We start from the raw sequence: 288,358 nt of genomic DNA, 5'->3' as shown, positions 1-288,358 counted from the left end.
TCTGGCTCCAATTTTTAGCCCTCTGTTCTTAGACTCCTCAATCAGCAGAAACATGACTGAAGCTCCAAGCATGTTGCATCTCACACGTTTCCAGTAGCCACTTCAACTGAGACAGAAAGTTCTTGTCAGAAAGAGATGGAACCTTTATATTCATATTCTAATATGTGGGCGGGGGTTATATTATCATAGACGCTCATAGTACTTCTAGCCTTCACACAAGATCTGGACTGAGTCATGCAAAATGTTCCTAAACAATGGATATTCACTTTAGTAAGTGGTCTTTTTTTTATTCTTTCACGGGGAAATGGGCATTATCATCATAGAAATCATAGAAACTCTACAGTGTAGCCCATTCGAACCTGCACCAACAACAATCCCACCCCAGGCCCTATCCCCACAACCCCACACATTTACCTGGCTAAATCCCTTTAACCTTCACATCCCAGGACACTAAGGGGCAATTTAGCATGGCCAATTAACCTAACCCACACATCTTTGGACTGTGGGAGGAAACCGGAGCACCTGGAGGAAACCCACGCAGACATGGGGAGAATGTGCAAACTCCACACGGACAATGATCCAAGCCGGGAATCGAACCCAGGTCCCTGAGCTGTGAGGCAGCAGTGCTAACCAATGTGCCACTACCCCGCCCAAGGCACGGTGTTAAGGCCAGCATTTAATGCCCATCGCTAATTGCCTTTGAAAAGATGGTGGTGAGCAGGTGGGCTGCGCAACTTAGTTTCCTGGGTCTCACACTGCTTACTATATATACTTGAATAACAGAATAACCTAGGGATGCAACTATAGTTGTCCTTCTTGCCTGGAATTCATATCTTTCACATGTGATTCTATAATTTCCTTGAATACAGGCAAATTGTTAAATTACTTTATTTCAGAATTAACAGGCATCATTGCAGTTCTCAACAGATCTTCTTAGTTCAATCCAAAAAACATACTTTCACATGGTGGTACAAAATTAAGAAGTCATATTTCCCCACATCAGTCTTACTTGACTTAAACAAGATGTCTCCTAATTATCCTTCAGCATTTCTATCTCATTGTCTCAAGGAAGACCCTCATTGCTTTCCCTTGAATAAACCCGACTGTTTCTGCAGTTTTCCTCATACAAAGATCTGATTTTCTAGGATTTTCCTCTATTAGCAGCTTTTCTCTCCTCTTCTTTTTCTCTCTCTTCAAAGACAGCAGTCAACCAGAGTGCCAAGTATTTATTTCCTGATTGTCCAGACAGACTGCAAATTGTTAATTGTTTAACCCCTTAAGGAAAAAAATAACCGTACATATTTGGTGAGGGTGTCAACAACAGGGGAAAAGCCATTTGACCTCATCCTCACCACTTAACCTGTTGCAAATGCATCTGTCTATGACAGTATTTATAGGAGTGACCACCACACACTCCTTGTGGAGTCCGATCTTCACTTTGGGGATACATGTGTTGTGTGGCACTACCACCATGCTAGATGGCACAGATTTTGTACAGATCTAGCAGCTCCAAACTGAACATCCATGAGGTGTTGTGGGCCATCAGCAGCAGGACAATTGCATACAACTACAATTAGTAACCTTGCGCCCTAGTATATCTCCCACGCTACCATTATCGTCCAACTGCGTGATCAACCCTGGTTCAATGAAGAGTGCAGGAGGGCATTCCAGAAACAGCACTAGGCACGCCTAAAAATAAGGTGTCATTCTGATGAAACTATAACACAGGACTACTTGCGTGCCAAACAGTGGAATAGACATGCAACAGACAGGGAGGGATAAGTGACCATACAACCGACCAATCAAATCTAAGCTCTCTAATCCTGTCACATCCAGTCCTGAATGGTGGTGGACAATTAAACAACAAACAGGAGAAGGAGGCTCCTCAAATATCCCCATCCTCAATGATGGGGATCCCAGCACATCAGTGCAAAATATAGCATTTACAACCATCTTCAGCCAGAAGTGTTAGATGTATGATCCATTCTGGCTTCCTCTGGAAGGCCCCAGCATTATGGGTAGCCTTCTGCTAATTAGATTCTTTCCACATGATTTTAAGAAACAGCTGAAGGCACTCAGTACTGCAAAGGCTATGGGCCCTAACAACATTCTGGCGACAGTACTGATGATGTCCATTACTGAAGACTCCAGAACTTGCCATGCCCTTAGCCAAACTGATTCAGTACAGCTACAACACTGGCATCTACCCAACAATGTGGAAAATTGCCCAAGTATGTCCTCTCCACAAGAAGCAGGACAAATCCAACCAGCAATTACTGCCCCATCAGTCTATTCTTTATCATCAGCAAAGCGATGGAAGGGGTTGTCAACAATACTATCAGGCAAAGCTTAAACAGCAATAGCCTATTCACTGGGGATCAGAGTGGGTTCCATCAGGGCCACTCAGCTCCTGATCTAATTACAGTCTTGGTCCAAACATGGACAACAGAGTTAAACTCAATAGGGGAGGTGAGAGTGACTGCTCTTGACATCAAGGCAGCATTTGATTGAGTGTGGAATTAAGAAGCCCGAGCAAAGCGCAAGTCAATGGGAATAGGGGGAAAACTGTTCACTGGTTGAAGTCATATCTGGCACAAAGGCAGATGATTTGATTTGATCTTATTTATTGTCACATGTATTAACATACAGTGAAAAGTGTTGTTTCTTGCGCGCTATACAGACAGCATACCGTTCATAGAGAAGGAAACGAGAGAGTGCAGAATGCAGTGTTACACTCATAGCTAGGGTGTAGAGAAAGATCAACTTAATTTAAGGTAGGTCCATTCAAAAGTCTGACAGTAGCAGGGAAGAAGCTGTTCTCGAGTCAGTTGGTACGTGACCTCAGACTTTTGTATCTTTTTCCCGACGGAAGAAGGTGGAAGAGAGAATTTCTGGGGTGCGTGGAGTCCTTAATTATGTTGACTGCTTTGCCGAGGCAGCAGAAAGTGTAGACAGAGTCAATGGATGGGAGGCTGGTTTGCATGATGGATTGGGCTACATTCATGACCTTTTGTAGTTCTTTGCGGTCTTGGGCAGAGCAGGAGCCATATCAAGCTGTGATATAACCAGAAAGAATGCTTTCTCTGGTGCATCTGTAAAGGTTGGTGAGAGTTGTAGCTGACATGCCAAATTTCCTTAGTTTTCTGAGAAAGTGGAGGCGTTGGTGGGCTTTCTTAACTATAGTGTTGGAATGGGGGGACCAGGACAGGTTGTTGGTGATCTGGACACCTAAAAACTTAAAACTCTCGACCCTTTCTTCTTTGTCCCCGTTGATGTAGACAGGGGCATGTTCATTCTTTACGCTTCCTTAAGTTGATGACAATCTCCTTTGTTTTGTTGACATTGAGGGAGGGATTATTGTTGCCGCACCAGTTCTGCAGGTTCTCTATCTCATTCCTGTACTGTGTCTCGTCATCGTTTGAGATCCAACCCACAACGGTGGTGTCGTCAGCAAACTTGAAAATCAAATTGGAGGGGAATTTGGCCACACAGTCATAGGTGTATAAGGAGTATAGTAGGGGGCTGAGAACACAGCCTTGTGGGGCACCAGTGTTGAGGATGATCGTGGTGGTGTTGTTGTTGCCGATCCTCACTGATTGTAGTCTGTGAGTTAGGAAGTTAGGATCCAGTCACAGAGGGAGGTGCCGAGGCCCAGGCCACGGAGTTTGGAGATGAGTTCCGTGAGAATAATGGTGTTGAAGGCTGAGCTGTAGTCAATGAATAGGAGTTGACATAGATGTCCTTGTTATCTAGGTGTTCCAGGGTTGAGTGCAGGGCCAAGGTCTGCTGTGGACCTGTTGCGGCGATAGGAACCTGTAGTGGATCCAGGTAGCCTGGGAGGCTGGAATTGATCCGTGCCATGACTAGCTTTTCGAAGCACTTCATAATGATGGATGTCAGAGCCACCGGCTGATAGTCATTAAGGCACGCTGCTTGTTTTTTCTGAGGTACCGGGATGATGGCCATCTTCTTGAAGCAGATAGGGACCTCAGATTGTTGTAAAGAGAGGTTGAAGATGTCTGTGAATAGCCCCGCCAGCAGATCCGCGCAGGATCTGAGTGCTCGTCCGGGTAACACATCCGGGCCAGTCACTTTCCGTGGGTTCATCTTTGAGAAAGCTGCTCTGATTGTGTTTGTTGGAGGTCAATCATCTCAGCTCTGGGATATCACCACAAGACCTGGACAGTATTCAGCCTTGGGCCGATGAATAGAAAGTAACATTTGTGTCACACAACTGCCAGGTAATAACCATTTCCAACAAGAAAGAATCTCCCCTTGACATTAAATGGCATGATCATCACTGAATCCCCCACTATTAACAACCTGGGGGTTACCATTGACCAGAAACTGGACTGGCCATATAAATACTGTGGCTACAAGAGCAGGTCAGAGGCTGGGAAATCATTTTGTGACACCCCAAAGCATGGACACGGTGGCATAGTGGTTAGCACTGCTGCCTCACAGTGCCAGGGACCCAGGTTCGATTCCAGGCTTGGGTGACTGTGTAGAGTTTGCACATTCTCCCCATGTCTGTGTGGGTTCCCTCCGGGTGCTCCGGTTTTCTCCCACAGTCCGAAAGACGTGCTGGTTAGGTGCATTGGCCATGCTAAATTCTCCCTCAATATACTTGAACAGGCGCCGGAGTGTGGCAACAAGGGCATTTTCACAGTAACTTCATTGCAGTGTGAATGTAAGCCTACTTGTGACTAATAAATAAACTTTATTTTTGGTTTATTTTTACCCAAAGCCTGTTCACAATCTACAAGGCACAAGTCAGGATTGTGAATGACTATTCACCACTTGCCTGGATGAGTGTAGCTCCAACAACACTCATTAAGCTTAGCACCATCTAGGGCAAAGCAGCCCACTTGAAGGGCACCCTATCCAGCACCTTCATCATTAACTCCCTCCACCATCGATACACAATGGCTGCAATTTGTACCACCTACAAGATGCACTGCAGCAACTCATCAAGGCTCCTTTGACAGCACCTTCCAAACTCGTGACCTCTACCCTCTCACAGGACAAGGGCAGCAGATGCATGGGGACACTGCCACCTTCAAATTCACCTCCAAGCCATACATCATCCTGAATTGGAACCATATTACCATTCCTACACTGTCACTGGGTCAAAATCCCTTCCGAACAGCACTGTGATGTTCCAACAGTTTAAGAGGCAACTCATCACCACCCTAAGGGCAATTCAGGATGGACAATAAATGGTGGCCTAACCAGTGATGCCCACATTCCATGAACAGATTTAAAGTCATTGACAAAAGAATCAAAAGCAATATGGAAAAAAGTTACTTTGTGCAGTGAAAGTTATCTCGAATTTCAACGGGATCTTGATCAATTGGGCCAGTGGGCTGATGAATGGCAGATGGAATTTAATTTAGATAAATGCAAGGTGATGCATTTTGGTAGATTGAACCAGGGCAGGACTTACTCACTCAATGATAGGGCGTTGGGGAGAGTTACAGAACAAAGAGATCTAGGGGTACATGTTCATAGATCCTTGAAAGTGGAGTCACAGGTGGACAAAGTGGTGAAGAAGGCATTCAGCATGCTTGGTTTCATTGGTCAGAACATGGAATACAGGAGTTGGGACATCTTGTTGAAGTTGTACAAGACATTGGTAAGGCCACACTTGGAATACTGTGTACCTAATATAGAAAGGATATTATTAAACTAGAAAGAATGCAGAAAAGATTTACTAGGATGCTACCGGGACCTGATGGTTTGAGCTTTAAGGAGGCGCTGGATAGACTGGGACTTTTTTCTCTGGAGCGTAGAAGGCTGAGGGGTGATTTTATAGAGGTCTATAAAATAATGAGGGGCATAGATCAGCTAGTCAATATCTTTTCCCAAAGGTAGGGGAGTCTAAAACTAGAGGGCATAGGTTTAAGGTGAGAGGGGAGAGATACAAAAGTGTCCAGAGGAGCAATTATTTCACACAGAGGGTGGTGAGTGTCTGGAACAAGCTACCAGAGATAGTAGTAGAGGTGGATACAATTTTGTCTTTTAAAAAGCATTTAGACAGTTACATGGGTAAGATGGGTATAGAGGGATATGGGCCAAATGCAGGCAATTGGGACTAGCTTCGGGGCTTAAAAAAAAGGCGGCATGGACAAGTTGGGCCGAAGGGCCTGTTTCCATGCTGTAAACCTCTAAGACTCTATGAGAGGTTCGGGTCCGGAATGCAAAGCCATTCGAAAGGGAATTAGACTGTTACTTGAAAAAGAAGAATATGCAGTGTTCCAGAGAGGAGGTGGAAGAATGGCATTATATGAATCACTCATTCAGAAAGTCGGTGCAGACACAATGGGCCAAATGGCCTCCTTTGGTACTGTAACAATTCTGTGATTCTGTGAGGAAACAGTTTTGTCAGAAAGGAGTTTTCCACATTGTGACAAATAGGTGTGGAAATGTGAAAGAGTTGTACTGTTGAGGAGAATCATAGAAATATAATGGAGAATCATATCACAAATCACGATGGTGTCAAGAAGGACAAAGAGGCAAATGTGCCACGGCACTCTCAAGACCAAATCACACAAGTTAACATGCAATTAGTGATCATTCCATGCTCTCAGAACATAACACATCATGGAGATTTCTAATGCACAGCCTTTGATTTCCTATTCACATACTTTAATAGATTGAAGATGACAGCCTGGTTATTCATGATTTCCTGTAGTATGATCTCGGTGAAGAACAACCCACTTATCGGTTATATCACTTCAAGCAATTTAATGAGATAATTCCAATGTTTAAGCGGATAATACAATGGAATATTCAAATACATATATATTCATTTCTAGATAAGAGCAAGAGGTAGAAAATGCAATTGCAAAGACATAATGCAATATATCTATCAACTGTGTGCTTGGTATTCTTTATTTAATATAGTAATATTGTGTGTGGCAATTTTCCAAGTTGGACATAAATCAAAAATGTTTGCATGACAGTCATTGAATCAGTGCTTGGCTGCCCAACCTCAGGAAAACACACACTATGAGGAGTGAATACAATGGACTGGATTGGAGTCAGCACATGTGATTTGTTGTTTTGAAAGGCAGCCATGATTGGAGCCCTGGTCTAGTGCTGTCAGGGGTCTTAATTGTCTCCACATTCAGCCTTCTCCCAACAGAGAAAGCTTCCATTTCATCCCCACTGTCCTGTACATTCACCTGGTTATCACTGTCACCTGCAAAACCAGCAAACATGTCTTTCCAGAGTGACTGTTCACTCGGGGATAGCTTGTTTATTGTACCATCACTCTGAATTCCAGATGCCACATCCTGTTACAATCGTACTGCATGAACACCTGTATATTGACCTCCTTTCACATCATTGGACAAGGACCCTTAAATTCCTTGCAAGACATCAGTTTATATGTCCTGCTCCAATTTAATATCTTTTATTCACTACTCAGGGTGCAGCCTTCTTCAAATGCCTTGGAAATCCAAAAACACTGCATCTGCTGGTTCCCCTTTATACACCCTGCTTGTTCCATCTTCAAAGAACTCTGAAACACTTGTTAAACTTCCTGCGACTACCTCTTTATTAATTGATTGTCATTTTCCAAATGACAGATATTAGATTAATTGGCCTAGAGTTCCTGCTTTTTGTTCCCCTCCTTTCTTGAATACAGGTGTTACATTTGTGATTTTTCTATCCACTGGGACCTTTCAAGAATCTAGGGAATTTGAGGATTACAACTTAAGCAGTCACAATCTCTGTATCACTTCCTTTAAGATGCTAGCCATCAGATCCAGGAGATTCATCCACATTATCTGCAATACTGAGTTACCAATCCCAGCTGCATGCTTAGTTGGGGCTACCAACTTGGGAAAGGTACCACTGAACACTCTTAGTGGACCCCTTAGTATTAGTTGAACAATAGTGCTTTCAAGGATCTGGACAGCTAGTCACCATTCAGTTAGGAAAGCACAGGAGGTTAAAGAAGAAAATTAGAAAAGAATCGAAGAAAAAACTCATAACTGTGCACAATTCTTACATGCAACTTATCTGGCCTCACAATTCTTGTGCTGCTCTGGATTCATTTGGCTCAAGTTTTACATTCAGCAAACAATAAACCTGAACTCGATCAGTTGTGAGGAAAATACACCAAATCATTCAAAATTCTTTCAACAGGAAACAGAACTTAGATTTCCAAAAAACAAATAAACAAAATCGTTCTTTTTTTTTAGAAAGCCTTTTGTGCAACAATTTTATTTCTCACAAACTCAAGTAGCCAGAACTCAAAATAAGTTTGTTACATAAAAAATAACGCATTTCAGAAAAACACAGTTAAATTTACCTATAACCATCTGCAGCACCTTTATGAACATTTTGCTGTCCTTTAAATTCCTGGACTAGGACCAGATATTCTTTCTGCAGCTATTACACTGTCAGCTGAAGGCAGCAAATAACTTTACTTCTGCCCACAGTTCCTAAGATGCTTCAGTTCAAGTCTGTACAGCATTGAGAATGTTCCAGTCTGCATCTGTGTGTTCCTAAATACAATGATTGTACTTCCTTCGGCTTAATAGTGCTTATAGCTCGCTTTGTTAAATGATTTTAAAGCAAGATCACTAATTTTAGAATTTTTTTCTGATGTAAGGTTTTGGGGGCAAATGTTTTTAAATGTTTATTTTTGCTATTGAAGGGACAGAGAGAGAAATGTTCGGCAGAGATGGAGAGACACATAATGGAGACAGAGCCAGAACCTGGTTCTCATCAGTGTTCTTCCCTCATGTATATGGAGATCACAAATATGTTCTCTGATTACAGACTGGAATCTGCTGGAACATTACCAACCAGACTTAGTTGAAACAACACTAGGAAGATGGTAAGAGATGGCTTTGGTCTGTTGACAGCAAATACTGACATGCTGAACTGACCCTCAAAATGCTGACTGTCAGCTTGAAGTATTCATGCTGGGCATGTGTGATGCAATTTAGAAAAAGTGTAGAGATTGTGCCAAATCAAGTAAGGTGAACATGCTCTCCATGACCTTACACTATGTATTTAGTCAAAGTCTAGATGCCAAAGCGCATCCTCCTCCTCACAGTATCTTACACTCCATTGAATGCTCACTATGCATGACCATTCTGAGTGGAGCAAGTTTCACAACAGCAACTTATGTCTACAACTGTTCCCAAACTCACGTCTTTAAACAGCTTCATTCTAAAAAATCTTTCATTCAAACCATCCTGTGTGATACAATTATGTGCATCATATTAACTGCAGTAAAACCGTATCCATTTTCATCTGATGACTATTTGAAAGGATGTCAGGATTTTCAATAGGTAGGACCACTGGATGTAGGACCAGATTCCAATGTCCCCCAGAACATCAGTCAGCAACATCTAGCATCACTGGCTCAGCAGAGATAGGTCTACCCTTGGGAAGTTAGTGAATTGAGTAAATGACAATCAGAGGATCAGTGAGGAAGAGGAGGACTTTTTTGATAGAAGAGTAAAGTAGAAGCTGCCAGGCCTTTTAATGTGGGCCTTATGAGTTAAATAAGAGGATATCCAAGTACTGTAGATTTCTGGCCATTATTGGCAATGCAAAACATGCTCCACAGCTTAATGATAAATATCAAGGAAATCATAGTCTGCAAAACTGCAGTCAGACATAATGGCTTTCTATCAATGCCGTCTACCATCATAGCAACTACATTACCTTAAAATGAAGGAAACCTGATCGCCATTTGAGAAAGGCATTGATTTGCTGTCCTTATTTTAATGATCACAGAGGACCCATACCTTGAAGGGCTAGATATTATTATGACACGTGAAGATAAAGGAACTGTGCACATGAACCCAGAGGAACATGCAAGTGTCATCAATGATAGACTTTGGCGAAGTATGCAAAAGAAAAAGGCAGTACCTTTTCAGCCTGCTGCAGGTTCTGCACTTGATTTCCCAATACCAGCACCATTCCACAGTGACAATCAGAAACCCTTCTGAGAGTAGTAATTAATACCATACCTGGAGGCAAAGGTGCACTGACTGCTGACTGCAGTGTATAATCCTCCTGCAAGTCAGTACAAACATGAAATATTGCTTACTTTGTCTAAATCAATGCTCTATGCCTTTTACTTCAAGTCAGAAAAATTATCAGGATCGACAAACCCTTTGGAAAGGGTATAACTTCAAAATCTCTCTTCTTTCCATGCCTACAGCTGTCATACACATCATACTGTACCCCCTTTGTCAGCATGAATCATCTCTTGCAATTTCTTATGGTTTTTTTAATATAGCTTTGGCACCATTGAAATCAGATGCAAGTTGGTTTTGTTAATGCCAGAATTTAGCACTGAATGATGAAAAGACCTTGCGCAGAGCAATTGACAACATATCCACTAATTGAAATTGAATTTACTTTAAGGTCATTATCAATGTAATGTCATAAAAATAAATGGCAAAACATGAAACTCACATCGAAAGCTAAGTGGGAGACAAAGCAGGCCTGGCAAAGAGAAAACCTGTTCTCCAACATTTCATAAAGAGTGTAGCTAAATTAGTACTGACAAAAAGTGAGGAAAGAATAATGAAAAGTTATGTAGTCCATTTAATCTATTAACTACTCACAAAAAGTAGAAGTTAGTGAGGTGCCACATGACTGCTGTGATCAGATTTGACCACTTTTAGATTCAGAACTCTGACACTTAGAAACCTATAGATTCCTAGGGGATATTTTCAGAAAATGTAAGTTACAGTGGGGTCTAAATTGTGAAATTCTTTCTATTTTTGTCAGACATGTTTTAGTGGGCTAATATGGTATAGTATTTATTCAATATGCTGGTGGCATCTGGTGGTAGAACAATGATGTACTGTGCAATGTTTTTCCAATTAGCAGGCTATAATTTGGAGGTCTTTGAAGCTTTCACTTGCATCTAATTGAAATATCAATCTTTCAATGGACATCTGGACATACAGCTTGATCTGACATTGGTCACAACCATAATTCACTGAGTCAGACTTGAAGCTCTGCCAATGCACCACCTGGCTATTGACATCACCTGAAGGTGCCCTAAAGGGCAAGTTCCACTTAAGATAAGAAGTTAAGAAATAGGAGCAGGAGTAGTCCATTTGGCCCCTCGAGCCTACTCCGCCATTCAATAAATCATGGCTGATCTAATTGCAGCCTTAGCTCCACCTTCCTGGATTCCCCCATAGCTGTTGACTCCCTTGGCAAAAATCTGTCTAAAACACAGTCTTCAATATATTCAATGGCTCACTTTTCTGGAGTAGAGAATTCTAAAGATTCACAACTCTCTCAGAGAAAAAATTCCTCCACATCTCCATTTTAATCTATCCTTCCTAGTTCTAAATTCCTCCACATCTCCTCTTAGCAGCTACCCTGTCAAGAGCCCCCAAAATCTCATACATTTCAATAAAATCACCTTTCATTCTTCTAAACTCCAATGATTATAGGTCCAAACAGCTCAACCTTTTCCTCATAAGACAAATCCTTCATCCCAGGAATCAGTCTACTGAACCTTTGTTGAATTGCTTCCAATGCAAATACAGCCCTCCTTAAAATAAGGTGACCAGAACTATACACAGTACTCCAGGTGCAGTCTCACCAACGTACAGTTGTAGCAGTATTTCCCTACTTTTATATGCCATTTGCTTGCCTAATTACATGCTGTATCTGCATGCTAACTGTTTGAGATTCATGTAGGACACCCAGATCCCTTTATATTGCAGAATTCTGCAGTCGCTTTCAATTTAAATAATATGCTGCTTTCTATTCTTCCTGCACAAAATTCCATTTTCCCACATTTTACTTCATTTGTCAAATTTTTGCTCATTCACTTAACCTATTTCCTTTTTCTGACTCTTTTGCATCCACCTCACAACTTGATTTCCCATCTATCTTCATTCCACAGACAAGTATGGCTATAATACAATTATCCTTTTACCCAAGTTAAAATAGTTTGTAAATAGTTGAAGTATCAGTGATCCTTGTGGCAATCCACTATTTAAGAGTTCATCAAACTGGAAATTATTCATTTATTCCAACTGCATGTTTCTTATTAGCCAGTCTCTATCCATACTAATATACAGACCCAAACATGATAAGCTCTTATTTTGTGTAGTAAACTTTTGTGACTGAATCAAATGCCTTGGAAATCCAAAAACACTGCATCTGCTGGTTCCCCTTTATACACCCTGCTTGTTCCATCTTCAAAGAACTCTGAAACACTTCTTAAACTTCCTGCAACTACCTCTTTATTAATTGATTCTGTCATTTTCCAAATGACAGATATTAGATTAATTGGCTGAGAGTTCCTGCTTTTTGTTCCCCTCCTTTCTTGAATACAGGTGTTACATTTGTGATTTTTCTATCCACTGGGACCTTTCAAGAATCTAGGGAATTTGAGGATTACAATTTAAGCAGTCACAATCTCTGTATCACTTCCTTTAAGATGCTAGCCATCAGATCTAGGAGATTCATCCACATTATGTTCCATTAGTTTTCTCATTAGTCTTTCTCTAATGATTGTGATTGTTTAAAATTATTTTTTTCATTTTACGGGATGTGGGCATCACTGGCAAAACCAGCATTTATTTCCCTCCTTAGTTACTCTTCAGAAGGTGGTGATGAACTGCCTTTTTGAACTGCTGCAGTCCCTGAAGTGGAGGTACACCCACAGTGCTGTTAGGAAGGGAATTCCAGCGACAGTGAAGGAACGGTGATAGATTTCTAAGTCCGGATGGTGAGTGACTTGGAGGGGAACCTCCAGCTGGTGGTGTTCCCAGGTATCTACTGGTGGTGGTCATGGGTTTGGAAGATGCAACCTAAGGAAGCTTTGGTGAGTTCCTGCAGTGCATCTTGTTGATGGTACACATGTTTTCTGGTTGTGGTGGGAGTGAATCTTTGTGGAAGAGGTAGCAATCAAGTGGGCTGCTTTGTGCTGAATGGTGTTAAGTATCTTGAGTGTTGTTGAAACTGCACTCATCTAGGCAAGTGGAGAATATTCTATTACGTTCCTGACTTATGCTTTGTAGATGGTGGACAGGCTTTGAGGAGCCAGGAGGTAATCACTCGCTACAGGATTCCTAGCCTTTGACCTGTTTTAGTAGCCATAGTATTTGTATGGCTAGTCCAGTTCAGTTTCTGGTCAATGGTAAACACCAGGATGTTGATAGTAGGGGATTCAGTGATGGTAATGCATTGAATGTCAAGAGGTGAAGGTTAGATCATCTCTTGTTGGAGATGGTCATTGCCTGGCACTTGTGTGGCATGAATGTTACTTGCCACTTGTCAGCCCAAGCCCGGATATTGTTCTGATCTTACTGCATTTGGACATGGACTGCTGCAGTAACTGAAAAATTGCAAATGATACTGAACATTGTGCAGTCATCAGCAACTTCTGACTTTATAATGAAAAGGTGGTCATTGATGAAGCAGCTGAAGATGGTTGTGCCTAGGACACAATCCTGAGTAACTCTAGCAATGATGTCCTGGAGCTGAGATGATTGACCTCCAGCCACAACAACCATCTTCCTTTACTCCACGTATGACTCCAACCAATGGAGGCTTTTCCCCTTGATTCTCATTGACTCCAGTTTTGCTAGGGCTACTTGATGCCATACTCTCAGCAAAGATATATTCCATTGAGGAAGAAAGACCCCACTGGAAGTAGGTACCATCCATGACTGACTAAGGAAGTTAATGGTGGTATCAAAGTGGAAAAAAAAGTCAAATGCTGCCTCTAGCATTGAGCTCTTCTGTCCATGTTTGAACCAAGGCTGTAATTCCTCCCTTCCTTTCACCTCTTGATTTTCTACTATTTTTGGATTGCTGTTTGTGCCTTCTATGTGAAGCTCAACACAAAATACTTGTTCAAAGTCTCTGACATTTCCATGTTTCCCATTATTAATTCCCCAGTCTCACCATCTGTGCACTTAAGCTGTTCTTTTCCTTTGTAGCAGCTTTTACTGTTTCTTTTTATATTTCTTGCGAGTTTTCTCTCATACTTCAATTTTATTTTCATTTTGTTTTAAATCATCCTTCACTTGTTTCTGAAACTTTCCCAATCTCCTGGTCTATGATGAGTCTTTACAACACCGTACATTTCTTTTCAATTTGATACCACCATTAACTTCCTTAGTCAGCCACAGATGATGCATACTTCCAGTACAATTTTCTTGCTCAATGGATACGGAATAATGATCAGAAGAGTGATGGAGTAACGGTGGTAGCTGCTTGGACCTCAAACTCTTTGCTGAGAGTTTTGAAATATCTCCTTAAACATCTGCCAATACTGCTCGACTGTTTTCTCTTTTAACCAATTCGTCCAGTCCACTTTAGCCAACCCTGCCTTCATACCCTTTATATTTAAGGCCCTAGTTATAGATCCTCATATCTCACTCTTAGCGGATCCTTTACTATGGGGTCTTTAATTAATCCTGTCTGATTACATGCTACCAGGTCCAAAATAGACTGATCACTGGTAGGTTTCACAATATATTGTTCTAAGAAACCGTCTTGAATACGAACTCATTCACTAGGTTACCTTTGTCAACTTGATTTGTCCAATCGATGTGAAGATTAAAGCTACCCATGATTATTGCAGTATCTTTCTTGCAAACCCTCATTATTTCTTGATGTATATTTTGTTCTGCTATGTAGCTGTTGTTAGGTGGGCTGATAAACTGTTCTCACAAGCGACTTCTTTCCTTCGCTATTTCTCATCTCCACACTTTAACATTCTTTGTCCTGAATGGTGACTTCAAGGGGTTACAAATACATGGTAGGTGAGGCTGCCAAAATTAAACTTCAAATCTTTGAGTCCCAGGCAGTTACCACCATTACTCTGTTCAGCTCTGATGAAGGGTCATCCGGACTCGAAACATTGGCTCTATTCTCTCTCCACAGATGCTGTCAGACGTGCTGAGCTTCCCCAACATTTTCTGTTTTTGTTTCAGATTCCAGCATCTGCAACATTTTGTCTTTATACCACCGTTACTCCATCATTCTTGTGGTCATTGATTCCTTTTCCAGCTCAACATCTGCAGAATAGGCTGAAGTAAGTTCATGGTAGAAGTGAGTTCTTACAACAGAATGAGTCAGCGAAGATCTCCAGCTGATAAAGCTGCTGCTGCAAATCACATTCGTCCTGTGCAGAGATGTTCATTTTCACTCAGATTTGATCTTACATTTTGGGGGAAGAGCCAGGTGTTTCCCAAAGGCAATTGTCCTAATTGCTGCTATCAGTCTATACCAACTCATTTAAACAACTAAACAATAAAGAATTATAAGCTGACATTGCAATTAAAAAGTCTGAACAGTTTTATACTTGTGGTAAATCACTGCAGGTTCCAGCAGTGAGCTTGCCAAACCTCAGTTATTAATCATGTACTAGTTATAAATTGATGTTGTGGAGCTTCGTAAAATGTCACTGAATAGAGATGAACCTAAATATGGGCCGGGATTCTCCCAAAAAAATTCTAAGTGTCGAATTCACGTAAAAACTGGAGTAAATCCCATTGGTCTGAAAATCCGGGGGCGGGGCCTATTCCTACTGAAGAGGCTGAAATCAGTGCGCTGAGCGGGGCCTGTGCATGTGCTGATCCCTGGGAGAACGGTTTACAATCCCAACATTGAGATCGCTGGCCACTCATTCCCCCACAGACATTGCTGGCCTTAACACTGGCCTCTTACCGCATCCCCCTCCACCCCACCCCCGGACAAGAACATCGCTGGCCTCCCCCCGTCCCCCCCACCCGCTTGCCTCTCACCCTGCCGCACCCCCGCATCCCAACCTGGAATCTCTTAACAAGGCAGAGCTGTATATAAACTGCAAGTATGGGCTCAAAGGTAGCAAATGCCATATGGGAGGCTGTGGCTGCAGCTGTAAGTGCCCATGCATTGGCACGTCATTCTGGAGACCAGTGCCGGAAAAAGATGAACAACCTTCTTCAGGCAGCAAGCTGAGCATACATCCCATTCTGCAACCAGTACGTGTGCTGTACTTACAATGCGAAACCATCCCCAGACACCTCAAGAGCAGCCACCAGCCACCCCCCTCAACCCGTGACCCCCCCCCCCCCCCCCCAATCAGCACTCCACAATGGGGAAGCACTGCCCCAGAACGGTCCATCCGAATGCCCTACCCCCGACACACATTGCACCCCATGCCCTTCCATACATCATGCTTTCAATCCCCCTTATGTCCCCATAGGAGAAAACCACACATACCTGCCGAGATAGGGAGAAAAGTGATGTTGGAGTACCTGAGCTGCGCCTGCTCACGGGGTTTGACTAGCACGCCCTGGATCTGGCAGGGGAGACGGAGCATAGAATGGTCACCGACAGCCAGGTCGGCGTCTGGCATACTAGTGAACGTCAGCTGAACCCTATTCCCAAGATCTTCAAAGTAAGTGCCATGCTATGCAGGTTGTTTTCCCTCCCTTCCCCTAATGTGTGTTCTTTCTTACAGTGCTGGATCCTGATGTTCCAGGTCCTTCTGGTGTCGTGGCCCCTGCCGCTGCTCCTGAACCAACACCCCTTGGACGACACCTCGGAGAGAGGCCTTGAAGAATCCTCTGAGGACAGCACCAGTGATTCGGCTCAGGCATCAACCACACAACCCACCAACACAGAGACTATCACGACAGTAGATTGGCCCAGTCTCAGAGGGCCAGCGTTGAGGAATCACAGACCACGGGGCAGACACATTTGGGCCTCCAGGACTGGCAGAGCCAGGTGACGCTGGAACTTCTGGAGCTCAGTCCAGCTGCCCTGACATCCCATGGAGTATCCCCAGGGCCTATGGGCACACTGAGAGAGGAGGTAGGACTAGAGTCCATGCTGGGGCCTTCCACCCAGGAACCTCCGGATGTCCCCAGATCTTCCGAATCCCCCCCTTCCTAACACTGGGGCATTTCAGGGCCAGCTGGATGAACAGGGTGGCACAGAAACATCATCTGCAAGTCAGCCAGCGCCCTCCAGGTCCTGGCACCCTCCCAAGGGCATCACAGGAAATGGGGCGTGGATCACAGCTGGATGCTTCCACCTCTGATGTGCGTCCTGGGGGAGCATCTAGACGAAGCATTCGGCCACACAAGATTAAAAGGTTGTAGATTCACGGGTGAATGGTCAGCAGTAGTCTGGATGAAGGTCTTTGTCACTGTTAAGATCACTATTATATGTTTTTTGCACCTCATAGCTGTGACTAATCTGTCTCTGATTCTCCCCACACAGAGCTGAGTGCATCCCAATCCCATGCATCGAGGCGCAGACTGCTGTGCTGCGCGATAGCAGCTCCTCGGCCAAAAGTTATAGACTGCCTACCCTGCTTTCCTCAACATCCACCGGACCCTTTGTCAAACACCACCCCCAGGCATCTGCCTCCACCACCTCATTGCCCCACACGCTTGTGGTCAAAACCACAAGGTGGGAGAGGGGAAGGGTCAGGGGGGGTTGAGGGGGAAACTTGGGGTTGGGGGGGGGCAGCTACAGCATCTCCTGGGGTGTATGGGAGGGTGGTGCTAACAGCCGCCACATTGCACGGCAGCAACTAGTAAAGCTGCTAGTAAAGCATCCCTTCCAACTCTGCCCTGCCGGACCCTCGCTATTGCCGCCCATCCCCCAAGCTCCTCGTACTGCACCTCTTCCATATCCTGCAGGTGGCAACTCTCCCCCTCCTCCTCCAGCTGGTCTCCCCACTGCTGCGCTATATTGTGAAGGACACAATGATGATGCATGAGACCCGCACAGGGTTGTACAGTAGGGCACCCCCTGGGCGGTGCAGGCACCGGAACCACATTTTAAGCAGGCCTATGCAATGCTCAACAACGGACTGGGTGACAGCGTGTGCCTCATTGTAATCGGTCTCCACCTCGGTCTTGGGCCTCCGCATTGGCATCATCAACCATGACCTCAGTGGGTAGCCCTCGTCTCCCACAAGCCATCCCGGCAATCTGAGCTAGTCTTCAAATGGCCTAGGGATGTCCGAACGCCTCAGGACGTAACAGTCATGGATACTCCCTGGGGGCCGTGCACAGATCTGCATAATGATCAGCCTGTAGTCACAGACATTGAAGGATTTGAAGCCCTTCCTGTTGATTAAAGGTTGACCTTCACCTCACAGGGACCACAGGGCGATGTGTGTCCCACCCACAGCCCCCTGCACATGGGGCATCCTGGCTATGGCGGTGAAGCCTGCAGCCCTCAAAGGACCTCCCTGTCTTGTAGAGCCTCTGTCTCCGCATCCTCCTTCTTCTGGTCCTCCCTTTGGGAGACTGCACTCCCACTTCCTGGGCCTCATCGGCAGTCCCCTGCCCTCCTTCTGCTGGTTCTGCCACTGGCTGCTCTTGCAGTGGCCAGGCGAATCCCTCTACCTCCTGAGCCGCCTCCTCCTCCTCCTCAGCAGCTGCCACCATGATGGCCAGCTCCAGACCTATAAGTCCAAAATCCATCTGCATGGTGGGGGTTAGAGAGGGAGAGATTGATAAATACATGTCTTTGCTTTTAATTATCCCAGCGCCCGCCCCCCTCTCCCTCACTGGGACCAGTGCTCCCGCTTGTGGATGCTGGCAACACAACACAATCTGTGGTGCCATGGATCACCTGATTTGGTTGCCTGCCATTGGCATCATGAACACGGCGGACAGAGAGAGCATGCAGGTTGGTGTGCGGGCATGGCCATTGCGCACCCATGAGCCATTGCCATGGGAGCTACTACAGCATTCCCTTCCAGGCACGTGTTGCAGGTTAGGCACACGCGACAGGGACAGTCTCTGAATCCATTCGCGCTGAAAAACTTAGGCTGGGAGACGTGTGGAGGCCTGGCCACCCAGTGGGAATCCCGCAAAATGGCTGCTGCTGATGTCTCTTGGCCTGCTGCATTACTCGAGCAGTGCAGTGGGCTGGGAGATTCGCCCCCATTTCTCCTCCTCCACCTTGATTCTACTTTGCTCGTAATCAGCATGCACACACAAAACACAGCCTGTCATATCTTCCAGCTGCCCCCTTGCACCCTGTTAGTGACACTTTCATGCTTTTCTGACCAGGATATTATTGGGTGCTCTAACTGGCCATCTAAAGTAAAAGTAAAGTAAAGTTTATTTATTAGTCACACGTAAGGCTTACATTAACACTGCAATGCAGTTACTGTGAAATTCCCCTAGTCGCTACACTCCAGCACCTGTTTGGGTCAATGCACCGAACTAGCACGTCTTTCAGAATGTGGGAGGAAACTGGAGCACCCGGAGGAAACCCCACAGACACGGGGAGAGCGTGCAAACTCCACACAGACAGTGACCCAAGCCAGGAATCGAACCCGGGTCGCTGGCACTGTGAAGCAGCAGTGCTAACCACTGTGCAGCCCACCTTTTTGATTACATTAGCTGGCAATTTCAAGATGAACTTGCTTATTCTTAAAAAATATACTTTATTCATAAAATTTGGAGCAGGTTCATTGCGCAACAGTTCAAATGTGATATTATATAATGTGAAATAGAGATCAGTTTCTTTCAATACAGTGCATGAGGTGCGACACCACACTTGCCATTCCAGGTTACATTTACAATGTATTTTGACAATTCATGTTTCACGGTCCCTGGTACATATAGCCTGAGAGATTTTACATGGGCTCCAAGCCCTTGATACACCATGGTGGGATGAAGCATTGTCTGACCACTTGCAGTCAAGGGATGACGTAAGCTCAACAAAGGCAATTTAACTGAGCAGATAGGCTGAGGCCAGGAAACAAAATCAAGCAATGAATTACACAACTGCACCCCCAACACGAGTGGCTCGGTGGGGGTATGTTAAATTCAAAAGCAGAGTTGGATGATCAAAAGCGTGCAAAGCTGGAATAGCATCCATCAACTAATCAGCTGTTATCAATGTGGCAGGAAAAAGCATGGTGTGAAAACTGTCCCACTAAAGAGGCTGAATGCCATTTTTTCAGAAAGAAGGGTCACTTTCAAGCTGTTTTGCAGCAAAAAGCTAGTGCAGAATAAGCAAAACGAAAAGCCTTTGCAAGGTGGCAATAGGACATATAATGATATTGAGATATCTTTCCTTGCAGAGATCCAGGAAGTTATTGGAATTCTGATATCCTAGCAGAGGGGAACAAGATATGCTTTAAGTTAGATCCAGTGCAGCAGTTTTGGTTCTTTCTGAGACTGAACCATGGTTGGAGAAAAGTTCTCTTCAGCTATCATGCAAAAAATTACATGAGTCAGGAACAACGAATAAGAAGCCAAATTCCTCAATAGAGAGAAAAATCACTGAATCCATATATGTGATCAGAACCAGAGTTGTTCGCTATTAAGCAAGAAAGCCTGTACTGACTTGCATCTGAATGGCAGGCTAGAGAAACTGGAAAGCCAACAAGTTCAGCCTAAAAACTTCAGAGCGGAATTTCCACAGCTGTTTACAGGACCAGGAAAGGTTAAGACAGCACACCACATCACTCTATGTCCTGAAACAAAGCCTGTGTGCTTGTCTATGGCCAGAAAAGTTCCTCATCCACTCTTGCCAAAGGTAAAGAAGGGAATTCATTATGTTGAAACAAGGTGTTGCCTCACCTGTGACAGAACCAATGAACTGGTGCTCGCGGAAGGCTCAGTGCCAAAACCCAATAGATTTATCAGAAGTTGCACAATCATACACATCTGAACAAAAAAGTTGAATGCAAACTTTTTCCTATGCTATCTGCCCCTTTTCCTCCTCCGTCCTCATTGTCCAAAGCCCTGAATACTAATTTCGGGATAAGCATCATTTCACTTACAGCACCTTCGAGTTGGTCCACTATATTCACTACTCCCAATAGGACTCCTCAACACTGGGGAGGCTAAATGCAGATTTGGTGACCGCTTTCTGGAACACCTTCACTCAGTCCACAAGCATGACCGCAAACTCCCTGTTGCTCGCCATATCCACTCACCATCTTGCTCTCATGCCCACATATCCATCCTTGGGCTGCTGCAATGCTCCAGTGATGCCCAATGCAAGCTGGAGGAATTTCATTTCATCTTTTGATTGGGCACCTTTCAGTCTTTTGGACTCAACATTGAGTTCAACAACTTTAGACTGACCTTTCTCCTCCATCTTGACCCCTTTTCTCATTCAAAATTTTGTCCCAATGCAAATCCCCCTCCCCAACAAGGCCATCACAAGGTTAGTCATGGCACACATCAACTCCAGCCTCCCAGATAGCCTGGATCCACCACAGTTCACCTATTGCCACAACATGTCCACAGCAGACACCATTTCCCTGGCCATACACTCAGCAAGGACACTTATGTCAGACTCCTATTTATTGACTGCAGCTCAGTCTTCAACACCATTATCCCAACAAAACACATCTCCAAACTCCGTGGCCTAGGGCTTGGCTCCTTCCTCTGCAACTATTCCTAGACTTCCTAAGCCACAGCCCACACTCAGTAAGTGTGGGCAACAGCACCTCCTCCATGATCATCCTCAACACCAGTGCCCCACAGGGTTGTGTCCTCAGCCCCTTACTATACTCCTTATACACCTATGACTGTGTGGCCAAATTCCGCTCCAACTCGATTTTCAAGTTTGCTGACAACACCACCATAGTGGGTCGGATCTCAAACAATGACGAGATGGAGTACAGGAAGGAGATAGAGAATCTGGTGAATTGGTGTGACGACAATAATCTCTCCCTCAATGTCAGTAAAATGAAGGAGAGCGTCATCAACTTCAGGAAACATAGTGGAGGACATGCCCCAGTCTACATCAAAGATGAAGAAGTAGAAATGGTTGAGAGCTTCAAATTTCTAGGTGTTCAGATCACCAACAATCTGTCCTGGCCCCTTCATGCCAACGCTCTCATTAAGAAAGCCCACCAACGCCTCTACTTTTTCAGAAGTCTAAGGAAATTTGGCATGTCTACTTCGACTCTCACCAATTTTTTTACAGATGCACCGTAGAAAGCATCCTTTCCAGGTGCATCACAGTTTGGTATGGCTCCTGCTCTGACTTTGGCCGCAAGAAACTACAGAGTTATGAACGTAGCCCAGTCCATCACACAAACCAGCCTCCCATCCATTGACTCCATCTACACTTCCCGCTGCCTCAGGAAAGCAGCCAGCATAATTAAGGACCTCATGCACCTCGGACATTCTCTCTTTCACCTTCTTCTGTTGGGAAAAAGATACAAAAGTCTGAAAACACGCACCAACTGACAACTGACTCAACAACAGCTTCAGCCGTGCTGCCATCAGACTTTTGAATGGATCTACCATATATTAAGCTGATCTTTCTCTACACCCTATCTGTAACTGCAACACTATATTCAGCACCCTCTTTTCCTTCTCCCCTATGTACTCTATGAACAGTATGTTTTGGCTGTATAGCTAGCAAGAAACAATACTTTTCATTGTATCCCAATACATGTGACAATAATAAATCAATTCAATATATTACGGCATAAACTAATAACACATTTCTCCAGGAATGTTGGTTACACTAAGTCTATTTAAAAAATGATTTTCCTTCCTCCCCCACTCCTAAAACTTTTTTCCATTGGTGAATAAAGCTGTTCAAATGCAGACATGTTGCAACAATGTAACAGCTGGCTGAGATGAGCCTGGGAAAAAAAAATCAAATGACATTAAGAGACACAGCAGTAAGTCTGACTCTTTGCAGAAGAGCGAAACTGTGATAGGACTTGACATTAACAGAGAGAACCTCGCCTGGTCTCTTGTGTGGATGCACACACAAGGACACTTCCATTTCTGGATAATAGCTGACAATTTAAAATGTGTTCTCCAGCGTATGCACATGTTCTCACAGCAGTGGAGGGATTACATAGGGTTACATAGAATACATGATGCATAAGCAGGCCATTCGGCGAACTAATTCACGCTGGCATCTACGCTGCATTCAAACCTCCTCCTGTCTTTCCTAATCTAGCATCAAAGATACTTATCCTTAAATTTATCGGGAGATCAATTTTTGTTTTCATTCATTTTCATCATTCTGATTGATTTTGATGTAAATCCTTTGCTCTGGGATGCATTGTGATAAACATTCTGTGTAGTTTAGTGAATAAAATGGCGAATTCACTGAGTATATTTGGTGGCTGTTAAAAGGAACTAAGATTTTAATTTGACCTGGACACTCATTTCTTCAAAAGAAAAAGCTCTTGTGACAAGTTGAATCCTTGTTTAATACAAATCACTTTCTGGTGTTTTCTGGCTTTCTGATCATGTAATTAGGCTGAGTACGTATGAACTTTAGTTTGCATGGACTCCTAGCCAGAGGATGAGCTGCTTTATTACACATAACATTCAAAATAATATTGGAACCACTGATTTATATTGACTGGAAAACTAAACTACATATTTTGTACTTGGTATTAAGGGAATGTTAACAGTAATTTTAGTTTAAATTATGTTTTTCACATTTTTATGTAAATTGTACCTCACTGTCCTTAATTATTATACACCTCTTTAGCTATGAAATAATTTCTATGCCTTACCCTTTGTTAAAGTTTAGGACACAGAAGAAACCGATCGGAAGGAGGCTTTGTGGTTAAGAGGCACAATGAAGTTGAGAAGGGAAGTGCAACTTTTATGCTCTTTCAACTTTTGGTACTGCTTTTATACATTGATGTGTAAAAGAAAATTCATCTGTACCTTTAAGACCTGGCTGGCTGTAGAGATTTGCATTCTAATTAGTATTCTGTAACTTGATTTTTGTGTCTGTGCACTGTTGGAGAACAGATATCCACCCCATCTGACGAAGGAGCTGTGCTCCGAAAGCTTATGGTATTTGCTACCAAATAAACCTGTTGGACTTTAACCTGGTGTTGTGAGACTTCTTACTGTTTATACATTGAGACATTAAGCATTCTTATGTACCACAATAACTTAATCCCTTTGGGTTGTAGAGTCACCAAGGATGAGCAGCAGAGAATACAAAGTGTGTTTTATATCAGAGTTACATTGTACAACATTCTACCCTATAGAGGTATATCAGAAAATATCAGGACCAGGATATCATTTTTGATATTGTAAGAACCATCTTACTTTCCTTGAAATTTCACCTGATGGTCATGTTCAAAGGGAGATTTTGAGAGAGAAGTAGGCCATACAATACCACATTTCTCACAATTCTATTCAGAATGATTTGGTAAATAATTATATTAGAAATAAAAGAATAGAAGCACAGCTAAAAGCATGATAAATTCTATTACTTTTCTGTATATTTCAGATTTGGAGGAAGTCCCGTTAGGGGCCATATAATCTCTGGACGGCAAAAATATCTTAACAGTAAATATTATACTCAGAGTATAATAAATGAAGCTTTGACAATAAATCTAGGTATACTACATCTACTAGGTCCCCTTCATCTACCCAACTAATTATATCCTCAAAAATATTCTAATAAATTTATCAAACAGAGTTTTGCTTGCGCAAACCCATGTTAACTTGTTCTACTCACAGTATGCTTTTTTAAAGTGCATTGTTAAGGCTTCTTTAGTAATATATTCCAGCATTTTCCCAGCAACTGATGTTAGGCTCAGTGACCTGTAGTTGTTTCCTCTCTTCCTCTTTTCTTGAGAAGCAGTGTAACATTTTCCAACTTTCAATCTACTGGGACAGTTCCTGAATCAAAGGAATTTTGGGAAATCATAGCTAGCACATCCATTATCTCTGCAGTCATCTCTTTTACAACCCTAGGGTGTAGGCCATCAAGTCTCAGAGATTTGTCAGATTTTAGTTCCTTAAATTTCTCTAATACTTTTTTTTCTGTTGATATTAATTTCCTTATTTTGTGCACTCCTTTAAGCCCCTAGGTTACTATCTATTTCTGGTATTAAGCTTGTGGCTTCAACTGTGAAGACAGACAAAATATTTGTTCAATGCCTCTATCACTTCCTCACTTCCAATGATAGTTTCTCCTGTCTCTGCTTTTAAGAGAACAACATTTACTTGAGCTACTCTTTTCCTTTCTATAAACTTATAAAAGTGGGAATCTGTTTGTATATTTTTGGCCAGTTTGCTTTCATACTCTATTTTTCCCTTTTTGTGACCCTAGGCTTGTTTCTAAAACACTCCTAAACCTCAGACTTGTTTCAGATTTTTGCAATAATGTAAGCTTCTTCTTTTAATCTAATACTATCCTCAACTTTCTCAGTGATCCACCATGGGACTTTTTTTTGTAGTATTTGTTTTTCTATGGAATGTATTTTTATTGAACATTTTAAACTGTCTCTTTGAATGTTTCTCATGGTTGATTTAGCTCCATACCTTTCAGTCTATTACCCTCAGCCACTTCTTCCTTCATTACCATATAATTGGCTTTGTTTATGTTTAAGAATTTTGTTTGTGTTTGGAGTTTCAAACTTAACATGGAATTTAATGGTAGTATGATCATTATTTCCGAGTGAATCTTTTACTATGACATTACTCAAAAACCCTGCTTCATTGCATAATACTAGACCTATGATAGCTTTAGACTTGGTTTGTTCCACAATGTATTGTTCCAAGAAATTATCACAAAACATTCTACAAACTCATCTCCAAGACCACTCTTGACAATTTGATTGCCCTAGTCCATGTAAAGATTAAAGTCCCCCACAATTATTACATTGCCTTTGTTAAAGTTCCATTAGTTTCTTGTTTAATTCTCTTCCCAACAGTATAACTAATGTTAGGGGTCTATAAATTACCCCCATCAGTGTTTTCTGACTCTTGCTATTCCTAATTTCTACCCATATAGATTCTATTTGATGATCATCTGAGGCCTGATCTTTTCTCACTAATATCCTTATGTCATCCTTTACAAGTCAGGGCTATCCCCCCTCCTTTGCCATTCTGTCTGTCTTTCCGAAATGCGGGACCTTGCCAAAAGTATTGGAATAGTTAGGTGCAGAGGTAACATTGGCAGGGGAGGAACGGAGAGATATAGTGGTAAGGTAGAGCTGGGTGTTGACAGCATATCAACACTGCACTTTTAGATGAGCTTGGAGCAGCATGCAGATGAGAAGTCAGAGGGAGCCAAGGATGGACCCTTAATGACGCCAGAAGTGTTGGTGTTTGAGTGGGAAGAGAAACCATGGCAAGTGAATTCGGGTCAGTGATTATATAGATGAGAATGGAACCAGGCAAGTGTAATGCCAAGCAACTGGACAAGAGTGAAAGGCTATTGGTGCAGGGTGGTGTGGTCAATTGTGTCAAAGGTTGCACAGATCGAGATGGATACGGAGGGATAGTTCATCTTTTTGAGAGTCACATAGCATGTAAGCTGAGACTTTGATAAGAGCTGTCTGGGTACTGTGGCAGGGTGGAAATCTATGCAGAGATTTGTACATGAAGTTCTGGGAAGGGATTTGGAGGGCATCAACATGTTCAAGGACGTTGGCAAGAAAAGGGAGTTTGGAGAAGGGTAGGATGAACAGAAAGAGGCATCTACTCAAGTTCATCTTAAATGCTAGCACCCATCTGGTTACAGTTTTTTTAAAAAAACCCTACAGTGCAGAAGGAGGCCATTCGGCCCATCGAGTCTGCACCGACCACAATCCCACCCAGGCCCTACCCCCAACATTGTTGACCAACAACAATGGTTAATATGAACACAGTCAGTGAAATTTGGCAGCAGGTTAATCGGAATATTTGGTTTTCAGAGTGCCATCAGCTTATGTACAATGCTGTGGTAGTTTGGCTGCAAATAGTGCATTTGTTTATTTTTCACACAGATACACTGATGATGTCTTGCCAGAAACATCTACATGTTGAGCCTCAAGTATTACTCTTCAGTCACCAGTAAGGCGGCTGAGCTCACTTAAGAGGACACTTGTGGTAACATGAGTCAGAGAGCAACAGACTTGAGCCAAGAAGAGAAAAGAGGGGGAAAAAAAATCTAGAAATGAATGCACTTTCCAACTTTTACCTCATGGCTATTTCAAATAAGAGTTATGCGTTATTCCTATCAACTGAGATGTTGACTAAACGGAGGATATTATTCCAGTGCCGTGCTTTCCCTGCAGCTCTTATTCCTGCATTCCTTCTGAGGACTACAACTCAGCACCTTGCCTAAATCAGCAGATCCCCTTCAGTGATGGTCAAACCTATTAAATTGACTACTAGAACTTGGAGCTGCTGATCCCAGCCAGCTCAGCTATCTGATAAATAAAACTCACTAAGGCGAGTCTCATGTTTTTTTCAAATTAACGTTTTGGTGCATCATATATAGACACAAATCAGATGGCAAGAAATAATGGAATAAATGATAAAACAATTAGAAAAAGATGTCATGTTAAAGAAAATATGTTACAGTGCTGATAAGGAATAGCATCCATTCTTAATAAATTGTACCTGCATGAAATGCATTCTTTTTAAAAGGGAGTTGATAGTTCCTCATTGGCAGTGCTTCCCATGCACTATTCCCATGGCGGTGAAAAGCTACCATTCATAAAAAAATAGAGGAGGAAGAAAAAGCAAAAAGGAGTTCATAAGGGCAGCAACTTCAGTGGCAGCCACAAAACAAGGCATATAAAGTATGCACCTGTTCTGCAGCCATCATAATAGCTTAAGTAGAAACCATAATGTATTGAATTCATTGCAAAATTAAGATCGAAGCATTGATAGCAAAATTCCAACTACAGATATGTTTTTAATTTAAAAAGTACATTCAGCAGATGTGGATTGCAGTAACCTCAATCTTTCCCTACCCTCTAAGCTTGTATTTTTTCTGTGTGGGAACTTGACATCAAACGTAAGAGCAACATAATAAAAGAGAAGCAGATGAAGTTGCTTTAATTTGTAAGAGTCTACAAAGGAAACATGAGCAAATCAATGATGACTCGGCTTCATGCGAATTCTTCCATATTTGGCTATTTATCTTATACATCACAAAGTGGCTTGAACTTGAAAGTAATCTAATATTGCTACTGATTTCGCATACCTAGTGTGGTGAACCATCGTTGGTTCCCACTAGATAGTACTGAGCCAGGGTCTGGCCAGTACTACAAGTATGTATATATGTTGCTGTTGGGGTTAGGGATGGATTGTTCTACTTGTTGCTGTTGGGGTTAGGGTTGGGCTGTTACACCTTGTATTATAGTTATTGTGGTACATCCCAGTCGGGCTCCGCCTCCTGGGAGAGGTATAAAGGTCTCTGCTCTGTCTGGGACCCCTCAGTCTGGGATCGTGTAAATTATTAGTAGCTTCGTTGTACAGCAAATAAAAGCCTTTATTTCCTGAGCATCAAGCCTCGTGTGTGATAACGCGCATCACCTAGGTACCCCTCACCATACCCTCCAGTGATTTGTAGACTTTGTATACATAGTTCAGCTTAATGATGTCAGTTTATCATTTACAAGACATCTGTAGGTGCTAAATGCAACAGCAAGTGGAGGTTACATATTGCTCGTTAAAGGTGCCAATTATTGTTCCAAAACAAGTCTAAAGGCAACTTCGGAGTCTATCACCACTCATTCAAACAAAATAAAATCTATGAGCTTGAAGAGCAAAAACTTGTCTATTAGCCAAATATGCACATCTTGGTGGCTCACTGGGCATATTTACTGGTAAAACTGCCAAATGTACAAACTAAGCTTTTATTATGACATATCAGCCAATGTGCTACACATTTCCCTCACTGTCCTTTCTTTGGATGTATGACTGACTGACACAAGATTTACTTCGTGTGAAGTTTAAAGGCCTTACAGTGACTTTTGTTCATTGTTTACCACAAATTCCCAGATGCAAATACAAAAACACCGCTTAAAACATAGATGACAATGTTGCAAAGGGGCTACTGGGTGTAGCGGGTGGGGCTGTGAGCCTCACTGAACGGATTTGGAAAGAAAGTTGAGGTTACCTTGGTGAAAGGAAAATAAATATTAGTTGCATCCGAGTAAATAAGCTGAGTTATCCTTACTTGCGAGGAGATAAATATATTTCTACTTTAAACATGAGGACACACCCATTTACCTTTCCTGGTCATTGTTTAGAAAGAGGGATAAAACACCTCGTCTTTTAGAACCAAATATTTCTGGAGCAGTATTACTGTGTTAGAAGCACATATCCCACTTGCTTTAAAAAGCTTTTTTCTGAGGGTTTTTTTAAATCCACCTGAAACAGTAGACGGACAAAATATTTTAATTTTAAAAAGTGACTTCAATGAGCTGCATTCTCAAAAAAGAGATTTTTGTGAGAATACAAATAATACACACATTGTGTTTAGGGACTTCAGAACTTCTATAGGGACCATCTGGGTTAGTAAATTAAATGTGCTCACAAGTTAATTGCATAAGTAATGCCTTCATGCCTTTGAAATGTTAAAAACCTTGCAAATGCTAGTCAGACATGCAGGATTGTTCTTGCAGCCAAGCTGTTTGATATGCAAGTCAGGCATTACAAACCACCAAAACCCACCAGACTGGCCAGAAATCCACTGATAAAATTGACATGATTGCCTCCCGAATGAAAAATGACAATTTTGATTCGACATGTCGATGCCTGCGTTGAAAACAGCATCAAGTTAATTGCCATTCCCAATTTTCCACTTCTGTATTTTTTAGGTTGTTGTGATGGCGAGCCGAAGTCGATGAACAGTATGTTACACAGAGTAACCTAAATTGACTTTTAAGCTTGAAAATTCAGATTTCGTACTTTGTTTCAATGTTTTACACTAAGAAAAACACACAAAATCTGGTGAATGGCGATGCACCCCAAAGTACTATTTCGGGACTTTTGACCCTCAGCAATTTTCTATCAATGCACAGCAGCGGAAAAAGGAAAAGAAATCCAAGCATGCTGCGTGAATGGCCACAAAGTCACATTTACAACGTTGAGGTATTTGTGGACCTTCTTGAATAGCAATTATTTGTACAACTGAGTATTTGCCAGGCCACATTAGAGGTCATTACTAGCCAACCATATAGGATGGGACTAAGAGTTATATATTGGCGACTAGGTGCGGTAAGGCTCATTCTCTCAATAATGGTTGAGTGTTTGTTATTATCATGCAGCTATTGTTTTTATTTCTGATACTTGTTCATAAATACCAGATTTTGTCTTGTTTCCTTAAAACAATGTCTTTAAACCAATGGCCTCAATTTTTAAATGTTCCTTTATTTTGGTGCATTTAACCTCACCTTTCTCCAAGGTTTTGGATACATAGTAAGATGCAACAGGGCTTTAAAGTGGGTATCTAGCATTTAGCTATATTATGTCATGTAATGAAAGCTAATCAATGTTGTGCACCAGAAATATAGACTAATGGATGAGAGGAAAAATAAAATTTAAAACAGAAAATGGGAAGGAAAAAGGTAAAAAAAAACAAAGCCAAAACATAGATGACTGATTATTAATAATATTAAGTTTATTAAGTTTAAGTTTATTTATTAGTGTGACAAGTAGGCTTACATTAACACTGAAGTTACTGTGAAAATCCTCTAGTTGCCACACTCTGGTGCCTGTTCGGGTATGCTGAGGGAGAATTTTGCTTGGCCAATGCACCTAACCATCTTGCGGACTGTGGGAGGAAAACGGAACACTCGGAGGAAACACACGCAGACACCGGGAGAATGTGCAGACTTTGCACAGAAAGTGACCCAAGCCGGGAATCAAACCCAGGTTCCTGGTGCTGTGAGGTAGCAGTGCTAGGCACTGTGCCACCGTGCCGCCCGTATTATAACCAAAGTAGTGGAATATAAATCAAGAGAGGTCATGCATAAACCGTATAAGTGCTCAAATGCTAGCCTCGACTCCACATTTTGTCAGAAGGCCATGCGTTTAACCTCCACACTCCTGGGTTTAGAGAACTGAATCTCAACAGGAACCTCAGCAAGTGTAGCACTTGGGAAAAACCTTACATCTCAGTCTGGGCTCTGGGGCCAATTGCAGTTCTCAACTGCAGCTTTGGCTATAGTTAGCACAAATTGATAATGGACCCCCAGATCTCCCTGGCCCGTACAGCTCAGTATCACATCATTAGGTCTAGTAAGAAGTCTCACGACACAAGGTTAAAGTCCAACAGGTTTATTTGGAATCATGAGCTTTCGGAGCACTGCTCCTTCATCAGGTGAGTGGAGTCCACCTGTTGGACTTTAACCTGGTGTTGTGAGACTTCTTCCTGTGCCCACCCTAGTCCAACGCCGGCATCTCCACGTCATCATTAGGTTTATTACCAGATGATTCCAATAGTATAAAATGAAGAGGGGTTTGTCATGAAAGTATCAGGGAAATCCAAGAAATTCAAATATTTTCTGCTGGTAATGTTCTGGTTATATATTGGGAATATGCAGGGACAGAGTAACGATGTGAATGGGCCTAAAGCATTTGAGATATTAATTAGCCCAGCAACACTGTAAACTGATGTTTATCTGAGGCAATTTAGTAACAATGGGGACAGAACATGAATAGATCTGAATAGGTTATTAAGGGTTCAAAGGAAAAGATACAAATTGTGAAGGAAAGATGTAATGTGGAAAGTACATAAAGTGAGCTTACTTTGCTTTTAAACTCTAAAAGCTAAAATAAAGAGATGAAAGCAATTAAGTCTGGGAGAGTGTTGTTCTAAGTTTAAAGTTTAAAAGTGTCATAAGTAAGCTTACATTAAAACTGCAATGAAGTTATTGTGAAGTTAGATCAGATAAGGGAAAGATCAAAGAGAAATATATTTAAGGAGATAGTGAAACTTATTTAGTAAGCTGTTTTTTTAGATCTCACCCAATAGCTTGAATTGTTGTCTGACTCCCAGCAAGCAGCGTAAGTGAAGGAAGCCTGATTTGAAAGGCGAGCTGCTGATTTACCTCTGAAGCAATCCCAAGAGATCTAAACTCACTGTGTGGTAACAGCTACTGGATTTTTATAGATCTTAAAGTCTATAAGGTGCTGTGGAACAGGTTGGGGAGAGTTAGCGCTGAAGGTAGATAAGATTGTTTGGAAGTGCTTAAAGTAGTAATACTGTATAAAGCCATTTTCTTAGTTAAATGTGCTTCTAGTTTACTTTATTGTTTTTTCTTCTATTTCTTAATAGACACTTTATTAAAATCATCACAAAGAATTTGTACCATCTTTCCCTGGATTTCAAACCTCTCCTCACACTATATGGCCGCAATTCTCCCATCATGCTGCACTAACTTTTTAGCACAGCAGGCCAGGAGAATCGCGCATTGGCCAAGTCACGGGGTTCCCACAAACGTTCACTTGTGTCTCCCAGGGCTGGATTTCCGGCGGCATCTGCACCACACTGGGAATCGGCTGGGAGGCGGGGTCAGCATTTAAATAGTATTTAGCATACTATTTAAATGCTATTAGTGAACCCGGGACTGAATTCTCTGGGCTCTCTAGCATCTCCCACCCCACCAAAGTGTTTCACTCCAGCGGGGATTACACTAGCCCGCACTTTCAAGGAGATAGCGGTCCGACCTCGGTGGAGCGAAGGGAGGGCAATCGGGGCCCCCCAGGGGGTCAGGCGGTGGGGAGGTGGTGCCACCTGGGCATGAGGACCCTGGCTCTGCCAGCCTAGGCTCCCTGGCGCTGCTGAAGGGGCAGAGTGCCCATGCCCAGGGGGCACCTTGGCACAGCCCATTAGGCATGGGGCAGTGCCAAGGGGATGGGGCATATGGGTGAGGGGCCTACGGGGGCAATCGATGGGGGTGGGGGGGTTGTGCTGCTACTCTGCCATTGAGATCGATGGGGGCAGGAGGGGGGCCAATGATCGGGAGGGCTGGGGGGTGGGAAAGGCCTGCCTGCGGGGTTGTCTGGGCTGGCCTGCGCCAACTTTGAGCTGGCCAGCAAATGGGAAGCTGACAGTTCGGGGTCCCTGCGATTTCAGCCTCCCAGGTGGGAATAGACCCCACCCCCTGAAATCTAATTATATATACGCAGGTGGCCTCTGCATTGCACAGAGTGTGGGAGATTCTAGTCTGAACTCCCACTGAAAAAAACAGCGTGAATTACTCCAGTTTTCCCGCGAATTCAACACTTAGAATTTTTGGGGGAGAATTCCGACCTACAAATTTCAAATGATAGTTGAAGTAGTTGTTTCAAATTTCCCTTCTGGGATTTGAACAACTTGATATTTACCATGAGTCATGCTCTTAACAGGGAGGAAGCTCGTGTAAAGACATCAAAAAGACCAATGGGGCTGAATGCCTGATGGCCTGCTGCAATTTAAATTTTGTGCAATTCTGTATACTTGTTGAATGGACAATCGTGGATTCACAAACACATTGGTGGTTTGGAGAATAATAAAGCGAAGAAACTCTGTGTCAAAGAGTATTAATACTATTTTTTAAAAGGCAGGTAGGAGAAAATAGGTCATAGCCATGTACAGATATATGACTGAAGATAACAGAGTCATTGGTGAAGAAAGCAAAACGTCAATGAAAGCAATTAATAGAAAATACATTTATACATTGCAATAACAGCAGCCTTGTATGATAATAGATTGAAAGACCAAGGAAGAATGAAAGCTCATCATAGATTTAAGAATATGGAAAAATGGTCAAAAACAAATATAGTTAATTTACAGAGCTAATCTTTGAGCATGTTCAATATAACATATGTGGGGCGGCACGCTGGCACAGTGGTTAGCACTGCTGCCTCACAGCTCCAGGGACCTGGGTTTGATTCTTGGCTTGGGTCACTGTCTGTGTGGAGTTTGCACATTCTCCGTGTCTGCGTGGTGCTCTGGTTTCCTCCCACATTAAGAAGTTTAACAACACCAGGTTAAAGTCCAACAGGTTTATTTGGTAGCAAAAGCCACACAAGCTTTCGGAGCTCCAAGCCCCTTCTTCAGGTGAGTGGGAATTCTGTTCACAAACAGGGCATATAAAGACACAGACTCAATCTACATGAATAATGGTTGGAATGCGAATACTTACAGCTAATCAAGTCTTTAAGATACAAACAACGTGAGTGGAGAGAGCATCAAGACAGGCTAAAAAGATGTGTATTGTCTCCAGACAAGACAGCCAGTGAAACTCTGCAGGTCCAGGCAAGCTGTGGGGGTTACAAATAGTGTGACATGAACCCAATATCCCGGTTGAGGCCGTCCTTGTGTGTGCGGAACTTGGCTATCAGTTTCACACGAGGACGGCCTCAACCGGGATATTGGGTTCATGTCACACTATTTGTAACCCCCACAGCTTGCCTGGACCTGCAGAGTTTCACTGGCTGTCTTGTCTGGAGACAATACACATCTTTTTAGCCTGTCTTGATGCTCTCTCCACTCACGTTGTTTGTACCTTAAAGACTTGATTAGCTGTAAGTATTCGCATTCCAACCATTATTCATGTAGATTGAGTCTGTGTCTTTATATGCCCTGTTTGTGAACAGAATTCCCACTCACCTGAAGATGGGGCTTGGAGCTCCGAAAGCTTGTGTGGCTTTTGCTACCAAATAAACCTGTTGGACTTTAACCTGGTGTTGTTAAACTTCTTACTGTGTTTACCCCAGTCCAACGCCAGCATCTCCACATCATTCCTCCCACATACCAAAGATGTGCTGGTCAGGTTGATTGGCCATGCTAAATTGCCCCTTAGTGTCCCAGGATGCGTAGGTTAGAGGGATTAGTGGGGTAAATATGTGGGGTTACGGGGATATGACCTAAGTAAGATTGTTGTTGGTGTAGACTCAATGGCCTTCTTCTGCACTGTAGGGATTCTATGAATAATTAAATATACCGCGGACACTACAAACTAACAAGCTTCTGAGGCTACAATTCTAGGAACCTGTTACAAAATACCAAATGTAATGTTTGTAATATCACATTCTTTCCATTAATGGGATTCGCTGACAAAGTCAGCATTTATTGCCCACCCCTAATTGCCCTCCAACAGGTGATAGTGAGCTGCCCTCTTGAAACACTGCAGTCGATGTGATGCAGGTACACCCACAGTGCTGTTAGGTAGTTCTGCCAATTCCTAGTTTCCTTTCCCCATGTTGCCAAACCCCAGACACCTACCACAGTATTACTAGAGCAATGGACCATCTGAAGTGCTCCAACAGTGTAGGACCCTCTTCAGTGCATTTAAAATCACTGCCCAAACCGGTGCTCCTAACTTGCCTTAGTTGCCACATTTCACACACAACCTTGTCACAGATTCTCAGCTTTAAAAAGATGAAAAGACAGGTGAAGAAACGGTAGCACAGTGGTTAGCACTGTTGCTTCACAGGGTCCTGGGTTCGATTCCCGGCTCGGGTCGCTGTCTGTGTGGAGTTTGCACATTCTCCTCGTGTCTGCGTGGGTTTCCTCCGGGTGCTCCGGTTTCCTCCCACAGTCCAAAGATGTGCGGGTTAGGTTGATTGGCCAGGTTAAAAATTGCCCCTTAGAGTCCTGAGATGCGTAGGTTAGTGGGATTAGCGGGTAAATATGTGGGGGTAGGGCCTGGGTGGGATTGTGGTCGGTGCAGACGCGATGGGCCGAATGGCCTCCTTCTGCACTGTAGGGTTTCTATGATTTCTATATAAGGCCACCCACTTACAGTTTTCACAGAATAATGGACAGGGTCATCCAATTTGATCCCCAAAGCACCAATAAAAACGGAATTTGACTTATTATTGACTAAATCTGTTGTTTTGTTATCCTAGACAGAGCATTAATACCTCAATCATTATAAGACTACACAATGCCCAACTGACTGTGAACAATGCCAAGGGAGAGCTGTGAGTACATATACAATACATACATACAAATTTACAGTTGTCCAATAAAAAATAAGATGCTACTGATTACTTGTTCAATTTTCCTCAACATCCCTTAGTTTGGTAAAAGTTTGATTCTTTTACATTTTTTGATCAGTCCTTTCCACCAAACGTTCATAGAATCATAGAATCCTACAGTGCAGGAGGAGGCCATTTGGCCCATCGAGTCTGCACTGACCACAATCCCACCCAGGCCCTACCCCCATAACATCACGTATTTACCCTAGCTAGTCCCACTGACACTAAGGGGCAATTTAGCATGGCCAATCCCCCTAACCCGCACATCTTTGAACTGTGGGAGGAAACCGAAGCACCCAGATGAAAGTCACACAGACATGGGGAGGACGTGCAGACTCCACACCGACAGTGACCCAAGCCGGGAATTGAACCCGGGTCCCTGGCATTGTGAGGCAGCAGTGCTAACCACTGTGCCACCCTAATTCTTACTGTTTATTCTGCAACAGGTAGTTTAGTATCATAGACTTGTTTTGTCGGAATAAATTAACTGTAATATTTGTTTTCTGAATTTGAAATGCTTATTTCAAATGGAATAGATGTTGGCAATTTTACTTTGTTCTAAAAAAATCTTCCTTTTTCTGTTTTTTTAGGATTTTTGTTCCTTCAGGTCTGTGAATACAGGCTGTCATGACCATGACCAGCAGCATCAAGCCAGTTCTAACTTTCCACGCAGAATTCATTATGTTCCAGGTGAACATGACATTAAATATGTCCGTGGAGCCAGGCATTGCATTAATCAGCATCTGCATGGCATGGTTTCATTTGAACTGTACACTTCTATATTTTACACAGATCAGAACCTTGGACAGCAATAATGTATCTTGTCCATTTCCGGCCAGGTCACTTCATATGCTTTGAACACCAGCTGCCAAGTCACTTAATTGAATGGCATTCACAAGCTAAATTAGTGTGGTGCACAAGAGAGTATCATCAATGTTTCCTTCTTTTAAATATTGGGAAGCCATGATCTTCTGTCCGCGCCACATCTTTGAACTGTGGGAGGAAACCGGAGCACCCAGACGAAAGTCACACAGACACAGGGAGAACGTGTGTGGGTTAGGGGGATTGGCCATGCTAAATTTCCCCTTAGTGTCAGTGGGACTAGCTAGGTAAATACATGATGTTATGGGGATGGAGCGTGGATGGGATTGTGGTCAGGGCAGACTCAATGGGCCAAATGGCCTCACCACCAATTCCATCCCTCTCCCAGGCAAATGTCAGAGGCCGAAACAGACCATTTGCAACTTTGATGTCATATTTGACTTTGAGAGGAGCTTTCAACCACATATCCACACAGAGACAACCTATTTCCACCTCTGTAACATTCCCCTGCCTCAGTTCTTATGCTGCTGGAACTTTCATTCATGCCTTTGTTACCTCCAAACTTGATTAACTTTGTTACCTCCAAACCTGATTAGCCTCATATATTTTACTTTTTTTGAACTCGATATCACCCAAGATTCTGCTGCCTATGTCTTAACATGCACCAAACGCCATTCACCTATCATCCCGATGCTCACTGACCTACACAGACTCCTAGCTAAACAAGGCCTCAACTTTAAAATTCTCATCCTTGTTTTGAAATCCCTCTATAGCCTGGGCCCCACCCATCTCTGTAATTTCCTCCAGTCCTACAATGCTCTAAAATATCTGTACCCATATAATGCTCTTGAGCATCTCCATTTAATAGAGATGTAATAGAGATTTGAATTGTTCCATCACTGGTGGCCATGCTTTCAGTTGCCTTGACCATAAACTCTTGAATTCTCTCCCTAAACCTCTCTGCCTTTCTATCTCATTTTTCTCCTTTACAACGGTCTTTAAGACCTACCTACCTGAGCTTTTGATCATCTGCCCTCCTATGTGACTCAGTATCACTTTGTTTTACAATGCCTCCGTGAAATGCCCTTGAACTTATATTAAAGACGTGATATAAATACAAATTGTTGATGCTTACGTTCATCAGTTAGTTTAGAGTATTTGGTCACTTCAGTATATGCAAGTGTCATTTTTCCAAAGGTTTAAACTGGCGCTTTGTTCACTCTTGAAGGTAGCCTACCTGCTACTGTCTTATTGCTTCATTTTTCTTTCAATAATTTATCTGTGCAGAGCAGAATTCCCTTCATGTTTCTCCTTCTCTTACCTCTCCAGCCACTTAGTTCCATTCACACTTTTAGATACTCCCCACTCTATCTGCCACATTTTCTCTCAGTGCTCTCTCTTTCTTTGGAACTATGTTTTTTCTCTTCTCAACACTTCTCTCTTTAATCTATCTGAGCCCTTCTTGCCTCTTTCTCCATCTACGAAGTGTTTTCTTGTTTCTCTATTTGTCTGGATCTTCCTTGAGGAACACACGTTTGCTTTGCTACTCTTGCCCATTTTGTTTTTAACATGTATGTTAGTTGCCAATGCCAAATTGTTGCCAAGATCCTTGCTTTGTTGTTGCTTCTCACCCTCCATGGCTCCTCTGCTGCTTTGACATTCTTGGCCTTTCCATTCTCATCTAATAGCTTTCCTCTACTGTCAGTTCCTGGCAGTGCTGTCCAATGAGTCAATTTCTACATTACTCAATGTAGTCTCTGCATCTCCTCAAACAGATTTCCCTTCAATGATCACACAACTGGATATGCTTCCAGCATATTTTTCTTTCCATGGCCTCACCCCATCCAGTTTCAGAAATCTTCTCCAGCCATGTGTGGCAGCCCGTACTCTCTGTTCCTCTGATTCCCATTGACTGGTTATCTCTCTTTCCTCCTCGCCCCCACAGATTTGGTGACACAACAGTCCAATTTTTGAACCAATATTTCCATGTGTTTTGGTTTTTGCATCCACACTAGTTAGATCCTGAGTATGGCTATTTTGTAATCAGGAAGATTAGACTAGCACAGAAATTACACCGGACATAACAACAAATTAGGTCTATTATCAATACCAACAACAGGAGCCTATAAAAACATCATAATTTTCATTTTGTAATTTGGGAATATAATTCATGTATTTAACTCTTAACTATATGCAGAATACATGGCTGTGCTGACTCTTTAAAAGATCAAGCCAATTAACACCAAATCCTCCTCTTTGTCCTGCTCTGTGAAATTTCCTCATGTTTGCCTTTGGCAAGATAATTTAGAGTAAACATTTCAGTGCAGTCAATCTATAATCTAATGTAATCACATTTGTAATGTAATATAATCACACTTATGTGAATGCACACTTTTTTTTAACTTTGTGGTTGGCTTCAGTGAATTAAATTTACAAGTGGGTTCAAAAGCATCCCTGCGAGCAGTTTTAAATTATTCAGTTAACAGTTGTTGATTTCTAACTCAACACACCTTGTTGCGGGTGTTATTTCTCAGACAGAATACAGGTTGCTTCACACAGAACATCTAGGTTAAAACATGACTGAGGACACTTAACAAAGCAGAAGCCCACTGCAGGATTAGAGAGAGTTGCAAACTGATACTGTTCATACCCCAAATTGTGAGATTAGTTGAGCACCAAGTGGTGCCATCGCAACTGATGGGAAACAAGAGCAGCACGGACTGCTAAGAGCTTCAGGGACAAGCATTGTGTGTGTTGCTTTCTAAAATACTACAAATCAGCAGCCCTTTTTAGAATACCTAACAGCTAATAAAAGCTAATAAAAACAAATTACATTTTCTTTTAAAAGTAAAATCTCTTTTCTGTAATACTATTTTACAAAGGAATTGGAGTGCAATCCTACTGTTCCCAGTTCCCTCATATCAAAACTCTCTTCAAGATGTAAGAAATGAAGCAAGTCTGAGCCATCCTTAACATGTTGTCAAGGGCATGGTTTAATCCAGTTATGTTTTGAAAACTGTTCTGAAATCAAAAACACACAATTTAAATTCGTATTTCAACCAACTGAGAGGCTTCAGCACATTGATAGAGTACAATTTGTCTCCAACTAGCCCTAGAAATACTCTGAAAATCTTATTCTCCAGTTGCTTTCTGTGTGTGTGTGTGTGTGTGTGTGTGTGAGAGAGAGAGAGGGTGGGGAATGGAGTCCTGGGGGAGGGAGAGAAGAGGCAACAGTTGGAAACTTTGTTCAGAGCTTCACATTGTTTTGCACAACAAATCATGAACTTCTCATTTCAGCCAAGAAAGCAGTAGGACAGTCACAAGGCTAGGGTTGACTGGTCTTCACTCTTACAAATTCAACAAGGCAGAGGTTTTTTTTCTTCTTCGTCTCAAAATGCTGATTGGGACCAATTTAATCCGCTAGCATGTAGAACAAGTCTCTTGGAGGCTGAATCTGTAGTAGAGGAAGACAGGGCTGCTGTTGTGTTCTGGACTTTTCAAGAGAATTAATCCGACCACAGAATCAAAAGCCACTTACAATACAGTAATCAGCATGTTTTCAATCTGAAAGCCCTACATTTTCCCCATTTAAAAGCCAAAGCACATTACTTTTTGTTTTCCCACAATATCCTTTCATTTGCTGTTTTATTATATCTATTTGTGCTGAGTATATTACTACTGGCTGGACAAGCAAGAGGTGTAGAAGTGTCTGGTCTGAAAGGGGCGAATGGGAGATTCCCCTTGGCTGCAAGAAATCATGACAATGACACAAGAAACACTGCTTGATGATGTTTGATGAGTAATTGATTTTGGTTGAGGCAGTGTGAAAGTGTGAAGTGGTTTTCTTTCTAAAAAAGAGTACAGTTCACGGATTACGAATGGACTTTAACATGAAACAGTTGCTGGAAAAGTAAAATGATCAACACAAGACTTAATAAATATCTGGTACTCTGAATATCAGCTGAAATTAATATTCAGTGACAATACATAGAAGACAATATGTGCAGAACAGAGAGTGAAGCTCAACCATGACAACACGTTTTAAGTAAATCATTTATTTTTTATACTTTATTATACTTATACAATGTTATACTTTATTATGCTTATACAAGCATTCCACAGATAGGACCTTCACATAAAATGAAAACAAATGTGCCGTTTTGAATGTTTATATAAACATCCAGTTAATACAAAAGCCATCAACAAGTCAAGGTACCATCTGTAAACCAGTCTTATGGTCAGAATTATATTATTGGAAGTGTGCGTTGTTTGCATGCCTTCTCTATGTGTCAAAGAATGCGTGCTGCATTGAAGATTGCAGGATATTACAATGTGCTGCAGAGAAGTCCGAGTGTTATAGACAAGGGCAGCAAATGGACTTTAAAAAAATCTCAGTATCCCAGTATCTATTTTGTATGAATGTCCAGATAACTGCATGACTATGAATGATCAGAGGTCGATAACAGCTGGAAATGGAGCAATGTAAAAAAAGGGCAGGATTGGGAAGGGTTAAAGGCATATAATTTATTTCTCCCAGCTAATTCGCCAACACATTCCACAGCAGAGGGAATGAATAAGAGAAATAAGGGCACCTGAATTGAAGAGGTAGAGCTTTCCATTCTTTCACATCTCTCGAATTAATTAGCTGGCAATCAGTTTTGTTAATGTTTTGGAAAGACTGAGTGCAGCAAGTAGAAATTGTGAGAACTAATCACGGTGAGAAACTTTTTTCCTCTTTCCTTCCTATTTTTACAGTTCAGAAACCTGGTCAACAAGAATAAAGGGATATGTACTCAAATGAAATGTGACAACATAATAAGCATTAATTAAAAATCTAAGTAGCGAACTTATGTGAAAGCATACTAATAAAGTTTGGACAAGGAGGGAAACACACAATTTTACTGTTAAGGTTTTTAACTCAGATATTTGGTTCACAATCAGAGTCAATGACCACTTCTATAGTTCAGTTCTTGCCTTTATTTGTCAAATAATTGGTAATGTTTGGAGTCCAGGGTCATACATAAATAATACTTGCTGTAGTCAGCTTATTGGATATGTAACAAAACCACGTATGGTCTTCAAGACTTCGGAAAATGGTTGAACAAACATTAGTAGACTGATTCAGACTATTAACTGTAGAACAGGCTTATTAAAAACAACAGATCAGTAGTAAACAGAGACATAAAACACAACACGTTAGTTTAAAGATATACCTCATCGAATATAAAAGAAATAAACAAAACTGACCCATTGTTAATATATCAGACTGAAATGACTGGCTGAATTTTACTGGCCCTGAGGTAGTCGGCTGGGAAGTGGGGAAAATAAACCGGTAAAATAGCAGGGAGTCACATCGTAAAGCTCCATGGCACAATCCCACTATCAGTGCATTTTCCAACAGTGGGACCAGTTGGGTAACAGCTGGGGAGGCAGGCAGTGATTTTCCTAATTGATGTCCTTTTAAATGTTATCGTACATGGCCACTGGCATATTGCTGACTGTACAGCAACCCCAAATTAACAGAGGCAGCTTCCTGGCAGCATCCCAGAAGCTCCACAGCCCAAAGAAGCTGCCAATGGCAGGGAAGGGAGTCCCCAAGGCTCCAAGGATCTCCTTGGAGAGGCTTCCCCCATGGTTGTCATCCCGCTTAATTCTGCTGCAGGCTCTAGGTCTCATGTCTTCCTCAGCAGCGGCCTGCACTGTTGGAGCTTCAGAGCAGCTGACAGCATTAGGAACCAGCCTACTGTTCTTTATTGCGATATAATTGCTGAGCTGGACTGTCTGCTGGAAAGTACAGGCTTGGGGGCCTGCTTTTAGCCCTACCAGGGTTTTTCAATTGTGCAGTGAAATTCGGGCTAATAATCTTCAATAACATTTTTACATGAGATTCTTTACCTTTTCTTCCACTGAGTCCCCACCTTCCACAGATGCACTGGTGAAATGACCATTGCACTCTCTGAAATGTGTCTTTCAACTAGAATAAAAGTGTCGACCATGTTTCAAGATTTTAAACTATTTCTTCACAGAAAGCATTTTGGGGTTTGGGTGAGGGAGGGCCGGGGGGGGGGGGAATTACTTTTAATGTTGGATTTTTAAAAAGTGTGTAATAAAATAATAAAATAGAAATCATAGAATCCCAACAGTGCAGAAAGTGGCCACTTGGCTCATCGAGTCTGCACCGACAACAATCCCACCCAGGCCCTATCCCCGTAACGCCACATATCATAGATCATAGAAATCATAGAAACCCTACAGTGCAGAAGGAGGCCATCCGGCCCATCGAGTCTGCACCGACCACAATCCCACCCAGGCCCTACCCCCACATATTTACCCGCTAATCCCTCTAACCTACACATCCCAGGACTCTAAGGGGCAATTTTTAACCTGGCCAATCAACCTAACCCGCACATCTTTGGACTGTGGGAGGAAACCGGAGCACCCGGAGGAAACCCACGCAGACACGAGGAGAATGTGCAAACTCCACACAGACAGTGACCCGAGCCGGGAATCGAACCCGGGACCCTGGAGCTGTGAAGCAGCAGTGCTAACCACTGTGCTACCGTGCCGCCCTGCCAATATTTACCCTGCCAATCTGCCTGACACTAAGGGCAATTGAGAATGGCCAATCAACCTAACCTGCACATTGTTGGATTGTGGGAGGAAACCAGAGCACCCGGTGGAAACCCACGCAGACATGGAGAGAACGTGCAAACTCCATACAGGCCGTCACCCAAGGCTGGAATCAAACCCGGGTCACTGGCGCTATGAGGCAGCAGGGAATCGAAAAGTATCTTGTCAGCATATAAATTGTAAAATGGCAGCAAGGAAGAAGTGGGGTTCATTAGAGACCTAAAAGGAGACATACATGAGGCAGCGGAAGGCATTAAATGAGAATTTTGCATCTGTCTTTACTAAGGATGAGGATGCTACCAAAGTTAGTGCCAGAGAGGCAGTGGCACAGTGGTATTGTCACTGGACTAGTAATCCAGAGACCCAGGGTAATGCTCTGGGGACCCGGGTTCAAATCCCACCATGGCAGATGGTGAAATTTGAGTTCAATAAAAATCTGGAATTGAAAGTCTAATTATGACTACGAAACCATTGTTGATTGTTGTAAAAACCCATCTGGTTCACTAATGTTCTTTAGGGAAGGAAATCTGTCATCCTTAGCTGGTCTGGCCTACATGTTACTCCAGACCCACAGCAATGCGGTTGACTCTCAAATGCCTTCTGAAAGGGGATGCTCAATAAATGCCAGCCCAGCCAACGAGGCTCACATCCCGTAAAATTAATATAAAAAAAAGAGGTAGTTGAGATACTAGATGGGATAAAAATGGATAAACTGGTGGTATTAAGTGGGCTTATTATACTTAAAGTTGACAAGTTACTGGGATTGGATGAGATGAGGATGCAGAGAGAAGTAAAGGTAGAAATCGTGGAGGCCACAATCTTCCAATTATCTTTGCATGCATGGGTAGTTCTAGAGGAGTGGAAATCACAAAAGTTACACCCCTACTGAAAAATCCTGCAACTACTGGGCAGTTGGTTTAACCTGAGTGGTGAAAAGCTTTTAGAAACGATAATCCAGCACAACATTAACAGTCACTTGGATAAAAGTGAATTAAGGAAAGTCAGCATGAATTTTTGAAAAGACAAATTGTCTGAATTAACTTGATTGAGGTTTTTAATTGGTAATAGCAAGGGTTGGTGAGGGTAGTGCTTTTGATTTGACATATATGGACTTCCAAAAGGCATTTGATAATGTTCCACACAATAGGCTTGTCATAAAAGTTGAAGCCTCTGAATAATGGAGTCAATGGTAGTATCAATATGAAGTTGGTTCAGTGACAGGAAATTGAGTGTTGGTGAGCGGCTGCTTATCGGACTGAATGGAATTTGGTACACTGCTTTTCCTAATGTATATTAGTGACTTGGACTTGGGTGTACAGGGCACAATTTCAATATTTGCAGATTACACAATACTTGGAAGTATAGCAAACTGTGAGATGGATTGCTTTTGAAGAGGATAGACATCAAGAGGGCATAGCTAGGCTGGTGGAATGGATTGACACGTGGTAGATGCAATTAATGCAGGATAGCGCAAAGTGATACATTTTGGTCGGAAGCAGTTCATGTCCAAATGCACCAAGACCTGGACAATATCCAGGCTTGGGCTGACAAGTAGCAAGTAACATTCACCCAACACAAGGGGTACTCTCCACTTGCCGAGATGAACGCAGCTCCAATAACACTCAAGAAGCTTGACATCACCCAGGACAAAGCAGTCGCTTGATTGCTACCCCTTCCACAACCATTCAATTCCTCCACCACTGACGGACCTTGACAGCTGTGTGTACCATCTACAAGATGAACTACAAGAACTCACCAAAGTTCCTTAGGCAGCACCTTCTAAACCAATGACCACCACTATCTAGAAGGACACAAGCAGCAAATACCTGGGAATACCACGACTTGGAGATTTCCCTCCAAGTCACTCAGCATCCTGTCTGAGAAATATATCACCATTCTTTCACTGTTGCTGGGTCAAAAACATGGAACTCCCTCTCCAACAGCAGTGTGTGTGTACCTACACCCCTGGGACTGCAGCAGTTCAAGGAGGCAGCTCATTCCCACTTTCTGAAGGACAACAAAGGATGGATAATAAATGCTGGCCTAGCCAGCGATGCCCACATCCCATAACATGACATTTTTAAAAAGGAAGAATGAGGAATGGCAATAAAAACTAAAGAATACAATTTCGAGGAGGTGCAGGAACAAAGAAACCTGGGAGTATACGTGCACAAATCATTGAAGATGAAGGACAGGTTGGGCAAGTGGTTAAAAAGCCTTATTGCATCCTGAGCTTCATAAACAAAGAAATAGACAACAAGAGCAAGGAACTTATGATGAATCTTTATAAAACACTCATTCATCCTTAACTGGTGAATGTATATTGTGTCAATTCTGGGCACCGCACTTTAGAAAGGATGGAAGAAATTAGAGAAGGTGCAAAATTGATTTTTCAGAATGGGTCCAGGGATGAGAGACTTCAGTTACATGGGTAGATTGGAGAAACTGGAGTTGTTCTCCTTAGAGAAGAGAAAGTTGAAAGGAAAATTAATGATATTCAAAGTAATGAAGGTTCTAGACAAAGTGAATACAGGAAAACTGTTCTCATTGGCAGAAGGGTCAACTACTAGAGAATACAAATTTGAAGTGATTGCCAAAAGAACCAGAGGCGACATGAAGAAGAACTTATTTTACACAGCAAATGGCTGGGATCTGAGATGCACTGCCTGAATGTGTAATTGAGGCAGATTCAATTGTGGCGATAAAAAGGGAATTGGATAAGTACCTGAAGAGAGAAAAATGCAGTGTTATGGAGAAAGGGTGACTAGCTCAATTGCTCTTGCAGAGAACTGGGGTAGACTCAACAAGCTGAATGGCCTCCTTCTGTGCTAAAACCATTCTATGATATAATTGGTTCAATCATGTTCGAAGCGATCAACTTTGTTTGAAGTTGTTAGTATAAAAATTAGTTAAATAGTTGATTTCAATAGAAACTAAGTAGTCCATTAAATAAGACTTCTCAGAATGTGGCCATGTGGTTGGAATGAATTGGAAGCTGGAGTTTCACTCTCACTTTTGATGTTAGTTCGTAAGTCTAAGTCTTAACTGACCTTTTCACACAGCCCTCTCTGAAACAGGATAGTCTAATAACTTTATTGCATTACAGATGCACTGAGTGCATCTTTAAATACACCTGTATTTTGGGACTGCCTTACCTTCCTGATTGAGGGGATGGAGTCACAAGATAAGAAAATAATTTTTCAAATTTTAAAAAGAACATATTAAATTAAGCTAGCTCATTTGTGAATGGTTGAAAATTGGATCAAAGACAGCTTGGGCTTTGCTTGTGTTGCAAATATACTTCAGGTTTAGGATTAGGACAGTACAAGCTGCTAACCTGTTATCCTAATGTGCGCAGGCTTGCTTTGGGTTAGGAATCTGTCAGGAGCAGCTTATCTGACAGCAAGCAATTCTGTTCAGACGAGAGTCAACTGGCACTAAGCCCACTAGCAGCAGATGTGGTACAGCACCAGAAATCAATGACACACTCACATGATCCCGGTGGCATGCATACATGTCATCTGCTGTGCATTCAGATGGAATTTCCCATGTGCTGCACTAAGCAGTTTAATTATTTTGTGTAATCTCACTAACGGAGGATGGGATCACTTTTAAAAAGTAATTTAATAAGCTGCAGAAACCTCACTCTCAAGGAAAACAGTCTTAAAAATGGGCAAATGTGTACATCGCGAATGCAGAAAATGAGGAAACTACTTCTCAGGAGAATACAGATACAAGACACAGTTCTACACTTGAAAGCTTTGTTAAGGTTTCATAGTTTAACTCTCAGGCCTCATCAGGGGTCTACACCTAGAATATTAAATCAGTTTTGTCTTTCCAGAGGCAACGTGGCCTTCAGTACATTTACTCCATTTTCACTTTTATTTTTCTGTTTCTTTAATGTTTTACTTCTGATGAATGTTCCATAGTCTACATCAACGGGGACGGAGTAGAAAGGGTCGAGAGCATCAAGTTTTTAGGTGTCCAGATCACCAACAATCTGTCCTGGTCCCCCCATGCCGACACTATAGTTAAGAAAGCCCACTAACGCCTCTATTTTCTCAGAAGACTGAGGAAATTTGGCATGGCAGCTACGACTCTCACCAACGTTTACAGATGCACCATAGAAAGCATTCTTTCTGGTTGTATCACAGTTTGGTATGGCTCCTGCTCTGCCCAAGACCCCAAGGAACTACAACAGGCCGTGAATGTAGCCCAGTTCAACACACAAACCAGCCTCCCAGCCATTGACTCTGTCTACACTTCCCATTGCCTTGGCAAAGCAGCTAGCATAATTAAGGACACCATGCACCTCTTTCACCTTCTTCCTTCGGGAAAAAGATATAAAAGTCTGAGGTCACATACTAACGACTCAAGAACAGCTTTTTCCCTGATGCTGTCAGACTTTTGAATGGACCTACCTTGCATTAAGTTGATCTTTCTCTACACCCTAACTATGACTGTAACACTACATTCTGCATTCTCTCGTTTCCTTCTCTATGAACGGTATGTTTTGTCTGTATAGCGTGCAAGAAACAATACTTTTCACTGCATGTTAATACATGTGACAATAATAAATCAAATCAAATCAAAAGCTTGCACTTCCACCAGTGAAACCAATCACTTCCAGCACAAGACTCCAAGACAAAAAATGCCCAATATTTTCAGTATATTAAAATGGCAGTAGACAGTCAATTCTTAAAATATGCAGCAGATCACGAGGTAAGAAAGATGAGGGGAAATCAAAACTGTATAGGTTTTCAGTCAATTTATCATACATGTGGCAGCAAGGATGGATACTCCCCCAGGGCTTCAAAAGATAGACAGCAGTTACAGCTGAGTGCAATTAACTTTTTTTTTAACTAAAACATTTCAACCCTAAAAGCTGTGATTTAAAAAGATAGATTTGGAAAGTGAATATAATCTGCTCCTGTTAATTTAAAGTCACTTTTTCTCAAAATATTTGAATTATCCAGTAGCTCAAATTAAGCAGATTAAAGAACACGGTTGCGGTTTCTGCACAATTTTAATACAAATGAACAGATAATTCAAATTAAGCATTTCTAGATTAAGTACAGACTATACATTTAAAATGTCATCAATCCTGCAAAGTTTATTCCGCTTCTTGGTACTTCATTTATTAAGTGTTGCTACTCTAAATAAGTCCTGGCTTTGTGTTAATTTTGAATATTGCACTGAGAATGTCCATCACATCCTTGTGAAAATTTGTATTTACTTACAAAAGATTGATACATTGAATGAAGCCTCCTTTAGATTTTACTCCAGTTGCAGAAATTGAACACTACATGTATTACTTCAGATACGCAGTGACTGAAGCTTGACAGAATTACTCCCCACTTTTGTTTCCCCCCCCCACTATAGTGTGTGCATACTTTACAGCAACAGAGATACCTACAGGAATGCATTCTCATGCTTAAAGCAAACCAACATTAATGCCGAACCATGGTTACTGTCTATGGAAGGCAATTTGTGTTAATGCAGTAAACCCTCTAAAGATCTCCTACCCGATATAATCAGTAGTCTGTCTTTTAAAGACATGCACACATTCTTTGTTTAAAAATATACACATACAATAAAGTTATTCAGAATTACCCTTTGGCTTTTTTCAAATAACTTTGGAAAAACAACAAACTGAATCTGTGAAAAGCTCAAGAAACATGTTCTATCAGAACAGCTGACTTACTTGTACTAGGATATCTTGAGCAATTGGTTATTCTGTACGTGTTCAGACACTGACTGCACAATCTACATTCAGCTAATAAGAGTGACAGCTCTAGGTGATCATATTGGGTCCAAGACCAGCACTTTGAAGCCTGCAAGTAAAAAAAACTTTATTGAGCCAATTTTCCGTGTTAAAGACAACTTGTTGTACATATAATCACATTTTTGTGAAATGTTTCTTACTTCAATAAACTTGTTTGGAAATTGGCAAGCTTCAATTACCTAGAGGAAAAATAAGTTTTCAGCAAGTGTGTTTTTTCAATGTTTAGTGAAAATAGAGTGCCCCAAGATTCATGACTGGCATTGTTATAAGTCAGTTATCAGAATAATATTGGAATTCCACTTCAAAGTACTATTCATGATATGAAACCTCAATGTTGACATTTTAACATATGGAAAATGCTGACATAATAGTTTTCAACAAAAAGCACAGGGTTTTTAACAAGGTATTGTTATGATGCCAGTTAATGTTATAACTGGATGGGAAGAGCCCAGAATGGAACTCTGACTCAAAAGACTAACTTTTACTCTTTTTTAGAAAACATGGAGGAAGAATCACAGGATCACTAATTAGTTTTAACGACAAGAAAAAAACATTTATCAAACATGAAAAGTTGGATTAAGCTACAATACTTTTTACTCCCCCACCCCTCTCCCCTTAGTTTAACAAATACACACAGATTTTAAGATTAACACAGATTACAAAGTACATCTTTGGCTCAATGATCTCAGTAACACAAAGTCCCTTTAAACATTCAAATTGGCTGCAGTCGAATACACACACTCCGCTCGGAATCCAAGTTAGCGTCTGTGGACTTCTCCTCAGAGTCCCGCCCCAGATGATTGTCATGCGAGAGTTTTCAAACTCCACTCCCAAAAACACACGTTAAAATCTTCTTTCACAATAAGGCTTTTCATTAGCAGTTTACATTCTGAAATCCAGTCTGGGTTTTCCAATAGACTCTTTTACACAAAGCTTCCACTCCATTTTTAACAGTGATGCAGTATCCAGGTTTTACACCACCCCCTTTAGGATTTCTTTGTCTTGACTGTTGTACAAGCTGTTCACAATTGCTTTAACTCTCGATTCCTGGACGCTATTAAAATGGCATCAACCTTTTAATTTAACTCTGAAGTTTGCTTTCCCACTTTAAATCTGGTCACTGCAATTGTCTCTTTATCTCGAACACTTTGCTGACTCTTCCTTGAATTTTGCTGAACCTTGGTCTCTGTTCTCTTAACATCACTTATCTTAAGATATTCTTTCTGTCTCAGTTCCCTGGTTAGCTGGACTGTAACTGGTTGTTTGGAAAGCCTGCTGCTTTGTAGCTCATTCCCATCCTGTCCAGTCTTTCTCCCACTCACCTGACGAAGGAGCAGCGCTCCGAAAGCTAGTGGCGTTTGCTACCAAATAAACCTGTTGGACTTTAACCTGGTGTTGTTAAACTCCTTACAGTCTTTCTCCTGGCAGAGTTGAGAGATGTTCCCTCCCTGGTGACTTCCTTCAACTGCAATATATGCAGCTAAAGCTAAAACTTAAAAGCTTTTTGATCTTACACGGTTCCCAGTTGCAAAGCACTGCTAGTTTCTTTACTCTTTACACTGCAGCTCTCTCTAAACACAATGGAAACACAGTTGGAACTGAACCAACACCCGCACATTCAAACACCTTTTCCCAACATGAATCTAACTATACAGTTTACCCTTCCTTCCACGGACACATTAAATTAAACCCACTTAAAATAATACCTCATTTCTAATGTTTATCAATACAAATATAAATCTCTTAAAACTACCATTGTTTTCTTAACAATATAAATAAATGCATATAGATGTGTGTAAACACATACGTATTTCCATACAAATGTGTAAGTGAATTTTCTCTGGCATTACTCATAGTGAATCACTTCATCCTCTGATCCTTGGCTCTCTTTAATTTTGATGTCATGAGCTTTCAGTCTCTTGGTCAGCACCCCCAAATCTCTACTTCCTTATGTGATCAGTCCATCTTTTACAATGATTGTTGCATCTTTTATATCCTAATATATTTCCATCCCTCAAATACATGCTCCTTCCTGGATTTGCTCATTTATCTTTCTCCTGCTAGATTTGCTTTCGTGTGGAGACTGCTTTTTGTTCCATGATCTTTCTTTCTTTCTCTCTCTGATATTCCAATCTCATTGTTCGTTTACTGTTTGCCTTTCTCCCAAACTTGTTCCACTTCTATCACAGTCTGCTAATTTGGCCCTCAGTTATGTTTTCCTCCTTATTCTTCGATTCCCTATTTGAGGACAATATATTTCATTTAGTCATGCTTATAGCAAGGCTGAAATTGATTCAACAGACTTCAATGGACTATTATATAGATGGTAGTCATGATGTGGAGATGCCGGTGTTGGACTGGGGTAAGCACAGTAAGAAGTCTCACAACACCAGGTTAAAGTCCAACAGGTTTATTTGGTAGCAAATACCATAAGCTTTCGGAGCTTGCTGCTCCTTCGTCAGATGGAGTGGTCTCTGTTCTCCAACAGTGCACAGACACAGAAATCAAGTTACAGAATACTAATTAGAATGCAAATCTCTACAGCCAGCCAGGTCTTAAAAGGTACAGATAATGTGGTTGGAGGGAACATTAAACACAGGTTAAAGAGATGTGTATTGTCTCCAGACGGAGCAGCTGGTGAGATTATGCAAGACCAGGGGCAAGCTGTGGGGGTTACTGATAATGTGACATAAATCCAACATCCCGGTTTAGGCCGTCCTCATGTGTGCGGAACTTGGCTATCAGTTTCTGCTCAGCGACTCTGCGCTATCATGTGTCGTGAAGGCCGCCTTGGAGAACGCTTACCTGAAGATCCAAGGCTGAATGCCCGTGACTGCTGAAGTGCTCCCCCACAGGAAGAGAACAGTCTTGCCTGGTGATTGTCGAGTGGTGTTCATTCATCCGTTGTCGTAGCGTCTGCATGGTTTCCCCAATGTACCATGCCTCGGGACATCCTTTCCTGCAGCGTATCAGGTAGACAACGTTGGCCGAGTTGCAAGAGTATGTACCGTGTACCTGGTAGATGGTGTTCTCACGTGAGATGATGGCATCCGTGTCGATGATCCGGCACGTCTTGCAGAGGTTGCTGTGGCAGGGTTGTGTGGTGTCATGGTCACTGTTCTCCTGAAGGCTGGGTAGTTTGCTGCGGACAATGGTCTGTTTGAGGTTGCGTGGTTGTTTGAAGGCAAGAAGTGGGGGTGTGGGGATGGCCTTGGCGAGATGTTCGTCTCGCCAAGGCCATCCCCACACCCCCACATTATCAGTAACCCCCACAGCTTGCCCCTGGTCTTGCATAATCTCACCAGCTGTTCTGTCTGGAGACAATACAGTACCTTTTAAGACCTGGCTGGCTGGCTGTAGAGATTTGCATTCTAATTAGTATTCTGTAACTTGATTTCTGTGTCTGTGCACTGTTGGAGAACAGAGACCACTCCATCTGACGAAGGAGCAGCAAGCTCCGAAAGCTTATGGTATTTGCTACCAAATAAACCTGTTGGACTTTAACCTGGTGTTATGAGACTTCTTACTATTATATAGATCCAAGGATCACCGCCGACAGTCGCTTATTAGTGGGGTATGGAAAATGCATCTTTCAAGAATCTTGGATTAATTCTAACTTATGCTATGGGGGACAATCTTGTAGTGGTAATACCCCTGGGCTAGTACTAGTAGTGGTCCAGGCTAATGCTCTGGGGATGTGGATTCAGATCCCACAATGGCAGCTGGTAGAATTGAAACTCAATTAATAAAATCGGAAATTGAAAGTTAGTCTTTGCCTGAGGCCTGCACAATGAAATTAGTGAGCAAGCCTCAATTTCAGTGGCCATTGCTCTTTCCCAGAAGAGGACCATTAAGATATTTAAGTCTGGCTCCATGATTTACTTTGGGGTTTGATGCAATTTCTATGTTCCATTGGTTAGAATCAGTGCTACACATGCCCTCTCAATGGACTGACCATAGTGCAGTGAATCCAAGGGGCACCAGGGAACACTCAGAAAATATACCCGTTTATGTTTCACAAAAATCTTTGTGGGATCAGCCTTTTTGTCATTATCACTTTTCCCTGCCACCAAAGTGATGCCAGTAAGTCAGCTTTGTACAGGTCCCACTGGATTTCCCAAACTGATCAGTGAAATGTTAATGTCACTCACAACTGACAGGTGAGGACAGGGAGGGAAGCAGGGAGTCGGATAGGGAGGAACCATTGTTTTGACTTTTATGACCAGAAACGGGTTGCATTTTCCGAACCTATTCTCTTCATTCATCACATAACCCGTCACAATTCTCACTTATGCTACAAACCTCAACATGACCCACGTTCTGTGAAAACGAGTCTTCTACTTCAGTATCATGTCTTAATTCCCTGTGTTGTAATGTGTGCAATGTGCTAGTTACCAAAATAAAACAATCTTCTGCCAAAGTGACACTCAACAAATATAAGAACATTAGAGCATAAGAACTAGGAGCAGGAGTAGGCCATCTGGCTCCTCGAGCCTGCTCCGCCATTCAATATCATGACTCATCTTTTCGTGGACTCCGCTCCACTTACCCTGCCTGCTCACCATAACCCTTAATTCCTTTACTGTTCAAAAAAGTATCTATCCTTGTCTTAAAAACATTCAATGAGGTAGCCTCACTGGGCAGGGAATTCCACAGATTCATAACCCTTTGGGTAAAGGAGTTCCTCCTCAACTCAGTCCTAAATCTGCTCCCCCTTATTTTGAAGCCATGCCCCCTAGTTCATGTTTCACCTGCCAGTGGAAACAACCTCCTTGCTTCTATCTTATCTATTCCCTTCATAATCTTATGTTTCTATAAGATCTCCCCTCATTCTTCTGAATTCCAATTCAGAAGAATTGGGCAGCATGGTGGCATAGTGGTTAGCACTGCTGCCTCACAGCTCCAAGGACCTGGGTTTGATCCAGGCTTGGGTCATTGTCTGTGTGGAGTTTGAACATTCTCCCCATGTCTGCATGGGTTTCCTCCCGCAGTCCAAAGAAGTGCAGGTTGGTTGACTGGCCTTGCTAAATTGCCCTTTAGTGTCCCGGAATGTGTACATTAGAGGGATTAGCAGGGTAAATATATGATGTTTTGGAGATAGGGCCTGGGTGGGATTTTTGTAGGTACAGACTTGATGGGCCAAATGGCTTCCTCCTGCACTGTAGGGATTCTATGATTCAATGAGTATAGTCCCAGTCTACTCAGTCTCTTCTCATAAGCCAACCCTCTCAATTCTGGAATCAATCTAGTGAATCTCCTCTGCACCCCCTCCAGTGCCAGTATATCCTTTCTCAAGTAAGGAGACCAAAACTGTACACAGTACTCCAGGTGTGGCCTCACCAGCACTTATACAGCTGCAACATAACCTCCCTGTTTTTAAACTCCATCCCTCTAGCAATGAAGGACAAAATTCCATTTGCCTTCTTAATTACCTGCTGCACCTGCAAAGCAACTTTTTGTGATTCATGCACAAGGACACCCAGGTCCCTCTGCCCAGCAGCATGCTGCAATTTTTTACCATTTAAATAATAGTCCATTTTGCTGTTATTTCTACCAAAATGGATGACCTCACATTTACTAACATTGTACTGCATCTGCCAGACCCTTTCCCACGCACTTAGACTATTTATATCCCTTTGCAGGCTTTCAGTGTCCTCTGCACACTTTGCTCTACCACTCATCTGACACACTACACTTGGTCTCCAACTCCAAATCATCTATGTAAATTGTAAACAATTGTGGTCCCAACACTGATCCCTGAGGCAGACCACTAGTCACTGGTTGCCAACCAGAAAAACACCCATTTGCCCCACTCTTTGCTTTCTGTTATTTAGCCAATCCTCAATCTATAATTATTTTTTGATATATTCATTGTGTGTATGCATTGTTACACATGGGAGTCAAAATAACAAACACCAGTTTGAGCGTGGGTTTAAATATTTCAAGGAAGAATGGGGGCGAGGGAGGGAAGAATGGGGAAGGGGAAGAATGGGGGTGAAAGAGGGAAGAATAGGAGTGAGGGACGGAAAAATAGATCAAGGAAGGGAAGAATGGACAAGAAGGGAGGGAAGAATGGGGGCAAAGGGGAAGAGAGGAAGAATGGAGGCAAGGGAGGAGGGAAGAATGGAGGCAAGGGAGGAGGGAAGAATGGAGGCAAGGGAGGAGGGAAGAATGGGGTAAAGGGGAGAGAAGAATGGGGCAAGGGGAGAGAAGAATGGGGCAAGGGAAGGAAACATGGGGAGAGGGAGGAAAGAATGGTACGAGATGGAAGAAAAGGGAAGAAGGACAATGCGGAGAGGATAGGGAGAATGACAGAAAAGGAGCGGCGTGGTGAAAATGGGGAATGGCGGGGCTAAGGGGCAAATAATTAACAGAATATTGTTTTATGTTTTGACCTTTCCCATCAAACTAGCCACCTCTTATTGAGATATTTGTATAGTTTACACCCATCATATTAGTACCTTCAGATTCTCTGGTTCCCAATTTCTTCACCAAGGACACCCATTTACAGTGTAACTATAGGCAATGACACTCAACACTCTTGTATCCATAATCTTAATCAAAGCCCTGGAAAAACAAATCAGATACTTGCCCTACTGAAAGACTTCCCTCAGCACAGACCATCAGCATCCCTTCCAATAGAGTCTCCAATTAGCAAGGCCCCCTTTAGTCTGACTGGCAGATGCAGCTGTTAGAACTATTCTTCCTCTGCTTTTGGTGTTTAAAACATGGGATTCAATAAGAATATATTTCATTAGGCTGTTGCATGCACTTCACGAAGCACAACAGTTATCAACACAAATGTAAACAAAGAGGAAAAGAAAAAGCTGAAAGACATTCTTTTTAACTATTTCTGAGTGGCTGTTTTTGTGTTAAATAATAAGTACACAACTGACATCTGCTCATAAATAAACACAATAACTAATTATAAAAAGAGTCTGTATAACTGGATGTAGCCTTTAATTCTTTGAATCATCAGCATAATCTTTACTGGCTACACATTTTGCGTGGATTTAACAAATGCTAACATTTCCCTGCAAATAGAATGCATATTAAATAATTTCCATCATTCAGTTTTCCAACATTCAGCACTTTAATTCCTATTTGAAATCTGTAAGATATTGTTCAGGTGTTCATGTTGGTTTTATGCTTCCCCACCAAGTCCACGTTTAATATGTCAACATTTGGCACTGCGATGTATAATTTACAGTGATTTATTCTATAGTCAGATTTCAATCTTGAATACTCTTAGTGGTGACCATTCTCTTGTCCAGTTAATATTCTTGTTAGTCAGTCTTCACCCTGCATGTCACAGTGCCGTGAAACTCTCAATACCACTCCAGACCGATGACAATCTGAAGGATAAAATAATGCTTTGTGCTTTAAACATAGATCCATTTTCCATCGTTGCTCCTCTTTGGTCGTGTCAGTCTTATTTTTTTCTTGGTGTGATAAATGATTGGTAAAACAGATTGACAAATCCATATTGCGGCAATGTTTTCTGCACCTTTCTCACGGTGAAGTTGAGCTCTTGCTCTGTGTCTTCACATAAAGTTTTCCATCTCGCTCTTCGACTTGTAATCCCATGTTGTTTAGCATGGCACTGTCTGCTACACCCTGATGTGCCATCTGGGATATCACTTCTTGATTCTTCATATTCTGTTCTGTGAGGATTCGGATCGTAAAAACTGCCCACTGGCTCACAACTATGGTGCATGGAGTTAAGGAATGTGACTTACATCAACATCTTGATAGATTGCACAGAATATTTGATTAATATAGCGTTACCTCCACAGTTGGTCTGTCAAAGTAATTTTGATTAATGGTGGCGAAGCTATGATAGTCATGCACTCCCTAATAGACTAGATTCAAAGTTTTCCAATGGTATTCCAACATAATGCAATTTTTAAAAAAAATACAATTGTTCAATTTGCATGTAACAGAGATCAGGAGTACTTCGATGTTCTGGAATACAATGAATTACTTTTGATTCTCCCTCCTTATTCTTCGATTCCCTATTTGATGACAACTACATTTATTTTAGTCATGCTTATAGCAAGGCTGAAATTGATTCAACAGACTTCAATGGCCTATTGTATAGATCCAAGGGTCACCATCGACAGTCACTTATTAGTGGGGCATGGAAAATACATCTTTCAAGAGTCTTGGATTAATTTTAATTTATGCTGTGGGGGACAATCTCGTAGCAGTAATACCACTGGACTAGTAATCCAGAAGGCCACGCTAATGCTCTGGAGATGTGGATTCAGATCCCACAGTGGCAGCTGGTAGAACTGAAACTCAATTAATAAAATTGAAAGTTAGTCTCACTAATGGTGACCATGACACTATTATCAATTGTCATAAGAACCAATCAGATTCACCAATGTCCTTTGGGAAGGAAATTTATCATCCTTACCTGCTCTACATGTGACTTCCAGATCCATAGTAATGAAAGAGAAGTGGCCTAGCAAGACACTCAGTTCAAGGGAAATTAGAGTTGGCTACAAATGCTGGCTTTGCCAGTGACACCCACATCTCATAAAAGAATTTTTAAAAAGCAGGATGCATTGTTTGATCTCAGACTAAACTGCGGCGGAAAGCCGATACCGAGCATAAAATTTTCTGGTGATTGAATCATATAGTGAGCTTTTGAAATCCTGAGACTGTTTACTCAATGCTGGGAGAAGGCTGCACCAGCTTAAATGGGATTGGGCCACACTCACCCCTAATGATGGTCTGAATCTTTCCTCAAAAGGTTTTTACCTTGATCTAGCCACCTTTATTAAACTTTCTGAAGAGTCACACAAGTATATTGGCTTAAAAAATTGAACACAGAGTTTTCTGCTGACTTTTGCAGAGTGCTGCTGCATAATTTTTCTTCTACTATAAAACAGAAACCTGGAGCTTTCCAACTGTTCTTCTGACCATTGGAACATTATAGCAATTTACAGGTAATTAAGGTTCAATAACGATATTTTTTATTTTAGTTGGACAACTTAAGTTGTGAAGTAGTTAACTGCAATAAAAGCATTGTGTCTACCTGCTTTGTCAGTCCTCAGAAGGTTAATGTACAGGTACAGGATGTAAACTTACCTAATATCACAGAACAAATTGTTTCAAAGCACAAACTTTTCCACTTTTCTTTTGTGAGAAATATGTAGTTGTTGAGATATGCTTACATCTGACAATTGTTGAAACTAGCTTGTAACTGATATAAATAATAACAGGAGCAAGAACTGAGTTTGAAACAGAAAAAGATGGAATCTTACAGATGTAAAATGACTGATTCTTGTCTGAGAAATTCTGGGTGGAGAGCTGGGCACCTTTATCATATTTCCACCTGAACTCAGATAGGGAGTATACTAGTGAGTAAATAACTTCATTTTTGATTCTCTTCCCATGCCTAGGGAGATGAAGCACATCTATTTCCACAGTTAATTTTACCTGCAACAGGTTGCTAGCTTGTTGCCAAAAGCTATAGCTTGAGGGGTGCCAATCCACATCAAGCACGACTACCAAAGGAGTATTGGAAGGGTATGTTGATTATCAACCTGCTTGGTCATGTTACGAAGGAACCTCTGTGGCCATCAAATCCTAGAGTGGGACGTAAGCCCAGAGTTTCTGGCTCAGAGGCAGAGATGCTACTCACTGTGCCACAAGATCTCCACCGAGTAAATAACTAGTGTTTCTTAAACAAAAATGTTTGTACCTCTTTATATTGAACATGAATACTATGGCCTCCTTACCAATTTCTTTACAAATATTAGCCACACTGAAAATACCAAATACAAGCAGCATCAATTAAGTAGCATCCATGAATTTACAGAACATTTCCCGTGTATTTTTCTCCCTCATTGACCACACATTCACTGAAAAAACATGTGAAATCACACAAGCTGAATGGCAATTCATTGCACAAACGTGCAGAAACTGAAGAAGTCTGGTTACTTGCTGCCAACTCTTTTAAGACTTGTTCAAAAGGAAACTTTTATTTTGGCTAATTTTATTTTGACATCCAAAACATTGACTGTCTTAATCAGTTTTTTCCTTCAAGCACCTGTGTGTCAAAAAGTAGGCCATGCATAAAACATGAGGCTACTTGTTAATGCACTGTATTAAATTCAAACTTCGTGATCACTTTGAGCACAACAAAACATAAGTGCTACAAGAGATTAAAGGAAGTTCAACCTAACGTTCACATTACTCCCTTGTTCATCTGCCCACTGACAGAGAGAAAATAAAGCACATTGCTGAAGAAAATCCCTAATCCTTCTGACACTTGAGCACCTCATTGTATAATGAGCCTCATGAAAAGCTACTAATGTTTCCACGGTTACTGCAAGCCAGGCCATGATCCTGTTTGTTTCCACTCTACAGAACTCAATAAATACACAAGAGCCAGGGGCTGGCGGGATATAGATCTAAGTTTCATTTAATGCTCTTATCCAAAAATAAACAAATCATATTCTTTTTACAATAGATCTTTGGTAGGAAAGGATGAGTTTGCCATTTAACAGCCATGTGTGAAAGGCCAATGGAGATCCCAAGATTTTCTCCACAAAATACCATCTTTAATATAAATATCTGGGTAGATGATAAATGTCAAGAAACCAAAAGAAGCAGAAATGATTGTTTCAATTTAATTGATTCAAGTTAGAAGCCATCTGTGGAACAATATAGTCAACTTTCTAACTTTGCACAATGAAATGCCATGGAAACGAATTGCTCATGCTTAGAGTGGGGGGAGGGGGGTGTGCACTTAGAAGCCAAAAAAACTTGGCTGCCATTTCTGTTAATGATCTAAACTGCTCTGTAACATAGCAACAAAAAATAGATAAATCTAACAGAAGAAAAACAATTATTTCCCCAGTCATGGGCACATTCAGTTACAGTTTCTTAATGTAAGCTGTGATTTAATACACGTAGAAAGTTCACAATTTCTGCTGCTTCACTGAAGAGAATTTTCCTGCTTCTATTTAGATGCTGTGAGCTACTACTTGGAGAGATTGCAACCAGTATTCATGCAAGAACTACAAAAGAACTCTTATCCATTAACTTAACGACTCCTTTGCTCGTTGCATGTAAATGCACGGTGGTGAGTTAGCACCCATAATCTTATGAGCACATCCAGAGGGTCATGTTTGAAAAGACTATCAGAATGTAACCTCTCTTCATAGCAATATGTGTTTTCATACTTGGAGTTAAAGAAAGGTACCACATGAGGCGTCACTTGAGTGTTAAGTTCTGATGTGTGTGGGTGAAATGGGAAGAAGTGCGACAAATTTGTGCAACGACTTTAAAGAAAAGCTGTTTTTAAAAGTGCACCGTCTCAATAACATCTGGTCATTTGCCCAGGTTCAGTGATGGGTGCCCTTCTTTTCAATGAATTATAGGAGGGCATTGGCAGAAAGTAGTCATGTTTACTGATGACAAATTAAATAGTAGAGATGGGATCTTGGAAGAGGATAACAGATTGGAAGAATAATCAAAAATCACTTAAGTCTCAACTGAAGTTTTAAGCATTGCCTCCATTTTAAAATTCTCAACCTCCTTTTCAAATTCCTGAATGACCTCACCCCTCCCTAAGTCTATAATCTCCTCCAGTCGAGATATTTGTACTCATCTGATTTTGGCCTCTTCGGCATCTCTGATTTTGACTGCTCCATCATTGGTGACCCTAGCTCTGTATTTCCTCCCTTATATCCCTCTGGTTCTCTACCTCTCATTTAATGCAATCCTTAAACCTATCACTTTGACCAGGTTTTTGAGGTGCCCTAATATCACCTTATGTGGCTTGCTTTCAAATCTTGCTTTATAAAGCACTTCTGAAGCTCCTTGGGATGTTTTATTACTTTAAAAACACTAAGTAAAGACAAGTCGTTGTTGTTGTATTTTCACAAGGCTGAGGCCAAGACAAATAATATCCTGAGCTATGTTGCACAACACTGTACATTATAAAACTGTAGGTTTGATCATAAGATTCTCCTGGATTTTAGTTAGATCTGATTTGAACTACTAAAGCCCAGTTCTGATGCACCCCACCCATTCCTGCACCCAAAATCTTTCATCGAAGCTGTGAATATTGAGATATGAAGGCATGTTTTTTTTTGAGTTCTTTCAAGTTTTGGAGGAAAAGTAGGATTGGTTATCTGGGATGAAATTGCTCAAGGAAGAAGGCAACCATATATGGGCTAATGGCTTTTTCCTCTGACATAACCAGAAATGAAAAGATGATTTGGACACTTTAAAACAGAACAGTATGTATATAACAGTCAATGCATTAGAGCCATATCTAGATAATGAATGCATTTGGTACAAAATACTAAGGTCCATCCGACATCTCAAATGTTACAGGGAATTCAAGTGCGTAGATAAATGCAATATCAATAAGCAAACCAATCGGGTGCAACTAAAAATACCATTCACTTGTACTTCTTTCTATTTAGTATACTGAATTTGCTAATGCATTGCTCAATTATGTGGTCTCCCCTACAACAAGGAAACCAAATGCAAATTAAATCACGTCTCCACAGCAAACTCTTGAGCTTCCAATTGCCTATCATTTTAATCTTTCTGCCCCACTTCCTCATTGATTTCTCTGTCAAAAGCAAAATAATGTGAAGGCTGAAAATATGAAATAAAAACAGAAAATGCTGGAAATACTCAGCAGATTTGACAGTATCGGAACCTCATCTTACGATTAGATACTTTACAGCCATCCAGAATCAATACTCGGTGCAACTATTTCAAGTTATAACCAACACTCCCATTTTTAAGACAGTAGCTGTTGGTAATGATTAAGCTATTCCCACTTACACTTCCTCTGGTCCTGCTGTCCTACTTGTAGGGAGATCTGCCACCATAGAATGTTAAGCTTGTCTGTCTCACACCATCCTCACACAACCACTGCAGTCTGTCTGTAACCTCTGTGATGTTTGTCATCTGACTACACCTCATTCAACCCTTCTAGACAAGGAATTCTCTGTAGCTTTTCAGCTCTGATCAAATGGTCAAAATATTGACTTTTTTTTTCTGGACGTCACTTTTTAGAGTTCTTTCTGCTCTTGTGACTTCAAGTCCCTCTTCATTTGTCTTATGGTCTGTATATGGAATTTTAAGCATCTTAAGTCTTAACATCCACATTTCAAAGGCCTGTTTTCTTCCATGCACCCTTTATTGCCCAGGTTATTGAGGCATACAGGAAAGTAGATAGAATACTGTACCTTATGAATTTTTTCCTTGTTTCAAGTTTGAGCTTTCTTGTTGTTTACACATCTTTCACCTCCAAGAAATTACTTCTGGCTGTCTCTATCTTTCTGACTTCAGCATTGCATCTACCATCTTGTTATCAATTGTCCTAAATATACAAACTTACTTACTTATTCCAGCATGACACCAGCTATTTCAATCTTCACTCTAGTTTTTTCTAATACATGCCTTCTGATGACCATTATTTTTGTCTTTTTGGTGTGCCGACTCAATCCATATTCTAAACTGGTAGATTTTATTTGATCTACAATATTTTGTAAAGCCTCTTCTGATTTTGCAAGTAGCGCTGTGTCATCAGGGGACTCCAAGTTTATTATGTTCTTGCCTCCAATTTTTATCCATGAAGAAGATCCCACTGTCTAAATATTTGTTCTGTGCACAGATCAAATAATTTTGCTGCACTCCTACCTTCACTCGAGTATCTAACCTGATTCTCATAGGCTCTGGGCAAATTCAAATCTTTACTGTCAATATCACATTTCAGCAACACGACTATTAACATTTTGGGGATAAATATGATCAAATGCTTTTTCATAGCCCACAAAGTAAATGCAAATGTTCTTGTTTATTTTTAAGCAGCTATCAAAGATTGTTCTTATGATAAATATTCCCTCTCTTGATCCTACTCCAGGGCTAAATGGAGACTACATTTTACCAATTTTTGCTTCAAATTAATTATTTATTTCTATAATGTTTTTCAAGAGCACTTCAATGAGATGGCTCATTAGGTTTATCATTCTAAAATTATTGCACTCCATTGCTTTAGGCTTCTTAGGTAACTGAACAAATAATGAATGCCTCAAGTAATTTCAAATATACACCAAATGCCACCAGCCCTGAAACCCCTGACATCCGACCCCCATCCCAAAGTCCAATCCCCCAAGCCACCCAACGTCCAACACCTCCACACCAGACTTTGTCCTCCCCCTCTGATTCTCTCCAACTCACCAGCTCCCTCTGACATGAAACTCTCCCCTCTTTCCCCCAATGTCTAACTCACCCCGATGTCCGAGTGCCCCACCTTCCAATGTCCAATACCCTCACCCTCAAAACCCATCCACTTACCTTCTCTGTGGTCTGTCATTTTCAATAAGACCTATAAACTTACCTGCTTTATAGCAGCTAGTTCTATAAAAAGGGGGACGTGCCCTCATTTGCTCTGATTCTTTTACACTTTGATATTGGGCCCTGCTTATCACTGTGCTGCCTGGAACTTGTCCAGTCTGAGTCGGGGGGGGCAATGGCCTCCTGGTATTATCACTCGCCTATTAATTCAGAAACCCAGATAATGTTCTGGGGACCTGGGTTCGAATCCCGCCACGGCAGATGGTGGAATTTGAATTCAATTTTAAAAATCTGGAATTAAGAGTCTAATGATGACCGTGAAACCAATGTCGATTGTCGGAAAAATCCATCTGGTTCACTAATGTCCCTTAGGGAAGGAAATCTGACGTCCTTACCTGTTCTGGCCTAGATGTGACTCCAGAGCCACAGCAATGTGGTTGACTCTCAACTGCCCTCTGAACTGGCCTAGCAAGCCACTCAGTTGTAACAATTGCTACAGTCTCAACAAAGAAATGAAACCGGACGGACCACCTGGCATCAACCTAGGTGCCGGAAAAGACAACAGCAAAACAAACAGCCCTGTCAACACTACAAAGTCCTCCTTACTAACATCTGGGGGCGAGTGCCAAAATTGGGAGAGCTGTCTCACAGACTAGTCAAGCAACAGCCTGACATAGTCATTCTCACGGAATCATACCTTACAGATAACACCCTAGACACCACCATTACCATCCCTGGATATGTTCTGTCCCACCAGCAGGACAGACCCAGCAGAGGTGGTGGCACAATGGTATACAGTCGGGAGGGAGTTGCCCTGGGAGTTCTTAACATCGACTCCGGACCCCATGAAGTCTCATGGCTTCAGGTTAAACATGAGCAAGGAAACCTCTTACTGGTTATCATGTACGGTCCTCCTTCAGCTGATGAATCAGTACTCCTCCATGTTGAACAACACTTGGAGGAAGCACTGAGGGTGGCAAGGGCGCAAAATGTACTCTGGATGGGGGATTTCAATGTCCACCATCAAGAGTGGCTCGGCAGCAGCACTGCTGATCGAGCTGGTCGGGTCCTAAAGGATATAACTGTGCGACTGGGTCTACAACAGGTGGTGAAGGAATCAACAAGAGGAAATAACATACTTGACCTCATCCTTACCAATCTGCCAGCTGCAGATGCATCTGTTCATGATAGTATCGGTAAAAGTGACCACCCCACAGACCTTGTGGGGACAAAGTCCCGCCTTCACACTGAGAATAACCTCCACCGTGCTAAATGGGACAGACTTCGAACCAATCTAGCAACTCAAGACTGGGCATCCATGAGGCGCAGTGGGCCATCAACAGCAGCGGAACTGTACTCCAGCACAATCGGCAACCTCATGGCCCGGCATATCCTCCACTCAATCATTACCATCGAGCCAGGGGATCAACTCTGGTTCAGTGGAGAGTGCAGGAGGGTATGCCAGCAGCAGCACCAAGCATACCTAAAAATAAGATGTCAACCTGGTGAAGCTACCAAACAGGACTACTTGTATGCCAAACGTCAAAAACAGCAAATGATAGACAGAGCTAAGTGATCCCACAACCAACGGATCAGATCTAAGCTCTACAATCCTTCCACATCCAGTCGTGAATGGTGGTGGACAATTAAACAACTCACTGGAGGAGGAAGCTCCACAAATATCCCCATCCTCAATGATGGAGGAGCCCAACACATCAGTACAAAAGATAAGGCTGAAGTATTCGCAACAATCTTCAGCCAGAAATGCCGAGTGGATGATCCATCTCGGCCTTCTCCAGTGGTCCCCAGCATCTCAGATGCCAGTCTCCAGCCAATTCGATTTACTCCACGTAATATCAAGAAACGTTTGAAGGCTCTGCATACTGCAAAGGCAATGGGCCCTGATAACATTCTTGCAATAGTACTGAAGACTTGTGCTCCAGAACTTGCCGCTCCCCTAGCCAAACTCTTCCTGTACAGTTACAACACTGGCATCTACCCAACAATGTGGGAAAATTGCCCAGGTATGTCTTGTACACAAAAAGCAAGACAAATCCAACCAGGCCAATTACCGCCCAACCAGTCTACTCTCGATCATCAGTAAAGTGGTGGAAGGGGGTCATCAACAGTGCTATCAAGCAGCATCTGCTCAGCAATAACCTGCTCAGTGACACCCAGTTTGGGTTTCGCCAGGGTTACTCAGCTCCTGACCTTGTTACAGCCATGTTCAAACAGCTGAATTTCAGAGGTGGGGTGGGAGTGACAGCCCTTGACATCAAGGCCGCATTCGACCGAGTGTGGCATCAAGAAGCCCGAGCGAAACTGGAATCAATGGGTATCAGGGGGCAAACTCTCCGCTGGTTGGAGTCACGCCTGGTACATAGGAAGATGGTTGTGGAGGGTCAGTCACCTCAGCTCCAGGACATCTCTACAGGAGTCCCTCAGGGTAGTGTCCTAGCCCCAACAATCTTAAGCTGCTTCATCAATGACCTTCTCTCTGTCATAAGGTCAGAAGTGGGGATATTCGCCGATGATTGCACAATGTTCAGCATCATTCGCGACTCCTCAGATACTGAATCAGTCCATGTTCAAATGCAACAAGATATGGACAATATCCAGGCTTGGGTTGACAAATGGCAACTAACATTCGCACCACACATATGCTAGGCAATGACATCACCAATAAGAGATACTCTAATGACCGTCCTTTGACATTCAATGGTGTAACCATCACTGAATCCCCCACTGTCAACATCCTTGGGCTTACCATTGACCAGAAACTCAACTGGACTCACCACATAAACACAGTGGCTACAAGAGCAGGTCAGAGGCTAGGAATACTGCAGCAAGTAACTCACCTCCTGACTCCCCAAAGCATATCCACCATCTACAAGGCACAAGTCAGGAGTGTGATGGAATACTCTCCACTTGCCTGGATGGGTGCAGCTCCAACAACACTCAAGAAGCTTGACACCATCCAGGTCAAGGCAGCTCGCTTGGTTGGCACCACATCTACATTCAATCTCTCCACCACCGATGCTCAGTAGCAGCAGTGTGTACTATCTACAAGATGCACTGCAGCAATTCACCAAAAATCCTTAGACAGCACCTTCCAAACCCACGACTACTTCCATCTAGAAGGACAAGGGCAACAAATACATGGGAACACCACCACCTGCAAGTTCCCCTCCAAGCCACTCACCATCCTGCCTTGGAAATATATCGCCGTTCCTTCGTCAAAATCCTGAAATTCCCTCCCTAACGGCATAAGAACATAAGAACTAGGAGCAGGAGTAGGCCAGCTGATCCCTCGAGCCTGCTCCACCATTCAATAAAATCATGGCTGATCTTTTTATGGATTCAGCTCCACTTACCCGCCTGCTCACCATAACCCTTAATTCCTTTACTGTTCAAAAATTTATCTATCCTTGCCTTAAAAACATTCAATGAGGTAGCCTCAACTGCTTCACTGGGCAGGGAATTCCACAGTTTCACAACCCTTTGTGTGAAGAAGTTCCTCCTCAACTCAGTCCTAAATCTGCTTCCCCTTATTTTGAGACCATGCCCCCTAGTTCTAGTTTCAACCGCCAGTGGAAACAACTTCCCTGCTTCTATATTATCTATTCCCTTCATAATCTTATATGTTTCTATAAGATCTCCCCTCATTCTTCTGAATTACAATGAGTATAGTCCCAGTCTCTTCTCATAAGCCAACCCTCTCAATTCTGGAATCAATCTAGTGAATCTCCTCTGCACCCCCTCCAGTGCCAGTATATCCTTTCTCAAGTAAGGAGACCAAAACTGTACACAGTACTCCAGGTGTGGCCTCACAAGCACCTTATACAACTGCGACATAATCTCCCTGTTTTTAAACTCCATCCCTCTAGCAATAAAGGACAAAATTCCATTTGCCTTCTTAATTACCTGCTGCACCTGCAAACCAACTCCTTGAGATTCCTGCACAAGGACACCCAGGTCCCTCTGCCCAGCAGCATGCTGCAATTTTTTACCATTTAAATAATAGTCCATTTTGCTGTTATTTCTACCAAAATGGATGACCTCACATTTACCACCATTGTACTCCATCTGCCAGACCCTCGCCCACTCACTTAAATTATCTATATCCCTTTGCAGACTTTCAGCGTCCTCTGCACACTTTGCTCTTCCACCCATCTTAGTGTCATCTGCGAATTTTGACACACTACACTTGGTCCGCAACTCCAAATCATCTATGTAAATCATAAACAATTGCGGTCCCAAGACTGATCCCTGAGACACACCACTAGTCACTGATCGCCAACCAGAAAAACACCCATTTACCCCCACTCTTTGCTTTCTGTTAGTTAACCAATCCTCTATCCATGCTAATACGTTACCGGTAACACTGTGCACCTTTATCTTATGTAGCAGTCTTTGGTGCGGCATTGTGGGTCAACCTACAGAACATGGACTGCAGCGATTCAAGAAGACAACTCACCAGCACCTTCTCAAGGGCAACTAGGGATGGACAATAAATGCTGGCCAGTCAGCGACGCCCATGTCCCACAAATGAATATTAAAAATATAGAGGCAAATGATGAACCAAATATTATGGGCCATAACTTCCTCAGAGTGGCAATCAACATCAGATTACTACTCTGTACCCACTTGCCTGTGCCAAATTTCTTCTGTGCCTGTCTCACCTGATCTTCCTGATCCATTATAACCAATGTAAAGTCTGTAAGTTTGGTTCTGTTGGACCTTTCTTATTGGAAGAAAATATTAAACCATTATACCCTGTAGAATGAAATGCTTTACATTGCTAAATTCCTAGATTTGGAAATAAAATAACTTAAAAATAAATAAATTAAAAATAAAAATGCTGTCTCTTTCTATTTAACTCCTCCTCATCGCATTCCTCATCACCAACTTGTACTTCTCCTGATCCCCCACCCTCTAGCTTGCTACCTCTCCTCCTCTTAACACATTCAGCTAAAATGAGAACAACTACTACTTTGAGAAAAAAATACAAATTAGTCAGCTTGGGAAATACCAAATACCGACAATGAGAATCATTGCGTAGCACTCTTATAAGCCATGCTTAAGACTGAAGCTATTTGCCAAACAACTTTACAATGGAGGTGATGTACAATGCAGATGAGATCATTGAATAGCAGCACTGACAAATCACGCACAATGACAATGATGACTTTGAAACAGTTGATAGACCAAACCTGTTCCAATATAAAGAAACTCCAGGCATTAAGAGAGACTAACTTCAAAATTACAAGAATGCTTCAAACATAATCTATCTTGGCTTATCAGTAACATTATGTCAATCATCTCCTGACTCTCAAAACTGTTTTCAATTCCAGTAAAAAGTAAAAGAGGTAGGCTGATGCAACAAGAATGACTCAACAATTGCCTATTATCACCTGTTCCCCATTTCTATCACAGCATCAGGAACAAATTAAATGCCTAAGAAAGCACCAGCTTGTTTGAATGTCCATAGGTGTCATAATAGTCATCTAAATATTTTCAGATACTATAAAGTGAAGATTTTTTTTTACTGGAACAGGAAAGCACACTTTGTAAAACATGATGATGAACTGCATACTCTGGATAATGTCTTCTCTGTGTATTCCAAAATCTACTGACAACTTTGGTACATAATAAGGGATACCCTGAGAATTCTCTCCATTTGCTCTCAGTGGGCCCATCACAGTCTATGCCACCTGAGAGCTGCTGGAGTTCCTGTGTGGGCCTTCTAAAGCCCATCTCAAAATTAATCCTCATCATCATTCTCATCATATCTCAAATTATTCAACTGATTTCTTTTGCTAGTGGGAAAATGGTGGGAACAAGAAAGTGTTATTTTTCACAATTTCCAGTCATACTTCATAGAAAATATATTTCACACTGGGGAAAACTACCAATCCTGCATTTTTTTAACACAGTTACCCAATGGAAACAAAGGATCTGTAAACTTTTCTGTATGTGCTCTTCCTTGTAAAGCTCACTACTTGTAACTTAGATATAAACTCACCAGTGGCTCACTCGGTAGCACTCTTCCCCCTTACATTGTGGGTTCAAGAACCAGTCCAGAAGTTGAGCACAAAAATCTAGGCTGACAGTCAGTGCAGTACTGAGAGAGTGCTGCACAGTCAGAGGTGTCATCTTGCATTGGCTGGAAAGCACTCGAGATGCCCAGTTGTCATGAAAAGCACAATAAAATACAAATCTTTTTTCTTTAAGTCATTTAAACTTAATTATAAAATGCAAAGTTTGTTAACAAATTATTCATCTGACTCTAGAAAAAATGGAAACAAGTTTTGAACTGTGTTTTCCAGGAGGTACAATACAAATCTGTTACAATGAGGACATCCAAAGTGAAACAATTTACAAATGTTATGGGCATGCAGGAACGAATCAAAGGATTGGAACTATCAAAGAAAATAGGTCTGGTAAGTGACAAAACATGTTAAAATAGGGATAAAGATTGCTTCCATTAATGTGCGTAGTGTTAATACCACTATGCGCTGTGTTGCCACCTTGGATTACCTTGTCAAGGTTAAAGCTGACCTGCTGTTTCTGCAGGAGTGTGTGATACCACACCTCAGCTTTTAGTGGTCCCAGGAACAATCAATTGGATCGGGAAGAAATGACTCACGTTCCAACAGCCTGGGTGTGGCAACCGGGGGAGGCAATTTCGCCATCTCTGAAGTTAAGAAGATGGTGGACGGGTGCCTCGTCATTGTAGACGGACATACAAGAATGCTCCACTTGGGTAAATTAATGTGTAGGCCCCACTCTAGCGAGTGGCTGGCTATCCTTCAGCAGCTTTCATTGCTGCTATCACCTTCCAGGCTGGTCATTATGGGAAGTGACTTCAACAGCATCATCTATACGGGTGGATGATCCAGCAGCGCTGACAACAGACTGGACGCTACTATCATGGATGTGTCAGCAGGAGTTAAAAGCATTTCCAAAGTTATTCCACAGGATCGGAGTCTCAGTAATGAGATTAGCAGTGTAGAGAACAAAGAACAAAGAACAAAGAACAATACAGCACAGGAGCAGGCCCTTCGGCCCTCCAAGCCCGTGCCGCTCCCCGGTCCAGGATTGAATCCTGAATCCAGGATCCCCGCCCAATTTTCCAGCCTATCTACATACCAATATCCTATCCACCGAGCTGTCCCTCACAGCTACGATGCTTTGTTCATTACAACCTATTAACTCACCCCCACCCCCCTATTCCAGACCATGTGATCCCCAGGGAGAGGCGAAAACCCAGAGTGAAAAACCCCAGGGCCAATATGGGGAAACAAAAAATCTGGGAAATTCCTCTCCGACCCCCTGAGGCGATCGAAACGAGTCCAGGAGATCACAATGGCCCTGATCGGAAAATGCTTCCCAACCCTAGTCATTTCCACTTCCATGAACACCATATGAATTCCCTGCCCCCGAGACAGGTTCCCAACTATCCGCAGTCTCGCTCTGTACTGGCACCAGCAAGATGATCATAGAATGAAGCCTTGAAACGAGAAACAAGGAACAATTAGCCCGCGCCGCTCCCTGGTCCAAACTAGACCACTCTTTTGTATCCCTCCATTCCCACTCCGGTCATATAGCTGTCTAGATAAGTCTTAAACGTTCCCAGTGTGTCCGCCTCCACCACCTTGCCCGGCAACACATTCCAGGCCCCCACGACCCTCTGTGTGAAATATGTCCTTCTGATATCTGTGTTAAACCTCCCCCCCTTCAAAGAACAAAGAACAAAGAACAGTACAGCACAGGAAACAGGCCTTCGGCCCTCCAAGCCTGTGCCGCTCCTTGGTCCAACTAGACCAATCGTTTGTATCCCTCCATTCCCAGGCTGCTCATGTGACTATCCAGGTAAGTCTTAAACGATGTCAGCGTGCCTGCCTCCACCACCCTACTTGGCAGCGCATTCCAGGCCCCCACCACCCTCTGTGTAAAAAACGTCCCTCTGATGTCTGAGTTATACTTCGCCCCTCTCAGCTTGAGCCCGTGACCCCTCGTGATCGTCACCTCCGACCTGGGAAAAAGCTTCCCACTGTTCACCCTATCTATACCCTTCATAATCTTGTATACCTCTATTAGATCTCCCCTCATTCTCCGTCTTTCCAAGGAGAACAACCCCAGTCTACCCAATCTCTCCTCATAGCTAAGACCCTCCATACCAGGCAAAATCCTGGTAAACCTTCTCTGCACTCTCTCCAAGAAGACCAGAAAAATACATCATTTTGCTAATAGGAAACATTTTGGGTAGACAATTGCATAATCCAGGGAAGGTATACATATGTTAATCTTTTAGAACTTCGAGAAGCTGAGAGGGCAGATAGTAAATACACAGAAAGAACCAAAAGGATTAACAGTATAATTGGCAACCTTTTTGTGGAATTGGGAGGCAGATTCCACCTCGCATCCTGAGAGGCAGTTTCCATCTAGCAACCTGTAAGCTCGTTCTTGCTAGCAGACCAGAAGCAAGAGTGCAGAAACTTTCGTGGAGGCAGTTAAAACCATATCTTTGCTGAACTGAGAAGAGATGTTTCTCAGAATAATCACTCAATCGTATTCAGTGTGTAACTATATGCTGAGATTTACTTATAGATTTATTCAACTGGCTGTTGTTTGAGAAGAAGGAAGTCAAAGAGTTCAGATCTCATAAATGTACTTTGGGTCAAAAGGGTAATTTCCACTTAAACTGGGTGGGTCTGTTTAGTAGTCCTTATACGCAACTGTCTTAGATCATTATAGTTCTGTCCTTATATGTGTCTTTTCTTTAATGTAATAAATAGTCTTGAGTAAGTGTTATACTATGACTGGGCTGGTTATTGTTCCCACTAGGTTTTGCATGTAGCTCCTCACACCATTCCTGTAAGCAAAATTATACACCACCACAAACCAGTGTTCCAAGTTGGCACACTCTTGTAGATGACATCAGCTGGGTTCATGGCATCACATCCAGACTCCTGATGGAAATAATAAATGATGCCAAGCTGCATAACATCTTCAGCAATCTTGCAGATAGAGCATAGTGTAGATATACCTGATCACGTATCTGCCCGCTCCAGGATAGCCTTCCTGTTTGTGTCCCAAGCTTACATGGTCAGATCCACTGACATCAAGCCGGCATTCTTCTCTGACCACTGCCTCGTTCTGGCCAATTGCCACCTACAGAAGGACCAGAGATTTTGTAGGGAACATGGAAGCTGAATGCGAAACTATTGACTCCAGAGAACATTGAGGAATTGAAAAGGGATTACAAAGGTTGGAGAACCATAAAACCCCTGTCTCTGACACACTGATAAGGGTCAACAAAGGAGAACATTAAGAGGTTTTCATCCTGAAAAATATTCAGAAGGCAAGATAGAGATTGGGGCGGGGGGGGGGGAATGTTCCGACTCCAGAAAAACATGCAGAATCTGCTCCAGCGGCAGTCGATGGGGATTGATGTCAAGGAGGATCTCCAGGAAACGAAAGGCCAGCAAGTTTTGCTCTTCACCACGGAGGATCATCTTCCAGTTCAGAGTCTGTTCCGCGGAGCAGGACGAGATGTGCTTGTGTTTCTTCTTCCAAAAGGTACAGAGAGCATTGTGATCAGCAGCCTAAAGGAAGAAGACAGTTCAGCAACGTCATCGCAGTCTGACATTTTGTGGATTAGCAAAACCTTTTATACTGGGCTGTATGATATGAAGCCCACAGACAGCACAGCCTCCTAGTCCTTCCTATCCTCTATCATGGAGGTCATGGAGTTCAGCACACAGGAGAGCCTGGACATACCACTAACTCTGCACGGATCCGCTGTTGGTGTGCAGACTGATCAACATCTGTGACCAGTTCGAACTGACCCCAGGTGCCAAGGTAAATCGTGGCAAGAGCAAGACCATGTTCTTTGGGAACTGGGCTGACCAATCCCTTGTCCCCTTCACCGTCAGGTCAGACAGCTTGAAGGTGCTGGGGATATGGTTCAGAAGGACCAGGGCATGCATTGGAAGGAATGATCAGCTATAATGAACCAAAATCTAGATATGTGGTAGCAACCTCCATTGCAGGTAAGAACCTGGTCATTAGGTGTGAGGCACTCTCATTGTTGCTGTACATGGCATAGATCCAACTCATTCCTCACTCACTCTTTTGCTGTGGCAATCTCCCGAACAATTTTCCACTTCATCTGGGGATCCAAAATGGACCATGATCGAAGAGATGCGATCTACAAACCTCTAGAAAAAGGGGGAAAAAACATGCTCAATCTCACCCTAATTCTGATGGCCACCTTTGAGTGTAGCTGCATCAAGTTGTGTGTCGATCCTCGGTCCTAAAACACCAGTGTCACCAAATGCTGAGGTTCTACTGTTGCGAAGGATGGGTCTGGTCACACTGCCATGGGATGCTCCAAATAATTGGACCGTGCTGTACCACCTTTCCCTTGTGGAAAAATGTATGCAGAGAAACACCTTTGACCACAGGCCTATTAGGCAGTGATTTAAACGCATCATAGAGGTTCTACAGGATAAGGAGATGGTGGATCCTGTTGAATGGTTCCCTGAGCAGACTATCAAGAACATTTGGCAGACTACCTCATCACAGAACTCTCAAACGAACACCTTGCTTGGCTAGTAGTGAGAATGGCCCTCCCCATCAGATCTTTCCTACACACCCGGAGTCTCACCCCATCTGTACGGTGCCCTTGAGGTAACTGCGGTGGGGATGAGACCATTGTTCACCTCCTTGTGGAATGTGTCTTTGCAAAGAAGGTCTGGAGAGAGATGAGGTGGTTTTTGTCGTGGTTCATTCCGAGCAGCTCTGTGACAGAAGACTATGTGTTCTACAGGCTGTTCCTAGGGTCACACTCCGAGACAAAGAACAGCTGTTGCTGGAGGATCATCAACTTGGTGAAAGACACTCTTTGGTCTGCCTGAAACTTGTTGGTCTTCCAGTACAAGGAGTTGTTCCCGACCGAGTGTTGCAGACTGGCACATTCCAAAGATCAGAACTACCTGCTGAAGGACACACTAAAGCTGAGACAGCTGCCTCAGAGGCGTAATAGGAAAAATATTGCCATCTAAGGCCTTTCAGCCATAGTGCACCAAGGGGTTGGGAATTGTACAGAACCTCTTGGGTTGTATGACTCACATTGAAGGTAATATAGTGAATATTACATGTTTCACAATTGCATGGAAGTACCTTAAAGTGCAATATGTTCAATGTAGGCAATTTAAATATCATTGCAATTATATGACGGCCATTTTGAAATGTTTGTAATGTTCTTTCAGATATTTTATGAAGTATACTTTTGCAAAAAAAATTCCAAAGTAATTTTAGTGAATGACTGTTGTCTCAAGTATTTTCTGCATGACATTCAAAACTGCAGTATTTCTTAAGGCTTTCATCACAACTGTTTCCAACAATATTATCAGATTTATTCAATCTTTTTGGGGAATGTTGTAAAACTGATCCAAGGTGACCTACACTTAAGTCTGATTTAAATTTAGGCCAAATGAAGTGACCCATAGGCTGAGCATTTGAATCCAAATGATAAATTTTAGCTCAGCTGGCCTTTAACATCAGACAGTCACTACACTTACAAAAAAGAATCTGCATCAGCACCACTAATGTGCAACCTTCACTTACTTTGTTTGAAAGTCCATTATATATTGACAATACATAACAAGCAGCTAACAAGGCAGCAGAACAATGCTTCTATGGAAATTAGAGTCAGTTTATACCAGCAGGGGGAATAAATCAGTTTATAGCAGAGAAGTATCTGAAAAAGTACTGGTGCAAGATCTATTGCACCATTAACATGATGAACAGTGATATTGCTAGTGTTAAATAAATAATTCCTTTCAGTATTCATTAGAAAAGACTATACTAACTTGCTATCCAGGTCTGCAGTACTCCCTGTATCATAGACCAATGCCTGATTTTTCACAAGAGAGGGGGCTCCAGGCTTAGCCCAAGGCCCAAATCCAGAAATCTCACCCCCAAACCTGACACCCACCAAGGACACATTTGGCTAACACTGAAAGGTTACAGCAACTGCCACAGAAGTGGCAAAAAAAATCATTCACAGGTGTGTGACTTTCACCCAAGGGAGTTGGAGGGTGGGGCTGGTGGCCTTGGAAGAACAAAACACTACGGACTCAAGCACACAGGTGACCGAAAGGACAGTGTGCCGGAGAAGGGAGTAGCACACATTGTGCCAAAGAGCCAAAATGGAGATAGCACCTTCATATATTTGTATATGTGACAGTGAGGTCAGAAAGGTCTGCCACCTTGGAGGTCATATCTCAATATGAATGTAACACAGAGGAGTGCTCTCCTTCAGTGAACAGCCAGTAGCAGTGACTATTTTTATCCGATGGAAAACCAATGATGGGCCGTCTGTTCCAGGGTCAGTGACTAGTAGGACAACTGCTGAAGAGTTTACATTTACCTGACTGCGCAGGGATATCTTCTCCAAGACACAGTTGCAACATCATTCATTTCCTTCCTCATGAATGGACCTCCTTACTGGCCTGCCTTTTATTTACAACTGAGTTGCCCAAACCATGCTGGGCCCACCTCTACACTACTTCCGGCGTCTGTAGGCCCAGCTTCCATTACACCCGGTTTCCCAGAACAAAAATTAACTATCCGGAGCACTTTCTTAAATTGGAGTTGTGGAACTGGGAATGTTCCCGACTCAGAAAAGAAAATTCAGGCCCAAGTGTAAACTGGCATGTTAGAGGTACTTGATAAATTCTAACACTTGTCAACAAATTCCTTGGATGTACATCTCAGCTGTTGAATGAGGTCAAAGAGGTAATGTGTTTAACATTATTATCATTAGGGATTAGTAAAATATGTTAGGCTATGTAGGATTAGAAACAAGAATATGCAGTTATTTATCTAAATTTAAGAGAAACAATTACAATCCAGTTGATTACAGATCAATTAGTATATCAATTTTAAACCTTTTTTTTTGCCATGCGGGCAATACTGGCATATTTGCATTTATTGCTCAGTCCTCTGAGAAGAGAAAGGTGGGTTTTGTCGGTGAGCCACTTTAATTAGTTCAAAGCCAACCAACAAGGCAGATTTGAGAGTCAATAGTGAAAATGAGTGAAAAGTAAGTTTCAAACATATCAATGATTTTTTAAAATTTAGGTTGTAATAAATATTAGGATTAATCTATTATCAGGATAGAAGGAAAATACAATAGGATTGCTCAATATGGAACACAAGTTGGAAGAGCTATGTTGTGTTTTATTATGCTTTTTCTACCCAATGTTTTTCATGTTGACACTCTTCAATTAACAAATATTCTGAGTTCACAATTTTGCATATCCAAGTCTAAAACAGACTTAAAAATTTCCAGTAACATTTAAGAGAAAGTATAAAAATTATATATAATTGTGGAATGTAATCTTTTACTTAACATTTTTAATGCCCTGTCATTGATGAATCCTACAAAGATATCCTGACTTTAAAGGTAATCGTAGAATTTTTACATAGATGTTTATTCATTAACTTCGTCTGACTGGTTCAGAATACATGTTACATCATTGAAGACTTGAATAACTCTTTGAAAATAAATAATTGATAATGTCTTTGTGCATGCATATCCTTATATAGCTTAAACAACCTTTTTGTTTCATTAGCTTAGTTTATATGACCTCTGTGGATTAGTGATTTTTTTCTGAAACAATGGTGAAAGAGTAATGACAATACAAGCAAAACTGTGTGACTAATATAATTCATTCTAGGGGTTATTATTACACGTGGATGAAAATACAGAATTAAGGTGCCCAAATTCCTCCTGAACCCAAACCCCCATTATTTGAGGGCACAAATGCAGATCTGAACTGAACCTGTACCACGCAAAACCCAAGATGATAGACCTTGATTGTTCTGTTTGAATTTACTGTGACCATAATCATATGTCCAGTCACCCAATGTTCTGATAACATAAATTATACAAACACAGTTAAATAAACTGGTCAAATGATGTCATCCATTAGTGGCAGACTCTGAAAAACCACTAACACAACAATGTCAAGTGCACTGAACAATCCAGTAAACCACAAGATCAGACATCTATCTGCATGTATTGTATAAATGTGGTAAACCATAAGGCCCAACAATATTGCACAGTCAAGTAAACAACTGGGGCGAGATGTGTTCATTTTGTGCAGTGCACTTAATCTGGTAAAATCACAGCCGCTCTGAAATGACCAACCAATAAAACAACATAATCTGATTTATCATCACCTTTTGTAATAATAATGCTGGTACCTCTCCATCCAGAAAATCTACATCCCAATGACAAGATCTAGTTAGACTCAACAGATTAACCAGTAAATCACTAATAAATAGCTCAACTGAAGAGCACATAATCTGAAAAACACATTTTCCAATGATGCAAACAAGATTGAACACAATTTGCAGTCATAAATTTCATGTGGGTTAGCATTACTCAAATCTGTTCCATAATGAAAGATAGCTTGCTCCATCAGAATATAACAAATAACTACTTGCATGTAGAATACTTAACATGAAAAATGCCCATGGTCCAGAAGCATAATACAAGCCAAAGGAGGACATATTAGGAAGGCCAATGAAAAAGCTTATCCCAAAAAAATGGGTTCTAAGTAAAATCTTGAGAGTAGAAGCTCAGGGAGGGAATTTCAGCGGGCAGATCCAAGATGTAGCATTGGGTACTAGGACTGCAGGTCTTGACATGATGCAGGACACAACAGGATTGGCTGCAACAGGGTTTTAGATTAACAGTTTACTGAGGGTGGGAGACACCAGGAGTCTCTCCCACTTTCCAACTTGCAGTTCCTTACATTTCCCCTCTCTTGAACCCCAGTTTCCTTCTCCAGTGAAGCACCTACTGCGTTGCAAATTGCATTTCGTTAAAAATTCCGTTGAATAACTTTTTGAGGCTAAACAGGTTTTATCATATAAAGCATGGAAATTGCACAAACATGTATTTTCTAAGGGGGTAAATGGATAGCACATGAAAACTGGCATGGAGATTGCATTGCACAATTAACCTGTGCCCAGATTACAATACCAATTTTGTGCTGTGTGTTCATTTAAATTATATCTGCATCCAGCAGCACTAACTGTGTTGTTGGTTGCCTGTGCGAATCAGCAGTGGATCAATATTATGGGTAGTTAGCACCATTTAAAGCTAGCCTGCATTACTTAAAGGGAGATGTATTGCAGCTGGAGTAGGTGCTGGCTGGAGAGAATTTGACCTGAGACTAAGGAATGGCACAAGTGGGGAAAGGTTTTCAGATGCTGGAGGTGTCAGTGGAAGGGGTAAGTAGCAGAGATGTCCTGTATCAGTGGAGGTGGGGGACAGGAGGTCTTCCAGACACAAGATCAAAAGGCAGTTGGAGCAAATATCTGTTGAGTTCAATGACAGGAGTCAAGCACTAAGGGTCTGATGCACTGCTGCAAAAAGTTCAATGACCTTATGTGAATAATCAAGATCAGTGAGCTCATTGTCAAAATAAAGTAAAACTTATATTTGTTTAGTGTCTTTCATGATCACAGGGCATCTTAAACTGCTTTAAAGCCAATAAATTACTTTGACATTTAATCACTGTTCTAATGCAGCTAATACTGCAGCTAATTTATGCACTGCAAGCTTCACAAACAGCAATATGATGATGACCAGATAATCTGTTTTTGTGATATTGATTGAGGGATACATATTGGCCAGGGCACTGGGAATAACTCCTCTGTTCTTCACAAAAGCAGAGTGGGATTTTTTATCTCCATCTGAGGGGGCAGACTGAGCGTCAGTTTAACATAATTAAACAAAATGCTACATCTTACCAGTTGTACCAATAGCCTCAGCCACCGGTGGCATGGTGGCACAGTGGTTAGCACTACTGCCTCACAGCTCCAGAGACCCAGGTTCAATTCCAGCTTTGGGTGACTGTGTGGAGTTTGAACATTCTCCCAGTGTGCTCCAGTTTCCTCCCACAGTCCAAAAATATGCAAGTTAGGTGGACAGGCCATGCTAAATTGCTGCTTAGTGTACCAGGATGTGTGGGTTAGGGGGGTAAATGGAATAAATATGCAGAGTTACAGGGATAGGGCCTGGGTAGGATGCTCTTTTGGAGAGTTGGTGCAGACTCGATAGGCCGATTGGGCTCTTTCTGCACTGTCAGGATTCTATTCTATAAAAGTCCACTGCTCAAATTACAGCACACCTTACACTCACCTACCAACTATCTCTCTCAATCAGGCTTCATATCTAACTTTTATAAACTTCACCTTTCCTTCACAGACTCAGCAGTGTCGCAAGCCTTAGACACAAATCTCAGAGGTTTCACACATTGCTGGATGTTCAACCATGACAACTACATGAACCAAACAAACAGCATGATGCTCACTTCCCTCTCTCTTGCCGAACAAGGTGGTGCATAATTGAAGGAACTAACTGGAGTTAAGTGGAGGGGAACAGGCTCTATGGAGAAGATGGGATTGATCATTATTGTGACAATCATTGTTCAGCTGTGGCAGGTTGTGGGCTGAAACCATTGATTTAAGACAGTATCCTCATACCCAAGTTTCCTTCTCATATTTCAGTTCCCCTTATCTCTCACGTTTGTCTGATTTACACGTTACAGATGGTGTAAACATGCACGTTTTAATTTTTCTCCTTACCCATGTGCCTTTTTCCTATCAGATACTCAGGTTGGGCAAGGTTGGCCATGTAGTGAAGGAACAAGAAGAGTGTTTATGAAGACACACCATGATTTGATTTCACATTCACAAACACCAGCTCAGCTATTGACAGAGTGTGTAATTTAGAGGTGGGATCTACACATGGCAAGAGACAAGGCATGAGTAGCCTGCAGCCAAGGAAGGGGGCTCGATAGCACAGAGAGCGGCAGTTCATTGGAGAAGGAGCTTGCAAACAGGTTTTGTTGCAGATAGCTCAGATGAGATTCAATAAAGCAGCTGCACTGCTTGCTGCACTGGGGAAGCCAGTGGTCAATTTTAAGGAGCATTGGAAAGTTCAACAGAACCTGAGTCCATCCTTTCAAACATGGAAGCAATAGCTAACTCTGTTTGCACACTGTACCCAACCGTGATGCAAGGTCTGATGGCCAATGTTGCAACTTCCATTGCAGCAGAAATAGCAGCCACCAAAAGTCTGAATCCTGCAGTGGAAACTCAGACTGCTATTGTGCAAAGTCAGCTTACTGCCATGCAAGTTCAGGCAGCTGGCATGATGGCTTTGGATTACAGTGTGCAAAGAGGTCTGCAAGGAGTCACAGCAGTCCTGCAATCGTTCCACGAACAGATTACCAGGATTGCTGAGGCACTACACTGAGGGAATGGCAGTAGCTCTGTGGACGACTAACCTGTGGCCCTATCAAAGAGATAGCAATTATCATCCCTTGCCACTCTGCTAGCTCCTCGTCCTCAGCTGCTTACCACAGAGCTGGTGGCAAGGGCTGTCCTTCATGTTGGTGAGATCATGCAGCATGCAGCAGACCATGAATCCTGACACCTGTTTTTCCACGTACTGCAGGGCCCTTCCAAAGCAAGGCAGGCAGCAGAAGTTTCAGTGTGCCAATGGTTTTTCTCGATCACATTTTGTGCAGCATGTTTCACACATATATATGGGTTGTACACCGGAGTCATCAACCATGTCTTCAGTGTATAGTTCTTGCCCTAATTGTCAACCATGGTGAATCCAGCTGCCACAGTAGACGGCCACAAAATGCACACATCATGACAGCATCCAAGATACCAAGCATTGACTGGCACGATTTGATGTGGATGATCATATGACTGGATACTGAGGGAGTGGAATCCCTTTCGGTCTGGTGTAGAACAGAATTGCATGCAGCTCCCACAAAATCATATGCATGCAGTCAGTGGCATCCTGCGCCAGGGAAAAGCCTGCAATCCTAAAGGAGCTGCAAGCTTGCTCTGCCTGCTTCTCTCTGAGATAATTAAATGCAGTCATCTCTCTTTCAATAGAAAGCCTCAGTGACTTCCATTGTGCAACAGTGGATGGCAAACCTCAAGATATTGCAAATACCTCCAAATACATTTTGGAAGATGCCAGACACACAAACATTGATTGTCATAGTTGCTTTCACAAATACTGGCAAAGTGCTCCATGCCCTGCTCTGAGGTTGCAGTTATGGCTGCAATGGGTTGCAGATTACAGTGAGGATATCCTTACAGAAACAGATGTGAATATATTCCTCCAATTCATGCTCAATTCCAAGGGGATTGCCTATTAGTGCTCTCATAACTGGGAGCAACGTTTCTTTGCAAGTCTTAAAGTCAGCAAAAATTCCTTCAGCATTTGTCACAACGCTCCTTGCAGACGTTCGCAAGCTGAACCATCCATAGAAAGCAACAAACAATTGTAGAATTATAGCAACAACTTGTATAAAACAAACTAACCTGTATGTAATTGATAATTCCTTTAAATAGCACCGGCAGTGGGGTGGGGTGATGCCTGTTGCTGATCACATAACCAGCTGTGTAAGGGTAAGGTAGGGTGCTAGCTGAAACTGAGCAGCCAAATGGCACCGCTGGTGTCAAATTGGCGCTGCAGATTGACTGACATTATGATGCATCTTCTCTACATACCTCTTGCAGATGTTTACTGCACACATGTGAACGCCTGTTAGTAAATATAGCACGTGCATGTGTGCATAAGGCTTTGGATTTCTGAAGGTGCTCAAAACACGCCAAAAAGACCACTAATAAGCTCAATTTCTTGCCTCTAATGCTTTAGGAGATCATTTTGGTTTGCTTATGGAAATTTGTGTTTTTATTAAAGACTATGTAAGTTATCAAACTCACGAATAATGTTCCTGGCATACAAGTTCATATCAGGAAACTGTGCACTTCCTGTCCACAGTTTTCTGTCCATTAATTCTAACAAGCAGAGCATATAAATTTAACTCTATAAGAAATTAAATCTTTATGAATAAGAACATAAAGACAGGAATTGGTTCAATAAAAAAATTGGCGGTGGAGGTATCCAACTGCAGTGACACTGAAAGGGTGGGGATCTGATAAGAATTATTTAAGTTCTATTTCCCTGGACTCCACTCCACTCAAAGAGAAAACAACTTAAGGAAATAGAGCTTTTCACTTCTGACAATCTAGGAAAGGAAGCCTACAATCTGTCTTGATCTCAATACAGTGAGGATGTAGAAGAAAGTATTGCGAGTCATTTGGAGTTTTGATGGGACAACACAGGAAATATCAGAGAAACTCTAGAGGAATAATCCATCCGGTCTAGAGGAACAATCCGTCAGAAAACAATGAGCTGCTTGTATTCTATCCAGGAATGTAAGAATGATGCTAGAAGAGCTTTCCCAGATAAGAAGGTAGCATTCAAGCCATGAACAGACTTCTGCTTTATACAGACTTGACTCTTGTTGATAGAAAATAAGTATTTAGTTTGAAAGAAGATATTGTGCTTTCAGCTAGCTTTTGCAATAGAGATGATGTGAGAATTCAGTTTGAGGTCAGAATAGAGAGAGAACAAGAATATTGACAGATGGAGGACTGGAGACCACAGCCATCAAAAATGAGAGGTGGAAGCTGTTAATTCAGTTTTTGAGAGACACAAGCATAAAGTGCCTCTGGACAACTGAATGATACCTGATTTTCGCAAAAATAAAAGCAAATTACCGCGGATGCTGCAAAATCTGAAACAGAAACAGAATATGCTGGAAAATCTCATCATCACAACATCTGTGGAGAGAGAACCGAGCTAATGTTTTGAGTCTGGATGACCCTTTATCAGAGCTGACAATAATAAAGAATTTACATTGTTTTATTAGGGGGGGGGGGGGGGGGGGGGGGTTTGTGGGTGGGAGCTGTGAGGAATGGAGACGGGAGAGTCGACCCACATTTGTCCTTGCTGAACTTTTCCTTTTCACATACCTAAAGAAGCTTTTACAGTTTGTCTTTATGTTATTCACTAGCCTGAAAAGAATATTCTCTTTTCCTATTATCAGCTTTTTGGTCATGCTTTGCTGGATTCTAAATTGCTCCCAATTCTCAGGCAATTCTCTTTTTTCTGGTAACCTTATAAGCCATTTTCTTTAATCTAATACTAACTTCTTTTGTTAGCCATTGTTGATTCAGCTTTCCCGTTGGGTTTTTGTGTCTTAGAGGAATATATATTTGCTATAGATCATGTAATACTTTAGATTCCAACCTTTGCCTGTTTACCATCAAATCTATTCATGTATTTTCCCAATCCACCATAGCCAACTCTCCCCTCATACCTTCATAATTTCCTTGTTCCTTCATTGAAGGTCACTTGGCTGATTGGAGCCAATCCTCTGCATTCCTTTCTCTCCCTCTTTTTACCCTCCAACTTTCTCTCTCTCTCTCCTTACCCTCCCACCTTTCTATCTCATCCTCTTTCAGATCTATCTCCCTACTACTATATCTCACCATCTTCATTTGCTTTTGCTCTTCTCACTTCCTATCCCCTTGTCCACTCCTACATCTTGGTCAAATTCAATTATCCCCTCTTCCTTGAACCTAGCTTGAGCTGAATGAATGCTGTGCTGGTTCCGGATTCCTTGAGCCACAGATTTAAAAAATTCTCAGTCAATCTTCATATCAACCTCTAAGATCTTAGAAGGATCATTTGGACATAAGTAAAATTGAGTTTAACTCCTAGTACATAACTGGCATCTGAATTAACTTATTTCAAGTGCGGTTTATATTATTTTCCTCCAAAAATAAGTTGTTTCTGAGAATAATGAACGGCTTAGATAGGATGGACGTAGGGAAGTTGTTTCCATTAACAGGGGAGACTAGGACGCGGGGGCACAGCCTTAGAATAAAAGGGAGTCACTTTAGAACAGAGATGAGGAGAAATTTCTTCAGCCAGAGAGTGGTGGGTCTGTGGAATTCATTGCCACAGAGGGCTGTGGAGGCCGAGACGTTGAGCGTCTTCAAGACAGAAATTGATAAATTCTTGATTTCTCGAGGAATTAAGGGCTATGGGGAGAGAGCGGGTAAATGGAGTTGAAATCAACCATGATTGAATGGTGGAGTGGACTCGATGGGCCGAATGGCCTTACTTCCGCTCCTATGTCTTATGGTCTTATGGTCTTAATTTTACCTCACACTCTCTTACACACTTGCACTGGCCAATGTTCATTTTTTAAATAATTATTTTCTTCAGCCAGATTTCCAACAGTTTATATCTGGACAGATCACATGAAGTCACTTCCTAATCTGCAACAATGAAATTAGAATCATCCCCAGAGCGAACTTTGGTTCAGTGGTTCAAAATGCAATCACACATTAGTTAAGTCCTTTTCTTCCCCCAGTCTTTGTTTATTGGCTGTAGACAGCAGCACAATTGCAGAATGCTGTTAAAGTCTATGACTTTACGGTTCATCTTTTTAGAAGTGTAAATCACACTGATGCTTTTGTTGTGTAATGATCCCTATTCAGAAACACAGTTATTACTGTACGAACCTATTCAGTTCCAGTCCATTACCCTTTAGAAGGCACTTCACAATCTGTAAAAGCAACCTTGGTCAGCTCCTCAAGAAATCAGTTCCGGTATTTGGACAGAAACATATCTCCTGAAACAAGCTTGCATACAGTATCCTGCGAGTTACAAACTTTCACTGGTGTGTTTGAATCTGCAGGTCCACTGAATAGAAGATCGTGATAAGTGTTGATTTTTTTTATTCAACAAGTGTGAATTATTTTTGATTGCTGTAATCAGTAGAAAGTGATAAAAAAAACGTCAGCATATCTTAAATAAAATTGACCATTTCAGTAGGTTAAGGTCTTTGCAAGTCTTTGAACACTGCCAATATTGTGCTTTGTCAATCCCCATTGTAATGTTCCAGTGAGTGCAAACTGGTGGAGTAGCACTTCATCTTCCGATTAGGCATCTGACAGCCCTCAGGAATCAGCATGGAGTTCAACAACCCTATCTGTGGCCTTTCTCTTCCATTTTGACCCCTTTTTAAAATCTAATTTTGTTTAGTCCCAATGCAACCACTCCTGCACTGCCAGGGATTATTCGCATCTCTTAAAATCTACGGGCGAAATCTTACCAAAAAATGGCAGTGTTGGTTCTGTGAAAAAGGGCCGGTTTTCTATTCAGATCTTACGACACTCTTGTCAAAAAAGAACAGCTGGGCGTGTTTCATGCCGCAATGCAGAGGGGCAGGGCCTAAACACGCCAACAAAGCCCGGCTGCATTTGAGATAGGGCGCTCTGATCAGACCAAAAATTAATAACCCACCCTGGAGATTTCAGAGGCTCTCCATCACCTCCATGATCAAATCTGGCATTCACATTCAGACTTCCAGGTTTCACTGGATATTGAGGCCCCACCGCCATTCCTGTGGATGGCGAGCATGAACCCAAGATCGCCCCCTAAATTTCGATTTGCATCCAGTACCCTGAAAGCCACCAGCATAGATGTGGTTTAACCATTCCTCACTGAAGTTTTCAAGGACACAAATTATAGTATTAAATACAGCAAAACCCCAATACAATACAATGCATCCAAATTACATCAGTCTCACCTCCCTCCAACACATCATTTGATTCAACATCTAAATAATTCACCAGGACAGATTGCTATTGATAGTACATCAAAAATGGGGTGTCGTTTGAGAATTTCATTTTCCCTGCTGCTTCCAAAGTTCTCCTCCCTAAGACATATTTCGGTACCTCATCAATATGAAGATGGCGATCAACATTTGCAGCCTACTCTGTAACAGAGTTAGAGTCAAGCACGGTCCTTTCCTCATGCTCAAACTCAAACTTTCAGCAGAAAGTGGAACACTGGCAACCCTTATCTCCCTAATCCAAGAACTCCACAGACAATAAAAAGTACCTCTGCCTCAGACATCAGACAATTCCAGCATTTTATTTATTTTGTTTCAGATTTCCTGTATCTGCAATATTTTGCTTTTGTGTTAGCATCCTCGCATACTTCATTGTTTTGTAACTGCCAACAACCTAAAACTGGCAACAGTGGCAAAAGCCAGGAGAGTAGGCTAAAACACGTACCACTGAAAAGGTAACCCTATCATAATGCTTTCAGTTCACTTGGCAGGAATTGCAACTTGTTTTGAAAGGTTTGCTGGCAGCACTTAGATACCAACCATGTCACAGTACAAGTTGCTTCTACCTGAACTACAAAGGAAGCCAAGTGCTTTTACATGTTGTGCAGGTCCAATAATTAGTACTTTAATAAATCTCTTTGCCGTCTATTGTCTTGGCACTTTCCATGCTAAATTCCAAAATATAATGAAACCTTTATACATGCAATTGTTTTCAGACATCTCAATTTGGCTATTTACTTTCTTTAAACAAAATTACACCTTTTGGTCAGCACTGCCCTCACCTTTAATTAAACCTTAGAATCTATCTCATTAACCCCTAACCCCATCCCTGAGGCATTCCTGAGAACCCACTATGTAATTCAGACAATAGAGATAATAGTGGTAAGGTGACAAGCCCTATAGTCAAATGGATGATGAAGAGCTCTGCAATAAGTTCACTCCTCCTTCCTCAAGCCATAGTGATTTATGGACATTTTTCAAGCTGCAAAATCTAGTGGGTGATAGTGCTGGTAAAGGATTGAGATCAATGTGGAATATGTATAGTCAAACAACAGAAAGGCAGAGTTTACCATTTCATTCCTACTGATTTCCTAATTTTTTGAGGGTAATTCGAATGTTACATGCAAACCTGCTACCCAAATGCAGCAAAACGTTGACATCACTCCCAGGTTTACAAATTCTGCTACTGGGACCTTAAAAGTGTGTGCAAGGGGCTTCTGGGATCTGTGAGGTTATCAAAATTCTGTATTTGCAGAGTTAGTGGTGTGCCATTTCTGGTGCTACACACTCATCAAAAAGTATTTCCTTCGGTTATGGCATTGTTTTTCTTTACACACCTAACACTCCCAGATTTCCCAGTTATGTGTCAAAACACTAGTTGCAGGAAAAGACAGAGATAGCATGATGAATCAAATGTTAATTCTTTTGACCACAGGAAGTAGTGGAGGGACAAAGTAGGAACAGTGAAGAAACTGAAAAATGCACAAACTACATAAGCGTTAAATCAAAGGAAAATCCAAAGAAATATGGGAGGGAACTTTATGCAAGGTGAACCATATTCAAAGTGAGGGAGGTCATAATGAATACCAAGGATCCAACTTGGTCAACTTTTCCATAAAGGGGGTGCAAACTTTGTGATCTAAATGTTGAAGGCAATGGAAAAGTCACTAACATGTCCATCAGTTGAATTATCAGTCAAAAACAATCATGCTCAGTGAAAACATACACTTAAGGGGTGCAGTGGTATTATTGCTGGATTAGTATCCAGAGACCCAGGGTCAAATCCCACCATGTCAGATGGTGGAATTTAAACTCAAGAAAACATCTGGAATTAAAAGTCTCACAATGACTGTGTAACCATTGTCAATTGAAGAAACCCAACTGGTTCACTAATATCCTTTAGGGAAGGAAACCTGCCTTCTTTAACTGGTCTGGCCTACATGTGATTTCAGACTCAGAGCAATGTGGTTGACTCTTACATGCCCTCTGAAATTGCTGTGTAAGCTATTCAGTTGTATTCAAAACAGGAGGCTCAAAACAGGAGGCTCAAAACAGGACAACTTGCGTGCCAAGCAGCATAAGCAATCCCACAATTAGAAGGAAAAGGGCAACAAATACATGGGAATACCACCACCTGCAAGTTCCCCTCCAAGCCCTCACCATCCTGACCTGGAAATATAACGCTGTTCCTTCGCAGTCGTTGGGTCAAAATCCTGGAATTCCCTCCCTAATGCCATTGTGGGTCAACCCCTAGCACGTGGACTCAACATTTCAAGAAGGCAGTTCAACATCACTTTCTCAAAGCCAACTAAAGTTTTAAAGTTTATTTATTAGTGTCACAAGTAGGCTTACATTAACATTGCAATGAAGTTATTGCGAAAAGCCCCTAATCACCACACTCAGGTGCCTGTTCGGGTACACTGAGGGAGAATTTTAGCATCGCCAATGCACCTAACCAGTATGTCTTTCAGACTGTGGGAGGAAGCCGGAGCACCCGGAGGAAACACACACAGACACAGGGAAAACGTGCAGGCTCTGCACAGATAATGACCCAGCCGGGAATCAAACCTGGGTCCCTGGTGCTGTGAGGCAGCAGTGCTAACCATTGTGCCACCGTGCTGCCCTGGAATGGGCAATAATTGCTGGCCATGTCCTACGAATAAATTAAAAAATTAACATACTAATCCATCTGTTCCCATGATAATTGGCCTGTGGCTCAGGTAAAAGAGATGATCAGATGTGAGCTTCTGCATTTTAATTTGGACGCTGGCTCAAAATCTCTCAGAAGGACCTGAATTCCTAGTTCTCCCTCTGTCCTTAGCTCCTACGTTTAAAATCAGGATCATTTTTAACTTTCAGCCCTACTTCACAATCTAACCCTTTGGTTTTTTTTCTAGGAATCGCAGGTTTAACACAGCCTCCTTTTGTGCAAGAAGTTCAATTGTCTGTCGTGTAAAAACCTCTTTAGCTATTTCAAGAACTTCATTAAGATTATGTCGATGTTCAGCTACGAAAGCTTTTCATTCAGTTCCATGAATTTTCTTGATTCCTTTTGGTTTTTGTTCACCCACAGTGTTCGAGCTGTATCTAATTTGTTTCTAACAACAGCTATTGCTTCTCTGTTTTGAAGTTTTAATTTATGTTCAAGAACACTTATTCTTCCTCACAGCTTCATAGTGTCAACACTGGACTCAGCTTTTCCACTCTCCATATCCATGATGTTGCTCTATTTCCAAGAAGAGGACAACATGTGAAATGTGATGAACACTTCACTCATTCCATAAAAAATTAATTGGGCCATATTTGAATAAAAATATTTTTGGCAGATAAAGACAAACTATCTCATCAATTTTTTTTATTTTCGAAACGAAGAGCTTATGGTATCTTGGAATTTTAGGCAAACATCACAGCCTACTCCATCTAACTATGCAACCTAAGCCCCAGACCTCATGAATAGGGCAACCACTCTCTGCTGTGTGATTCTAGGAGCAAGTCAAAAAATTTCCATTAATGTATTTTCTGCATTGTAGATTTCACCAAAATGCCCGTCCTTGGATACCAGAAGACACTTTTCAATATTGTGAAAACATATCAGATGGATATTTACAGGGTAAATGGTAGGACTCTGAAGAGTGCAGTTGAACAGAGGGATCTGGGAATACAGGTACAGAATTCCCTAAAAGTGACGTCACAGGTGGATAGGGTCATAAAGAGTGCCTTTGGTACATTGGCCTTTATAAATCGGAGTATCGAGTATAAAAGTTGGAGTGTTATGGTAAGGTTATATAAAGCATTGGTGAGGCCGAATTTAGAGTATTGTGTACAGTTTTGGTCACCTAGTTACAGGAAGGATGTAAATAAGGTTGAAAGAGTGCAGAGAAGGTTCACAAGGATGTTGCCGGGACTTGAGAAGCTGAGTTACAGAGAGAGATTGAATAGGTTGGGACTTTATTCCCTGGAGCGTAAAAGAATGAGGGGAGATTTGATAGAGGTGTATAAGATTTTGATGGGTATAGATAGAGTGAATGCAAGCAGGCTTTTTCCACTGAGGCTAGGGGAGAAAGAAAACCAGAGGGCATGGGTTAAGGGTGAAAGGAGAAAAGTTTAAAGGGAATATTAGGGGGGGCTTCTTCACACAGAGTGGTGGAAGTGTGGAATGAGCTGCCAGATAAAGTGGTAAATGCGGGGTCACTTTTAACATTTAAGAAAAACTTGGACGGGTTCATGGATGAGAGGGGTGTGGAGGGATATGGTCCAAGTGCAGGTCAGTGGGACTAGGCAAAAAATGGTTCGGCACAGACAAGAAGGGCCAAAAGGCCTGTTTCTGAGCTGTAATTTTCTATGGCTCTATGGATATCTCAAAGTGCTTTACAGGCACTGGATTACTTTTGAAGTTTAGTCTGACAATGACCAGATAATTGTTTTTGTGACATTGGTTGAAGGATAAATAGTGGCCAGAACATCAGGGATAACATCCTTATTCTTCTTGGACATAGAGCCATGGAATCCTCTACACTGATAGAGGGGGTAGATAAGGCCTCAAATTAGTCTCATCAGAAAGACGGCACCTCCAACAGTACGTTAATCCAGTAGTGCACAGGACAGGCAGCCTTGATTTTGGTGCTCAAGCCCTAGAGTGTGACTTGAACCTGGTGATACAACAGCGAGAGTGCTATGAATTGAGTGACATTTCATTTGGTTGTTACATTTCATGACATGACTTTGGAGAAATGAAAGAACTGTAAATTCTGAAACACTTATCCCTCTTCTTATGGAGCAGAAATATGAAGGCGGATCAAAAGAAGAGAGTATTGCAGGAAAGGATACAAGGGTTATTGCCATCGATGCTGCAGTTGTCCAAGATGAGTGGAATACCATCTAATTCTCGGACCTATACAAAACACAAGAAGAAAGGATTAAACTTAAACCTAACACAGCATTATTTTTTTATTTGATTTTCCAGATATTAGTTAGGCTGTTCTAACTCAAACTGAAGACAAACCTTCAAATGATTTCTCATTCCCTTTCCAAGCAGTGGGAAATACCATTGTGGGAGTGAGTGGGCAGGCAAATGATCAATTCCCCCTTGCCTCTGTCAACCATTCTTAGTGATAACTGGTGCTCTGGGGCATTCTACACCCCTCCCCCACCCCCCAATCCTTAGCAGGGCTGATAGCCAATCACTGGCACTTCAACACTAGCTGGATGGATTTGTTTATAAAATTCTCACTGAATTCTTATTGTCCACCTGCTCTGTCCAGTTCTCTGTGCTTCAATCAATTATGACACTTGACTGCAGGAGGCAACTGCAAATACAAATTCATGCCTTCCATTCCATACTGCAGTATGTTGGTGCAATAAGTTCTGTAAATTAACAAATGGAGGGGAGAAAAATTGTACGACAAAAATGAAGTGTTTTGGGATTAGAAAGTTGTTAAAAAAAAGAAAAATCAAAAGAGAGAAATCCACGAGAGAGAACAAGTTTAAGATGATATGCCATTCTCTGTGTTGAAAAATTTCAGATTGCATCGTTCTGCAGAGAAGCTCTTGAAAAGCTCAACTTATATGATTTTACAAGTCAAAATCAAGTTTGATGACTCTATCCAGCAGTATACTTAAATACAATATTTACAGCTCGTCTTACTCACCAATCTGAAATTTAGTGTTCATCACCAATCCCAAAGACAATGTCCATGTTCTAATGAGGATGGCATCTTGTAACAATATGCTAATTACCTAAATTAATTAACTTTGATATTTGTAATTTATATTAATTACAAATTGATATAAGGTGGAAGATTTTAATCACATTGTTCACTTATCACTTCATTTATTGTTTAAATGAAATATCAATTGTGTTTTAATTTATTTTAAAATGTTGATCTGAACCATGACATTGGCATTCTGCCTTTGGTTTAATTGCCCAATCAGTAAGAATGATACACTAGATCTGTCAATGAAAGGATTTATAATTAAAGGTCTTCAGCATGGGTTACAATGGTTTAACTAGACATGGAGTTTTGAAGCTGCAGCAACCACACAATGGAGAAAAAAACTTGTGGATAGGTTGTTCCCTGGATCCTGCACCCTTACTTGGGGGGCCTGCTGTGGGGACTGAAAACTGCAATGAGGTGATTTTTCCAAGGACAACCTCTCCGAGCAGAAGGCATGGATGAAGTGTTCTTCAATTTCAGTGTTTTAAGCCATCCCAGATGTCAGTTTCACTGAAGACACTCTACCCGTGCTGCACGCAATCAGATTGAAATTCTGCAGTCCTGCTACTTCCGGTCATAAATGGTGATGGACAATTAAACTAACAGGAGGAGGCTCAACTAATATTCTTTCCTCAGTGATGGAGTTGCTGAACACATCTGTGCAAAAAGCCAAGGCTGACACACTTGCACCCAGAAGTGCTGAGCGAATGCTGTATCTTGACTTCCTCCTGAAGATCCCAGCATCAGAGATGTTGATCTTCAGCCAATTTGATTTACTCCATGTTATATCGAGGAATTTATTGGTTCACAGGATGTGGATGTAGCATTTATTGCCCATTCTTAATTGCCCTTGAACCGTTGCAGTCCATGTGGTGTAGGTATATGTGCTGTATCAAAGAGTGTTTCAGGATTTTGATCCAGTGGCAGTGAAGGAACGACAATACAGTTGCAAAACAGGATGCTGTGTGGCTTGCAGGGGAACTTATGGATGGTGATATTCCCATGTGTCTGTTGTCCTTTGAGATGGTAGAAGTCGTAGGTTTGGAAGGTGCTTGCAAAGGAACCTTGGTGAGTTGCTGCCGTGCAATTTGTGGATGGTACAGACTGACACACAGTGGCAGCAGTGGTGGAGGGGGTGAATGTCGAAGGTAGTGGATGGGATGCCAATCAAACAGGCTGCTTTGTCCTGGATGATGTCGAGCTTTTTGAGTGTTGTTGAGCTGCAGTCTTCAAAGCAAGTGGAGAGTATTGCATACCTCCTGACTTTTGTCAGGTTGATGGTGAACAGGATTTTTTTTGGCCGGGGGGGGGGGGGGGGGGGGTCAGGAGGTGAGTTACTCTTCACAGGATTCCTAGCCTCTGACTTCCTCTTGTAACCACAGTATTTATGTGGCTGATCCAGTTCAGCTTCTGGTCAATGGTACCCTTCAGGATGTTGATAGTAGGGGATTCAGCGATGGTCATACCATTGAATATCAAAGGTGCATCCCAACCCTCACATGCTTGAAACTCCCAAGGTCTGCCGGAACCTGCGGGTCCACTCTTGGCGAGATTGAATTTCTTAACAATTTTCGCTCCTCTTTGGAGTCTTCCCACGTCAACTACTACCCTGGAGAGAAGAACAGACTGTACACTTAATCCTCAACTACTGTCAATGCTACTCTAAAACTCGGCCACTAGAGATGAAGAAGAATGATTGGAGTGGCTATTCTTTCAATATTCCTCTCCAGTATCTGAACAATTTCTTTGCATGTGGGGAAAATAGGATGTTTTTCTGAGATCACTTCATTGTTCTGCCTTTGATACACACACAATTCTGGCTGTTGCTAAGTGAAAGATACAGTGCGTCAAAACATGCTCATTTTTTGAGGTCTGACAATGACCCTCAGGTCAACTGATTGCTAATAGCCCTGAATTGCAGTCCTATTTACCAGTCTTAGTTTGTTCCTGGCTTGGTAAATATCAGTAAGTACACAAGTCCAGTTAGAAGCAACATTTTCTTTGTGGAATGTAACATATTGCAGACAGTGACAGGATTCCACTAAAGCTCTCCTATTATAGTCAAAACAGTGGCTGCTATTAGTATCCTCACTGATGGTACAAAGAGTAAACTTTCATCACATTGCGACCATGTTAAAGAACAACATTGTCACTCAGTTGAGGATTCTTTCTAAAAATAATTATGAAAAGTTATTAAGGGTCCTGTTCTACTGTCAAATTCTGGTCGATTTATTTTTGAACAGTGTTGATTATTGAAGTAAGTGGCTGAAAAGAGCCTTTGACGACAAACAAACATCCCCTGAAAGGCTTCCCTATGACTTTGAGCAACATCCTGTCATTTAAATTGGTAAGGTTTAAGTACCAAGGCCTCTCTAAATCTGTGGTTAAGAATAATCAAGCATTCTTATTTCCTCTTCCTGCCCGTCATCCTTTTGATCGAATTCCCAGAGCATTCAGCTCGAAGCACCCATTCCTTGTTCTTTCACTCTCTTACTAGTTCACACCTATTCCCGTCTGTCTCTCAACCCAAACACCCATGGATTCTCATCCCTCACCCTCATCTTCCTGTCTCTGGCCAAATGCTCTGACCAGCAGAACTTGTTCACCACCAGAAAAAAACAGCCAGTGGCTTGATCTGATTTCCCTCCTGCATTCACAGCCTGATTGGATTTTTACACTATCTAGGACACTGCCTGAGACTGGGAATTCATAGAAATAAAGAAATGGAACAGATTTTGAACAAGTTTTGCATCCGTCTTCACAGTAGAAGACATGAAAAGCATCCCAAGAATAATAGAAAATCAAGAGGTAAAATGGAAGGAGGAACTTAAAACAATCACTTGAGAAAAAGGGCTGGGGAAACGAGTGGGACTAAAGAGTGACAGATCTCCTGGGCTCAATGGTCTGAATCCTAGGGTCTCAAAACAAGTGGCTGCAGAGATCGTGAATGAATTGGTTGTAATCTTTCAAAATTCCCTAGATTCTGGAATGGTCCCAACAGATTGGAGGGAGATGGAAAGCAATAAACTATAGGCCCAGTTAGTCTAACATCTGTCATTGGGAATACATTATTAAGGAGGTAGTAGCAGGATATTTAGAAAATCATAATACAGGCACAGTAATCAGAATTTAGTAAAAAGGAAATTGTGTTCGATACATCTATTAGATTCTTTGAGGATGTAACAACTAGAATGGATAAAGGGGTACGAGTAGATGTAATGTATTTGGATTTCCAACAGGCATTCGGCAAGGTGCAAATAAAAGATTCACACACAAGCCAAGAGTTCATGGTACTGGGGATGATATATTAGCATAGATAGAGGATTGGCTAACTAAGAAGAAATTGAGGATTAGGATAAATGGATTATTTTCAGTTTGTCAAGTGTAACCAATGGAGTGCCACAGTTATCAGTGCTGGAGCCTCAACTATTTATGATTTAATATTAATAACTTGGATGATTGGACTGAGTGTATTGTAGCCAAATTTCCTGTTGATACAAAGATAGGTAGGGAAACAAGTTGTGAGCAGGATATAAAGAATCTGCAAAGGGATATGGATAAGTTAGATGAGTAGGAAAATATTTGGTCAATAACATATATGGGAAAATGTGATGTTGTCCACTTTGGTCAGAAAAATAATAAAACAGAATATTATTTAAATGGAAAGAGACTGAAGAATGCTGTGATAGAAGGGGATTTGGGTGCCCATGTACATGAATCATAACATGTCAGCATTCAGGTACAGCAAGAAATTAGGAAGTCAAATGAAATGTTGGCCTTTATTGCAAGAGGGATGGAATATAGAAGTAGGGAAGTCTTGCTACAAGTGTAAAGGACACTGGTAAGACCACACCTAGAGTGCTGTGCACAGTTTTGTTTTCCGTACTTCAGGAGAGTTATGTGCAATGGAAGCAGTTCAGAGAAGGTTCACCAGGCTGCTTCTGGGATGAAGGGGTTTTTTCATGAGGAAATCTTGAGCAGATTGGGCCTAAACTCATTGGAGTTTAGAAGTATGAAATATGATCTTATCGAAACATATAAGATTCTGAAGGGGCTTGACAGGGTAGATGCTGAGAGGATGTTTTCATTTATAAAGGAATAAAGCACTGGGGACATTCTTTAAAAATAAGGAGTCCCCCAATTAAGAAAGAGCTTCTTCTCTTCCAGGGAGCAGCAATGACTGGATCATTGAATATATTCCAGTCTGAGTTTGATTTTTTTATTGATAAGGGAGTCCAGGGTTATGGGTGGGTGGGGAGGAGAAGCACCGAAGGAAAGTGGAGTTAAGATTACAATCAGATCAGCTATGCGTTTATTGAATGATGGAGCAGGTTTGTGGGCATACTCCTTGTTCCAATTTCTTATGGTCTTAGTTACAAGTCAACCGACCCCCTGAAGTAGCTTTACTGATACCAGGAATATATGGATGAAAACATTCACATCTTTCACTGCCTAACTATAATCTGCATCCTTTGCTTCCATTAACACCTTTGTGCCATTATTTAGTTGTGTTTTCTGCTCTGATGCATTTAAAAAATACCCTAAGAGATTAAACACAGTGCAGCATAACTCAAACTACTGATAACTGAAGTTTAATTCTGCCACACATCTGTCAGGCTATCTTCATGCTTGAAAACAAATGAAAGCCTGTGACCTCCCCGCAATGCCTCTCCATTGCAGAGAGTAAAAACTTGCCACTTACAGCATTAAGAGTTCTAAGCTAACATCTGATACACTGCCACAGTGCCCTGTCACCTCTACTGAAACTCAGGTTGGAAAATTTGCAAATAACATTTCCCATTATTGGATTTTTAAGAATAATAAGTACTAATTGATACACCTCCCAAAGTTGAAACGTCCATTTGTATAACTTCAGCATAAATATACTGCTTTGGCATTGTGACAAAAGTTTCCCATTACAAAAATAAGACCACCTTTAAATGACAAAGGTATTTTCACCTGATTTTATTTGACGAAAAACAAATAGAAGAAAAAATATATTCAACATAAAATAAGGATGGCACCAATCCTGAAAAAGGATTGAATCACATTGGGTTTTCGACATCGTAATTTACAATTTCATTTTTAAATTGTCACGTCTAGGCTTCCGTCATTCTACAGAAGCTGAGAAATGCAGTGAATGTTCAGTGACGGTCTAAGCATTTAAAGGCATGTAGAAACGAGTTATTCATAATATTGATACTTGATAAACCCCTTTCTAATAATCATTATTGTCAATTTTCAGACAATAATAGGATCTAATTCAGCTGCAGTGAAAAACATCCAAATCCAAGGCTTGCATGGTGACTAAAGATCACACTAATTAGCCTTGTTATAAAATAGTTTTTCATTACAGTTGTCAAAATGTAAAGTCCACTACTTAGCATTGAAGCAACTCTAAGAAAATTGCATGTCATTATGAGATTGTTTGTCAAGAGAAAAGGAACGGGGATTAATTTCATCCATACAACCCTGCTCTCCAAACTAATGCTTAAGCCTTTAGTTCTCACATCCCTCTCCTGACTTGTCAATAAAAGACAATTTCTGAGAGCTCAGCCTTGGGTCACACAAAAGACATTTCTTCACGGAGTTTTTGTTCCTGCGCATGAACAGGAGTGCTCCAAGTTAATGTAACAGAAAGATTTTTTTTTAAGATGTCATAATTTCAAAAAATAGAACTTGTCAAATTTTAGGCCAGTTGATGACTCACCTATGATTCAATCATTTTTAAACAGCTAAGGTGGTTTCCTGTAACAAATAGAATATCTTGACACAAATTATAAGAAGCAAACTCATTATAATCTCTCAGCAAGTGCCATCAGAATCTCTTTACTTTATTGTTTAAACAGATGACCCAGATAGAGAAATCCTTAAAATTCATGATTAATTTAGAAGGAGAAAGGAAAACAGAGGTAAATAGTAATTACATTGGTTTCTCTTACGGTTATTTTTTCTTAATTGGATAAGTTATGCATTTATTATCAGGATGGATTTCCATGGTAATGATATTTTTCACAGCTCTGCAGTTTTTTGGAATAAATCTTCCTGTTTATGTCCTTGGATTTGCTATCTGTTATCGCTTCTTTCTGTGTGGTCACCTTATTTGCAACCTCTCGTCCTCTGTTGTAATTTTATTAAAATGTGCCCTCTAACTAGGGGTTTCTTTCCCTCAATACCCTCTACACTTTTTAAATGGTCTTTCACAATTTTCTGTACATTTTAAATCTCTATTTGGCTTTACACATTCGATAGAATTTCTATCACCCTTTACAATGGATGAATTTTAAATATAATACGTAGCCATTTGACTATTATTTTGTGTATTCTTGACACTTTATTTCTCTCCTTCTCCAAATTGTTTCTCTCACCCTTTGGAATTTGAACAGAAGTGGGTTCTGCTGACAAGCAGGTTCATGTTCAATTGTGATAATTCTGCAAAGCAAATCTTCCCTCTTCTCACCATTACTGTTCTCCTCCCTAGCACCCAACTCACAAATATTGCATGCCCCAGGTTTGAAAATCATAGAAACCCTACAGTACAGAAAGAGGCCATTCGGCCCATCGAGTCTGCACCGACCACAATCCCACCCAGGCCCTACCACCACATCCCTACATATCTTACCCGCTAATCCCTCTAATCTACGCATCCCAGGACACTAAGGGGCAATTTTTAGCATGGCCAATCAACCTAACCCACACATCTTTGGACTGTGGGAGGAAACTGGAGCACCCGGAGGAAACCCACGCAGACACGAGGAGAATGTGCAAACTCCACACAGACAGTGACCCAAGCCGGGAATCGAACCCAGGACCCTGGAGCTGTGAAGCAGCAGTGCTAACCACTGTGCTACTGTGCCGCCCCATCTCATCTTTTCACTGAATCATAGAATGGTTTCAGTACAGGAGGTGGGGGGAGCAGGGGTTTGGGGGGGGGGGGGGCGGGGCGGGGTGACTACGTTTTTGAGGACTGGATTTACATTCATATTAAAGAAGCTGCAAAATAAATGATCGATGCTGCATGAAATGTTACTTAAAAAAGTGAAGCGCCACCTTATACTTCAGACCTTTCATAACCTCAGGATGCCCCAATTACTTTTGCAGCGTGACCACTGCTCTAATGTGGGAGGCATCAGTACATTAATTCATCCCTCAAAAGTGTGTCATGTGACGGTTCGTTAATCTCAGCATGTTAACATGGAGAAAGACTGGGTGCTCCACCACAAGTGAAGTTAAAATCAAGATCAGGCATTCAGCCTTCAACTATCTTTGTACTTTTCCTGGTGGTCAAAGCAACATTGGGGCCTGTCTTGGAGCACATCATTGAGTTTGCTCAGTCTCAAACAGACAGAACATGACGGAAACAAAATGCCTATAATGGAGGATTCCATTCCATCAGAAGACTCTAGGAAACTTACTTATTCTTGTACTCAAATCCCCTTGCAATACGGTCATTCCTAATTCCTTGCTGAACCTGCATGTTAATTTGCTGTGTTCCTTGTACAAGCACACCCAAGTCTCTCTGAATATCAACACTCCAGTTTCACATCTTCTTAAAAAATGTACTTTTTCTATTTTTACGATCAGAGCAAATGACTTCAGACTTCCCTACATTATACTCCATCTAACATCCTGTTGCCCATTCACTTAACCTGTCTATATCACTTTGCAGGCTCACTACGTCCTCCACACAGTTTACCTTATCAGCAAACTTTGACTCTCCACCTAAGTCATTAATATATATTGTAAATAGCTGAGGCCCTAGCTCCACTGATACTCCACTATTCAAAGTCTGCCAACTTGGAGAAAGTCCTGCTTATGTCCTCTCTCTGATTTCTATCCATTAACCAATCCTCTATCCCTAACTCCATGAGCCCTTATCTTGCTTATTAACCTTTCGTGTGACACCTTATCGCCTGCCTTTTGGAATTCCAGCTAGTGATTCAGCTGGTTCCCCTTTATCTCCCCTCCTAGTTACATCCTCAAAAAACTCTAATAAATTTGTCAAACAGGATTTCCCCTCAGCAGAACCATGTTGACTCGTTCTATTCATACTCTGTTTTTCTAAATGCATTGTTAAAACATCCTTATTAATAGATTCCAACAACTGATGTTAGCTAACTGGCCTGCAGTTCATTTGTGTTAATTCTTCCCTCCTTTCTTGAAAAGTTGTGTAATATTTTCCAATTTCCAATCTAATAGGACCATTTCCAAATCAAAGGAATTTTGGAAAAATCAGAACCAGCATTTTCACTATCTCTGCAGCTAAATCTATTAGCAGCTGAAGGTGAGGCCACCAGGTCCAAGGAATTTGTTGGAATTTAGTCTTTCAAGTTTTGCTAATATTTTTTCTCTGCTGTTATTAATTTCCTTAATTTCCTCACTCTTTTTAGCTCCTAGAATGCTATCTATTTCTGGTATGAAACTTGTATCTTCTATTGTGACGACAGGAACAAAATATTTGTTCAATTCCTCTGCTAATTCCTCATTCCCCATGATAATTTCTCCTGTCTCTGTTTCTAAGGGCCAATGTTCATTTTAGCTACAATAAAATTTTTCTCTTCATATACTTTCCTGCCTAGTTTACTCTCATATTCTATTTTTTCTCTTTTTAATAAACTTTTTGATGGTCTTGGCTGGTTTCTATAACACTCCCAATGGAATGTATTTTTGTTGAAGATTGAGTGTTTCTTTAAATGTTTCCCATTTTAATTTACCTTCTTAGCCTTTTAGTCTATTTATTCAACTAAATTTAGCCAGTTCTCCCTCCCCCTCCATACCTATGTGTTATTGGCTTTAAGTTTAAGATCCTTGTTTGTAATTGGAGTATGCCAATTTTAAACTTAACATGGAATTCAATTCTAGGGTCCTGAATCTTAATAAAGGAAACGACAATAAAATGAAGTGCAAGTTGATTATGGTGGTCTGGGAAACATTACTTTGAAGGTTGACAGTCGATAGGCAATGGCAAACATTCAAAGAACTGCAACAATTTGAGCGGCACGGTGGCACAATGGTTAGCACTGCTGCCTGACAGCTCCAGGAACCTGGGTTCGATTCCCGGCTTGGGTCATTGTCTGTGTGGAGTTTGCACATTCTCCTCGTGTCTGTGTGGGTTTCCTTTGGGTGCTCCTCCCACAGTCCAAAAATGTGCGGGTTAGGTTGATTGGCCATGCTAAATTGTCCCTTAGTGTCCTGGGATGCGATTAGCGGGGCAAATATGTGGAGTTGCGGGGATAGGGCCTGGGTGAGATTGTTGTCGGTGCAGACTTGATGGGCCGAATGGCCTCCTTCTGCACTGCAAGGTTTCTATGAGTTCTATGAATTTATTCCCGTCTGCCACAAAAGTAAAATGGGAAATGTGGCCAAACCATGGCTTAGTAGGAAAATTAGATATAGTATTAGAAGAGGCAGACAAATTGGCCAGAAAAAACAACAGACCCATGAATTGGGAGGGGTTTAGAATTCAGCAAAAGAGGGCCAAGGGATTGATTATGAAGGGGAAAACAGAGTACGAGAGTAAGCTTGCGGGGAACATTAAAATTGACTGTAAAGGTTTCTATAGGTATGTGAAGGGAAAAAGGTTGATGAAGACAAATGTAGATCCCTTACAGTCAGAAGTAGGGGAATTTATATTGGGGATATAATTTATAATCATCATTGATAATAAACGGCTAAATAAAGCACCAAAGAAGATGGAAGCCATCATGGAAGCTCCACATCCAAAGAACATGATGCAATTAACATCATTTTTAGGTGTGGTCAACTATTATGGTAACTTCGTCTTCAATTCAGCTACTCGTTGAAACAACTACATAATCTATTGTGCGTTAAACAGTCTTGGCACTGGACATCTAAATGCAAGGAAGCACACAAGCCAGTGAAGGCCGCCTTGCAAGGGTCTGATGTCTTAGTCCATTTTAATCCAAAATTGCCATTACAGTTCGCTTGTGACACATCATGATCTAAAACTATACGTATCACGGAAACTAAAGTTGACAGTCCAAGGCGGGTGCTTGTTGTGGGGCATCAGTGTGACCGTCCCTCCTAACTTATGACAAAAACTGTTGAAGCAACTATATAAAGGGCATCCTTTATGTAGTTGCTTCAAAGGATAAAAGAATGCCCAGCCAGGAGGAAAAGTGGGACAATGCCAGTCATGTGCTCATGTGAGGAAAGCACCACCGTTGTCACTCATACACCTGTGAGAATGGCCTAAAATGCCATGGCCAGAAGTGTTCATGATGAAATCCAGCAATATGGAGAAAACCATAGAGAAACTTGAGGAGATCTTTGCGAGGTTTGGCAAGTCGGAATGAATTGTCAGTGCCAATGGCCCACAGTTTACATTGCACAAATTTGAAGATAACATCAGGGGGAGTGGTATCCATCATATCAAATCAGCACCCTATCATCCAGCTACTAATGGGTTAGCTGAACGATTTGTGCAATTCCTGAAACAGTCAATGAAAGTTTTTCGAGACCAAGGAATGCTAACCTAGCATTTTAATAGCTTCTTAGCATCCTGCAGAAATAGTACACATGCGACTCCACGGACTTCACCTGGGTTATTACTCATGAAGAGGATTCTAAGAATGGCGTTTGATCTTTTAACATAAGAGACATCAGCGATAATAGAGCAAAACCAACAAGTCACAAGTTGCCAGGAGACAAGTGAGTTTGCTTCACCAACGGGAGCGAGTGCTGGTGCGTCGCTATGCTACACATGGCAGGTGCGTATCTGCAATTGTCTTGGCTCGAACCGGCTCAGTCTCGTTCATGGTTCAAACCGAGGATGAACTGGTTTGGCGATGCCACTGACCAGTAGCTGGCTACCCACAGTGGCTTGTCAGAACCACCTCGAGATGAAGCACCCTCTCTAGCTTCTGATGTCAGGCCTGTTACTACCAGCGCATCAGTTAAGCCCAAAATGACTAGCGATCTCATTGCCACTGCCAATTCCCCATTGTGAACAATACCAAGATCCCTCCAAGGGAAGAAACATCTACAGTGGGGAGGTATAGAGTGAAAGTCCTGGAAAATTTCAATTTATTTGATGTCAAGTGATGTATTCGAATTGCTTCAATGACATCGTCAGTCTTGCACTTTATGATCAGATCAAAAGTCATAAAATCACATTTTGAACCTTAATCAAAATATGCAGAACAGCAAAAAGACTTTTTCCATTTTCTGAAATTGTTATATGTCGATTTCCTTTTAAAATTGACTTCTTGCTGCAGCCGCCTAAACAACTAAGATTGGATACTGCATGTACCATTTCCCACCAATCCCTGCTAATTTGCACTTTCACTTTTCTTCATTATATTAAGGCCTTTCACTTTCAACTCTGTAAGAAATCAAAACTGTCTCCATATCACAAGCACATGTAGTTCCTACATTGCAACATTTCAGAAAAAAATTCATTAGATGTAAAGTGTTTTGGAACATTGAAGACTTGAGAGGCACTATATAAATGCAAGTTCTTATTTAGAGTAAAGTCCTGCCTTTTGCGACTTCCTTGTCCACATAATTGCTTAACTGCCCTTTGTACTTTGCACACCTCATCACCCATCACGTGAGCAATGTTCACTTATCTGCATTTCCTTTCTGAGGAGACATCTCTGAAGTGGATTCCTCCCACTGGTTCTGGCTGTGGACATAAACTTCTCTTTTTCTACAGGAGTAAGAAGCAGTGCCCGGAATAGTTGCAGCTGAAGTGCAACCCAAACTGAAAGATTAAGCTGGAAATATCCAAATTTCTCTCAGTCCAGAGCTGGAATAACAGCTCTGCTCAATTTTGAAATGTTCACTGATTTTGTCTGCCAGTTTTCAGGTGATTCATTTTTTAAAAAATGAGGATTGTCGCCTTTTCAGTACTTTTTGTGCTGCTCAGAGGTGCCCCCCTCTGTTGCATATCGGTACCACAATTTGCTGTACAGTACTGTACCTGTACAAAGCAAAGCTGCCCTTGCATTGCTTGTACCAACCTAAATGACACCCATTGAAAACCATGTTTATCGTTTGCGAGGTTCCATGGGAACATAATCCCTGTGAATGGTGCGACTTCACTGTATTTATCAGTCCAGACATTGTAGTTTTATGAACATATGAATTAGGACCAGGAGTAGGCCAACTGGTTCTTTGAGCCCGCTATGCCATTTAATAAGGTCGTTACTGAACTGGTGTGGCCTCCACTTTCCTGTTCACCCCTTATACCCTTAGTCATTGACTAACTCAATGACCATGTCCCCACTGCTCTCTGGGGAAGAGAATTCCACGGATTAATGACCCTCAGCAAAAAAAAACATTTTAAATGAGACCCCTTATTTTTTAAACTGTGCCCCCTAGTTATAGTCTCTTCCATCAGGGGAAGCATTCTCTCAGCATCCACCATGTCAAGTCCCCTCAGGAACTTGTACGTTTCAACAAGATCACCTCTCATTCTAAAGATGGGCCAATGGTCCTGGTGGACTCTGGAGGTTTTCACCAACAGGACATCAACATAGAGGAGAATATAGGGCTGAATCAATGCTTCTCGTCTCAGCTTTGCAGGTCCAAATGCAGACAAGTTGCACTCATGGGGATTCCCTAGCAGCAGGTTGAGAACCACACATAATTTCAGGCAAGACAAAAAAATAGAGAGACACACACAGAGCATGATCCAGTTAAGGGATTCTTCCTTTCACAGCTTTTTCCCCAATAAGACTGATTTCAAAGCCAGCAGGTTCAAAATTTAAAGGTTAGCTCTGTCATTTGATTTCCAGCAAGTCACCAGCTTTTGCCTTTCAGTTTTCCCTTCATCAATTAAAGTGATTGCAGTTCAAAACACAAAACAAACAGCTCTTCCTCAAGTACCACGAAGCCAGGTTTGCTCCAGTCCAAGGTGAACTTATGAACTTCTTTAAAAAAACTCCAGGTCAACATCCAAGTGTCCAGATAGTGCAATGTCTTTCCACATTAAAGAAAGAATTTTGATAAACGTAGTGCAGTAAAGCACAGGAACAGGCCCTTCAGCCCAGGATGTTGTGCTGAACATGATGCCAAATTAAACTGATTTCTTCTGCCTGGTCCATATCCCTCTATTCCTTGCACATTCATGTGCTTATCTAAAAGCCCCTTAAATGCCCCTAACGTATCTGCCTGCACCCCTACCACTGGCAGCACGTTCCAGCCACCTACCACTGTCTGTGTAAAAAAACTTGCCCCTCACATCTCCTTTGAACTTTCCCCCTCTCATCTGAAGTGCATGTCCCCTAGCATTAGACATTTCAATTCTGAGAAAATGATTCTGACCGTCAACCCAATCTACGCGTCTCATAATTTGATAGATTTCAATCAGGTCTCCTCTCAGCTTCTGCCACTCATACTCTCCAATCAAGCATCCAGGTAAAGCTCTTCTGCAACCTCTCCAAAGCCTCCACATCTTTTCTGTAATGTGGCAATCAGAGTTGAATGCAATACTCTAAAGTTTTATAAAGCTGCAACATTGACATCGTGTACTCAATGCCCTGACAAATAAAGGCAAGCATGCCATATGCCTTCTTTACCACCCTATCTACTTACATGGCCACTTTCAGGGAGCTATGGGCTTGAATCCCAATAGCTCTGTACATTAATGCTGTTCAAGGTTCTGCCATGAGTTTCCTAACATATATATTAATAGATTGGGAGTTACTTGGATGGCACAATGAAGGGCTGCATATCCAATTATGTTTAAGACACTGGATTAAGAGAAATAGTAAGTTTTGCAGATTGAAGAAGGAAGTTACAAAGGGACATAGGCAAATTACACGAGTAGGTAAAACTGTGGCAGATGGAGCTCAGGGAGGGGATATGTGAAATTATCCACTTTGTAGCTTGGAAACATAAATCAGAATACTTTCTTAATGTTGAGACTGCAAGTGATGGTGACAAATTGATATAGGTGTTCATATAACTTTGGACAGGAACAAAACAAGAATCAATCAATAAGGCTGATAGAATGTTTACCTTCATCTCAAGGGGGCTGGAATACAAAAGAACAGAAGCGATGCTTAAGTTGTTTACTGGCTTGATCAGACCTCATCAGAACGATGAATGGTGTCGAATTCAGGTGTTTAACATGCTATATGAATTCTGTAGGATAGATGCAAGAAACTTTCCTCCAATGGATCACAATTTTAAAATTAAAGCTAGGTCAGTTACAGTGATCAGGAAGCACCTCTTTCACAGAAAGGGCATCAGAAATCTGGGACTCTTGTCTGCTAAAAAGCTGTGGATGTCAACTGAAATTTTCAAAGCTTTAGTTCATCAATTTTTGTTAGATAAGAGTATGGAAGGATACAGAACAAAGGTAAGTAAATACAATTGTGTACGAATCAGTCATGATCTAACCCCCCTCCGACCTCTCAACTCAAACAGGGCCAGGTCACATCTAAGTATCTATGCTTCAATGTTGTACTCCAATGCAGAGGTGAAGGATGGGTTCTGTGAGCAGCTTGACACTGCTAACAACAGAATTGCAGTGTCAGAACATTTTCACCTACTGGGAGATTTCAATTCAAGAATGAGTGTGGACCATGAGGCATGGCCCTCCCACCTTGGACATCATGGCTTGGGAAAGATAAATAGAAACGGAAGAGATTACTTGAGCTTTGCTGTTACCATGAGCTCTTGATAATTACAAGAGATCCAAGAAGGGAAGATTCTGAATGCATTAATAGCATGCAAAGTAAAGTCCAACAGACTGTTAGGTAGCGTGCAATGACAACTGATTACAACTTTACCATAACATCCAGGCAACTCCGACACATGAAATATGAGGGGCATTTATGAAGGGATCAAAAAGACAAAAGGTCCATCAGCAAAGAAAATGGTTCCATTGAAAACAAAGGCAGAGAGGTAATCACAGACTGCAACAAACAATTGGGGAGATGGTTGTAACTGCAGGGTGAACACTGTCACTGAGGAAGTTCTAGATACCATAGAAAGCCTGCCTATTTTGGCAGAGTTGGATATCAAACCCACAATAGGGGAGCTCAGCAAAGCTATTGACTCACTTCCCAGGGAAAAGCCCCAGGTAATGATACTATATCACCTAAACTCATCAAGCATGGGAAACTGGCATTTTTGCAGTGTCTGCACAAACCTCTGTCTCTGCTGGAGCGAGGGGCAGTGCCTCTGGGTGTGTGCAATGCAAAGATTATGACCCTGTACAAGAACATGTCTGCAGCAATTGCAGCAACTATGGGGCATTTTCTTGCTGAGCGTTGTATGAAATGTATTTGCTTGAATTGCCTTGGTCAGACTGCAGATTCCAGCTGAATGCAACTACCCCGAATCCCAGTGTGGTTTCAGAACTGGAAAACCTATAATTGACATGATCTTCTCAGTCCAACAGTTGCAAAATTAATCCTGTGACAAAGGAAACCACTATACTTTATTTTTATCAACCTCATCAAGGCATCTGACCATGTGAGCAGAGGCAGTCTATTTAAGCTGATGGAGAAAATTGGCTGCCTGCCAAAGCTGCTCAATGTGATAAGTAAGGTCAGTTGTGATGGGGCAACATCAGAAACCTTTGGGATCAGCAGTGGTGTCAAACAGCATTGTGTTCTGACATTCTTTGCTGCCACATTCTTCCCTTTGCTGCTGCCATATGCCTTCAGGTCATCCACAAGGGTGTCTATTTATATAGCAGAACTGATGGAATCTGTTCAGTCTAGCTCACCTGAGATCCAGGGCAAAGGTACGCCAAGATCTCATCAGAAAGTCGCTCTGCTCTGACAATGCAGCATTAGCAGTCCATATTGAGGAACACCTTCAGTGACAAATGAAGTATTTCACTCCAGCGGGGTTTACAGTGGATCCCCACTTTCGGGAAACTATCAGGATGACCCTGCTGGAGTGAAGCAGGGGCAATCGGGGCCCGGGTCTAGCAGGGGGGGGGGGGGGGGGGGGTGCCTCATGGGCATTGGCACCCTGACAGTGCTAACCTGTGCACCCTGGAACTGCCCAAGGGGCAAAGTGCCCATGCCCAGGGAGCACCTTGGCACTGCTCATTGGGCATGGGGCAGTGCCAAGGGGACAGGGCATATGGGAGTGGGGCCTAGTGGGAGGGTGCAATCAGTAGGGTTGGGGGGTCCCGCTGTCTCTCTGCCATTGGGATTGGTCGGGGCAGGAAGGCCAGCAATCAGGGTGGGCTGGGGGGGGGGGTTCTGCTAGGGGGTGGTTGGGGGGGGGGGGAGGGGGGGGAGGGGGGGGGGGGTCAGCCACAGGTGTGGGATCTGCCTCCCAGAGGGTCTGCACTGCAGGGTGCGGGGGGGGGGGGGGGGGGGGAGGGGGGCGGTTGCTGAAGATCAAGGCACTCTGGGATAGTGGGGCGGGGGGTGGTCAGGGCTGGGCCCGGGAATGGTGTGGGGGAGCCGCGATCGGGCTGTTGGGGGGGGTACGGGGGGAAAGCACGGTGGGGATCCTGGACTGGCCAGCGATTGAGCTGGACACACCCGGAGGCTGACAGTTTCAGTGCCACTGTACATGTGCAGAGGCCCGTTGGTTTCAGCCTCCCGGGCAGGAATAGACTCCACCCCCTGGAATCTAATGATGTTCATGCTGGTGGCCTCTGCATTGCAAAGAGCGTGGGAGATTCTTTTCTGAACTCCCACTGAAAAAACAGTGCGAATTACTCCTGTTTTCCCATGAATTCAACACTTAGAATTTTTTGGGGAGAATTCCACCTGTTATGTCTGAGAGCATGTGCAACCTGACTGAGGATTTACCAAACTGAGAGTTTACCAAGACCATGTCCTCAGCGCATTCCCCATATAGTGGGTCAGTGGTGAGAACTGGACAATGTTCACTATGTGGAGATGCCGGCGTTGGACTGGGGTAAGCACAGTAAGAAGTCTCACAACACCAGGTTAAAGTCCAACAGGTTTATTTGGTAGCAAATACCATGTGTTGAATGTGTTAACCTGTGTTGAATGCTCCCTCCACCCACATTGTCTGTACCTTTAAGATCTGTCTGGCTTTAGAGATTTGCATTCTAATTAGTATTCTGTAACTTGATTTCTGTGTCTGTGCACTGTTTGAGAGCAGATATCCACTCCATCTGACGAAGGAGCAGTGCTCCGAAAGCTTATGGTATTTGCTACCAAATAAACCTGTTGGACTTTAACCTGGTGTTGTGAGACTTCTTACAATGTTCACTGGGAAGGAGAAAAAGCTGAATAGAAGTATCTTCGACATTTCCTGGCTGGACAAGACCTCACCAACTCAGAGGTCCTGGAGCATGATAATTTCATCTGTATGATGCTTGCACAGGCTCAGCCATGTTCATTAGATGAATGACAGCCATATACCCAAAACCTCCTGTATGGTGAACTGACCACTGGGTTATGGCCTCCTGGGCACCCATACCTCTGCTTTAAGGCCACCTGCAAGTGAAATATAAATGTGGCAGACAATGAGAGTAGAAAATGGGACACAGTTGCTGGTGGCCGTGATCTCTGCAGGCTGACTATTTGAAAAGGCATTGGAAGAAGTGAGCAGAAAGGAAAATCTCTGCCGGCTCAGGAGAGGGTCCAGAGACAACAGAGATCAGTGAATTGTGCACCTTCTCAGCCCATTGCCTTCCTCTGCAGCAAATGCGGCAGAGACCGTCATGTCAGAGTGGGGCTCCAAGACACACCTGGTGATGATTAACACAGTGTTGACCACCATGATGCAAACCATGGTGGCAATCTGAAAACATGGCCAATCAGGGCTGCTATCAATCCAAAAATCCATACCAAGGAATATAGAACAAAGGCAACAGAATATTGCACTTATAAGTCATGGTCTAATTGAATGATGGATGTTGAAAGGGCTGAATGGCCTTCTCTGGTTCTTAATTTCCAACATGCAGCTGGTTTGTAGTCCAATCAAATGTACACATTTTGCAGAGGTCGAAATAACCAAACCATCCAACTATCCATAACAGGTTAAATAGAAAATACAGGCAGACATGTACACATTTATTGTTATCTGCCCCATGGCCATGAATGCCAAGTATGTCAGGTATGCATTATTCAGTTTGAGAATGTACTGCAAAGAACATAATAAAGTGTATTTTACTGATGCTGGGCTCCAGCATGGCTTTGAGAATAGTAATGGGTTGAACGTTCAGACCACAATTGAGGCAGCCACATTCCAGAGATCAAATTTGTCATTTACATGACTGAATAACTATAGACCATTGTTCTGCAGAGGCCCCATATCCACTTACATATCACAATCAAACAGTCAAGGTATCAAGTCCAAACTATAATGCAAATAAATCTGGGAAATTATACAGTAACAAAGGAAACAACTATCTTGCTATGCAAATCTTTTTTCTCCGCAATCAGGAAATTCCTTATTAACAAACCCCCCCCCCCCACCCCCCGCCATTACTTGAATTACCTGTCTCTAACCAAGAAGGTGGGCAGGGTTCCTGCTGCTAGGCCTCTCCTGCTGTGTGGGTACTGAGGTGTGCTAGACTGACCCAATTTGCTTTGACCACCACCCGGCAAGCTTGCACAATTATGCCATTACGCAAGTGTTTTTGTAGCAGGGTGCACGTCACTGATTTTGAAACTGAGGAATAACAAACTGGCTCAAGAAATACAAGGGATCCTGCTATAACGTGCAACTCAATATACTGGGTCCGTCTCAGACACGAAAACTCATTTTCCAAATGTGGCCACAAATGTCCCATTACTCCAGACACGACCATCACTTTCAAAAAAAAATTTTAAAAGCAGCCATTTAATTATTTGGTTGACATAACACGGCACCTGCTTTATTCATTTATTTTGGATCAGAAGACAGTTCCTGCACAATCGGCTCTGTTACTGGCAGGGTCAAGCCTGAGTGCTATCTCAGCTATGAAGTAACAGTCTTACCTACAACACTGTCTTGATATTGAACCCCGCCATGTGTATGCATATTTACATGTGACCCTACCCAATGTGAAATACATTTCTTTGAGGCAACCTTCCTCCTCGGTTGCAGAATTAGTGATCTGTCAAGTAGCATCACCATTCCAGCTATTAGGGAGAAGAGTCAGACTTGGGAAAGCAGCAGAGACATGGAAAGAAAAAATTTGCATTTATATCGTACCCCAACATGTCTGCAGGATACCCAAGGCATTTCACAATCAAGTTATTACTCTTGAAGCAGAAACACTTTTTTAAGAAGCTATGTCAAGCAATCTAGTTCTAAAAAGTCTGAAAAAATATCTATCCATTGATTCACATCTATTTTAACTACATCCCACTCTACTCCCTGTAAGGGCTCTTATTCCATTTTCCAAGTTTCTCTGTCTCTTCTGTTATGGAGCTGTCACCTTCCACACCAGTGCTTCCAAAGTTTTCCTTTTTCCACAACTGAAAATTCCTCTTCACCATGAGTCCATCCCATTTTTTGCATTTCCCCTGCAATCTTCATTCAGCCCCAACAACCCTTCTTCTCATACCACTTTCCCATGCAAAACAGAGATGTAACACCTGCCCTTTTACCTCCTCCATTCTCGCTATCCAGGCGAGGCACTGATTTTTTCTGTATTTCTTTCAATTTCATATACTGCATTCACTGTTCACGATGCAATCACCTCTGCACTGGGGAGATCAAATGCAGATTGGATGATTCCATTATGGAACATCTCTCTCCTCTGCCTTTCATCCTAGCACAGATACTCCCTATTGTTCGTTCCTCCCCGGCTTTCCCTGCCCCTGCATTTGCTCAAAAACCATTACATCTCTAACTTTTGAGCAAGGACATTGACCTGAAACATGGACTTTTGTTTCTCTCTCCATAGATCCGTCTGACTTGCTGAGAATTTCCAGCATTTTCTGCTTTACCATAGAATCCCTACTGTGCAGAAGGAAACCATTCAGCCCATTGAGTCTGCACAGAGTCTATTAAAGAGCATCCTAACCAGTCCCATCCCCCTCTTCCCTATCCCCATAATCCCATGCATTTACCATGGCTAATCAACCTAACCTACACATCTTTGGACACTAAGGGACAACTTTAGCATGGGCAATCCACCTAACCTGCACATCTTTGGACTGTGGGAGGAAACTGGAGCATCTGGACAAAATAGCATCTGGACAAAATCCACACTGACATGGGGTGGGGTCCTTGGCGCTGTGAGGCAGCAGTGCTAACCACTGTGCCACCCCAATTAGTAATTGAGCTGATTTACCGGATAATATTTTCTTCTGTGGTGATTTTTGATGGCGGCATATTGATAGGGAGCCAGGAGCACATGCTAGTTTTCAAAAACACTGAAATCTTTCACATCCACCTGAACAAACAGACACTTGCAGTGCCCATTCTATACCATACTGTATTGATATATCAGCTGGGATATTTTAATCATCAAGCCTCATTACAACTTCACTGGCAAGTTTCCCACAGTTGATCCATGAGGAAACTGCTCACTTCCACAGTGCAATTTCATGTGAGCTAGTTGGAGGTCTATTTAAAGCAGCAAAGCATCCTTTAAAGCCAGATTACATTCTATTGTAGATGATCTCACCATTGCAACTGGTGGAGCAAGAAATTGGTTCAGCACAAATCACAGGAAAGTCTCCAAGTTCTTTGAGGCTTTCTTGGAGGTACTGCTGGCAGAGGTAATGGTGAGGAGGGGAAGCATTCTTTCCAAGAGTTGCTCCATTGGCAGGAGATGGGAAATGAAAACTGAGACTTTACTTGGACTATTTTAGGCCTCTTCTTTGCTATCAGAATGGCAAGATGTTCCTTTAACATTTTAACTTTCAGTTAGGGGCAGGTGATAAAACAATCTTGCAGGCATGCTGTGTCCAGCCCCAATCTGCCCATGCAACTTGTCTCATCCCCATTGCAAGTTTTGGGTCTTTGGAGTTGGCATACAAGTTCTGTAGTCTTCAGCATCCCAGAAAGGTTAAATTTTGTCACATGTCAATCTCAATATCACCGTACCACCAAAAGGCGTTCTCATCAATGAGAAAAGCCAGTCTTAACAGAAAGTTCAGCTGTGGGGATACTCATACACTAGCATTGCAGTGGCAATGTCCTGAGCATAAAAATGAACAAAAGATCCAGTCAACCAGGATATTCATTAAGGATGCATCATCAGAATTTTGTTTCTGCACACTTACTCTGCACCAGGTTTAAAGCTGATAAATTGAACCCGATCTATTCCGATTTAATTCAACCAATGCAATCACTTACGATTCATACTTCAAATGACTTACAGGGGTTCCAGCAAGTTTCACCTAGGAGCAAAAATCTCTTTGAAAAACAAAGATTTGAAAAGTAATAAGATGATGTCACATGGCCAAGTTATAGAAAGGTTGAGTTCCTCCAATGGGTTGCCAGGAGATAGGCCAGTTGATTCAAAATCAAACCAAACTGACAGGTTTCTGGGCAGGAGTTCGAAGGAACATGCAGCTTTAATCCTTATCAAAAAAAACAAATCTAGGCGCTCCACAACATGCATACCTTTGCAACAAATTTATAACAAATACACATTAACAGTCAGAGTGTGACTGAAGCTAGACATACACCTAAATAGTGTTGGCCAAGCTGGCACAACTACTGTGAGAACCCCACACTGTACTGATATTGACAAAATCTGAATAGAAAGAAAATGACAGAATTTTAAACAGCAAGAATCCTGCAACAAAAACATAATAATGAGAAGGAATAAAACACCAACCAAATGCTTGACTTCAGTAGATATAATTCCTTCACAAAAGGGACCACTTGAAAAACCACACTAGGCTCTTGTATTCAAAAGCAGCCACCGCTGTGATTGCTGTGGAATGGAATTAAGTATCAGACAATGATGAGCCATTTCAAGACTGACAAACCGTGTCCTTTTGACAGCTGCATAAATGTAGCATCCACAGCTGGCTATTGTTTGCTGCATACTTCATTAGGAATCATTAGACAGAAAGAACTGATGTAATGAGCAATGACAGCATTTGTCTTATTACCTGTTTGCTAACAGAAGTTAGTGGAATTGAAATCCCCAAAAAATCCAACACAAGATTTATTTAATTTGTCCAACTGAACAATGTAACAATTCAGAATATTCATTTATTGATCAATTGAAATATTTAGGGTATTATGTTTCTGCCAGTATTTATTTCGCTATTATTTTGCCCATAACTGCACAATGTCCCCAGATCTTAGAGAATGCTGTGAATACTGCAACTAGCCACAAGATTGCCCCCAGTGATTTTCCAGGTCTCATTATTGGAGAAGCACCTGGTTTCTGAGTAATGCTCAGCTAGCATTACTGAGTAAATCTCTCAGTTTCCAGCACAAGCCATTCAACCCACTGCATCCATGCTCGCGCAGAGAGTTACCTGCTTAGTTACATACTCATTGGGATTAAGCTTGTATCCATCTCTCAAGCTAGGAATGGGCTGGTACTTCAAGGCTTTGTTCGATCGTGCCATACATTCAACTGAATCTGAAAAGCAGCTGCAATACATGGTACAATGGAATATTTTCAGAGAAAACCTCACCCATGCATGTCACTCAAAGAATTAAAAATGTTTGCTTTCCTGTAGTATTACAGTGTTCTTTTTGTTTAAACAGTGTAAGCTCATTAGATTGTTGACAGAACAGGTTTGAAGGAGTCATTGACCTCAATGTAGAGGCAAAAGAATCATCGCGTAGCAAATACCAGTAGTTAACTAAGGAGCATTTCAGTAACCTGCACTCTAAAACATGTCCCCTGTACTTAAACCTGGCTTTCAGAGAGGGTGCAGAAAAGATTTACGAGAATCGTTCCAAGTCTGAAAGACTTCAGATACATGAATAGCCTGGAGAAACTAGGCTTGTTCTTCTTGGAGAAAAGACGAGATTTGGTAGAGTTGTTCAAAATTATGTGGGATCTGAACAGAGTAGATAGAGAGAAACTATTCCCAATGGTAGACGGGCAGAGAACCAGAAAGCAACAATTCTGAAATTGTTGAATAAATGAAAGATAATACGAGGAGAAACATTATGCAGCTAGTGGCTAGGATCTGGAATGCACTGCCTGAAAAGGGTGGTGGAGGAAGATTCAATCGTGGTTTTTGAAAGCAAATTAGATAAACACCTGAAAAGAAAATAATTGCCAGGCTAAGGTGGAAAGGGCTGAGAAAGGCAGCAACAGATACAATGGGTTGAATGGGCTCTTTCTGAGCTGTAAACAATGATTCTATAACTTTCCTGTGATAATTTCTCCCTGATAAACACAAACTGCATCTTTATCAGCATTGAATCTCTATCTCATGGATTTATTGACATGTAAACTTGTTTCTTGCCCTCCCCCTTCCAGCCTCTCTTTAGGGTTCTTTACATCTACTGCTTTCCCAAACACCTTCCTTTTTGAAACTACTTCCTTTCTGCCCAACTTCAGCCTCTACAATAAGTGAATCCAACAGTGACACTAATTTTCACTGAACATAACCTTCTCAACTCTAACGAGTTCTTTGTTCCCCATGAAATCCTTGACATCACCCTACACAATGTTTCTCCAAGGCAAGTTAATGGCTGCTCCTAGGTCAATGTGTGGCCTCTAGGTCAGGGAGGTGTCTCAATATTTATTGTGCACTTACCAAACACTTCTCACATCTCTTTTTCAATATTCATCCCTAATCTATCACTAACTTTTACTGATGCTTTCTTTGAAATTACTATCATCCAATTCATTGTCAAACATCTTAATTTCAATCTGCCCTTCCTTTGCCTTGTAACCATGGCTGCTGACATGTTTGAACCCAACTTAATAACTAATGAGCCTAACTGCCAGCTCACTGTTAGATCAAGCCAGACCATCCCAAGTGATGCCTTTGTCTAACCAAAACTATTTACTACTCCATGATCAAAGCCAAAAATCATACAAACTAATGAGAGATATTTTCAACTGCCAGTTTCTTGCCTGAGAAATATGCAGACAGGAATTGAAAACAGAGGAAGGTGTGAGGCCATCTCGAGCAACTCATTGATACCGAAAGCCAGTTTAAAGCAATTTTCAGATGAGCTCTTAAATGGGTGAGCTGCCTGCCTCCTGAAACAGGTGGAAGGGAGGCTGTTTAAATACTCAAATTGGGGTCCTGCACCTATTGTTCATACAGCCATGCACTCCATTGATTTGCATCAGGCATTCGCGACTTAAACAGTGGTCCTTAAAGATCCACTAAAGAATGGCACATGAAAATTCTAATCTTATTTCTTAATGGGCCCAGGAGGAGCAAATGCGTTCACCATTGTCCACAAATAAACTCTGGCCCACTGCTGGCCAGTTTAAGGGTGTCCCTGGAATTGCTTGCTAGCGGAATTAGTATGCAAGCCAGTCAATTTTCTAACTTCTCCCAACAGCTGTAGCAAGGCACTTAGCTGGTTATTTCATAGTGATACAGTGAAATAACTACTTTCAGCTGTGCCTTCAACCCCACTCTAACCATCTTAATTTTACATTCTGCTTGATTTGTGCTGTTTTTTTCCGCCCATTCTTAATTGGAAATTTTGGATGCATTTTGCTTCATAAGGGAAGTGAGGCAATCAGGTTGCTACTGTTGTAAGGCAACTGTTGGCAAATGGGACAATCCACTATAAATTCGCTGGAAGAAAATAAAATCTTCTGATAGAGACATATGGAAATTTGGCATGTGAGAGCTCTGCCTAATTCATGAATATGAAATTAATATTTTGTTGAACTCTTGAAACAGCTGCAAATATATGTTTTTCTCAAAGGATAACACCAGTCCTAAAACAAGACAGATAAGGCCTAGTAAATACTACTAGCACATCAGTACAGAAAATTATATAGCTGTGCAGTTCTGGGACAAGCTGCTTATCAATGGTTGTGTTGGCTAGCATTCCTGTCTGTACTTGGTAACATGTAGATTAATACAGTGGTTTGTAACTTGGTTTGAATGGAGTGAGGAAAGAGGGCAGTGCTGAGAGATTCTCGAAGAGTGAATTCCATACTGCTGGGCAATTTTTCCAAATCCATACGGAGGCCAATCAGATTAGTTCTACATGTTCCACAGGTGGAGGCTTTCTTAACCCAACATCAAAAACCAGTGCCGCAGAACCTAGAGATGGTGATGAGATTATCACAGCAGAAGCGAAATGTTATAAAGGCAATAGAGTGGAACAGGCACCGAAAAACTAAGCTGTTGAGAGGATAAGAACATCATTATCTGAAGGATCAAAACATTTACACTAAAACGTGGTCAATGGTGACATGAGAGGCACTTCTTTTAAATATTGATTAGAGACACTTCACGAAAGGTAAACAAGCCAGAGGGAACAAACTAACAGAAATTAAGGTATACCATTTCTTTCCCCCACCAACTATTTGACTCGGGATAGTTTAACTTAGTGTTGCAGTTACTAACAACTGACTAATTTGAATGGTCTGTTTGATAAAATATCTGATCATTAGTTTCTGCACAAACAAAAATGAAAGAAAAAATAAACAAAAATGGTTCAAGATCATTTCAAAAAGTGCAACATCATGTATCAGGAGGAGGAAAACATTTCTAGTCTATAACACAAAGTTGTCAGTAAAATGAGAACATTTATTTTAAAAAGTATTAGCTTACATGAAGATATTGTAGCAGCATTTGAGTAGAGATAAGGAGCTATAGATGATGTGAAACACCCCTATGTAGAGAACTGGTGATAAATAAACTCTGTGCGCTGTTAAGACTTTTTTAAAAAAGCTCTTTCCACTTTAGTTCCACAACTTTTGATCTTGTATTCTGTTTGTAGAATCTATTTGTAGCAGAGCTATCTTGTGCCGGCAGCAAACTTCAATTAATGCAAACACGTTCCTTTGAAGATGACAAATCTACCATTATCCTAGTTCCTTTGTTATCTGACATCAAGATTCTCAGGCTACTTTTCTGCTTTCCTTTCTTGTTCCCAGACCAATAGATAACTTCTTTTTATCAAAGCAATATTCTGAGTTAACTCTTGTCTTTTTTGGTTCCCTCTCGCTCTATTCTTTAAATTCTTTCATCATGTGGTTATGTATGGCTTTAAGTGTGTTGGGTACCCATGAAACGGCAGACTGATAATAAAATTATGTTGTGCAAGTTTGATCGCAAAAATAAAGTTGCACACACAATCACCAGTCACTGAAACTGTCTCAAAGTGGTCTCTCATGAGACAGAGACCATAAGATATAGGAGCAGAAATAGGCCATTCGGCCCACCGAGTCTGGTTCACCATTCAATCATGGCTGATATGATTCTCATCTTCGTTCTCCTGCCTTCTCCTCGAAACCCTTGATCCCTTTATTGATCAAGAACCTACTATCTCTGTTTTAAACATGCAATGACCTGGCCTCCACAGCCTTCTGTGGCAATGAGTTCCACAGATTCACCACACTTTGGCTGAAGAAATTCCTCCTCATCTCAGTTTTAAAGGAGTGTCCCTTCACTCTGAGATTGTGCCCTCGAGTTCTAGTCTCTGCCACCAATAGAAACATCCTCTCCACGTTCACTCTATTTAGGCCTCTCAGTATTCTGTAAGTTTGAATTAGATCCCCCCCCTCATCCTTCTAAACTCCATCAAGTATAGACCCAGACTCTACAACCGCTCCTCATATGACAAACCTTCATTCCTGGGATAACTCTTGTGAACCTCCTCTGGACCCTCTCCAAGGCCAGCACATCCTTCCTTACGTATGGGGCATAAAACTGCTCACAATATTCCAAATGGGGTCTTACCAGAGCCTTATACAGCCTCAGCAGTACATCCCTGTTCTTGTATTCTAGTTCTCTAGAAATGAATGACAACATTGAATTTGCCTTCCTAACTGCCAACTGAACGTGCATGTTAACCTTAAGAGAGTCCTGAACCAGGAATCCCAAATCCCTTTGTGCTTCAGATTTCCGAAGCCCTTGCTCATTTAGAAAATAGTCTGCACCTCTAGTCTTCCTAACAACTTCCCAACACTTTCAACAAATTAAGTCTGGTTTAATATCAGCCATTTTATTTACACAAAATCTGTGCCAGATTTTGAATGGCCATCAGTGGCTAGAATTAATAAGGTAATAAAGCAGTCACGGGCATTCAGCCTTGGATCTTCAGGTAAGCGTTCTCCAAGGCGGCCTTCACGACACACGACAGCGCAGAGTCGCTGAGAAGAGACTGATAGCCAAGTTCCGCACACATGAGGATGGCCTAAACCGGGATGTTAGATTTGTGTCACATTATCAGTAACCCCCACAGCTTGCCTCCTGGGCTTGCAGAATCTCACTAGCTGTTCTGTCTGGAGACAATACACATCTCTTTAACCTGTGTTTAATGCTCCCTCCACCCACATTGTCTGTACCTTTAAGACCTGGCTAGCTTTAGGGACTCGCATTCTAATCAGTATTCTGTAACTTGATTTGTGTCTCTGTGCACTGTTTGAGAGCACATTTCCACTCCATCTGACGAAGGAGCAGCGCTCCGAAAGCTTATGGTATTTGCTACCAAATAAACCTGTTGGACTTTAACCTGGTGTTGTGAGACTTCTTACTGTGTTCACCCCAGTCCAACGCCGGCATCTCCACATTAGAATTAATAAGGTCAGTAGTTAGTTTATCCTAGTGTTGGGAAACTAGGTTTTGGATTGGTTATATTGGAAAGATAGTAATTTAGAATACAATTTAGAATACCTGTACTGTGCATTTCAAAATTGCAAACCCTTACATAAAGAAATTTCAAACCCTAATAAGTGAACAGTACTAAATGTACCAGAAAATGTTGTGATAAATTGGAAATTATTGGACCTGATTTGACCATTTTCATTCTAAGTGCTGAATCTGGGCGCAATTCAGATCCGACTTGGAAATCTGCTTTCAGGCGCTCCCATACGCACTTAGCCTGAAAAAAAAATTGTGCTGTGGGCGGGGCTTAGCACGCCCAAAACGATCGGCGTTCTGAACTGCACATGGGCAGTTAGAAAAAAGTTTGAAAATCGCGCTCCTGTCACATCGCTCCCGGGCGGATAATGCCTCTCCCTCGCCCCCACAGACATTGCCCCACCCCCACAACATTACAGACCCACCTATCCCCCCACCCTCCGCCACCCAGAACAATCGCGGCCCCCTCCCCCTTTCCCCCACTGATCTCAGGCAGAGAGATCCACCCTCCCCCCTACAGATATCAGGCAGAGTGATTCCCCTCACCCCACCTTGGATCTTCCTGCACAAGGCCCCATCTCCTCTGGACTCCGATAGCTGTGTGACACCTCCCTCTCTCTCCCCTGTCGCTAATCATTGAGGCACTCATCCATCACCCCCCCCCCCCGCTTCCCAGCAGCAGGCCTGCAAGTGCTCACTTGCTTTCCCCTCAATGCTAACAAGCAAACTGCATGGAACTTGCTGGAATGCTCTGTCAAACTGCCTGCAGCTGATCTGCCCAAACGAGGGACAGCTCCATAAAAAACTCAAGAATGGACAGGCAGGCAGTGCAGGGAGAAAATGAGCTCACAATCATCTCCCCGGTTTTCTGAAGACGACCTGAGGAGGCTGCTGGATGCAGCAGAGGTGAGGCAGGACACCCTCTTCCTCCCAAGAGGACGCAGACTCAGGGGGGCTGATGGCAATGCGGCTTGGGAGGAAGTCGCCACCTCGGTCAGTGCCTGGGCAGTGGCCCCCTGAACTGTGAAGCAGTGCCGGAAAAAACTCAATGACCTCATCCGTGCAGCAAGGGTGAGTGCTGAACCCCATTTAGCATGTTCCTCCATATCTCCCCCAGATCCTCCCATTCCCAGCATCCAGCATGCTTCCAGCTCCTGACCCCCAAGCTCCTGACCCCCAATGAGCCCCAATGTGTTTGCACTCTAAGGATCACCACCTGATTCTCTGCATGAGTCACACCACCATTTCTTTCATGGCACCTTCTGTCTCCACAGAAGACGACCAAGCACAACACCTGTGAGAGGGCGAAGACAGGGGGTGGTGAGCCAGACCTCCGGGTCCTCACCCCCTTCGAGGTGCAGGCGCTGGAGCTCTCCAGACGTGAGCACCTGTCATTCCTACACTCACTTTGAGGCAACTTTTTGGGGGCACGAGTTTCGGGTGCAAGGGGTAAGGTGTAAAGGATATGTAGGAGGCATGTTTATTTGCATAGGGAGGGTAGTGGGTGCCTAGAACTCACTGCCAGGGGAGGTCGTGGATGCACAAATGATAGAGACATTTAAGGGGCATCTCTACAGCTATCTGAATGCGATGGGAATAGAGGCATATGGCTCCTGGAAGGGTTGGGGCAAACAAATCAGATGGGCAGCCTGGTCGTTACAGGGTTGGAGGGCCGAAGGGCCTGTTCCTGTGATGTAATTTTCTGGGTTCTTTGTTCTATGTTCAATGGAGACATGTGATTCATGTGTTTGGCATCCCGGATTCCTCTCCCTCCCTTGCACTTAACCTTGTGTCCTGTGTTGCAGGGACAGACCCTGACGGCCTGGGGCCTTCTGGACCGCAGGCCCTGGCTACAGCTCCCACCCATCCTGAGAACGATAGCTCGGACGAGTCCTTGGAGGATATGGGTGAAAGGACCTCCGAGGGTGGCACCGTTTATCCGTCAGCTTGTACCTCACAACTCACCATCGTAGAAACTGACATGTCGGTGGGTCCAGTTAGTGTTGAGGCTTCTGGGTCACAATCTGGTGAGCACGACACATCGGGTGGAGGAGGGAACGTCCGAGGCCTCTGGCATGTGGGGGCAACAGAGCCAGAGAATACAGGAGAGGCTGACAGCCACACTGGACCAACTGCGAGGCTGCTGGGAGGAGTCCCAAAGCTTTCAGGTGGACCAGCTATTGCCTGTCTTGCGTGCTTCCCAGGCCAACACTGCAAGGGTGGTGTCTGCAGTGGAAAGCCTGGGGCACCATGGGTGGCAGGCTCCAAGCAATGGCCGAGTCACAGCAGACCACAGCGGAGGGACTGAACAGGCTTTGAGATCCTGCGGCTCATGGCTGAGAGGCTCGAGAGCTTGCAGAAGACCCAGCGGGACAGCACTGAGACACAGCGGGCAATGGCAGCAACCCTTGAGAAGGTGGCCCAGTCTCAGACGGCCACGGCTGAAGGCTTGCAGAGCATAGCCCCGTCTGAGAGGGCACTTGCAGCAGCCATTGAGAGATGGCGCACAACTCAAGTGGCCATCGCGGAGAGGTCAACCATCATGGGTAGGACGCAGGTGGTCCTCCAGGACTGGCAATGCCAGGTGACTCCGGAGCTTCTGGACCTCATTGCAAAAGCACCAGTGTCCCATGGAGTGACCCAGGAGCCAAAAGGGACCCCAAGGGAGGAGGAAGGGCTCGAGCCCACGCCAGGGCCTTCCAGCCAGGAGACTGTAGCTATGGCAACACCTTCTGGCTCCCTCCTTCCTGACACCGGGGCATCTCAGGGTCAGCGGGATGAAGAGGGTGACATGGAAACATCCCAGACACCTGGAAGGAGGTCAGGGCCCTCAAGGTCCACGACCTCTAGAGGACGCCTGCCACGCGCATCACAGGCCACTGGGCGAGGTAGGCAGCTGGCCACTTCCACCTCCGATGTACATTCTGGGGAGTCACTGAGACGTAGTGGTAGGCCACGTAAGGTTAGGAAGTTGTAGTTGCACTGAGATGGCACGGGTGAAGGGCTGCACTAGTTAGAAAGAAATGTAAGCATCTTAACGTTCTCTTTTCACAAGTTTTTATGTTACAACAGCTTATCTGAACACCTTTACTGTAAATAAATGTTTTTTCTCAACAACCATCTGCAAACAAGTTGTCTCGAATATGATTCCTGCCCAGTGACGATCACCTGACGGATGTCTCATGGTGATATCAGTTGGGGTGGCCCTTCAATGCAGTGTCACTGAGAAAAGGAAGCCATTGGTCTTTCATGCCCCACGAACGATTACCTCCCGTCCCCCACCCCACGGCCCTGTATGGGGGTTTCGGATCCCTTATCCACTAGACAGACGTGGGCCCAGGTGCCAGCGTGCATGTGGAGCTCAGGTAGGAGTCAGACTAGTTTGTCCTCTAGCAACTGAACCGCCTGGTTATCAGAGCTCCCTTGCTGCCCTCGCATGCCTCAGCTGAGATGTCAGCCCTCCACCGCCTGGCTGGTATTCCAAGGCGTTCTCTTCCTCCTCCTCCTCCTGCTGGTCATCCTCCACGTCCTCTTCCTCCTCCAAGAGGTCACCTCGCTGGAGAGCCAGATTGTGCAAGGCACAGCACACCACATTATGCATGAGGAGATCAGGGGGCTGTACTGGAGGGCCCCTCCAGATCGGTCTAGGCACCGGAATTGCATCTTGAGGAGCCCAATGCAGCTTCCGACTGTCGCGCGGGTGGCTACATGGGCCTCATTATAGCAGGTTTCCGCCTCAGTCACAGGCTTCCGCACAGGCGTCATCAGCCATGTCCGAAGTGGGTAACCCATATCACCCAGGAGCCACCCCCACAGCTTGGACTCCTCCTCAAATGCTTCTGGGATGTCCGAGCTCCTGACAATGAAGTTGTCATGCACGCTGCCTCGATGTCTGGCGCAGACATGCATGATGGTCATATTGTGGTCACACACGATTTGTACATTCAGGGAGTGGAACCCCTTCCTATTAACAAATCGTTGTGGATTCTGTAGGGGGGCCTTGAGGGTGACGTGGGTGCAGTCGACCGCCCCCTGTACATTCGGCATCCCCGCAATTGCAGTGAACCCTGCAGCCCGGGCTTCCTGATGAGCCTGGTCCAGGTTAAATTTGATGTACTGCCGAGCCCGGCCATACAGGGCTTCAGTGACCTGCTTGACACAGGTGTGAATTGTAGACTGGGAGATGCCACAGACATCTCCGCTTGAGCTCTGAAAAGAGCCAGTCGCATAGAAGTTCAAAGCGGCCATCAATCTGACAGCCACCGACAGTGGGTGCCCCCCCCCGCCCCCGCCCCTAGGCGCCAGGTCCTGCAACAGGTTGCACAGGTGTCGCACGGTATCCTTTCGCAGTTGGAGACGTCAGTGGCATACATAGAATCATAGAAACCCTACAGTACAGAAAGAGGCCATTCGGCCCATCGAGTCTGCACCGACCACAATCCCACCCAGGCCCTACCCCCATATCCCTACATCTTTTACCCACTAATCCCTCTAACCTACGCATCTCAGGACACGAAGGAGCAATTTAAGCATGGCCAATCAACCTAACCCGCACATCTTTGGACTGTGGGAGGAAACTGGAGCACCCGGAGGAAACCCACGCAGACACGAGGAGAATGTGCAAACTCCACACAGACGGGAATCGAACCCAGGTCCCTGGAGTTGTAAAGCAGCAGTGCTAACCACTGTGCTACCGTGCCGCCCTACGGTGTCTGACATCTCCTCGAAAGACACTCGTGCATGGAACTGCCGGGGTCTCTGCTCCTTTCTTCTCCTATGCCCCCGCTCTGGGTGAATGGCAGCCACCTCCTGCCTCTGGTGGTTGTCTCCCTCCGGTCCTGCAAGTGGTAAGGCCCCGGGCCTCCTGTGCCCGCAATTCTTCCAGTTCCTCCTCCCCAGCTCCAGCAGCAACTAAAAGAACAGCAAGATCGATTGGTTGCATTGCAAAAGCCATGTCGTTACTCTGAAAGGGGGGAGGAGGAGAGGGGGGGGGAGGAGGGGGAGGAGGAGGGGGGGGGAGGAGGAGGGCGGGGGAGGAGGAGGAGGGGGAGGAGGAGGGGGCGGGGAGGAGGAAGGGGGGGGAGGAGGAGGGGCGGGGAGGAGGAGGAGGGGGGAGGAGGAGGGGGGAGGAGGAGGAGGGGGGGAGGAGGAGGGGGGGAGGAGGAGGGGGGGAGGAGGAGGGGGGGAGGAGGAGGAGGGGGGAGGAGGAGGGGGGGAGGAGGAGGGGGGGAGGAGGAGGGGGGGAGGAGGAGGGGGAGGAGGAGAGGGGGCAGGAGATGAACAAATGTGGAAGTCAGGCAATGCTGCTTGCCCCGAGCACATCAACAATTAAACCCCCCCCCATGCCCCTCAATTCCCCGAGCCACATGCTCCCCACAATCACAGCCCTCCCATGTCCACCAATCCCCCCAGTCACATGCTCTCCACAATCACAGCCCTCCCATGCCCCCAAGCCACATGCGCCCCACAATCACAGCCCCCCCTATGCCCCCCAATTCTCCCAGCCACATGCTCCCCACAATCACAGCCCTCCCATGCCCCCAAGCCACATGCGCCCCACAATCACAGCCTCCCCATGCCCCCCAATCCCCCCAGCCACATGCTCCCCACAATCACAGCTCCCCCATGTCCCCCAATTCCCCCAGCCACATACTCCCCACAATCACAGCTCCTGGTAAACCTGAGAGGCTGCAGCAGTGCTATCTGCAAGGGCTTTGTGCACATCCTTCAGCCTGAAGTGAGCTGAGTGTGCTAGGACCCAGCAGCACTGCAAGACCCGAGATCGGTGCTGAGACCCGGGGTCCGTGCTGCAAGACAAATATCGGAGACCCTGCAGAGTAACAGCTCCCCACCCGCCCCCCCCCCCAACACACTTGCTGAGCTGCCACCGACCCGAGACAGAAAATGGCCGCAACAACAGGACACCCATGAATAGCAGAGAGCCGTCGGATGCCATGCACTTACCTCCTCGTCAACCCTCACTGATGAAGCGCCCGAATCAGACTTTTATTTAGCATGTCCATTTCGGGCCGATTCCAGATTGGCGAACGTGGTGGTAAAGGAGGGAATGCTGATAAAGTTGGGAGGGCAGTTCATTAATTCAATTGAAATGCATGCAAATGCATTTAAATCACTGTTGCGCCCGTTTCATGCGTGTATCGGATGGCGGCCATTCCTGGGCCTCGGTAAAGTGGCCATCTGCGCGGATGCGGGCGCGGATCACGTTAATGGCCTCACGCCCGATTTTACCACGTTTTTGGGCGCGATGCAATGGTAAAATCGGGCCCATTGTGTTGCATCTGTTCAGGGAACAGAATATACAGTTTTCCTAGCATAAGCTATTAGCACGTCTTCAGGTCCAATCTCTCCTGGCCTTTTCATTGGAGAATGGTGGGAGTAGAAGGGGGGAGCAAATGGGAAGGACAGATCCTGGAGCTCAAAGTCAGGCTTGGCTGCTGCCTCAGGGTCTTCTGCACTTGTTGCTCTTTAGCATACTAGAGGGCCCATAGGCCTAAAATCTGAACTAGAAATAGAAGAGGTAAACATAAAATAGTCCTTGAAGCTTAGTCCTTGGGGTACTCTCAGATCCTGCAGAGATCTACATTTGTGGAGGGATCAGTGTAAGCCCCACAGCCAGCTATTTACGAGACGCTCTTCCATTATGCATGCCACAGATGGAAGCACAGTAATATCATGGCTGGGACCACCATAAATTGTCTCATTTAACTGCTAGGATTCAGAGGCACAGATCCAGTTTTGCCATCAAGGAAGCTTCAATAATCCTGAAAGTGTGCAGTTGGCTCTGCAGAATGATATGATGAGCCTGCTCAATCTTGCCCTCTTCATTCAGCACTCAGTGCCCAGGCACGGTGAAACGGAAATATGCTCTCGCCCCCAAAAAATTCTTCATTCCTCTCCAAATATGATCCTTACAACATTTCTTAAAAGCAATAGTTTAGGAAAGAAAATTTTGATTGCCTAGTGATGTGATTTCTTATGATCGTTAATAACGAAACCAGCTGCTAGTCAAATAGGTAAGCAGAGTGTTCTGATCAGTGAAGCGATAGAAATATTGATATACTGTGTCCAATTCTGGTCGCCATACTACCAGAAGGACATGGAGGCTTTAGAGGGAGCACAGCAAAGGTTTACCAGGATGTTGCCTGGTATGGACAGTATTAGCTCTGAGGAAAGATTGAATAAACTGGGATTGTTCTCCCTGAAAAGACGGAGGCTGAGGGGTGACCTAATAGAAGTTAATAAAATTATGAGGGGCATAGATAAGGTGAACAGTTGGAAGCTTTTTCCCAGGGCCGAAATGACAATTTCAAGGTCAGGAGGGAAAGGTTCAAGGTTCAAGGTCAGGAGGGAAAGGTTCAGTAGAGATGCGCGGGCGAAGTTTTTATTTACACATAGGGTGGTGGGTGCCTGGAATTCACTGCCATGTAAGGTGGTTGAGGCAGGCACGTTAATGACACTGAAGACTTATCTGGATAGACACATGAACAGGCGGGGAATAGAGGGATAGAGGCAGTTGGTCTAGATAGGACAACGTGATCAACGCAGGCTTGGTGTGTTCGACCGCAGTTTGCTTATGAATTCACATGCACCTTATATTTACCCTGAATGTTAGAGTATGAGATATATATTGTAAATTGTTTTATCTTTTTGACCTTGTAAGGTAATGTTTATTTCTGTTTGCTCAAAACCTGTGGAATCTTTATTCACTGAGTAAGTGTCTTGAATCTCAAAACTTGTCTACTTTAAAAACGTTATTGGTCCCTAACCAGATTTTAACAATAACTTGGGGGTGGTAAAGGATCACAACTTATTTTGCTCAGCAGCGTTTAGACAATTTAGCATATTTGTTTGCGTGGAGGAAGAGAGTAAATTGTTAAACATATATTCGCAAATATACGCCCCCCAAAATTGAAAGAGATGAGGTAAATAAATTTGGATAAAATCTAAAGAGAATCTGTAATTTAGAGATCACAGAACAGTGTCTACGGGAACATCAAACTTTTGAGGTCAATTCTCCAATTCACCAAATAGCAAAAATACAAAATCTGATCAAAAATGCCTCTGCACAAGCTGAAAGAAGCAATAAAATGTTTTTAAATTAATGAAGTTGTAACACTGTTCTAGTAATGAATGCTTGCAAGCACAGAGAAATGCATTCAAATTACTCAACATGGCTGAAAGAATTACAAAGAATTTGAAGGAGAACATCATGAAAAAAAGGCCTCATTTAGAAATTCCTTTCTGTTTCTTCACTGTAAAGTGCTAAACTTTGAAGATGGGGAGAGATGCAAAAACATTCTGCCTAAGTCTTACAATGCTTTGTGACGTTATATAAACATACAATCTTCATTTCCATGAGATTGAGAGAGCTGGACATCAATTCTACCTCTGTACATCACTCTCCTGTTTGTATACAATTAGTTGCTTTCACTTATCCTGAAGGACAGTCTTTTCAAACAGTGCCAGGTGGAGAGCAAAATGCATTAGATACCATATTCCACTTCTTTTGCATTAGAAATAGCATTAAAACCAACAATATTTAGGCTGAAAATAAGGACCGAGTTGGCTCAAGCTTGGCTAGTCAGCACAGTTGCACAATTATGTATTAAATCACAACAACACAATTGTAAGGCTGACCAGTGAGGTAACTGGGTCACTGTCACTGTCAGGCCATAGCAAAAGTCACTGCCACCACAATGATGTAAAAATGCCTGTAGACCCCGTTACGTTTGGATTAGACAACTTCAATGCTGTTTTAAGTTTAGAATCAAAATATATTAAGACCACAGTTCTTTTGCCTAATAATTTTAATTTGTGCCAAAAACAAAATCAAGCATATCTTGCACACCCTGTCTTTTGGGCAAATTACAAACACCTGGCTCAAACATTGTGGAAATTATTGCTGAAGTACTGATATTCGAGGAGTAAAACGGAAACAACAAGCAAGGAGAACAGAAACAAAAATATATTTGACTACTTGGTGGTTTCAAGACATTCTGCCTGTTGCATGTAAGAGCAGCATTTTCTGTTCAACAAGGAAAGAACTTAGTATTTTACTTCAATTCACATTTGCCTAAACAGGTCTTCATTCTCAAAGCAGCTGAGAGAGGTTCGAGGTCGAGAAAGCCTTGAGGCAATGCACTGCAGAAATTACTGGTATGCAAGTAAGGTAGGGCCTGTTCTAACGAATTCTTGCCCACCATTATGTTAAAAAAGCATGTCTGTACTGAAATGTCTCTGGTATTTTCAACAAAATATATTTTATGAGATTCCTATTTTTCCATTGTTCCTTAGAACAAAGATTCAGTTTCAGACAATGTCTTGCTATCATACTGCAGCCTGAAAGAAGTAACTCATTTTTCAGTTTGAACTTTGGAAGCAGTTTGTGAGGTTCAGAGAGAAATTTGTCAATTTTACTTTAAAAAAATAAGTGATTTTCCAGGCTGACTGTCAGAATTCATTCTTTCATTGGTCTCAAACTAGACAAATAAATCAATCTTAATAAGGATAACATTGTCAAATTTCTAGAGGATCCTTCCACATCCTAAAGGAAAATAGAAACCATTCAATTAGGGGGACTAATCATGTTCCTTATGTCCATGTACCCATTAAAAAAAAATTGAGAAAAGGTGATATGACCAATGAAGGTCATTCTCTTCACAGACTATGCAGCCTTCCCCATCAAGTTCAATTCTATTCATTTAATTTCAAGGGGAAGTTTTTCAAAGTGCAACCTCTCCTCCCCTCACCAAATAAAGTTAATAAACATGCAAAATGCCAGAATAATGCTTTAGCCTTACATCCTTCTTCATACATACTTGGCCACTTAACTTTCTTCATCCGAACATCTTGATCTTAACTTAATATCTCATCTAAAAAATGGCAACTCCACCAATGCAATACTCTTTTGGTGTTGCACTGAAGTGTCAGGATAAATTATGGACATAAGACAACAGGTTGTGAGGCCAACTCACTTGCCATACACAATGCTGTGAGCAACAAGACCATTGCCTACAATAAAACAAAACACTTTTACTTGTTACTCTGCATTTTACAATTCCTGTGTATCTCTCTACGCATAGAATATAACAACATGCATAAAGAGTCTCATACAACATAATTTACAGTAGCTGGTAATCTATTGCAATATTGAATCATATTCTGAAAACAAAATGCCCTCTTAAAATGTATATTTAATAGCTACTCAAAATGTAGCTTTCCCCACAGATATTGTCATCTGCCTCAAAGGCATTTCTCTATGTTCAACATTATTTGAGTTTTGTCGAATATTAGTGTATACATAGAGTAATTTCTGAAAATTACTTGGAAAACAAGATCACTGACCATAAAGTCAAATTAAATAAATAGTTTTAAAACATATATTGGGAAAAAACAGACAAATGCTCAAGAATGATTTACTGAGAAAGATAATATAGGCAAAGGAATTACGGATGTTCAAAAAGAAGCTTGGTGCTAGAGCAGGAGAATTTTTCCTAACTTGTCATTAACAAGTGAGGTGTTCAATCAAGCTAAAGACACATAGTTGGCAGTGAGATAAGAGAATGTCCCTTTGGATAGCACTGAACTTTGGCTGGTTATTATGATGCAATTCATCAATGCAACAATCAATTTGATAGCTACATAAGTCCTCAAGGAGATATAAGTCTTAAAGAACACATAGGTAAGGAGAGCAGTATGGAGAGTACAAGACAGTACTCACGTTGTAATCTCATTCTGTTGATTTCTGAAATTGGGTTATGAATAGGTCAAGAAAAATATGTTGTGATTGCAAAAATGTAAGATTTATGGCACCCTTAGGGTGAGAAATTCTAATGCTCTGCTTAGTTTCCATCCTTTTTAAATAAAGCACAAGCAGTTAATGGACATCTGGTTAAAGTGAACACAGGTTTTTTGGTGGCTGGGGCGTTTAAGTGTTAGAAATATGAGAAAGCAGTTCTACTGCACAGAGAATTGAGATCAGTTTTTTGGTGGCATGGGCAGACAATTTACAATGGGATAACCAAGCATGATGGGCATTCAATCAGAAATTCATTTTTGTTGTGTACACATTTAAAAAACTCTAGTTTTCAGCTTTTAAAATTGCAATTACTTGTGCTTTAGATGACTGCTGTTTGGATTTTGAAAATATTACAAAATATGCAAGAGCAGGAGTAGAAAATTTCCAACATTCGGAGAGTGGGGAGTGAAGCCTCAGCACAGGTCAGAACCAGGATGGTGGAGCAGTAAACTGGTAGTGCATCCCAAACTGGGAACAACCCTACCAAATCACATGACTCAGATTAAAGATGGTCAAGAAACCTTTTTTTAAAAAGAGTAATTTACACATCTTTTTGAGTACAAATTTCAGTAACATTTGAAGGCCTGGAGGCCCAATGGAGGTGTGGCAGCATAAATTAGAGTAAATGTTGAGTAGGGAACTAATGTGAATGCAAGGAGGGGATAAAAGTTAATCAAAATAAATTAGATGCTTCTAAAAACAACTAAGAATATTTCAAATTGCAATGTGAAACTAATCGATTTTTTTTCACTTTAAATACATTAAGTGGTTGTTGCAGTCATTCTATAGAAAACATATCACAAAAGTTAAACTTTGTAGCAGTAAAATTGTAAACATTTGAAAGTATTTGTCTGCACCAGTGTTCCATCTCTCAAGATGATGGTTTGTACCACGGTGCTGAACTCTGTGTTAAACATCACATGGTGTCTATCAGGAGCCTCGTTCTGACATGGCAGTTTCTGCTGTATTTGCTGCAGAGGAAGGCAGTGGGCTGAGAAGGTGCAAAACTCACTGGCCTTTATTTTCTTTGGATCCTCTGCTTTGCCAGCTGAGCTTTTCATTTTTCTCACCTCTTCCAGTCCCCTTCCAGTCAGCCTCCAGAGGTCATGGTCATTAACCAGTTCTCAGTGTTAATATCTGCCATTAACATGCTTTGATGATCTCTTTGGAGTGGAGATATGGACTCCAAGGAGGTCATGACCCAGTGGTCAGTTCACCACATGGAAGGTCTTTGGGTGTACGCCCGTCATCCATCCGACGAACGTAGTCAAGCTAGCGCAAATGGTATTGGTTTAGCAATGAGCGTATACTGATGGAATTAGCACGCTCCTGAACCTTTGAGTTGGTCTCTTTTGCTCTGGCAAGAGCTGTCAAGGATACTTCTGCAACAGCGAGGGTGACAACTGTTCAGTCTTTTCTCCTGCCTAACAATGTTGTCTAGGTCCCACACTTCAGAGGGTTGCACTGAGGATGCAGGGTTGGTAGACTTGAGATTTTGTGCTCTCAGGTTGCTGTTGTTCCACATTCGCTTACTCAGCTTGGACATAACAGCTACAGCTTTTGCAATTCATATGTTGAGTTCAAGATCAAGATTGCTGATGATTATGGAGCTGAGATATGTGAAGCTATCAATACTTTGTCAATACTGATAGATGGTGGTATGGCAACATCCTGGACCATGATATTTGTCTTCCTGATGCCGATGGTCAAAACAAACACTTAACAGGCAAGAGAGAATCAGTCCGTTGCTGCTGAAATGTTCCTCACTACGGAATGCTAGTGCAGTATTGTCAGCATAGAGGAACTCTCTGGTGAGAACTTGGTTCACCTTTGTCATTGATATCAGGTGAACTAGGCTGAATAGATTTTCTTCAGTTCTGTTATGCAAGCAGATAGCCCTCTGTAGATGAATGAAGGTATGTGACAGCAGCAGAGAGAAGAATATGCTGAAGAGTGAAAGTGCCAGAGCACAACCTTGTTTTACCCCACTGTGGGGTAAATGGGTTCCAGTGTTGTCCTGCCTTAGCGGCTTAAATAGACCACCTGCGCTCACATGGTCAAATGCCTTTGTGAGGTCGGTGAAGGCTATACATAATGGCCTCCGTTGTTCATGCATTTCTCTTGCAGCTGCCAGACTGAGAAAATCATGTCAACTGTAGATCGTCCAGCATGGTTTCAGAACCTGAAGATCTAGAATTAAAGTATTTACTTTGCCATTTAAACATGTCATTCCCAGGGATTTTAATTAAAAAACATAAACTGACTTTTATGCTGGTTCCTTTATCAACTCACACAGGTTCAACCTGGTCCTTCAGAACTAGTCACTCATGATGGTGGACACTAAAGTCTCCCTTGTAAAACAGGTGTAAACCAATTCTATGTTATTTTGGTGTTTTTTGGCCTGAGGCCACAAGACTTCATGAGGGCTGAACCAGCGTTGTCTACCAAAACCAACTCCATCCAACAATACAACACTGTGCCCCCACCTCTGTTATGTTTATCTGATTTCTGGGTCAAAGACAAATCTAGGAATAATGGTGTAGGAGTCTGGAATGTTGGCTGATAGAAATGACTATGTGAATACAACTATGTCAGGTATTTCACTTATGATTGCATTCTGTCACGATTCTTTATAACCAATTGGATTAGTAAGCCACTTCAGAAGGTACTAAGAGTCAATCACAGTGTGTGGGACGGGAGTCATTTGTAGGTCAGACCTGGTAGGAGTGACAGGTTCCCTCCTCTGAAGGACATTAGTGAACTAGTTGGGTTTGTATGACAAAATGGCACTTGATAGATCTATATCCCTATCACATAAAGATTTTTTGGTTTCTAGGCATTAACTACCAAGTACAGGTGCTTAATTCAATGTTCAAATTGCAGAGTGAGGATTATTGTCAAAGATGACATGTTATGTGAGCAAGCCACGACAAAGGCTTAAAAAAAATCATTTAGGTCCTGAGTGTCATGGCTTTGCTCCACTAAAGTCAAGTGAGGCCACTCCTATTCCAGCTTTTAGCTCCTTGCACAATCCTGGCAGGGTTCAATAACATCACAAAGCTACATGTTTAAGCTGGAAACATGATTTATGCTGCACAAAGGGATTGTCATTGACCACAAAAAGGAAGACAGGTTCATTATAGAGAAATGAGGAAAGAACATGCAGACAAAAAGGTCATTCATATCAAGACTTAAATTGACACAATATAACTGAAAATACTCAAGCAGTGAAGTATCTGAACCAGTAAATATAATGCATGACCCAGTTTATTAGGGATGCCACAGGAGATGACTCAAATTTTCAGCTGGTAATGGCAAGTGCCCAGACAGTATCCTGGGAATGGAAGTGGCAGCATCCTAAGTGATGGTGACCATAACATGATTAAATTTGACAATCTGTGATAAGTACGTACTTTGATATAACAACAAGCATTTATTTAGGAAAATATTTTGCAGGCACATAAATTAAACGAACACGACACAAGTTAAAGAAGAAGATATTAGGACAGGTAACTAGAAACATGGTTAAAGAGGTAGCTATTAAAAGAGGTTTAAATGCAAGTCCAAAGCAACGTTTGTACAGTTATTCTTTTAATTTGGATCCTGGAACCCTAGGGCATGTAAACCAGCCCTACAGTACATACAGCCTTTAATAAATATCCATATGAAGAATGGCAACTTAAATTTAAGTCAGGGGATATCATTGCGAAAACTAGGGAGTATATAAAAAGTTATATGAAAGCAAGAGGCATTAACAAGGAGAGATGACCGGCTTGGATTGCCCCAGATATCAGTTTGATGTCAGAGTATTATGGAATTTATACAAAACACCAAAATTCAGAATCACAATGTTGCTAAGTGGGGTAGGGGAAGAATGTGAAAATAGCACAGACACAAACTAGATATTTGCGGATATTATTTGCAGGTGGACAAAGCCACGATAGATGAAATCAACATAATAAACAGCAATATCTAACACACTAGAAAAAAAGGATACATAACTAATGGTGTCAAACCAGCTCGAGGAAAGATAGAAGAGTAATGCTTAAAAAAGGTGTGCACATTGTGCATATTGAGGCAAAATAATGCAGATGTAGAAATCTGAAATAAAAGCAGAAAATTCTGGAAATACTCAGCAGGTCAGGCATCTGTCGAGTGAGCTAATGTTTCAGGCTGGTGAAGAAGGCCAGCTGAGTATTTTTAACATTTTGAGTTCATATGGTGGTTGGTACTGACTCCATGAGATTCACCTAGCTGGAATTGGCAGTACTTCCACATCAGCTTTAATTTTAATTCCTTTCATCTCGACCCCTCAAATTGTTCCTCCATTTCTTCTGTACATTGTCAGCCTCAGCAAGAAATGGCAAGGAGTGCAACCGTGAATAAGTAAATAGGTAAATTTAATTCTTCCATTGATTCATTCTCTATGGTTTGGTTTTGCTGCATTAGATTGCAATGCATATGGGATGGTATTCTGGAGCAATATGTTGAGGAACAAGGGAGCATGCCATTTTGGACTGTTGTGCAATGAGAAATAATTATTTGGCAGTCAACTTGTGAGAACCCTTGGGGACGAGTGACCATAATATGGTAGAATTCTTTGTCAAGGTGGATAATGATGTAGTTGATTCTCAGATGAGAGTCCTGAATCTCAATAAAGGTAGGTATGATGGTATGAGACATGAATTGGCCATGATGGACTGGGAAACATTACTGAAGGGAAAGACAGTGGACAGCCAAAGAGTGAATAGGTGAACTCCAGAAGTTGTTTATTTCTGTTGGTGCAAGTGTTGTAAGGGAAACGTGGCCAAAGCATGGGTTACAAGGGAAATTAAAGATAGTATCAGATTCAGGGAAGAGGCAAACAAATTGGCAAGAGAAAGCAATGGGCCTGAGGATTGGGAGCTGTTTAAAGTTCAGCAAAGGAGGACCAAGGGATTGATTAAGAAGGAAAAAATAGTGTATGAAAGTTAATGGGGAACATAAAAACTGACTGTAAAGGCTTCTATAAATATGTAAAAAGAAAATGAACAAAAAAAGTATACCCCTTACAGTCAGAAACTGGAGAATTCATAACAGGGAATAAAGAAATAGCTGAGGCTTCAGTCTTCACAAAGGAAGACGTGAATAATGTACCAGGAGTGCTGAGAGAAACATGTTTTAGTCCGGAGCTGAAGGGAATCAGCATTAGTAGAGAAATGGTTTTGGGGAAATTGATGGGATTGAAGGTGGATAAATCTCCTGGTCCTGATAATCTTCATCCCAGAGTACTTAATGAAGTGGCCCGGAAAGTAGTAGATCTATTGGTGGTTATTTTCCAAAATTCTTTGGACTCTGGAATAGTTCCTACAAATTGGAGGGTAGTTAATGTAAGGCCGCTATTCAAAAAGGGAGGTAGAGAGAAAACAGGGAACTATAGATGAGTGAGCCTAACGTTGTTACTGGGCCTAAATATTGTCTGATTTCAAGAACAAATTAGATACAGCTCTTGGGGCTAAAGGGATCAAGGGATATGGGGGGAAGGGGGAATCAGGATATTGAATTTGATGATCAGCCATGATCAAAATGAATGGCAGAGCAGGCTCGAAGGGCCGAATGGCCTACTGCTGCTCCTAGTTTCTATGTTTCTATGCTTTCCACGGTGAAAATTGATGACCTGGGTGCAGATTTTAGGATAGTTTCTCCAGGTTTTGACAAGAATCACATTAAAAAACAATCTTCAAATCCAGAATTTTAGAAACAAAATAAAACAAGGATGCTGCCTCCTTGTGTTCAAAGGTCAGGAAAAAGCTCCAGCTAGTCCACACTTCTTTCACATTTAAACAATCCAAGGTTAGTTTTTACATTCCCTTTCAACATGCACTTCAATTAAATAATGTGTAGCAGCAACAATACAAACACTCTGTTTGACTGACAAGCTGGGCATAGGGCTGTCTCCAAATCATTATGTTGGAGCAAAAGCTAACTAAATCTAAACAAATGCCTAAGCAAGTGTAAGGTTAAGCATAACTGAGAACATTAGTCACATGACAGGAAAACAAAAGCAGAAATATGCATGTTTCTTTTAAACTTTACCCAGCTTATTTTTCTGGAAACTGAAACACAAGTCATGCTTTATTGTAATCTGACAACAGGAGACTCAATGATTCAACAAAGCCTTTCACACATGGAGATTACTCACACTGTATTCAGGCCCTCCAGAAGGAAAACACAACTTCCCACCAACACTATTTGTGAAAAATGGGGAAGGGGCAGTGGGGGGGAGAGGAACACTGGCAAAGAATTGCTGGGAAATTATGGCAAGTTGTTATTATCAGTGTGTAAATAACCCAGTAGTGTGTGTTGAGGCAGCGATACCCAGGGCTGCAAATCACCAACAAATTGCTGGATGGTTGTCACCACTCCACCATTCGCCTCTTGAAAACAGGAGCTTGCAGTCAACCTCCCCAGGAGTTAAGAAATTGCTGTAATTTCAGCTATTAAAATCTCATTCTTGAAATTGTTCTGAGAGGTTTTAAAAAAAAATTTCCCCCCAATTTGCTTGTCTTTTTTTATCTCCCTTTATTACATCTTCCTTTCCCATTCTTTATTTTTAACCGTGAGATGCCTGCACCAGCCAGTTCTGGCTGAATGTTCATAGACATGACTGGAAGCCTTCCATAATGAGTCTTTCCCTCAGAGATCTGAAAACGCTGCTATTGGGGAACATTAAATTATTTGCATGAAGGTCGACTGAAAACTACACAAATATTTTTATTTCTTCTAAAATTCAATTTTAGTTCACATTCAGAAACAGACTTCATGAATGCCTTTGTTCATTTGGATGACAGAGCTTTATGTTGCATTCGACAATGCTGAGAATTTGCTTCCAAATCTTCTGCTTTTTTTCCATTAATCTTACCTAAATCTTGTTCTCTTATCCTCTTCAGTTTACTATTCCATCCCTCGTCTTGCAGAACATGGCACATAGTTTAAGAAAGGAATCAGCTGGAAAGTGATCTTCACTTCCCAGGCGAGTCAGCTAACACTGGAATTTCTGCTAGAAGTTGTGAAACTAGAGTTGAAGATATTGGGTGGGTGAAGCAACATGAAATTTATCATAACTGGTGGAAGCGGACACCCGACCTTTATCATAGAATTGGACTAGGCGAGTGACACTTCTGTTTGCCAAGTCTAAATCTAAAATGTAAATGCTCAGGGAGTTTCCCAATATGCCAGATTGGGAACAAAGCTGATAATCACTCAGAATCAACAGCCTCTCATTAGTCTTTCTGCAGACCAATGACAGATAAGCTGTGCAGAGTGATTGATAGGGAAGTCTATGTTCTGAAGTACTTTTGTTGAGCACCCAAGGACCAGGCAACAATAGTGGTGTCTGAAGCAGGTTGTGTTTCCCTGCCTATTCTGGAAGCTAATGTGCTTGTGCATGTAACTTTCCTTGAGCATCCAGAAGAATGTCTACATGTGACTGTCTAGATTTTGGAATGTTTGGACTAAGAGCCATGTGTAGTTGGCAGATGCGGCAACATTATGCATTGGCTAACAGCATTGTAGGGATATCTATAACCACTGCAGTCCATGTAGTGAAGGTGCCTCACCACCACCTTGATGAATTCAATTTGGGATAGTAACAAATGTTGGCCTTGCTAATGAAGCTCACATTGCATGGATGAATGAAGAAGTGTTCACCAAAGAATGTGATCTACAGTTAAAACTGCAAGTTGTAACTTCTAAGTCCCAGGACATCGTATTGGAGGAGGGGCGGGGGGGCGAAATCCTCAGAAAAACTGAAACCTCTTCCAACCTTTTGGTAACTATTGTACAAAAACACACTGACCCTTCCCCCCTGCCCCGGATGGGGGTATAATCGATCCCCCTTACCCGCCAGGGGCTCCCTCCTCCACTCTTCCCCTCCATCCCACCTCCACCCCACTGGACTTCCCCCACCACCCCCAAGGGACCACAATTTCTGACAGGAACTCCCCAAATCATGGCATTTCCCTCACAACTCCTTCCCGTTTCCCCCTCACTCCACTGCCAGGCCCGATCCTTACATCCAACAGCCCTCCACTCATTCCCCTCGACAGGACACCCTCATTCTCTCTTCACCTGAGGGGTCTCCCTCCACCTCCCCCCATGACTTCCCTCCCCCATGGAACTCCACTCAGACCCAAGGGATTAAGACTCCCGACAGGACTTCCCCAACCCATGGGATTCTCCTCATCCCCATGGGAACTCTTCTCTCTCTTCACCACCAGGCCTAACGCTCATGCCCACCACCAACCCCCCCCCCCCCCCCCCACCCCACCACCACCATTGCCCCCATGGCCAAACCTGACCCAAATCCACCCATTCTAGAGGCTGGATCCAACCCGCCCACCAAATCTTTATGAACTTACTTTCTCCCTGGCCTGTCAAGGAACTTTAAATCTCACTGGACCTTTAACCTACCTGCTTTACAGCATCTAGTGCTGTAACAAAAAGGGGACATGGCTTCCTTCACTTTTACAGAGCTGTCCTTGATGCTAGGCCCATGGGACGAGCAGCACTGCCCTGATCTTGCCTGGCCTGAGTTTATTTTATTTATTTGTCACCAGTAAGGCTTACATTAACACTGCAGTGAAGTCACTGTGAAATTCCCTTAGTCGCCACAGTCTGGCCCCTTTCGGGTCAATGCACCTAACCAGCACGTCTTTCAGAATGTGGGAGGAAACCCATGCATACACAGAGAGAACGTGCAAACTTCACACAGACAGTGACTCAAGCCGGGAATCGAACCCAGGTGTTTGGCACTGTGAAGCAGCAGTGGTAACCACTGCACCGCCGTGCCGCCCAAAATCCCACCCTAAGGGTCAATTCCAGCTAAGAAACTAGGAGAGAGTGCCAATCTGATATTCGTTGCCTCTCCAAGGAAGTCCAGGCCTCAAGACATTCGCAATTTGGCAAAAAAACATGGCTAACATAAGATTCTTGAACAACAAAATACCTTTCTGTTAGCCTAAAAATTCTCCAAATGTAAAATTTATTCTGTTGCTTCGAAGAAATTTCCTATCTGCAGTTTTTCATCCTTGTTTAGTGTACTGTTACAAATTCCAGGCCTCCACTGGATAGTCTTTCAGATTTAGTTTCACTAGTGTCTCTGGTAACAGATCCATATTCCATGTGACCAAGAGTTCATCTTTATTCACTTTGCAATAGTGTTCCCCAGAGGCCATAACAATGAAACACCTCCATTGTGCATGTACTGGACATGGTAACTAGATATACATCCTTATGTGAAGTTACTTTATCTTCAGGAAGGTAGCATGGTAAACATTCTTGGTCAGGTCAATTGCAAACTATCAAACTGGTTTATTTTACAGTAATATATAAACAAAGAGAATACATTTTCCAGTTTATTTCAATCTATTTAATACACTGTTTTTAACATAGACAACAAGGCACACCACATTACCTCTGTTCGCGGGCTGTAGATTAACTTCAGATAAACATGATCCATGAAACAAGTTGACTGTTATTTTAACAGCAAAAATGGAGAGGCGGAAGAAAATAGATGATGGGAAGGAGACTGAGTTTGAGGTTGAACAGGACAAGGTTTACCACTTCTTTATTCAGATTAAGATGGCAGGTTAGCAAGAGACTGTCTTATGTTGTCTGCATGGTGATGGGATAGAGTTGGCCAAAAGAACAAGCTTTGTGAACAGCTACATGCTGTTTGGAAACTGAGCGACAAATTGAAAATGACAGGATAGATAAAGGCACAGTAAAGTACAGAAACATGGAAGAGCCATGTGTTTGGGGCTTGACAATAATAAGGAGGCAGCAGCTGCAGTCAGGGTGGTTTTGACTTTGTAAAGGTCCATGAGTCTGAGGTGAAGATGGAAGTGGACTGAAATGGGGATGAGTAAAAACTGAGGATGGAATGAAATGAAGTGAAGGTGGATCGGGGGTGGAGAGGATTTGAAGTAGTGGTTAGTTGAAAGGAAGCATTTTGTTCTGTAGAATAAGTTGTTGACTAAAACAGTCTGTGTGTTACAATTTGAAGTGATTCAGAGTAGTGGAGGTTAGCCAAGCCAGAGTATTCAAGTTAGGGCAAAGTGTTAAATATTATTCAAATATTGTGACAAAAAATCTTCCAGTCTGCCATGTGAATGCAATGCACAAGGTTAGTGTTTACAGAACATTAATTTCCTGAAATAGTTTAACCACAACAAACCAGGTACCTATGGTACAGAAAAATGCTACTCTGCAAGATTTTTGGGCGTGGCATCATCTTAGAAATCACCTGAAACTGTTACAAAACCACTGAAAATTTAAGCTTTCAGACATTAGACTATACGTACCAGACCCCATATCTAGGAAGCTCAGGATAGAACATGTGCTAGATTTGGGGGTTTTATGGATTTGGGTCCTAGGCCTAGCATGTACATATAATATATAAAATAAAGTATGAAAAATAAAGAATAAAAGGGTCGTATTGAAATTGATACCCAGGGCACCACTTCAAATATAGCTGGTTTTCAGGTCCTCCTGGATTCTGGGACACAAGCTAAGGGGTCCGGTACCTGTATTTGCAATAACAACAGGGTATAGAAAGCAGTGATATTTGCAGGCTGCCCAAAAAAGTGGGTCCTGTGGATTAATTGGTGATATACATCTGGGACTTTTGCGATGGTTCTAAATAAATTGCAGACTTCAATTGTAAATATTTGGGGTAAAAAAATACCTGTTACACATTAATGAAATCATATCCATGTCACATAAGGCGCATACAAGAGGGATCTTTCTTTCTGAGGCGCTAAGTCATTTCAGAATTTCTGACTACGTGGCAAGACATTTTGTATCTAAAAGCTCTGATGAGTTAAATTCACAAAAACTCAATGCTGGGAAATGCAAATCAGAATCTAGGTTAAATCCATCCAACTCGATAGCTTGAGACGATGAGAATTAGTTTTGGTACCCCAGTGAATATCCACATCTTTTGTTCTTGGGATAGCCTACTAATTTGAGAAAATAATAATTGTTGTTGAAGAATATTCCCTTCAGAAGGAGGCAGACAGTTTAATTGATAGGCCTACTGGCAGATCCCTTAACTGGAAAAGTGTAATACATTTACCAAGGGACAACATATAAATGAGGAAGAGAATGGGGTGAAAGACAAATCCTTGGGGGGTTGTGGAAGCAACAGAGTGGGAACAAGAACAGAAGCAGTTATTGGAGATGTTCTGATTACGATTAGATAGGTACAAGAGGAACCAGGTGAGGACAGTCCAACTGCTGGACAACCAAGAAAAGGTGCTAGAGAATGAGATTGTGGGTCACCATGTTAAAGACTGCAAAGAGGTGAAGAAGAATGAGGAGGGAAGATGCACTAAGGTCTAAGGTCACTGCCATAGAGGATGTCGGCCGGGATTCTCCGGTCTTGCTGCTGCAAATGGAGATTTGGCTGGCATCAAATTCTCCATTCTCGCTGGAGAACATCGGAGAATTCCAGCCATCATTTGTAACTTTGGGTTAGGACCATTTTGGTGCTGAAAGGGGTGAAAAAATGGGCATGAATTTGGAAACAACATGTTCAGACAACATGAGATGAAGTTGGGAAGAAACGTTGCAAGAACAGAGGGACCATTTACAATGTTATGAAAGTCTCTTAATTGTTATGCCAGCATTAAGCTGATACTGGCTTGAGACCAGAAACCTTATTCTTTCCCAACATTGAAAGAAATACACTGATCGTATCCTTGAGGTCCAGCAGAACCTCTGGGCAATTTATATCATAACAGATGCAAATCCAAGTGGTGCAAAACTACCTACTGGACATGATCTTGACATTGGTTCGGCAATCAAATTAATCGTCAAACACCCGAGTAAGCACATTTTTACATCTTTAGAAATCAGAAATTGCAGCACAGAGGCACAAAAGTAGCTAAGCATAATGGCAAAGTTTTGAGACACTGGATAACACCTCAATGATAAATTATAATGACTTTTTTTATTACAGCAATATTAACTTAAAGCTGAGTATGGAAAATTAAATCTTCCATAAAATAAAATGAACATTTGGTTCTGTGTTTGCTGTGTTGTCCTCATATAATCTTTTCCTCTCATTTTCCCTTTCCATATTCTCTTACATTTTAATTTTATTCTTTTTTCTAGCATTCTACCAATTCCAACTTCTTTAAGTTTAAAAGCCTGCCTGGCCCTAACCTCTTGCAAAAGGTGTTGAAATGTTTGAAAAATGGTTTTAAGGGTCAATCTTTTCGAAGCTCAGATTATATGATCTGACATGGTAACATCACCTTTTCAACAAAGTAAATCTTTGACTTAGGTCCAGACATTGAAACAATATCTGACAGTGCCCCACAGCTAATGTGTCTAGACAAATAAACTCAACGGTTGCGCACAAAGGGTTAAAAGCAATGCTCATTTGCTCATAAACAAGCTTTGTCAATTCAGTCCATAATATAAAATATTGTTGATATTTACATAATGCATACTCGTACCATTCTTCCCAGCACTGATTCAGAAGCAAAGCTGGTAATATTGTTCACATGATTCGCAACACCTTCAGTTCTGTTATCTTTACTACATTTTAACTGTGTTCCATATAATTACTTTGCAATTCCAGGGAACATTTAGAAAAAGTACTCTTATAAAAGAACAATGTGAGATTTACATCTTCCCATCTGTATTTTCCTTCCTCACATATCATTCTCAAGTTTGGCAACAGGCCAGGAAAGTGACCTGTTGCCAAAGCTTGGCAGAGTTAAGTTATGTGCGAGGAGATAAACACGAAAAAGTTAAATTTTTCACATGATCTCTTCCTGAAAGATTTTCTCTCTTCTTTCAAGGGCATTCTACCCTGCCCTTTCTCAACATATCTTTGCATCTTTGAAACCAAATGTCACCCTCTCCAGCCATTGTCTCAGGGTGAACCAAATGATTGCTGCCCTCTTAAACCCTGAGCAGAGCCTCTAAAGTCATGTCCAGTCCATCAGAAAGATTGCCTATTTCTACCTCCATAACATCATACACCTCCACCCTGTATCTGCAGACTCAACTATCCCCACACACACTTAGCTGGCTTACCATTCTCCACTCTCTCTAAACTTCAGTCATTGAAAACACTGCTGCCATTAACTTAGTAAGAGTTTTAACAACACCAAGTTAAAGTCCAACAGGTTTATTTGGTAGCAAATGCCATTAGCTTTTGGAGCCCTGCTCCTTCGTCAGATTGAGTGGACATCTGCTCACAAACTCCATCTGATGAAGGAGCAGGGCTCCGAAAGCTAATGGCATTTGCTACCAAATAAACCTGTTGGACTTTAACCTGGTGTTGTTAAAACTCTTACTGTGATTACCCCAGTCCAACACCGGCATCTCCACATCATGGCCATTAACTTATCCAACAGACAGTCCTGCTCATATATTGCACAGACATACATTGGCTCAAGTTCCCCAATGTTTCCAATGTTAAATTGTTACCCTCATCATGACCATGCAGTTCACTATCTGTTATGTCCATTAGTTCTACAATTTATCCCAAAAAGCTTTGATTTTCTAACTCTAGCTTTCTTCTCCTCCAGTATTGGTTGTGTTTCCAGCCGACTAGGCTCCTCACTTTGAAAGTTCCTGTTGTGTGCTGTACAGTTCACATAGAAATTGACTCCAGGCCTGAGAATAAGATAATGAGCAAAAGAAGGAAACCAAGAATGAAACCTTGAGGTACAGCCAAAGGGGTACACATGGTCAGATAGGCAACATTGCTGGAACTGTGCTGACTACTTTGAATAAAGTCCGAGTAGATGCAGGTGGAGTCAGGTAGGGAAATCATGCACCGTGGTGCTTGTCCTCTTTCCAGGCCCTTTTATTCTAGCACAACCCCACCCCTTTTACCCTCCTCCCTCAAACATGCATGTTATTTTGCCCCTCTCTTGAGATCCAGCAATCAATTTTATTGAATTTCAGCTCTTCATGCGCGGAGCCTTCATGTACTTCAGGAATTGGCAAATTTTGTTTAACTATTTTTTCTATGTATTATTTCTTCGCTCAGAGGGTGGTGAATCTTTTAAATTCACTACCCCAGAGGGCTTTGGGAGCTCAGTCATTGTCTATATTCAAGACTGAGATCAATAGCTGTCTACATATTAAAAACATAAAGGGATGTGGGCATGGTGCAGGAAGATGTTGTTGAAGTTAATTCTGAACCTAAATGATTTAAAAATTCATAGAATATTAAAGAGACAAATTGAAATTGGAAAATTTTATTCAAAACAAAATTTATCTTCCAATATTTGACGATAAAGCAGTGACACCAGGATAAAAATTAAGCATTGAAATGAAAGTGAATCAAGTGTAACTGAAGGAAAATACAATTTGTCCCTTTCAGGGGAGCAAATAAATCAATAATATTAATATTTCTGGTAAATTCATCCTCAATGTTAAAAACTGTTCAATCAACTGATCAACTGTCAGCAAGCCATTCAGGATCTGTGCAGAAATCTGTCAATCTTTTAGGTATCAGCCTGTCCTCAGAACATGGAAAGTTTGAAGAAGTGTCCAAACCTCACAGCTTGTTAACTTTTGGCTTCTTCACAGATGTTGCCGGATCCGCTGATTTTTTTCTGCATTGTTTGTTTCTGTATGAAGAGTAATTACTTATTCTCAAAGCCTGGTGTTTTAGCTGAAGTAAATAAAATTCGCAAATAGTCAAAAGTGACGCTACCAAACATTAATTTAAATAACTAAGAGCAAATTGCTGTGGAGAAACCCACTCTCAGTTCCAATTGGTCCCTCAAGTCCCTTTTGCTGTATTGTCCTTTAAGGGACAATCACCACATCCCTTCCCCTTTAACTCTTTTATACAATCTTCAAAACTACAATACTCAAGTCCAAATTCTAACAAAACATTATACACGAGTTGGACAATTATAAATCGAGTCTTTGAGGGGTTTTTCTGTTTCTTGTAGAGAGGTGTAATACTGTAGTCTGAGGTGCTTCCACCGGATCAACATTAACAGGAACTGCAAATCATGGGTACCTCTCCTGGCACAAGCAGTTCATTACTACTTGCTTCCATGAAGACATCAGTTATTTCTATAACAGGTCAATCAGGTACACCGGTGCTTACAGGTTCAGAAATATTTCTTGATGGTGCATTGATGATGTGAAGTTGTACGAACTAAGTATGGGCATGATGGGAAAATTGGCCAACTATTTGTTACAATATAAAGAACGGCTGACCAAAGCTATTTCAAAATGCCAGACCCCTGTAAGAGTTAATAAGGCTGTATGAGTAAATAAAACAAGATAAGGTCAGGGAGGAAGGAGTCACCTACCTTCTTCTGTCCCATCAAAGGACAAGATGAGGGTATGAATAATGGGACGACGAGTTCTGGTAGGTCAGCAAGTTAAAACCTGATTAATGATATTGCTCACGATTCTAATACTAATCGAATTCCTGAATATGCTCTGGTCACGAAAACTGATAATAATGTATAAATACTGAACTGTTTCTCTGTGTAATTGCGGACTTGTGGAGGAATCAGCAGTTGAACCAACTGCTCTCTGACCCCAAGTTTCAGCCATATACTGCATGCAGTTATTCGTAAATAAATGCTTGTTATATTGTCGGAACGAATGTTGTTGAGTCTTTATATCACAGTCAAGAAGCAGGAAAGTTTCCACTTCAACAATGAGATCTTGAGGCTTGTGTATCCAAACATAAACATTGGTAGGCTTTAACTAAGTACAGTTCTAAATATAGTCTTGCATGGAACTCTTCCATGCAGGCTTGCTGCTTTTCCATTTATGTGACCAATTCAGCAATCTTGTTCTGGTACATAATCTCAATTCCTTTCTCTATCTGAATTGCTGATTCTGCAGTCAATTTCAATGTTCTTAGTTCGTCAGCTAATTTCTCATTGTCAAGCTTCCTTTCTTTAAGCTCGTATCCTCCCAGATTCTTCACTGGACTTGTTCATATTCTCTCATTGCTTTTTCATGGAGTTCTGCTTATTCTCCATTGCCTCATTAAATTCTCAATTTCATTTTGTCAATTTTTTTTGAAATTCGTTTTTTAAATTTGCTGTCAGTCATTTCATCCTGTTGTTTTAAAGTCTTCTCTAGAGCTTTAATTCTTTTTGCTGATTCCTCTTTATGTTCAGTAGTTCCTAGTTTCTTTTGAAGTCTTTAATTCCTGTATTTCTTCCAAGGTGAATCCATCATGTTTTTACTGCACCAGGTTAAAGTCCAACAGGCTTATTTGGAATCATGAACTTTCGGAGCCCTACTCCTTCATCATCTCACCTGATGAAGGAGCAGCACTCCGAAAGACTTCTTACTGTGCCCACCCCAGTCCAACGCCAACACCTCCACATCATGTTTTTACTGGACATATACATTTCACAAATGGAATGTTCATTTCTATTTGTCTTAACTTCAGCTAAACCATTTTTGGTTTCACTGTTGGTCAAGTCTATTCATGACAAAGTGTTGACTTGTTTCCATTCTATAATTCTCTCGCTGTCCTTCATTTGATTATTTAGTGTCTTTCTTGCCCTCCTTTTGGCATCTTTTATCATTGCCCTCTTGGGATCTTTCAGTGTTCTCCTTCTGAGGTCTTTTCCAATTTCCTGTCCATTGCCCTCTATTTCTTCTTGCGGTTGCTGTTTTAAATGCATTGCCACATTAAATGTATACCATTTTAAATGCATTACCTCTTTAAATGCATTTCTGCTTTAAGACTGTCAACTTTACTTTAAAAAACTGTTAGCAGCTGCCAGTAATCACTCTGTGCATTTCCACTGCTTTTGAAGTTTGGGCGTGAAACTGGCAGGTCCTCCTTTGAATCTTTTTAAACTTCTCTTCCAACCCTCCAAAACGTTTCCTTTTTACTGATAGAACACTCTCCCAGTGATCTCTGCAATCTTTTTCCTTTCAGCTGCCAGGCAAGTCTGTATTTTGTTTCTTCTCTTGATGTGCCTGTTCCTTCCTTTGTTAATTTCACTAGCAGATCCAGCGCTGTCCATTTGGGACCGTTAAGTTTAAAACTTTTTAAATTTATTTTTCTTTTAAGTAGGTTAGGGACAAAACCTCAGAACTTTGCTGTTTAGTGTAGCAATTGCTGCCTGGATCCCGTCCACCCAGTCTTTTTTTTTTACTTAATCTTGCTTCTGAGGGCTATTTTCTTTTCTACATGTATCTAAACTTCTGACTGTACCGGCCAATCCATGCTTGCTGCATATCTGTCCCTTAGAGCCTTGTACCATCTTATCATTTCATGGGGTCTGTTCGCCCAAGGCATTCAGGTGAGTATCTTTTTTCCCCATCGGACTTTTTTTCTCAGACTTCAATTAAAATTGGATACTCTCAGATTGGCTGTGTATTCATAATCCATTTTATTCTTGTTGCCAATGTAATGATGCATGCTACAGACTTCGTCAGGAACACTAAGGGTATTTATTAACAAAGAAAAACTGTACAGAGGCCAACAGCCCCCTGGCTGCCCCAGTCCCTACATGCCTTCAGACTGTCTGCTACCTAAGAGTGAGCCCACCCCTTGGGGTGATTACCCACTCTCAGTCCCAATTAGTCCCACAAGCCAGGTAACCCTCTTCTGCTGTGTTGTCCTTAAAAGGACAATCACCATATTTTATTGGACAGTTTTCAGTGGAATGCTCAGATTTATATAATTTTGAGTCCTCACTAATATATTACACATTGACTTCTCCCACTATTGCATGTATCCTTGGCAGTTTCATCTCACTCTCATCATAGCTGTATTGGAATTGAAGGAACAGTATATGCAGATTGTATAATCATAGAAATCATCATAGAAACCCTACAGTGCAGAAGGAGGCCATTCGGCCCATCGAGTCTGCACCGACCACAATCCCACCCAGGCCCCACCCCCACATATTTACCTGCTAATCCCTCTAACCTACGCATCTCAGGACTCTAGGGGGCAATTTTTAACCTGGCCAATCAACCTAACCCGCACATCTTTGGACTGTGGGAAGAAACCGGAGCACCCGGAGGAAACCCACGCAGACACGAGGAGAATGTGCAAACTCCACACAGACAGTGACCCGAGCCGGGAATCGAACCCGGGACCCTGGAGCTGTGAAGCAGCAGTGCTAACCACTGTGCTACCGTGCCGCCCCATATAATGTAATATGGTTTTAATATTTAACACATATAAAGCTTTATGTACACATGTCATCACTAGTAACTATCTTCCTATGTGATGGTTGAACTAGAACTTACTATTCAAAATATTTCTTAGTATAACAGCACAGGTGGGTTACTTTGGAACTATTAAACAATTTTAACTTCTATGTGTTTCAGTTTAGTACATTTGATTGGAAATGTTGTGACTTCAATGTTGTTGCAATTCAAAATTACAGGGTGGAAAGGCGATTTTTCTTCCAAATTAAACTCGCAACAAATAGATTGATAGGACAATCCAAGGTTAAACATTATGTACTGTAAAAAATGACCATTTTAAGAGTCCCAAGTATTTGTTTTCACTCTTCAGTGATTTTCAACCACAATTACCCCATCTGGTTTCATTGCAATATGCTTGACCTGTCTTCAGTAAGGCCCAAAGCAAAGCGCTTCAGCAATTCAAATCAATAGGTTTAATTATACCTTCAATTGGAAACCTAATGCTCTGTTTTGAATGCCATCTAAGCAACCAATTATAAACTGGTAAACCAATTGCCAGTTTTTCAAAAGGCTCTTAAAGAGATAACATCCCTATATAATTAACTAAGGGAGTGTGATATTTAACACCATGATTAGTTCTGAAGAAATGTAGATGATGAACTGATGGCTAATTTAAAGCATTAATTCTTCCTCAATTCCCAATGTTCAGGTCTAATTAGTGTTCCAGGACTGTTCCAACTATCCACGTTGTTCAGAGGTCTGCACGAACCCTCCTGAGTCTACCTTACTTAAAGGCTGGCTGGCATTAAAGCTTATGTCCAGAACAAAGGGACACAGTTTGTTCATCGTGCAAGCCCCAACAATCACATCATCCTTGGGCTACGAAATCTAGGGCGTTATCTTTAACACCTGCTAGAGTGATAATTCCTTGACAATCTGCATCAAGATGATTTTAATGGTACTGAATCACCACAAGTCATCAACTGTCAAACAATTGAAAAAAACAGAAAATGCTGTAAACAGCCAGCAGATCAGTTAGCACAGTGGTTCCCAAACTTTTTTCACTGGGCCGCACTTTCGGAATAAAAATTTGCTCACGCCACACCGAATTTTTTATTGATAAGAAATACATTCAGAAACAAAAAAAAACAACTCCTAGCAGTGCTTGATTCATAGAACACAACTACTTTATAATATGATCATGGGACATCCAGAAAGTATAAAACAATGCTTGTTTAAACCATGTTTAAATGTTTCTTTGATTGTCCTTGAATCTTCCCGCCACACTTGCCACCCTCTCTCGCCGCACCAGTGTGGCATGCCGCACCCTTTGGGAACCACTGAGTTAGCATCTGTGGAGAGAACAGGTGTAGACTCAGACTGTGACTGGCCTGAGCGTCTGCAACATTTTCTGTTTTTGTTTCAAGTTTCTAATGTCCATGTTTTTTTTCAAATCACATAACTGAATAGCTTACTCCTCCCACAGACTCTGCAACAAAGACCTAGAAAACTATGAGGAAGTAAAGAATACACCGATGAACGAATAAAAGAATTCTAACCATCTAATATTCCTGCTGAATATTCTGATGCAAATCTAAGCTAATTGGCTCCGATTTGTATGAGTTCTTGACAACTCTGCAAGGTAAAGTGTATTAAATTCTATGCCAATCGAAGGCTGATTCAGTTTTCCCAGTGGCATGCAGGGGAATGCAAACCTTATCTACCATTTTCCCACTACAGCAGCTTCAACTGAGATATTTATAGTTACCTTTTCCTTTTGGCATCCCGAATAAAGATATTCAAACCAGGCAGCAACAGTCCAATCATTTTGTGATCAATTAATAATGAATATTTATTAACTTAAAAGAAGGTCCCATGAGAAGGACAATATTACACCACTACACCGATGGCTATACACACGGTATTACATGGTTACCCCTTTGTTTTCAAAGTCTCAGCTTTGTATCTCATCTTCAAATGCAGCATTTTGCAGTGTTACACGAAAGTGTGACTACTTTGTGCTCAAAACTTGGAGTGGGCCTTAAAGCCATGACTTCCTAATTCAGAGGAAAGCATGCAATTGTCACGACAATGGGGAATTATGTCTGGGTGAGATATGCCTATAACTTCACCAGCTAACCAAAGGTATATTGAACTATTTAAAGAGGACTTTTAAAAAAAACAAGAAAACACACTGACCAAAGATGGCTAGCATCAGTCACCTGATATCTGGTTGTAAGTTGACCACTTTGCGGGAAAGTTATTATATGGATTGCATTGCTGACAAGATGTTCATGGAATTCCACACCTGAGGGTGTCAAGGTCCAATTTAAATAGAGACTCTTGAAAATAAGGCATTAAAATGCAAAGTACTGGACTCTAATCAATGGTAATTTTATCAAGACAATGGGAACTGCTCACCAGCCAGATACTCAACAGACATTCAAAACCCCATGGGGGATGAAATAGCCCCATCTACTCTTGGTTTCTACTAACCAAAAATGTTGTCAGAGGTTTCTAAGATGAAAGATCTAAAAATGATTACTTGTTCAACAACAATGACCATAAGGCATGTTAATCAAATTCCTTCTTTGAATATATAGACAGGAGCTTGATCATTTGGTTTTGCCAAGCCAGACACAGAGAAAAAAGTAATCTGGAAGCACTACTGAAGGAAGGAGTAAGGAATCCCTCTTTCATTTTCTCTGAAGTTAAAATTGACTCCAGCAAGGTACTGTTACCTGAACTTCAATTCAACTCCAAGACTATAAAGGAAACCAGCCAACTACAAATGGCCCCAATGTTCGAAGATCTATGCCTCAAGTACAGGAACCTGGGTGTATATGAGCATAGATCATTGAAGGTGGCAGGTCACGTGGAGAGAGCAATTAATAAAGCATATAATAGTTGGCTTCATTTAGAAGGGCATAGAATGCTGGAGTAAGGAGTTTATGTTGAACTTATACAAGGCACTTGTTAGACCTCAGCTGGAATATTGTGTACAGTTTTGGGCACTTCACCAGGTAGGATGTAATGCATTGGAGAGAGTGCAGAAGACGTTTTCAAGAATGGTTCCAGGGATGAAAAACTTCAGTTATGAAGATAGATTGGCACTGCTCTCCTTGGCTGAAGAAGGCTGAGAGGAGATTTAATAGAAATGTTGAAAATCATGGGGAGCCTGAACAGAGTAGATGGGGAAAAACTGTCACTGCTCATAAAAGAATGAGAGGACACATATTTAAAGTGATTTGCAAAAGAAGCACATGTGATGTGAAAAAAACGTTTTCACACAATGAGTGTTTCAGGTCTGGAATGCACTGAAAATAGAAGAAAATTATAGCACAGGAACAGGCCCTTCGGCCCTCCAAGCCTGCACCGACCATGCTGCCCGTCTTAACTAAAACCACCTACGCTTCCAGGAACCATATCCCTCTATTCCCATCTCTTTCATGTACTTTTCAAGATGCCCCTTAAAAGTCACGACCGTATCCACTTCCACTACCTCCCCCAGCAACGAGTTCCAGGCACCCACCACTCTCTGTGTAAAAGATCTGCCTCGTACATCTCTTTTAAAACTTGCCCCTCGCACCTTAAACCTATGCCCTAGTAATTGACTCTTCCACCCTGGGAAAAAGCTTCTGACTATCCACTCTGTCCATGCCTCTCATAATCTTGTAGACTTCTATCAGGTCTCTCCTCAACCTCCGTCGCTCCAGTGAGAACAAACCAAGTTTCTCCAACCTCTCCTCATAGCTAATGCCCTCCATACCAGGCAACATCCTGGTAAATCTTTTCTGTACCCTCTCCAAAGCCTCCACATCCTTCTGGTAGTGTGGCAACCAGAATTGAACACTATATTCCAAGTGCGGCCTAACTAAGGTTCTATAACGCGGCAACATGACTTGCCAATTTTTAAACTCAATACCCCGGCCAATGAAGGCAAGCATGCCGTATGCCTTCTTGACTACCTTCTCCACCTGCATTGCCATTTTCAGTGACCTGTAAACCTGTACACCCAGATCCCTTTGCCTATCAATACTCCGAAGGGTTCTGCCATTTACTGTATATTTCCTATCTGTATTCGACCTTTCAAAATGCATTATCTCACATTTGTCCAGATTAAACTCCATCTGCCATCTCTCCTCCCAAGTCTCCAACTGATCTACATCCTGCTGTATCCTCTGATGGTCCTCATTGCTATCCGCAAATCCACCAACCTTTGTGTTGTCCGCAAACTTACTAATCAATCCAGTTACATTTTCCTCCAAATCATTTATATATATATTACAAACAGCAAAGGTCCCATCACTGATCCCTGAGGAACACCACTTGTCACAGCCCTCCATTCAGAAACGCACCCTTCCACTGCTACCCTCTGTCTTCTTTGACCGATGTGGAGATCTGATAGAAAAGGATGTGGACAGCACTTCTTTGACCGAGCCAGTTTTGTATCCACCTTGCCAGCTCACCTCTGATCCCATGCGACTTCACCTTCTGCACCAGTCTGCCATGAGGGACCTAGTCAAAGGCCTTACTGAAGCCCATGTAGATATCCACTGCCCTACCCTCATCAATCATCTTCGTCACTTCCTCAAAAAACTCGATCAAGTTCGTGAGACACGACCTCCCCTTCACAAAACCATGTTGCCTCTCATTAATACGTCCACTTATTTCCAAGTGGGAATAAATCCTGTCTCGAAGAATCCTCTCCAATAATTTCCCTACCACTGATGTAAGGCTCAGCGGCCTGTAATTACCTGGATTATTCTTGCTACCCTTCTTAAACAAAGGAACAACATTGGCTATTCTCCAATCCTCTGGGACCTTCCCTGTAGCCAGTGAGGATACAAAGATTTCTCTCAAGGCCCCAGCAATTTCCTCTCTTGCCTCTCTCAGTATTCTGGGGTATATCCCATCAGGTCCTGGAGACTTGTCTACCTTGATGTTTCTCAAGAACCCCAATACCTCCTCCTTTTTGATCTCAACATGACTCAAACTATCTACACAAGCTTTCCCAGACTCATCATCCACCAAGTCCTTCTCTTTGGTGAATACTGACGCAAAGTCCTCATTTAATACCTCGCCCATTTCCTCTGGCACTACTGCCTGGAAGTGTAGTGGAGGCAGGTTCAACTGAGACATTCAAAAAGGCATTAGATGATTACCTGAACAGAAACAATATGCAGGAATATGGGGAAATGACGGGGGAGTGGCACTAAGCCATAACACTCGTTTGGCGAGCCTTGCGCACACGATAGGTCAAATGACCTCCTTCTGCACCATAACAATTCCGTTATTCTTTTAACTTTTATTTAGAATCCACACTTCTGATACATGTGTGTGTGCCATCATGTCTTTTATTACTTTCCCTCAGGATTAGTGACTAATACATTTATTATTTATTTGCCTCAAGAAAACATGGTTTGATTGGTCCATTATTCAAAAGCAAAACATTTGGATTTGAAAATGTATCCAAGGGGTAAAGAAATTTATAAAAAACCTTTCTTGCAACCAACCAAGGGGGCTAAATAAAGGGGAGCCAATTTATTCCTCACCCAGTTGTAACACTATTAAATTTTGTCAAAAATACGCTTGTAAATAAACCATGAACACACTGGAGTGCAGGTCCAAGCTAGCTATGAATAAATAACTAACTGACATTGAAAAATTCCTTTTAATACAAAAGTAATTTCAATGAGGGTAGGATAGTGGAGGAAAAGCTAAGATGGGTTCAAAAGCCACCATCTGAATTTCCCGCTACTTTCATTATCTGTAAATGTTTCATTTTCTTCAGAAAAATGAGCTTCTAGCAATTTTTGATTGCACTGATTGAATGCAAACAGATGGCCACTTGTAATCAAATGTTCATCTGATGCACTATTGAAGATAAATCTATTAGAAGTTATGTGCATTAAAACAGAAATAATTAATTGCCTTAAGTATTTTCATGATTCAAGAAGTGTCAACATTTCCAATTTACAGCACAGTCGGTTATTGGTTATTATTTTCCCTGGCCTTAGAAAGCTGAATACATTTTGTTCCTGGATATTCTGAAGGGCATTTGATTATAAGGAAGCTGGGAGTCCTTCCTGACAGGTAACTGCAAAGCAACAATAGAGTTCTTTTAAAGCCCACACAATGAAACATAAAAGCAACTCTCACACACAAATAGGCTACTTGAGTTGGGATTAAAGAAAAAGCACTAAGCCAAATAAAAGATACAGTTGTCTGATAGAAAAGGATGTGGGCGAGCAGTTAAGTTCATTCCTTTGAAATAACACATTTATCACAGAATGGTACTTTCATTGTACACACTCATTTATGAAAGATTTCTATCTCTTTAATGGCCCATATAAATCAGGCATTTTACTGTCTCAGTAGGTATACTCAAGGCTGTCGAAGGAAATTATTGTAATTCAACTGATGTCAGGAAACATAGATCAAATATTTAACCCATTTGTGTCTACAGCTCTGTCTGCCAATAAACTGGGTTGGAAAATCATATATAAATAACATCATTCACAATCAAAATTTTGGGGAGAAATTGCTTCTGTTTTACAGCAATGATGTTCTCTTTATTCCTGTAAGGGTTTCTATACAGTCATTTTCCATTAACATGATGTATCAACTTGAAAATCAGTCTCTCACTAAAAAGTCAGCTTGTTTATGAGGTCATTGTTGACCATGTATCCCCAGCCTTTTAGATACATTTTGTATTTATTACACAGCTGAGCTGCTCCCTGAGGTGCCAGCCATCCAGCTCGGGGCGGCACGGTAGCACAGTGGTTAGCACTGCTGCTTCACAGCTCCAGGGACCTGGGTTCGATTCCCGGCTTGGGTCACTGTCTGTGTGGAGTTTGCACTGTCTGCGTGGGTTTCCTCCGGGTGCTCCGGTTTCCTCCCACAATCCTAAGATGTGTGGGTTAGGTTGATTGGCTATGCTAAAATTGCCCCTTAGTGTCCTGGGATGCGTGGACTAGCGGGTAAAATATGTAGGGATATGGGGGTGGGATTGTGGTCGGTGCAGACTCGATGGGCCGAACGGCCTCTTTCTGTACTGTAGGGTTTCTATGATTTCTATGAAACATACATGGTGGTGTTGCAGCTTGAAATGTGCTACAACAACTAACAGAAATTTTAAGAATGACTTCAATACTGAAGAGACACCAAAGTGGAAAGCCCTGTCCTGATAACTTTGCCTCTTGAAACTTCACCTCATAAACAAAGAACAAAGAAAAGTATAGCACAGGAATAGGCCCTTCTGCCCTCCAAGCCTGTGCCGATCATGATGCCATAACTAAGCTTAAAAAAAAACCTTCTGCCCTTACTCGGTCTGTATCCCTCAATTCCCTCCCTATTCATGTACACATCCAGATGCCTCTTAAAAGTTGCTAATGTGCCTACTTCCACCAAATCCTCTGGCAACATGTTCCAGGCACTAACCATTCTATGCGTGAAAAGCTTCCCCAGCACATCTCCCTTAAACTTTCCCCCTCTCATCTTGAACCTGTGCTCCTTGTAATTGACACTTCCACCCTTGGAAAAAGCCTCCGACTATCCTAAGCCTCTGAAGCACCCTGTCCATGCCTCTCACAATTTTGTAGACCTCTATCAGGTCTCCCCTCAGTTTCCATCTCAGTAAAAACAATCCTAGTTTATTCAACCTCTCCTCATAGCCAACACCCTCGACACCAGTCCATATCCTGGTGAATGAATGAAAAATCACATATCTGAAATGTTAACTTGATTTCTCTCTCCACAGATGCTACCCGATTGGCTGAGTATTTCCAGGATTTTGTTTTTAAGCAGAAACTGTGTTTTGTTCCTGTTTGGCAAATTAGAATTGAGGTGAACAAGCGAGAATCTCAGATCATCAGATTTTGGAGTGAGTGCTGCAGAACACAAACTCTATAGGTAGGTTGAGCAGCATTGAAATCAGGCATGGCCAACCTCCAAATGCAGCCCCCATGGCATTTTGATCTGGCCAGCCACATCGTTGTACTAAGCCACTGAAGACTTCATGGACAGAATTTCGAAAAATGCTGCAAGCCTGCTCATCCAATGACAAGTTGGTTTCTCCAAGCAGAGAGGAAAGAGCCTGAGATTGGATGGGCGACACACAACCAGTCAGATGCCCAAAAAGTTTGGTTCTCGGATTCTGTGTGGGGAGCTCTGAGGGACAAGTAAGTACAGTGGGGAACAGCTGCAGCAGGCCAGGGATGTTGTCAGGACTGTTAAGGGCAGCAAGGTGACACAGTGATTAGGACTACTGGCTCATAGCGCCAGGGACTCGGGTTCAATTCCTACCCCAAGTGACTGTCTGAGTGGAGCTTGCATGTTCTTTCCTTGTCTGCGTGGGTTTCCTCTGGGTGCTCTGGTGTCATTGCACAGTCCAAAGATGCACGGGTTAGATTAATTGGACATGCAAAATTGCCCCTTAGGGACAGTGGGATTAGCAGGATAAATATATTTGGGTTACGGGGTTAGGGTCTGGGTGGGATTGTTGTCAGTGCAGGATCGATGGGCTGAATGGCCTCCTTCTGTGCTGTAGGGATTCTATGAACTGGCAAGGCCATGTTGGCTCGGGCCTGGGCATGCTGCCGTATTGAGTGTGTGTGTATGCATGGTTGTGTGCGCGTGTGAGGGGGTTGGGTATGTATGTGTGCGCACACGTGTGTGTGTGTTGGGTGTGTGTGTTGGGTGTGTGCATGTGCATGTGTGGGGTTGGGTGCGTGTGTGTGCATGGTTGTGTGTGTGGGGAGGTGGTTGGGCGTGTGCGCGCGTGGGGGGGGATTGGGTGTGTGTGTGAGGGAGGATTGGGTGTGTGTGCGCGCGTGGGGGGGATTGGGTGTGTGCGCGCGTGGGGGGGAGGGGTTGGACGTGTGTGTGTGGGGTTGGGTGTGTGCGTGTGTGGTGTTACACGTGTGTGGAGTTGGGTGTGTGTGGGTGGGATTGTGTGTGTGTGGGTGGGGTTGGGTGTGTGTGGGTGGGGTTGGGTGTGTGTGGGTGGGGTTGGGTGTGTGTGTATGTGGGGTTGGGTGCGTGTGTGTGTCTGTGTGCGTGCACGTGTGTGAGGTTGTGCGTGCGTGTGGTTGGGTGTGTGTGGGTGGATTGGGGTGCGTGTGTGTGGAGTGGGGTGCGTGTGGGTGGAGTGGGGTGCGTGTGGGTGGAGTGGGGTGTGTGTGGAGTGGGGTGTGTGTGTGTGGAGTGGGGTGTGTGTGGAGTGGGGTGTGTGTGTGTGGAGTGGGGTGTGTGTGTGTGGAGTGGAGTGGGGTGTGTGTGTGTGGAGTGGGGTGTGTGTGTGTGGAGTGGGGCGTGTGTGTGTGGAGTGGGGCGTGTGTGTGTGGAGTGGGGCGTGTGTGTGTGGAGTGGGGCGTGTGTGTGTGGAGTGGGGTGTGTGTGTGTGGAGTGGGGTGTGTGTGTGTGGAGTGGGGTGTGTGTGTGTGGAGTGGGGTGTGTGGAGTGGGGTGTGTGTGTGTGGAGTGGGGTGTGTGTGTGTGGAGTGGGGTGTGTGTGGGTGGAGTGGGGTGTGTGTGGGTGGAGTGGGGCGTGTGTGGGTGGAGTGGGGCGTGTGTGGGTGGAGTGGGGCGTGTGTGGGTGGAGTGGGGCGTGTGTGGGTGGAGTGGGGTGTGTGTGTGTGGAGTGGGATGTGTGTGTGTGGAGTGGGGTGTGTGTGGGTGGAGTGGGTGTGTGTGGGTGGAGTGGGGTGTGTGTGGGTGGAGTGGGTGTGTGTGGGTGGAGTGGGGTGTGTGTGGGTGGAGTGGGGTGTGTGTGGGTGGAGTGGGGTGTGTGTGGGTGGAGTGGGGTGTGTGTGGGTGGAGTGGGGTGTGTGTGGGTGGAGTGGGGTGTGTGTGGGTGGAGTGGGATGTGTGTGGGTGGAGTGGGGTGTGTGTGGGTGGAATGGGATTGGGTGTGGATGGAGTGAGGTTGGGTGTGGATGGAGTGAGGTTGGGAGCGTGTGGTTGTGTGAATGTGTGTGTTTGGTTGGATGTGTGGGGGGGTTGTGTGTGTGTGTGTGTGTGTGTGTGTGGGGGGGGGGCTGTGTGTGTGTGGGGGGGGGGCTGTGTGTGTGTGTGGGTGGTGGTTGGGTGTGTGTGTATGTTTAGTTAGGTATGATTTACAGCAGGATGCAACAGTTGTAATAGTTGGTGAATTAAAGGCAGCTATTGCAAGAATTATCTTTGCTATGAAGTAGAGGTTGCATTGAGTCTTTTGAAAAACAACACTCCAGTATCCTCCAGCATTTGTTATTTTACAGACGCAGGTAGAAACAAAAAAGTTACAAAAGAAATACAAAAGGAAAACAAAAGTAGTAGCAAATCACAAAAAAATAATATTTTACTGTTCCCATATTTTTGCTCATTATATTTTCTCTTGCCTGTGTTCAAGAAAGTGCACAACAAGCTATCCAGAAAATAGCCTGTGATGTACATGAGGTGGTCAGGCTTGCAGAACAACTATTTCAGCAGGTGACTGGCAATCTGTCTGGTAAGAGTTGCATCTCAACCAAATTAATAATTCACCCTTTCCAGGGCCTTGAGGAAGAGAAACAGGGACAAGAAGTATTTGCTTTTGTATGGTTCCTTTCATGTTGCCAAGAATTTCTAAAGGACTTCAAAGCCAATGAACTACTTTTGAAATATAGCCAATGTTGCCATGCTTCAACCAACTTATGCAATAGGTCCCTTAAATCATAAATTAAATGAATGGCCAGAGTCTGGTTTGATGATGCTTTGTTACCAAAGGCCAAGACAGCAGAATTCTAATTTCTTCTTTCCGCAGTGTCATGTTTTTGGAATGGGTAGACAGAACCATGGCTTTACCTAAGATCGTAAGAAGTCTAACAACACCAGGTTAAAGTCCAACAGGTTTATTTGGTAGCAAAGCCACTAGCTTTCGGAACAGGCTGTTCCTTTGTCAGGTGGGTGGGAGTTCTGATCACAAACAGGGCACAAAGACACACACTCAATTTACACGAATAATGATTGGAATGTGAGTCTTTACAGCTAATCAAATCTTAAAGGTACAGACAATGTGAGTGGAGGGAGCATTAAGCACAGGTTATTCATTATTCATGTAAATTGAGTTTGTGTCTTTGTGCCCTGTTTGTGATCAGAACTCCCACCCACCTGACAAAGGAACAGCCTGTTCCGAAAGCTAGTGGCTTTTGCTACCAAATAAACCTGTTGGACTTTAACCTGGTGTTGTTAGACTTCTTACCGTGTTTACCCCAGTCCAACGCCGGCATCTCCACATCTTCACCTAAGATAACAGTACTAAAATGTCAGCCTCCACAGTCCAAAGATGTGCAGGTTAGGTGGATTGGCCATGCTAAATTGCCCCTTGGATTCCCAAGATGTGCAGGTTAGAGGCATTGGCAGGGTAAATGTGTGGGGTTACGGGGTCATGATGTGGAGATGCCGGCGTTGGACTGGGGTAAACACAGTAAGGAGTCTAACAACACCAGGTTAAAGTCCAACAGGTTTATTTGGTAGCAAACGCCACTAGCTTTCGGAGCGCTGCTCCTTTGTCAGGTAAGTGGGAGATCTGCTAACAAACAGCAAACAGGGCATATAAAGACACAAACTCAATTTACAGAATAATGAATAATGATTGGAATGCGAGTCTTTACAGCTAATCAAGTCTTAAAGGTGCAGACAATGTGAGTGGAGAGAGCATTAAGCACAGGTTAAAGAGATGTGTATTGTCTCCAGACAGGACAGCCAGTGAGATTGGTTTGAGACCTAGTGTCCGTTAGACTCCTTACTGGGGTTACGGGGAGAGGGCAGGGACTGGGCCTGGGAAAGATGCTCTGTCAGAGAGTCGGTGCAGACTCAATGGGCTGAATGGCCTCCTCCTGCACTGTAGACATCCTATGATTCTATAGTTCAATGAATGGTATTGGTAACCTGAAAAGAACACTGATGCAATTTACAAACACCAACAATATAATTAAAGATTCTTACTGCTCAGTAATCATGTGCTTTCTCTCCCATATTTTAACATTAAAAGCCTACTCAAGTCATCAGTTCAAATCAAATTAGAAGTTGAGGACAACAGAGGTGCAAGGCTAGCAAAGGAAAACAGAATGGGATGGAATAGAGGCCATTAATGATTTGTGAGCTGCAAAGTTCAATGGAAATTCAATATTTCCAGAAAAAGCCAAACATGACTGTTGAAAGCAAATATTTCTTGAACAATGGAAAAACTGATTGCGTCAGAACAACAAAATGACAAAACTGACTAGACTGTACTCATGCAGCAGTAAACTTATTCTCTAATGACGAATGACATTTTATCGAAGCATATAAACTTTCAAATCAGCAGCTATTTTTCAAACAATGAATTTTTTAAAATTACCAAGTGGGTATGAATGAAAAGGTCACAGTTTAGAACGCAAAAGTCATCATCAGCTGTAGAACAGAGACTGCTGGAAATAGTTTAACTAAGTACTGTATTTCACAGACTGCACATCTCACCATACTCACTTCTCTTTTCTTATACAATGTGTGTGGGCAACTCATAGGCTAAACAGTATGACATGAAGCAATCTTTGACTGACTTCAAGTATGGCTTTATTGAAGGTCAGGGCACATGAACCCAATGCTACTGTTCATTTTGCACAATAGTCTTACTACATAAAGTAAAGCTATTTGGAGCTGTAATTCTCCAGTATACCTAACAGCCAATGTCTTGCATCAAGAGGCTGTAACCTAAATGTCACAGGCAGATTTACCATGAAAATGGTATTCAAAGAACAATTTTCTCCAAATTTACATCAAAGCTAAAATACCAATGTTATTTTTCCCCCCAAAACAAATTTCTTTGATTTTGATTTGATTTATTATTGTCACATGTATTAGTATACAGTGAAAAGTATTGTTTCTTGCATGCTATACTGACAAAGCATGCCGTTCATAGAGAAGGAAACGAGAAGGTGCAGAATGTAGTATTACTGTAATAGCTAGGGTGTAGAGAAAAATCAATTTAGTGCGAGGTCGGTCCATTCAAAAGTCAGATGGCAGCAGGGAAGAAGCTGCTCTCGAGTTGGTTGGTACTTGACCCCAGACATTTGCATCTTTTTCCCGACGGAAGAAGGTGGAAGAGAGAATGTCCTGGGTGCATGGGGTCCTTAATTATGCTGGCTGCTTTTCTGAGGCAGTGGGAGTGTAGACAGAGTCAATGGACGGAAGGCTGGTTTGTGTGATGGACTGGGCTACATTCACGACCATTTTCATTTTCTTGCAGTCTTGGGCAGAGCAGAAGCCATACAAAGTTGTGATACAACCAGAAAGAATGCTTTCTATGGTGCATCCGTAAAAGTTGGAGAGTCATAGCGGACATGCCAAATTTCCTTAGTCTTCTGAGAAAGTAGAGGCGTTGGTGGGCTTCCTTAACCATAGTGTCGGCATTGGGGGACCAGGACAGGTTGCTGGTGATCGGGACACCTAAAAAATGAAGTTCTCGACCATGCTTCCTGAAGTTGATGACTATCTCCTTCGTTTTGTTGACATTGAGGGAGAGATTATTTCATTCAAAAGTCAGATGGCAGCAGGGAAGAAGCTGTTCCTGAGTTGGTTGGTACTTGACCCCAGACATTTGTATCTTTTTCATTGCAGCAGTTCACCAGATTCTCTAACTCATTCCTGCACTCTGTCTCGTCATTGTTTGAGTTCTGACCCGCTATGGTGGTGTCATCAGCAAACTTGAAAATCAAATTGGAGGAGAATTTGGCCACAGTCATTGGTGTATAAGGAGTATATAGTAGGGGGCTGAGGGCACAGCCTTGTGGGGCACCGGTGTTGAGCATGATCGTAGAGGAGGTATTATTGCCTATCCTCACTGATTGCGGTCTGTGGGTTAGAAAGCTCAGGATCCAGTCACAGAGGGACAAACCGAGCCCCAGGCCACGGAGTTTGGAGATGAGTTTTGTAGGAATAATGGTTTGAAGGCTGAGCTGTAGTCGATAAATATGAATCTGATATAAGTGTCTTTGCTATCCAGGTGTTCTAGCGTTGAGTGCAGGGCCAGAGAGATGGCGTCTGCTGTGGACCCGTTTCGGCGGTAGGCGAACTGTGGTGAATCCAGGCAATCCGCGAGGCTGGAATTAATTCAATGCCATGACTAACCTTTCGAGGCACCTCATGATGATGGATGTCAGAGCCACTGGACGATAGTCATTAAGGCACGCTGCTTGGCTTTTCTTTGATACCGGGATGATGGTCGTCTTCTTGAAGCAGATGGGGATCTCAGATTGTTGTAAAGAGAGGTTGAAGATGTCTGCAAATATCCCACCAGCTGGTCCGCGCAGGATCTGAGTGCTCGTCTGGGTACCCCATCCGGGCCAGTCGCTTTCCGTGGGTTGACCTTCAGGAAGGCTGCTCTGATATCTGCAATGATGACCTCAGAGGTTCATCCAAGACTTCCAGGGTGGAGGGCGTGCTCGCGCTGACCGCTCAAAACGGGCATAGAATGCATTGAGCTCATCAGGGAGGGGTGCATTGGTGCCGGCGATTTTACATGCCTTTATCATGCAGCCTATGTCTTGCAGACCTTGCCATTGTCAGCGGGGGTCCGTGTGGCTAGCTTGAGATTGTAACTTGGTCCCGTAGTGTCTTGGCATCTTTGATGGATCTCCTTACACCATATCTGGCTTTCTCGTATTGGTGAAGGTCACCTGACCTGAACGCCTCAGACCTGGACTTCAGCAAGCAATGGATATCCCTGTTCATCCGTGGTTTCCTGTTGGGAAACACGCGGATTTGCTTCTTTGGCACACAGTCTCCTACACACCTACTAATGAAGTCAGTTACTGTAGTGACATACTCGTTCAGGCTGGCTGCAGAGTTTTTAAATACTGACCAGTCCACTGACGCTAAGCAGTCCTGTAGGAGATCATCCGATTCCTCAGACCAACTTTGCATGATTTTCTTTAACGGTTTCTTCCATTTCAGTTTTTGCTTGTAAGCCGGGAGCAGGGGCACAGCCTTGTGGTCTGATTTTCCAAAGTGTGGGCAGGCGATAGAACGGTAGGCATGTTTGATATTTGTGTAGCAGTGGTCTAGGATGTTTGGGCCTCTGGTGGAACAGGAGATGTGTTGGTGGTATTTTGGTAGGATGCTCTTGAGCTTGGCCTAATTGAAGTCCCCGACCATGATGAACAAGGTCTCAGGATGTTTCATCTCAAGGCTATTTGTGGTGGTATATATTTTATCCAGTGCGGTCTTTATGTCCGCATGGGGTGGGATATAAACTGTCGCCAGGATAATGGAGGTGAACTCCTGCGGAGGGTAGTAGGGTGGCATTTTCGCGTCAGGTATTCTAGGTCCGGGAAGCAGAAACTTGCCAGTTTTGCTCTGTCTAGGCACCACGGGGTGTTGATTAGGAAGCAGACTCCACTCCTCTCCTCTAGCCTTGCCTGAGGCTGCTGTATGGTCCATTTGGTGGATGGAGAAGCCCTCTGGTTGTAGGGCACAGTCCGGTGAAGCAGGAGTGAGCCATGTCTCAGTGAAACAGAGCACACAGCAGTCCCTCAGTTCTCTTTGAAAAGTGAGTTTGGCTTTAAGTTTGTCTAGCTTCAATTTCATTGAGATTTTCGCTTCGTTTCAAGACAAACTGTAGAGCTGTTAGTTTTTATTGGAAGTGTTATTGCACACATCATTTTTGATCTGTACAGTATAAATATAAACAGAGAACCACCTAACATAAAATACAAAATTAATGTTAAAAAATATCGAATAAAAGCAACTAAAACAGTTTTGGTAAGGACTTAAGTTAGTATCTGATTAAAAGGCAGCACTACTCGTTGTCAGATATACTGCACCAAATAGCACAAACACTGTTTTCATCTCACAATATTCCATGTCAAGTTGATTTAGGGGAGCAGAGAGAGTTACAGGGCAGTGATGAGAGTGATCCATGACAGGATACTATTCCTCTCCAGCAGCATGTGCACTTGGTGGGCTTCAATGTATTCAATCTAATTCCCAAATGCCTAGGATTTTTTTTTAACATTCTAGGAGATGTACTTGTTCTGCGCACACACTGGCCAAGACAAAACTGCATAAGTGAACAAAAATTTCTGCCATTCCAGATCCTCCATATCTTTTCGCATACAGCTCCTGATTCACTTATTAAAAGCAAGGTGGATATGTTAGCAAGACTTCTATTCTGCTTGCCGTTTTTGACTTGAGGTACTGAGCTTTGGGTACTAATTCTTATGTTTGTTTTACTCTGCTGCTTGGTTCCTTAGTTAATCCTTTAGTGTTCATCTTCCACTGCTGTGTCCCAGATGTCACCTATTCAATCAAGCAGCTGTAAGTAAGAAACATTGGCATTCCTTTAGTTAAATTATATTATCCAGTCATAAATAGCTGGTATAGCAGAAGAGGCCTGCTTTCACCATCTATCTACACTCAGCCCGTTAAAACTGCAGCACTGAGTTTTATCCAACAAGCCCAATTCATGCTATATTACATGCATTTTTTAAGACAGTCAAACCACCCCTCCTCCCCCCGTGCAACTCCCAACAGCCATCCAATTCATAAGGTCAACCTGTAAGAAAGAATGGCAGCACACACTAGTGTGAGTGCACTAATGTCCTTTACTCCTTGTACACTTTTTCTGAGAGATCAGAGAAACCATGCAATTGGCCATGCCATGGAATTCAGCGATACAGAGTTGTCGGTTTTGCAAATCTGACTTAGGCCATCTTTTACAAGCTACCTACTGCAAAGTTAGTATGTCAAAGCAAAATAAGTTACTTAGATAATTAAACATCGAACTCCCTTCCCTCAGGTTCCTCAAGTCCAATCAAGCCTTCCCACGGAAATCTCTAGCAAGTCAAAGAAGCTTGTTTTGACAGGCAGCATAACCATTTCAAAGGCAAATTTCCTCTTCTTTCCCTCTCGAGTTATTTAATAAACCTACATGTGACAACATCAAACCTGCCACTTTGCCTGCAAAAGCTTTCCCCTTCCACATAGCAACAATTGGATCTTTTTCAAAAACAAATTTACAAGAATTTTGTAGATTTGTACATTGTAGAGTTGAAGTGAAGATATAAGCAATAACCCAAAGAACTGCACAATGAGATTTGATAATCAACTGCATTTAGCATTTTAAAAACATTAAATAAAATCAGAGACGACTGAGGATGCCAGCAATGGTGGAACTTAAAGCCGTAACAGAGGCACTACCTTATAATTAGTTGTTTTAAAAAAAGATCTTGGAATGGCCAGAATTTTATGCCCCCAGCAGGTTTCAGGTGGGGTTGGGGGTGGGGGGAGAGATAGAAGAGCATGACATTGCAGAGACAGAATTCCCACCAGGTTTATACCTGCCCCAACCTCCAATGGCATCACTGGCAAGATGTGGAGATGCCAGCGTTGGACTGGGGTAAACACAGTAACAGTTTTAACAACACCAGGTTAAAGCCCAACAGGTTTATTTGGTAGCAAATGCCATTAGCTTTCGGAGCGCTGCTCCTTCGACAGATGGAGTGGAAATCTGCTCTCAAACAGGTTACAGAGACACCACGAGGCCAGCATTTGTTGCCTACTGCCTTCAATTGACTGGCTTGCGAGGCCTTTTCACACTGAACCACGTAACTGTAGGTCTGGAATCACGTCTGGACCAGAGCAGGGAGGGATGGTGTATTTCCTTCCCTAAAGGATATTAATGAACCAACTGGATTTTTGCAACAATAAACGATACTTCATGGCTTTCAATTTCAGAATTATGGAAGCAGGGGAGGTGATGGCTTAGTGGTATTGTCACTCGACTATTAATCCAGAAACTCAGCTAATGTTCTGGAGACCCAGGTTCGAATCCTATCACGTCAGGTGGTGGAATTTGAATTCAATAAAAAACATCTGGAATTAAGAGTCTACTGATGACCATGGAACCATTGTCAATTGTCGGAAAAACCCATCTGGTTCACTAATGTCTTTTAGGGAAGGAAATCGGCTGTTCTTATCTGGTCTGGCCTACATGTGACTCCAGAGCCACAGAAATGTGGTTGGTTCTCAGCTTCCTCCAAGGGCAATAAATGCTGACCAGCCAGCATGTCCCACGAATGATTAAAAAATATGGAATTTAAATTCCATTAGCTGCCATGTTGGGATTTGATCCCATGTCCCCAGAGCATTAGCCTGGGCCTCTGGATTACTAGTCCACTAACCTTACCACTCCGCCACCATCTCCCCCAGGAATAAGAATCAGATTCCAATTCAAATATAAATCTGCCTGACCCACCTAGAATTTCCAGCATTTCCTGTTTATATTGGGGAATGAACTGCTCCATTTGACCTGCCATTTGCTATATAAATGCTGCATGCATTTATATACATACACATCTCTCAGTCAATAGGCGACATTTCCTTACCCAATTAGTTGCAAACACTTCTTTCCTGATCTTCTACATCCAGCTCCTTCTATCCATGTGTTGTGTGCCACTTCGTATGCTCCCCTCTGAATATTTAATGTCTAATCAATATTCCTGAGCTGATACTTGGCTGGCAGGTGGATCTGACTGCAATGAATACTAAGTCAATGCTGCTCTTGAATCAAAAAATTGAAGGCCGCCCTGCAGTCCAATACTCTCAGTGAAATGTAATACCAACTCTATTTGATTTTCCATCCCTGCAGACTGCACCTATGACTGGATCTACAAGGAAGTTAAAGAAAAACATGTGCCCATCTGCTGTGCTGGTGTCATTGATTAACATTTATCTCCAATGAGCTTCCCCATGATCTAGTTTGTAAGTGTACTCCTATTTAGTTTTAAGCTTGCATGGATCAGAAGATTTGTGATAACGAAAAACCCAGGGGTGCGGTTGGGATGGAAATCAAGGAATACATGCAAGATTTTCAAATATTTTCAACTAATGAAATGCATTAAAATTCTTTATGAACATTGCATTTTCATTACATCAATGTTATCACAAATATAAACTCTCGTCTTAACTCACTTCTAAGTTCCTTGTGCTTTGATGAAACACGTTCACTTCCTTTATTAAATCCCACTAGCATAAAATAACATTCCATAACAATGACAAAACACTACAAGTTTAAAAAGTCTAGAAAATATGATCACTAATTAAGCAGCTTTACAAGAGATATTATTACAAGTCAAACAAGCTCAAGCACTTAACAAATGGGACCATGAGAAGAATCATGCAAAAATCAACCGAAAGTGGCAAAAGACAAAGTGATGCATCTCCAGGTCAGAATTTCACCCACTACATTTTTTCTCCCTAATCAGTTGGACGTAAGTGTGGTGTTGCATGAAACAAACAGTCTTCCTGGTCACTGACTTTGTAAAAGGTTTTAGTCACATGGCGGCACATGAATATCCATTATGTGCTGAGATGAAGTCATGGGTAGAGAAATGGACTGATATTTGATCGCAGAACCTGCACAATAATAAAAGTGAAACTACCCACTCCTGCATACTCTGCAGCAGCGGACAGACCACCAAGTCCAGAGAACTCTCTGTATGCTTATTTTAAAAATATTCCACTACATACTTATTAGGATAAAATAAATGACTGTTTACTGACAAGTAAATATTGAGCCTGATTCAAGTCTTTCCCCTTTCATATCTAGCAGGCTTTCATTGGCTGCTGTGATTTTAAAAGACTGTGAAATGAAGGACCAGTAAAAATTTACTCCACCAATTGTTCCTTTGCTCAAAATGCATAAATTACTAATCAGTTTTGCAAAGAGGATAAGTTATTTAAGTTGAGACTTGTCTACCCTCATATAAATTTTTTATTGTTAAATCTAGTTTCTATGCTTTCACCCCAGAAATAGATTGCAGACATCTAAATAAAGCAAAATATTACAGCTATTGGAAAACCCAAAATAAAAACAGAAAGTGCTAGATCAGCAGATCAGGCAGCTTCTGTGGATGAACACAGGTAATATTTCAAGGCATGTTGTTAGAACTGGAAAACATTAGATACATAATTGAGGAAGGGAAAGGGGAAATATGCAGAAGGGAAGGACTACGATACGGGAACAATGCAACAGAACTGAATATCAGATGTTGCATATAATGATTTGATTTATTGTCACATGTATTGGTATATAGTGAAAAGTATTGTTTCTTGCATGCTATACAGGCCAAGCATACCATTCATAGAGAAGCGAAGGAGAGAGTGCAGAATGTAGTATTACAGTCATAGCTAGGGTGTAGAGAAAGGTCAACTTAGTGCGAGGTAGGCCCATTCAAAAGTCTGATGGCAGCAGCGAAGAAGCTGCTCTTGAATCGGTTGGTACATGACCTTAAACTTTTGTATCCTTTTCCCGACAGAAGGTGGAAGAGAGTATGTAAGGGGTGCGTGGGATCCTTAATTATGCTGGCTGCTTTTCCGAGGCAGCGGGAAGTGTGGACAGAGTCAATGGATGGGAAGCTGGTTTGCGTGATGGATTAGGCTACATTCACGACCCTTTGTAGTTTCTTGCGGTCTTGAACAGAGCAGGAGCCATACCAAGCTGTGATACAACCAGAAAGAATGCTTTCTATGGTGCATCTGTAAAAGTTGGTGAGAGTCGTAGCTGACATGCCAAATTTCCTTAGTCTTCTAAGCAGATACATACGCTGGTGGGTTTTCTTAACTATAGTGTCGGCAGTTAATCTGATGCTGCCTGAGACAAGTTTCTCTTCCTTACAAATGATGAAAGAGATGATGGTGCAAGGCAAAAGATGATTCTTACTCTAATCAGGACAATAAATAACAAATTGCATTCATATAGTTCCTTTAATATAATAAAATGTCCTGAGCACTATGAAGCAAACATTGACAACAAGCCACATAAGGAAACAAGATTAGCTTGGAGGAGGTGCAAATGGGGATAGTAGATTCATTACCAACAGCCATTATCCAAAGAAATTGGGGCAGTGATTATGACCTAAAATTGTTGAATTTAATGTTGAGAAATATTCGCCAAAATCTTGCTGTTGGTCATGCTGGCGGGATCTTATAGTCCTGCCAATGTCGCACACCCACCGCAGGTTTCTCGGCGGTAAGGTGTGTGTTCAACTGGAAACTCCATTGACAACAGTGGGACGATAAGATCCCTCCACCAGCGGGCGGTACACCACCTCCCACCACCACAAAACATGCCACAGAGAAGGAGAAAAATTCTGTCCATTGAGTTCACTCGCAAAACAAAAAAAAGGTTTTTGATAGGATACATGATGTTTTTATATAGTCAAAAATATACAAACACAACCAAGTTGTGTCACTAAGTGTGCTGTTATCAGTATGTGTAAGCAGATTACATAATTTCATGTAAACAAGTTTCAATGTATAATTTGAGCTTCAGCACACAAACTATGGAAGAACAAAATTCTTGGGCAGGTTGATCTCATGTTACTTAATTTTCTGATAGTAAATCAGGCTAAGGTAATCAACTGAGCATCTCAATTGTAACTCAATATTACTTACCAAGGAATAGTGAACCATTTTGACATTCTGTTCTGCAGAATCAATTTGTTAATAAAAGATTTTCAACCAGTCAAAACAAAGGAAGTTTGGCTGATTTAAAACATGGACTCCTGAATAGGTAAGACATGGCATTATTTTTGACAGTATAGTCCTTGTAGATACATTACTGAACAAATAATTTAATTTTTCCAATTATTAGAAAATAAGCTGTACAGGAATGAGACACCAACTACCAGCTTGGATGGCAATCTTCCTTAGACTAGGCAGTTTACAATTACTTGCATGAAAGTGGCTAATAACATCATATATAAAATCAACCAACAGAGCCATACATTAATTAATGTAAAAAAATGACCATAAGTGCCACTTGATCAATTTCTAATTACTGATCAGTCGTGATTAAGGATTGGCTGTATCTGCCGTAGTTTATTATGAGGTATCATAGAATCCCAATAGTGCAGAAGGAGGCCGTTCGGTTCATCAAGTATGACCACAATCCCCCCACCCAGGCCTTGTAATGCCACACATTTACCTTGCTAATCCCCCTGACACTAAGGGGCAATTTAGCATGGCCAATCCACCTAACCTGCACATCTTTGGACTGTGGGAGGAAACAGGCACACCCGGAGGAAATCCACGTTGACACAGGGAGAACGTGCAAACTCCACACAGACAGTGACCCAAGCCGGGAATCAAACCTGGGTCTCTGGCGCTGTGAGGCAGCAGTGCTAATCACTGTGCCATTGTGCCACCAGCAGCAGCATTTTACATCCATCTGGGAAATTGTAAAATCTTTATGAGAGATTCAGTCTTCAAGCGAATAACATACTTTCCCATTTTCCCCAATGTATAGTTCAATCTATGTAAAAAAAAATGCTCATCCAGAACAGAAACGTACATCCATTTAAATGGTCCACCCTGGAATTACTTAGTGAAAACAAAAGGAGTATAGATAACAATTTATACAACTACTTTCTGTATGAGCTTTGACCTGTTAAATCAATGAACGTGTGGCCAAGGATGAAATACGCACATTAGATTTTCAACATCAGTGATCAGTTTAATTTAACTTAATATTTTTCTTGTTGTAGTACAAGTCATTGGTGTAAGTCACTGTGCGATGGAGTGACAGTGTGTTGATCTGCATTAACTTTCAGTCATGGATTGATGCCAAATTTAGGCCAGGTGCAACTCAGCTCAGGAAGGTAAGAAACGCCTGAGGTGATATTCTGCCCAGCAATGCCCATGTAATCTTAAAATCCCATTTTGAAGTATTATTGAACAGGGATTTGACATTACTGGGCAAATTGCATGCCCGTTTTCAGATGGAAATGGTATATATGAGAAAGAAGGGTGGGGGGGGAAAGGGACGGCATAACATTAACATCCCACAAAACAAACTTTGTTTCATTGGACCAAAAAAATAGACAGGTTAACCACCCAACTTCCACCACACTGTAATTAACCAACATGGTGAAACTAATTCTTTCACACCATGGGGAAAATAAATAAGGGAAACTACACATTTTAATCTGAACCCTATTCATTTGGTAAATCAAAAGAAAGGCTATTCAAAGAAAGAAACACTTTTTTTCCTCCTCGCAGGACAGTTCAAAGACACCTGCTCATCATTAATCCGCTTTTAACCTGTCAATAACCTCCAATTCTTGGGAGCTGTTGAAAGGCATGCTTGCAACTTAAGATCTAATCAGTAAAGAATACATCTGTTCAAAAGTTTTCTTTCTTTTTGTAAATGCAAAACAAGAGTTTAAACTATCCTTACTTCATTCTTTTTCATCTTACAAAGTTCAGCTGCAGTGCGCACAGAGAATGCCAGGAGTTGTGCATTTGCTCCTTTGCACAGATTTAACCAGTCAAAATGGCTTATCGTTTATTTTTATTCAGTTAAAGGGTCAGATCCTGAACTCTAATCTGAATCTTTAGGAATCCGACAGGATTTCTCCAACTTTTAGGACGAGTAAAGAGAAATTTCCATTCCCTTTCCATCCTATTTGGTACAAAAAAAACACTGCTCTACAGGCCTCCCACTTATTGCTAATCCGGACCAATAGCAGTCACTAAATCGGTGCATCGAAATATGGGCCCTCACATTTAAACAACTCATTAGAAGAGCGGCATTAAGTATCCCATTTTTATCTTTACTGCCATAGCAATATTGGATGTTAAGATATGGCAGCATGTCCTTGTTGACAAGCATTTCTACTGTACGCAGAAACTGATTTAAAAGGTTCATGAATGAATGTAATTAATTGCATGGCACCTCAATTTATTTTTTGATCTGGCTCTCATCTTTGGCAATCCTGCTCAGTTGCTGCCAGACAGTTATCCCTCTATTCCATTCTGCCACACTGCCACCAGAGCTGACTCATGCCTTCCCCCCCCTCAACCCATCCCTATGTTCCCATGTTGAGAAAGCTGACTGACGCACGCTAATATGCAAATGTAACATCAGCTCTCCGACAAAGTCTTGCTTACTAAGTTTATTTCATCCACAGGCCTTCTGTATATTTCCACTAATTGTTAGAATTTCAAAGATGACCAGGGGACATTTTCCCAGTGCAACAGTTAACATTTATCTTTATATAACGCCTTTAACAGAGATTATATGGTCATTGTCCCTTTGATGTTTGTGGGGTCTTGCTATATAAATCGGTTGCTACGTTTCCAATATTGCAGCACTGACTATACTAGAAAATTACTTCATTTCTTGTAAAACACTTAAGAGACTTCTGGAGTTATAAAAAGAACTGCATAAATGGAAATCTTTCTTTTACAACTTGTTAATGTTGCATGTTGCTCACAGGTTCCTGTTCTTGCCTGCTAAAATTACTCAGGTCTCCAGAATCTTACATAAAAAAGCAATCACCGTCAGACTGCTACTCCACTCTCACTTTTCTGTGCCATGATGGAGCTCTGCATTGCTAGTCAGGTCTTATGATCCTTGCGTCTTCAGAAAGGATGAGGGGGCAGGGGGGATGAAGACATGCTGTGTCCCCTTTATACGGCACTAACTGTCATATTCTGTAAGGGTTCATCAATACACCTAAAAGCTTTGCAACGGTTGCGAATGGAGATGTAATATTAGTCCAATCATCAGTTTCAGACATCAAGTTAACAAGATAAAAACAGCAACAATCAATTTTTGAATCAAGCTACTATTGAACTTTAAACATGCAAAACCAACCAAGACAGAAAACTTCCTGTAGTGTAAACAGGAGTTGTATTTAAACAGAAACTGAGCTACTTCAAGTTGGGCAAAAACTGTGTTCTGGTTAAACAATGAAAAAAAGGCATCCCATTTCACAGGAAGGGATTGAAGCTTCACCATCCCAAACCACAAATACAAACATTCAGGGGGCAATCTTACCAAAACAATTCCGAGTCCAGTACAGGTTTGAAAACAGGAGAGTTTCAGATCCGTTTTTTGGGTGAGTTCAAATCTGCTATCTTACCCACTTAAGAGTAAATAAAAACATCAAAAACAGTTTCTTGCCTGTATATGGGGGGAAAGGGGGTGGGAGTGGGGGGGGTGGAATTAAGTCACCTGAACACTGGCTGAGAGCAGCAGAGACCTGTCAGTCAGACTCTGCTGCTCTCAGCCAGCCTCCAACAGAGCAACCCCCAGCTACAGTGGGGGCCCGCGATCGCCGGCCCGACCTTCCCCCCCAACAATCGGCGGCTGGACCCCACCCCCTCCAAGACCAGCCGAACCCCTCCATTCCCCAATTGGACCAGCCCCGATCATCCCCCACCCTGCCCTCACCGATCCCTGATATAGAGTGCTCAGTGGGCCACCCAACCAGCCGCCCCATTCTGCACCCCCAAATAGGCCCCACCCCACCGGTGCCATCCCCTTGATAGGGTGCCAGGCTGAGTGCCCAAGAGGCACTTGGCCTCTTGCCATTGATGGCCCCGAGGGGGCTCAAAGGTCTTCAATTCTACTGACGAGGCCATCACGACTGGTCCCGTTGCTGGGGACTAGCTGTGAGAACCAGTGAGAACCTCTTCCGCAAGGTCACAGAGGCAAGTGGGCCCAGACGATTCCATTCCAGGCTCATTAATTCAATGCAAAATCAGATTTAAATATATATAAATAAATCATTCAGCCTCGCGTTGGAAATGGACATGAGGCTGATCGCGCCGGATATCCGGTGGCAGTAAGATCGCGAGAAATCGGGCGTGAACCTGCTTTTGTAGCTCTCTCGTGATCTTACCGGCTTGCCTCACCCATCGGCCAGCGTGGCACAATGGCAAGATCGCCTCCTCAGTATTTAAATCACCAATTCATCTCAGCGATAAAAATTACCTTCACTTTTCTCTTGAATGTACCTTGCTTTGATTCATTTATCAATTTGCTATTCAAATAAGTAAGTGTGTTCCCATTATGGATTTGATATTATTGAATATTTACAACAATTTAAAAAGGTAACAGCAAAGGGAGCTGATGGCCATTTAGAAAAGTACAACACTAAATATTTACCTGAAGATCGGTGTAGTTATTCAGAGAAAAATAAAGACAATCACAGTTTTTAAACTGAATATATGGCAATTCTGCAGTTTCTGGAAAGATAAAATTTCCTTGCACAACTTAAGAATTCTAAATAAACCATAAAGAAAATTGATTAAATTACTGTATGCTGGAAATTTAATTTTTGAATTAGTCCCTACATTATCAAATTTAACTTTTCATCATTTAATACTTTTGGCTATTTTGCTGGATCTTACTGTTTGAAAAAATATATATAAATAAGAAACCTTCTTCATTATTCTTAACACCTTCTGAGTTCAGCAAGTTTTTGCCAACACCACATCCTGAAATCCAAGGTTTTTCAACACAGTTTCTGTATCACCTTCTACAGCACCCTCCAGTGATAACATCAAACTACTACAACCGCATTTTTCGCACATGGTGATAAAATGTCTAAGGTCTTAACTTCAGTTAGATACATTCATCCAATCAACACTGTATGGTTAAATGGCATTAATAATAACAGATAGGTTTTCAAAACTTTGGCTGACCATATATTTGGGTCGTTATTTTTACTATTTGATGCTAGACCTGGAGTGGTCTCTTGAGCACAGTGGCAGGTCTCCAGTCATGGCCTGCTACAAAAATATAATTGAATATTGCTGAAAAAAAGAGATGTGCTGTTTAAGCTTTTCACCTTGCATTTATCAGGGCAGATTGCATGAATACCAACAGTAAAAGGGAGAATAGTTTATACTGCATGAGGAGAGAGTGCTGATTGGTTAGTGAGTGGACTCTGATTGGTAGAGGGTGCTGCCATGGAGAATGCACCAGGGAACAAATTAAACCAAATAGGTCAACTCTGATTAGTATATAACTCTGAGATTCTCCATAGTGAAGCCATGGTAAAGATGCGCTGGTTTTATGCTGAGAGATGGACTGGAACCACCTAAGGGAAGAGGTTTTAACAAAGGGATGCATTGGGTTCTGTAAATGGTTGATATAAATATATTATGCACAAGGAGTTCTTTATAAACAATGTTTAGATAGCTGGCCCACATCCAGAAATTATAGTAAGATAATGCTACATGCTTTAATGGGTCCAAACAAAAAGTGTATTATTTGGTTCAGTCACTGCTATTCAAAGAAGCAAAAACTGGAACCTAAAGAAATGAATTTCAGCTCTTCTGCAGATGGTAAATAACATATTTAAGTGCTTACCTCATGTGAAAATCCCACATCTTATTACAATAATAGGTACAATACAAACAAAACCAAGCACAGAATTTAAAAGCTTAATTTGCATTCACATCCTCTACTCAATAAAGATAACACAAGTAGGGTACATAAATCTTAAGACCAACCAAGTATCATAAAAGAAGTAAGTGTACAAGTTGAGAAGCTGAAAAGAACAGTTCAAGAGCAGAAGTCACCAATCATCATACTTTATAAAGTAATTTAAATGAAACAATACCTGGCTGAAAGGTAAAGTATCCAAAATCGCAAGTACTCCTCACAAAAAGGTTATTGAAACGTAAATTCTCTGTTTTGGATGTCAAGGGACAATGTCATGGAGAGTAGTCAGGCCAAATTTGACCAGGAACTACCTATTTGGATAGCTGATTATATATTGCTGACTGCTGCAATAGAACAGAACAGGGATGAGTTTTGTTCCTGGTGATCGAAGCTATCCCAGATACTTAAAGCCAATTCAAATCTTTCAAAATAGCTTTAGCCCTCAATTTTCACTTGCATACAAATTTAAATATTTTATGTTGTCAGGCAAAGTTTCTGTCCTTCTAAATCATTGTCATCCGTCAGTATTATTGCATTTAAGTGTAAACATTTTCATCTCCAAAAGGAATGATATTTATCTGTAATTGTCCAAATTACAGAAAATAAATCAATGGCCAGGCTCTCTCCTTCAGCTGTGGTCTGATGGAAAGAGGGAAGTATGAAGATTCAGCAAACATTTGCAACAGCTGTCGACCATTCTTTCATCCAGGCATTTGAACTCCATGACTCCTGATGAAAGGGTTCCAAGTTGACTGTTCCACATACAACAAAATACAACATTCCTTGGAGTCATACCTCGCACGAAGGAACATAGTTGTGGTTGTTGGAGCTCAATCATCTTAGTCCCAGGACATTGCTGCAGGAGTTCCTCAGGGTAGCATCAGCCCAGTTACTTCATTAATGACCTTCTCTCCATCATAAGGTTAGAGCTGGGAATGTTCGCTGATGATGCACAAAGTTCAGTGCCATTCGCTACCATTCTCAGATACTGAAGCAGTCCATGTCCATTTGCAGCAAGACCCGGACAATATTCAGGCTTGGGCTGATAAGTGGCAAGCAACATTCACGCCACTCAAGTGCCAAACAATGACTATGTCTAACAAGAAAGAATCTAACCATGGCATTACTTTTACTGAACACCCCCCTCCCCCTTTCAACATCCTGTGCTCAATAGTGCACATCATTTACAAGATGCACTGCAGCAAGTCTCCAAGTCTCCTTTGACAGCACCTTCCAAATCATCAGATACATGGGAACACCACCAGCTGGAGGTTCCCCTCCAAGCCACACACCTTCTTGACTTGGGAGCTATATCACTGTTCCTTCACTGTCGCTAGGTCAAAATCCTGGAACTCCCTTCCTAACAACACTGTGGGTTTACCGGCACCACATGGCCCGCAGTGGTTCAAGGAAGCAGCTCACCACCAACTTTTCAAGGGCAATTAGGGATAGGCAATAAATGCTAGTCTCACCAGCAACATCCACACCCCGTCAAAAAAAGACAACTTTTGATTTTCTTTTTTAAAAATGGAACAAACTGTGAGGTTAAATTGGCCTGAATGATATCACAATTTTAATTTGAAACTCTCCAAAGAAACCATCTGTTTATTACAGTGAGTTAATAGTCATTTTTGTTTGACTGCTTTTACCCGGTACAACTGATTTTCACACTTTCAAAGTAATGGGCTGAGAACCCAGATCCAAATCATGAGATTGTGTTTTTAAGAGAGAAATGTCCAAGATTAAGATAATGGATTCAGAAAAAGAAAATTACAATAATGCACGTGGTACCAATACTCATAACTCAGAAATCCAATTGCACAAATCAGACATACACAAGAACCTTTCCTAAGTTTGGCTATTTCAATTTTGACCACATTTAATAAATGTTCAGGGTAACAGATGAAAATGTCCTGAAGTAAGTCACTCTTAGACATGGGAAAGAAGGACGGCTTTTAAATTACAAACACTTCTTTCACAAAGGACCTATAGTGTTAATATTTTGTGATCATTATGTCCTTAAGATCATAATGAACTCAGATGTTACCAAGCATATTTAGCATTGCCACAGCATCCTCATCTATTCACAGGAATGCTCCAAGTATTGGCAATATTGGAGATGCCATTCCTTGCATTTGTTTTGCATAAAATTTTACTCAAAGTTAAATTAATTTTAAAAAGTATAAATTCAAGCAATGTCAGTTGAGATTGTAAAAAATTACATTAATAAAAGATGAGTCTTTCCTGCATTTCAAAAAATTATTTTGAATATATTTTCAAATAATCTTTGACTCTATCTTGATATACAATATTACCAGTTTTGATGCTCTTCACATCTTTCTTCAATGATATGGAATATGCTGACAATAGATGTCTGGCTGCATTGACACTCTCACCACTGGCATAAACACCAGTGAAAGCCAAATAAAAACCCTCAACTCAAAATAACATACAGTGGAGTGGATGTTAGGACTGCTATGAACTTCAAGTGAGGATTATAAAAATCTTGCTGTTTGTTTGTATTGTCAGCTTTCCCCATTGGCTGCATACTCAAACTATTGAACCCAGGCACTTTTTCTCTTGACTGATATTTCTGTACAATGCTGAGGTACTGGTGCAATGAATGAAGTTCCATCTTTTAAAATAGACGTTCAACAAAGATCTGAGCTGCCAGCTCTGATGCTCCAGATGAACTTGAAAGATCTTAGGACAGAATCCAAAGAGGAGCAGGGAGTTCTCCTGGTTCCTGGTCAATCTTCTTTCAACCACCACAGAATGCAACTTAACTGATCATTCATCCTATTGCTTGATGTGGGTTCTTGTTCCGTGAAACAACTGCGACATTTGCCTACATTATTCATTATAGATGAAACAACTTTGAAATCAACAGTCGCTAGTTAGTACAGAACTCGAATATTGCTGTATCAGATATTTCAACAAAGCTTTTCATTTTCATCAGGACTATTGTAAGAATGTCAAATTTCAAACTATCACAACTGTTATTACTACAAGAGAAAAGGGTAGTGATTATTTTGCATGTTGGCTCTGATTGGCTGAGAGGTTGTATGGGGAAAGTATCAGGGAACTGCAGGCACCCCGGGTTCCTGGGTAATTCGAACAACTTGAACATAATTTATTTTTAAATGTATTCCTTCATGTATGTGGGAGCCACTGGCTAGGCCAGAATCAATTACCCATTCCTAATTACCCTGGAGAAGGTAGTGATGAGCCAACTTCTTGAATCGCTGCAATCCATGTTGCGTAGGCACACCCATATTGCTGTTAGAAAGGAAGTTCCACGATTTTAATAAGACCATAAGACCATAAGACATAGGAGCGGAAGTAAGGCCATTCGGCCCATCGAGTCCACTCCACCATTCAATCATGGTTGATTTCAACTCCATTTACCCGCTCTCTCCCCATAGCCCTTAATTCCTCGAGAAATCAAGAATTTAATAAGAATCAAGAATTTAATAAGTTCCATTACTGTTCTTTGACACAGCAACAGTCAAAGAACAGTAATGGAACAGTGATACAATTCCAGAATGGTTTTGAGGAGAACTTGCAGCTGTTGGTGTTCCAATGCATAGGAAGAAGAGTTGTTAAAGACAAGAAGGTCCCAAAATATTTTGTTACAAGGAATCATTTAATTATAGCATTTTATGATCTCTAGTTTTTAGGCCACTTCAAATGAGTGGAATTATTAGACTTCTACTACTATCAAGATTGCGGACCAGTGCATGTAACACACAATTAAATCCATATGAACAACATAATATGACTTTACTGGTATGTGTACGTGCAAAGTGAAGCAAGCTGCTACAGTCATGCTTAACAAACTGTTTCCCAATTGATCCCATTTTGGCACCTCCTCAAGTGCAATTAGGGATAGGCAATAAATGATGGTCTTGCCAGTAGTGGCCAGTTTCTGGCACATGGTCTTATAACACCACTCATTCATTCAGCAGCCTGACTTTTACAACAGCCTTACAACAACACCATCCATCATCATGCTGCACCACATTCTCATGTCCAACTAAAAACAAACATTCTTCAATAATGTAATTAAATGATTCTTGACCGTCAGTCAAACAACTTTCCCCAACGGCGTCATCGCCAACATTGAAGTAATGTTTTGGAAACTCCAGGGAAATGGTGGAGAAATAGCAATCGTACTGAGTGCAAAGTGGGGAAAACCCTCCTTAGATTGTTCGAGAACCTTCCATTACCATCTAGGGTAACTTCTTCCAGGTGTTCATGCCAACAGGATATTCTGGTCCCACCAATGGTGCCTCCCACCACAGGTTTCCCTGCAGTATGGAATGGATTCAATGGGAAATCCCATCAATAACGGCAGGTGGTAATCTATGGCAGTATGTCTATATAGAGATATAAGAATCAGCAAGAAGTGGCATTTGGAGTATAATGAGGTTATTCACTTCAGTCATAAGAATAGAAGAACAGAATACTGTTTAAAAGGTGCAAAATTTGTAAATGTGTGCTTGGTGTACTGATACAAAGAACACAAAACTAGCTTGCAGCTACAGGAAGCAATTAAGAAAGCAAATGAGATGTTCGCCTTTAATGCTCGGGGATTAGAGTACAAAAATTAAGAAGCTTTGCTCCAATTGTACAGGACTTGGTGATAATGTTATGATTCTCATTGTGAAACTAAACCAAATAATATGTCTACATAGAAATATGTTGATATCTCATGGTAGCCTCTTTGCGTCCTCCTCACAGCTTGCAGCCCCACTAAGGTGCATATCTATTAAACTTTGATACATTACTCCATGTCTCTTCATCTAAGTTACTAATATAGATTGTGAATAGCTAAGGACGAAGCACTGATTCTTGCGGCAATCCACTAATTACAACTGGCCAAGTTTAAAATGCCCCTTGAAAATACTCTGTTTCCTGTCCATTGACCAATCCTCTGTCCATCTTTTTCCCCCAATTCCTTTAGCCCTTATCTTCCATATTAACCTTTTGCACAGCATCCTTCTGAATGCTTTTTTGGAAATCCAAGTATACTACATCCACTCGTTCTCCCTTTCTATCATATTAGTTATATCTGTCAAACATGAAATCGCTTTTGTAAAATGACACTGACTTTGATCATTCTGACAGATTTCCAAGTGCATTGGTGAGACTTCCTTAATAATAGATTACAGCATATTCCCGATGATCGAGGTGATGCTAACTGACCTGTATTTCCCCATTTTTCCTTTCCCTCCTTTCTTGAATAGCAGTATTACATTTGCTAAGTTCCAATCTGCTAGGACCATTCTAGAATCTGGGGAATTGGGAAATCACAACCAGTGTATCCACTACCACTGCAACTATTGCTTTTAGAACCCTGGGATGTTGGCTGCCAGATCCTGGGGATTTGTCAGGTTTTAGCCCCTTAAGTATCTCCAGTACTATTTCCCTGCTGATATTCAGTACCTTAAATTTCCTCTTGTTTGCCTTGAGATTACCCTCCAGTTCAGGTACGTAACTTGTGCCTTTTATTTTGAACTCAGACACAAAATATTTCTTCAATGTCTATTTCCAAGCCCCCCTGTTGTTATACTCCTATAGCCAGTTGGTGAAGGAAGAATCCAAAGCCAGTCTTAACTTGGGACAGATTTTTTCACAAACTGAAACATTGCAGCTATATAACACCTGCTTCCACTCCACCCTTATGACAGTAAGTGGCTCTTTACACACAAGCCATTAGACATAGGAGCAGTAACCACACAATCAATGCCCTCCATCTGTATTTAGTTAACTTCAATTGATAAACTAACATTTGCTCCAGTACTCATTACATTTCAAATAAAAATTTGACTGCAATACAAACACTACATCACATATAGACACCTAATACATTCTATTCATTTTTGCAAACTTGAGAATCAGGCCATCCTTTTTCCCCATAAAAGTTGAAGTGGGGCGATAGGTGGCAATCAGCAGGAGATTTCCTTACTTATGGTTGACTTGATACCATGGGAGCTCATGGGGTCCAGAGTCAATGTTGAAAACTCCAGAACCAACTTCCTCCTCACTGTATAACTGTACTGTCACCTCTAGTCGGAACTGTTATGATGAAGGGTCAGCAACCTGAAATGTCAACTGTTTTTCTCTCCACAGATGCTGTCTGACCTGCATTCTCCATTTTCATTTGCAATTATTCCTTTGCGATATTAGCCCAGGACTCTGAATTACTTGTTCAGTAACATTACTACTATTGTTCCTAAAATATATGCTCATGGATGTTCTCGACTACGTAACATACTATGCTGAAACCTCATTCTATATTTAGTCAACTTTTTCCTTCATAAACTGATAAATGAAGATCTTAATTCCACTATTAAATGTTAAGTAGGTTGTGGCTTATGAATTGATTTATTTGCATCAGCTGTTCAAACCTAAGTTATTAATAATGTGCATACTTGCATCCTTGACTGTGCATCAGTCCTCTCTGGATGTCAAAGCCTTCATTTAATAGTTGTTCAAATGAAGCCATGACTAATAAGCTCACCAATTGACCTTTGGTTCTCTTTCTTGAAATGTGTTTAATGGTATAATACTAGTGAATTAAGACAATACAATTTTGATGTTTTACATATGAATGAAGGGGCAGAATAACTACATGACCAAGAGAAGTGACAGTAGAATATAAATTCAATAAACACATTTTCAATATTTACATACCAAGGATAAAAATTAGCTTTTTGTCACCCGTTCCATTACCTACCAATTTCTGATTCAGTTGATAAATCCTTTTATATACTGCTAAGAGAAGCAGAAATAGATTTAGGAGATGAGGAATCAGCATCTAAGATTTGCTTTATGGATTGCTGTTCCAAACTTGGTCAGCAATCAATGAACAATACAAACTAACGTCTATTTGTTTAAATCAAGTAGAGTTTACGTTGAAAGACTTCAAGCTGAATTGTATAATGTTTTGATCAGCTACATTTTGAACCATCACAAAATGAGGGAAACACTTATGTCCTCACAGCTGTGCAGCGAAGCATGTCAAGAATTAAGTTTTCTGAAATATTGGATGGAAACTTTATTATATAACATGTTAAACAGAGAAAATCAATCTAAAAACACTATTTCATAGTAGTATACATCATTAGGCCAAGGGTTAAGGTCGGGTCTTGGGGGAAGTTTAGGGGTCAGGTCTCAGTGGGGTTAAGGGCCAGCCTTTGCGGGGTGGGGAACAGGTCAGGTCGAGCCTTGGGGCAGGGGCATTAAGTCATGATCGGGCCTTGGGGGTAGGGTCAGGTTGTGTTGGGCCTCGGGGGTGGGGTCGGGTCGTGGCAGCCCTTGGGAGGGGATTGGGTGCAGGGATGGCAGTAAGAGTTGTGTCTGGCATGGGGGGAGGGGGAATGGGTGAAAGTCAGGCCTGTCATTGGAGAAGGGGTACTGGCTGAGAGCCAGGGCTATGAAGGTGGGGGAATCCCATTGGGGTGTGAAGGGAGACTCTGGTGTCGGGGTGCAGATGTCTCAAGAGGGGAGGTTGGGGGTGTTCCAAGGTGGAGGACTGGGGGAAGTCCCCTGGGAGCTTGGGGGTGTAGGGCAAACCCTGTGGGGAGGTCAGCGTGGATCAGTACAATAGTTACCTAGAGGTTTTAATTCTTCTGACTTTTTCAGGGTAGCTATTGATGTAACCCAGTTGGAACCATTGGAAGTTTGTGATTTAAATCACATTTTTCGGTTCCCAGTGTAGTACATTTGTTATGAACCCTGCTGATGTTCAATGCGTAGGCAGCTCAAATTTCAGAAGGGAGACTTGGAACGCCGGGTTATATACATTTATTTTTACAATTTGGAAAAAGTGAGATAAATGAGAGAAAAGAGAAGGAACCCAGTGAGGTGCTTAACGAAGTATCGGTTTCACGCTGCTACTAGGCTAATTTAATCGCAAGTCCGCAGTGCAGTTAAATCCCCAACAGTTTCCTTTATCCAATTTTCCAGTTTTCATTTCATTCCAACGTCCTAACAAATTGCCCAGGGGAGGTTTACACTTCCAGGCAATTGCCATGCAAACCCTACTTGTGACCTTCTAAAGGGGATTCCCCAGTGCACCCAAAAAGCTGTCTTGGAGCTCGGATATTATGGCCAAGTATAAGCAAAAGCTTTTCTCAACAGGTAAGCCAAGAATGGTCAAAAGACCTGCCTCAGCTGGCATTTTCTAACTAAAGTATAGTCAGCATGTACCTATGTGGAATTGCTGCACAACATGCCATTTCAGTAAATTCACCAAGAGGGAAATATGCTTTTGGAGATTCATCTTTGGACCTCATTTTCAGAATGGTACGTCAATTTTGTAATTAAGAATAACCTTTAGATAAATAATCTCTTCATGTTTATACATATATTCAACCTCTCCAAGATTCCATACACTACAGTAGAGTACAAATGCATTTTAGGAAATTTATTCATAAATGCCCACATTTTCTAGAAAACCTTAATGAAGTTACTCTTTGAATTCACCCAGCTGCTCCTACAAAGCAGGTAATCTTAGTCTGCAGTGTGCAACAATTTGTTTCAGTTTGTTTAAAAGATGACAAAGGTTTTGACAAACATGATGAAATCTTTTTTGCATTGAATGCCTTGTGTATTACAGCATTTCCTCCATAATGCTGCCTTTGGTACAATATTAAAATGAGCAATGTACAATATTGAGTGGGCATTATTGTGTGGGTTCTCTATTTCTGAACACACAAGGCAAAAGGAAAACGTCAACAATATCTGGCACAGGGAATAGGTTCTCACCAGGGCATGGAAATAATTAAAAAGTGATTCATGAATGTGCACAATTACGTGCACCTCCTAATTAACCCTTGGTACCTCTCCCTTGTGCAGTATCCCATATTCTAGTCAAAAGGCTGGATCTGCCATGAAGCAGCAATCACCATCAGATTGCCACTCAGCTCCCATTTCCCTACTGGACTGGACGAGAGCTCCACATTTCTCGCTCAGACTTCTGACCCAGCCCTGCTGAGAAGTGTGAAGTGTACCAGCTCCAAGAGACCTTCAGTGCAGTGCAGGATCATTGAGGGAAAAGAAACCATGCCCTTTTATATGGCATTAGCTACTGTAAACTGGTAAATATAAATGTCCCAGCTACTTTATCAGAGTATCGGAGGGTTCCAGACACAGGGCAATTTGCCCTACAGAAGTTGAAACTTCCCAGGCAATTCCTGTACAGTCCTTGCTTGGGGATCTCTGAGAGTAGGATGAGGTGGGCCCCCAGCACACTTTCCTGGGTAGCTCCAAGCTGTGACCCTCCAGTTAATGGCAAATCTGGGCCAAAATGTATGAAAGTTCATTGTCATTCTTAATTAGGTGTCAAACTTGACTCAGAGGCAGCACAAGTACCTCCAAGTCAAAGGTCCTACTGTAGACAGTTTACCATTTTGATTTGATTTACTATTGCCATATGTATTGGTATACAGTGAAAAGTATTGTTTCTTGCGTGCTATACAGACAAAGCATACCATTCGCAGAGTACATAAGGGAGAAGGAAGGAGAGGATGCAGAATATGGTGTTACAGTTATGGCTATGGTGTAGAGAAAGATCAACTTAGTGCGAGGTAGGACGATTCAAAAGTCTGATGGCAGCAGGGAAGAAGCTATTCTTGAGTTGGTTGATACGTGATCTCAGACGTTTGTATTTTTTTCCCAATGGAAGGAGCTGGAAAAGAGAATGTCCGGGGTGTGTGGGGATTATGCTGGCTGCTTTTCCAAGGAAGCAGGAAGTGTAGACAGAGTCAATGGATGGGAGGCTGGTTTGCGTGATGGACTGAGCTACGCTCACAACCCTTTGTAGTTTCTTGCGGTGATGGTCGGAGCAGAAGCCATACCAAATTGTGATACATTCAGCAAGGATGCTTTCTATGGTGCATCTGTAAAAATTGGAGTGTGTCATAGTGGATATACCAACTTTCCTGGCCTCCTGAGAAATTAGAAGCGGTAGTGGGCTTTCTTAACTACAGCATCGGCATGGGGGGACCAGGACAGGTTGTTGGTGATCTGGACACCTAGAAACGTGAAGCTCTCGACCATTTCCACTTCATTCCTGTTGATAAAGACAGGGACATGTCCTCTAGTATGTTTCCTGAAGTCGATGACTATCTCCTTTTTACTGACATTGAGGGAGAGATTATTGTCATTGCACCATTTCACCAGATTCATTCTCATTTATCTCATGCAACCTAGACTAGAGTGGGGGGAGTGGCTGGAGGGGGGGGGGGGGCGTAAATGAGTGAGGTGTCTCCCAATGCATTAACTATATATTCTTGTAAACAGTTAGAGCATTGGGAGATCAGCGCATGCACAATGGTGCCCTGTAACTGTCATCAGCCAGCTTCCTGGTGAGAATAGACTCCATTCACTCCCCCTACTGGCTTGAATCACAATTTGCCTCTTTTTTTACACTAAGTGGCATAAGATCGTGTTGAAGAGCTTGCCCAAAAAAACGTCACGATTCTCTCCCATTTTCACACTCGTTTGGCACTTAGAATTTTTTTGGTAAGATCGTCCCCAATCTCTTTGTCATTTATGGAACTTTGTTGTATAATCAAAACAATCTGCTCTGTAAAATTAGCAATGTGATCATTAACTTATCAAAGAGAATAATGGATACATGGGATTAAATTGGTGTAACTTTTAAGAGATTCATAACAAAACTCAAACCAGAAAAGCAACACTCATGCTGTTCCTGAAACTCTCTTCCTACTACCACCATGGGTATACCTAAACCATGTAGATTTCAGCGGTTCAAGACGACGGTTCATCAACACCTTCTCAAGGGAAAATAGGAATGGGCAACAAAACCTGGCCTTGCAGTGGCACCAAAATTCCATTAAAGAATTTAGTAAAATTTCATTTCAGAATTAATTTATATTAAATTTGAAAACTACATCAGCACTGTGAAATTTGTAGCACTACAAAATATAAAATTATTATCCGGCAATACTAAACATAACTAACTCATGTGGCACAGATATTTATCACATGACATTGTAACATATTATTTGCTTATAATGACCAAACTTGCATCATGTTACAAGCCTGTATTACAGAAATGTCAATGAAGAAACAGGGCCAGGCAAGTCCCAGTGCTCCTACTCATATTACCATTAAATAAATGTAAAGGCTATAACATGCTCAAATTAGATTAAAAAGTATTCAAGTTTCATTGTAAGAATATATGCCATCATCTAAATCAATCTATTGCCCCCCGGCAGAACTGATATAAATGGGTCAGTGGATATAATCCATTTGTTTTAAGTTATGAGGTGAAACAACTAGCCTTGGCACACACACTGCAGAGAAACAAAGTGAATCCGGCATGGCTCCTGTTCCTGATCATTTGCCAGATATCAACTGCCAGAGGTGTGCTTGTATGAATATATGATGAAGATAGAATTTTCAAATAGTTGATCACAGACCGTAAAGAGTGCTACATGAATAATGACCATTTATGCCAGGAACCCGGGTTTGATTCTGACCTTGGAGGGTGACTGCCTGTGTGGAGTTTGAATGCTCTTCCCGTGTTTACATGGATTTCGTCTGGGTGCTCTGGTTTCCTCTTACAGTCCAAAAAATGTGCAGGTTAGGTGGATTGGACATGCTAAATTGCACTTGGTGTCCAAAAGGTGCAAAGGTTATGTTGATTAGCTATGGTAAATGAGTGGGATTACGTGGATAGGATGGGTGGGCTGGGCCTGGGTAAGATGCCCTTCGGAGAGCTGGTGCAGACTCGATGGGCTGAATGGCCTCCTTCTGCACTGTAAAGATTCTATGGTTCTATGTTAATAGAATCCATGTTGGTTGAAGTCAAAACTAAGACACTGAGCATTCCCCTGCTGAGCGGGTTTTTTGACTTCATCGTGTCAAAACTTCTGAGTCACCCAGTCTCCCAGCTATCCCCTATTTAAGGTTTATTTATTAATGTCACAAGTAGGCTTACATTAACACTGCAATGAAGTTACTGTGAAAATCTTCTAGTCACTACACTCCGGCGTCTGTTCGGGTACACTGAGGGAGAATTTAGCATGGCCAATGCACCTAACCAGCACATCTTTCAGACTGTGGGAGGAAACTGGAGCATCTGTAGGAAACTCATGCAGACACGGGGAGGACGTGCAGACTCCGCACAGACAGTGACCCAAGCTAGGAATCGAACCCAGGTTCCTGGTGCTGTGAGGCAGCAGTGCTAACCACTGTGCCACCTATTTATTTATGTGTTTCCTTAATGTAATTGGCATGAACAAACCGTAACAAAGTACCTGGCATTTACAAACCTTGACATTGTGATCAATACTTATAAATCATAACAATGTAATTGACATTAACAACTTAGACAAGGCAGTAGAAGGCAACCAACATCAAGGATCAAGAACAGAAAAATGCTGGAAAATCTGATTCCAGCATCCGCAGTATTTTGCGTTTATCAAGGATCAAGATTTTAGCTCAAAGTCAAAGCTATCAAGAGAAATCAATGTCAGAAAAAGTTGCCAAAAAAAATTACAAAAATTAGAGGTCATGCAAAAATAGTTATTTTATCATACTTACCAAGGAACAAATTCTATACAAAAGTAAAAATACTGTGCATGCTGGAAATCCGCCTCACGCTGGGTGACAGTTTGGCCAACACCCCTGTTCAGTCTGAGCATGCTGCTGAACATCTGGTTGCCTTTTATTTTAATTCTCTATCTTGCTCTCATGCTGACTTTTCTATCTTGGTCTTCTGCAGTGTCCCAATGAAGCTCAACAGAACACGAGGAAGAGTACTTTATCGTTCCATTGGACACATTACAGTCTTCCAAACTCAACGTGAGTTTAACCAATTTTAGATGTAACCTCTGCCCTATTTGATTTTCTTTTCAGGTTTCGATTTTACTTTGTTTTTGCTTTTGGACATAGCTATTTATCATTCCGTCAATCATCCTCCTCTGCACAGATCTTTTGTTTCTTTAATTGTCCCATTACCATTCCATTTGGTCTTGCATCACAACCCTTTCATCAATTAATTGCTCATCTTCCAATCTATCACTGACCTTCCTCTCTGTTCTTTTTCTCCTTTTACTTGCTCAAAACTGTTATATCTCTCATTGAAATGAAAGGCTATTGTCCTGAAACATCAACTCTGTTTCTCTCTCCACAGATGTTGCTTGACCGCTGAGTATTTCTAGCATTTTCTGTTTTTATTACAATATCCTATGATCTGGATTGGAGGGGACATAAAACATCTTCAGAGTTGGGGCAGAAAAAACAACTTTATTAGCCCTGAAAATTTAAGGATCCACTTACATCCTTCACACTTCAGGAGAATAGACTGCAGTGCTAAAATTAATTGAACATTAGCCAGGCTTGTGAACAACATTTGCAGAATTATGGTCAAAATGTGTTCTTGAATAACTTGATCTTTGCATCCTGTGAATTAAACTTTCTTCTTATGATTTTTCTCATTTTAAAATTCCCTTTCTATAAATTCATCTCACAGGTTTCCCAGAAATACTGCTGCGCATTCAAGATGCAGACCAAAAACAGCAAAAAGGTCTCAGCCAATGCATAATCAATGCAGGCTACATTGGTAAATCAGTACACAGGAGGAAACTTTCCTCTATGACCAAACAGCTTTAGAATTTTTTCTGAAATTTTGCTGTTATCCCTAGATACTAAGTGAGGCTGTTTTGCCCCGTACAAATGTATGGTTTACTTCCAAGTATAATTTAAGTCAGATGTTCAATTTTAAACAGCTGACGATCTTCATTCCCACAATCACACAATGATACTGCTTTTTCCATCATTTAATTTTTCAAAAGTACTATGTTGTTTGCCATGAACCAATGCTTTGCAAGCTGGTAGGATTTATAGTGGAAGTGCCACAGGAAAAACAGCAAACCAAATGAATGATCCCAATAACAAATCAAACTCATTAGCATCTCATGATCAATAGCTATCCCTCCCCCCAGTTGAGGGAGTAGAGAATTTCAAGTTGTCAGCTCGAGGAAGAAGCTAGTGGTTACACCTTCTTCTGGCAAGGTAAATCAGAAGAAGATTGCCACTCCACAGGATTGGTTTGGCCATTAGAAACAAAGTAGTTGGCTGTTCCAGAGATCTCTTATGGGATAAATGTACACCTCATGACCCTTCAGATCACCCTAGCCCAGAACCAGTGCACTACAATCTCAGTGTATACGCCCCAACACTGGAAGCTACAGAGGAATCCAAAGAGGAATTTTACTCTAGGCTTAAACAATCCTTGGCCCAAGCTCCAATGAGCGACAAGCTGATCCTCCTTGCTGACTTCAACACCAGAGCTAGAAATGTCAGACCTGTGGGAGATGGGATAGGGAAATCCAATGGTACCCTGCCCCTGAACACAGTCTTATCACAACCAATACCATGTTCTGTCAGAGTGACAAGTACAAATTCTCATGGCAACACATCTCCTCCAGACAGGCCAGTTTAACATCTCACAGGGAGGTCAGGGTAACATCTAATAGCAAGCCAGCTAACAGCAGAGGTCCTTTGTAAAGTCTTACAGCTAAGTTAATGCAGATACCTTCATGAAGTTTACCTATCATTGCTGAATCAAGCAAAGAGGCTTCTCAGCCTGGATCATTCTCCGGGTATTGTGTGGTAATTATAAGCTGGATGTGGCTTATAGATTTGTTGAAGGAGGATGTTATTTGGGGAACGGGGAAGTTTTACTGAGTTCAGGCGATCAGGGATATGTTTGAACAAGGGGTGGTTTCTAGATAAAACTGTTTGTAAGTGTATTACTCTGGTGTTTGTGTGTCTGGGAGAATTATAGTGCTGCTCGTGTGTTTTTGTCTTTTCTTTCATTTAACAAATAGACTTTAGTAATTGATACACCACAACTGGGTTGCTTATTCTCATGAGTGGTTTCACGTGACTTCTCACACCACAACAAATTGCTGGTGTCTCAAATTGAGGCGTTCTCACAGATAATATCAAGTGGTTCGTGACACTGATGACTGCTGGACAGACTACGGTCTAATTTGCTCTGTGATCAACATCAATGTAGTCCCAAAGGAATGACAGCAACAGAAACAATGTAGGAAAATCAACGCTGAGGTACTCAAAGACCCTGATAAGAGAGTCCTATTTAGCCAGCGCCTCTCTGCCAACCTGGTGACTCCCGGTAACCCACAGACTCAGAGTGTTCACAGCACCTGGTCTGCCCTCAAAGCATCCATAATGAGCACCTGTGAAGAGACGCTTGGTCACTTAACCAGGAAAGATTGGTTTGATAAGAATGACAAGGAGAACTAGGAGCTAATAAGCTGTAAGCGCAAGGCTTTTCTGAACCTGAAACAGCAACCCAACTCGACAGCAAGAAAGCAGCTCTACGAGCGGCTAAAAGCGGAGGTCCAGCAAAAAAACTGTGACCTAAAGAATACATGGTGGCTGAAGAAAGCACAGGAGATCCAGCAATTAGCCAACAACCATTACGCACATGGTTTCTCTAGCGCAGTCAAGGCAACCTAAGGTCCAAGCACCCAAGGTCGCACCTCATTGCTGAATGGAGAGGTCTTCTACCAATCTCCCCCTGCTACACAGCACTGCCCCCGGTTATCAAAATTCACAATGAGGTATTGGACAACGTAGACCACTTTCCATACCTTTGGGGTCTACTGTCAACAAGGACAGACATGGACAATGAGGTTCAGCACTGCCTTCAATGTGCCAGCACAGCCTTTGCTCACCTGAGGAAGAGTTTTTTTCAAGACCAGGACATCGGGAGGGGGGGGGGGGTGTGGATCCCCCAGCCTGTTGCATTGCTCTGGGGGGGGGTGTGTGGATCCCCCAGCCTGTTGCATTGCTCTAGAAGTGCAGCGGGCTGAGAGACATAAGTGGAGGCCGTTTAGTGGGCTCCCATTGGGCGCCACGGCATCTGCACGTCTCCAGCTGCCGGATTTCCAGCATTGTCATCACTGCGTCGGAAATCGGTGTGGAGTTTAAAATATTTAAAGTCAAATTTAATTATCATTAGCGGGCCCGGGACTGAAGTCTCCAAGCCCGCTAGCCTCCCCACCGCCCCCACCCTAAAACCCCCCCCCCCCGCCAGGAGTGTTTCACTCCAGCGGAGTTTACAACAGCTTCCCACTAATGGGGAGCTGGCAGCCTGACCCCACTGGACTAAAAGGAGCCATGGAGGTTGCCCAGGAGGTCAGGGGATGCCACCTGGGCACTGCCAGCCTGGCCACCAGCACTGCCCAAGGGGGCAAAGTGGTAATGCAAAGGGGGCACCTTGGCACTGCCCACCAGGCATTGGCAGTGCAAATGGGGTGGGGCAAAATCTGTGGCTGCCATTCTGCATTCAGGATCAATGACAGAGGAAGGGTGGACAGCGATCAGGGCTGGCCACCAGGTTTGGGGGGTGGGTGGAATCAGTTGGGACATCGGGACTGCCAGGATTCGGCACTTTTTTGGGAGAATCCTGGCCTAGACCTGGCACCAAGCTCATAGTCTAAAGAGCAGTCGTGATACCCGCCCTCTAAATGGCACAGAGATATGGCCTATGTACAGCAGGCACCTCAAAACCCCGGAAAGGTACCATCAGTGGTGCCTTCACAAGATCTACAACTCAATTAGCAGCTTAGGCGCACCAACGTCAGTGTTCTCACTCAGGCCAACATCTCAAGCACCGAAGCTTTGATCAGCTCCACTGGGTGGGCCACATCGTCCGCATGCTTGACACAAGACCCTGAAACAAGCCCTCTATGCAAAGCTTCAACACTGCAAATAAGCCCCCAGGAGGGCAGAGGAAACACTTCAAGGTCACGCTCAAATCCTCCTCAAATGCAACATCGCCACTGACACCTGGGAATCCCTGGCCCCAGACTGCCCAAACTGGAGGAAGGAGCTGAACACCTCAAGTTTCATCACCGTGAGTAAGGTGATGCCAAGCATCGACAGTGAAAGGAGCGCGTGGCAACCTAGGCACCCCACCCACCCGCTCCTACAACTGTCTGTCCCACCTGTGACAAAGATGCATTGAAATCCTCAATCACCTGAGAATTCATTTTTAATATAGAAGCAATTGACCCTCGAATCCAAGGAACTGTCTAAGAGAAAGAAAAATTTCACAGACAATGAAGGCACCAGAATTTATATATATTACATGTGGTTCGGGCAGTTGAATTCAGAAAATATAGCAAAATTCAAATTCAGAATGTTGAGACCAATAAGATTGGAAATTGAAATCTTGAAATTTATGCTAAGAAATTAGAAAAATAACCAAACAAATCATCATGTTATGAAGTGAAACATTTAATTTGTGTGGGAAAGATAAAAAAGTAGTGAATGATACTGAAAGATTTTAGCTGCAGAAGTGTTTTCCATGAGTAAGCTTGTTTCCCACCTTCCAGTCATCATTGCCTAACCAACCACACCTCCCTAACTTCTGATTGTCACCTACTAATTTGTTTCAGATTGTTGAATTTCAATTTGCCTTTGACTTCTGCTCAGAGGGCTTCCTCCTGTGGCCTAGTGGTGTAGGTCACTGAACTGGTAATGCTCTGGGGTCACTGGTTTGATGGTTTCAATAAAGAAAAAATCAACTCCTGCTCAGATAACTCAGGTTACCTTTCCAGCTTCAAACCATCCTAGCTTCAACCTTTCAGCCCTGCATGGTATCGTCTAGATGCTCAGCTGACTATCATCTCTCTCTCTCTCTCTTTAAACAGGCTCTGCTTATGACTTCTTGGCAAACTTTTCCTTGGACTTTTCCATCTCCCCTTAACAGCTAAGGGCAGAATCTTAAAATAAATGGCCAAGTGTTAGGGTCCGACTGAACCAGTGTGATTCTCTCCAGAGAAACAGACAGGTTTTCTCTCCAGATCTTCTGGCATTTGTCCATAAAAAACAGGTGGCCGTGTTTCACACCAACATGATGAGGCAGAAACCTAAATACGCCAGGAAAGCCCAGCTGCACAGAGACCAGGGTGCTATTTTTAAAGGGCACCCCAATCAGAATAAAAATTAACTCTTCCCCATCCCACCCTCCCTACCCCACCATGATCAGAGCCAGGATCTCTTTCTTCCCCCCACTTCCTGGCAATGTCCATGTTGATCAACACGTCAGCCAATGAGTACACTTTTAAAGTACTATCTTGGCTGTGAAGAACTTCTGGATATCCTGAAGATGTGAAAGGCATTAACAAAAAGGGAAGCACTTTCCACTTTCTTTTTCTCATTTCGCTCCATTTCATATCATTAAAAAAAATTCCCACAACCTACTCCAGTCCCTTATTGCCACTTATATCCCTCATTTCTCCAAGACCATTTCGCCACCAGGCTCCTGAATTCAAATTCCTAGAACAGTCCCTTGTTACCACTTTTCTTTCAAAACTTTACCAAAGATGTTTCTCTTCAGCTGCACTCCAAGAAACAGAAACAAAAGTTGTTAGGTAGCTGTTAATTAAAAATCTAGCCAATTTGTTCTCTTCTACATTCGTAACTAGTAGCGTTTTTGCAACCAGATGTAAAATTCCACACACCTCTCTGCCTGCATCTCAGTGAGAAGGAACATGTAATTCTAAATCAAGTTTCATGACACAGCATACGAAATACCCAGGTCAAGTGAAGATAATTTTTAAAAATGAATGGGATGAAAAGGAATAACAGATCAGCTAACCTTGCTTACTTGTAAAATATTGCAGGTAAGCAGGGCCAGGTCTGCTTGGCTAAATTGCAGTAAATATTCAATTTACTTTGAACATTCATCACTTATATTCTTACAACAAACTTTAGGATCCATATTTAGAACCAAATTCTGTTTTGCTCAAAACTCAAAGTTGTTTCAAAATATTACACAATATGGTTTCAAATAACTGCACTCAGGATTCCAGGTTAAACAGTCACTTAAATTTCATAAACCAGCACATGTATGACAACTCGATTTATGAATTCAAGCACCCAGTGCAAACCTCAATCCAATTACAGTTAAGGTAGAGTTGCATTGGAATCATGTTCTATCTTGTCAACAGTTTCTTTGAAAGAGAATTATGTGTTTCAGAACCAGACAGCAAACAAGTTTGAGCAAAGTACACTATATGAAGTACATAGAACATACAGCCATTCAGCCCAACCAGTCCAGGCCAGCATTATGCAAGCCATTTACTGAAGGCTATTTTTAATAAGATTTCTATTACACCTGCAATATAAATAGTTTAAGCTGAAAGTGGCATAGCTAGAACCAGTTTAATATTATTGCACTCTTCTTGGTGGGCTACCCGCTAACAACTATTTCATTTATTTTTTGCTGCTGCATTACTTTTCTAATGTATGCTTCTTTTGACACATCTTCCATCAGTTATCTCGTTCATTCTCAACACCTCCTATTTCTGCCGCTTTTTGCTTTTCATTCCAGTTTTCAATCTCATGAAATTGGATTGTTTTCCCAATCCAATCAAATGAGTTTCGCCTAAAGTTTTCATGATAGTGATCTCAAATTGCAGTATTCATGATATCAAAATGCCAACCATTTTACCAACTTTCAAAGGATAATACTGAAGTCTTTTTAATGTCAGAAGTTTTTAAAAATGTGTAAAACAAAGCCAACAGACTTGTAGTTTTAGCAACCAGTGGAAATCTTTTCCAATTATAGTTGTAAAAATCTGTCTGGTATCAAATAAAACAATGCATTTGTGATAACACTGCAGCCATACTATGATTGGGAGTTTTTCCGTCCCAGGCTGCTCAGCCACATTTTCCAAAAGCAACACCTACATTTTAACTGAGAGGAAACCATATACAACATGGACTTTGTCTAATACTGAGTTAGAGTGCCTTTTGTTACATCACTGACACAAATTATGACTGGCAGATAAACCACCACTTCAGCAAATATGAATTTTAGAATTATCTAGTAATGACAGAGCTACTCTTCAGTGTGTGATATCAGTGGTGACAGTTGCCTGATGTTAGAATGTACAAAAGCTGCCCCGACTGAAAACATATCCTGATTTAAAAATAACACGGACAGAATTCAGAATTGAGGACCATGATTTAACATAAGGATGTAACCACATACCAGATCAGTGGAGTGTAAACTCACCTCAAGTCCCACTCATCTAACATCCTTGTACTCACTCTGATTTACATTGGCTCCCAGTCCTGCCAAGTCTCCAAGTTAAAATTCTTAAGCTTGTGTCCGAAGGCCTTGCCCTGTCCAATCTCAGAAGCAATTTACAACTCTGAAATCATTGTGGTCTTCCAATTCTAGTCTGTTGCTCATCCCAGATTTTACTGCCCCTTTCCTTTGCTGACCATATCTTCACTGAAGATATTCGCTCTGAATTTCCCTCCCTAAACCTCACTGTCCTTCCAACTCTCTCTTTCCTTTGTGGCTTGATGTCAAATTTTGTTCGCTAACCCTCCTTTGAAGTGTCTACCAACATTTTACTACATTGAAAGGGTTATATCAATGCAAGCTTTATTGTTGCTACAGTCCCTAATAATACTGGTGAAGAAAGCAATGTGTCAGTGTAAAAGCAGTCTTTTATAACAAGGAGAACTTTATGGAAAAACAAGATTACTCCACAGAACACACACACAAAATGCAGGAAGCTTTTTGCAAAATATTTCCAGTCATATCAGGTTATATTTCTCGTATAAGATTGAGAGAGCTTTTTTAAAAGCAAAGGTATGGAATGATTTCAAAGCTATAATTTTAAATTATAATTTCTGAGGTGTCGAAATGATTACAAACTGTTTTAGTTTTATTTTTTTCTGAATTATAGTCTTAGGTTAAAAACAATTTGAAAAGCTATTAATACAAGCACCTCAACATGCATATACTGGAAACACCAAGAATATTTTTTTTAAATGTAAAAAAAGATCAAAACCACAATAATTCAGTTAGAACTAATTTAGTTTTTTTTCTATTTGAACATCAATTTATTATATATGTAAATTATGCATTCTACCAGAAACATAGCAATCTGTCATGTATTTAGTTTAGAAATGCTAAATTTTCATGTTGCAGCTTCTATTTTAGGCAAAAAAGCACTTAAGATGTAATGCCTTTGCATGGCCTGTGCTGTCCTCATGACATTCATTTTCTGCCAAAAGTCACTTGATAGCCATTGAGAATAGGAATCCTGGTTTAATTTTTCTCTCCATCCTCTCAGTAGCACCAAGGCCAATTGTAGTAGTTGAACCATGATCAACTAACTCAACATAGAGTTGAAGCTTGAATATAGGAATTTCCTGTTCTGCATCAGTTAGTATTACTGCAACTATTTGCCTGGAAAAATATAGCTGCAAAACCAACCTGACAATGGACTTTTGAGATATCAGCATTTAAGAGACAATATTGTTCAGTTGGGAGGTGAGCGATTATGGCTAACTTCATATGCATAAGCATAATTGCTAACTTTGGTGTATTCAAATGGTTTGATCCTCTTATCTATATTGTTTCAACACTTCAATTTCCAGAAGCACTATATTTTTCCAATTGGACAGATTAAACTTTACATTAACCCTTAATGGTTCAGCTCACTTTATAATACATTTACAATACATCTTTTCAGGTGATCAGTACAATGGTTTGTAGCTTTTAAAGAATAAAATTAATAGCAGCAATGTCCTCCTTGGATTGGAAATGTCTTCGGTATACTTCAGTAACATTGTCAATTTTCTATAAATAAAAAAACTATAAAAATTCTCACCTTATCTTGGTTTTCATTGTTGTTGTAACAAAGATTCCCAATCAGATGGATTAAATGAGCTTTAAAACCAACAGCAGGATGGGAGCTGTGATGGGTGAATGACAAAGATTGGGATGCACTGAAGATATTTCTGCTTTGTTTTCCAGCAAGGTGGGTTTGATACAAAAGTTCTGGAATAGAATGTGATATTCAAGAAAAAGTATAAATTAATATATCTAACACCTTTGCACTAATATGATCCACCTTAAATAAGAGACTACCTTATTTTCAAAAATGTATTAAATTTCTCCATTCTGCAACTATCTATCTGCCTATCCTGCTCGTTGAATTATTAGTCCCAGGTCTTTCACAACACTTTTCCCAGTTTGCAATATCTACCAGTTTGTTAATATTAGGAAGTTTTGGCATTTGATTCCTCAACCACTAATTCAAGATTGTCTGTTTTTTAAAAAATATTTCCTGTTAGATGTTAAATTTTACTCCAAATTTCAAGTTTAATCAAATCTCCCCATTTACCCATAGAGCTCAATTCACTCCCTTTTCCCCCTTACCACAATACATTTACCCCTTCCATCTCCTGTTTTAAAATTATTTCCATTCCTGGCCAATGGTTCTATTTGCCAATTTTTCCTTCCATTTAATCTGGGCAAGGTTTTTTTTTTCCAAACATCAACTATAACTTGGAATTTTCCAAACAGGTATCGTGGCCCCTAACTTCTTCTTTTCCCTTCTTATTACACTGAACCCAATGATTCACAAATATTTACTTACTGGTAGATCATAGAATCATAACAGTGCAGAAGAGGCCCTTCAGCCCATCGAGTCTGCACCGACACATTAGAAACAACTGAACTCCCACCTAGTCCCGTCAGCCAGAATTTGGCCATAGCCCTGAATGTTATGATGTGCCAAGTGCTGATCCAGATACTTTTTAAAGGATGGGAGGTAACCTGCCTCTACCATCCTCGCAAGCAGCACACTCCAGACCGACACCACCCTCTTGGTAACAAAGCTTTTCCTCACATCACTCCCAAACCTCCTGCCCCTCACCTTGAACCTATGTCCCCCCATGACTGACTCTTCAACTAAGGGGAACAAGCTGTTCCCTATCCACTCTGTCCATGTCCCTCAATCTTATACACCTTGATCAGGTTGCCCCTCAGTCTTCACTGCTCCAACGAAAACAACTCAAGCCTAGCCAACCTCTTACCATAGCTTAAATGTTCCATCCCAGGCAGCATCCTGGTGATTCTCCTCTGCACCTCTTCCAGTGCGATCACTTCCTTCCGATAATGTGGCGACCAGAACTGCACACGGCACGCTAGCTGTGGCCTCACCAAAGTTCTATACAACTCCAACATGACTTCCCTGCTTTTGTAATCTATGATTTGATTGATAAAGGCAAGTGTTCCAAATGCCTTTTTCACTACCCTACTAACATGCCCTTCTGTCTTCAGAGATCTGTGGACAAACACACCAAGATTCTTTTGTTCCACAGAATTTCCTAGTGTCTTACCATTCAGTGAATACTTCCTTGTCAAATTACTCCTTCCAAAGTGTATCATTTCACACTTTTCAGGGTTAAATTCCACCTGCTACTTATCTGCCCATTTGACCATTTCATCTATATCTCCTTGTAGCCCAAGGCACTCCCGCCTCACGCTCAAACACCTAGCCAATTTTTGTGTCATCCACAAACTTACTAATCCTACCCTTCACATAGTCATCTATGTCATTTATATAAATGACGAATAATAGTGGACCCAACACAGATCTCAGTGGTATGCAACTGAACACTGATCTCCAGTCACTAAAGCAGCCATCTGTCATCACCCTCTGTCTCCTACAACTGAGCCAATTTTGAATCCACTTTATCAAATTACCCTGTATCCCACGTGCATTTACCTTCTTTACAAGTCTCCCATGTGGGATCTTGTCAAAGGCTTTGCTGAAATCCTTATAAACTACATCGGCTGCATTACCCCTGTCTACATATCTGGTCACCTCCTCAAAAACTTCAATCAAATCTGTTCGGCATGACGTCCCTCTGACAAAGTCATGCTGACTATCCTGTATCAAGCTTTGCCTTTCCAAGTGTAGAGAGATGCTCTCCTTCAGAAGCTTCTCCAATAGTTTCCCCACCATTGATGTAAGACTCACTTGGTCTGTATTTCCTGGGTTTATCTCGATAACCCTTCTTAAATAGTGGAACCACATTAGTTGTTCTCCAGTCAAACAAAGAACAACAAAGAATCGTACAGCGCAGGAACAGGCCCTTCGGCTTTGCAAGCCTGTGCTGATCACATTGTTCTATCTAGACCAACTACCTGTATCCCTCTATTCCCCGTCTGCTCATATGTCTATCCATATAAGTCCTAAATATTGCTGGCACCTCCCTCGTGGCCAGCAAGGAATTGAAAATTTGGGTCAGAGCCCCTGCAATCTCCTCCTACAGTGGCCTAGGGCACAATTCATCCGGACCGGGAGATTTACCAACTTTTAAGGCTGCCAACATTTCCAATACCTTGTCCTTCCCTCTGTCAATTTGCTTAAGAACCTCACAGTCTCTTTCCCTGAATTCTGTACCATCGCTCCCATTCTCCTGGGTGAAGACTGATGTAAAGCACTCATTCAATACTCTACCAATGTCCTCTGACTCCACCCACAGATTGCCCCCTTAGTCCCTAATGGGCCCCACTCTTTTCCTGGTTATCCCCCTCCCATTGATATACTTATCTTGGGATTTTCCCTACTTTTACCAGCCAGAGCTCTCATATCCCCTCTTTGCTTTCTTACATACTTGTTCAGTTTCATTACTGAGGCAAGGCCACGCAGTGATTCCTTCCTTGTTAGATCAGCAATATACTGTTTGAAAAAATAATCCTGAATTAAATGCAAAAAACCTTCTCATCCTTCATGCAAATATTTTGCCCAATTTCACAGGGAAGTTGAGGCAAGTGGAACTCCCCCAGTGTCGCCGTTTTTATCCCATAAGCAACATCATGAAAACATCATGGTCATCATCCCTTTACTGTTTATGGGAGCTTGCTGTGTGTAACTTGGCCACTGCATTTCTTACACTATGACTTGTACTGCACTTCAAAAGTACTTCACTTCCTGTAGTGTTTTGGGACTTGCTGAGGGGCAAAGGAATATCATGAAAGAGGCTATATGAATGCAAGTAATTCTTTTGCTATCCCCCCTCTATTTTTGGAGCATTAAAATCTTAAATAGCAATGCTCGGAGCAGAAGTAGGTCATTCGGCCAATCAACGCTGCTCTGTTATTCAATGAGATCATGACAGATCTGAATACCCCTGGATATTCAGGTCCCATCTCTGGTCACTCTGTAGCCATGTCTCCATAATCCTGACTATAACATATCCGTTTAGGTCTATTTGCTTGGTTAATTCATCCATTTTATTGCAAATACTGCGTTTATTAAGGCAAAAGACCCCAAGGCTTGGCTTTTTAACATTCCTTCCCCATTCACATTTTTGTTTTTACTGTAGCCCTGTTTGATTCTGGCCCTTGATTTCTCTGCCTATCACTTTTCTTATTCCCCTTTCTGTATTTTGTTTTTGTCCTTATTTACCCCTCTTCTAACTCTTTGCATAGGTTTCCCATATCCTGCTATTTTAAAACTGTTCTTACAGCATCTTTTCAGCCACATTTTCATATTAGCTGTTCTCCAGTCAATATTCAGCCACATAAACGTGGGTTTCCTCAGGGTGCTCCAGGTTCCACCCACAGTCCAAAGATGTGTGGGTTAGGTTGTTTGGCCATGCTAAACTGACCATTAGGGCGGGATTTTATGACCTCGTTCGCGCGAGACTGGAAACTTCCGTCCAAGGTCAATGGAGATTTCCATTGTCGGACCCGCCCACACGCCGATTCCGTGGCAGACGAGGTGGTAGAGTTCCGGCCATAGTGTCAGGATGATTTGCAGGGTAAATATGGAGGGTTACTGGGATAGGCCATGGGTGGGATTTTTGTCGGTGCAGGCTCGATGGGCCGAATGGCACTGTAGGGATTCTACCATTCTATTCATCTACTATATCCTGCTATTTCTGTTCTGACTAGTAGGTGGCACTGGTCGTAATCCTGAGATCACTACTTTTGAGGTCTTACTTTTCAACTTACTTCCTAACTCCCTATATTCTACTTTTAGGACCTCATCCCTTATTTTACCTATGTCGTTTGTGCCAATGTGCATCACGACCACTGGCCCTTACCCTCCCCCTTCAGAATCTCCTAGCACCAGTGAGGCAACAGATCATCCCAGAGTCTTGTTTGTGGTCACATAAATGCCTATCTATTCCCCTTACAATTGAATTCCCTGGAACAATTGTATTCCCACACTTATGCAGCAGAGCTAACCATGGTGCAACTCATTTACTGTTTGCTGCTTTCCCATTCTACATCCAATGCTGGCATCTCCACATCATGGTTCCCCTAAGAGGGCCATTCCCCCAACAGTATCCAAAGTGGCATATGTTTTTTTCAGGGGAATGGCCACTGGAGATTCCTGTACTGCCTGCCTAATCCTCTTGCACTGTCTGGTGGTCACCCATTCCCTTCCTGCCTGCCGTGTGACCACCTCACTATTTGGGCTATCCACAATAGTCTCCGCCTCGCAAATGCTCCACAGTTTCCCCGGCCGCCGCTCCAGCTCTGAAACTTGGGCTTCCAAGAGTTGCAGCTGGAGACACTTCCTGCACACATGCTGGCCCCAGTCACTGTAAATGTTCCAGCTTCTCACATGGAGCAGGAGGAGTACACCATGGCTTTGAGTTCTCCTGTCATGACTTACCCCTTTAAATTAAACCTTTCATAAGATACTGAAAATCAAATAATATCAATTACACTAGGGTCCCTCTGCCTGGTCTTTGTTACTACAGAATATAGCCCTTTCAAACTATAAACCACAAAGTAAAGACCCCACAAACCATAAGTGATAAAAATGGTAAATACTTACCTAACTGTACTCACTCTATGAGCCCTCTGGTCCTAAACTCTTCCACAAGGGGAAACCACCTTTCAGCACCTACCCTGTCAAGTCCCCTGAGAATTTGAGATGTCTCAATAAGGTCGCCTCTCATTCTTCCAAACTCTAATGAGTACAGGCCCAACCTACTCAATCTCTCCTCATAAGAAAATGTCTCCATGCCAGGTTCAATAGAGTGAAACTTCCCTGAACTGCCTCCTATGCCAGTATATCTTTCCTTAGATAAGAGGACCAAAACTGTTCACAGTATTCCAGGTGTGGTATACACCATTAACTTTGAAATAAAGGCCAATATTCCATTTGTCTTCCCTGTGACCTGCTGAACCTGCATGCTAGTTTTTTGTGATGCATGAGGGCCCCCAGCCCCTCTTTACAACTGTTTTCTGCAGTATTTCTCCACCTAAATAATATTCAGCTCCTTTATTCTTCTTACCAAAGTGCATAACTTCACATTTTCCTACACTATATCCCATCTGCCAAGTTTTGCTAGTACATTTTCAATGCACTTGTCAACAAAAGTCATCCCTGAATTTTTTCCCCATTGTTATATCACGTATAACATCCTCCCATTAATTTGCTACTTGTGATACCTCAACTTTATCCAAAGGGATTCTGTTTTGGCCACTTCTACGTAAATCCATACTCCAGTGCTGTGACACTGATTGGGATCTTTCAGTCAGCTGTGAACAAGCTGAGTTCACCATTCATTGTGATTGCTCTTGCCCAAAGAGCTCAGTTCCTTTTACACTTTGATTTATAATTATCAGGCAATCAAAGCAGTACAGCATCCTCTACAGAGCATTTGGACCTGAGTAAACACACGTCCTCAACCAGATTCGGTAATACTGCAGTATAAAGGGTTAACAGATGGGATATGCAAATGTGTGACAGATGATGTACCACTGACATCCGTCAGGCACATGTTCCACTCTCTCTCTCTCTCTCTCTCTCTCTCTCTCTCGAGAGAGAGAGAGAGATAGATTGAAATCATGCCTAAGAGCAACATACCGACTGCCAACCTGTTTAGATATAGTACTAATAAACAAGGGTTAAGCAGATATAAGAGTATGTTCTACAGTCTCAGAACCAAGTTCCACGCTAATAGTCCAGGATAGAAGGGCCATCCCAGTGGCAGCAGAGCAGACATCAACGTCAAAAAAACACAGGGGTTACCAAAGGAACCGCAGTGTGAAAATAAACGTTGATTGCAGCTCGTAAAAAAAGGAGGCAGCACACTGGAGAGGTAACAATGACCGTGCCTGGTAAGTCATTCCTGCTCTTCCTTTTGGAATTGAAGACTTGCTGAGAGGCCAGCAGTGGGAGTTATGGAAATACCATTTTCTTTGACACTAAGCAGCATCAGGTCATCACGAGAAGGATTAAAAGCTTCAGTTGCTTTCTTTCAGTGGTCGGTTGAATAGCAGATTATATTTTCTTAAAGCATGGGGTGCAGGAGTACACATTGTCTTTGAGTCCATTCTTAAAAGCCTTTGACATTTAAGCAAAACTTAGCAATTGAATTAACACATTTTAACCAGCGATGGCAGTGACATGGGGAATCAATTGAATTATTTCGAACAAACTATAATGACTAGCTAGTTCTTCTAGCTGTGGGGCACTATAGGATAAGTGAATTCATGATCGCATAGTCGTGGGTGTCTGGGTTGAAAAACTCTTCAACTTTCTGCAGAACAAAAATGATCTTACTTTGGATCAAGCAGTCCAATATATGAGCCAGGCTGAGTTTACAGAATTCAAAGGGGCTATAATTTGGTGCAATACCGAGGTTTCACATGACTCTGTAGACTGCATAGGCCCACTGGCAGCAGCATCCCCCACATTAGCCCACCTAACCAGGCAAAAGGATGGGAAAATCCATGCTGGCAGCCATTTTGGGATGCTTGCATTATGGTGCAAAAATCCAGCATTGGCACAAAGACTGCTCAGCAGGGATCAAGGAATGCTTCCACTGTGGCAAAACTGAACATTTCAAACATTTATGCAAATCCAACTATTTTAATCAAAGCTAAAAACTAAAAGTATTTATGAAACACATTCCTTTGATTTGATTCCATCTGAGAAATGGAAATTCAAGCAAAAAATGACAGAGTTGCGAGCAGAAGTTAATAGACTTAAGTCCAGGTTGTTGGTCAGTTACAGTTGTCACAACGAGAAGAAACTGTGACTGAGTGATTACTACCTAAAGCTTCACCAGCTAAAAACTGTACTGTTTGAAGATCAGATTAAAATAAAACAAAAGAAAAGACAATGATAAAATGGCTGCCACGAGTCACCTGATTGCTGATACTTTAAAGATGACTACTTTTCTGAGAAGTTACTATATGAATTACACTTCAGATGTGTTATATGAAATTTCATATCTGGAGATGTCAAGGTGCACTTCAAATAGGGGCATCTTTGAAAGGAAGACAGTAAAGATGTGAAGTGCTGGACTTTGATCAGACACTCATCAGACATTCAAGACCCCCCAATGCAGGGGGTCATACAACATAACCCCTACTCTCTGCTGATTTAGCTAGTGAAATGCGTCAAAGGTTTCAGAGAAGATCACAAACTGGGATTATTTGGTGTGCAACAATGAATGTCGAACATACTAATCAAATTCCCTTCTAGGAGTATACAGGGAGGTTTTATAAATCGGTTCTGCCAAGCAGAATCAGAGAAAAGTAAAGCAGGAGGAGAAGGAAATGTATCAGTCATCCAAAACACTGCTGGAACAAAGCAGGAAGGATCTCTCTCTCTTTGGAAGCTAAAAGGGTATCTTCAACAGAAGCAGACCTGAACAAAGTTAACAGAATTCGACAAGAAACAACCTAATGTCAAACTGCCACAATGTCAAACTGCCACAATATTTAACAATCTATGCCTCAAAGACAAGCAAAGGACATAATCATATATTCTTTTAACTTTTGTTGCACTTCTCCAGTCTTCTCTTAGTCTTCTCTCATGAATCATTCTTCCATTGCAATATCTTTGTTGCCTTTGCAGTTCAATCATCCTGTAGTTTACACTCTGCTTCCCAGTGATGTTGACAGTAATGCTGCTAAATTGCTGCCCTATCAGTCCTTTGATCAAAAACCAGGCACTCTCAGAGGTGAGATATATTCCCCTGTAGATGGCACAGTTGACAACACTCACCACTAGAGTGCTAATCACCCTGCAAAATCCCAAGACCCTTTAGAGGACACTTTAATCAGTTGAACAGGCAGAGCTAAGAAGCCAATGGCTTTGCTTTTGCCTGATTCCCAGCAGAGGAAATTTCAGAACTTTTGGCCCCAAATAGGCCATCAGCTGTCTTCTATGACTGCTGCATTCCTAGCCGTGAGGATTCTCTGCTCCTCTAAATGTGTCTTCAGACTGGAGGGTAAGCAGTTTATAATTTCCTGTAACAATAGCAACTCATGCGACTCCTCATAGGTCTGTGGCATTATTAGGGACCTTACCTATCAGGCCAAACGCAATTTGCTTCAGCTGTTAAAACTGGATGCAATCTGTGTGAGGGCTTATGAGCATTCCAGAATTGCTGCCAATACGCCCTCAGGACTAATTCATAGGCACTTGGGATGACAGTCTTAGACTGCTCAGAATTCATTTTTACATCAACATGGAGTGGACTTCTTGGACTGTCCTTGACAGTTGCCCATGAATTACAAATGTTCAGATGTCTGATGGTTATTTTAGCAGTCCTGCTACTTTCTCAAAAGTTCCAAAAATGACTCCACAATACTCTCTGAATTTGGGAATGAATCTAGCATATTAGAGTGTCTCAAAGAGTGGTTTGGGGTTAGAGGGATAGGGGGTGCTCTTGTGCACTCATACAGTAGAGGGATAGAGAAAAGAACGATTCATAGGGCAAAGACAACAGAGAAAATAATTATTGTTACATGTGGTCCAGAGTGCAGAAGCAAAGTCCAATGAGGTATTTCTTCATGGAGGTCTGCAGCCTGAAAACTAAAGCTGTATAATTCACTTTTCCAGTGATTTCTGTGTTTAACTCTGAAGGTACAGCTGCCAAAGGTTGTTTCTTAACAACGATTATAGTTTCATCATTACATCTACCCCAAAATCCAAGCCATTGTCTCTACTTTTACTTCAATTAGAAACAAAGAAAATAGGAGTACGAATAAGCCATGCAGTCCTTCAAGTCTGCTGCATCATTCAACATGATCATGGCTGATCATCTGTCTCAACATCATACTCCAGCACTCTCCCCACACTCCTTGATACCTTTAGAGTCTAGAAATCTATCTATATCCTTTTTAAAATATAGTTAGTGATTCGACCTCCACAGTCTTTTCTGGTAGAGAATTCCACAGATTCACCATTCCCTAAGTAAAGAAATTTCCCCTCATTTCAATCCTAAATGGTCAATCCTGTTTCTTGAGACTGTGACCCCTTGTTCTAGACCTTCCAGCCAGGGGAAACAACATCCTTGCATACAGTCTGTCCAGCCGTGTCAGAACATTTTACGTTTCAATTAGATCCTCTCTCATTCTTACAAATTCCAGTGAAAACAGGCCCAGTTGATCCAATCTCTCCTCATATGACGATCCTGCCATCCCAGGAATCAGTCTGGTGAACCTTCACTGCACTCCCTCTAAAGCAAGTATATCCTTTCTTAGATAAGGAGACCAAAACTGCACACAATATTCCTGGCGTGGTCTCACCAAGGCCCTATACAGCTGCAGTAAAATATCTTTGCTCCTGTTCTCAAGTCTTCCCACAATGAAGGCCAACATACCATTTGCCTTCCTAATTGTTTGCTGCATGTTTGCTTTGAGTGACTGGTGTACAAGGACACCCAGGTCCCTTTGCATGTCAACATTTCCCAAACTATCACCATTTAAATAATACTCTGCCAATATGTTTCTCTGTCCGAAGTGGCTCACTTCACATTTATCTAGGTTAGAAATCATAGAAACCCTACAGTGCAGAAAGAGGCCATTTGGCCCATCGAGTCTGCACCGACCACAATCCCACCCAGGCCCTACTCCCATATCCCAACATATTTACCCACTAATCCCTCTAACCTACGCATCTCAGGACACTAAGGGGCAATTTTATCATGGCCAATCAACCTAACCCGCACATCTTTGGACTGTGGGAGGAAACCGGAGCACCCGGAGGAAACCCACGCAGACACGAGGAGAATGTGCAAACTCCACACAGACAGTGACCCAAGCCGGGAATCGAACCCAGGAGCCGGAACTGTGAAGCAGCAGTGCTAACCACTGTGCTACCGTGCCGCCCAGGTTATACTGCATGTGCCATACATTCATCCACTCTCAACTTGTCTAAATCACCTTGAAGCCTCTTAACATGCTCCTGACTACTCCCCTTCCCACCAAGTTTCATGTCATCGGCAAAATTGGAAATATTACTTTTGGTTCTTTCTTTCAAATTATTGATGTCAGTTAAAAATAGCTGGGGCCCTTTGAAAAAGTCCCATTTATTCCTATTCAAGTTTATAAACTGAAATTTTTCATCACCAATCTTAACCTAGCTGTTGTCAAATTTCAGTTTCTGGTACTATGTCATGATTTTTCAATTTTACTCAATGATTCTTATTCCTGATTTATTTATTAGCCTGGGTATCTGAATGCTAAAACTGGAGTCAATATTGACAATCTAGGTAATGCTAAAGCTGTAGCTACACCAAAGTAATAAACATTACTGTAATCTTTTGGCACTCCATGAAATATGGAGGGCAAGATTACATTGTTTTGCAATTTCCTCTGTTAACCTTTTGCCCTTTTTATGTTTTCAGGTCACTGGATTGGCACAATAATCACTACGAAACAAAGCATTCTCTTTTTCAGGATTTATATTGCAAGTGTCTCATTTGCTTGGGTAGATGCCATCTGGATCATCCGCTCAATATCTGCAAAGCTTTATGTGAGATGACTTACAGGTTCGAACCCAAATAAGATTACAACAGATATTTTGCAATGCTTGTCCAAATGTATCATATGCCACAGTAGTTTGCTCTTGTGGTTTACAAATTGGATTGCAGCCACTGATAAACCCACACACTATATTTTTAAAAATCAACAGTGCAATAATTGCTAAAGGAATGATTAACTAAATATTTTCTTTCTTTTTTGTTCTGAAATTTACTCATCGAGTTTTTTCTTCTAATAGTAATTTTCTCATCACTGATCAGAACCTTTCTTGCAATTATACAATGTATACCTTTCTTTTGCACTTACCAACAGCAATCTCGATCAGCCCAGGTGAGTTCTGCAAATAACTGAATTTTTCATGGTTTGAGGTTGTTTCACAAAGAATATCAAGGAGCCTGATCACAACGAGGGCCTCCTATATAAAAACAAAATGAAAAGGATGAATTACTTGTTGGAACACCTGGAAATAATGCACGGAAAATAAGCAGGCCTGAAGTTAATAAACCCAAGTCACTAACAAACATCATTTCAGAATTAAATAAGTATCCTATATTATAAAAGTATCTTTTTTAACATGTTTTTAGAGCTACAATTTTCAAAATAATTTTACAGCAAAACCACCCTTTAAATTCAAATTGAATCCATATATCCCCAAGTGATTCATTGGTTCTATGTATACACCCAATTTTAATTAGTTGTGATGAATGGTTAAACATAAATCACATTCAAAAATAAAAGGAACGTAAACCACCAGTTCTGTTTCCTTAAGACTGAATTAAAATATATTGTGGTGTAGGCAAGCAGGAAAAATAAATAAAAATAACTTTTACCAACTTAAACAATTTTTCTGTTTGTGGAGAGAGTATCCACTTACATTATTCTACATTTTGTGAAGAGACAGTGACTGGTAATTCAAGAGTGCTCTCAAAACTTCAGATAGTCCCAGAATATCTGGAAACAATTTCAGTCAGATTTGTATGCGTCTTATGCATTTCCTCATTGGAGTCATCAGTGTGAAGGAAACAAGTTGACTACGAAAAAACTTCCCAATTCTCTGTTGCCCAGGAAACCAAATAGTCATGTCATCCAGAGCAGAATGGGAAGCATTTCCCATTCTGCTCTGGATGGAACTGCATTTCAAACCTTCTAAATTGGGACAAATATGGAACAATATGAGTTACATTGAAGGTTCTGGTTTCAGCTCATTCAGATTACTATCTTTCAAAGGGCAGATCTGAAACACCAGGCTATAAATTTCTGAAAGGCAGCCTTTTGGAATATACTAGCAGAGTAGGGGGAGAACTGCCGAAATGTACTTCTTTTGTCATCATGAGAAAAATGAAACTCTGAGGTAGGAAGCTTCTGATATAACTGAGAATTTATTTCCCTCAAACTGGAGATATGCCAGGATTCCAAATCCGTTCTGCAGTTTCAAAAACAACATAAACAAATTCTCAATGTTATTGATGGCCAGAAAACTGTTTCTGGTGGTGCAGAAAATTAAATTATATTACAAATAACTCAAAGGTCCAATGCATTTAAAGCATGGATCTGGAATGATAGGCAATTATAATGCAGCAAATTGTGTGATGTGAGAGTGATGCAAAGGATTTTGGAACAACAGGGCAGAATATTAACAGTAGGAATGAGAGGGATACATTTTAAGTCTCCTAAAAATATTAAGATATATATCTCTGAATAACAAAAGGTCTGCTAAACATTGAGGTTTAATTTTGGCAGGAATATTTAAGTCTTCTCAACAGAATAATTTGTTATGTCAGCAGAGGTATGCCGCCTTGCAATTTGCTATATATTTAAAAAGGGTTGCAGGTTGCTTTAAGAGCTGATCACATGATTTGATGGTGATGTCATTAGGATGCTGTCACTGGCTGCTGTTTTACTTTCCAGTTTGGTATTCTGTGCAGTGCAGAGAACATCACTTTCAATAAAACTTGTTGTGTTGGGTTGGGAAAATTTCTGGGAAGGATATCTGTCATCCCTACCCAATCTGGTCTCCATGTGAATCCATTCCCAACTTTGCAGTTGACTCTTAATGCCTTCAGGACATTTCAGAATGTGCAATAAATACTGTATTGCATGTATCACCCAGAGCCTAAGAACAAATATTTTAAAAATCCCTCTAACAAAATCAATAGAATTGTTCAATATTTGCTTTTAAAGAACACTAGTGTTCATAGTTGTAACTTGGCAATGAACAACGGTAATCATTGTTAACTATGACTAAATGTTAAGTTCATTACATCAATTGATTCCACAATCCTTGTAATAAACCTAAAGAAAATGACTTGTTCAAACTATAAGCAAACAAAACTACTCACCGCCCTCCCCACCCCAAATCTCCCTGAGCTGGGAGTGAAATAGTCAATTCTTTCAAGCTCTGTATACAATGTAATCAACACTATGAAATGAAAGCTTTCGTTTTCAACCTGATTTGGTGAAAGTGCGACAATTCCTCAGCCTACCTCATCCTCTTCATTAGTAGCAGAGGTGAATTTCAATACTGCCATGCAGTTCTCTCGGAAACAGTCTGCCAGAAATTGCATAATTCTCACAGCAGCAGTCAACTCAGCACTGTCAGCTGGGGATTCTAGTACCTCACTCAATTTTGCAGATATCAGATCCAATAAAATAATCCTGAAACAAAGATTAATGGCATCAGAACTATAACTTGCATCACCTACAGAAAAGTCACAATACAAAAAAGAATCTGCAAAATATTAATTATATGTTAAGGTTGATGAAACATGTGAGATCATGATCAGAAAAATAATGACAGTATATTCATATTATATGAATAAGAAAAGAGAGGCGTACAGAAGGTTCAGAGAGCTAGGAGGTGTTAAGGATTTAGAGGAGTATACGGGATGTAGGAAGGAGCTTAAGAAGGAAATTAGGAGAGCGAGAAGGGGTCATGAGAAGACCTTGGCGGGTAAGATTAAGGAGAATCCCAAGGCTTTCTACAAATATGTCAAGAGTAAAAGGATGAGATCGGAAGGCATAGGACCCTTAAAAGGTGAAGGGGGAAAAGTTTGTGCGGAACCGTTAGAAATGGCGGAGGTGCTTAATGAATACTTCACCTCGGTATTCACGGTGGAAAGGGATCTGGGTGGTTGTACTGCTGGTTTGCGGTGGACAGAAAGGATCGAGCATGTGGACATAAAGAAAGAGGATGTGTTGGAACTATTGAATGGCATCAAGGTTGGTAAGTCGCCGGGACCGGATGGGATGTACCCCAGGTTACTGTGGGAGGCGAGGGAGGAGATTGCGGAGCCTTTGGCGATGATCTTTGCATCGTCGATGGAGACGGGAGAGGTTCCGGAGGATTAGAGGATTGCAGATGTGGTCCTTATATTCAAGAAAGGGAACAGGGACAGCCCGGGAAATTACCGACCGGTGAGTCTAACCTCAGTGGTTGGTAAGTTGATGGAGAGGATCCTGAGAGACAGGATTTATGATCATCTAGAGAAGTTTAATATGATCAAAAGTAGTCAGCACGGCTTTGTCAAGGGCAGGTCGTGCCTTACGAGCCTGGTTGAGTTCTTTGAAAATGTGACCAAACACATTGACGAAGGAAGAGCGGTGGATGTGGTCTATATGGACTTCAGCAAGGCGTTCGATAAGGTCCCCCATGCAAGACTTCTTGAGAAAGTGAGAGGGCATGGGATCCAAGGGGCTGTTGCCTTGTGGATCCAGAACTGGCTTGCCTGCAGAAGGCAGAGAGTGGCTGTGGAGGGGTCTTTCTCTGCATGGAGGTCAGTGACCAGTGGAGTGCCCCAGGGATCTGTTCTGGGACCCTTGCTGTTTGTCATTTTCATAAATGACCTGGATGAGGAAGTGGAGGGATGGGTTGGTAAGTTTGCTGACGACACCAAGGTAGGTGGTGTTGTGGATAGTTTGGAGGGATGTCAGAAGTTGCAGCGAGACATAGATAGAATGCAAGACTGGGCGGAGAAGTGGCAGATGGACTTCAACCCGGATAAGTGCGTAGTGATCCATTTTGGCAGATCCAATGGGATGAAGCAGCAGTATAATATGAAGGGTACCATTCTTAGCAGTGTAGAGGATCAGAAGGACCTTGGGGTCCGGGTCCATAGGACTCTTAAATCGGCCTCGCAGGTGGAGGATGCGGTCAAGAAGGCGTACGGCGTACTAGCCTTCATTAATCGAGGGATTGAGTTTAGGAGTCGGGAGATAATGCTGCAGCTTTATAGGACCCTGGTTAGACCCCACTTGGAGTACTGCGCACAGTTCTGGTCACCTCATTACAGGAAAGATGTTGAAGCCATTGAAAGGGTGCAGAGGAGATTTACAAGGATGTTGCCTGGATTGGGGGGCATGCCTTATGAGGATAGGTTGAGGGAGCTTGGTCTCTTCTCCCTGGAGAGACGAAGGATGAGAGGTGACCTGATAGAGGTTTACAAGATGTTGAGAGGTCTGGATAGGGTAGACTCTCAGAGGCTATTTCCAAGGGCTGAAATGGTTGCTACGAGAGGACACAGGTTTAAGGTGCTGGGGGGTAGGTACAGAGGAGATGTCAGGGGTAAGTTTTTCACTCAGAGGGTGGTGGGTGAGTGGAATCGGCTGACGTCGGTGGTGGTGGAGGCAAACTCGTTGGGGTCTTTTAAGAGACTTCTGGATGAGTACATGGGATTTAATGGGATTGAGGGCTATAGATAGGCCTAGAGGTAGGGATATGATCAGCGCAACTTGTGGGCCGAAGGGCCTGTTTGTGCTGTGGCTTTCTATGTTCTATGTTCTATTCTGGTGTGCAGTGCCTAATATGGATATTACCTTCAGCAGGATTTATCTACAGCAATATAAAAATCTCTTTTTATGTGCAGTCTTGTTTCATTATATAAATTTACCTTGCTGCTGCCAAGATCCATAAAGGTAATCCCTTTTAAAAATGTGTATTTTTCCATATTTGCCACTTCAGATTCCCACTGCTCTCATTGACCCAACAGAAAGAAGCAGAACTGGATTGAGCTAATAGCCAAGGTATGCTTTTCTCTCCAAGCTGGCACACATTGGTCAAATGCTGTGTCAGCATGCCATGGGCAGCATGGTGGCACAGTGGTTAGCACTGCTGCCTCACAGTGCTAGGGATCCGGGTTCAATCCCGGCCTCGGGTCATTGACTGTGTGGCGTTTGCACATTCTCTCCGTGTCTGCATGCATTTCCTCCGGGTACTCCGGTTTCCTCCCACACTCCAAAGATGTACGAGTTAGGTGGATTGGCCATGCTAAATTGCTCCAGAGTGTCAGGGGGACTAGCTAGGGTAAAAGCATGGGGTATGGGGATCGAGCCTGGGTGGGATTGCGGTCGGTGCAGGCCCGATGGGCCAAATGGCCTCCTTCTGCATTGTAGGATTCTATGAATCTAAGAATGTAGTCACTTTTGCGCATCAAGGACACAGTGTAAAACATACAAAAAATGGCTACTTATAGGGAAAATACATGATAGTAATTTGAAAAAAGAGGTCAAACAATGGCTTCATTAAGGAAAATGTCTTCACTCTACTGTGGCATTTTACCATTTTTTAAATGTGAAGGAAATCATTTCAGGGTGGATAGACAAGTTAGTCTGTTGTCTTTCTCCTCTGCTTGAGAGACTCTAGCTTCTCTTCTAGTTTCTGTGAGGTTCTGTTTTGGGGTGCAGCCTCCACAGACCCAAAAGAAAATTACTAGAGCAGGTTGATGGGGATAAATGAAGCATCCTTCCAGGGAAAGGCCCCAGCAAAAATTCTTTCACTTTTGAGCAGACACCCAACACTCTAATTTCTGACACACTAGAAGTGCTTCTGGTGGCACAGGCACTATTTAGTTCTCTCCAAACAGGCATGGGATTTCGCAGGGTGAATATCTGTGTCCATATGTAAGTGTGCGGGAATTCAAGCTTTTGAACTGTTGTAAATCATTATTTACTCCTGCATAGTTTAATTGTCAATAATTATTGTTCAATAGGCAAAACTCTAAGTTTATATGGAAAGACAACAAAAAGAAAAGGTAGCATTTCGGTGCTAATATAATGTACAGGTAGTGACAGGTGAGTTGTCCAATATTGGTAATCAGCCCTTGCAACTGAGGTACGGAATTATAGCTTCCAGGATCAACTAGACTTGAGCACCAAGTTCCTCTGGGGGCACTAAATTACCTCTAACCAAGATACTTTAAAAAGTACACTTTTTCAGTAGACTGGGAAAAGTATCCAGACTTGTTAGAATTTGAGCTTTTTTTAAAAGCAGAATGAAATATCAATCATGTTTGGAATGATCAGGGCTTGAATTGGTAGGACTGAAGAATTGACGAGCAGCAATTCAAACTTAAAGAAAATAGAAAATGCTGGTTGAACTCAATAGGTCTGGCAGTATCTGTGGAGAGAGAAACAGATTTAACAGGCCAGATTTTTCGACTTTGCCCACAGCTGGAATTCTCTGGTCCTGCTGCAGTGAAAGGAGATTTGGCTGAGTGCCAAATTCTCCATTCTCCCTGACAGCAGTGGCGGGGCGTGAATGGGTAGAGAATTCCGGCCAATGTTGTGTATGTGAGAGTCTTCTTCAGAACTAAACAGCGGGAGAAATATGATAGATGTTATCCTGTATAAGAGGGGATGAAGCAAGTGGAACAAAATAGAAGATCAGTGATGGGTGAAATCTAGGAGAGAGTGCACAAATATGTTTAGGACACAAGACAAAGGAAATGTTAATGGCAGTCTGAAGAAACATAGAAGGCGCTGATTGTGGCAAAAAGCTAAGATAGCAGAATGTGTTAGTAGGAGAACAAAGGTCAGTGCTCAGTGAAAACAAAACTGAAGAACAAGTGACAGATGGCCCTGTGGCGTGGCAGAAGTTGATTTGGACAAAAAATAAATTTGGACTAAAAAAGGGATGAAGATGGAGGAGAAAGTTTGCAGTCTAAAGTTGTTGAACTCAATGTTCAGTCCTTAAAGCTACAACGTGCCTAATTGGCAGATGAGGTGTTGTTCCTCCTGTTTGTGTTGGGCTTCACTGGAACATTGCAGCAGGCCAAGGGATGGTCATGTAGGCAAGAGAGCAAGATGGAGAGTTAAAATGACAAGCAATAAGAAGGTTGGGGCATATTTGCGGACTCAGTGGAGGTGTTCCGCAAAGCAGTCACCTGGTCTGCGTTTAGTCTCCCCAATATGGAGATGACCACATCGGGAGCAGCAAATACAGTACACCAAATTGGAGAAGAATTCTATTTCAGATTTCCAGCATCTGCAGTATTTTATTTTTATCCAAACTTTTATCCTACCTTTCTTCATTGTTCAATTTAGTGTACATCGCAGCCACCAAATCTGGACATTTGAGGAATTGGCCTGTTACAATCAGGAACCTAAAAAGAGAAGATCAAACTCCTGCTAAGTTGTACAATTTTAATATGCCAGCACTGTTTTCTTCAATAGTCGCTTAGTCCAAGAAAGAGCACAGTCACAATTAAATTTAATGCCTTTCAGGTCATTTGAAACAAAATTCTGGTTCACATAATTCCATTTTTGAAACAAATACAATTTACAGAAACAAAATGAAATATTTGTAATTTATTCACCAGGTATTATACAGGAGTTGGTTAGTTCAGTTGGCTGGAAAGCTGGTTATGATGAAGAGCAACGCCAACAGCACGGATGCAATTCCTGTACCAGCTGAGGTTATTCCCACCTTCTCAACCTTGTCCCGCGCCAGAGGTGTGGTGATCCTCAGTTTAAATCACCACCGTCAGTTCTCCCCCTCAAAAGGGGAAAACAACCTATGGTTGTCTGGCACTACGATGATTTTACCTATTATATGTATATCACTGACGTTTTTCATGTCCATAATATTAAAATATCTCTGGCTTGCATTCAGAATCCCCTCTAATTTCTCAGGCCTGTGGTTGCTGCACTTAACAATATTGAATGCAGCTTAGAGGGAATGCTGTACACCACTCAGATAATCACTACTGAAATTAGATTTTCAAAATTTATAGAGGGTAAATCTTTCTGAATTTTAAAATTCAATACAAACATTTTACTTCACCTTAAAAATCTATCTTTGCTTCAACTCCTCTGTTTAGACGAATGAATGCAATGCTACTTAGTGATTTTATTTATGGCACAACAGCTGATCATAGTAATTTCATTAATTATTGTACATGGCCTGAGGTAACTTCATTTGTGTCTGCAGCATCTCTATTCCTGGATTCAGTCCTGTTCAAACCTCTCAAAAACAAGAGGTCATTTACAACCCTTGACACCTTAAAATATCATTGACTGACATCCATCACAAAAATTAAGGATTAACCACTTGTTTGTTATAAATGGAGGCAAATATACAATTTTGTAAAGTAAATCTATGATAAGGTTACATTTTAATTTCAGATTCACCATAATTTCTTTATACTGTTTAAGGCCAAAGGTTCATATTATTGTAGCACATAGCAATTGGCTTGTAATTCATATTAACAAATGTCAGTATCAAACAACAGCTAAACTGTTAGCTTCTGAACTATACTACTTTCAAATTAGCATTGTACAGCATAAAAGGAGATTGTTTGGCCCATTGCATCTGCACCATCTCCTTTGTACTGCAATTGAGTTAGTCCCACTCTGCAGCTCTTGCTCGGAAACCCTACAATTTTTACTCCTTCAAGTAGGTATCAAATTCTCTTTCGAAAAATACTATTGAATCCATTTCCACCATTCTACCAGGCAGTAAATTCCAAATCCTAATCATGATCTGTGTAAAAAAGATTTTCCTTATGTCACCTCTGATTCTTTTGCCAGTCTCTTTAAATCTGTGCACTCTGATTATCGAGTTCCCAATGGGGCCAATTCAGAAGATTCTAATATCAATTTCTAATCTAAAGTCCAAGGATGAGATGGAACTACTGTCACGACCCGAACTATATCTTTCCAGTAAGGTCAATCAAAACAAAACCTAATTAACCATAAAAGCTAAACAAGCACATATCAGAAACTCAAAAAAGTTTTAAAATAACGAACAAAACCTCCCCAAACATTATATCTGAAGCTTCACACCCATTTATTGCCATAGTAACTGTAATATATAATCACTTAATTATACACCTGCGAAGTGCTCTTTTTGGCACCTTTTCATTGTTAAACAATTAAATGGGAACAGGAAACCACTGGTGCTGGTCAAAAATACATTAATGCACCTTTGTAAAATTGATATTTTGTTATGGCATTCAAGTCAATTGTATGGAAAGAATCTTTTTGTTGAAATAGGTGTGTACAGTGAATGTATCCATGTACTACTAGTACAAATATAGTACAGTTCTTTGTGTTCAGAAAAACACCATTACTCAGTCACCAGAGTCTTGCACAATTTGGATCTGCATTAGTTCATGCAAAGCAAACTACATTTGTCCAATAATTTATAAAAGGAAAATGGCAATTCTGTATCATTTATGATTTTTATGCTTCCAAAGCTGATGCTGATTATGTCTTGACAATCCTGCTTGGGGATTTTTAGGACTGAGTTACCTCCACCATGACGTGCCTGCTGGTGGAAGACTGAGAATCAAGTCAAATGTGAGTCAGTAACCTGATACTATAGCTAAATGGGTCTGTAGTACTCCAGAGCAGACTTCACTGTTGATGACTGCCCAGTAAGAAGTTTAACAACACCAGGTTAAAACCTGGTGTTGTTAAACTTCTTACTGTGTTTACCCCAGTCCAACGCCGGCATCTCCACATGATGACTGCCCAGTCAGCCTTGCTCATTAAGAGAACCTGGAGGGTAAACCTCTCATTGTCAGCATTTTTTAAAAAACTAAGCTGGACAAGTCATCTTCTGTGCTGATAAATCATGTGATTTTTGTTGGAAGATGTGCAATGGGACCCATCAGAAGTCCCACACAAGGACTACGTGGGAATTGTCCAGGAAGTTTAAACTTCTGATCAGCAATTCCACTGCTCCCTACGATCCTTTGAAAATGTCTTGAACTTTGTGTTAGAGTCAGAGACGTTGGACAGTTCTAACTTACTTATCTGTGTAGTTGTCCCGGAAATGTTAAACAGAAAAAAGCTTAGTCTAACTGACCCCTCCCAGCACAAACACTGACTCCCAACTCGCCTCTCTATTCCTCGACTATCCCCTTCACCCACTGATCAACCTGACTAGCTCCCATCACCCAATCTGACTAGCCCCCACTAACCTACTCTCCCCCGAACCTCCAACTACACTCAACCTGAACTGACCAACTCCGATCATCCAACTCCCCTCTCCACCCTTCAATTTGACCTGACCTAACCAGCCCCCGACCTGACAACACACCAGGCACCACCCATAGAAGAGTGGCTATCTGACGGTGATTGTTGAAGATTTGGGTTTAAATTTTCTGTACTGTAACTTTGAAATACAAAACTTGGAGTACAACATTAATCAATGGAATAAAGTTTACCAAAACATTATGGCATGTTATATGCCGGGTCAGAAACTTCTGTACCTGAGCCCTTGCTGCAGAACAGATGTCTCCATCTAATCCTAAAATCACAGTTCCGATCAGGAGGAAAGCAACAACAATCACTTATGAACACAAGTTTAAAGGAACACATACAAGCACAAAGATAATAAACTTCAAAGGGTGATTAGAGGAATTTAAAAAAAAAATGTTTTAAAGCAAAATCTCAAATCTTATGCCTCTATCTATCCTAACTGGAATAACCAGCCTGTCCAAACAGCACCTTGTGGGCCAGATCATGGTCCCCAAAGCCATTCTATGTCGCACCCAGGGTCACCGCTCAAAATTCTGGTCAGACAGGTAAATGAAGTTGAAGATTTCTGCAAGGAGCTGCTCATCCAATCATAGGCTATTATTCTCCCGCAAATGTGGGAGAGAAAAAGTCTCATATTGGACGAGAAGCAAACAAGTTCTCCTAGTGGGACAAGCCTGGTGAGTTAATTGGGGCAGTCAGTTAACTAAACTGTTAAGACTAGCTCCTGAAACAGGAGAGGCAGGAAGTATAAAAACAAGGGCTAGGGTGCTACTGAGCACAGAGTGCTAGCTGAAGAGAGAGCTTGGGAGTTGAGGTAAGTGGGGGAGGCAGGTATTGCTGGGTCTTGTTTTCCTAACTACATCCACAGATCAGTAGGGCAGGAGCAATCCATGGTGGGAGAGCTGGGAGATAAGCCACAGCAGTCCTACAACATTGAGTGAACAAGCCTGTGTGATACCACAGGTGAGTGATGGGTGGATGAATATCTCTCTCTACCTTTTTGACTTGTTTGAGATTGAAGGCTGGGTAGGAAAACTTACTGAGTGAAAACTAGAGGTAAGCAGTAAAATTAAAAACAAATTGAGAATCTAATTAAATAAAAAAGGGATGCAGGGCCATGTGATGTGTTGTAGCTGCAGCATATGGAGGCTGGTGGATCCTATTGTGGTTCACACTGAACACATCTGTAGCAAATGTTGGTTGCTCGAGGAACTTCAGCTCTGAGTTAATGAGCTGGGGTTTCAGTTTCAGACATTATGACACATCAGGGAGGGGAAGAGTTATCTGGACACTGTGTTTCTGGAAGCAGTCACACCCCTTAGATTAACTACCTTAAATTCGGTCAATGGGTAGGGACAGGAGGGTGTGACAAGTGAGGCAGGTAGAGGGATCCAAGAGGTAGCACTGCCCTTGTCCAACAGGTTCGAGATTCTTACTCCCTGTGTAGATGAGAGCAGGGACTGTGGGAAAGATGAGGAAACTGACCATAGCACCGTGGTACAGGGAGTCATTCAAGTGGTGGGAGAAAAGTGAAATATAGTTGTAGTCAGGGATAGTATAGTTATGGGAATAGATACTGTTCTTTTTAGCCAGATTCGAGTCTTGAAGGCTGTGTTGCCTCCCTGGTGCCTGGGTTGACATCTCATCTCATCTGCAGAGAAAGCTGGAGTGGGAGGGGATGATCCAGTTGCTATGGAGTTTAGAAGAACGAGAGGAGATCTAATTAAGGTGTACAAGATGTTAAAGGGGATTGACAAGGTAGACATGGAGCGGATGTTTCTCCTTGTTGAACATTCCATGACGAGAGGCCTTAGTTTTAGGCCAAGGCATGGCAGAATAAAAACAGAAATGAGGAAGAAATACTTCACTCAAAGGGTCATGAATCTATGGAATTCTCCATAGAGAATGGATGCTGGAACACTAAATATATTTGAGGAGATGGATCATTTTTAATTATTAGCAGGTTGAAGGTTGTGGGGAGCGGTCAAGAAGGTGGCAATGACGCCGAGATGAAACCAGCCATGATTGTATTGAATGGCAGAGCAAACTCGAGGAGCTGAATTGCCCACTCCTTATGTTATGTTCTACATTCTCAATCAAGTGGAGGTAACTCTCCTGGGAAGAAAGGGGATTTCTGGATGGGGGATGTGAAAAGAGAAAGAGCATTTTGGTGTGGGGAGGGGTTGGGCAGGAGGAAGGACAGTAAGAAGTCTCACAACACCAGATTAAAGCCCAACGGGTTTATTTGGTAGCACAAGCTTTTGGAGTCTTGCTCCTTCTTCAGGTGAGTGAAGAGTTGTGTTCACAAACAGGACATACATAGACATGTCTATGTATGCCCTGTTTGTGAAGCCAATTCTTCACTCACCTGAAGAAAGAGCAAGACTCCAAAAGCTTGTGCTACCAAATAAACCCATTAGACTTTAACCTGGTGTTGTGAGACTTCATACTGTGCTTACCCCAGCCCAACGCCGGCATCTCTGCAGGAGGGAGGGACCGAGAGAGAGGGGGGAAACCGAGAGAGATTGGGGGGGAACCGAGGGAGAGGGGGGGGAACCGAGGGAGGGGGGGGGGAACCGAGTGAGAGGGGGGGGGGAACCGAGTGAGAGGGGGGGGGAACCGAGGGAGAGGGGGGGGGGAACTGAGAGAGAGGGGGGGAACCGAGAGAGAGGGGGGGGAACTGAGAGAGAGGGGGGTGGGGGGAATGAGAGAGGGGGGGGGGTGGGGGGAACGAGAGAGGGGGGGGTGGGGGGGAACGAGAGGGGGGGGTGGGGGGAACGAGAGAGGGGGGGGTGGGGGGAACGAGAGAGGGGGGTGGGGGGAACGAGAGAGGGGGGGTGGGGGGAACGAGAGAGGGGGGGTGGGGGGAACGAGAGAGGGGGTGGGGGGAACGAGAGAGGGGGGGTGGGGGGAACGAGAGAGGGGGGGTGGGGGGAACGAGAGAGGGGGGGTGGGGGGAACGAGAGAGGGGGGGTGGGGGGAACGAGAGAGGGGGGGTGGGGGGAACGAGAGAGGGGGGGGAACGAGAGAGGGGGGGGAACGAGAGAGGGGGGGAACGAGGGGGGGGGTGGGGGGAACGAGAGATGGGGGGGGATCGAGGGGGGGAACTGAGAGAGAAGCGGGGGGGGGGGGGGGAGGAGAACCGAGAGAGAGGGGGGGGGACCGAGAGAGAGAGAGAGAGAGGAGGGGGGGGCGGGGGGGTGGGAGGAGACCGAGACATGCCGCGGGGTCCGGGGAGAGGGAGAGACACGCCGAGGGGTCCGGGGAGAGGGAGAGAGACGCCGCGGGGTCCGGGGAGAGGGACAGCGACGCTGCGGGGTCCGGGGAGAGGGACAGAGATGCTGCAGGGTCCGGGGAGAGGGACAGAGATGCCGCGGGGTCCGGGGAGAGGGAGAAGCCCAGGGAGAGAGTGTGACCACACGACACATGGAGCCCGGGGAGAGCGAGGAAGCGGGGGGGGGGGGGGGCAGCGGCAGCAGGAGTGAGAGACCATTGGGTTCAAAGAGAGAGAGAGAAGGGGAGTGTATGTGCGGTAGGGAAGGAGGGTGAATGGGTGATGGGGGGGCTGTGTGTGGTGTGCATGTATGAGACCCCATAGGGGCTGCACGTGGATAAATGGTTGGCTCACTCCCAGTCTCCAGATACTCAGTCTCTCTTCCACACCCCCCCTCCCCCTTCCTCACGCACCAACACACACTCTCATCCACTCTACCCGTGGGTGAGGGTGAGTAAACAATGAAACTCGGAGTGAGCTGGACATGCTCTTCATTCACAAACTTTATTTTGAAATTCAGGCATCTTTCCAAAATCTACTCATTGGCCCCTTGAGTGAGAAAGGTTGGGTAAGCCCAGAATAAATGAACATTCATCTGAAAATAAATCATAGAAATCACAGAAAATCATAGAAACCCTACAGTGCAGGAGACCATTTGGCCCATCGAGCCAGCACCAACAACAATCCCACCCCAAGCCCTATCCCCACACATTTACCATGCTAATTCCTCTAATTACACATCCTGGAGCACTATGGGCAATTTGCACGGCCAATCAACCTAACCCGCACATCTTTGGACTGTGGGAGGAAACCCACGCATACAAGGGGAGAATGTGCAAACTCCACACAGTGAACCAAGTTGGGAATCGAACCTGAGTCCCTGGAGTACCGTCATACCGTCCACTGGTAGCTCAATGCAATGAAATCAACAAATTAACAAAATCATGATAAGAGAACTCTACCAATATATTTGGTAGACAAGTCATGCCACATTTTGGAGTGGATCATTTCCCAGATTTGGTAAAATATATACCTTGTACCAATTAAGAACTATACAAGGATTTGAGAAATTGCTGGCCACGGTGGCACAGTGGCTAGCACTGCTGCCTCACAGCACCAGGGACCCGGGTTCGATTCCTGGCTTGGGTCACTGGCTGTGCAGAATCGGCACATTCTCCGTCTGTGCGTCGGTTTCCTCCGGGAGCGCCGGTTACCTCCCACAGTCCAAAAGACGTGCTGGTAAGGTGCATTGGCCATGGGAAATTTTTCTTTGGTGTACCCAAACAGGTGCCAGAGTGTGGCGACTTGGGGATTTTCACAGTAACTTCATTGTGGTGTTAATGTAAGCCTACTTGTGACACTAATAAATAAATAAACTTTAAAATAACTGGCTAGCAGCAAATTCTGGAATTTACGAAGTCTGTACATAAAAGTAATAGAGGGTAAGGCAATATGTAACAACAAATCATTTTTTCTACTGAATGTCAATTGTCAGAGTTAGTGCCCTGTAGGTTCAAGTCCCACTTCAAGACTTGATCATGTACATCAAGGCTGACAATGCAGTGCAGTACTGAGAGAGTATGGCACTGTCAGAGGTGCTGCTTTCCAGATGAGGCGCTAAACTGAATCCCTGGTTGCCTGCTCAGGTGATGTTAAAAATTCAAAGAACAGGAGAGTTATTCCACATATCTTGATCGATATTTACGCCTCAATCAACATAACATAAACAGATTAGCTGGTCATTAACATATTGGTGTTTGTGGGAGCCTGCTGTATTTGCTATTTTAGCATGTATTGCATGAACATGATTAGAATACACAACAGAATATTCTGAGCCCACCCACAATCGAGTAGGAAAGGAAAAGCAGTTGGAAATCAAAAAAATGCACTTGTTTCAAATTGGTAATCTAGAATGCTGATTTTAAAAAATGGCCATACATGTTACTTCATAAATGTGGATATTAAACATTTATAAGAACTATGTGGAATGCCAATAGAACACTTGCATAGCACGGTGGTACAGTGGTTAGCACTACTGCCTCAGCGCAGAGACCAGGGTTTGATTCTAGCCTTAGGTGACTGTGTAGAATTTGCACATTCTCCAAGTGTCTGTGTAGATTTCCTCCGGGTATTCCAGTTTCCTTTCACAGTCCAAAGATGTGCAGATTATGTGGATTGGCCATGCTAAATTGCTCCTTAATGTTCAAACATGTGTAGGTTCGAGGGATTAACGGGATTGGTGTGTGGGGTTGTGGGGATGGGCCTTGGCAGGATGCTCTGTCGGAGAGTCAGTGCGCACTCAGTGGTCTGATTGGCATCCTTCCGCACTGTGGGGATTCTATGAGAACACAACAAAATTTAATCAGAAAATGAAATGCTTGATTATTGTATAGTTTAGATATGGCAGGAAAAGACATTTTCAGTTGGGAACTTGTATTTCCATTCCCGCAATCTCAATAGCACAAAGTCAGAATTGACTTTAGCAGAATTGAAAAACAGAAAGGAAGTTAAAATATCAAAGCTTATGCTTTTCTGGTGGATCAGTTTGCTTATCCAGTAAATAGCCGAGTCATCCACACTGGGAAAGTCTTGGGTTCGATTCCAGTCTTAGCGAGGTTAGCCGTGAGACAATAATTAGCCATGTTTCTGGGAAGGCAAATCAGAAACTATTCGCTGCTGAGGAGAATATTGCCATCCAGTGACTCCTATTTGTAGACAGAACATATTTGTGGGTTTATGTACCATTGAAGTTTTAAATGGATTCAGCTGCGATGCCCTGCACAGTGGTATGTGCCTGTCTGGCCTCAAACTTGGGGAATAGACTTTGCAATGGTTCTAGTAATGACAAATACTAAAGGTGGTGGTGGTGGGGGGGGAGGAATTTCAATTTGAAACTCCAGGTCAATGAATGGCAATACATTCTTTAGAATGATCAAAAGGCCAGTAATGAAACCTGTAAGCATATAAGTTACTGATTAGTGCAAGTAGTCATTAAAAGACAGAGTAAAAAAAAGCAAAGTTACGCTGATGCTCATGCTTTAGGATTATAATTACAAGTCTCAAGTTTTCTTGCTCAAATGATTAAGAGAAATGTTTAAATGTGCTCAAAAAATACATACGCCCAGTCTAGTTCAGTTTCTCTCCCACATATCCTGATGACAGATTCAGCCAATTCAACTCCTTTTGTGTGGCTTAATAGGTCAGCTGTTCTCTCAGCATTCAGGCAGGTGAACAGAACCATGCAGCAATAGGTAACAGCTTTCTTATCTGAATGATTCAGGTAATTCCTTAGGAAAGATTAAAAACAGAAACTTCAGACACTGGTTCAGGAAATCAATCTTAGCTGCATGTCTTTCATGTCAAATGTCACTGTGACAGTAAATGAGACCATGATTTAAAAATAAATAAAAGAAACAGCAAAGAACCAAATATATATTTATTTCAATTAATTAGTTAAATGAATTGAAAAAGACCACCCAAAATTAGTAGAAGAACAACAAGTTCCGAAATTAGAATTTAAAACATTTTTTCTATATTTCTAGAAGAAAATTATTTCTCACCAGGGCCAAGCTGTAAATCCCAAAACAAGGATTTCAGAAGTAACAAGGAAGATATTTTAAAAGGTGGTGAAACAGGAAAGTGAAATATTTTGGGTCTGAAACATTGGAATTTGTTCACTCAAATCTGTTGCCAATTATTAGCAGCTTTGTAAGGTACAGAAACTCAAATAGAAAATGCTTATAGACTTTCAAAAAGTCATCTGACCTATACTCAACAACAAATATCACTACTGAAATGTGCTAAGGTGCTTCGTAAAATGGATAGGGGTGTGAAACACATTGAACAGGAGTTCAGGGAGATGACTAACAGCCCAAAGCAAGAGGTTTTAAAAAGGTTTTTTTGAAGGTGCACGTATTGGATTTAGGAAGAAAATGCCAGATTATAGTGAGCTGATGGCTGCAGGCTCTGCCATCAACAGTGGAGCAGAGAGGATGCATTGTCGGCCAGAAGCTGGAATGACAGACGTATGAAGAACTTGTAGAACCAGGTGTGACGTATTGTAACAAAGAGGAACAGTTCTATCTTGTTTTAATAGAACACCTGTTAATTTGGTCACAAGCTACAAGCCCAGTCTTTGACTTCCATTCACCACAATAATTCTGCAGATAGTATTTTTCAATCAATTATTTTCTCATTCCACTTTTAATACCCTCATCCCCAACAAAACCTTTACATATTCCCACCCTTGTCAATTCCCCTGGTAAGGATCCACCTGCTTTGTTCTTTCAAGTTCAAGGGTCATGGGTGTGAGCATATTTAACACACAACATATTTAGCTATCCATCAATCGAACTATTTGGGCCATGTCATACTACTGAGCCTCTCACCCTTCTGCCAAAATTACCTACCAGTCCAGGATTATCCTGAACAGCAAAGATAAACCCTGGCTCTTTATCCCTCTATGTTGCTCCTGTATGAAGCAAAGGCAGGTGGATAGTGTTGGACACCTGTAAGCTGACAGCAGCGAGCTCGACCTCATCATCAACTCACACCATAACCTTCAAAAAGGGCATTCAGTAAATAGAGCTTTGAGGCAATAAAAAGATGGATAAAGGTGTCCGCAGGTCAGGGGATAAGATGGAGTAATGGCATAAAGATGGAAAAAACATGGTCCACAAAAAGGATAGATATGGGGATAGGTAAATGTGGGGATGCAGCAGGGAGCTGGACTGGTGTCAGAATACATTGGAAACATCTGTTTTTATGGATATTGTACCCAGTAGAAACTATAGAATCGCAGAATGGTTTCAGCACAGGAGGCTGCCACCACTCAGCATACTAGCAAGCAGAATGCCGGAAGATGATGGTCTTTGGTCAATGAGCTACATTCTATGCCAATCTAAGGAATCCTGAAGATTTGTTCTGACATGGCCAGGGGCAGGCTGGTATTCAGTTTAGGGCTTCTCCGAAAACTGAAAGGAGAACCTTTTGACCATCATGTTATGAGGGTGTTGCTGGCTGGGTCAGCATTTTTATTGTGCATCCTAATGCTGCCTTCTTAAAAAGATGCAGTACATGTGGTGTACACCCAAAGCGCTGTTTGGGAGGGAATTCCATTATTTTGACAGTGAAGGAATAGTGCTAAAGTTCCAAGTCAGGATGATGAGTGGCTTGGAGGGGGCCTCCCAGGTTCCAGTGTCATGCAACTGCTTCCGTTGTCCTTTTAGGTTGAAGAGGTCGTAGTTTTGGAAGGTGCTGTTGAAGAAGCCTCTGAGTTGCTGCAGTGCATTGTGTAGATGGTACACACTACTGCCAATGTGCACCTGTGATGGACGAAGTGGATTTTAAAGGTGGTGGATGGGGCGTCAATCAAATGGGTTAACATAGAAACATAGAAAATAAAAGTAGAAGTAGGCCATTCAGCCGTCCAAGTCTGCTCCGCCACAGATTTTGATCAAGGCTGATCATTAAATTCAATATCCTGATCCCGCATTCCCCCTATATCTCTTGATCCATTTAGCCCCAAGAGCTATATCTAATTAGCCCTTTAGTACTTTGTCCTGGATGGTGTTCAGCTTCTTGTAGGAGCTGCATTCATCCAGGCAAGTGGAGGTATTCCATTGTACTCCTGACTTGTATCTTGTAGAAGTTAGACAGGCTTTGGAAAGTCAGGAGGTTAGTTACTCTCCACCTGACTCTCCAGTTTCTGACCTGCCCTTGTAGCCTTAGCATTTAAATAACTCATCCAGTTTAGTTTCTGGTAAAGGATATCAACATCCAGGATCTTGATTGTGGTGGATTCAGCCATGGTAATGCCATTGAATATCATGGGGAGATGGTCATTGACTGATGCTCGAGTGGCGCAAATGTTACTTGCCACTTATCATCCCAAGCCTTAATGTGGTCCAGGTCTTACTGCATATGGGCATGGACTGCTTCAGTATCTGATGAGATGTGAATGGTGAACATTGTGCAATCATCGGTGAACATTCCCACTTCTGACCTTATGATGGAGGGACAGTCATTCATGAAGCTGAAGGTGGTTGTGTCTAGGACCCTGCCCTGAGGAACTCCTGCAGTGATGTCTTAGGACTAAGATGATCAATTCTGTGAAGAGCGGACACAAAAGTATAATTGTGGCATGGGATTTTTGGTTGTGTTAAGAAGTTAAAAGGGGAGGTATCTTTGTTGTAGTTTAGAATAATAGTGGTCTCCTAAGCGTTTGGTCAATGTTGCTTTTGTCTGTTACAGTAGAAATCTTAAAACTTGAAATCGTGTAATTACTAAGAATTCAAATATATTTTTAATAGTTATTGGTCTCTAAAGGGATCACAAATTTTATTTTAAGTACATGGGAGCAACAGATCTAAAACTGGTTAAATTTGCATACAAATCTGTTGTATCTCAGCTTGTATTTTGGATCTTCAAAAGTTGGAGATATGATGATTCAGCTATTGCCCATCGCTTGAAAGGGTCGAAATACTTGTACGTGCTTTAATATTCTTGCCTTCACAAAATTTGCTCACCAACTCTGTTGGGAAGTAAAAAACTGCCAGGCTGTTCAAGAGTCGATATATTTTTGTATTCAAAAACAGAAAATGCTGGAAAATCTCAACAGATCTGACAGCATCGTTAGAGAGAGAACAAAGTCAACGTTTCAAGTATGAATCCATACCTGAAATGTTAGCTCTGTTCTCTCTCCACCGATGCTGTCAAACCTGCTGAGAATTTTCAGCATTTTCTGTTTTTGTTTCAGATTCTAGCATCTGCAGCAATTTGCTTTTATATTTTCGTAATCATTATGTATACAGCTGATGCTCTCAAATTGAATTCTCAAAATAAACAATGTATTTATGACATTTAAATCTTAGATTTGCATTAAAAGACTGAATTACAAATTTGAAGTTTGTGAAGTTGACCCATCCCAATTTCAAGGATCAGTTAATTTCTTCCTTCCATAAAATCCCTACAGTGCAGAAGGAGGCCATTTGGCCCATTGGGTCTGTGCTGACTCTCAAAGAGTCTTGTGAGCCGAAAGAGCCTAAAGAATCCCAGGACATCTCCTTGCAGGTACTCCCAGGGAGAAATGTTCTATCAGTGGTTTCACAAGTCAAGTGGAGCATTAAAAAAATGAGAACACTTAAACAGCCCAGTTATTTACATGTTTTCTGTCTCAAATCCATAAGTCCATATATAACATCTCCTTGGTAAAACAACAAAGCATTCTCTCAGTTAACAAAGGAGCTATGTTGGGATGGTGTGCTTTGGGATACTGATGCTGTAGAATGCAAGTTTACTACAGTTGATCATCGAGCTTCTGTACTAAATTTTGGTTAGGTATTAATTAGAAGGAAGGATTAGAAAAGAGAAGAAAAAGAACATCCTGCATAACTGTTTAACACTGTCAACAGCCGCAGAAACAGCATTAGGCAATGCCTCTGAGCAGGTGGCCCATCCATCTTCTCAGCAGGATAATACATGGCCTTGAGGCAAGATAGAAACATGTTACATAGCCACAAAAGGAAAAAAAAGTGAACCGTGCGGAGAACTTGTGCAATGCAATGAATTTGAATTGATTAATTCCTGAGCTCTTTCCTTGGTGCGCAAAACAAAAAAAAATGAAATGGGTTGTTCAATATCCCATAGTGAAACAAAAGCTAGATCAACTGAACGTCTATTTACATAACCATATGTGGTGCAACACTCACAGGAAAAGTTCTGGAAAGGCATTTTTCCACACACTATGCTTTGACTCCTCATTGCCAGCTACAAGGTTTCCAAGGAACTGAAGGCCACATCGAAAAGCTGAACAAAATCAAGAGGACATTTTAGAACAAATTTCTAAAATATAAATATTTTAAAGGAAACATGAATTGTCAATATAACAAATAACTTTCAAGAAGCATTATCAAATATTCAAAAATTTCAAAGATGCATTAGAAATTAGCAAAGTACCATCATTTATAATCAGCACTGATTAAACTGCTGTCAATATGAGAAATGTATTTATCTCAGTTGATGAAACCTTCATCTTATTTGTTCAAAACCAAAAACATATTAATCTCTTTGTTCCTTGGCAATCTTAAAGTCTGTCCAATCAACCAGAATAATTTTTGTTTCTAAAATTTCCTCTTTACTCAACTCTTTGTTCTTCTACCATTAACTGTGGGCTGACGGAGAGAGGGTGCAAGAATGGGTAAAGTGCACCAAGCTTTGGTCATTTCTGCCCTAAAATAAATTACTGGGGAACATTTGAGCATGCCAAGCCTGAATCACTCTCAGATTCAAAACTCAGCATACAGAAGAGGTTCGCAAATCTTTTCTGTGCTCAATTGCCTGTAATAACGGATATATCCATCCTCCTGAACCCTTTAGCCTAACTTCCCAAGTATAGTGTCACTTATCCAAAGGAAAACAGAAATATTTGAATGAGTAAGCAATCAAAATAGCATATTAGCAAGTTTAAAAGTATAGAAACCAGATGACAAATTAATAGAAATCAGGTAACATCACAGAACCTCTAGAGTTCAGGGATGCCATTTTGGAAAACATGTACAAACCATTACTTGCAGTACTGACACTGCTGTTAATAAAAGACCTGAAATTTTCAAATTTGTTCTATTTTCTTCTCCAAAGTAACCTATCTGGCATTTTGAACATTCAAAAATTGGTTAAATATTAGTTTCCAAATTTGGTTTTGTGCATTCGTTTTCTCCAAAAGGGAAAAGGGACAGGGAAGAAGAAGAAAATTAGAGGGAAACTCAGCCACTGTCATTCCTCCACCGTGTTCACAGATTCAGAGTAGTTAACAGTCTATGACAGTTGCCCTGCAGCGGTCCCACAGGTGGAAAACAAAGTCAAACCAATACTAGCCCAAAACAGCCAAGTCTGATGCTGAAATGTCCCTGCTCTACCAACAGAAAAAGGATAATATGGACCTCATACAAAACATGAGAAAGCAGAATTTCCATTGAAAAATCAAACATTAACCGTTATAGTACAAGCTAATACAGCAGGTATCGAAATACACAATAGCTGCAGTATTTCCAATGTTTGCAGGGTTTTTATTAAAGTTCCATGTTTTTTGGAAGACATGGATTGCTTACTATGGATAATTGAATTACTTTTCTGTATCCAAAGAGGATAAATGGCCTCCATGTCGATTAATTATACAGAAAACATCTCTAGGTTAGGACATATTTGGTGAAATTTCTGATCAGCAAGATTCAGCAAATGGGGACTGAGAAACTGGACAATATGCAATTGCACTTAATCACTCTGCGATCCTACACAGTGATTAGGTTTCCTTTAGGTATTTACATCTGTTGAATTCACTTCTGCTCTTTTGGAGCGAGAGGCAAATTATGTGTGCAAATGCATAAGCAACCTCATTGGGTGATGCTCCTGCCACTATTAACCTCAGGTTAAAGTTCCAATTTAAAGGAACCAAAGAAAATCATTTTTCTTTCCTTTTTTATTTAATGGTTAAACATTTTTCCCGACATTTTATGCATTGTGAAAGTAGAAGAATCATCGTTACTAATATCACAAAGAAGCTGACTATACTAAGAGTTAACCACAACTAAAGTCCTTAAAGAATACAAGATTTATAAATTTATAACATCTTAGGTTACACTCTGTTACTCTTGCAATAACTAAAATCTCCACCATGCATCTTTGGCAAGCCATCATTACCCTACTGCTAGGAGATTCTAGTGTATATAATATAAAAGAAACACATGAAATGACTGTTCATAGCCCATGCACAGCCAGCTTCAAGAGTCAGGTCTATATCCTGCCACGCCTGCTTCTAGCAGACCCAAGAATCACCTTGGGTTATTCAAATTTTTTTTTTAGTACTTTTCCAATTCAATCAAATCAAGTCCAATTCAGAGTCTCAACAAGTTGAGACATTTCCGATCCAAGCTGACAAGACAGGGTATGCAACCCCTGTCTTGGGCCTGATCTCCATGAGCCAAGCTGATTGAAGTAGGCGCAGGTCTTCCTCCTCCAAGGTTTGATCTCATTTGCATCTTAGCCAAAAGGCCGAGATGCCGCTTTTAAAAATTGCTTCATATGAAAATGAAGCTTAAACGTAACTTAATGACCTCAACCAAGTGCAGCATCCGCATAACTACACTTGATCTTAGCCAAAAGGCCGGGCTTGATTATTCAAATATCATATTAAAATCAAGTCACAAAACACACTAAGAGTTGATCACTTGTACAATAAAATATGAAGTGCCCAAATCAGATATGAGCACAATTACTGTAATGTTCAAAGTACTTTAAGGTTAGGGTGTTGCAATATCATAAGTTCAAATAGGCTCCCAGAAAGGGCTGAACAATGTCTGTTGACATGTTTGAATGTGACAGATTTGCATGCAAAGAGAATATAGGTTTCCTTCAGAAATTATATACAACTGATATTGGCAGCATGTCTTGTATAAATTATGCAAATTAAGATCATCTCTGCCATCCTTCCCTCAAGTTTCTCGTGTTCCTTTTAACCCTTGCATGATAAGTAATTTTATCCTTTCAACACACTGTTGACTTCTTCCTGGGGGAGTCTTACAGACACCTGTCATTCTACAGTCCCTCTTTAAATTGAGATCATTCAGAAACAAACACTGTTGGCAGCCTATTGAACTGAACAGGACACCACTGCAAGCCCAATCCTGCCCTTGTACACAGGACTTACTTGTCGGTGATTAAAAGTAGGAACACTAGTTGATTTTCATCTCCCAGCAATGATACAGCCAAAATGTGTCATTTCTTCAAATTATATCAGTACTTCTAGTAAGTTATATTTAAAAGGAAATTAATATTCTTTTTTCAATTAACTTTCTCATGCATTGTTGAGAAAAGTACTGGCACATACTTGATAGACTGAATGACCTGTTCCTGCACTGTGTATCGCTTAATAACTGCAGTTGTTGCTTTGAATGGAAAGAGGCTTTCTTGGTTTCAAATTTTACTTGAAATTTACTTGAAAGTACCTTGAATATTTATGTAATTATGTAATTAATCTCATTGTGGTAGTTTGCATTTGCTTAAGTCTTTTCATGTAACATTCATTCAGAGACCTTGCCATCTTCATTATTTTGAATCATACACAAAATATTACTGCAACTGGTTTGCTTGGATTATGGTTTGTCTAGTCACTTGAACCCATATTGCAACAGCTGAGAAATAAAAGTTATATTGTCTTCAGCATTTTTTTAAAACTACAGTAAATAAAAATAATTATAGTTCATGGATTTCAAGTAATTTAGTGCACTTGTTATTGCTTCAAAATCGCCCGTTTCCAATGATTAAACCTAAAACATGTGGTGTTTTCTACTGATCAGTGGAGTACAAATCCTTCTAATAAAACTACCCTATAACAAAACCACTAAACCTCAATTCAATGGCTAGAGGAACGCCAAAAAAGATGATCTGATGTGGATAGATGTTTATCCTACATTTGTAGATAATTTAGCCAAATCCAGTGATTCAGCTTGCTGGCTGGCCGAAGGCATACATTTCTAGTGGGATTGGTATTTTGAGAAAATAAAATTCTGGGAACTACAGCTAGTTAGGCACAGGATTTGAGCACAAATCCAGAAAACAGGAAATGGAAGGCAGAATATTAGTAAGTGAGCATGGAAGGCAGAGGAAACAAACACTAGAAAATAGATAAAGGATTTGTTCACTGACAAGTATATGTAAATATAAAGAAACTCATGAATAAGGCAGGTGAACTGAGGACACAGAGAATGATATCATAGAAATCATAGAAACCCTACAGCACAGAAAGAGGCCATTCGGCCCATCGAGTCTGCACTGACCACAATCCCACCCATATCCTACCCCCCTATCCCTACATATTTATCCACTAATCCCTCTAACCTACACATCTCAGGACACTAAGGGCAATTTTAGCATGGCCAATCAACCTAACCCGCACATCTTTGGACTGTGGGAGGAAACCGGAGCACCCGGAGGAAACCCATGCAGACACGAGGAGAACGTGCAAACTCCACACAGACAGTGACCCAAGCCGGGAATCAAACCCAGGTCCCTGGAGCTGTGAAGCAGCAGTGCTAACCACTGTGCTACTGTGCCGCCCATAGCTATTGCTCAAACATGGTTTAAAGGCGAGCAGGATGCCAACTCAATATCCCAAATTACAGGGTTTTGTGGCAGGATAGAGAGGAATAAAAAATATGGAAAAGGGGCCGTAACATTGGTTAAAAAAGCAATCACAGCCGTGAGCAGGAGTGATATGCTAGAAGGATCTTTATCATATGAATGGAAGAAATGGGAGCTGGAGTAGATCAGTTGGCGTTTCAAGCCTGCTCAGTCATTAAACAAGATTGTGAATGATCATCTACTTTGACTCTACTTCCTGCATTATCTTTATCTATCAACTTCTATCTTTAATATACTCAATAACCGAACACCCACAGCCGTCTTGGTTTGACAATTGCAAAGATTCACAACCATTTGAGTGAAAAATAATTCTTATCTCAATCCTAAACGGTTGACCCCGTATTTTTGACAGGCCAGTCAGCATAACTTTGGTGGTAGGCAAATTATTTGAAAAAAATCCGAGGGGCAGTATACATTAGCATTTAGGCAGACAACATGGATTTGTTGAGGGAAGGTTGCATTGAATTTGAGTTTTTTTTTTGAGGGCAGTACAAGGAGAATTGATAAGTGCACACATTTGATGCAGCCAATATGAATTTTAGCAACCCTTTCGACAACGTCCCACCATGCAGACCGATCAATAAATTGAAAGCCAATAGAATCCAAAGGAAAGTGGCAAGTTGCATCCAAAAGTAGCTCAGTAGTAGGGAGCAAAGGGAAATGGCTGAAAGTGTTTTTTGTGACTTGAAGGCTGCTTCCAGTGGAGTTCCACAGGGCTCAGCAATGTTTTTCATGGTATGCATTGATGAATGATTATGATACAAAAATTGGTAATGTGGCTGATACCGAGGAAGAAAGTTGCAGATTGCAAGAAGATATCAAGTGCCAGTCAGGTGGGCAGAAAAGTTTCAAATGAAACGCAAGGTAATGCATTAGGAAAAATAAGTCAAGGGAATAGTAGGAAACTAAGTATAGAGAAACACAGGGACCTTGGAGCACATGTCCACCGATTCTTGAAGGTAGCAAGACAGGTAAAGGTAGTTAAGAAGCCACTCTGGATACTTCGCCTTAGTATCCGAGGCACAGAACACAAGAGCTCATGGGGTTATGCTAGAATTGTATAAAGCATTAGTTAGGCCACAGCTAAAGTATGGTGTACAGCTCTGGTCTCTGAATTACAGGAATGATGTGATTACACTAGAGAGGGTATAGTTGTTGCCAGGGATGGTATATTTTAACCATAAGAAAATATTGGATATACTGAGATGATGTTCTTTGGAAAAGAGAAGGGTTAAGGGAGATTTAATTGCAGTGTGTACAATTATAAAGGATCTAGATAGTATGGATCGGAAAGACTTATTTCCGTTAGCAGTCAATAACCAGGTGCACTGTAATTTTAAAGTAACTAATGGAAGGATTAGAGGAGATACTGTTTCACCCAGAGGGTGGAGGGGATATGGAACTCATTGCCTGTGCTTTCAAACTGCATTCCCAACAACAAACTTTTTCTGAAGTCTATTAGGTTATTCTCAAATTTAAATAATACATTTTCTTTCCAAGACAAGGTTAAGTTGATCTCCAATAGAGTGAAAGGACTATGACAGGTTTCCATCAGGGCTGACTTAAATTAGCAATCATCTCAGGTATTGTATCAAAGATAGTGAGAGGTTCTAGACCCTCATGACAACTGCCCAGTTTTTGTTTTGCGCGTAAATAGCCGTTGTGGTTTGTTCAAGAAAATTCCTGAGATTCGAGCTATGAGCAATGTGGTTTACTTCATTCATAAGGGAATAAATCAGCAAAACAAACTAAGCTTATAGAAGGGGCATGAACTGGGTGGTGGTGGTAATTCTTGCTCCTTTTGCAAGGGGAAGTAGGGCGTGTCGTAAAAACTCGTTAAACTAAATTTCAGGGTGATTCAAAAACATTGAACCAACGATGTCGATAATCTACTTCATTTCACAACCACTAACTAACTGCTACCCAAAGTAATACCAGCAGCAGTACAATTTCCCATAAAAGAAATCTCGTCTCATAGGTCGAAAGAGGCTCAAATAGTGTGCAAATTAACATACTAAACACTAAACTGAGATACCAAATGGAATCAAGGGCATCTCAAATGGGCATAGTTCTCAAATAGCTTCTAAGATAGCAGCAGAAGATTCCAGAACAATAACTTGCTTTTATACAGATTCTTTAATATAATAAAACATCCAAGGCACTTCACAGGAGTGTTATTAATCAAAAATTAACACCAAGCCACAGACGGTATATTAAAGCAGATGGTGAAAGCTTGGTTAACAATGTAGATTTTAAAGAATGCCTTCAAAGAACAGAGAAAGAAACAGAGGCAGAGAGGTTTACACAGGCATGCCAGAGCTTCTGATTTCAGCATGCAGTAATGGAGCGGTTAAGTCAAGAATATTTAAGAGGCCAGAACGGGAGGAGCGCAGATAACTCACAGGGTTTTAAGGTTGCAGGAGGATTCAGAGAAGGGAACCAGGGAGAGATTTTAAAATTGAGGCTTCGCTTAACCAATCATTAACCAATGGTCAATGAAAGCCATTGAGCGACAGGTGTGCGAGATGAAAATGACTTGGTGCAACACAAACAACAGCTTTTGGATGAACTTAAGCTTCTGGAGGGTGGAACATGGGAGACCAGTCAGTAGTGCATGAGAATAATCAAGTCCATGGGCCATAAACACGGGTGAAGGTTTCCAGAAAGGAGTTCGTGCAGGAGCAGAGCCAGACGCCACTATGGAGGTGAAGATAGGACAACTTAATGATGGTGCAGATATGTGGTCAGGCTCTCATCTTGGGGTGGTTGCAAGCAATATGGATCAGACACAGACAGTTAACAGAGAGAAGAATGGAGTCAGTGCTTAGCGAACAGAATTAGTGGGTAGGTACAAACAATAATGGCTTCAGTCTTCTCGGTATTTAGTTGGTGAAAATTTCTGCTCATTCAGTACTGGATGGCTGATATGCAGTGTGTCAATTCTGAGGCAGTGTAGGGTCAAGAAGGTGTTGCTGAGGTAGAGCTGACTGTCATCAGCGTCCATGTGGAGAATTTGACATTAGTAAGTTATGAAAGTCTGAAATAACTAAGTTCGAAGCAACTTGCAGCAATTTCAAACAGGTGATAATGATACTACAATCTATGCAGTGCTAACCAACACAGCAGAACATCCTTTTCTTAATTATGGAATTACTCTTGAACACCCTGCAGATACACACCATGACTACTGAGGACAGGAAACTCTGGTTTAACAGACACAATGCTTCAATACTTGGGGCATTAAATGGAATGGCCCCAGGTTCCAATAAAAGTTTAGGCGTTCATTTGTGAAATCCCTCCTTCCTCTGCTCATTGCCATGAGGATTGTAATCATAGAATCCCCACAGTGCGGGAGGAGGGCGTTTGCTCCATTGAGTTTGCACTGACTTTCCAACACAGCATCTTACCCCTGCCCTATCCCTGTAACCCCAAACATTTACCTCGCTAATCCCTCTAATCTGCACATTTTAGGACACAAGTGGGGCAATTTAACATGACCAATCCACCTAACCTGCACATCTTTGGACTGTGGGAGAAAACGCACGCAGACTCAGGGAGAACGTGCAAACTTTATATCGTCACTCAAAGCTGGAATCAAACCTGGGCCTCTGGCATTGTGAGGCAATAGTGAGAGCCACTGTGCCATCCTGCTAGTATTCAAAGAATGAGGACACATTTAGGATCTTTTATCGATCTTCTTGATTAAACAAGATCCTGGCTTGTCGCCAATTTTCTTTCTGTAATGTTCTAACTATGAACCGTGGTGCACGAAGGTTGTGATGAACCTGGTGAATAAGAAAAGAGAGGCGTACAGAAGGTTCAGAGAGCTAGGAGGTGTTAAGGATTTAGAGGAGTATACGGGATGTAGGAAGGAGCTTAAGAAGGAAATTAGGAGAGCGAGAAGGGGTCATGAGAAGGCCTTGGCGGGTAAGATTAAGGAGAATCCCAAGGCTTTCTACAAATATGTCAAGAGTAAAAGGATGAGATGTGAAGGCATAGGACCCTTAAAAGGTGAAGGGGGAAAAGTTTGTGCGGAACCGTTAGAAATGGCGGAGCTGCTTAATGAATACTTTACCTCGGTATTCACGGTGGAAAGGGATCTGGGTGGTTGTACTGCTGGTTTGCGGTGGACAGAAAGGATCGAGCATGTGGACATAAAGAAAGAGGATGTGTTGGAACTATTGAATGGCATCAAGGTTGGTAAGTCGCCGGGACCGGATGGGATGTACCCCAGGTTACTGTGGAAGGCGAGGGAGGAGATTGCGGAGCCTTTGGCGATGATCTTTGCATCGTCGATGGAGACGGGAGAGGTTCCGGAGGATTGGAGGATTGCAGATGTGGTCCCTATATTCAAGAAAGGGAACAGGGACAGCCCGGGAAATTACCGACCGGTGAGTCTAACCTCAGTGGTTGGTAAGTTGATGGAGAGGATCCTGAGAGACAGGATTTATGATCATCTAGAGAAGTTTAGTATGATCAAAAGTAGTCAGCACGGCTTTGTCAAGGGCAGGTCGTGCCTTACGAGCCTGGTTGAGTTCTTTGAAAATGTGACCAAACACATTGACGAAGGAAGAGCGGTGGATGTGGTCTATATGGACTTCAGCAAGGCGTTCGATAAGGTCCCCCATGCAAGACTTCTTGAGAAAGTGAGAGGGCATGGGATCCAAGGGGCTGTTGCCTTGTGGATCCAGAACTGGCTTGCCTGCAGAAGGCAGAGAGTGGCTGTGGAGGGGTCTTTCTCTGCATGGAGGTCAGTGACCAGTGGAGTGCCCCAGGGATCTGTTCTGGGACCCTTGCTGTTTGTCATTTTCATAAATGACCTGGATGAGGAAGTGGAGGGATGGGTTGGTAAGTTTGCTGACGACACCAAGGTAGGTGGTGTTGTGGATAGTTTGGAGGGATGTCAGAAGTTGCAGCGAGACATAGATAGAATGCAAGACTGGGCGGAGAAGTGGCAGATGGACTTCAACCCGGATAAGTGTGTGGTGATCCATTTTGGCAGATCCAATGGGATGAAGCAGCAGTATAATATGAAGGGTACCATTCTTAGCAGTGTAGAGGATCAGAAGGACCTTGGGGTCCGGGTCCATAGGACTCTTAAATCGGCCTCGCAGGTGGAGGATGCGGTCAAGAAGGCGTACGGCGTACTGGCCTTCATTAATCGAGGGATTGAGTTTAGGAGTCGGGAGATAATGCTGCAGCTTTATAGGACCCTGGTTAGACCCCACTTGGAGTACTGCGCGCAGTTCTGGTCACCTCATTACAGGAAAGATGTTGAAGCCATTGAAAGAGTGCAGAGGAGATTTACAAGGATGTTGCCTGGATTGGGGGGCATGCCTTATGAGGATAGGTTGAGGGAGCTTGGTCTCTTCTCCCTGGAGAGACGAAGGATGAGAGGTGACCTGATAGAGGTTTACAAGATGTTGAGAGGTCTGGATAGGGTAGACTCTCAGAGGCTATTTCCAAGGGCTGAAATGGTTGCTACGAGAGGACACAGGTTTAAGGTGCTGGGGGGTAGGTACAGAGGAGATGTCAGGGGTAAGTTTTTCACTCAGAGGGTGGTGGGTGAGTGGAATCGGCTGACGTCGGTGGTGGTGGAGGCAAACTCGTTGGGGTCTTTTAAGAGACTTCTGGATGAGTACATGGGATTTAATGGGATTGAGGGCTATAGATAGGCCTAGAGGTGGGGATGTGATCGGCGCAACTTGTGGGCCGAAGGGCCTGTTTGTGCTGTGGCTTTCTATGTTCTATGTTCGGGTTGTGGGTTTTGAATAAAAACAAAAGCTGTGGTTTGCACACACAGATACAAATTAACAACAAGATTTATTCTCGCGGCTTTTACCTGTACAGAGAATTACACTGAAAGTAAAATCAGGAGCCTCTGAAATCCTAATATTACCATGAAATCATGTGTTTAGCTCTTAAAGCAACCATATAACCCTTTACATATATAACATCGCTCCCTCTTTACTTCTGTGGTCTTGCATGGGATTCTTCCATACAGGTTTGTTGCTTTCTGAGTTCTGTCTTAGACTGTGCACTCAGGACTACATACTTTATCTGCAGAAGGTGTCAACTCCCCAGTCCTTCGTTGATCTTTTTCTCTGTCAAGCAACTTAGTTTACAATGCTTGCAGGTACTGTCATTGCAATATAACAGTCATAGGCCTTGACAGTTCTTGCACAATCTCGGTTTGACACTTGTGAAGGAAATGGTTGTGATATTCTATTTCTGGTACTTAGGTCCTGTGATAAAGTTTTTCAATCGACCATGTTATTATATTGGTTCTTGTGCATTACTATTAGTGTAGACAGTTCAACAATCTTGTTCTGGCATGTAATCTCAGTTCCCTTCTCTGCCTGAATTTCTGTTTTGTCTAGTGCTCTCTGGCACATCTTCCCCAGCTGAGTGGTTTCATTTACCAATCTCTTCCTTTCAGCTTCTGCACCAACCAATCTTCTGCTTGAACCTGAGCAGTTGTTTATTTAATGCACCTACTTTCGCAATCCATTCAGTTTATCCATTGCAGAATTTCTTCCAGGGTGAATTCATCATTCTCTCCTAACAACATTTCTCACTTATCTCAAAACCGATAGTATCTATGCATAGGGTTTCCTTGGCTCTTCTCGAGTTCCATGCTATGATCTCTATTGCTGTGTTCTGCTTGTGCTTTTTCTCTCAATCCCTTTTACCTTTTATTCACATCTTCATGTTCCAACTCCACTTCCTTCACTGCTTGCTAGTGAATGTTGTACTGTTTCTTACTGGCCCTAATACTTTTCCTAGTTATTTCCACCTTTTTCATAATGCTAGCTTCTTTTAACTTAGCTTTGACATAGCTGGGCAACTTCTCATTTCGATTACAGGTCACAAACTTTTACCTAATTTTCTATTTGTTGTAGTTCTTGGTTTAGTTTATCCGCCTCTTTTTTTTGTTCTCTTTCTGCTATGGCTTGTTTTACTTTTTGACTGATTACCACTTTATTGTTTGCTTGTAGTTTATTGCTAAAACTTTCAAGGAACTTCACATTACTACACAAAAGGATGCAACACAACGGAGTCTCGCTTTCAACTCTTCATTTAGTCATCTGGGGTCTTCTATTGCATCCCCCCCACCCCAATCCTGGGGTCTTCCATTGCCCCCCCTCCTCCTTCCCTCCTGGGGCCTTCTGTTGCCCCCTTGGGGCATCTATTACACCCCACTCCCCCCACCCATGGGCCTTTGATGCCCCACCTCCTCCTGGGGCCTTCCATTGCCCTCCTCCTGGAGTGCCTTCTTTCGGGGGGGGTTTTCAGTGCCTACCTGGAGTCTTTTGCTGCCTCCCTTCTGGCTTTCCCTTCTCCAGGGTTTCTCAGTATGCCTTTTCAAGGAACTTTTACTGCTTACTCGTTGTCTCTTGAGGGCTTATTGTCTCCTCTGAGTTCCAGCATTGCCTCTTTCTTGAGGTCTTAATTGCCTCCTTTGAGGTTGTGCGTTGCATACAGGCCCCCTTTTTTTTTTAGAAAGAAAAAGAATTGCCCCCCCTTTTTAGAGTTACCCTTGATCTGGGGTGCCCTCTGATTTTCCTGTCTCTTGTCCTTTGCTCCTTCTTGTGGTTGTTTCATTAAATAATGTACAAATTTAAATGCATTACTGCTTTAAGACTGTCAATTTTTCTTCAACTGCTACAGCTGCTGTTTCTTTGTGTTTTTTAAAAATTCATTCATGGGACATGGGCATCATTGGCTAACCAGCATTTATTGCCCATCCCTTGTTGCTGTTGGAGGGCAGTTGAGAGTCAACCACATTGCTGTGGCTCTGGAGTCACATGTTGGCCAGACCAGGTAAGGACGGCACATTTCCTTCCTTAAAAGGACATTTGTGAACAATATAGGTTTTTCCGACAATTAACAATGGTTTAATGGTCATCAGTAGATTTTCAATTCCAGATTTTTTTAAATTGCATTCAAATTCCACCATCTGCCATGGCGGGATTTGAACCCAACTCCCCAGAATATTAGCTCAATTTCTAGATTAATAGTCCACTAGGACATCATCTCCCCTCCGCTTTCCCGCTCTTTTGCAGTTTGGGCAGGAAATTTCAACTCTTCCTTTTTGGATGCTTTGCATACTGTGTAATTTCTCTTTCTTAGCTGGTGGAAGACCTCTTCAATGATTTCTGCTGTTTTCTTGATGTTCCCTGGCTTCTGGGAGAGTCTGTTTTTTTTTCTCTAAACGTGCCATTCTTTTTGTTAATTTCACTTAGAGATTAATGCGCTCCTTCAGGACCGTTATCTTCTTTTACATTTTTTAAACTTGTTTTCTTTTTTTTCAAGCAGCTGAAGAACTTTTGTTCCCAAAACGACCAATGTTCACTGGGATGATCCCATTCCTGCAGGCTTTGTTCACATTGGGAGATGTACAATTTCAGCTTTTCACTTTCCCACGCTATTGGCACAAGCCTTGCAGTTCTTTGAGACCTTTTCTCTTTCTTTTGCTGAACTTGTTAAACTGCAGCCATTACCTGCCTTTTTAAATCTGTAACCCACCTTTCTTCCAGCTGGTATATCTTCCTTTTATTTCAAATAGAAAATTGGCACAGGATGATTGTAGTTCTAGGCTGCCATTGAGCAGGGACTTCAGTCCTTACATCCTTATAACATGGCTTCTAGATGATTCTGCCTGAGAGTGAACACCACCCTCAGGTGTGATCACTCACTCTTAGTTTCCATTGGTCCCTCAAGGCGGGTGACTGTCTTAAGAAGGCAGACACCACATACACAACACTCAGATACCTGTACAAATCTTATTTTTCAGAGTTTAGTGGACTGTACTTGGATTTTCACCTCCTGTAGTGATTCTGCTTTAGTGCATGGCACTTCACTTTAGATGAATTTTCCGTCAATACAGTTTTGGTTGAGGCTTAAAACTTGGTATGTTTCCTCCTGCTTAAAAGTTGTTAACTTTGCAGGAGTTTCATTGCTATTCCCCTTGTTTTGGGGTAGATTACCTTCCCTTTCTCCTTTACACATCTGATTCCTATGGTGGGTGTGGATTAAGTTGAGTTTAAGTTTTCATTGAACTAGGGTTGATCCCCAGTCTTGATGGTAATGGTAGAGTGGGGATATGCTGAACCATGAGGTTGCAGATTGTGATTGAAAACAGCTCTGCCACTGCTGATGGCCCACAGTGCCTCATAGATGCCCATGTTGAGTCACTAGGTCTGTTCAAAATCTATGCTGTATGGTGATAATGCCACACAACACAATGGAGGACATCCTTAATGTGAAGATGGGGCTTTGTCTTCAAAAGGAGTGTGCCGTGGTCACTGCTACTAATACTGTCATGGACAGATGCCCCTGCAACAAGTGTATCAGTAGAATTCCCAAGTCTGGCTGAGAATAAGACAGACTAGGATGCTTTGGTGGAGACTGTTTAATGCTTATCAAAGAGCTTACTTCTTCACTCTCACCTGACACCCAATGCTGGCTGAGTGTTAAAATTAGTATAATTAACTAATCAATACCCAACATGTGCACACATTAATACTTTACTATTAAACATCCAGCAACAGAACTATTGTACGGGATGGTTTTCTGGACCAATATATTGAGCAACCAACTAGAAAACAGGCCATTCTAGACTGGGTATTGTATAATGAGAAAGAAATAATTGGCAACCTAGTTGTGCGAGACCTCTTTGGGCTGAGCAACCATAATATGATAGAATTTTTCATCAAAATAGAGAATGACGTAGTTGACTCTAAGACTAGGATCCAGAATCTAAATAAAGAAAACTACGATTATGAGGCACGAGTTGGCAATGATGGGTTGGGAAAAGTTACTTAAAGGGATGATGGTGGATACACAAAGGCAAACATTCAAAGAGCACATGGGTGAACTGTAGGAATTGTACACTCCAGCCCGGCGCAAAATTAAAACAGGAAAGGTGGCCAAACCATGGCTTTCAAGGGAAATTAGAAATAACATTAAATCTAAGAAAGAGGCATACAAATTGGCCAGAAAAAAACAGCAGACCTGAGGATTGGGAGCAGTTCAGAATTCAGCAAAGGAGGACAAAGGAAATAGAGTATGAGAGTAAGCTTGTGGGGAACATAAAAAATTGACTATAAAACTTCCTATGGTATGTGAAGAGAAAAAGATTGGTGAAGACAAATGTAGGTCCCTTACAGTCAGCAACCGGGGAATTTATAATGGGGAACAAAGAAATGGCTAACCAACTAAATACATACTTGTCTTCACAAAACAGGACACAGATAATCTACCAGGAATGTTGCAGAGAACAGGTGAGAGGGAGGAATTGAAGGAAATCAGTATTTGTAGAGAAATGTGTTGGGGAAATTATGGGATTGAAGATCGATAAATTCCCCAGAGCCTAATAATCTACATCCCAGAGTACTTAAGGATGTGGCCCTCAAAATCATGGATGCATTGGTGGTCATCTTCCAACATTCTATAGACTCTGGAACAGTTCCTATGGATTAGATGGTAGCTAATGTAACACCTCAATTTGAAAAGAGAGGTAGCGAGAAAACAGGGAATTATAGACCAGTCAGCCTGATATCGGTAGTGGGGAAAATGCTAAGGTCCATTAGAAGATTGAATAGCAGAGCACTTGGGCAGAATCTAACAGAGTGAGCATAGATTTACGAAAGGGGAATCATGCTTGACAAATCTATTGGAATTCTTCGAGGATGTAACTAGTAGAGTTGATGAGGGGGAGCCAGTGGATGTGGTTTATTTCAACAAGGTTCCACACAAGAGATCAACGTGTAAAATTAAAGTGCGCGGGATTGGGGCTATTTTATTGAGATGGATGGAAAACTGGTTGGCAGACAGGAAACAAAGAGCAGGAATAAACAGATCTTTTTCCAAGTGGCAGCCAACAAATAGTGGTGTACCGCAGGGATCAGTACTAGGGCCCCAGCTATTCACAATGTATATTACTTATTTTGATGAGGGAACTAAATGTAATATCTCCAAATTTACAGATCACACATAGCTAGATGGGAGGGTGAGCTATGAGGAGGATGCAGAGATGCTTCAGTATGATTTGGACAAGCTGAGTGAGTGGGCAAATGTATAGCAGATGTAGTATATTATGGATAAAGATGAGGTTATAAATGGCTATAGATTGGGAGAAGGGAATGTGTAATGAGACCTGGATGTCCTTGTATACCAGTAGCTAAAGGTAAGCATGTAAGTGCAACAGGCAGTGAAGGTGGCAAATGGTATGCTAGCCTTCATTGCAAGAGGATTTGAATACAGGAACAGGGATGTCTTGCTGCAGGTATACAGGGCCTTAGCGAGACCACACCTGGAATATTGTGTGCAGTTTTGGTCTCCTTATCTGAGAAAGGGTGTTCTTGCTATGGAGGCAGTGCAGTGAAGGTATACTGAACTGATTCCTGGGACGGCGGGACTGACGTATGAGGAGAGATTGAGTCGGTTAAGATTATATTTACTGCAGTTTAGAAGAATGAGGGGGGGATCTCATAGAAACATATAAAATTCTATGAGGACCAGACAAGGTCGATGCAAGAAGGATGTTCCTGAAGACGGGGAGTCCAGAACCAGGGATCATAGCCTACGATATGGGGTACACCATTTGAGACTGAGATAAGGAGAAATTTCTTCACCCAGAGAGTGGTGAACCTGTGGAATTCTCAACCACAGAAAGCTATTGAGGCCAAAACATTGCTTGTTTTTAAGAAGGAGTTAGATATTGGGGCTTAAGGGATCAAACGATATTTGGGGGGGGGGGGGGGGGGGGAGGGGGGCGCACAATTAGGTTTTGGAGTTGTGTGATCAGCAATGATCATAATGAATGGCGAAGCAGGCTCAAAGGGCTGAATGCCCTGCTGTTGTTCCCATTTTCTATGTTTCTATGAGATTTCCCTATTTTCTTTAAAATAAATTGACATACAAAAAATTATTCATAAGATTGAAAATGATAACACATTATCTTATACAATCAATCTTTAACACACTCCACATCACACCCACCCCACCTGTCTTGAAATAAAATTTAAAAATAAGTTTACAAGATGAAAATTTCATGTTCCCATAATCTATTATAACAAAAGGCAGTCCTCTTTGAGGATATCCAACAAATTATTTGGACAACCATTTCTTGTAAATCAATCCGATAATTAGTGACTTGCATTATCCATTATACATTTGAAATCTCTTTCTTTTCTACTCGCAAGATCAAACCTCAGCCTCTTTTCTGTTAGATTCTTTGTCGAATGAACATTGTCCCAGAGGCACGCCTCCCCAGTTGCCCCTTATATAGGAGTTCCTTTAAAATACTCAGTAAATACATAGCTATAACTGTCACTTTTACCCATGCAAGCGTCTCTGCAGGCAAGGTGCTTTTAACGACACTTATTTTCTTTGATTCCCAAGCTAATGGACAACGTTCATCATTTCTTCCTACTAAAAATATAATGAATCCTGTTCTACTCAAATAACCAAAAGGAAAATGTGAGGCATCACTAAAAATGACTACTCTCATCTCTTCTGGGTCACCCAGGTCTGGAAATCTGAGCATTGATTCTTCTAAACTTTATTTCTTCAATGTCTTATTTGTTTTTATCACTTCTTCAACAGTAGTATATTTCAGAATGGTGCTCAATACTAATACATCACACAGCATGCAGGTCTAGTATGTGTGCATCAGCAATTTAATTGCCCAATTAAGCTTCTTAATTGATTTGCTTCTTTCTTGACTGTGGAGTCTTGTGAGGATCTGGGCCAATTTATCAGGATACCATTAATATTCTCTAGGTTTTGTTTGGGATATCCCCAACTCAGTCAGTGTAATGTACAACTCTATAAACTTAAAAGCTTCAGAAGCCCAAATTCTGTTCTTGAATTCCTTCATAATTTTATCCATCACAACTTTCTCAAATTTCTCATATCCCCCCCACCCACCTGCAAAAAAATACTCTGCATACATTAAAAAATGCCTGCTAGTTGTTCTTTATCATACCGTCACGCACTGCGCAGATGTTATCTGCGAGGGCATCGCAACTTGAAACACTGGTTCATGGTGGTGTATAGTTTCATTTTTAGAATGGTGTGAGGACTCATGTGAAACCTCCAATGAGAATAACTAGCCCAGTTTGTCATGTAACGATTACCAAAGGCTATTTATTAAAACAAGAAAAAGGCAAATACACACAAATATAATTATAATACTCTAAGACAATTAAAAATATATGAATTATTAAACAGTTTATACAGAAATTACCCCTTGTTCCAAAATATGTATCTGTGATCCCTGAACTCCTTAAGACTTCCCATTCCCAAACAACATCCAAATTAAATAAATCTATAAGTCAGATCCAGCAAATAGTTACCACTCAATACAAGACGGATGATCAAATATGGGAAACGTCTTTTCCTGGTCCAGTGAAGGTATTTAAACTGCCTTTACTTCTGCACTATCATGGCTCTTAAGACTTCTTCAATGTTAAAATGACCACTCAGCTGTGAGGTGTTAAACTGGCCTGGCTCTTAAACGTTAAATTGCCTTTCTGCTTCTGCAAGTGCTGGCAATTATACCCATCTTCCTCTTTGATTCTACCTTCTGTATATTTGGGCTGTCTGCATCTTTGTTCGACTGGAGCATAAAAAGCCGGCCGCACTATACAGCGGGCAGCGTTGGGAGTGGGCAGTGTAGTGTGTGGGAAGCAGAGTGTGAGCTATAAGGGCTCGCAGGGCTTAGGCTGAAAGGGCGAGGCAAGGTACGTTATTTTTATCCAAACCTATATAGGATAAGGGTAATTATGAGTGATAGGCCAGTTCGGTGCTTCCGGTGTGGGATGTGGGAGTTCCTGGAAACACCTAGCCTCCCAGAGGTTCACATTTGTGCCAGGTGCGTGGAACTGCAGCTCCTGAGGGACCATGTCACGGAACTGGAGCTGCAAATTGCTGACCTTGGTCTAGTCAGGGAGAATGAGAGAATAATTGACATGAGTTATAGGCAACTAGTTACACCGGGGCATCGGGAGGAAGAAGCGTGGGTCACAGTTAGGAGGAGTGAAGGTCAGAAGGGTAATGTACCAGAGAGTACTCCAGTGGCTGTCTCTCATAATAGGAAGGGCTCGGCGACAGGTGTGAGAGAGGAGGGGAATGAGCAATTAGAGGAGGGGTCACCTGTGGTTGTCCCACTCCAAAACAAGTATATTGTTTTGGATAGTGTGGAGGAGGATGACTCTCCAGGGGTAAGCCACAGTGACCAGGTCACTGGCACACAGTCAGGCTCTGTGGCCCGGAAAGGAAAGAGAGGGGTTAGGAGAGCAATAGTGGTGGGGGATGCATCGGTTAGAGGCACAGACAGGCGATTCTGTGGGTGCGAACGGGAGTCCAGGATGGTAGTCTGCCTACCTGGTGCTGGGGTCATGGATGTCTCCGAGCGGATAGGAGGCATATTAAAAAGGGAAGATAAAGAAACGGATGTCATTGTACACATTGGTGCAAATGACGTAGATAGGAAGAGCAGGGGGATCCTACGAGAGCAATTCAGGGAGTTGGGAAATAGGCTAAAAAGTAGGGCCTCCAGGGTGGCCATCTCTGGGCTGCTCCCAATGCCTCGTGCCAGTGAGGCGAAGAATAGGGAGTTAGTACAATTGAATGCTTGGCTAAAGGACTGGTCCAGGAGGGAGGGCTTCATTTTCCTAGATCAATGGGAAGTTTTCAGGAGAGGATGGCACCTGTACAAGAAGGATGGGTCACAACTAAGTTGGAAGGGCACGAATATCCTGGCTGGGAGTTTTGCTAGTGCAGTTCGGGGGGGTTTAAACTAGTATGGCAGGAGGGTGGGGATCAAAATATTAGGTCTACAAGTGTAGAGGCTGGGGACGAGCTTGGGGCTGGGACAAGGCTGGCAAAGAAGAAGAGCACTCTGGGGGAGGATGACCTCACTGGGTCTGGAGGTCTGGAGTGCTTATACTTCAATGCAAGGAGCGTAGCAGGTAAGACAGACGAACTTAGGGCCTTAATGCTCACGAGGAATTTGGATGTGGTTGCGGTGACAGAGACCTGGTTGAAAGAGGGACAGGACTGGCAGCTGAATATTCCGGGGTACAAGTGTTTTAGGCGAGACAGAGGAGGGGCCAAAAGAGGTGGGGGAGTAGCAGTATTAGTTGGAGAGCATATTACAGCGGTGCAGAGGGAGGACAATTCAGAGGGTCGTGTAACGAGTCACTCTGGGTGGAGCTTAGAAACAGGAAGGGGGAAACTATGTTGGGGGTGTACTACAGGCCCCCCAACAGCCCAAGGGAAGTGGAAGAACGGATATGTCAGGAGATACTGGATAGGTGCAGGAAAAATAGGGTTGTTGTAGTGGGAGACTTCAATTTCCCTGGTATAGACTGGAAATCGCTGAGAGCAGGGTCTCTGAATGGGGAGGAATTTGTAAAATGTGTACAGGAGGGTTCTTTGGAACAATATGTAGATAGCCCGACTAGAGAGGGGGCTATACTGGACCTCGTACTGGGTAATGAGCCCGGTCAGGTCTTCAAAGTTTCGGTAGGGGAACATGTGGCAAATAGTGACCACAATTCTGTTAGCTTTAGGATAGTGATGGAAAAGGATGAGTGGTGGCCCAAGGGTAAGGTGTTGGATTGGGGGAAGACTAACTTTAGTGGGATTAGGCAGAAATTGGCAGCTCTTGATTGGGAGAGGCTGTTTGAGGGTAAATCCACATCTGGCATGTGGGAGTCTTTTAAGGAACAGTTGTTAGGGCTACAGGACAGGCATGTGCCTGTAAAAAAGAAGGATAGGAAGGGTAGGATTCGAGAACCGTGGATAACCAGGGAAATTGAGGGACTGGTCAAAAAGAAAAGAGAGGCGTATGTTAGGTCCAGGCAGCTAAAAACGGAGGGAGCTCTGGAGAAGTACAAAGAAAATAGGAAAGAACTCAAACGGGGAATTAGAAGAGCAAAAAGGGGTCACGAAATGTTCTTGGCAGACAGGATTAAGGAGAATCCCAAGGCATTTTATTCATACGTTAGGAACAAAAGGGTTGTCAGGGAAAAAATCGGACCTCTCAGGGACAAAAGTGGGGAATTATGCTTAGAGCCCAAAGAAGTAGGGGAGATCCTAAATGAATACTTTGCGGCGGTATTCACAAAGGAGAGGGATGTGTTGACTGGGAGTGTCTCGGAGAGGAGTGTTGAACCGTTGGAGAAAATCTCTATTACAAAGGAGGAAGTGTTAGGTTTGTTAGAGAATATAAAGACTGACAAATCCCCAGGGCCTGATGGAATCTATCCAAGGCTGCTCAGGGAGACGAGAGATGAAATCGCTGGGCCTCTGACGCAAATCTTTGTCTCGTCACTGGACGCAGGTGAGATCCCAGAGGATTGGAGGATAGCTAATGTGGTTCCGTTATTTAAGAAGGGTAGGAAGGATAACCCGGGTAATTATAGGCCGGTGAGCTTGACGTCCGTGGTGGGGAAGTTGTTGGAGAAGATTCTTAGAGATAGGATGTATGCGCATTTAGAAAGGAATAAACTCATTAACGATAGTCAGCATGGTTTTGTGAGAGGGAGGTCATGCCTCACTAACCTGGTGGAGTTTTTTGAAGAAGTGACCAGAATGGTTGACGAGGGAAGGGCCGTGGATGTCGTCTATATGGACTTTAGTAAAGCGTTTGACAAAGCCCCTCATGGTAGGCTGGTGAAAAAGGTTGGATCTCATGGGATAAAGGGGGAGGTGGCTAGATGGGTGGAGAACTGGCTTGGTCACAGAAGACAGGGTGGTAGTGGAAGGGTCTTTTTCCGGCTGGAGGCCTGTGACTAGTGGTGTTCCGCAGGGCTCTGTATTGGGACCTCTGCTGTTTGTGATTTATATAAACGATCTGGAAGAAGGTGTAACTGGGGTGACACAAAATTGGCAGGACTTGCAGATAGTGAGGAGCATTGTCAGAAGCTACAGAAGGATATAGATAGGCTGGAAATTTGGGCAAAGAAATGGCAGATGGAGTTCAATCCTGATAAATGCGAAGTCATGCATTTTGGTAGAAATAATGTAGGGAGGAGCTATACGATAAATGGCAGAACCATAAAGGGTGTAGATACGCAGAGGGACCTGGGTGTGCAAGTCCACAGATCTTTGAAGGTGACGTCACAGGTGGAGAAGGTGGTGAAGAAGGCATATGGCATGCTTGCCTTTATAGGACGGGGCATAGAGTATAAAAGTTGGGGTCTGATGATGCAGATGTATAAAACGTTGGTTCGGCCGCATTTGGAATACTGCATCCAGTTCTGGTCGCCACACTACCAGAAGGACGTGGAGGCTTTGGAGAGAGTACAGAGGAGGTTTACCAGGATGTTGCCTGGTATGGAGGGGCTTAGTTATGAGGAGAGATTGGGTAAACTGGGGTTGTTCTCCCTGGAAAGACGGAGGATGAGGGGAGACTTAATAGAGGTGTATAAAATTATGAAAGGCATAGATAGGGTGAATGGTGGGAAGCTTTTCCCCAGGTCGGTGGTGACGTTCACGAGGGGTCATAGGTTCAAGGTGAAGGGGGGGGAGGTTTAACACAGATATCAGAAGGACATATTTTACACAGAGGGTGGTGGGGGCCTGGAATGCGCTGCCAGGCAAGGTGGTGGAGGCGGACACACTGGGAACGTTTAAGACTTATCTGGACAGCCATATGAACGGAGTGGGAATGGAGGGAAACAAAAGAATGGTCTAATTTGGACCAGGGAGCGGCGCGGGCTTGGAGGGCCGAAGGGCCTGTTCCTGTGCTGTATTGTTCTTTGTTCTTTGTTCTCTCACATTCCACGACTGTCAAAATTAGCATCTGTATACCTCCATTTACCTCTCCATCATCTAGATAAACTGTTTCCTAATGATAGGGCTATTTATACGACTCTGTCTGGGTGCCTGTTAATCTCATTACTGGGAAAGTTCACATCTCATCATCCCCTTTGAATGCTGGCTGCTGCTGTTGCACGGTAGGGTTTTACATGTTGCTGGGCGGATCGTATCCTATCAATTCTTGTCCCTGCTATTACTAGGCAGACCCTGACACATACCAATAAAATCTTATTGGATCTGCTTTTAGTTGATGACAACCAGCTTTTAGTAGGACGGACCTTAATGAGAAATACCATGGCCTGGATGTATAATTTAGCTTGTAAAACACACTTACTTAGCATCCATAATGTCCCTACTAAATCTCCAACTTCTTTGGAGGCTTTAAGAATACTTCTCTTTGAAATTGTTACCCATGCCCAAAATGCTGCTTTGATGCTAATCAATTTATCTCCATCAGTTCCCAAACCTTACTTTTCCCACTATTGGGAGTCTACTCTAATTTCCTGGTTGCCGAATTTTTCCTCAAATATCTTCACTAGACCAGGAAAAGACATTTTCCATACTTGATCATCTGCCTTGTATTGAGTGGTAACTATTTGCTGGATCTGATTTATAGATTTATTTAATTTGGATGTTGTTTGGGAATGGGAAGTCTTAAGGAGTTCAGGGCTCACAGATACATATTTTGGAACAAGGGGTAATTTCTATATAAACTGTGTTTAGTAATTCATATATTTTTATTGTCTTAGGGTATAATCATCATATATTTGTCTATATTTGCCTTTTCCTTATTTTAAGCTGCAAGTCCAGCCTTAAGTTTATATGTACCATCGGGAAGTATCTCCTCCCTATATATCCATCTATGAGACAATGCTGGCCGTCCTTTGTCTGGCATCTTCATGTAAACACCAAACTCTTTCCAATTTTTTTTTGTTTTGCGTCCAATTTACCAACTAACTGGTTTGTGGCCACTAGAGTTCCTCTACTGTAGGGCTCCTACTTCGTGTGTTGCTTCTTACCTGTGCTTTGATCCTTGCTCTTGTTAAACTATGTGCCCTACCAGATCTCTTGTCCTTATCTGAACTACTATTACTCAACTGATCCCTCCTGTGACAGGACTTCCTTTCAAAATTTCTTGATCTTTTCCTTGGGTTGTGATCACTAGTAGACCTGCTGTCTGACATTGCCTTCAACATTTTTACTCCCTTCTGCCATTTCATAGATCTGATATTCTGTCCCTTGTCTTGTACATTGTTAGCTTTTGATTTTCCCTGTAGCCTTTCCTGCTGCTCTTCCTCCTAAGGCGGTTTGACATTTATGCCACCTCAAGTCCAAATTTCAGTAGTTAATCTTTGTGACAAATGGCCCTATTTTGATCTTCACTATAATTTGGTGCACTCTCAATTAGCCCATTATCTGCCATAATCTGTTCATTGTACAGTGGGTCCAGTATTTATGTGTACACAGTGCATGATTCATGTTTGGTTTTCATCCTTTGTTCAGGTTCCGTCAATGTGTAATCAGTGCCAGTAAGCCATGTGGAATGTACGCTTTTATACAACCAATGGAACACTTTGGTTAGCATGTTACAAGATTATTGATTTCTCATCAATGCCTATAACTTTTCCTGGACCTCTCCATTCTTTCTACCCTTCTCTTTTATAATACACCATGTTCAGGGCTTAAAATTAATTTCTGATGGCCTGATAGGAAATCTCAAAGCTCCCTGACTTTTTATGAAACCTCCAGCTGAATAAATGCTCTCTCTCCCTGCATGCAAGGCATTCAAATGTTCTGCAAAAATTGAACTTAAAGGTCGTCCCCTCCAAAGCCAGAGGATAGTCTCACATTATTGAAGATATCTTTAGAATTCTGCTAAATAAATGAATTGATAGGGGCTGTGCGATCATCAGGAGTGTGACTTTTGCATGTATGCTGGAGCAGTTGTCAATTTATAACTCGGTTAGTCAGTTAAGATATTTTGGAGCATTTCATCAATCACGACATGATTTTTCTGACTCATTTCACTCATAGATATTATGCCAATGTGTGCACTGCACTAATATTCAAATTTTCGCACATACTCCTGAATTCATAATCAGCAAAAGCTCTTCCATTGTCCATTAATAATTGAGCTGGTGCTTCTAGCCCCATTTCTATCCATCTTTGCATTATTTTGACAATTACTTTTTTGCCTTTGCTAAAAATTGCCATTGGCAGACTAAATTTAGTTGCTACATCTTCAAAATGTGGAAGAAATGTTTCTTTATCCCATCTTTGAGGTCCATCGCTACAGTTTCATTAAAGTCCCTTGCCAATGGAAGACTTGTTTCTGGTCATGATGGTGTTCTCCTGTACCTTTTACAAATGTCACATTTTTCACTAATATCCTTGACAAGTCTCGTGTATTCCTCATCCAGTTCCCCTGCACCCTTTAACAGAACCTTCAAACCATGGCCAATGAGATGTAAAAATTGTCTGGTAAGAATTTGCTTCTTCTCCTTAATAGCCCTACCTCCAGCTGTCATTAACACCTCTTTAACATTCTAGAGATGATAGGCCTTAAAGAAATACAACAATGTCCCGACTGTGTAAATTGTATACCCACAGATCCACCAATGCATACAGCAGCATAAAGTTCATGGAATGGAACATGAGAGAAATCACACCATGACTGACGAAATGCTGCTTATCATGTTCCATGTCCAACTTCATTTGGGCTGAAGGCTTACTTAACAGTAAAGGTACTTCACTCGATACCACATCAGTACTGATAAAAGTGATTCACCTTTGCTGCTTTACATGGAATTACTATTCTTTTTAGTGATTTCAATGTGTTACAATCATTAAACCTGAAACAAGTAGAACTGTCATATGCTTTGACTACTTCGATCTTCCTTACTTAAAGAATCCATGTAACATTTTAGCCAGTCCATTCCACATACTATGGATGGATATCCATTGTCTAGAACCGCAGAATTGAACAAATCTGCAACTTGGATGTTTAATACCAGACTGAAGTTTCTGGTGACCAATACGGTTCCTTCTGCTGGGTCAGTACCATCCTCCCCGCCTTCTGTACCTTCCATATTGTGTTGCCTCAAAAACCATGTTTTTCATTTTTGGGCAATTCCATGCATATTGATACTTAGGAGTAGCATTTGAAGGACCATCCCTTGGTTATTTCTGGGGTTCATCCTCTGGTCATTTGATCCAAAAGTGTATCTCTGTCTTTGAATCTAACTCTGGTTAAAACCATGAGTGTATCCATGTTTGATATCCTAGCACCGTCCAATAGTTTAAAGGCAAGTACTGATTTAGGAATTTTCAAGTGAAATTGTTGCAATCTTGTGTATAATCAGTTAAACTCCATGATGAATTATTTCATGGAAGAATCATCAACTTTTTAAAAATCTATCAAAGTCCGACCAAACCTCATAGGCATTCAATAAAGCATCTTGTATTTAAATTTTATCCATGACTTAAGAGAATGTTCAAACCTTTATTATCAAGTTACTGAGATCCTAGGTCTGAAAGCACCATGCAACCGATCTCGCTCCTGGCAGGAAGCAAAACTGCCAGAGCCATGCCTTACTTTCTTTTTGGTAGATATGTAACCCATGCCAATGCATCAACTTGATTTTTCCATCAATCAAAAGGTTCTGTTTCATGAAACAGTGGTGAAAAATCTTATCCTGCCACCCTATACCTGGTTTCAGCTATCTTTCAATTCTCCAATTAGACTTCTCTCAAAGAAAATTAACTCCAATACTAGCTTTCTGTTTGGAAGCAAATCTTAAGTCTCCAATTTTCACTTTCAGACAATCATCCTCTTCAACTAAATGGCAGTGGAATTTGTAAGCCTGGTGTGAAGACACTAGACTAAGAAGCTTTAGTGGAGACGGTTTATTGCTTGCCACAGATCTTACTTCTCCACTCTCAGCCCCTACAACCAGTGCTGGCTGAGTCTTCATATACACAAGTATAATTAACTAATCAATACCCAACACCTGTTCACTTCATTACCCTAAACTACTAAATATTTAACATCCATCAACAGAACCTATTAGATACTAACAACATAGATTGATTAGGTCAAAGTCAAGTAGGATTTTCTCTCTTGTTGGGCCTCTCTCCATCTGCCAAAGACTCAGTCTAGCAGCTATGCCCAAAAGGACTCAATCAGTTAGGTTAGCAGTGGTACTAAGCCACTATTAGTGATAGAATTTGAAGTTCTTCTCCCAGAGTACATTCTGTACCCTTGCCACACTCAGTGCTTCTTCCAGTTGGTGTTCAACACAGAAGAGCACTGATTCATCATTTGGAGTTGTGGGATGCGGATTGATTACATGATGTCATGCGACTTTATAGGATCCGGAGTCAAGGTTCAGGACTCACAGGGCAAGTCCAACCCAACTGCATACCACAGTGCCATCATCTCTTCTACCAGTGGAACAGGGCATACCCAGGCATGGTAATTGTGGTGCCTGATGGGTCACGAAAAGGCCAGACCAGAGCAGAGTTGATTTCCTTCCCTTTGGACGTTAGTGAATCAGACAGGGTGTTAATGACAATTGACAGTGGTTTCACGGTCACCATTAGATTAGCTTTTAATTCAGATTTATTCATTGAATTTAAATTCCACCAGCTGCTGTGGTGGAATTTGAACGCATATCCCTGGGGTATTAGCCTGAGCCTCTGGATTGCTAGTTCTGTGACGTTACCACTGCCTCCCCCTATTCACTCTGCAATAGTGGTTCCTCCAGACTCAGTTCATAGGTCCTTTACCCAATCCAAATCCTTCACTTTCACAGAGACAGATTCTTCTTCTCTAACCCTTTCAGTTCATACAAGTGCTAGTCTCCCCTTTCCTCCCTCCAAACACTCACTCAACCTAGCAATCTACTACCCTACCAACCCTCCAGTTCATACTTGCTGTATTTCCTATTCAGCTTATATACTACTTCTTTCCAACTCAGTTCAAGTTGGAAGTTTTCTTCCTTCTCCAACTTTAAAACTTCCATAATGAATCATTGAGTTGCCTGAAGTTGTGAAAGGTGCTATATAAATGCAAGTCTTTCATTGAAATTGGTGCTCTTTGCTTCTTTTCCAGTTAATAATGACAATCTCTTTTCTCCCCCATTCCAAAATTCTACTCCCAATTGCTTCCCCATTCATCGCCTATTGATTTTCTCACTTCCCTTTCATTGCCATTCATTTGCCAATAATTACCTCCCACTCAGCTTCGAGCTCCTAACAGATCAAAAGAGGCCCCCTCTTCCCTTCAGTGCTACTGCTACCACTAATGGTAACAATTCCTGATGCTGCATAATATAGAAAGGAATTGCTGCAAGAATTCCACCTACAGTATGTAGTAGCTGTAGTCATTGACATTTAGTGGTCAAAGAAACATTACAAAAAGCCCAAGATCCAATTTATTAGCAATGAGAATTATATAACAAGACTGAGGGGAGAGGGACCCATTTTGAGCAAATATTGACCAGGCCCATGAATGATTAACAGCTGGCGTATATAAGTTGGTTTCTTACCTGCTGGCAAAGTATCACTATGGAAAGGTCTTAATCTGTGAAGACAATGGAGGATCTGAATAGTTGGGACAGTCAGTCCTGCATTTCTGGAAAATAAACAGATAAATTGTCAGACTAATGCATCCATTAGAAAAAAAACCAAAAGGTATCCCAACATTGTTTGCTCCACCAGCACCATAAAATATTTCTAGACCAGCAGTGCCTGCTCCCAAAATTCCATCAACGAGGTCATAGATTCCCTACAGTGCAAAAGGAGGCCATTCAGCCCATCGGGTCTGCACCGACAACAATCCCATTCAGGCCCCATCCCCGTAACCCCACATATTTGCCCTGCTAAGCTCCCTGACACTAAGGGTCAATTTAATGTGGCCAGTTGACCTAACCTGCACATTTTTGGAGTGTGGGAGAAAATTAGAGCACCAGGAGGAAACCCACGCAGACACGGGGAGAATGTGCAAACTCCACACAGACAGTCACCCAAGGCCGAAATTGTACCTGGGTCCCTGGAACTATGAGGTAGTAGTGCTAACCACTGTACCGTGCCGCCCTGACATAGTTATAAAATATTTATGCAGGACATGGAATAGGTTTCTTTATAATACCTCCTCCCTCAGGCAGAGCAACTAGTCTCATAACAACACTTTCCCTGATAAGTAGAATTCTCTACTCATCAGGAAGCTGTTCAGCTGGCAACACCAAACAAGTATATAAAGAATAACTTTATAACACGCTCCTGTCAAGCCATAGCTTACAATTTGGAAGTATCCAAATCAATATTATTCAGGTGCAAATTTTGACACCTCCTGAAACGATGCATAATTGTACTGTTCCCTGTGGAATGTTTATCATGGATCCTGTAGTTAATGCCAGTTATGAAACCACCTGGCAAATTTAGAATACCAGATTAATCCCTACAGATGACATCTCTTAAAAGGTAACATCTTTACTCATGATTGAGAAGTATTTTATAAAAGGGAAAGGCAAGGAAAGAAAATATGTTGTGAACTAGCCATTTCTCTAACTAATACCATTATGAAATCCACCTGACTAGTTTATACACAAATTCCATGTCAGATCCAACCATAAATTAAAGGAGAATGGGGAGAGATTCTATTGCATACCCAGAGGCCTGGCCAATATTTATCCCTTAAACAACATCTATAAACAAATTACTTACTCATACTCTCACAATGTTTATGGGCCATTGCTATCTGCAAATTGTTTACCACGTTTCCTACATTAGAACAGAGACTACACTACAAAAGTACTTTGTTGTTTATAATGTGCTTTGGGATGTCCCAAGATCATGAGCGGCACTTCATAAATGCAAGTCTTAACTTTCTTATTTCTATTCTGAGTAATTTTCTATTTGAGGTGGCAGAGTTTACAGATAGCAAATCCTGGAATTTTCAGTGAATGGTTAGTCTCATTGTTGACCTTAACTTCTAGATGCCGTATGTAGAGGTACATAGTATGAGTGAATATGTACTCAATTTAATGACCTTCTTTAACAGCTATAGGCCTGACAAGTTCAAGCCCCAGATACAGGCCTCTAATGGAAAACATTGTTACACATTTCAAACACAAAAAATTCCATCAGATGAGTAAGTTGAATCATTTCTTGTAAATTTAGTAATCTTAGGTTTCTTTTTCTCTACAAACTCAAGGAATTGAAAACTTTAGGCTTTAACCAGTTTAGAAATATGAGAACAGGAGTACATCATTAAGTTCCTCTGGTCTGCTCCGCCATTCAATGAGATCTTGGCACAGTTCTGACCTAATTGAGTAACCTACATTTGCCTCTTATTGTTTCATGTCTTTGGTCAACAAAAATCTATGAATCTCAGTTTTAAAATTAACAATTGATCTCACATTAATAGCAATTTGCATACCATCTTTCCATGTACGAAGTATTTCCTAACTTCACCCTTGAAAGGCAGAACTCTTAATTTTAGGCTATGTCTCCTAATCTTAAATTACCCATCCAGTGGAAATAGTTTTGTTCTATTTACCCCATCGACTCTCCTGAATATCTTGTAAACTTCAATCATGTCAACTGTCTCAACTTCAGAGAATACAACCCTTGTTTGTGTAATCTCTCCTCATAATTTCCACATTTGATACAAAAAAAATTATATTTTCAAAGACAAAAATTATTCTGGCCTCTCAGCCATGTTGCTGTTAATCATCAAAAATTCTAAAGTCATTTCAGAAATGATACCCATGGGGTACAGGTTCATAGTTCCTTGAAAGTGGGGTCACAGGTGGACAGGGTGGTGAAGAAGGCATTCAACATGCTTGGTTTCATTGGTCAGAACATTGAATACAGGAGTTGGGAGGTCTTGTTGAAGTTATACAAGACATTGGTAAGGCCACACTTGGAATACTGTGCACAGTTCTGGTCACGCTATTATAGAAACGATATTATTAAACTGGAAAGAATGCAGAAAAGATTTACTAGGATGCTACTGGGACTTGATGGTTTGAGTTATAAGGAGAGGCTGGATAGACTGGGACTTTTTCCTCTGGAGCGTAGGAGGCTGAGGGGTGATCTTATGGGAGGTCCTTAAAATAATGTGGGGTATAGGTCAGTTAGATGGTCAATATCTTTTCCCAAGGTTAGGGGAGTCTGGAACTAGAGGGCGCAGGTTTAAGATGAGAGGGGAGAGATATAAAAGGGTCCACAGGGTCAATCTTTTCACACATAGGGTGGTGAGTGTCTGGAACAAGCTGTCAGAGGTAGTAGTAGAGGCGGGTACAATTTTGTCTTTTAAAAAGCTATGGATACTTGACAATTACATGGGTAAGATGGCTATAGAGGGATGTGGGCCAAATGCAGGCAATTGGGACTAGCTGAGTGGTTAAAAACAAAGGGGCAGCATGGACAAGTTGGGCCAAAGGGCCTGTTTCCATGCTGTAAACCTTTATAATTCTATGAAATTGTTGCCCCAAGATAAAAATCTGAAACTACACAGTGTCTTTCATATTTAATCCCAACACGACATTTCCAATGCAATGCACACAAATAGTCAATCTCAAAAAGCTATTGAACATTACAGCGCAGTACAGGCCCTTCAGCCCTCGATGTTGCGCCGACCAGTGGAACCAATCTAAAGCCCCTCTAATCTACACTATTCCAATATCATCCATATGTTTATCCAATAACCATTTGAATGCTCTTAATGTTGACAATGCCACTACTGCTGCAGGCAGGGCATTCCACGCCCTTACTAGTCTCTGAGTAAAGAACCTACCTCTAACATCTGTCCTATATCTCTCTCCTCTCAATTTAAAGCTATGTCCCCTCGTGCTAGCCATCACCATCCGAAGAAAAAGGCTCTCACTATCCACCCTATCTAATCCTCTGATCATCTTGTATGCCTCTATTAAGTCACCTCTTAACCTTCTTCTCTCTAACGAAAACAACCTCAAGCTCCTCAGCCTTTCCTCATACGATTTTCCCACCATACCAGGCGACATCCTGGTAAATCTCCTCTGCACCCTTTCCAACACTTCCACATCTTTCCTATAATACGGCGACCAGAACGGTACGCAATACTCCAAATGCGGCCGCACCAGAGTTTTGTACAGTTGCAGCATGACCTCCTGGCTCCGAAACTCAATCCCTCTACCAATAAAAGCTAACACACTGTACGCCTTCTGAACAACCCTATCAACCTGGGAGCCAACTTTCAGGGATCTATGCACATGGACACCTAGATCCCTCTGTTCATCCACACTACCAAGTATCTTACCATTAGCCCAGTACTCTGTATTCCTGTTACTCCTTCCAAAGTGAATCACCTCACACTTTTCTGCATTAAACTCCATTTGCCACCTCTCAGCCCAGCTCTGCAGCTTATCTATGTCCCTCTGTAACCTGCCACTTCCCTCCGCACTGTCTACAACTCCACCGACTTTAGTGTCATCCGCAAATTTACTAATCCATCCTTCTATGCCCTCATCCAGGTCATTAATAAAAATGACAAACAACAGTGGCCCCAGAACAGATCCTTGCGGTACACCACTAGTAACTGAACTCCAGGATGAATATTTCCCATCAACCACCACCCTCTGTTTTCTTACAGCTAGCCAATTCCTGATCCAAACCACGAAATCACCCTCAATCCCATGTGTCCGTATTTTCTGCAAAAGCTTACCATGGGGAACCTTATCAAACGCTTTGCTGAAATCCATATACACCACATCAACCGCTTTACGCTCATCCACCTCTTTGGTCACCTTCTCAAAGAACTCAATCAGGTTTGTGAGGCACGACCTACCCTTCACAAAACCGTGCTGACTATCCCTAATCAAATTATTCCTTTCTAGGTGATTATAAATCCTATCTCTTATAATCCTTTCCAATACTTTGCCCACAACAGAAGTAAGGCTCACCAGTCTATAATTACCAGGGTTGTCCCTACTCCCTTTCTTGAACAAGGGGACAACATTTGCTATCCTCCAGTCTTCTGGCACTGTTCCTGAAGACAATGACGACACAAAGATCAAAGCCAAAGGCTCTGCAATCTCCTCTCTAGCCTCCCAGAGAATCCTAGGATAAATCCCATCCGGCCCAGGGGACTTATCTATTTTTACCCTTTCCAGAATTGCTAACACCTCCTCCTTATGAACATCAATCCCATCCAGTCCAACAGCCTGCATCTCAGTACTCCCCTTGACAACACTGTCCCACTCCAGTGTGAATACCGATGAAAAATATTCATTTAGTGCCTCTCCTATCTCTTCAGACTCCACAACTTCCCACTACTGTCCTTGACTGGCCCTAATCTTACCCTAGTCATTCTTTTACTCCTGACATACCTATAGAAAGCTTTAGGGTTTTCCTTGATCCTACCTGCCAAAGACTTCTCATGTCCCCTCCTGGCTCTTCTTAACTCTTTCTTTAGGTCCTTCCTGGCTAACTTGTAACTCTCAAGTGCCCTAACTGAGCCTTCACGTCTCATCTTAACATCCTTCCTCCTCTTCACAAGAGATTCAACCTCCTTAGTAAACCACGGTTCCCTCACACGTCTGCTTCCTCCCTGCCTGACAGGTACATATTTATCAAGGACGCATAGTAGCTGTTCCTTGAACAAGTTCCACATTACAATTGTGCCCATCCCCTGCAGTTTCCTTCCCCAACCTATGCCAGCTAAATCTCACTTAATCGCATCATAATTTCCTTTCCCCCAGCTATAACTCTTGCCCTTTGGTATATACCTATCCTTTTCCATTGCTAAGGTAAAGGTAATCCAATTGTGGTCACTGTCACCAAAGTGCTCACTTACCTCCAAATCTAACACCTGGCCTGGTTCATTACCCAGTACCAAATCCAATGTGGCCTCGCCGCTTGTTGGTCTATCTACATACTGCGTCAGGAAGCCTTCCTGCACACATTGGACAAAAACCGACCCCTCTAAAGTACTCGAACTATAGCTTTTCCAGTCAATATTTGCAAAGTTAAAGTCCCCCAGTACAACTACCCTGTTACTTTCGCTCCTATCCAGAATCATCTTTGCAATCTTTTCCTCTACATCTCTGGAACTTTTCGGAGGTCTATAAAAAACTCCCAACAGGGTGACCTCTCCTTTCCTGTTTCTAACCTCAGCCCAAACTACCTCAGTAGATGAGTCCTCATCAAATGTCCTTTCTGCCATCGTAATACTGTCCTTGACTAACAATGCCACACCTCCCCCTCTTTTACCACCTTCCCTGCACTTACTGAAACATCTAAACCCCGGAACCTGCAACAACCATTCCTGTCCCTGCTCTATCCATGTCTCCGAGATGGCCACAACATCGAAATCCCAGGTACCAACCCATGCTGCAAGCTCACCCACCTTATTCCGGATGCTCCTGGCGTTGAAGTATACACACTTCAAACCGCCTTCCTGCCTGCCAGTACACTCCTGCGACTCTGAAACCTCATCCATGACCTCACTACTCTCAACCTCCTGTACACCGGAGCTACAATTCAGGTACCCACCCCCCTGCTGAATTAGTTTAAACCCTCCTGAAGAGCATTAGCAAATTTCCCCCCCAAGATATCGGTGCCCCTCTGGTTCAAGTGCAGACCATCCTATTTGTAGAGGTCCCACCTACCCCAGAAAGAGCCCCAATTGTCCAGGTATCTGAATCCCTCCCTCCTGCACCATCCCTGTAACCACGTGTTCAACTGCTCTCTCTCCCTATTCCTCTCCTCACTATCACGTGGCACGGGTAACAAACCAGAGAAACAACTTTGTTTGTTCTAACCCTAAGCTTACACCCTAACTCCCTGAATTTCTGCCTTACATCCCCATCCCTTTTCCTACCTATGTCTTGAGTGCCTATGTGAACCACAACTTGGGGCTGGTCCCCCTCCCCCTTAAGGATTTCGAAAACACGATCCGAGACATCGTGGACTCTGGCTCCTGGGAGGCAACACACCAACCGCGAGTCTCTCTCGTTCCCGCAGAATCTCCTATCCGTCCCTTTAACTATGGAGTCCCCAATGACTAATCCTCTCCTCCTCTCCCCCCTTCCCTTCTGAGCCACAAGGACTCTGAGCCAGTGACCTATACACCATGGCTTACCCCTGCTAAGTCGTCCCGTCCCCCCCAACAGCATCCAAATGTGTACTATCCCCAATTTCTACTACATTTTTTGTTTCTCCCCCCCACTTGGACAGCTCCCTGTACCTTGGTGCTGTGGTCAGTTTGCTCATCCTCCCTTTCCCTACCCTTCTGAGCTGTCGGGCCGGACTCTGCGCCGGAGGCACGGCCACTGTTGCTTCCCCCAGGTAGGCTGCTCCCCCCAACAGTACTTAAACAGGAGTATTTATTTTTAAGGGGCACAGCCACTGGGGTACTCTCTAGTACCTGACCTTTCCCCTTCCCCTTTCTAACCTTGCACTTGACATCAGCTGGTAGACATCATTTAGACCTGCAAATCAGCTACTATACTGATGATGCAACCTGGAGCACAGAATATAGCATTCCAAACCAGCCTGTGATATTCTAAAAATTATCTAGGCTGGGAATGCTGAAACAGAACTTTTACTTAATTTAAAGAACTAGTTGGTAACGTGGAAAAGGGGATGCAGCTGAGTCAGGAGAGGAGAATCATGAATGAGAGGGAGTGTGGTGTGGGGTAACGGGCTAAAAGAGGTTGAGGAAGTTTGGGCCTCCTTTCTCCTGAGTTCATTTTCCACACAAAGGCTGCAAATCCCTCCTCTCCAGCCCAATATTGTCAAACCGAACTCACTCCAAAATTTTCAAAACTTCTCTCTCCAATGTTAACAAAGCTCTACCTCTCTTCCCCAACCTCATGCCAAGTGCCCTGAAATCTCTGTGAGACTCACGTTGCTTGATGTTAAACTCAGGGTAGATAGAAGCTATTTCCATTGGCTGGGAAATTTAAGACTAAGGGATGTAGCCCAAATGTTAGAACTAGGTCTTTCAAGAGTTAAATTAGGAAATAGCAATATATGCGAAGTGTAGTAACAGTTTGAAATTATTCCGCAAAGGCAGTTATTACTAGATCAATTGTTAATTTTAAAACATATTGATAGATGTCTGTCAATTAAAGATTTTAAGGGATATGAGATACATGTAAGTTTCCCATTTACATACTTAACCTATAAACTTAAGTTTCCAAAATTACAGAAATTGTCACTTTCAGAATCCTCAAATAATTTTCCATTAATTGTTTCTTTAACCAACTTTCTTATATTGGATTTGACATTCCCCAATTCTGCAGTTCTGATCAGTCATTATCTTATTCTGAACCAAACAAAAACTGACACCAGAATATGTGACAAGATGCGCAAACCTAAGCAGATAGGATAAATATTAACAGTACAGATCTTAAACTTGAGTGAACCAACCACATCTGGATATTTGGAAAGCAAAGTAGATAAATGAACAAGTTGGTTAATTCAAATCAGCTGATAAGTCAAACCTTTTAGCACTAAATTCACAATTTACCATTTTATTTACATGACTTTGAACTTTACAGAATTCAACAGTTTCAGTGCAAAATAGTGCAAATTATTAGAAGAGTACATATTTACACAAAGTCTGTAAAAACTCCAATGCATGTGGGAGATTCAAACATGCATGGAACAATGATAGGGAAAGGAAAACCAAGTTAATGAAATATGAGGTTAATTATAACTGCTGCTGTGGGAAATAATCATCAAAGTTTGGTTACAGTAGTGTTCTGCAAGAATCAGCAATAAAACCAAGCAGCAGCAGTAGATGGATGCGATTTTTAAAAATTTAGGTTATCTATGGCATTATTCTCAACAGTGCAAGAGTTTGTTTTTACAGCTCCTTCAAAAAATTCTATTCAGCCAAATATTGTTTTATGTAAACTTTTTAGATAAATTAAAAACAGAAAATGGAATACTTGGAACATCTTGCCAGACCTCAAACCCTGTACAATTGGTTGGAACATTTGATACACATGTGGTTAAGTATAGCATTCTATTGTTCACACATGACCTCCAAATTCACATTCAACCAAGCTGAGGTTGAATGTCAGCCAGTGGTCTGAGAGCAGCTCATCTCAAAGTTTTATTGCAATGCAAATTATCAACATACAACTACATGACATTTTGTCCAACCACTGCAGAAACGGCAACTCTATTTTTTAAAAAGTACTGTGCAAAATATTCACTTTTATTAATAATCATGATGCACCTTTTCAAAATTATGAACTTGATATATAAATTACTCGGGTTCAAGGAACATTCTTTATGTTAAATGTAATTCACACCATCAAAATCAAGCACATAGGAAAATACATGTACTTCAACGCTCTGGTAGTTCAAAAATTATTCATTTCAACCTAATGCAATTGTCCTTGACAGAGCAAAAATAACCAGTGAATTTGTTACTTGCATGTGTGGCTGTCTCCAAATTTAATGTTTCATTTTAAACCTTATATTATTATATATTCACTGCTACAATGCTATCTCTAGGACATAAAAGGTGCGACAGGTTATGTTCATGGAACAACAAAGTTTTGCTTTCCAAGCTCTTGAACACTTGGAGCTGTATGCCCATTTCTCAAAACTGCCTGTCTGAATACCATGATGTGGAGATGCCGGCATTGGACTGTATTAAGCACAGTGAGAAGTCTCACAACACCAGGTTAAAGTCCAACAGGTTTATTTGGCAGCACAAGTTTTTGGCGTGTCCCTCCTTCGTCAGGTGAGTGGGAGTTGTGTTCACAAACAGGGCATATATAGACATAAACTCAATTTACAAGATAATGGTTGGAATGCAAGTCTTTACAGATAATCAAGTCGTAAAGATACAGACAATGTGAGTGGAGAGAGGGCCAAGCACAGGTTAAAGAGGTGTGTATTGTCTCCAGCCAGGACAGTTAGTGAGATCTTGCAAGCCCAGGCAAGTCGTGGGGGTTACAGATAGTGTGACATGAACCCAAGATCCTGGTTGAGGCCGTCCTCATGTGTGCGGAACTTGGCTATCAATTTCTGCTCAGCGATTCTGCGTTGTCGTGTGTCGTGAAGGCTACCTTGGAGAACGCTTACTCGAAGATCAGAGGCTGAATGCCCATGACTGCTGAAGTGTTTCCCGACTGAAAGAGAACACTCCTGCCTGATGATTGTCGAGTGGTGTTCATTCATCTGTTGTCGTAGCGTCTGTATGGTCTCCCCAATGTACCATGCCTTGGGACATCCTTTCCTGCAGCATATCAGGTAAACACAGTAAGAAGTTTAACAACACCAGGTTAAAGTCCAACAGGTTTATTTGGTAGCAAAAGCCACAAGCTTTCGGAGCCTTAAGCCCCTTCTTCAGGTGAGGGGGAATTCTGTTCACAAACAGGGCATATAAAGGTGTCCTTATAGGCTCTGTTTGTGAACAGAATTCCCACTCACCTGAAGAAGGGGCTTAAGGCTCCGAAAGTTTGTGGCTTTTGCTACCAAATAAACCTGTTGGACTTTAACCTGGTGTTGTTAAACTTCTTACTGTGTTTACCCCAGTCCAACGCCGGCATCTCCACAGCATATCAGGTAGACAATGTTGGGCGAGTCGCAAGAATATGTACCGTGTACCTGGTGGATGGTGTTCTCACGTGAGATGATGGCATCCGTGTCGATGATCGCATCCGTGTCGATGATCTGGTACGTCTTGCAGAGGTTGCTGTGGCAGGGTTGTGTAGTGTCGTGGTCACTGTTCTCCTGAAGGCTGGGTAGTTTGCTGCGGACAATAGTCTGTTTGAGGTTGTGCGGTTGTTTGAAGGCAAGAAGTGGGAGTGTGGGGGTGGCCTTGGCGAGATGTTCGTCTTCATCGATGACATGTTGAAGGCTCCGGAGAAGATGTCGTAGCTTCTCCGCTCCAGGGAAGTACTGGATGACGACAATTACTGGACGATACCGCTCGACAATCACCAGGCAGCAGTGTTCCCTTCCAGTCGGGGAACATTTCAGCAGTCACAGGCATTCAGCCTCTGATCTTCGGGGAAGTATTCTCCAAGGCGGCCTTCACGACACACGACAACGCAGAATCGCTGAGCAGAAATTGATAGCCAAGTTCCGCACACGAGGACGGCCTCAACCGGGATCTTGGGTTCATGTCACACTATCTGTAACCCCCACGACTTGCCTGGGTTTGCAAAATCTCACTAATTGTCCTGGCTGGAGACAATACACATCTCTTTAACCTGTGCTGAACCCTCTCTCCACTCTCATTGTCTGTACCTTTAAGACTTGATTACCTGTAAAGACAACATTCCAACCATTATCTTGTAAATTAAGTTTGTGTCTGTATATGCCCTGTTTGTGAACACAACTCCTCACTCACCTGAAAGAGAAGGGACACTTCGAAAGCTTGTGCTGCCAAATAAACCTGTTGGACTTTAACCTGGTGTTGTTGGACTTCTTACTGTCTGAATACCTGCAGACTCGCATCCCAACCATTATCTTGCAATTGAGTCTGTGTCTATATATGCCCTGTTTGTGAACCCAACTCTCCACTCACCTGATGAAGGAGCAGTGCTCCGAAAGCTCGTGCTACCAAATAAACCTGTTGGACTTTAACCTGGTGTTGTGAGACTTCTTACTGTGAATACCTGCAGTCAGATATCTGCCCATTTTAGCAATAAACCAGCCCTGGTCAAAGTTATCAATGGCACTCTCTGTGATTCCAAGTGTGGTGTATCTCCAGCATCCCCCCACAGCCCCCGCCTCAACCTTGACCTTCATTATCTTTCCAACTTGCTTAATTCAGTTGACCACATCAAACTGTACCTACTGTCACCCAGCTCAATGTGATTGTTAACACATAGTACTACTCTTATCAAGCCCAATGGAGCTAGTTCTTCTCCAGCAATGGTTTTTATTTTAAATCATTCTCCCATCAGTGCCCTAATAATCATTCTTTGACTCCCTGCTCTTTCTTACCTGTGCTTCTCAATCAACTATGTTATCAATTTCTATCTGTATGCCAATGGCATTTCCTTCCTGTTACCATCTCTATCAAACCCACAACTTCTCTGTGCTGCAGACTACCTGCTTGACATTAAATTGACAGTAAACCCCAACATAGATTACCTTTATGGTCAGGTGAACAAAGATGATGGGATGATTCTCCAACCCCACCGTGCCATTAGTAGATTGCGCCAGTTCTGGAGAATAGCATGCAGGGCTAAAAATCCATTTCATGCCTGGCGCCAAACAGTTTGAGAGTCTCCTGGCCCCTTCCTAATGGCACAAACCAGATCACGCCCAGAAAGAGCTTGAGGCCGATTAGCATATTTATAGTAGTATTTAAATATGCATAGCCCATTCAAATCCCAGCGCAGGGAATTCACCAGCCTTTGGAATCATTGCTGGTCTCCACTGGATTGTGAAGGCAGTCCTGATAAGATGCATGTGGGGGTTCTGATGGGAGAGCATGTCGGGAGTTGGGTAGGGGGACCCAATATGAGGGGCCCAATGCCAGGAATCAGTGTTGGGGAGAGAGCATGTCATTGATTGGGGCGGGGGGGGGGGGGGGGGGGGGGCTTTAAACTTTACATCACTTTTTGAAACCGGGGTAACATCTTTGTTTCTTGACTGCTGAAAGCCTCATCTTCAAGTGTCACTTCTGAATGCTCGCTTTGCCATCCTCCCATGCTCCACCCCTCATGAAGCCCATCGTGCCTAAAGCCACAGCCTGTCCCACACTAATTCCTCTATGCTTATCACCCCATCCTGGATGTTCAATGTTTCCCTGTTTCCAATCATATTATGTTGCGCATATGTGACCCTTAAAAAGAGGTTTGGAAATCAAATTGTCCATGAATGACATCACAGCATAATTCTCTTCTTAACCAACATGAGCATACTTGAAATAAACCATCAAAAAAGTTACTCTGAATCCTAGACTACCCGTATGCAATTGCACAGGAGAATTACTCGCTTATTTGAAGTATTTTAATTTTTCCTTCCAAAGATATTTGCTGACTAAATGATTATAACCATTCCTAGGAATTACCCAGCAAGACACATACAGAGATTCCATGTTTCAACAAATTCTGGTCCAATATTTCAAATATTATATGCTAATAATTTGATTCAGCATTATTGATTTCATCTTTGAATCTTCCTTCTTCTTTGTTTACATGATTTGAGACTTTTTTGCCACTATGGTCTTTTATTGAATTTGTAGTTCATGCTGATAAATTTCTCTGAGTAGTGTATCACCACGAACTTCTCCAGGAACCTTCTGAATTACCATAGTTCAGGTTTGGTTGATTTGATTTGAGTTGTCACATGTATTGGTATACAGTGAAAAGTATTGTTTCTTGCGCACTGTACAGACAAAGCATACCGTACAAAGGAAAGGAGAGAGAATGGAGAATGTAGTGTTACAGTCATAGCTAGGGTGCAGAGAAAGATCAACTTAGTGCGAGGTAGGTCCATTCAAATGTCTGACGGCAGCAGGGAAGAAGCTGTTTTTGAGTCGCTTGGTAGATGACCTCAGACTTTTGTACCTTTTTCCCGACGGAAGAAAGTGAAAGAGAGTATGTCCGGGATGCCTGCGGTCCTTGATTATGCTGGCTGCTTTTCAGAGGCATTGGGAAGTGTAGACAGTGTCAATGGATGGGAGGCTGGATTGAGTGATGGACTAGGCTTCATTCACGATCCTTTGCAGTTTCTTGCAGTCTTGGAAAGAGCAGGAGCCATACCAAGCTGTGATACAACCAGAAAGAATGCTTTCTATGGTGCATCTGTAGAAGTTGGCGAGAGTTGTGGCCTGAGAAAGTAGAAGCATTGGTGAGTTTTCTTAAATATCATGTCCACATGGAGGGACCAGTACAGATTGTTGGTGATCTGGACATCTAAAACTTGAAGCTCGCAGCCATTTCTACTTTGTCCCCATTGATTATAGACAGGGGCATGCCCTCCACTACGCTTCCTGAAGTCAATGACTATCTCCTTCATTTTGTTGACATTGAGGGAGAGATTATTGTTGTTACACCAGCTCACCAGATTCTCTATCTTTTTCCTGTACTGTGTCTCATCATTGTTTGAGACCCAACCCACAATGGTGGTGTCATCAGCAAACTTGAAAATCGAGTTGGAGGACAACTTGGCCATACAGTTACAGGTGTATAAGGAGTATAATAAGGGGCTGAAGACAGAGCCTTGCGGAGCACCGATGTTGAGGATGATCGTGGAGGAAGTGTTGTTGTCGATACTGACGGATGGTAGTCTGTTGGTTAGGAAGTCTAGGATCCAGTTGCAGAGGGAGGAGATGGTACCGGGGAGATGGTTGTCTTCTTGAACCAGGAAGACACCTCAGATTGCTGTAAACAGAGGTTGAAGATGTCTGCGAATACCCCCGCCAGCTGGTCCACGCAGAACCGAACTGCTCGTCCGGGTACCCCATCTGAGCCAGTTGCTTTCCATGGGTTGACTTTTGAGAAGACTGCTCTGACGTCTGCAATGGTGACCTTGGATACAGGTTCATCCGAAGCTTCCGGGATGGAGTGTGCGCTCTCACTCAAAACGGGCATAGAATGCATTGAGCTCATCAAGGAGGGGTGCATTGGAGCCAGCATTTTTACCTGCCTTTATCTTGTAACCTGTTATGTCTTGCAGACCTTGCCATAGTTGGCGTGAGTCTGTGTGGCTAGCCTGGGGTTCTAGTTTGGTCCAGTATTGTCTTTTGGCATCTTTGATGGCTCTCTGTAGATCAGATCTGGCTTTTGTGGATAGCCATGGTGTGGAGATGCTGGCGTTGGACTGGGGTAAACACAGTAAGAAGTCTCACACTTACCTGATGAAGGAGCAGCGCTCCGAAAGTTAGTGCTACCAAATAAACCTGTTGGACTTTAACCTGGTGTTGCGAGACTTCTTAATTTCTTGGATAGGTCAGGGTTGCCTGACTTGAATGTCTCAGACCTGGACTTCAGCAGGCAGTGGATATCCCTGTTCATTCATGGTTTCCGGTTGGGAAACATGTGTATTTGCTTCTTTGGCACACAGTCTTCTACAGACTTACTAATGAAATCAGTTACTGCAGTGATGTGCTCGTTCAGGCTGGTTGCAGAGTTTTTAAATAACGACCTGTCTACTGACTCTAAGCAGTCCCGTAGAAGACCATCCGATTCCTTAGACCAACATTGCACGACTTTCTTTGATGGATTCTCCCATTTCAGTTTTTGCTTGTAAGCTGGGAGCAGGAGCACAGCCTTGTGGTCTGATTTACCAAAGTGTGGGCATGCAATCGAGGCATTTTTGATATTTGTGTAGCAATGGTCTAGGATGTTTGGGCCTCTGGTGAAACAGGAGACATGCTGGTGGTAACTTGGTAGAACGCTCCTGAGTTTGGCCTGATTGAAATTCAGTAAGAAGTTTAACAACACCAGGTTAAAGTCCAACAGGTTTATTTGGTAGCAAAAGCCACACAAGCTTTCGAGGCTCTGAGCCCCTTCTTCAGGTGAGTGGGAATTCTGTTCACAAACAGAACTTATAAGACACAGACTCAATTGAAATTGCCAGCCATGATGAACAAAGCCTTGGCATGTTTCGTCTCAAGGCTATTTGTTGGTGGTGCATATTTCGTCCAGCACGGTCTTCACGTCCGCGTGCAGTGGGATGTAAACTGCTGTCAGGATAACAGAGGTGAACTTCCGTGGAAGGTAGTAGCAGCGGCATTTTAGTGTCAGGTATTCTAGGACTGAGGAGCAGAAACTCGCCAGTGTAGCTATGTCTAGGCACCACGAGGTGTTGATTACAAGGCGGACCCCACCTCACCTAGTCTTGCCTGAGGCCGCTATACAGTCCATTCGGTGGATTGAGAAGCCCTCTGGTTGTAGGGCATAGTCCGGTGCAATCGAGTGGCGTTTGCTACCAAATAAACCTGTTGGACTTTAACCTGGTGTTGTGAGACCTCTTACTGTAGTCCGGTGAAACAGGAGTGAGCCATGTCTCTGCGAAACAAAATTCTCTTTGGAAAGTGAGTCTGGCTTTAAGTACTGAGATTGCAGGGTTCATACACAACATCAAGATCAATATTCGCTATCACAGATATTATTTCATCAAATCAGCACTGAGCCACAGGTCACTTCATTTTTTGTTACCCAACAGCTTAACCTGTTAGAAGGAATAAAGTACTTTTATGTACAGTTGAGACTGTAGGTGTTCAATGAGCAGATGCAATGGTCTTTTTTTAAAAAACAATTGACATAACAAATGCACATTAAACACATGACTTTGAAATAGAAAGAAAATAAATTATCTTCACAAAATTTCCTAACTGTACTTGGTGCACAAGAACCAGTTAGTGGTTCTTCTCTGAAAAATCATTCAACCATCAATATTTTATTTTCTAATTTGGTGCTGGCTATCAATACAGTCAGGGAAAAGTGCTACCTCACTAAACAGAAAAAGTGGCTGAACTTGTTTGACAATGAGAGTTTTCAAATTTGAATGGGTTTCTTAAGTTTGGAATTTGTTTATTGTGGTTAATCATCAGGCTTAAATCTGCCTTAATACTAAAATCAGAAGGCTTAATTAAGGCAGGGCCAGATTAAAAGAGTTTCAACAATGTGGCTTAACTAAAATGTCTGAAGAAAATGTCCTACTCCATCAATGCACAAATTGTTTCCCACATCAACTATCCTGCTCCATATATGAATTAGACTGCTAGTCTAAACAGGTTAATTTTAAAACAATGCACAATCGTCTTCAGACATCCGGCAGCCCCACGAGAAGAAGGTGAATGTTGCTGAGGCAGGAAGGAAAGTGCAAGGGTGCATCAAAATGGAGACACCCTCACAAGTATGCATGAACTTTCAAAAATGAAGAGGGATGAAATCAGAAAGTTCAACAAAGGGGAGTGGAGCGGTCCAGCAGAGCCCTCCCTGTCCTGCTCATTAGCCCCTAATTGATGATTGCTGCTACCAATGTTCACCTGCCTCCAGTAACATTGCTCAAGGGAATGTGCAATCCAACTACCTCATGCCCAAATCTCCCAAGTTTTCTCCCAGTTCCACCATCAAACCTACCTCCATGGGATGAAGAAGATTCAATTCAATTTTTCAGGTCTGTGACCTGTCAACAGACCTGAAACATCAACAGTCTTTTTCTCTACAGATGCTGTTAGGCCTGAGTACTACACACATTTTATATTTTTATTTTAGATTTCCAGTGTCTATAGTACTTTGCTTTCATATTAGTTAAACTGTTGGTGGGAATAACATCTATCTTTGGGATTTCCTTTTGACAATCATCTTTTCAAAACATTTTCTGCCAACTTGGCTCAGATATCAAATTGCGAGTTACTCCCTATTTCACACCAATCTTCTACCCTTTCATCTAAACTGTGCCATGCTACCACCAGTGAGTTTTTAAATGGTTAACAACAAAATGATTTTTAATTTTGGCTGTGGCATTCCTACACTTCAGCACCAATGTAAACTCTTGCGGCCAAATGTTACTAAGTTAGGGTAAAGCCCCTCATGGGAGCAATATTTTCCAGTGAACTTGATGACAGCAAAGAAAACATTGGCATTGGGGTACAGTGAGGCATTCATGGAGAACTTTTATACAAAAAGAATTTCCAGAGTCCAAATTAGAACTAGAGAAATATTAAAAATAAAAAGATTATTTCTGGACCATATTAACACCTTAACAATACTGTCATCTTCAAGTGGGATAACTGAATACAGGTTTTCCTTCTGTACTTCATTAAGTAGTGCAATAACTTCTTCCAGTTGTGCATCTCCATGAAAAATAGAATATTGCAGATGCTGAAAATCTGAAATAAAAATAGAAAATGCTGGAGAAAACTCAGCAGATTATTAAACGTTTATGTAGAGAGAGAAACAGAGTTCACATTGTGGGTTTGTGATGGTTTATCAGAACTGGAAGAAGTTAGGGAAGCAATAGGTTTTGAGCAAGGGCTGGGTAGGACCAGAACAAAAGGAAGGTCTGTGATAGTGTGGAAGAAAGAAGAGGCTGAATTTCAGAAAAGTTAATCTTCCAGGGCCAAAGGGAATGGAGGTGGGGTAAGAAAAGAAACAAAGATACAAAAGATATGCCTAGAGCAGTTACTGCTAACTAAATGAAGAAAACTGAAGCAAGCAAAGGATACAAAATAGGGAACAGAGTTTACAGTCTGAAATTGTTGAACTTAATGTTGAGTCCAGAAGTCTGGAAAGTGCCTATCTCAAAATTCAGGTAGTGTTCCTGAAGCTCAGTGGAACAATTCAGCAAGCCAAGGACAGAGACATCAACGTTTGCGCAAAGTGGAGAATTACAATGAGATGCTACCGGAAGTTCAGATCATTCTTGCACACAGAACGATTAATGTGATATATGAATTTCACTGCCGGTGCAATCATACGTCCCAACGATTGGCAGATCATATCAACCAGCACCTTCCTTCAGCTGTTCACAGCTGGCAGGGTACTGAGCATACGCAACCAGCCAATGCTTGCAAAACTCAGAATATAATGTCCAACGTTAGATGTGATTCCGCGATTGGACGATACTTGCTGAATAATCCCAAGTGTGCTCAGAATTACACAACAACCAATTTAAGATCAGCAGTTGGGCTTGCAATGTAGCTCACTTACATTTGCTAGAAGCTACATATATCATAAAGGTAACTATCCTCTGCAGGCAAAAGGAATATATCCAGCCATTGCAACTTTTGTCAATGGCGAGTGCGGTTAGTTCAGTGCAGAATGACCCCTGGTCCACTGGCACCCTAGGAATAGCAGGCTGGATATTGGAGATGCCCTGGATGGGAGGCCAGGAGGAAAGATGGACTAAGTGAGCAAGTATGAAAGATAATATATTAAGGATATTTTATCTGCTAATTTTGAAGATTTTCTGCGCAAGGCAGAAGTGTTTATAATTTTTAGATAATTTCCCTCAGCCAATGTCGGGTCCTGGGTCTCAAGCCCTTTCTGGTCCTCCAACCACAAATTCTGTCTCTGGATGAACAGAACAATCAAGAGAGAGGTAACCGGAGAGTGGAGGAACTGGGTCAGCAGCATGGGAGACAAATGGGAAAGAAATTAGAGGAGCAGCTCCTCACAGATTCTGTCTCGCCCATGTATAGGAGTGACCTTTCTTTCATTTGTCGCCCCGGTGAATCAATTCCGAGGGCTTTTTGGCAGCTGTTGAGGGCAAATTTAGCTTCTGCCCATGTGTATTTTGAACCCTCGTGTGGATCATTCTAAATCATATTCTAGCTCTATACAAGACAGTCAAAACCAGACTGTCCCAACATGAAACACCCTATTAAGCAACATGAATGAATAAAATTAATTACATACAGCTGGAACTAATCATGATTTCCAGATGGGGTTGGGACAGAAATGTTGGAATAAAGACGTTCTGTTTGGTAACATTAAAGTTCTTGGTTTGATATTTAATTGCATAAAACTGTACATAAGTGCAACAATTTCTTCTAGTATTGTTTCTTTCTTTAAACCTGGCTTTCCACTCTATCATAGATTAAACTATTTGTCTACAGATCCAGTTCATCCATTCTGTTCCCTACACCATCTTTCTTGGCATTTGAACATGCCCTTAAAATCAAATCGTAGTCTTCGATAAAATCTAAAGAGTCTTTGAAAATAAATTATTTTCACCCCTGATCTCACTGACAGACTAATGCTGGCATTATCAGTGCACAAAAATGGGCGGTGGGAATTTAAAAAAAAAATAATTAATGAGGTGAGCATTGCTGGCAAGGCCAGAATTTATTGCCCAGGGTGAAATGTGTATAAACTCTTTGCTACATCCTCAGTTTTTTTTTTAATTTTTAAATTTGATATTCTGGGGAGAGGGCAGAGCACTTTCTTTTCATTCCCCAGCCCAATTATGTTTTTCCAATTCATATTTGTATTCCCATTTCTTTGCTTTTCTGCACTGTGCACTACAGTCATAATTGCTCTTAGGTCTCACAAAGAAAGCAGGGTACGGTGACTTTCCCACAAAGTTTCTATCCATCCTATGTGGAAGCTATTGTCAAGGGGCCATAAACCTCCAACTGATGTTGAAACACACATTTGCTCACCTACAAGATACGCCATTGCATTAGTTACACGTCTCACTCTGTAACAAAAAGAACATAAGCTTTAATTACCTTCCATGAGACTGGTTCTTGCCACATTGTATACAGGCATTTCTGAGACATCGGAAGCACTCAGCAGTGAGCCGCAAACAAGCTTCAAGTTGTCCGTCCCTATTACTGTCAGGATTGTCAGTGAACGTCTCTATCTCAGCCAACTGTCTTGTTAGGATGTGTACGAAACTTGCAAATAAAGATTGAGTTGCCTCTTCCCTGCAAAAAAAAATCTAAAAGTCAGACACATTCTAAGTACAGGCAAATAACTGAAATAAAGCACAAACTAAGCAAACAACAATGGTTCCCTCAACAGATTACTCCAGTTCAAATGCATCCCAGTGTCCATTTCTAAACATGAGCAATATACAAATCAACATCTCTACGATCTTCTGAACATGTGGAGTAACCCGTTTGCTAAGGATCACCCCCATCAATAATTAATGGAATGGATAGGCGTTTCAGCAGCCGCAAACATGAATCCAGGATGGTGTGTTGCTTCCCTGGTACCAGGGTCAAGAATGTCACTGAGTGGCTGCAAAGGACCCCAAGGGGAGAGGGTGAACAGCCAGCAATAATGGCCCACATTAGTACAAACTACATGACAGCAGAAAGAGGGGTGTGGTCCTGCAGTCTGAATGGAGAGAGTTAGGTGGGAATGAAGTGAGCAGGACATCAAAAGTTAACAGTCTACTGTGAGGAACTAAGACTTCACACTGTATATTTGTTTTAAATATATAGATACCCTAATTGCTATTTCTAAAATTTTAAAAACTGAACAAAGACCTTTAAATGTTCGAAACTGTACCTATCTAAAGTAAAAGTTAAGTTTACTTATTCGTCGCAAGGCTCCCATTAACACTGCAATGAAGTTACTGTGAAATTCCCCTAGTCGTCACACTAAGGTGCCTGTTCGGGTCCACGCACCTAACCACTGCACCTAACCAGCATGTCTTTCAGACTATGGGAGGAACTGGCGCACCCGGAGGAAACCCATACAGAAACGGGGAGAACGTGCAAACTCCACACAGACAGTGACCCAAGCGGGAATCGAACCTGGGTCCCTGGTGCTGTGAGGCAGCAATGCTAACTACTGTGCCACCATGCCGCCCCATCTGTGACCCTGGAACAAAGAAATCGCTTGTCAGTTTTAGGAAAACCCACACCTTGTTATCTCTAAGGAGCCACTAATGACCCCCTGTGGACTATATAGCCCAACTTCAAAAAGAGTGCTGTAAAAAGGCCATTTGCATTAATAATCCATGCTATCCAGAAGGAGATAGATCATCTGCTAAGATATTTAACAGTCGGCTGAAGTATTTAACAGTCATCGGAGTCCAGATAATGGATACACATCCTTTGTCAAAGATGGATGAGAGGTGGGAGTCATGTGAAATGGAATTGTAGAGCAAGTAATATTGCCTTGCTGAACTGAAAAGCCCATTCTGCTGTTTAACATCTGACTCGCGTTCATCCGATCTCGAGTTTGCTGTGAGGTTATGAATAGAAAATTAGCTCACATAAAAACTGGGGGGTTGGGAAACACACTACTGTTCATAAAGAGGGAAACAAATCAAAACACCTTTCCATTTACAGATAGTTGGTGAGAGAAATCAGGATTTAAATTAACCCCCCCTGCTGTCCTTAACTGAAATTGGGAACTCAAATCCAGGATCGTCCCTTTGAATTTGACCAGAGTCCAAGTAAAACATGAGATAAATCTGATATAAAGCAGCCAATTGGAAACCAAAGGAAAAACTTGGCGGCTGGAATAAACATTAAAACACAAGTAACTTACCACAGCAATTTTTTTCCCCCGAAAAAAAAATGGCAATTTTTGATGATCAGTTGTGGGCCAAGCAAAGATCTGAGTGGTGAAATATTAACATTCCTTAGCACAGAGCAGCTGAAAGCTGTAGCTCGGGAGGTATAGTTAAAGTTACTCAATAAAGTGAAGTGAACTGACCCTGTTGTTAGTAGAATATTTGAATCTCACATATTGAATGGAATAGATAGAGGAAGGGCTCAAACATGACACCAAATCCCCTTTTCTAGCAAAATCTGAGCTGGAAAAGTTGAAAATGCAGTCAGCATTTAAGGAGAGGGGATGGACTGTTCAAGAGAGAGGGAGAGGGAGAGAGAGAAAGGGAAAGTCCGGAAATTGGAAATGGGGCTAGCACTTCAAAGGGAGGGAAAGATCAGATAGCTGGATGCTGCAAAGGAAAATCTATCTCTAAGCAGTAGCACCTCCCATCTCCCTAACCCAGAATCACTCTCTGTGGCACTCAAGTATGTTAGATTAATTCCCAAATTTGTAGAGAGTAACATGGAATCATTTTTTGCAACTTTTGAGAAAATAGCAGGACAGCTAAGATAGCCATCAAATATCTGGGCAGCTGTCAGGAAGAACCCAAGAGGTCTACTCCATGCTGACTCCTGATGTGCTCATGATTTATGAGCAGACCAAAGCTGCCATCCTAAGTGCCTACAGATTAGTCCTGGATGCATATAACTAGCGATTCCAGAACATTCTCAAAAACTCTCACAAATCTTAACAATTGAAGCAAATCATTTTTGATCGATGTGTAAGGTCCCTAAGAATCCCACACGCCTATGAGGAATTGCAGGAATTGATACTGTTAGAGGAATTTAATAACTGTTTTCCTTCCAGCTTGAGGACTTACGTGGAGGACCAGAACATCCTCGCAGCTAGGGAAACTCAGACAGACCCTTTCCAAACCATTCCCATGAACAATGGAATGATAAATAGGGTGACCTAGATAGGAAAGACCACCCACTCAGGAAACACAAAAGAGGGAGTGAGGAGTCCTTTTGCAGCTGGAAAGAAGAACACCCAGAGGCCAGTATGTTCCAACTGTAATAAAACAGGCCATTCCAGGCTTGAGTGCTAGGAGATTGCAAGGAAAGTCTATAAGGTCGAAGAAGGTTCCACATTGGTAATCTCCTGAAGGATGCCCCAATGGGTAACATGGCAGGGCATGCAGAGACTCTTGATACAGAAACTTACCGCTTGGAGAGCTTGGCATCATGTGTATCTGAGCCGGACAAATTCCCAGAAAGTTTGCATCATTTTATCCTTTCAGGAAACGTTTTGACTGGCAAAGTGATCCAGCAAAAGAAAAGAGGCTATCAACAAACAGAATTCTGCAGGAGTGCAGAAGGGGAATGTTCAGAGGCCCAAAAGGGTGAAATAAAATCCAGAACCATTGAGCAAGAGCTGCTTGAATGTAACAAGGCCAAAGCCAGATCAATAAAGCAAAAAAGAGGTCTGGGAAGGGCCAATAGAATTTAAAAGACGTGCAGAACATTCCAGAATTTAACAAGGACCAGAGAAGTCCTAAAGCAGCAAAAGAGATATTAAGGGAGATGCCCCACATAGTTGAAAAGCAAGTTATTAAACCAGGAAAGAAAAAGGTTAAGCAATTGTGTAGGGGGAAAACGTATATGGATAGCTATTTGTTGGCTAACAGGAAGCAAAGAGTAGTCTGGGTCATTTTCAGGTGAGCAAGCTGTAACCAGTGGAGTGCTAAAGAGATCAATGTTGGGATTTGAACTATGTATAATCTATATAAATTACTTGGATAAAAGGGCTGAATATTTTGTTGCTAAATATGCTGATGACATAAAAATAGATAAGAAATTAAATTGTTGACTCTTTATGTCCTTTTCACAAAGAAATTTAGATAAGTTAAGTGAGTGGGCATAAAAATGACAGATAGAGTATAATGTGGGTAAATGTGAAGCTGTCCACTTTAGTATGAGGTAAAACAACATATTTAATTGGAGAAAGATTGTAAAACTCTGTAGTACACAGGGGTCTAGGTGCCCTGAATCACAAAAAGATAGCATGCAGTTACACGAAGTGATTAAGAAGGCATAGGGACGTTAGGGATCAGTCGTGGCTTAAGGTACAAGAGCAAGGAGGTTATGTTGGAGCTGTACAGATGCTGGTTAGGCCACAGCTAGAGTACTGAGTGCAGTTCTAGTCACCTCACTATAGGAAGGATATGATTGCACTACAGAGGTTACAGAGGAGATTCACCAGGATGTTGTCTGGGATGGACCATTTGAGCTATAAGGAGAGACTGAATGGGCTTGGATTCTTTCTTTTAGAGCAGAGAAGACTGAGGGGGGGCATGATTAAAGTGTATAAAATTATGAGTGGTATGGACAGGGTGAATAGAAGGCAGCTGTTCCCCTTGGTTGCGGGGTAAATCTCGAGGGGGCATAGTTATAGAATGAGGGGCAGGTGGTTGAGAAAAACAATTTTCACTCAGAGGGTGATAAGAATCTGGAGTGCACTGCCTGGGAAGGTAGCGGAGGCTGGAAACCATACAACCTTTAAAAAGTATTCAGATGAGTGCTTGAAATATTATAGCATTTAAGGATATGGGATAAGTGCTGGAAATAAGGACATGGGACAAGTGTTGAAAAATGGGATTAGTGCAACTTTAGTGGAAGTTGTCAGTGCAGACTCGATAGGTCGAAGGGTCCTTTTTGTGCTGTACAACTCTGACCATAGGAATCTTAAAAAATGCAAATAGTTATTCCATTGTGCAAGGTAAACTGAATTATTAGTTTCACAACAATGCAAGTGCATATTTATCATGTAGATACTGGTTCTCCTTATATAAACATGTCATGTTTTGCATGTGCACTGACAACACTCAGCACTACCTCACCACCATCACTGCCTCTAATCTGTCATGCTGTTTGTTGGTCTTTCAACATTGAATGAGCAGATTCTTCTTCTAATTAAACATGAGAAAACCAAAGCCACTGGGATCAATCTGTTTGGCCCACTTTGATTGACTATGGGGGGTGGGGTGAGCAGCAAGGAGGGGCTGTGGAAGGGGTGGGCTGTGCAGAGAGGGTTCTGACAGGGGACATATCGGGAGGGTCTTGATACTGGTGTCCCATATCGCCATGGGGGGGTTGTGGAGGGGGTGTGGTGGCAGGAGATGTCCCAGTGCACTGGGAGAGCAGGGCGATTGCGCAAGGGCACTTTGAGCAGACTGCAGTGACTCTCAGCGAGCTTAGGCTCCGCCCTCCCCTTGACTGAAACTCCCAACTACCAAAAACAATTGACAGAGTGTGGGAAGATTGCAGTGTCAAACTTGCCCCAAAAAACCAAAGTGAAACACTCCAGTTCAGACTTTTATGATGCTTAATTTTGTCTTTATTCTCTGCTACAAAATCTATTCCCTAGCCACCAATGGCCTTCCTCTCCAGTGCCAGTGGTTCTGAGGCTTAACCAGATCTTGCCATCCAATTTGACCATGAGTTGTGCTTCCAAACCATGTCCGCACCATCAGCAAGACTGTCTAATTCTACTTCTGTAGCACCACCCCCCTCCGCAGGTGAACCCATCATCCATGCCTTTGTGATCTTCAGACTCAAGTATTTCGATGCTCTCCTTGCCAGGTTCTCATTTTCCACCCTCCATAAAACAGAGCTCATCCAAAAATATTGCTACATTTATAGAGCCATAAAAAATTACGGCACAGAAAGAAGTTATTCAGCTCATCTTGTCTGGGCTACTCAAAAAAGTTCTAAACTAGTTGCTCGTTCTAATCGTACCTTCCATGACCCAGTCCACAGCCTTGCACATTTCGGCATTTTAGCTACAGATCCAGGTACCTTTTAAATGAGATGAGGGTTTCTGCCTCCACCACCATACCAACAGTGAATTCTAAACAGCCATCAACCCCTGGGTGACAACGTTTTCCCCATTTCCCCTCAAAACCTGCTACCAATCACCTTAAATCTGTGACCCATGGTAATTGACCTCACCACAAGGGAAAGCCGGGAATTTCTGTCTATATTATCTGGGTCCTCAATCAGGTCACCCTTCAGCCTTTTCAGTTCCAAGGAAAACAACCCCAGCCTATCCAATCTTTCCTCATAGCTGCAGTTTTCAACCCCAGGCAATATTATATCTAACTTAAAAGTTTAATTTATCTATAATTCACATTAGCTCCCAATTCAGCCACACCTCTACTTTAGGCCAGATTCATTGGTTTAAAAATCCCTCTATGTTCTCTCCTCCACCCAAAAGATCTCTGTAACAACCCTCCTTCAATTCTTGCCTTTCACATATTCCCAATTTTCTTCACTCCACCGTTGGTTTCCATTGTTTTGGTCATAAACTCCAGAATTCCCTCCTCTTTGTTCACATGTCCTAATATTACTTTGCTGTTCTTGTCAATTTTTTCTTTGATAACCATTTGTGAAGCAATGAGGCATTTTAAGTGTACTAAATACATGTTATAACTTTGACTGTACATACAATCGTGAAAATAGATTTTCAAGATTCATTTTATCAGAGAAATATATGTATAGAAATTTCAATAACTTAGTTTTTCAACAACTCCCGTCATCTTTGTTATATTGATAAAAGCAAAATACTGCGGATGCGGGAATCTGAAACAAAAACAGAAAATGCTGGAAAATCTCAGCGGGTCTGACAGCATCTGTGGGGAGAGAATAGAGCCAACGTGTAGTCCAGATGACTCTCTCCCCATAAATGCTGTCAGACCTGTTGAGATTTTCTAGCATTTTCTGTTTGTTATATTAAGATTCGGCTGCATCTCCAGCAAAAAAATACATTTAACTGACAGCATCCCAAAGATTCGTTTAAAAAGCCATAACTTGAACAAATGTAGAAGGGGAGAAAAGGGGTGGCTCAACTTCCAAGAAATGCAGTCTTCCAATGTTTGGGCAGAGAAAACTTGTTTTTGACACAATAAAATGACTTCTGCGAAACAATTTCAACACGAACGATGCCATGAAATTTTTCGAGCACTTTCTCTCGAAAATCTTCACTTCTTTGAATGCGTAAGATAGACGTTAACACAAGGGAAACTAACATAAATCACAGGCGAGCACATGTGCAACCGAAAGGTAAGCTTTGCTGGTAGGAACGTTTTATTTAAAAATCCTCACTTGTTATGGTCAGGCACTTGCGTTTTAATTGAAGCCTGAGCACAGAGATAGTTCCCCCTGTAATTTAATTCAGCCACACACTGACGCACCTATTCTGTTGCTCTCTAAACGCGATGGTCAAACTCTGGATGGGTGCCATGGCAACCAGCACCAGGTCCTTTCTTTGGCAGCTCTGGGTTAAGTCATTGACCTGAGCTGTGAATTCAGACACCGACTGGCTGCGCGCCGCCATCTTGCATTCCGCAGCAGCCGCGAGGCAGGCGTCATGACGTAATGACGACGTGGGCGCCCGTTGGAAGCGGTGGCCGAGGGCGGCTATTTGAAAATGAACCCAAACTGAATTTTCATCACAGCGACAAGATCTTAAACTCTGAGTAAAGGGATCAACACAGTCAACAGCTCTAGATGGAAAGTTAGATCACTGTGCCTATTCTAGCCTAGAGGAAAGTAGGACGGAGGTAAAGGGATAACTTGCGGTATACAATTGAAAATAAATAAGGGCTGCAAAAAAAGTGATTGATGCCACTGGTTCAGGTCCAAACTGACATCCAGGCAGGTTTCTGGCGAGGGCCACCCTGGACGCCATTTTGGGAAGAGTACTAGCGCGGGCGGTGGGAGCAACCCAGTGGAAGGAGTATGCAGAGTCAGTCAGCTTGACTTGATGTCAGGAGTACTATTTCCATCTGAATATTGCAGCAAATACCTGTACTCTTAACCTCACCTAGCTGTTCAACATGCATTTGTCAGCAGGAAGGAACCCCAACACTTTAAAATGATCATCCACTACTTTCAGGCTAATTTTGCTCATTGGCTGTTTGAGTCTGTGCAAGTGTTTTGATGTTTGTACCGCTATTTGAAGCTGCTAAACTGCACAGAGAGGGTTGTGACAAGTGATGAAGGAATTGGTCCCAAGTTCAAGAATTCTACTCAGACTGCCTATTTCTGCCCTTGGCCTGCAACGTGAGAGAAAGATCTTTTGGGTGGGAGGTGGGAAAGAACGAAATAACTCCCATGTCCTTTAATCAGATGCGCTTTATTTACAAACTTATCTTCATTCATAAGTGTGCTTCAGTTGCAAAGTCAGAATCCAGAGTGCCAGCAGCTTTGGCATTCCTCATTATATACATATGTGAGACTCCCTGATTGGACAGGCAATCACTACCTCAATCAGGGAGCTCATACCCCAAGAGGCCCATCTCATGGGCCTCATTGAGGTCATTACAACCCTCCCCCTTAGCCGAAGGAATCTTGGCATGGGTCTCTTGCGATGTTTCAGCACTGAATCCGGTTCCTGTAACCCAGTGTCCGATGTGGATGGAGTGTATCGAACAGATGCTTGTGTCTTATGACGTGAGTGCTGGAGTTCCGGTTCACTCCATTCCTCGGGAGGCAAAGGAGTAGCCACAGCTTTGACTTCAGTGTCCATTTCGAAGTCCTAACTACGAGCAATGGAGTTGCAGGCGAGGCCAGTTCAGCCCGGCATAGTTGGTCCCTGGATGAACTGTAATTTCATGACCCGCACCTTGTCCAGTTGTTTTTTTTGGATGGCTTCACCCACGCATATTTTGTAGGATACCAGCCCCGTCCTAGAGTCAACTGTTTCTGGTAGCCATGCGGGATTCTTGGTGTAATTCTTTACCAGTACTTTTTCACCAGTCTCCAATTGTCTCTTCCGGCTGCTGTTGTCATGAGCTCCGCATTGGACTTCTTGTTGCCTTTCCACGTTCCCCCCGCAGGTTTGGGAGGATCAAGCTCAATGTAGTGCGGAGTTGTCTGCCCATGAGCAATTTTGCGGGCATTATTCCTGTAGTGGCAAGGGGGGGGGGGTTGTCCTGTAGTCAAATAACCAACTGGAGAGCTTGAGGCTGCCAGCTGTTTTTTTTAAAACCAGCTTTTAAAATCTGGACCGCTCTCTGTGAGGCCGTTCAACCGTGGATGGTATGGTGCCGTCCTGATATGTGTTGACTTCATGAACCCGGTGAACTCCTGGCCAGCAAAAGACAGTCTATTGTCAGAGGCCAGCACCTCCAGGATCTCCACATCAAAAAGGAGGTGCAAAGTGTTGTGGTCACCGAATGCACCCTATGGGCATCCATCTACTTGGAGTGAGCATCCATTATGACGAGAAACATCGAGCCCATGAATGGGCCTACATTATCCACGTGCAACCGAGTCTATGGTCTACCCGGCCATTCCCACAGGTGTAGGGGAGCTGGTGGTGGCAACATTTGTCCTTGCTGGCATTTGTGGCACTGACCTACAAGTGCCTCTATGTCCGCATCCATTCCGGGCCACCAAACAAAGCTTCTTGCCAACATCTTCATTTTGGGTACTCCTGGGTATCCGCGATGTAGCTCAGCCAGTATGGAATGGTAGCCCTGACTCGGGACAACTCCTCCACCCTTCCATAGCATGCCATCTTGTACAGTATGCTGTTCTCTTCTACTCCAATAAAGGTGGAATTGGAACAGTACTGGTCTTTCCATTTCACCCGTCAGCACTATACATTTTGCAAGGACCGGGTCCTTTTGCATCCAAAGACATATTTATGTGCGGCCAATGGCAGGATATCCAGAAAATTCATTGTCATTACCGTCTCTTCTTGTGGTACCCTTGGTGGGGTGACTGCTAAAGATAGCCTACTCAAGGCATCTGCGTTTACCATGCAGCCTTCCGGCCAGTGTTCCAACTGATAGTTGTAGGCAGCCAATAATAAAACCCAATACTGGATGCAGGCCGATGCTATCAGTGGCACCACTTTGTCCTCTCTTAGTAGACCTAGTGGCGGCTTGTGATTGGTGACAATTGCAAATTTCTGCCCATAAAGGTATCAATGGAATCTTTGCACTCCAAATATTACCACCCAACCCTTCATTTTTAAGTTGGGCGTACTTTCTTTCCGTTATAGCCAAGGTCTTGGAGGCATATGCCATTGTGCATTCCGCTTCATTTGAACAAAGAACAATACAGCACAGGAACAGGCCCTTCGGCCCTCCAAGCCCGCGCCGCTCCCCGGTCCAGGATTGAATCCTGAATCCAGGATCCCCGCCCAATTTTCCAGCCTATCTACATACCAATATCCTATCCACCGAGCTGTCCCACAGCTACGATGCTTTGTTCATCACAACCTATTAACTCACCCCCACCCCCCCCATTCCAGACCATGTGATCTCCAGGGAGAGGCGAAAACCCAGAGTGAAAACCCCAGGGCCAATATGGGGAAAGAAAATCTGGGAAATCCCTCTCCGACCCCCTGAGGCGATCAAAACGAGTCCAGGAGATCACACCGGCCATGATCGGAAAATGCTTCCCAACCCTAGTCAATTCCACTTCCACGAACACCATATGAATTCCCTGCCCCCGAGACAGGTTCCCAACTATCCACAGTCTCGCTCTGTACTGGCAGATCATAGAATGAAGCCTTGAAACGAGAAACAAGGAACAATTAGCCCGCGCCGCTCCCTGGTCCAAACTAGACCACTCTTTTGTATCCCTCCATTCCCACTCCGTTCATATAGCTGTCTAGATAAGTCTTAAACGTTCCCAGTGTGTCCGCCTCCACCACCTTGCCCGGCAATACATTCCAGGCCCCCACGACCCTCTGTGTAAAATATGTCCTTCTGATATCTGTGTTAAACCTCCCCCCCTTCACCTTGAACCTATGACCCCTCGTGAACGTCACCACCGACCCGGGGAAAAGCTTCCCACCGTTCACCCTATCTATGCCTTTCATAATTTTATACACCTCTATTAAGTCTCCCCTCATCCTCCGTCTTTCCAAGGAGAACAACCCCAGTTTCCCCAATCTCTCCTCATAACCAAGCCCCTCCATACCAGGCAACATCCTGGTAAACCTCCTCTGTACTCTCTCCAAAGCCTCCACGTCCTTCTGGTAGTGTGGCGACCAGAACTGGACGCAGTATTCCAAATGCGGCCGAACCAACGTTCTATACATCTGCAACATCAGACCCCAACTCTTATACTCTATGCCCCGTCCTATAAAGGCAAGCATGCCATATGCCTTCTTCACCACCTTCTCCACCTGTGACGTCACCTTCAAAGATCTGTGGACTTGCACACCCAGGTCCCTCTGCGTCTCTACACCCTTTATGGTTCTTCCATTTATCGTGTAGCTCCTCCCTACATTATTCCCACCAAAATGCATCACTTCGCATTTATCAGGATTGAACTCCATCTGCCATTTCCTTGCCCAAATTTCCAGCCTATCTATATCCTTCTGTAGCCTCTGACAATGTTCCTCACTATCTGCAAGTCCTGCCAGTTTTGTGTCGTCCGCAAACTTACTGATCACCCCAGTTACTCCTTCTTCCAGATCATTTATATAAATCACAAACAGCAGAGGTCCCAATACAGAGCCCTGCGGTACACCACTAGTCACAGGCCTCCAGCCGGAAAAAGACCCTTCCACTACCACCCTCTGTCTTCTATGACCAAGCCAGTTCTCCACCCATCTAGCCACCTCCCCCTTTATCCCATGGGATCCAACCTTTTTCACTAGCCTACCATGAGGGACTTTGTCAAACGCTTTACTAAAGTCCATATAGACAACATCCACGGCCCTTCCTTCGTCAA

General features: G+C 42.2%; 1 protein-coding gene across 2 annotated transcripts; it reads right to left on the bottom strand.

Moving 5' to 3' along the window:
• Positions 1–55,860: 55,860 nt before the first annotated feature.
• atxn10 (ataxin 10) lies at positions 55,861–284,017 on the bottom strand. Of its 2 annotated transcripts, XM_078220094.1 has the most exons (11): positions 283,855–284,017; positions 276,821–277,018; positions 257,214–257,299; positions 229,341–229,437; positions 224,751–224,918; positions 215,393–215,473; positions 210,581–210,752; positions 208,404–208,512; positions 197,167–197,336; positions 90,711–90,774; positions 55,861–56,636 (listed from the first exon to the last, which is right to left on the bottom strand). In XM_078220094.1, the coding sequence occupies exons 1-11, from the start codon at positions 283,995–283,997 to the stop codon at positions 56,443–56,445; spliced, it is 1,482 nt and encodes a 493-aa protein (XP_078076220.1). In that variant the 5' UTR covers positions 283,998–284,017; the 3' UTR covers positions 55,861–56,442. The 2 variants fall into 2 exon arrangements, with proteins under 2 accessions (XP_078076220.1, XP_078076221.1); XM_078220095.1 differs by lacking the exon at positions 224,751–224,918 and having other exon boundaries at positions 283,855–284,015.
• Positions 284,018–288,358: the final 4,341 nt, after the last annotated feature.

The sequence above is a fragment of the Mustelus asterias genome, chromosome 9 (assembly GCF_964213995.1).
Source record: "Mustelus asterias chromosome 9, sMusAst1.hap1.1, whole genome shotgun sequence".
Taxonomy (NCBI): Eukaryota; Metazoa; Chordata; class Chondrichthyes; order Carcharhiniformes; family Triakidae; genus Mustelus; species Mustelus asterias.
This window is presented reverse-complemented; position numbering and strand designations above follow the sequence as displayed.

Coding starts and splice junctions, on each gene's coding strand:
- atxn10 (XM_078220094.1), bottom strand. CDS start 283,997: ATGGCGGCGCGCAGCCAGTCGGTGTCTGAATTCACAGCTCAGGTCAAT. Junction 277,019..283,854: donor TTTAGAGAGCAACAGAATAG/GTGCGTCAGTGT, acceptor TTTTTTTTGCAG/GGAAGAGGCAACTCAATCTT. Junction 56,637..90,710: donor CATCGATGGCAATAACCCTT/GTATCCTTTCCT, acceptor CATGCACCATAG/TTGTGAGCCAGTGGGCAGTT.